We start from the raw sequence: 231,542 nt of genomic DNA on the forward strand, positions 1-231,542 counted from the left end.
AAACAACCAATTATAGCAATGTTTTAATGCAGTTTTCCCATGTCAAATACTTGTCGCTTTAACATCTCAAAGGTTTTGGTAGCTAACAGTTTCATGCGACAGCTGATGAGTCTATTTGAAGATAACTTTCGACTGTTGGCTCTTAAACTAAAACTTAAAGTTCGCGTATGAACAAACTAGTATGCTCATGAACGAACTGGAGTGAACACTTGGACTATAACATACGTGCATATATGCTATTCTCTGCGAATTTATTCGTGAAATTTTAATGTTTATCTTTTCAATCTGTTTCAATCAGTTTCGATCAATTGTGTTGTTGACTTTCATGATCTACATATATGAATTGAATTGGATAAATATTTTGATTTTAATGATGTAATGAGTCGATGTGTTTCTTAAACTTTGTCGTTCATTTTGGCATGGAGAATTTGTGCTTTTATGGTTTACATTATTCGATGATTAACTATAATATAGTACATAATATGTATATGAAATTCAATACAGGAACACCTCGATTTGTCGAACTAATAAAAACTATCTTAAATTGAAAATTATACATATGTACATATTCGTAATACAATTGGGGTGTCAAATATATATTTCCAGCTTTTCCTATTTTTTCTAGGTATGAGCCTCTATATTTGAAAGTGGCAGAAGTCGAATTTTCAGTTCCAAAAATACTATTTCTGTTTGACATAATTCACAAATCGTTATCACTTAGTTTAATCCAATATTTCCAGAACCCCGGAAAAGCAGAATAAATGTATTACAGGCCACCAGTATTTTTAAATATTGTTAAATGTATAACATTATACTTCATGTTTTGCAAAACATTTCTCAAAATGAAGAAAAGTGGACTTTGCCACATTCAAATAATACGGATTAAGAACTGTGCATTAAATCCAAAAGTTCTTAAATTCCAAACAATTTGTTAAATATAGTCTAATGAATGATTTCCAGCGTTTAATTTGTATTTTAAAATCCCAATTCGACAAATTTTCCAACTGGCAATCAATCAATCATTAAATTTTTGAATTATTATTTACGCAAAACGAATTCGCGTATCATACTCTCAGCAAGAGAACAACAATAAATAACAGGAAAACAAATTTAACAGTCATGGCTTTCGATTTAACGCCCGTGTTTTTATTGACCGTGATTTTTTTCCACTCGAATGTGTGCTACGACTGTACGTACCATTCGCATTATATTCATTATTATTGATTTTTTTTCGGTCGTTTTTGTTGACGATCTTGAGAGACCATTGGGATGTTGGTTCCGAAACAGGAAACGGACATGACCTGGTTTAAAGAGTGCATTTGGACAAACCCGGCTGCTGTGAATCATCGTGTCCCGTTAATGCTCCGCCAACAACGACAATTTGCATAACACTCTTTCGCCAATACAACACGCGCTGGCGAAATTATTCTACAACGGAAATCCGACACAACATCACTTAAAGAATTGGACCTCTCCAATGAGACAGTATGAATATACATATATCATGCATTGTGTATAACAACGACCAGTGAAATTGATGAACCAAGTCACGCATCTAATGAGAGTCATTGTTCGTTGGATTTATTTGGAAAATCCACGTGCCTAATTTGGATCAATGCTAGGAAAATACGCAGTACGAATGTGCACGATTTTGTGGACCAAGTCCAGTGCGTCATCTGTGCAACTATTGTTTGGAAAGTAAACAGGACTTAGTTCGATTCGAGTGGTATGATATCATATAATTTCATCATGATGCGTTCCAAATTTAGAATATCCTGATGTCATGGTTTGCGCAAATTCTATTGACGCTTTCTTTCAGGTCATTTTGATCGGTTGAAGGTCGTTGCATTTTCCTCTTGTGATGCAAGTGAATTCAAACATATCAACAAAATAATATTTTGAATCATATAATATGTGAATTATGTATGTATATTTTTAGTGTACATTTAAAATTTTCATATTTTGTAAACCATAACATAGATAAATATTTTACTAAAATATATTTAAATAATATAGATTCTTGCGCTGCAAACGATTGCAAACTAAGTGGGCGCAAGCTTATTTCGCTGCATGCTCATACTTTTGTCTCGGCTTTTGCCATTTTAAACTTGCCAGAAAGATCCAACTCAATTTTAAGAATTGCCAATCATCAATGTACATCGAAGTGTCATCTGTGCAACCCCATTAATATCTCATCTTTCGTACATGCTGAAATTCAAACAGATAAAATGCAATCGAAATGAGCATGCAGCTGGGTGGTTTGCAATCATTTGCAGCAAACCCAATATAGATACATATATTGTAGATCCACGATTTTTCCGCAAATCATTATATTCTCCAAATCTACATATAATATTTATAAAATGAACATTAACTTAATTTAATTCCATCAATTGTAATATATAATAATAGGCTCAATAAGCATACTAATAATACAAACAGATATTTACCACTTTTCGATCAAGAAAATTAATTTTTATGTACAAAGTAGTGAGTTTATTTAATGCGTATCTTTTTTCGTGAAGTTTATAGTATATTTTTAAGTTTAAGCATACAATAATTCTAAAAATATATCTCTAAATAAGGAAAAATCTAAGTTTTCCACTCAACTGAACTATCTGTTGGATGAGTCCTAACGGTATTTGTAGTATGCATATCTATTTTTATATAACATTAAATAATTTATTTACTCAAGTGATTCACCACATTCAATTATTGTCCAAGAGGAAATTCGTTTCATAAAACGACCAATAAGAACGCAAATTATTGCGATCAAGTAGAAGCCTATACTTTCAACTGATTCGGTGCCTCTCAAACTCAACTAAAACGAAAAAATATAAAAATAAATTAATACTAGCACCACAGACGTGGAAAGCAGATGAAAATGAGAGGTACAGAGCGATTATGGACGTGTTCGTGTTACGCAGAATAAAGAATTACGTTTAATGACCACATTTCACCCGGGTGGTCATCACGTTGCACCTCATCCGCTTTCTATACACGTACGAGTACCACTGTGACGTGGCGGCGAACCTGTTAACAGAACATCACAAAAAACATCATATATATATGTACATACATATGGATATTTCTACTATCATACGCCTTTCTAATGACAACCGTGATTACCTTATGGCGGCCCTCCAATTTTTGAACTTCACAAGTGAATGCTTCGTGGTTCAATCCCCTATGATTTGCTACTAAAGTCTTTTTGACAAGAAATTTGTTGAAATGATTTTGTATATAATCAGTATATGTATTCTGAAAATACAATGCCTTTTTCTTGCTTTTTTTCTTATTTAATTTCGATAGAAAAAATCCTTTTCTTTAGCAATTCGCTGAATATATCATTATAAAAGAAGTTTATTTTTTATTTTTTAAACATACATAGATATGTATCTAAAATGCAAAGAATAACTTGGAGCTAAAACATTCAGATGATTACCAACTTGAAAATGGTTACACAATTGAAAAGTAAAAATTCAGTAATTTATAAATAAAATTAAAATACATAGAATAGTACTTTCTCACAAAATCATAGTGACTAACCAGTAGATTCTATGACAGAATCACTAATAACCATACTAACACACTTGTGAAGAGTCTCGGTGATTACAACAAAATGTCTATACCCTTCAGGTATAAACACAGATTACCCTAAACACAATCTGCTTTAGGTCATCGACTTTAGAGAGTCTTTAATTAATATTATGTATTAGATGTATTATGAACATTTATAAGGATTGTAAATAGGTTTTTGAGCTCTTTTTCCTATTATGCTTTAGATTAACATTAGAATAATATAATACTGTGATTACTAACCAAATTAAATTAAAATTGTAAAATAGAAAATGATCAGTAGATCAGTAGCTATTAAAATAGATATAAGATGTATTGTGAACATAATTTCGTAATAATAAAAAGCATTTAAAAATCAAAAAAAAAATAGTGATGGATGAAGGATGGATGAAGGATGTGAATGCAAAAAATGAATTTTCAATGTTTTTTGCTAAGATTTTATTTTATTTTTAACTTTATTTTATACAGTCAACCATGCACACTCGTCTTAACAGATTGCTCTAATGCGACAAGTGTGCTATACAGATTAAGAATGAACTAGTTTAAACTAGTAAATGTTTAATTTTCAATTCAAGTGTTCATTTTAGTTTAAATTTACTAATGGTCTAATTGTTTCTGCCCCAGTCTGCACAACAACAATTGAGCCGTTATATTTGAAAGTAGCAAACTCAACTTTTCTTCATTTCGAAAATTATTTCGCAAAACATATATACATATGTATATAAAAACGGACGTGATGTACATATATATGTATGTATATATTTGGTGGATGCGTTGACAAGTATGGAGATTTAAAAAAACAAATTTTAGAGTGCCAGGAGTCAGTGCCGTGCGCTGAAATTCTGAAACAGCCTGCTCCTCTTGTATCCTGCTCGTGCACATTAAGTAAGGCTGCACGACAAAAAGAGAGAGAATTTCAGCGCACGCCACTGCCAGGAGTATATGTACATATGTTGTGCCTAGAGATATTTAGTAAAATAAATACACGCGAACGAGGCGCACAGCCAATCAGCGTGAAATGGTCTACGTGGACGTTTGACCAATTAGAGCAACGACGATACATTCTGACCAATGGGTGTATTTTAAACATCCGCTGTAGGGATGTGGAGTGACGACCGATAGTGTCGAGGAGACACGGGGAAGCGGGGAAGTGGGGAATTGGGGACCTGAGTGTCTGACATGTGCTCCTTTGAAAACCTGACATAGAACGGGTGACGTCAGCGACAGATGCGTGGGAGCGTCACCCGTTCTATGGCACATCATTTCGAACGGGTGAACGGGTTGGATCGGCGAGAGTATAATGCGCGCACTTCACATTTTACTATTTATATGTGCGCGTGCCTATAAATCACCATACATTATATTTATATACAACATATAATTTTATTTGAAGTCGTGTATCAATACCTTTCCGAAACCACCCGTTGAAATCAACGGGCGCAACACTATTTAAATTTAATGTTTTACGTTTAACAATATTTAAAAATACCAGTGGCTAATAATACGTTTATTCTGCTTTTCCGAGATTTTGGACATGTCGAATTAAAATAAGTGATACCAATTTGTGAATTAAGTCAAATAGAAATAGTTTTTTGGAACTGAAAAATCAACTTTTGCCACTTCCAAATATAACGGCTTAATTAAAGACCACAATACTCCATATACTGAATTTTAGCAAAAATTCTTAAATAGCTTTTAAATTCTTTGTTCCACCAAACATTTTCTATTTTACTTCGTTTGTAGTCTGTCCAATTCATAGAGAAAAAGAAAACCACTGTAAATTGTTTTTCTCTTAATATTTATCCTAGAAAATGATAAAATAGTCTGAAAAAATATGATTAACAATATTGAATACGCAAAGTATGGTAAAGATTTACATGATGCGCGAGCAAGAGTAAGATGTAATCATATGTACATATGTACATACATATATATGTAGAATTAAATATGCACATACATTACTGATCCCCTTTTCTGAGTTGGAATCAACAGGACGTGACACAGACTATTCAATTTATTTTAAATCGACTTTCTGGAAGCTTCTATGGACTCTCGTGTTGAGAAGTGTAGGAAATGGCAGAAGCGCGCCAGATCCGGTTGTCGAGCCGTCGTAACAGTTTCTCGGCCACACTGACCGACTTTCGCGACGCCACTGCTCTGCTGCACCAATGCAACCGAACTCTTGTATTTAATATTTAATTTCACATGTCCACTGATATCCGCGTCAATTTCTGTGACAAGAAGCGGCACGTTCCCTTCGCTGATCTTTCGTAATTGGCCCGTGGAATTTAGACTCACTAGTGTCCGCTATCACACTGCATATTTTGTTCTTAATATTTTACTTTATCTATGTACGTAGTAACAAGTTTTGTGATCATGCGAAAATTTTGACTTTAAAACAATTTCCACAATGTTTATTGAGCTCTGTTAAAATTTTGTTTTTGCTCTTATGAAGATTGCAGTTTTCTCTTTTTTGCGTGTTTTGACGGATCTTTTCTTAGAAATTATGACGCGTACTACTTCATAATTTTAATATTAAATCCGCTTTGAATATATATTAACTCTTATTTCTTAGAAAAGAAAGTTTTTTTCTTATTTTTGATCTTCTTATACCACGTTAACCAAACTTGCAAATATTAAATTAATAACTTTAATTTAAATAGTTCCAACATTACAGAATTTAACGAACACCATTTTAAAAAAGTTTCATCCATTATTACGTCTATTATAATTAGAGTATATACATATTACATATGTATGTACTTTTTCAATTGTTTGGATTGCATGGAAAGTATGTGCTGAAATTTACAGTAAACATGTATGTAGACCTACTATTATTATACATATATATACATATACGGAACCATTAAACTTTATTATATTAAACATTCTAAATTAACAATACAATCCTAAAATTGTTGTCCAAAATTGGATTTAGCTCACAAGTCCTTCCATCCAACACTGTTATGGCTTAAATCACTGGTGAAAGGTAAACTTCACATGGTAGCATGCGCATTTACGGATGAATCTATTTGATTTTATTGTTATCTTTGCAATCTTATGGTGCCATTCGTGTGAGTTGATCCATACGTCTGTCTTTGTTCATAGCATGTAAAGTCATTATATGTATATGTAAGTATATAGAAAAAATTGTGTGTTGGTCGCATTGCATTTTTCATTCGTTTTGTGGAAAATCCATAGTGACATCAACGCACGGTTGAAAGCGAAACCCGACCATAATATGATATAATAATTGCATTGTTATGAAATAATGCACAAATGTTTAAATCATGAAAGAATGTCACTTTTCCCACAGTAAATACACATAATTACATGAAAATAGGTGTTTTGTTTGATACAACTGTCAATCCAAACAACATTGAGCGTCTCAAAAGTCTAATTAATGATTTTAACATATCATGCGACAAAAGAGCGACGTTTTCCGACCCGGATGTCGGCGTTTGTTTAGCTGCTTCTCCAACATTAAGGACGTCGTTCAGATATGTATTTTGGCGACCTTCGATTTGACCCAATGATGTTGCGATAACACGTCAGCAACTTGCGGATCTGCAATGGCCGACGGAAGTACCAAAGCAGGTCACGGAAGTGTTATAGTCACACTATTTCGTTGGTTGGGTCACCGACGACACACCAATTTCTGGGCCGCGCTATAGTACGCACTTAAAAATTCAAATCGATTCACGCATGATACCTTCTAAACTCACGGTGAAACGAAATTATTATCACTCATTTTTAACCGAAAATTATGTAACAGCTCTTGTGTTACTTGGTTGATAATTTTTTGGAAAAATTTCAGAGCTTTTTTTTAATTATTTTACTGTATTTTGGTGGTTCAAACTCCTCTCCCGTGGAACCATCACTAATAACTATTAGGTAAAACTGATCTAGATCTATAATCACCATATTAAAAAAAAAATGTACATACATATTATATAATATGCATGCCTATAATTAAATGTATTAAACGTTGAGTTTTCATCATATCTCTCAGAGAAACTTTGTGAATTTTTTAATTACCTAAATCAAAAAATAAGATTTCGTTTGGGAAGTGAGTCGTGGGTATTCCATCAATGTAAGGGGGTCTGTTGCCATTTTCACCGAGAGAAAGGTATTGCGACAAGATTTCACAGATTCCAATCTCCCATAGCACACACGATAAAATTTTAGAAATTGATTTCTAAATTAGCCGAATTGTAATATTAAAATCACTTCATTAAATTTACACATGTAAAATACACTAATAGATTGGGTTTTAATTATAATGAAATTACAATTTTAGATTTCATTAATTTAAAAAAAAAATGATTGCTTAAAATTATTATTAGGTACATTAAAAAAAAATAGTTCAAATCTTTGTAGTAAAGTTTTCTAAGATTTGCATTACATACATACATACGTACAATATATGTACATATGTACGTATATAGTCTGATGATGAATTAAGTACCTATTGAAGACCTCAAATTCGCAATCGATGACCTTCTAAATATACAATACAATTGATTAGTCTCGTCACTCACTTGCTTTAGAACCGTCCGTTCTACTTAACACAACACGATAGCCAATTAGCCTTCAAAAACAATAAACAAAATACTAGTGCGTATATGTAGGGTTACACTGAGTCGACTTACATATGTACATGCTCCCTTGTCACATGAGCATGGTTTTTTGATGATCAATGGGCATAGGCGTTGCTCGGCAGTCTCCAGAAAAGTTTCTTATATATGTACATATGTAGTTATAGGTGCTCCTTAACCTCAGTCTCTGACCATTCCCAAAAACCATTTTGAGTTTAAGTTTTATGAGATTAGTGTCTGGTGGTTCTAAATTGAAAATTTAAATTTACATAAATAGTCGTATATAAGCATAGAGGACCATATTCCACGGGTTTGGTGCAAACGATCGACAAGCGCCAGACAGACTGAACGACAGATTAACTGGATGGCTGCTTTAAACGCAATTCTCGACTTCACGAATGATAGATTGCACATCAGATGACGAGTAACCTTTCGATGTGCACAGATGCAATTATTAAAATGTTAATTATTAAAATTGAGTTGGATCTTTCTGGCGAGTTTAATACGGCAAAATTCGGAACTAAAGTATCAGAAGCACAGAACGTATACAGGGTAGGTATGTCGGGACTTCGGGTAGATTTCGCTTAGTGTAAGTACGAGCAGTGCGCACGCATAAGATACACATGTCGTTAAGAGGGCTGTACACCCGAAACCTTAATTTTGTTACCGTTCCTTTCTTCGATATATATATTGAGTGTATGCATATATTGAGTGAATGCGACAATATATATCAATATATATATATTGAGAGAATGCGACAGTTGCGCTTTGACCAGATAAAACGTGTTTTAAATTGACAAAATCGAGGGTTCATATTCTACTATTTTCTCCTCCAAAACTGGACCAATTTTTAAAAAAAATTCATCATCGGTATGAGAAAGATATTTTCTGTGCATCTATTGGTGTATTTTTTTAAAAATCGACCGTTAAATAACCACGCTAGACTCCTTTCGTGGGTGTAAAAAAGAGGCGATTTTATAGATGTTTGGCGGCTCCTAGCTCCTATAAAAAATAATTAATTAAAAAAAATAAAACGATAGATGCACCCCAATGGTGGATATCCATAGCATATTAAAAAATAATTTCTCTAGTGCCATAATTGAGGTAGGGAGAAGTATAGTACGTTTGTATGGACAAGGCGCTGCTGTTCAGCCCTCTTAATCTGTGGTTTAGTCTGCCTGGCGCTTGTCGATCGTTTGCACCGCATCGATATTCCACATGTTAGTGTATTTCTTTTGAAACGTGACAAATTGCTGAAAATAAACTTCATTCCCTGTATCTTCCTGCGGATACATATTTATTTCTTACTACATAGTCATTTGTGTCAATCACCATTAAAATGTTTTTACAAAATCGTATCAACTACATTTTCTCCCAGGATAATTATAATCAACGCCATCAGTGACTGCTGGTCGACGACCCAGTTTTCACGACCATCATTATCTATCTACTATCCTTATACGGTGAACGAAAAAATCGTCACGAGTGAACAATTGTGCGAATGACAAAGCTCGTCAATATTAACGTGACTAACAACTCTCCATTTTATATGTCCTTCAAACTCATCGCCGCCCCAAGACGACAAAAGCAATCTAGGACCAAAGTGGAGGGGACTTTCCACCGACAATGGACCGGATCTGTTGGCTTCGATCCCCGGTATTTTCCATAAGCCTTGCACAATTGGAAATTACCGTCGGAGTTGCGACAAATCGATCCGAAACGTAATGCAGCAACACCAGAAATGTCAGCCATTTTAGGTTAATCTTTAGCTGGAAACAAAAAAAAATTGAGACAATGGATATGTACAGATTCGTTTTTATCTATTGTAATATTACGAAATATACCTAATCCATTCTACCATATTTATAGTTTTTATAGTTTCGCAATGATTCGAGCGTTCTGTGAAATAATTAAGGATTGTCTAAAAAACGAAATAATACAAATTAAGAACAATGTAAAAAATTCTATTTTCCCCATTTTAAATCTTTCCCCATGTTTTATGGCTTAATACTAATAGTATGATACATATAATAGTGTTGTACCCGATGAAATATCATCGCATGGGTGTTAGCATATTAAGTAATTAATTAAAAATAAATAAAATAAATGTATCGGTCCTGTGGTTGATCCACACGCGGTCGTATTTTTTTCAAATACATTTTAAATATATTTAATTCAATATATATTTAATTGTTTATTATGAAAAAAATGGTAAAAACTACCTACCTACCTATGTATGTACCTACCCATATATGTATAAACAATATAAAACACCAATAGAAAAATTAATTAACTAAATAAATTTTCAAAAGATGGCGCTAAATGCTCAGAAACTTATTTCCCTGGAAGAAACATTGGTAGCAAACAGTATATATAGAAGTTCTTTGTTGAATTTTATTCATACGTTTTGTTGGCAGTGTTTTAACTATGACGTACATATGTCGAATCGAAACGACTTTTTTAGTACGGCGAGCGTTATCTTACAAAGACACACAGAATAGCGCTATTATATATGATACCTAAATATAAAGATTTTTTGTTTGTATTCAGAATATGAAAAATAATCATATAAAATAAAATAAATTATATACATACATACATATATATGTATTATATATAATCCCTAAAAGAACCCTTTTTGATATCGAGATTTTTGTGAGAAATTCAGATTCATTCTTACTAGCTACAGTTGAAAATATTACAAAACACTCATAGAAGTTTCCATCTCTCTTTACACTAAAACTATAGTTATTGATAACCATAGTTTGTTATGAAAATAGTAAATCAGTTATTGTTTTCCTTGAACATTAAAAGTATTCCAGAGCACAATTTTGAAATGCCACGTATTACTATCTGTTAATAGTTTAGAAACGCCATCTATGTTGTTTTAAAGAATTATTAAAAAATATACATACATGTATGTTTATGTTATACAAATTTTGAATAAAAGTACACATATTATGCTTGTACCTACTATTTTAATACATGTTAATATAATTATTTTACTTAAAATTCATCAGGCGTAATCAGGTTTATTAATTCATCAGGTTTAAATAAAAATGAATAAATTGAAATATTCTTAACATTTATTATTCCTTCATACATTTTATGAGCAATACATTTTCTCTATTAATTAATACGTTATATTTGGAACACACATGCACTTATGAACATACACACATAGTTATACATATAATATTTATATGTATGGAGTGCAATAAAATATATATGTATATATATATGAATTTCTCTGTAGAGGAAAATAACGACACAAACAAAATAAAATAAGTTAAACTGGATATTTTTGATAGAAAAAACATTATTTCACACAACCAAAAGCAAATTTGGCATTAGTAAATTTACAAAAATTACAAAATGATTGTACATATGTATGTATGCCAAATCAAAAACATTGTCAAAGTGGCCACCACTACATAAAAACCATAAGTATGATTTTACTAGGAAATGAAATCTATGTAATTATATATAAATATATACGTGCGTGAGTGTGCTTAATGCTACATAATTATAATTATACTTAATACATTTAATATATTTTGAATTAAACTTGAAGCTTGTTATAACTAGACTTGGGCTATTCGTCAGGGCAATTGTAGTGTAGCACAGGACAGTGTTCAAAGCAAAAGAGCAAAAAATCCTGTGAAACATGTGTTTCTGAGAAATTAGCAATTGTGCCCTGTAACAACTAGCCGAAGTCTAGTTATAACATGCGTGCATTTTATCAAATACGTAGTTGAGATCAATTGCATTTAGATTTTTATCAATGATGTGCTATTTAAATAAAATATATTTCTTCTTCTATTCATAAGTATATATATGTACATACAATTACTAAATACTAGAAATGAGCCAATCAATTGAATAATATATGTACATATATTCACTTCAACAAATCAACTGCTTCTTACTTAGACATATCCAAACTTTCTCAAAAGCTCAATCTCAATAGCTTTTATTTTCACTCTTTTATTGTAAATTCATAATTTCCATCTAATAAATTCGTTTTGTGTTAGCTATTTATTAATCAAAAGATTTTTAAACACACCAATCTTTTTCATATTTTTAAGAAATTTTTTGACATTATACTAGAATAATAATAATAATCTTGACTTCACATTTTAAAAAGCAAAATCTATTTACCAATTGAAGCTTTGGCCCCAGTGTTTAACACTCTTTATGAAAAAATACTGTAAGTGTTAAAAATATCGACATGCATACAATATGTTTTAATGAAAAAATACACATGTAGATACATACAACTTGTGTGCAATAATGTAATTAATATTTCAAAGAAGAACCAAACCAAAACTTAAACTATGAGTATGCTAAAATATTTTTATTCTAAAAATCACTGTCAATATATGTATGTACATATGTACTTCAAGGATTATAATGAATTGCAATAAAAATTATTTTAAATTCCAAAAGTGCTTATATTTTATTTTTTATTAATTATTAAAGGTACACCAAACTAACTAACACCAAAAATTACTATTTAATATGTCAGTAGGATCAACCGTTAAAATAAGCTATTTTAGAACCCCTGTTAAAATTATGGAATTCATTCACGAATATATGTATGTAAACAAAAACATTTGCAATAAAAATGACACTTATTACTAGAGCCCGGATAACCAAGGTGCCGTTTATTGTTCAAATGTTGTAAATGCATTGTTAAAGGTTTGCCGAACCTTTTTTACAAAGCATTTACAACAATTGAAAAATAGGCGGCACCTTGGCTATCCGTACTCTACTTATTACCATTGTAACTTCACAGATAATGCTTCTTGAGTTTTAAAATTATATTATATCTAATATTCTATTATTGGTATACATTTGGGTCATCATAAAATATTCAAAACGAAATACAAAATTTTCATATATCATACCTAATATGTATGTATATGCATATAAAACTTTGCAAATTATTTTGCTGGACAAATGGGGAAATGGCGATTTTTTTATTACATTCAATAGAGAGACCGCTAATTACCTTAATACAGTCAGACGAAATATTTATTTTTTTAAATGAGCATCATCTAATCTTTATGTACATGTAGATGACGCATTTCATTAATAATTTTAGGTATTGGTGATTTAATCTGTTCATACGATGAATATACTTAAATGAAGACAGATGGTTGAATGTCACATCCACAGCCTTCCGCTCCATCTTTTGAGGAAACTGTTCCATTTACATATACTACACATGGACTACAATTTACAATATGAATAATTTTAAATTACTTTTTTTATGTACATACATTCATTTTTGGCACAATGAAGAACTCACAGCTTGCGTCTGCTCTTATGCTAATTATAAGTAGTTTTTAATTAACATTAATATTTAAAAATTTAACAACATTTATATAATATAATAAAACCAAAAAAAAAATGAGACAAAGCTAAATTCAAATGATTGCAATCAAAGAACAGCTTTCAATCAATAGACACAACTTATTTATTAATTAAAAGGTATGTAAGTATTGCTTAAATATGAGCAAGAAATTAGGTATACTGGTATGAATTATAGCTATATTAAAAATCATTACATACATATATACATACAATTATTTGATTAAATTTAAAATGTATTAATGTTTAAATTATATTATATTATGAGAATTATTTCTTTCAATCAAAACGCTATCGAGTTTTAAAGTTTAACTCATGTTTTCTATAAATATATTTATGTCAATTTTTGTTCACAATTTTTATAATAAAAATAAGCTGTATAGTTTGCGTACATAAAAATATTTAAGTTTTTTATTTCATATTTTTATACACACCAAAAATATATACAAAATATAATATTTAAATTTAGAATATACAGAAGATAAAAATGTAAATTACGTACAAAGCACGACAGTCCAGTTTTAAAAAGTATGTAATTTAAGATTTTCCAAAATCATGTATATTACGGTGAATTATTTTTCTAGCACATTATTATAATAATACTGAAGGTTTTATTACCGTTTTATGTTCACAGGTCTAAAATCAGTATACAGAAATGTTTTGTATAAAAAATAATCTATCATTTTTAAAATCAGCGTTTTTTTCTAAAGTTTCTAAGAGATTTTATTCATGAATTTTTCATTGGGTATATTTATTCTTTTAAGAAAACATTGAACGCCATCTTATATTTTAATTACATAGTTAAATTTTAGCACTAAGAAATTTTCCAGAAATAGTTTTATATTCCTTAGCACCTTATTAGATTGACACGATTTAAATTCCATTCATATATAATATTCATAAAAAAACTTTGCTATCGATAAAAACTAAAGAGATAGTATTATATAAAACGCTACAGTGCAAGTAATTTCATAGATAATTACGTGAAACAGTCAACATTTAGTATATTTTTTTACTTTTTTTAAATCAATTGTTAAATATTATCATGTGATGTTAGTCCTTACACACATTTGTACTTATAAGGGGAAAATTTGCACTTGCTAAAAATCGAACTCGAAATGTTCGATACAAATGAAGCAACTTTTATTATACACGAGACTTGCAATAATTTACATATGTTTATGTATATGCAAATGAGATATGTTACAGTTATAATATATGTACATACATATGTATGAATTTATGTACATTTGGGCGTTAACTCGGGTGGACGTGATTCATTTTTTTAATGATTGTCCGACTTTAGTATTTTCTTGGATGATACAAGATAACATGCAACAAATTAGTATTCTTAATATTTCGGTACAATAATTTAAGAAAAATTAAATTATACAATATAGTTTTTATATTTATAAGTTTTTTATAAATACCTGTGATTTTGATGTGACGAGACATTAATGTCAAGATCTTCCGTAATTTGGTAAAGACGATAATCTTTCCTGGCTAATAGAGGATCGCAAATAATTTTTAATCAATTTTGAAAAGGGTCGTTCCTTTTGAAGCTACAGTGACGGGTAGAGTTAAAAATATTCTGATATCCCAAGATAGGTAAGAGTTCACACGGGTTGTGAATAATGTCTGCTCATGGTAGTCGCCTACATCCAAATACGGATACAGTACCGAAAGAAGAATATTGTATATACATATGTACATATTTATTATAACTGTAACATAATTATTGTGTTTATTCTTTTATTTATATTTTTTTTTTTGCTTTTTGATATCTGAAAATTTTAAAAAAGCAAATCAAGATGGTTAATATTTGAATTAAGTAACTTGTGCTTGCAGTTAGTTTATTATTTTTATCGCTCAAAAAATATAGAGGGAAATATTTTCAATTTATGTATGTATGTATATAAATATAAATAAAACGAGTTTCATTTATGTGAATAATATTTATGCTAACTTCTTTGCTTTCCCTTTTTTGAAGTTTAAATAAATCATTTCTAAATGATGAAAACCTCCTGTGAAATAATTGAGTATTATAAATGAAGTACATAAAAAGGCAACAATCCATCTCAACGTTTGAAAATAATACATAGCCAATGGATACAGAATAACTAGGGCAGTCCAAAATATCAAAGCGACTATAAGCCCTGACTTTTGAGTATGTTGTATATAATTGTGTGCATCAATAAATTTCCCTGGAAATTTTAAATATATTTTTGTAATTCATAATATGTATAAATATTAGTAAAAAAAAGTATAAACGCAGAATTAATAAACTTACGATGAGTATAAAAATTATCCAATTTCTCTTCTTTGTTTTTCCAAATATCGTTCAACCAATTTCCTAAAGATATGGGATCGTCCGGTAAGGAATTTATAGAATATCTGCATCAAAAGTTATTAATGATATTTTTTAATTGTTACCTTAAGCATACCTAGTTAATATAAGTCAATATTATAATATGTGAATAATCACAAACCTTTTAATATAGAAATGTACTCCAGTTGGAAAGCGCCCAGTAATCATATCTTTCAAACAACATGTTTCCACTAGTTCTGGTGTGGCTTTCTTGAAGTTCTCATAACCAATTGTAATATCATATACAGCTGTCAACTTTGGTTGAAGTAATTGAACCAGACTGGTGAAACCTCTAGTTCTCGGGTGCAACACCTGCCTATATGTCTAAAAATATGTATTTTTATTTTTATTTTCTTCATTATCTTATCAACTACACATTTTAAAATGTAAACTAACCGGTAAGTTGAATTTCTTTGCAAAAGCATCGCTCTTTTTAATACTTTGCTCAGTCAGATCTGTACCTTCAGGGAATATCAAAAGTTGATGAGTATAATCCATACCGTATAAATAATTTATCACCGATTTGATTTCGGCTTCATCCTGTTCCCAATTTCTTTTTATGTATGTATAGCAGTTCATTTGCATAACCCATCCTATAATTAGAATTAATCAAAACCTAGAAAATAAACTTTGTGTAATAGTTATTATTTTAATATAAACATGCATTTACCAGGTCCTGGTATATGTCGAATCTCATCTTTCAGCACATATTTCATTCGCAGTTTTTGGTTGAAAATATTGTTTAACATATTCAATGGATTCAAACATCGACTTTTATCACAAGACACTCCATTTTTCTGTACGCTAAGCCCACCATTCTGATAACGATATTTGCCATTTAGCACCGGTTCAAATTTATCAACACCCTCTTTCAAATATTGAGGTTTTCTGGTGGCGTGGAACATGCATAACCACAAATAATTCCAATCTACCCTTGTTCTATGATTTACAACCACCATACAAGTTTCTTCGGGGTCCAAATAATCTCCGTGTACATATATTTTGGTACCAAATAGCATTTGGAGTATAGCCTGAAATCAAATATGTATTTCTAATTAAATATTAAACGATATTTACTTTTAAATTCAATTTGTTTTAAAACAAGTGATTTTTTTTATTGTTTATAGCCTCTATATATATGTATAAATTGGTATTTGTTGTCCTATATACGTATCCAATAAAATTAAAGTAGGAATAAAAATGAGTAAAAATCAACATGTGCCAAAACGAAACAATCAATTTTCAGTAACACCAAAAAAAAAAGTTCGCAAAATTGGCCGGAAAAAAATTATACACTGTAAAGCTTGCTGTAAAAACATGGAAAGCATTGTCTACAATATGATCAATCATCTAAGGATTGATAACAACAGTTGTATCAAGAATAGATGTTGTTCACAAGATTATTTATCATATGAAGCTTGTCAATCTCGATGTTCCGAAGCTACAAAATGCTATCACCATTCAAAAAGTAACGAATCGTCGGATCATTATCATCACAGCGATGCCGCAGTGACATCGGTTGTTAAAACAACCAAAAAATCGGAAGAAAACTTAATGCAAAGATACTATAATGAGATGTGCAACATGTTAAAGCTGGACGGCTCTGTTTTAGTAACGGAATCGCTTAAAAATCCCACTTGTCTACATAATTAGTAAAAATGATGATTAATTGTACTACATTTTACTGACTTAATTATATAAAGAACAATAAATTTTTATGCTGTTTAAACTAAATTATGCTGTTTTGTAATTACAAAAATTGTATTGAATAAAATAAATATATATGTATGTACATATGTATAATCGTTATGGACCGCTCAACTATATAATAAAGTTCAATTGCTTTTGGAAGCAATATAAATTAAAGTAGGGATTTATTAGTAGAATAATTTCAATATATATTTTTAATAATTTTATTATATGTGGAACCGTTTCAACAAAAATGAATTATTGATTTTTGCCAAAATTATACAATATTTCCATCTTGGTGATTGTTCAAAAACTATATTAAATATTTTAAATATAGAAAATAAAACTCACCGTTGGATATAGTTCCCAAAACGCAAATATTTTATCTGTGATGACACGAAATGCATGATTACTAAAAAGTAAAACAGGTATCGCTGGACAATAAAATGCAAGGAAACCTAAAAAATATTAACATACGTATAAATATAAAAAATATTTAAACTGCAAATAAATAAACAACGTAAATTTTCTCACCGAAAAATATACTAAAATACCAAAGAATGCAGAACGTAATTCCTTTGAACAAATTAACTAATTCCATTTTAAAATCAAAACTAAGCTGTCACTGAATAATTTAAACAATTCAACTCATATTTCCATTACACACATACTTGCGATGAATAAAATACCTGTGTATATTCATAGGAAAACTATTTTTACGGAGATGTTACGACTTGACTTTTCCGTGGGTTTCCACTAATGACACGGGCGGCGATGAAACCCTTCATGAACTACACACGCTTAAGTCGACAGAATCACGGCTTAAATTGGATATGGCATAATTCAGAGTTGTGTGGCTTCCTGTGGACGACATTTACCAACGAAACCCAAACCACGATAAAAATAAGATAAATGTAATTTTAGAAGATATTAAATAGCAGTCTCGGAACTAACAAAACGAGTGCAGGGTGAACAAAAAGGAACGTGTGTGAGTGATAAAAAAGCCGGAAATAAAACGCGTGCGTATAATCTTCCAGACCTAACTAAACTCCCGGGATGAAAATTTACTGTGAAACCCTGGAAAATTGTATCCCCGGCTAAAAATCCTGTATGAGGTTATAGGGGTGTGGGAATTTGAGCTTTATTCGCTCGTACATTAGAATCAATTCAGTTTCCGTTGGCAACTCACTTCATCCCTTTAACGCACACTTTCCTGCAGAGAAAATCAATACAGCTTCCCCTTTCGGTCCAGCTGGGTTAGGATATGCTGTTTGTCTCGCTCATACGCATCATACACGTCTGTTCTTTCTCTTTCTATCACTGGGTTGCTATATGTAATAAATGTTCATTTTCCAGATTCAAAATTTTGATAGTATAATATTTTATTTAAATGAAAATAAACATATGAATTTGATGATACGTAGTTCTTGTTAAAACAAAAGTCGTTATTAATTTACAATAATTGGTCTAAAGAAAGGCATGTACTTTGCATCACAATTACAATTACCTTTTCTTATGTAAGTTAAATTACGTACGTCTTATTTTTACAAGGCTTTTTTATTGATCAAAATTTGCACTCAAATCAATTTTTAGCAGTTATTCTCATAAAAGAATCCATCTTGTAAAAGAAAAAAATTACTTTTAATAAAATACTACAAGAACAGAACAAATATTTACGTATTTAAAAATAATAATTATTTTAAATCACATTATAGATAGTATAATATGCTAACTGCAGTATTAATTTTTAAAATCTTTAATGTTTTCTAATCAAAAAAATAACTCATAGTATACAAAAAGTCAATGAAAATTTTTCTATTGCAAAAATGAAGAGTGAAGTTTTGAAAATTGGGATCATTGGAAAAGTGGAAGTGTGTATATTGGATATGTGGATAAATTGAAAAACATGAGAACTTAAAAATACACTTTATTAATCCTGTTATCACCATATATGTATGTATATATGCTAAATAAATCTTGATTGAAATTGTTCATAAATCTTTGAAATTGCATTTCCTCCAAATTAAAAAAAAATGTATTAACAAACATTAGAATTTTTACAAAATATTTTAAAAACACAAGTACTGTTTGAATTGCAATCGCAATTAAAATTTCTTAAATATTTCATAACATATAAAGTATCACAATTTTTGTAAAAACATAAGAGTTACAAAAAAAATAATAATAAACAACATAACGTAACGGCCATGCCGAATATATGTATACGGATAAACACTGATAACACATTTCAACGTACTACATATAATATATTATTATATGTATATACGACTCACATAAATGCTTCAAAATGTACTATAAAGTAAATTGGTAACATGTTTGATTTTTCTATGAAATTAAATTTGTAAAATCGTCACAACTAATATTACACACTGATAGTTTCGAAGAAATTGGCTCCAGATGGCCGTCAAGCGTGATTTTTATTTAATTTTAACAATGTACAAATCTTAAATTACATATGTATATTATTTACAAAGGTGAATGTTACATAGTAAGCTTCCAATAGTCTAACCAGATTTTAATTTGAATGGTGGAATTAAATGAAAAAATAAAAATGGCACAAAGTTAGTACGGTTGTATGTCAAATTGTACTGATCTTTTAGTACTATTAATTTTTATTATTACCATAATTTAAAATACACAAGCAACGTAAAATTTACTCATCATAGTATTCGCGATTCAATCGAAAGTTTTAGGGCAACCCTGTACTTCATACTTTGATAGTATAATATATGTATATACCTCTTACATATTTTATGAGACAAATGTATAGATTTATATATTACATATCACATACTAACATATACACATATGTCTCTATGTATTATTTATTATATACTGATATGCAAAAAACAAAGAAAATTCTAAAGGAAAATAATTAAAAGTACAACAAATATTCAATGTACATACATTTAATTAGCTAAGAATCTATTGTAACATCACATATGTATTTATTTACTTTGGACAAGTAACGACTTAATATCTTTGAAGCTAATTTATTTCATTATACAATACAACCATATGATGAATTCAATTTTTACATAAATTGGAAACAAAAATAATTAAAACAATCCTTAAAAAATAAAAATAAACCAAAATGTAATGTTTACAACGATTGAATGGCAACATTAAACTATTATATTTTTAATCATTAAAAAGACAATTTAATAGATTTGTTAATTATTTTAATAGCAACAAACTACTAAGATGTTGATAAATTTACAAACAATTCACATCATAACTAAATACAGCCATCTTTTTAATAAACTCTCCACAGTATTTAAAATCGGCCTTACTACTCAGAATCACAGCCTCGTCACTGGTGATTTTATGACCTCAAACATCAAGTGTCGTAAATAACTTTACACACCAACATAATTATAAAATAATATTTAAATATACATAATAAGAAAAGCTCTGACATTAGAAACAAAGCTTATTTTTTTAATAAATTAGCTGCAGTCGAATAGAATAATTAACTTTATCAAATTTTACTATGGCTTACAAGAATACTATCAAAATAGTACACGCATTTCATGATTCAGAAGATTGGTATTTATTTATACCAAATTCATATTATCGTTGAATTAAGATTTCTTGATACATAAATGATTTAGAAAAATACTAACACCAGTCAATGTCATCAATATAAACAATTAAATTATAAATATTCTTCATAACATCTTTAACATTATCACAAATGTTTACATGTAATAGAATTGTGCATAACAATTACAATATTACACAAAATTGATTAAGCTTCTTGTTTAAATTATTAGATATTTATTACAGAAGTCACAAGCAAATGGGTGTGTAAGAATGTTTCAATACACAAATTGAATTTAAAAAAAAAAAGTATTCATTAAAGTAAATATAGTCATTTATACAGTCATAATCGATCACAAACACCGCAAAATGCTTAAGTAAAAATCACTTTACACACTCATAAAGAATACGCGCCCAATTGAGAACATATGTATTGACTTTGACTCCTACTCATTCACTACGACGAAATAAATGATTGCTCCCCATATTGGCGATTGCACGAAATGACACGAGCACGAAGGGATTCATAGACATCATTCATCTTGAAGAGATCCAGGGTGAACTGGGAAAAGTTCGCCACCCTTGCAGCCCGTGAATTCATTCTTACCGCAAAAGTGCCTCCAGCATTTCCACAAACAACTTATTCATAGGCACCTTGCCCTCCTGATTGATACCTGACCAAAACTTTCGAACTATATGATCTGCTTGTCGCAATGCTGGTAATATCAGAAGCAATTGTTGCAGTACATTGGAAGAATTGTATGGTCTGAAAATAAACATATAAAATCAAAATACACAACAAATAATAATAAATACAATCAAATATGATTTTAAATTCTATATACCTTAGAATATTCAAACAATCATTCAAAGAAGTGATTATACTATCTTTGAATTTTTTCAGGTTTGATTGTTCATCGAGACGAATATCAGAATTAGCTAAGACCAGCGCCTTTAACAAGTAATACTCTTCCTTTAAGACTGAAATCCTTTCTAGTCTTGATATTACCTGTACGCACTAAAATATGGAATGAAAATAAATTTAAAATAAAGTTTTTTTTAATAACATTATCGAACCTGACAAAAATCTTACATGAAAATATAGTTCATGTGCTCCTGCTTCCTTTGCTTCATTCTCATCCAACGTTAAATCAATGGCAAACCTCAATCTAACACTACTTCCAGGACTTTGTGTTAAGCTCTGTCAAATCACATAAGAAATAAACATTAATCAATGATAGATTTGACTTAATGTTTATTTATCTTATTTTACAACTTCCAAATATTTTTAAGCAAACATTTCAAAAATTACAAACTATTTTAAAATTGCTTCCAATTAACAAAGTTGTTATCTATACGATTATTTTAAAAGTTTCGGTGTGACTAATAAAAATATGTAAATGCATACTTGATTTAAGGACTGCATCGATCTGAAGGCAACCATTAAAGTTAACATTTCTGCCCATGTGCTCTGCAATAATCGCATTTGATCATTGAGTTGAAGATCCGAAAATCCTAAAAAGAAAATTAATATTAATATTCAATTATTCAAAAGTAAGAATTGTTTTGCAAAAAACCTAATAACAATAATTCTCAATGAAAATCAAATCCTCGTTTAAAATGTTGTTCAAAATAGTCCCCAAATCGTAGCATTTTTGAGAACCGGAAACGAGCTTGAAAAATCTCTCATTGAAGAATTTTGCTGCTATTTCCTAGAATTAACAGGTGATTTTGTCATCTGTCTGTTTACCGTTTAAAATTTTATTTAATTTCAATAAAAGATAGCGCCAGATTCCTGATTACACGAAGGATGGTTCAATATCTTTCATCAAAGCTTTTACAAAAGATCTGATGTTTTTTGAATCAATTGACTACCTGACTACATGAAGGATTATTCATTATCTTTCATCAAACATTTTGCAAATGATACATTTTTTTTAATTAATTAAGGAAATTGACAATAAAACGTTTTTGGAAATTAACATTTAAAGCACTCAAGAGTTTGGATCTAACTGATAGCATCATACACAAGAAACCAACGAAACATCGAAAATCGTATCAACTAAATGGAGAGTTTTACATTGTGAATCAAGATCAATAGAAAAGTTATCAATGATGTGAAGCATCAACTTGCACTCTTAATATATGATTCAAATAAAACAAAACATTTGTATGGCTTACCGGGAATTTGTTTCGCCCATCCGATGATACCGACTAATTCTCTATCATAGACATCACTTAAAAGACATAACATATCGTGAGGACTGAGAGGACCTCCAGCCCCGGGAGAAGTCACTAGCGGGTCAGGTTCGAATGAACATAAAATATCCAAAATTTTTATATCTGAAATGAAATAAGAAAAATGTCGAAACTATTTCGAAAAAATTTATTATATAACATTCATAGTTTCATGATGTGAAGTTTTACCTTCCAGAGTTTGTCTCGGTTGGGCATTCATGGAAGATACGACGAGTGAATTAGAATTTGCCGTGTCGTTATGGCGACGATATTTCTGACGGCCACCACGTACCCGATCCAACCGAACCCCTTCTTTCAGCATGCCCGTGCGAAGACATTTACGAAACCGACAAGCCTGGCACGCTTTTCTTCGCCGCTTGTTTATTTCACAGTCGTTGGAAGCAGGACACGTATATTCAATATTGCCTTGATAATTACAAACAAAAAAACATACATTAGATTTACTTTTTTAATGGATTCATATACAACAAATTTTTTGTACTAACATTTACCTTGTATCGTTCTTTTGAAAAATGCTTTACAAGCTTCACAAGAAGCGACTCCGTAATGAAAACCTGACGCTACATCTCCGCAGACTAAACATAAACGACGAGGTGATTCCTCCTCTTTGCAATTTCCCTGAAATTAAAACATTTATTATTTACTGTACTTTCATAGCAGCCATGCTCAAATCAAATATATTATTCAAGTAAAGCCAAGTAAATTCTATTGTATATATCTCCATGAAGAAAAGTTCCCTATCTACTATATACATACATACATATGTAGTGTGTATGAAAACTTAAAAATAGTCTGGTTTTTTACCAAACACTACATTTCGAATTTAAATCTTAAATATTGTGGTTTTAAATCATGAAAAATACATACTTCAGTTTGAGGTGTCCCGATCGGTTGTGTAGTGGAGGAACAAAAATGTCTATCTGGACTCGCTGGTGAAATCGGATATTTGATATCTTCAGGACTCTGACTGAATTCCGTCTGAAAGCAGAATCAACGATTTTAATTAGTAAATGAATTTCAAATAGTACTTGAAAATAATAGTGATATTAAAATTAAATATTAGATGAGCACCTCTTGATTCAACACCGTAGCACCGGGTGAGTACATATTTGTGGATGGCGAACAAGCTTCAGCCTCCTGCTTCACTCTTTGCAGAACTCCATCAGAGCCTGGAGCATCAGCCCCTGCGGCTCCCGACATCATGGAAACCTATAAATAGATAATTAAAGTTTCTTTCATACCAAAGTACACATCACATAATTCGATACGCATAAAAATAACTGATATAAGCAACAGAGTTTATCGCTCTCACTTTGACCTTAATGTTGCATCAGGCGTTATCTACAGATGTATATTTGAATTTATTTCATTAGAAGTGACGAACGCACTAAATCTAACGTATTACAAAAGAGTAAATCAATTCCAAGTTCGGTGATTGCTTCAGGCCTGCCATCATTATGTGCACCTGCCCTTAAATGCAACATCCATACATACATATGTATTTACATCTGAAGAAATGCTTCAGGCATTCGAATCACCATCTACATAAAGTGGCCAAGGACAAGAGACGGCCAGGATCCAATTCAGATTCGAGTGATGTAATGCCGACATCATGACACATTTATTTATTTAATTTTGCATGTAAGCATGTACATATTGTGAATTAACTTGAAATACTAACCTACGCCAATACGATAAGCTGCATTTCCAAAAAAAAGATAAGGTCAACGCCGATAAGCGTGAATAAATATGCCTAAACTAACCTAACCTAAACTAAACTAATATAACCTGCAACAACACGATAAGCTTCATTTAAAAAATAAGATAAAACAAACAAGAATGAAAATACATATGAATTGTACATTCGTTTCATTTTCGACATTGGAATATATTGTATTATTTTTTATCTAACTAGAAGATAGATTAATTTTAAATAATTCACATATGATAATATTCAAGATTATGTTGTAGCAAAAAGAAAAGACGAATAATGCCTGATGAGTCCAACATTTAGTCAGATAAGTCCACTTAACGGTCAAAATATAGTTTTTATTACAAATGCCAATAAAGCAGTAATATGCTTGCAGTTAGCAAACATGACATTAATTTTCCGTAAAAAAACGTGAAGAAGAATGGTCGAGATATTAAATGAAATCAAGGGAAATCTTGAACTAGATGACACTATACATTAGGTTCAATAAACGTAAATTGCGGAAAATGTTCGAGTTAAAAAACAATAACTCAATTTATTGATTTAGTTATTGTTTTAATGATTTTCCGTCAACCGGAAATGGTAGTTTACTCTTGTTCAATTTTTCTTCCACTATTTTTTTCGAACATGTGTGCTCTTCACGAAAAAATTCAAGTATAATTATTTTATTAATGTGATGAAAACAAAAAAAAAATCACTAAATTTAATAAACAGGAAGTGGGATTTTTTCGTCTTAGAAAAGTCAAAAATGCTGTGACCACGATTCTTTCCACACCCCTGAACGTATTAATTTATGTCTTAACTTAAAGTTGATAAGGTTTTGGTCAGAATTCGTAAACCGGAAGTAGTAATTTTTCTTAAAACAATATTTCATTATTTACTTCTTAATATTAATTGTGTATATTTAGTAATTTTAAGTAATAAAAAAAAGTGAACAAAATCCGACAACTGGAAATAGAACTTTTGTCTTGTATAAATTTCCCTATATTTGCGCTCAATTTGTATCGAAAATGCTCTCATAGCCGGTAGGGGTAAACGTGTATGTGTGTTTGATTATCGGATTTTGTTTTTTATCCTTATATTCCTCAAATATGTACATAGATAAAGTCGTGGGTTGATCACATACGATTTTTTTTTAGTTTGTCGTAAGGCCCGAAATTATTATTTCCCAAGATCCGCATGACACTTCCAACGTTTTGTTTTTATTTATTTTTTCTAATATCTAAGATTCATCGGTTGCTCGTTGAGTGATTATAATACCGCACATAAGAATTAAAGTTCATTAAAAAAATTTGCAAGAATGAATTTATACATTATTTATTTAAATAGTTTTAAGTCTCTCCTGAAAACTTAATTTTCTGGCACTTGGAACGTTATGGTTTGGTACCTGTCAAATATACACATGTACAAAGAACTTTTATTAAACATTTAAATAAACAGGAAAAAAATTACGATCCATTTCGAAATTAAAGATCACGCCACGATAGACTGGTTTGGCAGCATAGAGTGTAACGTAGATAAATAATTCATCAATTATAAATAAACAATTATATTTCCTTTATTATCTTGCTTGTTTATGTAAGACTTGCATAATCTGATAAACTCAAGGATTTGAATAATCATTGAGTTAATTCAATGAAAAGTCCAATCTCATTTGAAAAACGATTAATAATTAAAATAAAAATAACAAATTAAATGAGCCGTTACAATTGAAAGTGGCATAAGTTAAATTTTCTACATTCCGAGAAATATCTGGCAAAACATTAAATATAATGTTTTTGCCCAATAAAATATCATCGCACAGGTTATTGCATATTAAACTATTAATAAAAAAAAAAGAAATGTGTCGGTCATGTGTTCAATCCGCACGCGGTCGTATTTTTTTCAAATACCTTTTAAATATATTTAATTTAATATTTATATTTAATTGTTAAATATGAAAAAAATGGTAAAAACTACCTACCTACCTATGTATACATACACATATATAAACAATAGAAAAATTAATTAATTAAATAAATTTTCAATAGATGGCGCTAAGTGCTCAGACTTATTAGACTTACTAGAGGAAACATTGGTAGCAAACAGTATACATATATAGAAGTTTTTTGTTGATCTGTTATTATATTCGGACGTTTTGTAGACAGTGTTATAACTGAGACGTACATATGTAGAATCGAAACCACTATGTAGTACGGTGAGTGTTATCGCACACAGATACACAAACACACATAATAGCGCTATTATATATTTGATATTAGTGGCCTATAATACGTTTATTCTGCTTTTCCAAGATTCTGGACGCGTCGAATTAAAATAAGTGATAATAATTTGTGAATTAAATCAAACAGAAATAGTGTTTTTGGATCAGAAAATTGGACTGCCGCAACTTTTAAATATAACGGCATATTGTATGTGAAATAATGAAACTCATTTTTCCATACATTGATTTTTATTTAAATAACCAGCTGAACGCGGCGGCATGCGTTGCAATGCCACAATAACGCATGCAATTCCCGTTCCCGTTTCCGTTCCGGTTGCCGTTCTCGTTTCCGTTCCGGTTCCTGTTCCCGTTCCCATTCGACGGAAAAACGCAGGCGGCGAACAACACATTTCAAATTATTTAATTGTTTGTTTATTTTACCCTTACAACGCAGGTGGCGACGCGAAAACATTTGAAATTATTGCGTTCCAATGCCACTCAATCCCGTTTTTGGGCGTTTTTTTTTACAGAAACCATCGCGGACATGCACACGATAACTCTTATAAGTTTCATCGCAATCGGATGGATGGTATAGGAACGCAAACAGACAAACATTGTTTTTTTTATTTTTTACTAATTACTAATTATTATTATTACTAACCTCTTCTTACTTTCACTTAAGATCAATATTAAGGAAAAATTTTGGCTCTTATCCGATCGTTTTCATACTTTGCCATTTTGCTCATTTTGGTCATCAATGTAATTGGAAGTGTCATCCGCCATTACGATGGTGAAAAAATATCGTATCAGACACATTTGAAAATAATTCCTCGTATTTCTCCCTGACGTTTATCGAGCGCTTTTTTATCCTCTTATTACTTTTCGCCGTCATCTAGCCATGCCAGATTTTAATAGTTTAAACGCCTATAACTTTTTCTTTTTTCACTCTATGTTGTATAAAATTTGCTTTATTTATACATATAGATAAGAAATTACACTAAAATATATTCTCATTAAACGAAATGATAATAGTGTCATGTCGAATTGTGCTTTAACAAATGGTCGGTTAAAAAAATAGCAAAAAAGTTTAGAATTTTTGAAGACGAAGCATAACAGCGTCGAGTTTTACCGTAGCAAAATTGGCGTGCCATTCATTACCTGCACATTCCTCTCCCTCAAGAGAGAAGAGAGGAATTGAAGACGACATTTGGCCGAAAGAGCAGTAAACCCGTCCCTCTCGCGTCGAGACTGCTCCCCTCCCCCTCCATATGCGGTTCTCCGTCGGGGGGCCCCCTCCTCTCTCCCCCGACTTCCCCTTCCCGTCTGGCAGTGGTAATTTATGATAAAAAATTCCAGCAGACAAGCGAGTGGCCCTGAACTTGAACACAAATAACATTGCTCAAAATTGCACACACACACACAAGCACACTGCCATACATACACATATCCGACGCAAACACAAGCGAAAGTGACTAGCGCTGGCTAGCTCGACACCCAGACGTTAATAGCACCTGAAAATCGAAACTGTGTAAACACGCAAAAAATCTAACTGCACAAACTAAAAAACTAAAAATCAACCAACGAAGGATCGCCAGCAGACAAGAAAACATGTGGAACGATAAAAGCGTCGCGCCTAGAAAATAAGTAGCATCACTAACCTACCCCACTAAACAGTTCATAGAGATAGTGCGCTACTAGCGACAGTCAAATTGTTACCAGAATACATAGATATACATACGTAGTGAATACCCATTTTATCTCACAAAGGCGAATTTTGTATAACAATTTTTACTAGTAAAGGGGGTGTATTTATTTGCCTCAAAAATAAAAACTCCATAAATGTAATCATCTGCATATATGTACATACATATATTCGAACTACTTCGATTATTCTGGAGTATCCTATAAGCAGGGCCGACGAGAGGGGGGAGGGGAGGGAAACCGGGGTAAAATTCCAGGGCCCCGATTCGGGACATCCGACTGACGAATATTGATATTTAAAATTACTCTACATAAAAATATATATATTTATTTAATGCTCAATGTGTATTATTTTTCGATCCGCGCATTCTTTGTGTCTACGTGAAATCGTGCCTGTTATATAATACTTTCTTATTCAATTATTTTAAAAAAATAACAACCAACATATGAACCGGTTATTTGAAAGTGGCGGAAGTCCAATTTTCGGTTCCAAAAACAGTATTTCTGTTCGACTTATTAATTCACAAATTGCTATCAGTTATTTTAATTCGATTTGTCCCGAATTTCGGGAAAGCAGAATAAACGTATTACAGGCCACCAGTAATATTTAAATATAATGAAACGCAAAGCATTATATTTAATGTTTTGCGAGATATTTCTTGAAATGAAGAAAAGTGGACTTATGCCACTTTCAATTATAATGGCTCATATACATATGCATTTTTCTAATAGTTCTGATATATATAAAATATATTTATAAGATCCTTTTTTTTTAGTTTGTCATAGGACCTGGAATTATTTTTTTCCATTGCCCAGGATTTCTTTCGGGCAATGGAATTTTTACATAGTAATCTAAAATGCCAAGGTGTCTGAAGAAAAAGATCGATCAATATGTCTTTCCAGTGAACGCCAGAATGCTGCATAAGGTCCAATACACTCAAAGAAGCATGGAAAGAAGTATGCTTGGCATCACGAGGAGAGATAGAAAATGGAATACGTGGATCAGAAATATGATAAGAGTGTTTGATGTAATGTTAATGTAATTTTATGTAAATAGGACGATAGATGGACGAAATAAGTGCTCAAATGGTACCCGAGAGAATGTAAAAGGGTGCAAAGAAGACTACAGGGGAAATGGAAGGCGGATGAAATCAAAAAAATGTGTGGGATGCATCCGGCGGTGGATGGCGAATGGCTGTAAATTATGATGATAATGATAGTAATAAAATAACTAAATATTTTTCTCAAAAATTCAATATGTTCAAGTTTTAAATAGAATTTATTAAGTTTAGTTTTGTACTATAACTTTTGACTCACTTTCCGTCTTATAATCCTACAAAAATAAATTTTATTAATAATATTAATCGAAGAAATGATAATCCAAAATTGTTATTATACATTGTATGTAAATATCAATTGAGATTCTCCAATAAAAAAATATAACACAATTATGTTATTATATTAATTGCTTTGAATGAATAACGCGGGCATTTAAAAGTAATCAACAATAATTTAATGAAGGCAAAACGAATTATTTAATTACATATTTATTTACCATTAGACGTGTATGAATCCGATTTTTTTTTTAATTTAATTATAAAATTAAATTAACAACCACATTTTATTGTGATGCCGCAAATGACCCAACTTGATAATAAATGAAAATAAAATATTTTAAGGACTTGATAATATTCAACATTTAAAATAATTCTATAACTGAAGTTCGAATTCAATGTGAACACATTGAAGACAAAAAATGGAATTGATATATAGTACTTTGTACTTAACATTACTAAATAATAAAGGATCATTTTATAAATTCAAATCAATATTTAGTTGTAACTATCTTCTTCATAAATATTCGGTTATTGTTCTTTTTCAGTAAAAGAAATTGAAAAATGAAATATAAGATTCATTTCCGGATTGAAATCGGAAAATGAACACAACCCAGACGAAACGTGGTTGTGTGGGGATGACGCAAGACCCCGACCTACCTTGAACGCACCATCACTGGTTACCCCCAGACCCGGAGACACCGCCCCAGTCTGCCTCTCGAAATAGGGGAGACACAAAGCCGCCTCCATTCCATTTTAGGCGGGGGATGAGTCCTGGCAACCATGGCCGCCCACGCACTGTCTACTCCCAGGCTATAATTTCCCACAGATGTGGGTAACCCACAATATCATCGCCTACGTTTATATAACGACGATCCAGACACTCTCCACTCGGATATATATGTAGTACATATTATGCGTGGCACGAGGGTTGAGGGACCGAGGGCGAGTTCACTATGCTATATAACATTGCTCTACAAAGGCCGACTCTAATTTAATTTTGGAAAGTTTCTCAGATTCTCGGATTTTACGCTTTGAAAAGAAACATGTTTGAAGATAAATAGCATGAATTCGGTACGAACAATATCAGGATAAGTAATAATTTTAATTTCTATTAAAATGTATGGATTATCAATGACAAGGGAAGATTAAATAAACAAATCATTGATTTTAAACAATGTCCTGTGGCTCCAATCAATCGATTTATCTCGATAAAAATCTCTAAAAAGTAGATTTTTTAATATACATATCTCTTTTTCGAGAATTGTTTCGATTTTTTACAAGACTCCTCTATATTTCACTTTTTTACTATTTACTATTGAAGTTAAATTGGGTCGATGACGCTTTTTAGAAATTTTTGTCGAGATAAATCGATTTGTTTGATGATTCATTGTTTAAAATCAATGAAATTTTTTATTCAACGTTCCCTTGATTCGAACAAAGTTTTACACTAGATCCATCTATCCATCGATCCATCTAGAATTTAGAGGCTTCAGGAACTGACTAAAAATATTTTTTATATTTAAAAATGTAACTGTAATACGAAGAAGCAAAACATAATTCAATTAAAGTACCCTATTGAATTTCTTTTTCGAAAAAGACACGAAAAAAATTTAAATTTGGCAACATTTTCCGACCTTGTATAGAATGACAAATATAAACGAAACAAAATCTGACAACGGTCATAAGTCAACCAAAAAAAAGTTATTACGACGAAATCGAATTGCTCCCCCAATTTGATTGCGTTACCTCCGCAAAGGTCGTAAAAATGAATTAAAATCATTTTTTTCACTGCAAAACCTCCATTTCCTTTCATTACATTCAACGACTGAGGGGATATGACCAAAACGGGGGAACTCTGCAAATGGAAACAGGAAAAAATTCGTCGGGAACAAATACGGGGTGAAAATTTTCATGTAATCAAACAGTGCTACGATTCACAATATCGACAACGTTTTATGTTTGAACAACGTCGAAATAAAATAGCACACACACACACACACTCATCACACGCGTCAGCTAAAAAGGACGGGTCGTTTTTGGCGCAGAGCAGACCCAGACGAAATCGAATGGGTCGTTGACTCGCACGTCATAAACAACAAAGGCCGGCCGTGTATTCATCATCGGCCAGAGTAGAGGTCTGAGTGTGCAAAATAGTCGAAATATACATATATGTACAACAACAAAAAAAACAGACTCCGATTGGGATCGATAAATAATATACTAATAAGACGAAGGTGCCGAATGGAGACGGAGTATCAAATGAGAGACATTCTTGACACGTATCAAACTTTTGAAAGACGTAAGCAAGGGGTGAGCGTGGGTTGCTTAATATGTATAGTAACCGACGGAGACAAGACCCTTATCTTACTAATGAATCGCTATATTTAGTAAACGAGGGAAATATCCGTAGATTATTAGGACCAGGGTAGATTTTGAACGTGATAGAGCTTATGAATACTAGGCATCTGATTTAAGTTATAAAATATACAGTTTTTTTTAAATGAAATTATGTTTAGAATTGTATAGATAAACTTTATAGCCTAGTGAATTATTAAAATGGACGTAAATAACTTCAAATGAGATATGCGAGTGAATGACTGATCTCGAGACGAAGCCGCATTCACCACAGATAATTCACCGAAAGTTAAATCAAACAAATAAAAAAAAAACTTATAACATCCTGAGTTATAACAGTCAAACGGAACGGATCCTCAGCCTTCATACGATGAGATCCAATGAAAAAATATCGTAATGGCAGCGATTAAAATGTATAAACGTTTCGGCGAACCAAACCGCGACCGACGAAAAATAAAATAAAATAAATTCGAAGACGAGAGTACACTGCCTGTTGTACGCTGCAGTCAACGGATTGAAAAAAATTGCAAGAAAAAAAACCGCTAAAATGCAGCCCAGACATAATTCAAAGTCAAGGCCGACGAGTCGTGCAAACTGCATTTCTGGCAATGATCTCATTTGAAGTTGTTCGCTAATGCAGAATAAATGGCAAGGCGCGGACAAAAAACCGAGACGAAACAACAAAGCCTCGTTGGTTGTTGATACCTACGATAATAATGATGATCATCAATTGCGAGGCGATTTTTTTTCCAACTGCATATGAAATCCGTAAAATAAAAACTTTGGCCTTCAAGGCATCGTCTATCATCTTATTTTTTTTTAAATATTTTTGTTATTAAAAATATATATCTGATATACACTTGAAATACATTAAAAATATATGTCAAAATTGTGCACGAGAATTCCGATTTACTGTAAAAAACAATCTGGCAAAAAAGTGAATATCAAATTCAAGCAACACGTGATAATTTTCACTGTTTGTGCCCGACAATTAGGAGGGCTGGATACCCGAAACTTTAATTTTGTTGCCGTTCCTTTCTTCGATATATATATTGAGTGAATGAATGTACATATATATTGAATGAATGCGACAATATATATCAATATATATATATTGAGTGAATGCGACAATATATATCAATATATATATATTGAGTGAATGCGACAGTTGCGCCTCGACCAGATAATACCTATTTTAAATCGACAAAATCGAGGTTTCATATTCTCCAGTTTTCTCCTTTGAAACTGGACCAATTTTAAAAAAAATTTCATCATCAGTATGAAAAGATATTTTCTATGATTGTGTCTTCGTATTTTTTTTAAAAATCAACCGTTAAATTAGCACGCTGGACTATTTTCGTGGATGTAAAAACGAGGCGATTTTATAGATGTTTGGTGGCTCCTAGGTCCTATAAAAAATAACTAATCAAAAAAATAAAAAGGTAGAAACATGCCTATGTTGGATATCCATAGCATATTAAAAAATAATTTCTCTAGTGCCATAATTGAGGAAGGGAGAAGTGTAATACGTTTGTATGGACAAGGCGCTAGTGTCCAGCCCTCTCAATAGGCATCAGAAGCGGCTTAATTTTTATATGAGACGCGATATCGACCCGTGTAGAGGCTACGAAATACAATTTGAGAAGCGCTGGTTTGCTAAGATCGATCCAAATAAAAAGTAACCGAGCCGGAAAATTATTGAGGAGACGGAAAATTTAGAAAACGGCGCAAGAGCGAGATGATACAATCGGTGAAATGTTACTCAATTTGGGAAAATGCGTGCGAGCGGGATGAGGGGCGTCGTTCCCGACCTGAGCGACGGATTTCCCCTTTCCCATGGCGTCCCAGACGGAAATGGGATGAGATAGGAGAGGGACCCCGACTGTATTTCACGGCCAAGGCAAACGTTTCTATCTCGTTCGCACTCAAGATATAAAACGAGACAAAACTAATAAATATTATACGTTTACTATATGTACACACTGTATATGCATGTATAAAATAAAAAGAACGGCGCACAGCTTGTTTTGACGATCTCAACTTTATCCAAATCTAATTGAACAACTTTCAATTCATCTTCACAAAAAATAAAAAAAAGTTATATAATAATAATAATAATTACAATGATTTTTCATGAAAATTGGAAAAGATAAGCAATCAACCGTATATTTACATATGTATAGGTACAGATACGGTTAAGACATTGCTTTTGATCTATATTTACTTGGCTCGGTGGTTTATGTTTAGCACCGAGAGATTACCGGGTTCGATCCCGTGCTAATATTTAGTACTGCTGGTCAGACTTGGATATTTGTGACAAACACCTATCAGAGTTTGGCAATTTATCTGATTTCATTGTTGAAACAGTTCCTCCATCGAATTGGCAAAAATCATTCTACCCGATATGGCACAAAAATCTGAAATTGATTTATGTACAATATGTAAAAATGTATGTACAAGTCTAAATCCATAGATGTATCTATGGAATAATTAATTAATTGTTAATTTCGTGTTCTTCAGCCTCTCAAAATACAGCGATTTATGTAATAAAAAAATGCTCCAATGTTTGTAATTAATTGTCTAGGAAGGCGCATTGGGGTCCACCTGTTAGGCCTTCCTGGTATATATCTATGCAAAATAATAATATTTCCGAAGTACCAAAAATAATGAAAAACTCCAGAGCAATCAATAATCAAATGGTGCAATCTACATAATATCAAGTAATACGTCACGCACATGAGTTGGCTCTTGGACATACAATTCCAGATCTATTTTTTTTTTAATCACTTGTTTACTTGACTCGCCAGTATAATTAGGTCAGTTAGTCTGTACATACCTACACTTCGTGTCCTTTGACAGTGAACAAGACGATTAGATAAAGGAAAGTGAAATGAAGGATTAATGTTGTTTCACAGTCCAATTATTTATTTGATTGATGAATCTTCTGAATAAAATCAGAAATTGTGATAAAATAATGAAATTGAGGAAAAGATACAAGTTTAAGTAGATGTAAAAAAGGTTTATACATACATATGTAGGTATTTTCCATTATTTTATATATTTCACATTGCGCACTCTCGACATTATGCTTGCGATTTAAACTTACGCAATAAATTGCCAAATACATTCTACGGTAATACATTTAGTTTTACACTTCTAGTACCTAGTACAGATTTATGTATTGGAAAAATAACTACTTACATATATTGTGTAAGTAACTACATTGTAACACAACTTCAAAGAAAGGAAAATGCTATCGAAGTTCGTACATATTTTTATACTAGAAATAAAATGAAAAGTGAATTTATGGGAAATTAAATTTATGGGTTTCAATTATCAATTATAAAAGTCCAATTATTATATGTGCATACAAACATATTTTAATATATGTATATCCTGCATACATACATATTTTAATATATGTATGTATGTATGTATATAGCTACCTGGTCGAAGGAAATGTCAGTCAAGCCAGAAATATGCTTACATATTCTAATATATGTATTTATATCTAGAATTAGCTACCTGGTCGAAGGAAATGTCAGTCCAACCATAAGTATGCGTAGACTGTTTTAAACCAATAAAATACATAATGCAAATAAAATCACTTCCCGTCATATGTAAGTCCATTTTCCGATAAAATGTTACTTACAGTCATCTCATCTAATCTATTGACGCATTAACTTCTCTTTAGCGTTTTCAAATTCAACTCCCAAAGTTACCATACGGGCAATATAATTTTGTTTCAAATTGTGCATTTATATAGCATAACAATACCATAAAAATGAAAAATGATCAATGCTACCAGCAAGGACAATGTGATTTCTTCTTATATTCTATCTTATAACCTTTTCCAAATATTTTAATACTATAGTTTAATTATGCAATATACTACATATTTTGTCATGCCTTTATTCTTTACTTTTTAATTTGTTTTCCTTATATTTATCTTTTTCATTTTTGTAAAAATCTATTATTGGACTCGGATGTTACATATATTATTTATTTACTTTTTGTTTTTTTTATACCTATCTCTGTACATCCTGTCTGTTGATTTTTCAATTAATAAAATAAATAAATATCAAACTTTCTATCACACTTTTATAGAAACCCAAACTGCAAAATTTGAATTGTTTCAAAATAAGTTTAAAAAAAATCGTTATCATACAACTAATTCATTAGCTTCCCTTATCGTATCATGAACTGCAGATAAAAATCATTCACACACATTTTGAAGCAATCAATACACTATAAAAACGAGACCTTTTTTCAAACCAAACGAACACCCCCCCCCATGTTTATAGAATACTAGTGCTTACTCGGCTTCGCTCGGTATTTGTAATATAAACAACCGCTTAAACCTGACTAATCTAATAGTAAACATTTTATTAAATTTATTTGAATAGTTTTATTTTATATAAATTTATTAGAATACTCATTTGTTTTTTTTATTAAATTGACTGTCACGAACAAACAAACATATATACTGTCCAGGCTTTCCGAGCCAACACCGGACTTTATGCAGGGTAAAATGCATGCTATTTTTGTCGTCCACATGGGTTGCGGGGCTGCAGACCTCCCAGTATAGTACATATGCATGATATTTTTGTTTTCTTTTGATCACCGGTATGGTCAACGAGCTACTACAGCCCGATTAATCTCTGTAGCCCCCCCACTATGAATTATCACGAGCCGCTACTGGTGGCCACACTGGAACTCAGCTGATCTGACAGAAGCGACCCCGCTCGGTGTCTTCGCTTTCGCCCCCGGCGGTGCCTGCATCCCCAGAGGCTTCGCCCCCAGCAGTGCCTGCGCCCCCTAGGGCTTCGCACCCGGTGGTGCAACCGACCCCAGAGGCTTCGCCCTCGGCGGCGCCTGAGCCCTCTAGGGCTTCGCCCCCAGCGGTGCCTGCACCCTCTAGAGCTTCGCCCCCGGGGACTTCGAATCCTTTGAATCGAAAAAAATCGAATCGGCGCCTATGAATAACGAACGAAGGTTACATACATACAAAGTCTCTTTCCAAATTATATATTAGATAGTTGATAGAAGTCCGTAATTTTTAGCACTTTACGATAGATGCAAAAAAATCCCATTCGTACAATTTTTCGCATTAGATTTAACAATTTGTTCGTAATATTAGATTTAAATTGTATATACATACATACCAATTTCATAGGTATGTATATACATAGGGAAAGAGATGCTAAGGTTAACGCGATATGTTGCTATGCTAAGTTTTATGTGTATGTAATATGTAATAATACGCGATATGCTAAGTTTTATGTGTATGTAATATGTAATATGTTTTATGTGCTAAGCAGCTAAGGTGTATAACGCGATATGTTTTACCTAAAATATTTTTTTACAAAAATCATTCGGAACTCGGTGTACAATAATACTAAATACTGTGTTTAGTATTACACATAATATATATGTATATAAAAAGAGACGTGACCGATGTGGATATGTGATTATGTATGTGGCAGACGCGTGGGCAAACACCCAATCAGAGCAAACCCACAAAGAACACAATTCGAGACGCGAGGTAGCGTGGTAGCGGGGGAGGGGGGGGGGTGGAGCGTCATTTGACGAAAGGCATGTGCGACGTTGGCCCGAGTCACGGGTGACACATGCACACACACACTTTTTATTACGATTAATATTACGTGCGCCCGCGTGCCTATAAATTACCTTACTAAATTATATTATAACTTTATTTTAATTCGTATATCAATTCCTTTGCGAAAACAATCGTTGATATTAACGGGCAGAACACTAGTGTCAAATAAAAGCCGTTCAGAGACCCACAGACACCTACAGGAAAAATAAATAAAATACAAATACTATATATAAAAACGGACTGTCGCTAAATATATTTGTATATTTGTATGTGACGGACGATCAACCATCAACCAGTATGGGGAACAAATTTTTTTTTTTTTTCATATTTTTCAGTTTTTTAATTTTTTTCATTTTTTCAGTTTTTTCATTTTTTTCATTTTTTCAGTTTTTTCATTTTTTTCATTTTTTCAGTTTTTTCATTTTTTTCATTTTTTTCATTTTTTCAGTTTTTTCATTTTTTTCATTTTTTCAGTTTTTTCATTTTTTTCATTTTTTTCATTTTTTCAGTTTTTTCATTTTTTTCATTTTTTCAGTTTTTTCATTTTTTTCATTTTTTCAGTTTTTTCATTTTTTTCATTTTTTCAGTTTTTTCATTTTTTTCATTTTTTCAGTTTTTTCATTTTTTTCATTTTTTTCATTTTTTCAGTTTTTTCATTTTTTTCATTTTTTCAGTTTTTCATTTTTTTCATTTTTTTCATTTTTTCAGTTTTTTCATTGCCGGGGGCGCTGGCGGCGCTGGGGGCGAAGCCCCCAGGGTGCCGAAGGCATCCGGGGGTGCTGGGGGCGCCGGAGGCGTCGGCGGCGCTGGGGGCGAAGCCCCCGGGGTGCCGAAGGCATCGGGGGCGCTGGGGGCGCCGGAGGCGTCGGCGGCGCTGGGGGCAAAGCCCCCGGGGTGCCGAAGGCATCGGGGCGCTGGGGGCGAAGCCCCCGGGGTGCCGAAGGCATCGGGGACGCTGGGGGCGAAGCCCCCGGGGTGCCGAAGGCATCGGGGGGGCTGGGGGCGCCGGAGGCGTCGGCGGCGCTGGGGGCGAAGCCCCCGGGGTGCCGAAGGCATCGGGGGTGCTGGGGGCGCCGGAGGCGTCGGCGGCGCTGGGGGCGAAGCCCCCGGGGTGCCGAAGGCGTCGGGGGCGCCGGAGGCGCCGGCGGCGCTGGGGCCGAAGGCCCCGGAGCGACGGAGGCATCGGGGGCAAAGGCGTCAGGAGGTCGGCGATGCACAAAACGTAGTTCGTAATTCGTAATCACTTCGTAATTCGTGCATCAATTTCTTTCCGAAACCAGTCGATTCAATATCTTTAACTTTATTTTTATTCGAGTTTCAATTCCTTTTCGAAACCACCCGTTGAAATCAACGGGTCCAACACTAGTCCAGTATATTATGCTGCGTACGCATCTAACCAACGAACAGTCCACAGGCCAACTTTTTAAACCAGTAGGATACAAAATATTGAAATTAAAATTAAATTAAAATATCAAAATTAAGCTAAAGAACGAGATTGAGCTAAAATTAGATCATCGTTGATGTTTTGAATTACGACGATACGCATTTACAACCAGAGAAATATTATAATTTCTCTGCTTACGAGCGAAAAATAATCTTGTTATTATTTCTTAAAAGTCGTGCTATGTATTCTGCCGTCGATGATTGGTAAAACACATTTGACAAAAAACCGACGTCGGTGTTTCGTCAAAAGGTTTTTTTTTCTTTCGTCGAAATAAAATTAATAATCACACATTATCCGATAAATTTTACCTCTGAGCTGATTTATTTATTAATATTATTTAACGTTGTGATGACTAGAGGTAGGATAGTCACAATGCTATCCATTGTTCGGTAAACCTTTAACAATGCATTTACAACCTTTGAACAATACACGGCCCCCTCAGACTCCGGTGACTAGTGATGACCGACAAGAGGATGAATTTTGATCGAATGGGAGCGAATTCATGAATATACAAATACAATCTCAAATCAACTCATACAACCGTACATAGGCTAATGTGTGATGCCGTATAATTGTTTTCTCAGAGGACAGTGGATATCGAGTGATATGGAGTGGATAACCAAATAAAAGGCTTATTGCATCACATTGCTCGGTTGTCACGCAAGCCGTCAACCAATGCGCATGCGCTGACGTATATTATTATATTTATTCTTCTGTTTTTGTAATTTTCTTCACGGCCGCCGAATTGGGCAACGCGTTGTTCGAGCTCGCGTTCGCGTTTAAGTCTCTTCAGAGATGAAATAAAAAAAAGCACATTAGCCCGAGGTGAGTGATTTTTTCATATCATAAATTTTAAGAAATCAACTTTAGCCAAATGCACAAAAGCATGTACCAAGCCTCTAGTCACTAGTGTATGTGATATGTAGCACACGGTTTTGTTTATTATGAGCAGTGTAGAAATATGCGCGCGAGCGCAGAAGAAAACAGTATTCGTGGGCCATGCCAAAGGGTAAGTGAGCACTAAGCAGAGTTCTCAATGTCAAGGCGACTCGAGTATACCTGTCTCGTTCTGCGCGTGGACAAGTATCGGTGTGCGAGCGAGACAATGAAATTTGTTCGTCGACCGGCACTGACCTGGCCCAAGCGAGATTGCAGCGGTAGGCCGCTGCCGAAAAACTTGCGGCGCTCAACATTGGGGGCGCGCACCACGACAATTTTCCGCTATTCGTTTAGTACGTGACATATATGTATTGTTACGTAGTTTGATATTCAAGAATGGTCGCTCTCAATATGTGACTCGAGTAAGACCATCTACAATGTACAAATGTACATATTATGGAACTTCCGTTTGATTTTCTACTTGTTCGACACAGTTTATTTATTTATTTAGTGAAAAAATCAACAGACAACAGATGTAGGAATGCATAAAAATAAAGAATAAATGTAACAAAATAACATCCGAGCCCAATTATAGATTTACAAACTACATAAAAAACGTACATAGACAAACAAATGAAAAAGAAAAGAATAAAAACTAAAATATAATTAAATAGGACAGTGCTTAAAAAGATATATGTAATATTGGATAAAGACTATATAATAATATAAATAGAATGGATCAATCAATCAAGACTCTCCTGATGGCAGTCCTGAATGTATGTAAGGAAATACCGAATAGATCAACGTCATTCAACTCCCTGTTAAACATACGATAAACACGCTGTAGATATTTATATTTTAGGGAATTAATAGGTTTTGTAAGGATTAAGTGAAAATAATGCAACGTGTCTAGAATACCTAACTGGGATCCTGAAACCAACCTTACTCAGTAAATCGGGACAATCAAGGAAATCATTTAAGAGCTTAAAAAAAAATGTAGCATCAGTGAGACGTCGCCAGACAGAAAGATTGTTAAAGGATAGGTTAGCTATGGTGTCGATTTAGAATGACCTGCCATAGGACTGTGGCATAGTAAAATACATTATGGCGTGATTGAGTTTCGAGAGTAAATTAATTAATCATCACGGTTTATTTATCACATGTTAAAGAGTTAGGATTCTGTGCCATTTCCGCTATCATTTGTTACGGTAAAAAAAATATACCGTTTCATTCAATTTCGTTTGCAGTATATTTTCACAAAATTAAATGGAACTGAAAATTCAACGTTCAACGATTCGACGATTGATAAAAAATTTTGAAAGTTTATATCATTTGCAAACACAAAAACACATGTATTTTTTCAAACATGTATATGCATATTTTCGTTGTAGAATACGACTGTATTGTGTATATTTGCTCATCGATAAATATTTACAGTCTGGCATTTTTTCATACAGCATAATAATAGATAGCAGAATTTTTAGCCATCAGGTCATTAATCCCTTTTTGGAGGACAAATTTCGTATCATTCTATTACGTGAAAAACATATGTATGTATGTATGTAGTTATCCGGTCTCCCTCACGGGACCGAAAGTGAAACGTCCGAAAACGCAAATATCGGAAGGCAAAGATCGAAAATCAAAAGATCTTAAGTCGAAAGATCAAAAAAAAAGGGTGCATGGTAAACGGTAATATGAAATTATAGAAATTATCTCTCCTTTTGTCATACAGCCTTGTTTAATGTGCGCGCGCAGAATACGGGAGGAAAAGCCGGTTCCTCTTGTTCCTGCTGTATCCTGCTCGCGCAAATTAAGTGAGTATGTACGACGGGGGGGGAGAGACACCCTTTTTTATCTTTCGACTTAAGATCTTTCGATTTTCGATCTTTGCCTTCCGATATTTGCGTTTTCGGGCGTTTCACTTTCGGTCCCGTGAGGTAGACCCGTAGTTATCGCACAATACATTAATTTGCTTTTCGTGAGTTTATATAAATAAAATATGTATTTTGAACGTAATCAAGATATATATGATGAAAGTTACATTGTTGCAAAATCTGAACATATTCTAATATATAATTTCGAAAGAGACTTTGCATATACAGTATACTCTCGATTATCCGGGTTAATGCTGGGGAAAGGCACGGATAATTGAAAAACACGGATAATCCGAATCATCAAATTTTGACTTGGTTTCGAAGAAACGATATCTGCATCATCCATGCGTTTAAAATTTGGATCACTTAAATCATGATTGAGTCACTCCTCGATGTTTTCCTTATCCACGTTTTCAAAATATTTTGAATTTTCCAATAATACACATATTTCAGATATATCATTTGCTTCATTCTCTTCAGAATCCAATAAATCTGTTTCCATGGCAGGAAGAATCTTTCTCCATGATCGTCGAGTGTTACTGGCTTTACTTTTGACCAAGATTGTGTTATTCCGTGTATAACATCCAATATCGTCATTTTTTTCCAGAAATTGATCAGGTTGTCATATTACTCAACAAGAGTTTTCAGAAGACTTTGACGATAAAGACGTTTCATTGATGATATAACACCTTGGGTCACATTAGGGGGCAAATTTTTTTTAACCATTAGTCCATCGTTTGTTTCAAATATGCTTTCGTTCGGATGAGAAGGGGCATTATCTAATAACAATACTGCTTTGTGTGGCAATCACTTATTTTTTTTAAATCTTGCACCTATGTAACCCTTCTTTTTGAACCAATCTTCAAAAATTTTCCTGTCCATTTATTTCGCTTTATGACTATATTAATTGACGGGAAGATTTTTCATTTCAGCTCCCTTAAAAGATCGCGGTTTCTTTGCGTTCCCAATTATCAAAAGTTTAATTTCACGAGTTCCTGATGCGTTTCCGCAAATACCTGACAGTTATCCTTTCTTTGGACGATTTATGTCCAGGAGCGGACTTTTCTCTCATTGAAGCCAGCGTTTTTGTATTCTGCATTATAGATTTGATCGGGTTGCAAATTTTCTCTTTGCAAATATTCTCGAAATTCGATGCAGAATTCTGCTGAACAATTATACGAAAATCTGCTCTGATTTACATGCACGCACTTGTTACTTTTTCGCTGATCAAAAGCGACTGAAAGAATAAACGCAATAATAAAAGACATTTAAAAAGGGAACGAAAAACATTTCTGTGTGACATCATTTGTTTCAAATAACACGCGTGTTTACGGTCGTAATCAATCTGTGCGTCTCATAATCATATAAGAAAAAAATTAAATTAATTAAAAATAAATAATTATTATTTTTGGAAGTCCCCGGGGGCGCAGGCGTCGGATTCTGGTATACATATAATTTTGAAAGAGACTTAGGATATATGTTTGTATGTTCGTGACAGTCAATTTAATAAAAAAACAAATGAGTATTCAAATAAATTTATATAAAATAAAACTATTATAATAAGTTTAATAAAATGTATACTATTAGATAAGTCATGTTTAAGCGGTTTATATTACAAATACCGAGCGAAGCCGGGTAAAATCACTAGTTATAATATAATATTAAGTGCATCGGAGACAATTTAATCACGTATACGTGTAACTTTACATAAGAAAATTTTCCATTGCGCAAACGAAACCATGCAAAAAAGAAGTATCTACATAAAAAATGAAAATAAAAAAGTATGTCTAAGATTTCGTACGCGACAATAATAATGAAATGCAATTGTGTATGTCGAAACGAACATTAAGACGAAATCAATTTAATACTATTCACTTAACATTGACAAAAATTCAAAAAAACTCTACATTTTAAATCCATAACAAAATCAATTACATATTATAACATAAAAAATGTCCGTAAAGAAGTTTTACTTCAAAACTATATAATTCTTCATTTTCAAATTTAGTTTATTTTATTTTTACTGTGACAAACATACATACATATACCATTAGTGTCTTCACAGATTACACGATATGACACTGTCCAAACAATAATATGAACCGTTATATTTGAATGTGACAAAAGTCCACTTTTCTTCATTTCACGAAATATATCGCAAAACATTAAATATAATGTTTTACGTTTAACAATATTTAAAAATACTGGTAGCCTGTAATACGTTTATTCTGCTTTTCCGAGATTTTGAAAATATCGAATAAAATAAGTGATAACAATTTTTGAGTTAAGTCAAACACAAATGGTGTTTTTGGAACTGAAAATTGGACTTCCGCCACTTTCAAATATAACGGCTCATACATATATCAAAGAAATAATATAAAAAACAGAAAAAATGAAATAAAATACATAGTTCATGATAATCAATATTGTGCTGAAATGAAAATTTTAGCTATATGGTATTTCATTTATGTGAGATAAAAATTATCGCCAACAATCACTGTTCACGATTGCCTTTTGAATCGCACTGTTTTTTACACGAACGACAAAGACTTATGTACATACAATATATTACGTATAAAATAAAATTAAACGAACAATAGTTTCAACTATAATAAAAATTAAAGACAAGAAACCCGGGACAAAATAAATAAAACCCAGTCATAGACGGAATCTAATATATAATTTCGAAACAGACTTTTTATGTTTGTTTGGTTCGTAGAAAAAAAATGAATATTCAAATAAATTTAAATAAAATAAAACTATTCAAATAAATTTAAATAAAAAAAACTTATAAAATATTTACTATTAGATTGGCCATGTTTAAGCGGTTTATATTACGTATACCGAACGAAGCCGGGTAAAAACACTGGTATAAAGAAATGCTACAGTGCCTAGTTAAGGTGGGCAAAATTATAATTTTACTTTATATGGTTCAATAAAATTAAAGATTATATTATTTTGACTTGTGCAAAAGAAATACGTAGAAAATTTCATTTAACTTAAAATATACAAACACACAAGGAAACAGCAATGCAAAAAATAATATCGTTATGTAATAATTGTGCAAAAATAAAAAATAAACCTAATAAAAAGCATTCAACAATCGCATGGAATTAAGTGGGTACATTAATATCGATGACACTAGTAAGTGTTGCAATATGAGAAATATTCAAAGATTAAAGACATTGAAATTAAATTATTAATTTACATATGTATTCCTTGTACCATGTATTATATTTATATGTATATGTACATAAATATTTACTCTCGTGACGTATATGATCAATGGGGGACGCTTAATCGTATTATTTTAACCCTAGTTGGTCAAACGCATTAAATTGTCGTACTCAATTACGAGTGACTAATAGTTTTAATGGTGAAATGATCGTCTCGTTACAAACAATTTCATGGACGAATTTCGGCACAACCAATTGACAATTGTGCCGGAGTATCATTTTTAAGACTATTGACACCCGTGTGAAGGAACTCGCGTTATAAGTAAATAAATATCTGCATTTATATCGTGTACATACATACATACATAGGTATAGATGCAGATAGACACTTATAATAAATGAAAATTATCAACTATGTATGTCAAAACAAGAATATCGTGAACAATATCTGAATAAAATAAAATATATAAGCAATCTATGTATATCACTCAATATAGAGCAATGATTCATCACTAGTGACGTGTTTGAGCTAGAGAATATTTAGCATAAGCGTTTTTCTAGATATAATGGTGGACTTATATCTACATACATAGATATGCACATACTTAAATTCGAAACAAGAAAAAGTTCTATCGTCGAGACATCTAGAAATATCTTTAGCTATAAAACATTGTCCATCCGTCTACAAATATGTTTACCATCTGCTATACCGTATAATGATCACCTTCTAGGATAAACAGAGAATAATGAATAAATTGGGAATAAAGTAACAATTATTATAGTAACATTAATCTTAAGATCTGACTTTAAATAAAATAAAATCTTATTCAAAGGATGAAATCGAACGAGAAACTATTAAAGGAGAAACATAAAAATTTACTAACTACACATATTGACAATAATTAAAAAGGAGCCTGAACAAATCTTTCAGGTTTTGAACTTCTTTAACTTTAATATTTTCTGAGTCTACAACTAAGTAGCTAAAAATAAAGACGATTTAGAGGATCAAATTTGAACAGCTCGTAGACTAAATCTCAATCAAGGTCCAGATTATATTAGAATAATCTTGAACCAGTAACGAAATTCGGTATAATCTTTTGATTAAATAAAAACGAGGCTATATGTCGACATAATGATTAATATGCATGTACGATGCACATTGGTTCGGTCGAACAAAGGACTATGTATGTTAATTGTATGTTAAAAAAAAAGGTCGCAGACGAAATTAATTAGAAATTAAGCCAATTTTTTCGCATATGAATAAATAAAAATCAACTGCATTAAAATTTGTAATTTTAAAAAGGTCACAAAACGACGTACAAATAACGAAGTGCATAATCGAAGAATCACAAATATGCACAAAAAATGCACATATGTATGTACATAACAGGAAAGCACACTATCAAGATTGCATAAAAGGGTAAATTTCCACCAGGCGAACTTTACACCCACATTTTTTTGGCTTGGATATAAAAGTAAAAAAACAGGCAGCCTAATTAAAGTAAAACTAAAGAGTCGAAAATTCGCGATTTATGTACACTCGTTGTTTGATTGCTTTTTAATTACTGAGACGAAAACCATTAAATACAAATATTCTTTACAGGATATCAATCTATTTTACTATCTATGAACTTGGTGAAGTGATTTTCTTTTGATCACTTGTATTTTGTAGAAAATAGTAGACAATAGAAGTGGGTTGTGGCAGACTTGATGAACAATAAGATGTACATTTGTTTATATAATATAAATATTTTAATAATTTAACACATTACGGTTCATACAGATTTATTTAAAAAACATATGCAAATAAACCGTGTATGTATATTATACCATTGCGCTACGTTCTACCGATTTGAAAATTTTCGACATTTGTTTTCCCAACTTTTCGTCTGCTTGATCAGAAGTTTGTATATTGTACCTGTATATACAAAATGTATGTATACAAAAGGGATTTATTGTATAAGTACATGTATGTAATATCTTAAATATACGATACATATTGTGATTATTCATAGATTTTTAAGCTGTTATCATACCTGAAAAATATACAAAAAAAACTTTTAAAAAACAATTCTATACTTTTTTAATAGTTAATGTTTATCTCGTAAAATAAGTATTTCACTATGTAATACACTTTCGTATGTGTTTTTTTATACATATGTACATACATGCAAACTCGACGATGCATGCAGATACATCAAAATGTCGAAAAAACGAGTCCCGAGATTTTTCGACTTTATTTCAAGTCGTATACCCATTTCAAGCCGTATACCCATTTCAAGTCGTATACCCATATTATACAACTGGTGGACGACATAAACAATTTTAAATTTCCAATTACCTCAATTTCGCTACACTTTTGTTATAAAAATAATAAATATTGCAATTATGTTCACTTCAGAATCATGTATGTATATACATACCCACGTATTTGAAAGTGGCAGTGGTTTGTCCATTTTTCTTCATTTCGATAAATATCTCGTAAAATAATATAATGATTTGCGTTTAACAATATTTAAAAAATATTGGTTTATGTTTATGTTTTTACGTTTATTCTGATTTTCCGAGGTTCTGGACATATCGAATAAAATTTTTAAAAATTATTTTATTTAAAAAAAAAATTAAATAAAAGAAGTAATAACAACTTTGAACCGAAATATGTAGTGTTTTTGGAAATAAAAATTGAACTTCCGCCACTACCAAATATACTCATATACTCAAAATAAAAGCAATATTTGACTGATACAACTTTTTACCACTTTGAGGTATGCAAAGACACGAAGTCTGCAAAATTGTGTTACTATGTCAACTTTTGATAAAAATAGGTATTACACTGTTGGTACACGAAGGTAGCTTTCCAGGGGCTCTACGAACCTCTCCTGACCTACGAGACGCGGAAAATCGATGAAGCCGAACGAGGCTCTACGCATCCCAGAATACCGACAGCGATCCTCAATTTTTTTCCCCAATAAACATTATAAAAATATAAATTATTGCTTCCTATCGACAGTTTCATAACGGTGTAAAAAAATACGCATACAGTATGTCCGACTCGTCGTCGTGCAAAAAGCTAATCCCATAATTATAGGGCATAAATAATTCATTAGATGTCATTTGGAATTGACCGACACCGTCTGATGAATAACAATTAGATTGCACGTCTGACAGACGAGACGCGAAAAAAACCGCGATGTCTTATCGTCATACATAAACAGTGAAAATTATCAAGATTTTCAAGAACAACCCTGAACAGCTAGGTCAGAAATGATACGAGCGTGCGTTAACAGAAAAGCTGTCTTGTGTTCGCGTGTAATATGATACTGACACCTTTGTCAGTTTCTTTTGTATCAAATCGTGTTTATACAATGGAACTAGAGCGAGCAAAAAGAAAAAGACGAAAAATATACCAAAATATTCTACACTGGAATAATTCAAACGGAATATGTCCACAAAACAAGGCGAAATATTTCATGTGATAGTCGGAGCAATCTGTATAAATTAAATAACGTAATATAATCGACTTTAGGATAAATTCAAAACATATATTTTGATTTAAACAAAAATATACAGGATAACATAATATAAGCAAATTTAAACGAACAGTGACGTAGATGGTATGACCTATGACCAGACACAATAAGAATAATAAATAACGTACGAGTGAAGTAAAAAAATATACATGAGATAGATAATGAGAGCCTATAATGCATATTTTATAAGACATAGTGTGAAAATGAAAAAGTTATAGGCGTTTAAACAATTAAAATCTGACGAAGCGCGAGGATGGCAGAGAGGCAGATAAATATGGCAACTTACCATTAGACGTCAAGAAGATCGAAATCGTAGCATTTTTTAAACGTGTCTATTACGATTATGTTTCACCATCGTACTGGCGGATTTGATTTACACATACATATATTGATGACCAAACCGAGCAAAATGGCAGTTTGAAAACGATCGGAAGAGTGTGGATATCAAACCAAAATTTTGTCAGACGAAAAAGCGAAATCAAGCTGATATGAGGCTTGCAATAAAAAAGAGACTATAATTCTACAGAGTGTAATCATTATAAAACTAAAATGAGTAATTAAATTAAGCAACGAAAATCTGTTTAATTTAACAATATTACAAAAATTTCTAGTATTGCATAACTCCAAGGATTGATTCAATCGGTCCATTAACGATGCCAAGCGCGTCGACAGACAAGCGTGGGAATATTTCTCCAAAAAGTACCATAGTCCAGACTCCATAACCAAAGGTCAAGGTTGCTCGATCGAAACGAGCCATTTGAGAAAAATAACAGTTACGTACATACATATAATTATACGTATAACACACCAACTGAAAAAGCCTTTGTGCTAATATTACGCGACCCATTCCGTGTTGGGATAGGTCGCGTTCGGTTGAGATAGGTCGCGCACGACCAGACGGTTTCCGCGGGTCAAAACTGTATCAATTTGAATCCAATCCATTCCATATTCGGACACTGAGCGATGGCACCGATGATCTGATCGAAATACAACAGATCGACTGCATTACGGTATTTAAATCTTCGGGGGAAAAACAACCAAGTTCCCAGACAATGCGATTCGAACAATAGTAGTAATGAATGCGTGTTTTGGTCAGATGGAAGGTTAATGTAATCAAAAATAAAACAGATCGTATGGAAATCGAAAAAAATATTTATCATATTCAGTTCGACTCTAAATACGTGGATGAGTCATTTCAAGTAACTGCATTATACATTATGTATGTAGTATGTCCCCCATTTTGATATATTGAATGCTTGATATGTTTCCATATTGTTACGTCTCATGTCTATATGCCTATAAGCGTAACATAACATGCCACTTTATATGTTCAATTTTCCGATCAGAATATTACGATAAAAAGAATTACAAGAAAAAAAAGTTGCACATAGTGCAAACACTGTCCAAAGCGCCTGAAATGCATTGATAATGTCACGTGGAGGACACCAGTACTACTGGCGTCTTTATTTAATACAAATATCCCGCACTTCTTTTTATCAAAGTACAAAGTGCAATGGCCTCAACTGACACTGAAGATAAAAAAATAAAAAAGGTGATGATTTATTTCGGTTGACCGATAAATGGCAATGTCATACTTGGAGCATAGTTGATTTGCGCGATTAAATTCTCGAAAGTATTTGTATTTATTCAACAACAAAAAAAAAATGCAAGACCACGCCTGAAAATCAATCGATTCAAGGCGACAAAGTGTTTAAGGATTTATTTCCGTGCTATGTTTAGATATGTACGTATGTATGTACATATATACGGGTGTGAAGAATTTTCAGGGCGAAGCAAGGACAACATTTCCAGGAAGACATTTCACCCACCCACCCACTCAGCCGAGAGGGATGGGATATTGGGTGGTACAATGAAACGGAGACTGGCGTCGTAGCCTAGACGAGACTATCCCAACGAATATTGGATGAAGCCTGCCCGACAACAGCCACCCACGCCCTGAAAACATCTACTATCAAACATATTATATAGCTATCTATAGGTACCGTGAAAAATGGGTGTTAAATTTATTTTATTTATTTTATTTTTATTTTTTATTTTTTCATTTAATTTACACCAAGAAGGCCTAACAGGTAAACCCAATGCACCTTCCTGGCCAAAGACAATTATATAAACATATATGTATACCATCCATATATACACAAATTCTTACACGTATACACAAATACAGATACATACATTCATAAATATAAAAATACACATATATACATATACATACATACACACCTACATATATATATATACATACACACATACATATACATATATACATATACATACACACATACATATACATATATACATATACATACATATATACATATACATATACACATATATATATATATATATATATATATATATATATATACATATATATATACATATACATATATATATATATATATATATATACCCACACATATATACATACATATACATACATACACATATACATATACATATACACATACATTACATACATCCATAAACATACAAACATTATACATGCATATACACATAAACACATCAATACACATAAATAAAGATAAATTACTCATATATATATATATACATATATATATATATATAAATAAAAAATAGCATACATATATAAATATAGATAAAACCAACATACATACACATTATGCTAAATAATAACATTACAAAATGAAAACAACATGTGTAAATATGTATGTAGCTAGAAGTCATTTAAAATATGCTGCCTGACAGAACTGTATGATGAAGTAAAAACATCAAGGCTCCCAGAAAGCAGGTTAAATAGTCGAATGGCTCTTGAAAGGGGTGAGTCATCAAGCACATTAGTCCTGGCCCGAATAGGTAGGAATAGAGTTCTGGAGCGAGATTCTCTCAGTTTCTCAGGTACTCTAAGTTTAAGATTACACAGAACTTCAGGAAGATGATATTCACCCCTTAGAATTTTTAGAAAAAGCTTACCAAGATGATTGTTTCTACGTGAAGCTAAGGAGTCAAAGCCCAAGGAGCCCATGACAAACTTACTAGGAAATAAGTAGGGATAGCGCCCAAACTCTCTCATGTAGAGATAGCGAAGAAATTTTCTTTGCACCCTCTCTAACATTAGCGTGTACCTTAAATGATTAGGACTCCATATGGCCGAACCAGATTCAAGCAAACTGCGCACCAATGTAGTATACAGTAAACGCGTCACTCTGGTGCTATTAAAGGCGCGTGAGTTTCTGATGACGAAGCCTAAAGTTTTTGTAGCCCTATTGCACACATCTTGGATATGAGAATTAAAATTCCAGATATTTGAAAAAGTAATTCCCAAATCCTTGATATGTGTGAATGAGTCAAGGGCGTGGAAAACCTGGAATATATACATAGCTCAAAAACAAATAAGGTATCCTTAAATTAAATTTTAAGCGAAGTGTGAGAGTATGTAAGTGCTTTCATTATTACGACAAATTTCATAATTTCCAATAAAATTTTTATATATAGTATGTACAATGAACATATACAAAATATACTTCACACTACCTACTTGCATTTTTGAGATGACCTCGAACATCGCATTGCAAAGTTTTGGCATACATCAATTATAGAATTGTTGCACCTACACAAGTGCATGGCTACGTGTGTTTTATATGTAGATATGATCAACGTTGTTGAAACGAAGCGTCTTACATTTTTTGAGATCGAAAACAGCCCAAAAGAATAAATTAAAAATATATTTAAATTGTCAGTTGAATCAATCAATATACAATTCATATAATGAAATTTTAGATCAGACCATGCAATGAATAGTCTAAAATAAGTTTATCCACTAATTGATACCTTCCTGCATTCAATATTTAAGCCTACACATTTATTATTACGAACACTTCGTGCTTCTGTTTTGATATTTATGCAGAATAGATAATGGTTGTAGGATTACTTGAAAATCAAAAATATTGCATATTTTTTCATTTTTTAATTCGAATTATTAAATTTCTTTGTTATACATTTCTGATCGAAATGATGTTTTCGTTTTCGGGTATCAATTGCATTTATTTATTTTTTTATTAATTTGTTTATAATTATTTTTACTGGGTGAATATTGAATTAAAAGAAATGTTAGGAGTCCAAGTTATGTTTGTTTTAAGACTACAGACCAAATAAAACACCAGTGGAAATCTCCATGTTTTTGCGACAAAGCCTTATTTGCGTGAATAACTTCAATTAAATTGTAGTAAATCCACACAAGCCAGTATTTTACTTTTGAATAAATTTGAATATCTATTATTTATCAATTTCATTATTTATTGATGATCGTCTTAGTCGAAATCACGTCACCAAAAGACGAGATATGACTTTTCTTATAGACCTATGCCCAGTAAACACGAATCTGGTAATAAAAAATGTTTATTGGCTCGAGATTCTTATTATGTGTTTTTTAAATCGCGCGATTTTTCTATATCTTGGTGTTGTTCGGTCGATGTCTCAAAATCTGCCAATTTCCTGTTCAAAATGAATATTTGTAGTACTTTTCAGCTTTCAAATCTCTTTAAGTAGTCGTCCAGTTCAAATCAAAAGTACGTATTTTCACGTGTGATTTTTTCCCACTGTTAATACTACATATTTTATATTGAGTATTTTCTATTGAAACATGTTTATTGGGATAGTGTTCTAGCCACACTATTTTTTATTTTCGTTTAAAGGGAAGTGTGCTGAATTTTAAATCGGTAAAATTGCGAGCTAAAAACTCGTACTAGTGGAGCACGGTTTTGTGTTGTACAATCCATTGAAAAAAAAAATTTGAATGATGCCGAAATCGAATCATTTAACAAAATTTTCAGAACTGCATATTATATTGCAAAAAATAATAAGCCTTATTCAGACCACTTTTCAAGTTAATTAGCATTTGATTTTTTATAAATATTTGTACTACCAATATTAGGATACATATTTTTTAAGTAACGAAAAAAGCGTGGGAAAAGTGGGGTCGTAAAAATTAAACACCGACCTGGTACTTTTTTATTTAGCACTACACCACTGCTTAAATCTAAAACATTAAAATAAGATAATATTGTAAATATATACATACAATAGTAATCCTACAAATGGAACGAATCCACAAGAGAACAATCATTTGTGAAAACAAACAAACAGAAAATTTGACAACAGCACTACTTTTGCCAAAGTTACGACCGTCAAAACATTACCCAAATGGATTAGTTCCATTACCGATGTAATCGTGCAGAACCCCAACGACCCTCGTCACGAACGAGTCCCAAAGCTGGGCGAAAATTAATTACGCAATTTTAATCCGAAGGAAATGAACGTGAGAAAAAGATTGAGCGTCGGCGGAGGCGAGCGACGCGATTAGTCTACGTGCGAGCGTGTGTGTGTGTGTGTGTGTGTGTGTGTGTATGTGGAGGCGAGCGATACGTCAGAGTGTGCGTTTATTGTATGGCGTGTGTGTGCGCCGCGCCGCGCCGCCACTAGTTCACTGTCAAGGCCACGGCGGGTGGGGCGCGGGGCGGAGGGCGAGCGGAAGCGGGCGGGGGGGGCGGAGGGGTAGGGGCCGTCGGCTATCGAGCGCCGCGCCGCGCCGCCACTCTCGGTTTCTATGGGCGATCGCCTCACCTCCCCTCCCCTCCCCTCCTCTCGGAGCCCCCCCCCGGCCGCGAGCGAGCTATTCACGGCCGCGAGCGTCCGCATGCGAATCGCGTTGGTATAGGTTATGGCCACCGCTCCGCGAAAACAAACACATGCACCAAATAAAAACAAAAGCATACGAATACAAGATTTGGCCATCGCGCGTCTTTATCCGACCCGTGGTCGATGCGGTGCGCTTTTGCAATTTCGCTTTCCGATCATTGGGGCCGTCCACACCAACGATATTACTTAAAATATTTTCCATTTCCAGTTCCCATATTGCAACCTGTGGTTGCTATTTAGGAACTGGTTATGGAAAATATCGTAAGTAATATCGTCGGTGTCAACGCAGCCATTCAATTGACATTTTTGGAAAATCGTCTGTTGTGGGCACGTTGAGGGTGATCCAGGAAGGGTGCGCGGCTGAGTGCCGCCAGGACCTCCGGGAGGAATCTCGAGCCCTATTGCAAACTAAAAAAATATCTCATTGATATATTTTTAATATGCGAAAAATCTATTAGAACTATTAGAAACACACCTATTTATAGGTTGGTTGTTATTTTTTTTAAATAATTAAATAAGAAATGATATAACAGGTACGTTGAGGGTGGTCCAGGAAGGGTGCGCGGCCGAGTGCCGCCAGGACCTCCGGGAGGAATCTCGAGCCCTATTGCAAACTAAAAAAATATCTCATTGATATATTTTTAATATGCGAAAAATCTATTAGAACTATTAGAAACACACGTATGTATAGGTTGGTTGTTATTATTTTTAAATAATTAAATAAGAAATGATATAACAGGTACGTTGTGGGTGGTCCAGGAAGGGTGAGCGGCCGAGTGCCGCCAGGACCTCCGGGAGGAATCTCGAGCCCTATTGCAAACTAAAAAAATATCTCATTGATATATTTATAATATGCGAAAAATCTATTAGAACTATTAGAAACACACGTATGTATAGGTTGGTTGTTATTTTTTTTAAATAATTAAATAAGAAATTATATAACAGGTACGTTGAGGGTGGTCCAGGAAGGGTGCGCGGCCGAGTGCCGCCAGGATCTCCGGGAGGAATCTCGAGCCCTATTGCAAACTAAAAAAATATCTCATTGATATATTTTTAATATGCGAAAAATCTATTAGAACCTATGTACATATATGTATGTAGGGTGGTTGTTATTTTTTAAAATAATTAAATAAGAAATAATATAACAAGTACGTTGGGGGTGATCCAGGAAGGGGGCGCGGCCGAGTGACACGAGGACCTCCGGGAGGAATCTCGAGCGCTATGGCAAACTAAAATGAAGGAGGTTTGTAAAAATATCTCATTGGCTACGTCCACGCTATCGATATCTACATCCGATATTTACGCATTTTTCCATAACCAGTTCCTAAATAGCAACCACAGGTTGCAATATGGGAACTGGATATGGAAAATTCGAAAATATCGGGTGTAGATATCGGTAGTGTGGACGTAGCCATTGATATGTATATTTTTAATATGCGAAAAATCTATCAGAAATATTAGAAAAACGCCTATGTATAGGTTGGTTGCTATTTTTTGAAATAATTAAATAAGAAAAGTAATAAATATTTAGCATTAATTAAATACATGTATTTTATGTAGAATAATATAAAATATCAATATCGGTCAGTTGGATGTCCCAGCTTCCCCCCCCCCCCTTTCGTCGGCCCTGCTTATAGGATACTCCAAAATAGTCGAAGTAGTTATGGCGCCCTCGGACATTTTTTTTTCTGAGCGCCCCTAGAAATAAAAATATTGAGAAATGGGCTACCATCCTCCTTTTTCCGGGCTTGGGACCGGCAGAAAAGTGGTTAACAAGGTTTCCCAACCCCACTGGTGGAGTTAAAAATAAATAAAACTATATTTCAAAATTGAACTTTCCTAGCCTTTTTTTCTGAAAAAATCAAGATTTTTAGCGATATAATTTTCAATAGATAGTGTTCCCAAACTGGAAATTCTATTTTGTAACATTGTAGATCGGGGATGAGTTTTAATTAACTTAAGTTTCGAAAATCTACTTTCACCACTTGCTACAGTTACAGGCAGTATCAGGAAAATTTACATAGCAACCCAAATGTTCGGATATAATTCTTGTAAATTATATTGTTTTATGAAATTTAATACAATGAATGGATTTATTTTATTTAAAAGATAGGCTTTTAAACTCATAAGTTCATTACTAATGATACAGATTTTGCGATGCGCTAAATAATTCGCGGTGAGCTTAATTTTATATTTGCGAAGTTCGTCTCTTTCCGGTAGATTGTTTAAAAAAAAACAATAAGGCCCACATCTCTGAATATTTGTTCAACTGCCCGAATCTATCTTTCATTGACACTAATGTTGTATTTAAGAGGGGATTTATGTAAAAACTACCTCTTAACTATTTCTCGGGACAAAAGATGAACTCGTATTGTGTATTTTCGTCACATTGCCGTTTTAAAATAAGCTTCCGATGTTACAGAATATTTTTTAGCATCATATAGCACAAGATTTAAATTGTGGATGCCACAGGGAAATGTGAAACTATTTTATTTTGAGAAGCATAATAGAATATAAAAGGGAATGCGCCTTCGCCCAATGAATAGAATTTGCTGAGTCCAATTTTTTGAGCTTAGAAAGAAGAGGCGCCTTTGGCGCTCTGATCTAAAATTTTGTAGCACCCTCGGTGCTCTAATTTTAAATTTCAAAGCGCCTTCGGCGCATTGAGTAGCGCCCTAGGTCACTCAGCGCCCTCGGGGGCCGCCCGACCCAGCCCCCCCTAATACCGGCACTGGACGAGAGTTTACCAACATTTCCTCGTTGAAATACAACAATAAAAGAAAAATGAGAATAAAATTCAATTAAATCTAGCCATTCGACTTAAATTGTGAAAAAGCACTTAATGCTTACTAATTTAAAAACAATTTCAAACAATGTGCACAATATATATGGATAGATTTTATATACTTATCCATATTACATTAAAATCGTATTTACATATTTTCTAAACATATTCTGAAAAGTTTCAAATTCAGAAGAGCAAATATAGTCAATGCAGAGATTTTAGGTGTACAATATGTACAATATGTTGGAATAAAATAAACAAAACACACAAAAATAAAGAACTAATTACAATAACCGTATCAAATAACTGAAATTAATTGATGTTACATGCGTAATTTTAATACTATCAATAATAATAAGAAAAATAATAAGTATAATCGATTATGCAAAAAAGCATATATTTTCGAAAAAGGCGATTTCCCAACACGGATAGCATAATAATATTCTACGATCCGATGTGATAGCCCGAATATAAAAAGTTCTTCTGCAAGATTTTGTTCAGATTTTATGATACACATCATAAACATCTTAAAGATATATCAAAGTTGAATTCGACGAAAGATACATACACATTGTGCAAATGTATACTCATGTACATATATAAGCTTATTATATAAATATAAAGTCCAGCGAATTTATTTATTTTACCAAAGTCTGCACATGTACCTGCATACATATAAGTATTTTAAAGCAGAGATGTATCATGTATGTAAATACATACATACATACGAGTGTAATAGAAAAATTTGCGAATCTGTGTTTTATTTGTCCCGTTCGTTAGATCCACGCTAGTGTATGGACATCATTAGTAAAAATACGAAAGAAAGAAAATCCTGACTGGCCTAAACTTCTTTCCCTCGAGACAATTTAACGAAAGAGATTTTCTTACATTCCGATAATGTTATTATACACGTCAGCAAATGTAGTTGCTATGGCCAATTGCCGAATTAACATCTGCCTCCGGCTCTATATTGGGAACGATGCAATCTTTTAATAAAATTTAATTTTTTTCCACGGCGTTTCTTTATGCACACATAAAATAAATATAAACCCGAGAAATGCCCCATGATGACATATATACAATGTATGTACATACACATGAATGTATGACATATGTGTATTATAAAAATATGTATAAACTCAACTAATCCTTGAGAATATCAGATATCAACAGAGGTAGTTAACCATTAATGATTTTTTTTAAAACTTGAAAACTCCAAAAAACTAATATACATAAATTATGCATATTGAAACTATAAATATGACATTTAACCTTCCCCACTACGTTTATAATGACGCAGATGATAGACGACAATTTATGTAATTTAAACAAATCAAAACGTTTTTTTTTCATAATGCACAAGCGGCAAAATTAACACATTGCGCTAACAAAATTGTATACCCAACAAATCACACACAGACTAAACAAAAATAAAATTTATCTCTACGCAGAAAAAAGTCAACAATTAATCACTGAAAATCCCAGCTACGTGATGAAAATATACAAGGACACTAAATCTAAATCGAAAGAGGCTAGTAAAAAAGGTTAGCTTACACTTTAAAATAAGTAAGGATCATCGATTATGTACAAGCATTAGATCTTACATATGTATGTGTGTACATCAATTATGCACAACCGAGGAGAGAATTGCGCAACCGAACTAATTAAAATAGAAATCATGCAATCAAAACCGGCTATGATTCAACAAGTAAAATATGCATAATACACAGTTGGCACAACATGCATACAATAAAACGATCACATATTATTGACTCAAAATTATAACAGTAGTAGATAGATACGCAAACACTTTTGCATAGAGTGCGAGATAAACATTCCAAACGAATGAATAATCAAAAGTCGTTAGTACAGATTGAAGACAATCTCATGTCAATGCTTCCTCCAAATCAGTTGAAAAGTTAAAACTTTCCGATTTTATCGTAGATTTTCGTAAACATTTTTTTGGGCATTATAAAATAAAATAAAGAATAAAGGTATAATATATTCATAATGGCACAGTACAGACCCTCAAGACTTCCTGGTACTGGTACATATCTATGTATTTAAAAAAAACAATAATAAAGTATTCAAAGACTATCAAAAAATATTCAAATAAAAGTTTTTATGGCTTTTGCTGATTTTGAATCAATCAATATGGAAGAATTGATTACAATCTTTCAATATTCAATACATCCAATATTTCGTTTAACGTCACGTTTCAGCAGTATTTTATTAAAACATAATTCCGAGTAACTAATTGTACCGACGATAGTTTATTAGTTAAGAAGTTTTATTCGTGAGTAGTTGATATTTGACCTTCAACTTCCTGCGTTCCACGTAAATTATAATATTTTATAGTTAGTACTGTTACATAAAGTAGAACAATTAAGTTGAATATACATAAAATAGTTTGTTTTTTTTTTTCAATTTTATAATCAAAAACAATTGAGGGTACTCGCGTCACCCCTCGGCTATGGCTGCACCTACATATGAGCCGGCCCTGCGTGGGGTAGACAGTAGTACAGTACAGCAGTACTAGTCTAACAGTCGACAAAATCTATTCATATTATACAGCAGTACTAGTCACCGTAACGTATCAAATCAAGCAAACTCGTTTTTTTTGACCACTGGAAATATTCACGCACGATTTGACGTCATAGTAGCAAGTGCACGCGTACAAAGGAAAGAGATATTCGAAAACGTTATATTGTTACAATTTTGATTCGACAATATCGCCGCGCTCTGTAATGTATATGTAAGCCGATTTTGCCTTGCAATCGGCCAAAACAAGTCTCAATGTGCCGAAACGTGCGCCGCTGTATAGTATGAATAGAAGTAGTTTTTTCCGTGCACTGCTGTTGCCTTGCAGTGCTGGATGGTATGAATAGACCTTGACTTGAACATTACTAAAATATTTCAAGTCTTCTCATGAGTCATATCACATCAATACAGCGCTGGAAATCGATACGTTAAATATGTACATAGAAAACGTAAAATCGTTAGGATTCGAACAAGCGTGGTAATTGCAATAGTACTAGCAATCGGAATCGACAGCCGTGAACTTGGCATTCGAACAATCGTACGCGATTAGCATGTTCGCAGATGTAAGGATTCGCCGTGATGCTTTGAACAAATATGCACTGCATTGTGTGCGACAGCGGTGTTGCAATTGCACCGTTTATTTCCATCGCAAAACCTGCATTCGATGCATCGCAATCTGTCGCTTGCATCACGTGCAAGTCGAGTGGACAAGAGCGAGGGGGTGCAAATAGATGCGTCTTCGAGAAAATCGCAAACTGGGTGAGTGGGTCACGTCGAGGAGTGAAGATGAACGGGAGTGGCACACTCCTGCCATGGGCAATATGACATCATCGTTGTGACGCGACGAGGCTTGCTCAACGTATTATTTATATTCCATGGTCAGGGACGGAGCCGGCACCCACTTTAAAGCCGCTTTTGTGACTAATATATAAATAAATACCTGAAACGCTCTTTCAGTGTGGAAATCCGGTGTTCAAAGGGGGAAAACTCACCTGAAAACAAATTAAAAATCCAATTAATAAAATATTGACTGTTTGTGACGATTCCTTCGTTCAATTTAGCAAAATTGTGGCGACTTATTTAAGTTTATATTCCATTTAAGTTAATGCCCTGTAGCGTGATGAAAACAATTTGGCACACTTTCCAACTGCTGACGTACATGGATACATTCAGAGACCGTTTTGTATAAGAATTTGTAAAATTTGTAATTTTGCAAAAGATAAAAAAAATTAAAACTATTAATATATTTAAAGAAATACGTTTGCTTGTAAATATAAAAGAAAATTAAGATCAAAGGAACATTTTCTAATAGACAAGACTACATAAAATTTATTTGCAGAAATATGTACACTGACGACGAATTAATTATTTTGACAATTCTACTTTTTTTTAGCGTTTTCCCATTAAATTACCCGAAAATCAAAATAAATTTTTCTACCAGTAATTTTTTTTTTATCATTTAATTTATGCACATTTTATATATATTTTTTGTTTTTGCTCTATTAAAACTATACAATATTTTTCTAGGTTTCAAAATTGACGAAATTTGCAAATATGTAATTGATAAAAATATGATAAGATTTAAAAGGCCTTCTTCAATCATGATAGTAAAATATTATTCACTCATGTATGATTAAGCAACACATTAATAGCAAAAATGCTGCTAGGTATGCACATATGTTACATGACAATTTATTTTAGAATCAATTACCGCAAATATCACCATGATAGCAAATAAATATTTTTACACAACACTGAGGAGGCTATTAAAAGAAATAACCTAGAAATAAATGAAAATGCACGGTAAATTGCGAAGTGAATGCAACGAGAATAAATAAGACTAGTTATGAAAACAGTAAAATTGTCACAAAATAAGGTAAAATCTAAAACTGCATACGTTTCCTTATTATAAAAATTGGAATTATTTTATAAAGCGCTAGTTAATTTTAATTAATAATTTAGACAACAATGATGTCGTTGAAAATTATGAATTTTAGCATTTCATGCGAGGAAATCGCAGTACACGACCATTAAATTTGGCCTTGGGACAACATATGAGGAAATTTATGCCAGTTTATATTAGCACAATAAAAATGTAGACGAGCAATTTACTTACTATATGTATTGCATTATTCTCATAATCATAACGTGTACGATATATTATACTACATATATATCTAAATACACATGTGTAATATTATTGAAAGATTATCCAAACACAATTTTCATCTACTTTTTTAACAAAATTCACTTGTATACGTAGTCCATCTAGTCAAATAATAGTCCATCTAGAAATCCATCTAGTCAAATCTTCTCACGCGTTTTATTTCGATGTCTCCCCCCCCCCCCCCCCTAGACGGACATTAAATTCTACATAAATTTAATATTACAAGGTATTTATAAATCATGCCCTCAAGCATTTTCTTTTACAATACATCTATGTATATTTAATTAAATCATACTTACATATCTTTTTCATTACTTTATATCTCAAAGGACATGGCACGTTGGAATTAATGATTTCATATGACATAAGTGGTCCGCATATTGAATATGTAGTACAATTTCAAGACTATATTTAATGCATGAGTACATGTATACACATGTACATAGGTGCACAAGGACTGATCAATCAATCGAGTTAAAAATTAGACAAACGGATGTATTATATACTCACATAAGTATACATTGCACAACTTAACAATAAATTGTCTTAATTCGTTTGGAGATTTTTTTTAAAGAAAATGATGTCTAGGAAGACAATATACATATATTTTATAAAAAAAACCTATATGTAATTTAAAAAGCAAAAAATTATATATACAGAAAGACGAGCTCAAATTGCATACACGAATTGAAAAATTAATTGTCTTCAAAAAGATATGTATGTACATATGCTTAACAAGATTTCAAAGTACATGTATTATACATATTTGTATATTCAAATTTAAAAAATCAAGCTAGTGCATATCTGTATTACAAAATGAGCATGAAGCGATAAATTGAATTAATTCAGCATAATGACACAGCTGTCCATACAAGCAATGCACATTCGACGAGTGCATTTTTTTGCATTACTTATTAATGTTATGACTGGAGGAAAATCTTATACATGCTTGAATATTCTTTGAGAGGATCGATCAGATTTGCGGTTTCTGTTTAAGGCTTAATTATTTCAAGTCGGTTCTATTTATTTATTGTGAACGGTTCGGTACGAGATAGTATCACAAGACGATAACGACAGTCGGTAATAATTTACAAAATAATAGCAAAGACCGGTGATAAATAAGATAAGAAATGCATCGCCAATGACATTAGCATTAAAAAAATATACACAAAGTAAATTTATCACAAAATATAAGTATGTAGTTAACGTGAACTATTCATTCCTACGTGTTGATTACATATATGTATTTGTTCAAGTTTACGATTTTCGTAAAGTGCAAGTCAAAAATTAAACAAAGAAAAATCCACGTTTAAATAATTTTTAATTTCCAAATTAATCTCGGTCATTATATCAGAACACATTAAATTTGATCGTTTCAAACAAGTCTTTTTGAGTGGTGTTTTTTATGTTGCAACTGCCACATATTATTTCAACGAGTATAATTCGTATAATGTAATTTTAGATCAATATCAAATTTCAAATCAAAAGCTGAACAAGGTTTATGAAAGTATCACATCACAAATATGATTTTTATATTACATATTTCAAATTGAAAAGTACACAAAATCATATTATTTATAAAAAAAAGATAAAAATATGTGAAATTAAATTCGTTCCATACACTTCAAATATGTCTCAATCGAACTATTCAAATAGTACATATGTATGTATAACTACCCAGGACCGAGGAGAGGGCGGGGGAAAAGGTACAATTCCCGGGTGCCGTTACTTTTAAGGGCCTGGTCCGAAATGGTAAGCGATGTAAGTGAATCCCGCAAATTCCCGTCTGCCCAGCGGTGATGAATTCGTCAGCAAAATTCTCCATAAACAGTCATTTATTTACTCATTTACTTATCAAACGCACAAAAAATAAAAATTACTTTTGAATATTTTAAATCATTGCTCCAAAATTTAATACGACTATGTATCGGAATCCCTTTTTTATTTAAAAATCAAATCTACACAGTGCACTGGTCATTTTATAATAGATAGAAACATTGTCAAAGATATGAAATATTGTAAAACAATAAAAAAATTATGACATAAAATCAATAAAAATTAAATGCCATAACATTTATGAATCTTAAAACCGCATCGTTGAATGAAAGACAAACCGCATGCAATTAATTTGATGTTCTATAGAGATAATGCACATAATGTGTGCGTAAGTTACGTGCCAGACGGTACTGATAAGAGGCATGTTTTCACGGCCAAACGAGACGCTAACACCCGATAAGAATTATCAATTTGCACTCCATTCCTGTACTGGTGTGCCATTTTGGTATTTCGGCAAAACAAAGAAAACGCCAAATCGAACGTGACCGAACACAACTTGACCTACGGCAACGTATCGCCTAAAACACACAAACGGATAAAATAAACGTAATTTCAAGATCATTGAAACATTAAAAAAAAACATCTGTACATACATACATCAATACGACATTACATACATACATATATCCATATATACATAGGACTTTGGACAAATTAACGGTTTCATGATTCTGAAAAATAAATATGTATTTTGTACAAGCGATTAGTTTTCCATGCGATCGTGCTAGATACATACATACATCAAATTACACACAACATTTTAATGATATATAATTTTAGTAATTTCATAAGAACGATACAACGTTATCACGTATGAGTGGCGGCTGGGCTGTATATAATATTTGATACGAATAATATTATAATTTCAAATCATATTATACCCTGGAAAAATATATACATACATACATATTCATGTCAGTTAATTCCATTGGGTAAAACTACAATACTTTTAATCCAGAAGCTATCCGCATTTAAGGAGTGAATACATACATGCTCCAATTTTAACAATTCGTATGAAAGTTTAGCACAATACTTTACAACTCTACAAAGCACAAGTTAAGTGTGTTTTATTATTATCCAATAGATTTTGAAAAGCACTGCTCTGCGTATTTATGGGCCAATGTGTGTTTTATCTCACGTGAGATGATAAAACTGCCCGCAAGTTTTTCAAGCCTTGACCTGACGCAATAAAACAACATTCGATACTAAATTACCTAACGACGCAACTTCATCACGCACAAATATGTACATATAATAAAAATACGTGCACTTTATATATCACACAACGTACACGTTAAAATCTGTACCAATACAGGTATCAAATACAAATGGTGACACATGTATCGTGAGATTTTAAAGTAGAATACATACACAATTAAAATTTTATTTTTTAAATAGCACTTTTTTGGAAAATATATGTAAGTACCAATCACTTAATGTGATCGTATTATCTATGTATGAAGATATGAATTGAATTTTCTCAAGATTTTCCTATTGAAAATGCACTTACCTGTTATGAGATTAACTAAGGCGCGATTTCATAGTTTCAAAATTTGTAAGTATATACCTACGTACAAGTAATCTCCCTATTTTTACAAGCCTCTTCTTATTTATTGCACAGCCTTACTTATGTAGGTGTGTGTGCTAACAGGCTGAATACAAGGGGACTAAGTGACATCATACTGAGTTCCCATGTACATATACTGCTTGCGCACACGTACGTAAGATATACATTACGTAATATTCATATTTTATTTTATTTTTATATACACATATATACCAGGAAGGCCTAACAAGTAAACCCCGATGCGCCTTCCTGGCCAAATGAAAAACACCGAAATACAACTTATACATTAATTTTAACAGAGCAAAAAGATTAATTTTTAAGGATACATATAATATACAGGCTAGTATTTATTCAATCAGTAACTTAGTATGATTTTATCAATAAATAGATCATTAGTAAGTTATATTATCAGTCAATGACTGCTTGACTCTTAAAAAAAAACAGGAACTATTAATTTTAATCTATTATATATATGTAGTACACCATTATTACTAAATTTACTGACCATTTAATTCGATGCTATTTCCTAACCCTGCTTGTAAAGCACGTAAGCTCAAAATTATATATTTTCGGAAGAGAATGAAAACTGTTTCATCAACTATACATAATATTGTATTATTTTTATCGCATGTTTTGACCTTCTTTTAGTTAAGGTGTTAAAATATTACATAGAGATGGATTTGGAATAATTCTAAACATTGTTTTTGAACAAAAGTGGATTTACAAATTCGTGTTAGGAAATACTACACATACATACATATCTATGTATGTATGTACATATGCTATATACATACATACACGTACGTACGTATGTATGTGTGTATCACTTGGCATATGGTATAAAGCACTTTCGAAAGAAAAACAATATCGACTTGGCAACGAAGTTACGAAAGGATATACATACATATAAATAAGAGGTTAGTACAAAGAAGGCTTATTCGTTTCCATTCTATTCAGAACCGTATTCTCATGCCTAGGTCAAGGTTTTCAACCTATGTATTACAGACATTATCGAACCATTTTTCGTCTGCGTAAGCGATTTATAGGGACAAGAAAAAGTAAAAGCACCTATAAAATACAACAATCAAAAGTTCTAGCCAACCAATTCGATTGTGCAATAAGACCGACAATACGTATATCTGGGTCGCGAAATTTCCATGACGTGTATTTGACTTTTAGCAAGCAAGTGTACATTCAAGCATCACGTACAGGTAGTTCTAAATAACGACTGTAACGAAAGCAGACAATACTCAATTAGAAATACGGAAAGACGTTTGCAGCGACTTACAATGAAGATAAAATTTACTGTTCACCGAATAAATAAATTTTCGTATGTATGTATGTGTTAAAATTTTATCCGGTAACACCGAGTGTATGTAATCACGAGTTTAATTCCTGATAAGCTCAATTGTGGTATTTTGCCATAAATACGAGGCAAACATTCGATCGCAGACATTTCTGCAATCGAAAAAAATAGACAAATTTTTCGTAAATATGAGTAAGGTTCTGAAAAGGAATTGATCTGAACCATTATATAAAGTAAGAAGTCAAAATAATATTCGTAATACACAATAAAGTGAAACTGAATTCACTAATTGATGTGCATAATACAATATGTGCATTGAGGCGTAAAAGTTTATGTAAGTCAAATTCAACATATGAGCCATTGTATTTAAAAGTGGCGGAAGTCCAATTTTCAGTTCCAAAAACACTTTCTGGTTGAGTTAATTCACAAATTGTTATCACTTATTTTATTTAAATAAAATAACTTTTAAAAATTGAATTCAATATGTCCAGAATCTCGGAAAAGCAGAATAAACGCATTACAAGCCACCAGTATTTTTACTTTATCTATGTACATACGTAGTAACAATAGATGAAGTTTTTTTTTAAATGTTGTTAATCGCAAAAAAATATATTTAATGTTTTGCGAGATATTTCTCGAAATGAAGAAAAGTGGACTTGTGCCACTTTCAATTATAATGGCTCATATTAAAGATTCATGTAAAATAATGAGGTATACAAAAAAGCTACAACTGATGAGCCAAATTTTCATTTAGTTCCCATAGCAAAATATATACATACATACATACATAGGGTTTATGAGACACAATTTTCATTAAAAAAATTAATTATATTAGAAAAAAACCTTGTTTCCCTATTTATTTTTAATGTAAAAGAAAATTACTGTTCCGTTTTAAATTATGATTATATTCTATAAATTCACAAATTTGAAACCAAAGCTATTTTTTTTTTGTTGTACATATATTAAAAATATCAAACAATTTTTGTTACATATAAGAATTAGATATGTAACATTTAAAGATCGACACAATTCCAAAAAATAAAATGAATTGAAATCCCGAATATACGGAATCCCGAATACTACAAATCTAGAAAGCACGATATCGAGAACATGCTCGTAATTTCTAAGAAAACCTGTACGCCCTACACTGTCGGGTTCATATTGCTATTATAATCAGACGTGTAGTGCTAAATAAAAAAGTACCAGGGCGGTGTTTTTTACGACCCCCCCCCCCCCTCCCGCTATTTTCATTGCTAAAATATGTATCCTAATATTGGTAGTACAAATATTTATAAAAAAATCAAATACTAATTAACTAAGGCTTATTATTTTTTGCAATATAATATACAGTTCTGAAAATTTTGTTAGATGATTCGAATTCGGCATTATTCAAAGTGTCAATAATTTTTTCAATGGGTTGTTGTTAAGCTATTTTTAATTTTTTTTTCTGCACTCAAATGGACATTTGAGTGAGGATACGGTTGTTAGTCACCAAATATTAAGACGAGAGTTTGCTCACAATATTTGATATACAACATTTTATATGAAATATAAGCAAAAATAATTGTACTCGAAAAACAATTTCTATATCAAAGTACCAGGGCGGCGACCTGGCCCGACTACACCACTGATTATAATAATACTATCCTCCACATCAAAAAACAAAGACGAAACAATTCAAAGAATAAATAGCACCCATCAAACAGTGAATGAAATGTGTCTGAGCAAACTGCGATGATGAGCAATGCAGATCAAACAATCCAACGTTGGAAATCGAAGTTTTTCACACGCCTACTAACATGTACAATGAAGTTAGACATCGTAACTGGTAATTTACAATATAATCTACCATTACAATATAATCCATACACTGGTAATTTACAATATAATCTACCGATGTAACCTAATGAGAGAAAGCACAACGTGGACGCTCATTCTGGCTGTAGGGGAAGAAAAGAGGAGGGGTGACGTCACTGGAAGAAGAGGAGGCGGCAGACGTCTCGCCGGTCGCGAAAGTCTCGGATGGGCGGGTGGGTGGTTGGGAGGAAAGGGAGCTTTGGGGAGGTTGGCAAAACACGCAAGTCGCGAAATACCGTTACGTGGCGAGACGCGCACACTACCAAAACATGACCGACCTTCACCTGCGCACTGTAAAATCGTGTGACTTGCGCAACAAATCATTTCCAATTCAAAACCGGAGCAGGAACACCTTACGGTCAACCTGCTTACTAGGTAATTCCAATTCTAATCATTTTCAATGCTGACTTAATAAGCATGATTCGTATCATCATTCTTTCAAGCAAAAAACGTACCCACGTGGAAAATTTTTCGTTGGCATAATTTCACCACACGTACATACATATATTGGAAATAGCACTTGTAATACATACATGGTGAATGATAAAAATTTACCAACGTGAGTTGATTCCATTAATCATAAGTGTATAACTCGGTGGTAGCGTTAATGCTAACCACCAAGAGGTTCCCGGGTTCAAGCCCTGTGTTGCCCTCGATTGAAAAGGATTTATTCGGAAGTATTTCTGTAGTATTGCTGGTCATTTATATCATAAGAAAATATAAATTAAAAAAATCATAATAAAAATTACATGCAATATACATACATATGTACATATGTATTCTCTTGGTGTTATAAATAGAGGTAGGATCCTAGTCACAGTGCTATCCATTGTTCCATTGTTTTAAATCCTTTGTAAAAAAGGTTCGGCAAACCTTTAACAATGCATTTACAACCTTTGAACAATACGCGGCCCCTTCTGGGTCCGGTGACTAGTTATAAATCACCGACTGTTTGGTTTCATATTAATTTTTAAAAATTGCTTTTTTACTCTCTTTAGAGTTCTTTTTTAAGTAAATATTAATTTAAATTACCGTTCATTATCGAAAATTCCAATCATATATATACATGTGTGCTCCTGATATCGAGCGCCTGACCTGGAACGGGTGACGTCAGCGTCAGAAGCAACTAAGCATGCGCGGGAGCGTACACACATACATTTCGACGTGGGCACTCGACTTTTTACTATTAATACGCGCGCGGACCAATAAATTACCTTACATTATATGTATATGTTACAGAGAAAGCATATTTCAAGTGAAAATATATTTTCACCAATTCAAGCAGTGAAAATTTATCAAACAATGAATTTACAACGTTTAACTCTACAAATTTAACCCTAACAACCCAATCTTAAATGAATAGGGCCAAACCTTACTCAACTTAAGCTATCCTAACCCTTAAATAATACCAACCCTAACAATCTAATCTTAAATGAATAAAACCTACCCTGAAAATTTAGGTGGTTATGATTTCAATGAAACGTCAGTAAAAATATATTTTCACTTGAAATATAATTTCACTGTATACAATACAATACATATATATATATATATATATATATATATATATATATATATATATATATATATATATATATATATATATATATATATATATATATATATATATATATATATATATATATATATATGTAACATATAACTTTATTTTAATTCGTGTATCAATTTATATTCGAAGCCACCCGTAGAAATCAACGGGCACAATACTAGTATTTAAATAATGTCAGTCGAAATGCAGCCAAAATCGAAGGTGAAAACACCATTCCAGCTTTCTTTATTTTTTCAGGTAAATTGTAATAAGGATTCAAATACATAGGTAGCTTTGAGAATATTACATTTATATTTAAAAAATCGTAAATATCGTATAAAATACTGATTAATTGGTCAATAAAATGTGTAATTACATTATACTAAGAAATCGTTTTAAATGAAAATAAAACATGTATTATTTGTATCTTCAACATACCATCATATACAATTATAATACGTAATAAAAAACAATTATCGTATGTACTAGTAATATTAATGAGTTAATTAATCGTATTCAAAATGATGATTAAATTACGTTTCAATATACATGCATACTATTGTATGGAGCAGATAAAAGTGTGTCACTGTTAAACGTTCAAGGATAACGAACATGTTTAATTAATTAATCATTGAATTCAAGTGCTACTTGGGCCACGGGAAATATATTCCAACGTTGACCGTAAATAGGAAGCGCGACAAACGTAAACTGCACGTGTTTAAATAGTCCAATTTAAATACAAAAGAAAATTTAAAGATTTCTTTGAGAATCCACGATTGAACGAAATGCATAAACTCCAACACCCATAACATAATATACATATTACGTTTAATATGTGGGGTATAGTCGAACTCCCCCATCCCCAAACGTCTGGCAGGAAAAGCGGCGCGCGCACACTTTCACATATGAATGGTATTAAATGGTCAATACGACATTGTCGAATTGAGTCACTACCTAACAAGTACATAAAACGAATCCGAATCAATTATTTTTAATGTTTCCCCCAGTGGTTGAAAAGATTTAGAGTGGAATTGTCAGTCGACTCAGCCAGTGAAGCATTGAGCCTATGTATATTCATTGGCAGATCATCTCATAAGTGCACTAGGCGTTCGCCTAGGGACCCCCATCCGTGGGATTTCATCAATTTTAACATTTTTTTTTAATTTAGTAAATATCTTTGAATTTTTGAAAAAATAATCATTATTTATTTGTGAGATGGGGGGCCCCCAATCGAGTTATAGTATCGGAAACTCGATGATCCTATTATGTTATATCGCGTCGCGTCGCGTAACATCGCGTACGTGTCCTAAAGTTTATATTTCCGATAATTAGGTGCGTAGAACGAGATCTAAACTAACTTTTATCCTATTGTATGTATATTAACTATGCTATTCTTGTATTTAAAAATGTTACAGGGCCGAGTAGGAGGGACAGGGGGGTGAATCAGAACAAATAGTCCAGTTCGAAATGGTAAGCGGTGTAAGCGAAACCTGCATATTCCTGTCTGCTCGGCAGTGACGAATTCACCATAATCAGTCAAGTACTTATGTGCTTGTATTTACGTATAATATATATGTATTTACTAAAAAAAAAAAAATTTTTTCACTAAATAAAATTTTTCACTAAATAAAATTTTCCCCCGGTCCCGAATTTTCTTTTGGCGCCAATGGATCTACCATTATATTTATGAAACAATAAAAAACCGAAGACGCTGTATTTTATTTATTTCCTTTGCTATACATATGCAGGGCCGTCGAGGAAAATCCCAGATCATATAAAAAAATGTCGGACCCTATGACAAACTAAAACAAAAAAGACTCATAGAAAAGGAAACAAAAGTTGTATGTACATAGATCTGTATCGTTGACACTGTTTTGTTTGTTTGAAAATGTGTTCAGAGACTAGTGGCTTCGAGAGGGTTAGTGATGCCCGGAGCCAACTCTTCGATTGTATAATATTTAAAAAATATATAAAATTTATATATTATATTGAAATAAAAATGCAAATTTTAATAAATTCTCCTTATATGTATGTATGTATTTACTAAACGCTTTAAACCTAAGGCCTAAATTGTTTTTCACATACCCAAATTCTGGCCCCAAAATCACAATACAGTGGGGTCTCGATCTTGGTAAAAATTATTTAGTGGGTTAAATTACCAAAACTAAATTTTAGGTATAATATTCACGTTGTAAATTACTGAATACATTGGAATCCACTTTTCAATCCCAATTCAAAAAGAAGCAATCGCAAAATCTATGACAGCAGAATTGCTCGTCATTGTGAAGTATGAGTATGTATAAAAATATAATGATAGAACTATGTAAATACGTAATATAATAAGAAAAAAAAATAACAACATCATACATGGAAGAGTACTTGTTGGACTTCCCATTAACTGAATTCACTTATTCGACTATTTTCATGTTGAAATTTACAACTTTGTCGGCATTTAAATTATGCAGTTGAATTCCGATAAAGCACTTATTGAAAAGAAGTACATACATTACAAAAATCTAAGTCACACAATACAAAACAATAAGAACACATTACGATAAACGATAGATAATTTGCAAGTATGCTGCGAAAATAAAGAAAAAGGTAAATACGCAGATACGTAAATAAACGTATGCACACAATGATAACAGCCCCGGCATCGAGTTCTTAAGCAAACTTTTTCCATTTTTTTTATTTTTAGGCAAAGCTTTTTAAATAAACGCGTAAAAGTCAGTCAAGTTCGACCTTTTCGTCATGATCCGAAAATATTCGGCGAATGGTACAACGACCCGGCTGTTACAGCGACATGCACGCACACGTACATACATAAATACATACATACGATTTATAGCGTAAACACGCGCGAAATTTTCAGTTAAACGCGAATCTTGGCACGCGAACTCTTAGAAAAGTAAAGGAAGACGCGCGAGTGAGCGAGAGGAGGGCGTGAAAAATCTGGAAAACATTCAACTCGGCGAAAAATGCACGAAAAATAGCCGGTGAATATGTTGTTGTGTGTGCACTTTGCAATAACGATCATCGTTTCGCATATAGCACGTAACAATTTGCCCGTGCTGAAGACGAAAGAGTGGAATGTATCGGCCCTGTTGGATAAGGAACGTTTTATTATATACATATATACCAGGAAGGTATAACAGGTAAACCCCAATGCGCCTTCCTGGCCAATTACAAATAATGAAGCATTTGTATTACATAAATCGGAGAATTACGAGACACTGAAGCTCGAAATTAACGAGACATCTATGAATTTTAACTTGTACATAAATTTTATTGTACATTAATCAGTTAATGTAAATAATGATTGAAACATTTTTACTTTATCTATGTACGTAGTAACAATAGATGAAGTTTTGTGATCATGCGAAAATTCGAACTTGAGATTTTGACTGATTCGAACTCAGAATCGATTACTGATCACGTATTCATGATCTAGAAAAAATGTGTGTGTGTCCGATTATTTTGGGGATTTTTTGAACACCGTTAGTCCTATCAAACTGAAACTCAGTTTTAAATATGTATATACATATATCAATATTTATAATATTGACTGACGTCAATACAATAAATTTCACGGGGGATAATCCAATTTATATAACAAAAGCTTATATAACGCTAGTTCCGTAATGGCATGTTAATTTATGATGAAGCTTATATTTTAGCCTCCAATATCTAGTGACACTGAAAATGGCATAAATTGTGCACATCAGTGAGCATACATTATCTCATTTCTAAACACTTTTGTCATACGTTGAACGCGTCGCACCTCTCACACGGACTATTATCAATCATAACAATCATAGTCAGGGCTGAAGAGAAGGGGGAGGGGGGGGGAGATTCCAGGGCTACTTTTAAGGGCCCCGTTCGAAATGGTGTGCAATGTAAGCGAAGCCTGCAAATTCCCGTCTGCCAGTGGTGAATTCGTCAGCAAAATTCGCCATAAACGGTCAAGTGCTTACACATATGTATAGCTTGATGATTGCGTTAATGGTAACCACCGAGTAATTCCCGGGTTCAAGCCCTGGGTTGACCTCGATTGAAGAGAATATATTCAGAGTTTGCCAAATTATCTGATTTCATGGTGAAACGGTAACTCAACAAATAGGCAAAACTAGTTATCCTAGCTACTATAAATTAAATTTACATTATAAACATATGTATTATATGTACAATTTTACTCCATAGGAGTCGCTCAGGGGTAAAACCCGTAATGGAAAAACTATGTTTATTTTTGGTCACAAAATTAATTTTCCCCCGCACCCGAATTTTCCCTCGCCTATGGTTATATTTGGTTATAATATGTAAATAAAAATTAAATTAAGAAATTTTTCATGTGACTATTCCAGGAGAACTTCATCCCGAACAAAAAACAAGTCGTGGAAAGTAAAAAAATTGAAGCTAATTTTATCAAAAGGAGTAAGAGCATCCTGGAAAGAACGTTTATACATGACAATATATAATACAGTGTATTATATATTGTGATTTTTTATATTAAAATTTGATCAGATAGCCAAAGCAGAAAATCATCAAATTTGAATATAATAAAACACTAACAGTTTAAATTTAAGCGATTCTCGGTATGAGGGATAGCATTCGTGCTCGCCAATATAAATGGACCATTAACAAAGCAATCACAAGTCAGAAAGGGCAATTTTATTGCAAAGATTTGCAACATCTTCGTTTTTATCTCGAAATATTAAAAATTAACACATTCAAAAATTAAATTCAATTAAAAAAACATACATTGTACTTTACACGCAATAACAGAAATAACCCATTAGCCGGATCGATATTAACGTCGCGACATAATAAATAATAATTCGTTGAACAAATATTTCAAGGCGAATACTTACATTTATTCCATTACGTGCGATATATTTGTAAATTAAAAATATTAAAACATACGAAAGGTCATGAAAGTCTATCATTAAATCTCAAACAATTGACACATATATGATTAAAATGGTGTACGAACACACTAGATAATGAAAGTACACATTTGTAAAACCCATCGATCGTTCTAATGCGAAAAAGATTGCGTACAATATGCGCCAAAATATTAAATCAGAATTTACGCAAGACTGATCACATAAATATGTACAGTAGTAAAAGTATTGGCCAAATGTTCAGGCACTGGAGGAGTGACGCGCGCCACACTTTTGGAACCGTTCGCAGCCTTGGCTTCGAATTATTTTTGTTTTGGTGCTTTTATATCGGCGCCGCCGGATAAGTCTATACAAAAAATGTTGGCATAGGTAAGGCACCGCGACGGGACCAGAACCAGAACAAGAAAAAAAAATAAAAACAATAAAAAATGAAACACGCTACGAAACGACAGCTTCCGAAACTGTGGCGCGCGCGGTATACAAAAACCAGTTTCGCACCGACGAAAAAAAGGTGCTATAGAAAAAAATAAAACTCATTATGGTTTTTCACCGACAGAGTGGCGATAGGTCAAGGCTTCTGGCCAATTTGCAATATGCACAAATCAAAAATACATAGTGCAAATTCAACGTGTATGTAAAGGCATCAAAAATTGAATTTAAAAAAAATTATTCAAATTATGCACACTAAATTGTTTAATTTATTGAATTATTTGAGCATGCAAATTATAAGGAACTCGACGGTTCAAGGTTTTCAAGACAAGTGCATACATATGTAAGTACATATATATGTCTGAATACAATGCGATGCAGCTGTTTTATATTTATTAATTTGTGCATATCGTTAACGGAGCATTTTTATATCTACTAAAAAATATAGACAGTTCTGCACAGTTCTTTATCGGATGGCTCCAATTCCAAGAGCTATGCGAAATCTTAATTTAATCGTTGCTGCTGTGCCTAATTGTGATATGTTCACCTCGGTCAGCGTAGGTTATCGGAGATTATTTGTCTGGTAGCCTGCGCTCTTCATTATTTAATTGTATGTGTTGTATGAGTGGAATTCTTCTCTCTTCCATTTAGGCCTCGCGAGGATTATTTTATATTTGTGGCTGGTTCTTATAAATATATTGGTGCTGGCTATAGGTGCAAAACATTCCCTAATTTGTATTTTATTATTTGATATTTTTACTTTATCTACTTTTATTAAAATATTATTGTTTTTTATGATAATGTATGTTTTTATTTTTGTCTTTATATCTATTTTTTCTCTTCTCACTCTTATATTTTTGACCATTGTGACGCATTAGGAATTTGTGTAATGCCACAAATTCCAAACTTAAATAAAAAGATAAATATATTCAATTTCAATTTTTAATCTAAAAAATACACTTGAAGAACTAAATATTTAAAATAATATTTAATTCAAACAAACGATAAAAGTGCAATGGCAAATTCTGAAAAATAATGCAATTATATTTTTTTTCGATTTCAAATAATTGAAAAAACATCCCTTGCATAGTACTTAACGTATGCATATTATTTATGTAAATAAATCTATAACTATTCAACGAAATTGCACAGGTTTTAAGAAAATTTGGACCCAAGGCAAATAAATTAATTTTAATATAATTAATCCAATAACTCACATTCTGAATTTTTTTATAGGAACAATATTTACGTTATAAATAATTACTTTATGTATAAAAAATTTCAAAATTCTACGAGTTTCAAAATTCTGGCCGTAATAAAGAAACAAGCTTATCAAGTAATCAAGTTTTGCAGTAGGTAGTGAAATATGATAAGAGGATATTTGATTCAATCGATGTATATTCAACATACTAATTAAAATTAAAATTAATACATGTACATATATACATAAGTGAAAACTAAACGCAATTAAAACTTACGCAGGTACATACCTACTTATATAATTATAATCTTTTAATAATATATACAACTCAAGAAACAGTTACTTATGTGCATTCAGATATTTTTTAAATGTTTTATCAAAATTTCTTAGTGAAGACTAAGCTTCTTCAAGGCCATCTATCTATTGGGATGAATTAATAATACACACCTACATATACATCCATATGTACATATTCAAATTTTCCTAGAACTTTATCAAAACCTCAGTGTTTCAAGGAATCGCGACGAAATTAAATAACTACATATACTTAGTTGAAATAAGTATACTACATACTTCAATTTTAGAAAATCTACATTTTCAAACCCAAAGTCCACGGAGAACGCATACACTTGAAAAAAACGTTTATCATTATTTTTATTCTAGACTATGCCAAGAAACTGTTTATCTCATTTCAGCTTGCTTTAAATCTATCAAAACGAGTGCGAGAGACATTTTTCCAACATCGACATGTACATTTACATACATATGTACATACATACATGCATGCATGTATGTGCATGTTTTTTTTAATGGCACGTATTAATTTACGTAAGCATTATCACTCCTGCATGTAGTGCAAGTGTGAAAATTTTACAAAATCGGCATAAAAATGTAGGTCAAATGAAAATTTCTTTACATTTCCGCTTTCAAAAGCAAATTACATTTGATTTATCAATAAAAAATAAAATATTAACGTGTTCATACAATTAATAAAAAAAAATTATAATAATAAAAATATATATATATACATATATATGTATGTATATATATATATATATATATATATATATATATATATATATATATATATATATATATATATATATATATATATATATATATATATATATATATATATATATATTACAACATAACATTATTGGATAAGATAACCGAGCTCTTCAGATAGTGCACTTTTTGGACGACCGTTATCGAACAAAGAAATTGCATTCAAACTGACACTCGAATGAGATAAAACTGTATTTTCGGCCCCCGCATAGAAAGAGAACGCGTTTCTTTGTCTTCCAAATTAACACAAAGAAAACGGAAATTTTATATAAATTGGCGAAAAAATAATAAATAAACACATAGCCAAACGGGAAGGGGTCTTGCTTTGATGTGGATCTGAAATTAAAATAATAGTTAATTTGAGGGGGGGGGGAGCAGATGGCACATAAACGAGCATGCAAATGTGCAATCCGATTTGTAGATTAAGAAAAGGAAACCAAATTCAATAAGGAAATGAGCACAAATTCGAATATACACAAAACAAAAGAAAATTGAATATATGAATATTTAATCGAATCGAAACGTCGAATTCAACAATACAAATAAAATTATTAAGCATATCCACAACCAGTTAGAAGCAAGTACATAAATTAAAAATTGAAAAGTCGTCCAATTACAATTAAGTAGCCGTCTTTCTCAGTACAAATTTCATTTATATTATCAAGGCTTTCCTCTATATTGGATGAAATGAAAATATATATATATATATATATATATATATATATATATATATATATATATATATATATATATATATATATATATATATATATAAATAGATACATATGTATTGTACATACAATAATAACTGCAAAAATAAATGTGGCGAGAAATCGCGACCTCAACAATATTATATTCGATCGAGTAGCACAAATAACATTATATAATACATACAATCACTTATATAAAAACTGCATCATACAAAAACTCAATCCCACATAAAGTGTAAGTGTAAATTTTCATACACCGGGGAGATTTACCAGATGCAACTATTTATTCCACATCAAACATTATGCCACTAGTTATAAAAAAAATTCAACGTTACCCGACTTCATAATTGGCGTGCCGTGAAATTCTCCTTGTTTTTGTCGCAGTTTTACTTACGTAAGCGCGAGCAGGATACAAGGGGACTACATATGTAGGTGACGTCATACGGAGCCCCTTGTAATAAAATAAAATAAGTTCCCTTAAAACTCTAGCCCAATATACTTCAACTGCATACAGTCAGGCTTCCAAGCCGGATTTGACGGGACCGTGAAAATAAAGATTTAAAGAATAAGCATAAATTACATAATTATCCAACAGCTACATCATATTTCCGAATATTTTCACCATGATACGAAAAAAATCTAGTAATAATATTAATTAGGCGGATGTAATTTGCAACATTCAAAATCATACAATTTTATCTTGCGACTTCAAGAAAAGACGAAAGGTCACGAACAATCATTACATAAACAATCCTACTATGTTATGCACTTCAAATGCAAAACCGAACGTTTACAAGTACATACATACATATATCAAAACGAGACATGCACCACCGATTGACTAGCACTGCAAAAAGATCTGGAATATATACATACGTATGCATATATGTACACAACATAGCCAAAAACGTACTAACAGTCGGTGTCTGGCCGTTTCTGTACAAACGCTTGTTACATAGTAGATTTCAATTTCAGCGGTACTGACCTTGCCCACTAACAAAATGGCATATCACACACACTCAAACTGTGTTGCGAGACGCGTCAAAACATCCGCACCGCATTAATTTCGTACCGAGTGCACACCAGGTGCAAACTTGACCAGAACCGGTTGACACCCGAATGGGAAAACCTTTTCGTTCTGTATTTATTCTAATGCTCCGAGACAGAATCTAATTGGATTTCCGAAGAAAAATCGCCGATTTTCCTCAGATTCTTACTAGATGTACCCCACGTACATACATATATAATATATGTATATGTACGTCGCAAATTTGACTTGCAGATTACAATCAACGTGTGGAAAATTATACACATTTAATTAAACACTATACACACATACAATGTACGTATATTAAAAGAGCAACGTGGGGGGAATATACATATACGGAAAATAATTGTAATATACACACATACATATGTACATATTTTTAATAGCCACTAAGCGGTTTACCGAATACAATTTAATTACATCATTCGCTGTGAAACGTGTCGTTGATAACACATGCTGATCTATTGAAAACTGAGACACATTTTCAGTATAAAATATTATAGACGTTTACATTCATACACGACTATTTCCCAGCATAATACATACATATGTTACTTTGTGAAAATCTATGTCAAAGGTGAAATATTAATCGATGGCTCGACATATTTTAAATAACCAATAAAATAAGAACTTTTTTCCATTTTATGTTAAAATGAAGGAAAAACACAGCATAAAATATAGGAATGGAAAGTTTCCATACAATTATTTTAAAAATAAAATACTTCCCATGATAATAATTTATCCAAAAAAATTAAATTATCGTGATACATTTATTTAACATTATTAATTAAAAACTCTTGGAATAGGAGCAATTCGATAAAAACTGTGCGAGCAAGAGGTGCAACCATCAAATGATAATGTCAACCACGCACTTAATCTCTTATCGCACAGTCCTTTGATCTATAGCAATCTTCAAAAAAATAAGTTATTCCATGAACTGCAAGGATGCGATACGTACAGAATTTTCATCTCACAACGGGGTATTTTACATCACAATTCCACCAGTAAAACGAGTGTATTTTCCAGGGTACCGAACCAGAACTGAACCGGAAACCGAAACGGAACCGATATTTTTTTCGGTTCGTTAAAACTAATATATATACACTTTGGGAATGATAGAACCAATGGACATGTACATCTCAATCTTTTTCTCATTTTCTTTTTGTGTAGCCATATTGACGAATTGGAGCAAATCTGTAAAGACACTATGGCGAAATTGTATAAAAATAAATAATAAATAATAAATAATTGATATTCTGGTTTTCTTCGTCTATTTCGGTTTCTAACAAGTTGACAAATTTGATCATATTAGCTCTGTTATCTGTTGTAACAGAGTACATTTTCTTATTATATTAAATTTTTTTTAAAGTTTCAAACACATTTTAATATGCAACTTGCTAATATTTCAATACAAGAGAACCGAAAGCCGTAAAACCGGAACTGATTTACCGAACTTACTACGGAATTAGTTTTACCGAATCGGAACGAAAAAAAAATACGGTTCGGGTGCTAATCTCTTTCATAATTAATATTCTGGTTTTCTTCGTCTATTTCGATTTCGAACAAGTTGACAAATTTAATCATATTAACTCCATTATCTGTTATAACAAAAATTTTTTTGATCCATCGATATTATATTTTTCTAAAAGTTTCAAAAACATATTTTTTAATATGTTTGTCCACTAATTCTAACATTAACTTGATAATATTTCAATACCGGAACTGAACCGATATATACATTAATTTTTTTTACCGAACTGGAACGAAAAACATAGATAAAGAAAAAATAACAGAGTCCCTGGTATTTTCTCCCGACGAAAAAAATCGAAAAAGTCAAACCTCCTATTGTTAACACGTTGGATCAGTTGTGCAAAAAAAATAATTTTCTTTCAGTCATTTTCTTTCAACGCACATACATATAAACACATTAAAGACCTGCCCGATGGAATTAATAAAACACACCTTGAGATAAAAATAAAAAAAAACTAGTAGGTAAATGTATAGATAGAAAGTACCACATCGTCCATCCAGTGGTCCATGCCGGCAGTGTTCTTGGCGAGGTCGAAGTCGATATTGGCGAAGAAGGTGTCGTGCACCGGCTGGAGTTGGCCGAGGTGATGGTGCTGGGGGTGGTTGGCGATGGGGTGGCCGTTGGGGTGGGGGTGGGGATGGGTGTGGGGGTGGGTGTGTGTGGAGGGGTGTGGGTGGGGGGTGAGGTCGACGTCAGTAGAGAGGGGGGCGCGGCGGCCCGCGAGCCCCGAGGCTCCTGCGCCCCCCGCCACCGCCACCGCCAACGGGAACACGACGGAGCGAGAGTACGCCCCGCTCCCCGGTCTCGGTCCCGTTCCTGTTCCTGTTCCCGTTCTCGTTCCCGTGCCCGTATTCGCCTCGAATGCACACCACTCGAGAGCCGGTCCCCGTCCACCTACCACGACGGCCACAACGCGAATGAGCACCAAACACTGCAACTGCTATTACCAACCCCCACCATCGCGACAACCCCCCCCCCCACCCTCCTCCCCTCCTCTGCCACCTCCCACCCCCCCGCGACTGCCGACACTTTATTGCCGTGCACATCGTGTATTACGCACGGCTGTGGCCGAATATTGCACAAAGTTTTGAGCCGACTGATCGAGCGAGCCGAACATATTATGTATGTAGAAATGGTCGTTCACGAACAGTTGATTTTTCCGGACACAGATCATCGTCGATGCCAATGTATCAATGGGTGGGTCTACCTCACGGGCCCGAATGTGAAACGCCCGAAAACGCAAATATCGGAAGGCAAAGATCGAAAATCGAAAGATCATAAGTCGAAAGATCAAAAAAAAATGGTACATACTCACTTAATTTGCGCGAGCAGGATACAACATGAACAAGAGGAACGGGCTTTTCCTCCCGTATTCTGCGCGCGCACATTAAGATCTATCAATTTTCGATCTTTGCATTTTCGGGCGTTTCACATTCGGGCTCGTCACGGAGACCGTGTATCAATATATCAAAAAATATTTTTCATCATTAGCACTTTGGGTGCTGACGTCTGTTTTGATGAAAATTTCGCCAACATTTCCAACTAGAATTATTTAGAAATCCAATTGAAAGCAGGTATAAAAATTGTGGTTCCCGGAAAGATGCAGTAAATTGCACTGAATGGTAGCGCAGTTTCGAGAAGTCATCATTTTCAAAGGCGTTCAATAAGAACTTAACGCAATAGAATTCCATTATAGAATACAATCGGATAACATACAAATACCGCTTTTTGCGTTAATTCTCCTTGAGCATCTTTGAAAGTTTGGATGTCTCGAGAGTGCATTTTTCCGGTCACCAAAAATTGTAGCTGATCTAAACAAACCCTAGATCACTACCCTAGAGATACGTACCGGCGAGGATTTCGAGTTTTGTAAAGGTGTGTTTAGTTTTTAAAGCGCTACTTTAGACTCTCTAATACATCTTGCAACAATATAAAATAAACAAAATAAGTCTATTAATAAATGTATTTTTCCAAAACTTGTTCCATCTTCTCCATCGTTTTTAAAATGTAATGCTCGCAATCTAAATGCCAAACCACAATCTAAAATACTCAACAGTTAGGGATTTCCATCGGGAAATTCTGCTATGGTTATAAATTCAGAAATTCCGGTGTAAACCAGTCTTTATAAACGTTGACAAATGAATGACACGGATTAAACGACCCATGTTCAATGCTACCTGGAAAGGCTTGGCGGGTAGTGTTCTTGTTTATTTTTTACATTTTTGACAAAACGCCGATTGGCGCTAGTCAGCATTCAAAGGGTTAATGCTGCAGATGGACAGTATGCTGCATATGTGGCGCATTTCAATGATTCAAACGTTAACTTAGTGAAAAAAAATTCACATTATATTCGAGGTTTAGTGCAAAACGATAATAAACATCGCCCCACCATGTGTCGATAAACCATTCAAAGACCATTTGCAGGAGGAGTATAGCAATTATTGGTTCTTAGCTGGAAATTATCCAATGACACTTATTATGCTTAAAACAATTTAAAAAAAACACAAATTACAGTCTTCGGCAAATGGTCCGGTGGGTTAGTGGCATGTGTATTGAGAAAAGTTTAAAGAAAATTTGTATTTCCAATCATTTACATTGAGGACGGCGTTTAATGGGAAAAGTAGACGTAAGAGTTTTATTTTTTTTCTTTCAATCTTACTTTAAACATATACATATGAAGGAAGCGTTATTTCAACAGTCAATTTCGAATGAATCCACGAAGCAATCCGTCGACCAGTCAGATCGAGTGGTCGATTGGTCGCGAGATGTCATTGGATGCTGAGCACAGCTCGCTTAGTCGCTTATAAGCTGTTGAGTCCCCGATCGGTAATAAGGCGATCAGTGCTCGTCTCCAAGTATCTACTGACTTTCCACGTTCCCAAATTGTTGTTTTTTTGTGTACTTTTATTTATTTTTTGTTTGTGAACTTTGCTTGTTTCCTGTTTTTATTATTATAGTTTGTCATTGTTACTTTATTGCATTTTTTGTTTTTTGTATGACAAAACCATTCAGGTTCATCGGTTTTGCCGCTTCCCAAGTATCGTTAAATAAATGCACATCGCATACTTATAAAACAACATTTTGTTCCTATTTTCATAGTATGTATTATGTCTGAGCATACTGCTAACTTTTCGGAATAGATTAACCCCGATAAGTAGAAAATTAAAAAAAAATGTCAATTGCATTGTGTATGCATTCCAAAAAGGTAGAAATGCTACAAAAGCGTGTAAAGCTTGATGAAGGTTTTTTTATGAATATATATATAATAACATATAACAGCTCCGCTCAGTGCTCCCAGCAAACTCTTTACTGGGAGCACTGAGCGGAGCTGGAGCAAAGTACTTTGATACCAGAGCAGAGCAATAAAAAAAAATAGTCTGCTCGTATCCTCTGGAAGATACAATTTCTGACAAAACGTGCAGGTGACCATATTCGGAATATTAATAATTGCATAATTTTCTTTTAATGCAAAAGCGAAGAGAACTGATACATAGTAAGGGCACACAATGAGTAAAGAACCGATCGAATTTGCAGGACAAAGTCAGACATGACGCAGTGCAGCAACAAAGGTCCTGGCAGAAGCAGTGTCTGAGGCAATGGCGGTGGGGCGTACAGCCCTCTTCGGTCTATATCAGTGTGGCCTTGAACTTGAGGAGCTCTACCACCACGCCACTCACCACATACCACTCGCCACTCACCAGGCCACGGCCAAGGAGACATGTGCGCTTCTCTCTCTCTCCCTCTCTCACCATCTCTCTCCACAACTCCACACAATGGCTACATATGTACTTTTTCTGATGATGCACTCGCTCCAGCCGCCCGCGTGACTCACCGCTCATGCACAACTGCACGCTCCATTCACTGCACAACACTGAAAAATGTGCACCACCACACACACTACCGCAATTACAAATTGCTACGACTCAGTACGAGAAGCATTGCGGATTGCTATATAGTGACCGGTGTACACATTTGTGCACTTGATAAAAAGTGCATTTTTGAAATCCACGAGTAATTTTATTTTACATATATACCAGGAAGGCCTTACAGGTAAACCCGAATGCGCCTTCCTGGCCAATTACAAATTTTACAAATTACAATTCAGCATTTTTTTTTTATATAAATCACTGAATTACGAGACACTGTAAAACTCGCAAATCAATGAGACATCTATCAATTTGTACACAAACATATTGTACATTAATTAATAACAAATTATAGGTGACATATCGTATAGGAGGGGGATTTTTAGCCATTTTTTTCCGGGAACCGTTTCAACAATGAAATCAGAGAAAATTGGCAAACTCTGATAGGAAACGATCAACCTGAAGTCACAAATCCAGGTCTAACCAACTGCATACTCTGAAAAATTCATTTTCATTCGAGACCCGGGCAAAGAACAAATAAAATAGAATAAAATAATCCGTCTCCGAAATAAACCATTTATGTATATGATTGTTAGAGACACGTATTTTGGGCATCTATTTTTGTCAATTTTAGCATTTTTTGGGGCATTAATAATAATAATAATAATAATAGCTTTTATTCCAGACGATGAGGAGAATAGTGCAATCCCCAACGCCGATATAAATAATATATAGATAATAAAAAAAGTATTTTTTTTTATCTTAAAAAAAAGTAATTTTATTGTTCTGTGTTATTAACACAGAACAACAAAACTTTGGCAGCGATCAAAACTTTCCGGAACTTCGAAAGCAAACAAACAAGTCGTGATGCTAACGGAATTATACGGCCATAACCCTAAAGAGATTGACCATAGACAAAGGCCATAGACCATAGACAAAAATTTAATTAATTTTACATTTTTTTGTTATTTTAGCATCTATTCGCATATTTTACGAATTTAGCATCTATTCCAAATTTAAGCATCAATTAAACATTAGTAGCAAAATGCCCAAAATACGTGTCTCTAATGATTGTGCATAGGTGGCTGGATAGATAGAATTCCAAAATTCCGATAAAAATTTTCAGTTGAAAAGTTTCTGGCATGTTCCGAACAGAGGCTTCATTTCAGCTTTTCCCAGGGGAGGCAAACTTTTTAACCAGTAAGAAAGGACTTTCTAGGAGGGGGGGGGGGGGTGTATTATTATAATAAAAATGAATGTATATGAATTTTAACCCATTTCTTTTAATCATTTTTTTAGGTAATAGAAAGGCTAATAGAAATCCTATTCAAAAGGTAATAGAAATCCTATTCAACAATTTGTTTCATAGGATAGACTTTTACAGTTTTACAAATATATTTCAAAGCAAGACAAATAACAAAACAAAATATATTTGGGAGTTAACTTTTTAACCTGTTTTTACGTGACAGTGTTCTAAATAGTTTCAGTATTCTATTTTTATTGATGGTTTAGTATTTTAATTCAAATGCATAATAATACATTAAGCAACGTGCATAGTCCCGTTCAAATCTAGGGGGGGGGGCGACTGCCCACCCCAGCCACCTCCCGAATGACGACCCTGGTTCCGAACATGAATAAAAGGCTCAGAGTATGCGACAGATATAATATAATAAAATTAAAAAAAAAAACAGAATTAAGTTACAAATAAACCTTTTCCAAACTATTAATTCAAAAAGTAAAAAAGCTGTTATATATGTATGTATATACTCAAAAATATCTAAACGTATTGTAAATGTATTGCATTTTGGGGAGAAATTTCATTTCAAAATTTTCCGCATAAACTATTGAAAAACCATTTAAATAAAACTAGTTTATACCACACAACTAGTCACTCTATTGGACCTCACATGTGTTATTAGTAAACTTCATAATAAGATTTTTTTTTGACTGGGACAGAAAACAAATACTAAAAAACTTAAATAATAAAAACGAAAATTTGCACAATAAATTGAGTACAAGAGTGATATTAATTTTGACCATTGATATTGGTATTTATCATTTTAAATTTAAAAAAAAAACAAATCAGTATATCCTAATTTACAGTCGTTTGTATTTAATATTAATTCAGTATTTTTTTGTTTAAATATTAAAAAAAAATATTTTTATTTTCGTTTATCGTTTTTCTCAAAAGCGAAATCCCAGAAACCAACTCGACTTGGAGTGCAAAAATCAAAGTATATGATTCAAAAACATTGATAAAAGATCAAGAGCAGTACTCACATCGTGAATTTTAGATGTTGTAATTAGAGTGTAATGAATCATACGACAAACACCAAGTGCTAAAGAGTTGAACCGTGGACATCAGCCAAAAGATTTGTGAACCAGGATTGCGAATGTAACCCAGAAATATATTTAGTGCAAGTAGTTCACTCTAATCGTGTATCTCGTAATCTGAGTAAACATTGGAAATCTAGGCGAGAATACGTACAGTTGTAAGTAAAACCAACATAAAACGAGCATACAAAACAGATTTTATTTTAGTAAAAATAATAAAAACTTAGTTTAGAATACCTATTTAATATATAATTTGGCCCCGAAGGGAGCGCAGCCGTCATCGAAAAATAGATTCGATTTATTTTTTTCTCGATTCATAGGCGCCGATTCAATTTTTCGATTCAAAGTCCCCACATGGGGCGCAGCCCCATGAGGCGCAACCTTATGGGGCGCAGCCGTCATCGAATTAATGATTCAATTTTAAAGGGCAAAGGGTCAGGGGGGCGCCGAGGGCGAAGCCCTAGAAGGCAAAGGCTCAGAGGGCGCCGAGGGCGAAGCCCTAGAAGGCATAGGCTCAGGGAGCGCAGAGGGCAAAGCCCTAGAAGGCAAAATAATAAAAAATAAATTAGATTAGTCATGTTTAAGCGGTTTATATTACAAATACCGAGCGAAGCCGGGTAATACAGCTAGTATATTATATTCGATCATACAAAAAATATTGTTTTAAGCACATTATGTATGTAGAATAAAATATTTTATTCAAATTAGTCGTTTAAAAAATTATTCAATTATACAAAGTGTACTTCAATAAAATGCATTAATCTTAAAAAAAATATTTTATTAATGGACATCATATTTACAAATTGCAAGCGTAACAGCATTCATTATATAAACACGCAATTCCCAGACTGTGAATCATAAGCTAGTTTAACCCCTTATTTGCAAAAATCGTTTGCGAAAAATTGCAAAAAAATATTCACTACCGTCCATATGTTTAAGACCAACATGTTTTTTGAGGATAACTTATACAATTTTACGTCAATTTAAAAAAAATAAACGCAGTTTTATTCAGAAATTATATATCTATTAAAATTATTGGACAGATTTTAAAAACTACTTGAAACAAAGAAGTAAAATAACAAAAACATTAAACGAAACTTCGAAAAATATCACCTTCAATTGAAACGACTGCTGAGTATATATGTAATTTTGGCATTCTATTAAAAAAAAGGATTATTTTAGATGATTTCAATATTCATTTATTGGTTTTGATCGATGTATCGGGATTTTTCTGTTCAACTGGTCCCACAAAAACTAACGGATTTAGATCGGATGATTGAGGTGGCCAAATGATATTTTTCAAAACAATTTTTTTATTTTTCTTATCGTTAGAAGTCCTTACAAAGCTTTGACGTGTGTTTCGGGTCATTATCTTTCTGAAAGATAGAGCTGGGACCACATAACTTCAGGCGGCACTACAAAATTTTATTTTTTTAAACCTTCGGGTAGCCATCTTTTCATAAAATACCATCGATTTTGACCAAATTTTTAACTCCAGCTCTCAATAAACATCCCCATATCATTATGGATCCCCTTTCATGCTTGATTTTTGGAGGCATACTGAAAAAAAAATTTTTTTTCGCCAGACGTAAAAACGTATTTTCGAACCGAATTTCGATTCATCCTTTAAAACACTTTTAACCAATCTAAATTACTAATTCTAATGTCAAAGAACCGAAACTGGCCATTTCTGTTTGTTTCCTATTTATAATAATGGGTTTCTATCCCTCCTAGATTCACTTTCCTAGCCGACGTTGGACTGTGATAATCGATATATTTTTTAAATCGTCCAATTCAACTCAGAGGCGATATCTGGTGCTGTTAACATTTGATTTGGTTTGCTTGATAGTATGACAACTTGATCCAGTCCTTCGTTCACGATTCTGGGTCGTCCTTATCTGGATTTTTCCTCCGTAATGTTCGAATTTTGGAATTTTTTTGTTGTTTGCTGTACTGCAATCGTTCAGACATGAAGTTTCTTGGCCATATATCTATGGTTTTCTTTTTATTATGAAGTGAAATAATGATTCTTCAAAATACCATCGTTAGAATTTTTCGTATCTGCATATTTCTACAAAAATTTCTGGGATAGATAATTTCTTCACTAGTACGAATTCAAAGTCGGACTGGTCGTTTAAACTGAGCCAAATTCATTAAAGGTTTGTTATTTTAAACCGTTTTGATATCATTTCAATGGAATAGTATGAAAAAAAAGGTTGGAATACAAGCAGCGTAAAAACAAGGGCGTGATCCCGAAATGTGTCACTTCGTCACGCAGCGTTTTTGAACCTATTTTGAGTTAGTTCTTAAAATCTGTATAATAATTTTAATAGATATATAATTTCTGAATAAAACTGCGTTTATTTTTTTTAAATTGACGTAAAATTGTATAAGCTATGCTCAAAAAACATGTTGGTCTTAAACATATGGACGGTAGTGTATATTATTAACGCGAATAAAAAAACTTATATAATTGTGATTACAAAGTTTTGGCATTCGAATATTGCCATTTTCTACGGTTCCGCGACAAATCACTCACGGACCTTTCACTCAACGACGTTACGCGCACGACATTCCACTCACGCGACAACTCGCTCACGGACGTTACACTCACAGGTAAATCACTCGCGTAACAAACACGAGACATATCACTCACGCGACATTACGCTCACAGAATTATTAAAATAACGTACAAAAACGTTATTTTTTTACACAAGAATTATTCCAAAACTCAATTAAATGTATCGTGACGAATCAACACACTATCCAATCACAAATAAATAAATAAAATAACAGCCGATGTAGTTATTTTATTTATTACCGATGAAGTTTGGTGATCATGCGAAGATTTTATCTCGAGATTTTGACTGATTCGAACTGATCACTGATCACATTTTCATGATCTACAAAAAATGTGTGACTTAGTATGTGGGTCTGTGTAGATTTTTATTAGAACACCGTTAGACCTATCGAACTGAAACTTAGTATCGAATTTTAAACCAAGTTATATATAAAATTTGGTGAACACCCGTCAATCGGAAGGACGGTTAACTCTTGTTCAATTTTTTTTTCTATTTTTTTCGACCGATTAAATGTGTGTGCTTATTCACGTGAAAATGATGAAAATAAAAAATAATCGTTTAATTTCATAAACCGGAAGTGAAATTTTTCCCTCTTAGAAAAGTCAAAAATGTTGTGATCACACGATTTTTTCCACACCACTGAAAAGTACCAAGCTGAAAATTTAAATTTGTATTTTTTATGTGCTAGCTAGAGTTGATAAGGTTTTCGTTATAATTCGTAAACCGGAAGTAATATATTTTTTTAAAACAATACTTCACTATTTTATTTTGACCTTTAAATTAATTATATCTTCTTGATACTTAATTTTTATAATATTTATAGTGATTTTAAGTAATAAAAAATTTTCAAACAAAATCCGATAGCCGAAAGTATAGGTTTGTTACCGAGAGTTGGCGCGTAGAAATCGCGCTTGTATAGTGTCCGTGAATATGTTTCATCATCGAATTTTGTTTTTTATGCTTTTTATATTCCTCAAATACATTAATAAAGTCGTGGGTTGGTCACAACCGATTTTTTTACATACCTCCTTTACGTTTCACTTACAATTACAATTCAGGAAAAAGTTTGCCTCTTATCCGATCGTTTTCATACTTTGCCATATTGCTCATTTTGGTCATCAATACAAGTAAATGGATTACGCCATTACGATAGAGATAAAATATCGCAGTCGTAAAAGTTTACGCAGAGAAACAAGTCCGAACATTTTTAATTTCGGTGACAGTTGGTAGTCATTAATTTTTTTTCAATTACTAACTCCAGATTACGAGGTAGATGGCAGCCCTTATTGTTGATATCAGATTTTTTTAAGATCTATAAATTGACTCACAAATGAAGGATATACATAAATATCTTTAAATATTTGATCACAAAAAAAATTAAAACCTTACATATACATTTTTTTGTATCAAAACAAAAACATAACCTCCTATTACAGTTTTTATAAAATTGGTGTGTCAACTACTGGTGCACTTACCTCTCCTAACATTATCGCATTGTCATCATAAGCACTCTGAATCAATATCAATATTGTCGTTTGATATTTATAAAACGATAAGTTACACTCAACAATTGTATTTCACATGCACAACCGCACTTTTCACGTAGAAGGCAGCGCCACACCAACTTGTCAAAAAACAAATGAAAAAAAAAAAAAACAAGACGTTATACAAGTGAGCGCATCGCGCTGTCTATGGTCAACAAAAAACTGGTTTTGATACATCGCACATCGCAACGTAAAAATACCCTAAACATCAATAAGATACGTAGGGAAACTTGTCAAATTGACGTTTAGCGCAGTATTTGTAAACGAAACGGGTTGAGGTTAAGTGCGCACATACATACATCGGCTGTCAACTGTCATCGCGTTGCGAAATCGATTGCGTTTCGATGAAATGCATCGAAAAGTACAGGGCGCAGGCGCCATTGTAAATAAATAATTTGACAGATAGGGTGGGGGGGGGGTCTTACCTGGGGACAGGTTGTACTGGTGCTAGGCGTCGCCCGGGTACTCTGAAGGTCCGATTATGCAACTGACGTCGGGCGTGGACGTCAGCTCTCGATGTGGACGAGAGTCGACGGTCAGTGTCGGTGTTGGTGTCGGTGTCGGTGTCGGTGCAATGTCGGCGTCCGTGTCAGTGTTCGCGATCACGTCTGACGTCTCACGTCTGACGTCTCGTCGACCGCAGCTGCAGCCGCGGCCGCAGCGCCCTCGACGGCCATACTGACAAACTATTGCCCACACCTCACACCCACACCCACACCCACACCCACACCTACACAATCTCATTGCGTCCACCGACGAATGACTGCACTGGTGCATTGTGCATTTTCTTGCACAATATGTACGGTTTATTTCTTAGTCCGAGTATCGGCAACAGAGTAGTTATAATCATAAGATAAATTAGCTAAAGCAAGTTTGCTCATGGAAAACCACGCATGAACCAATTTTTATTTCCGGAACAAGATTAATATTAGTATAGGGCGGGTGATAAGTTTCGACCTATGGAAACCCAGTTAAGTTTTGAAGAGGATATTTATTGCTCGTTTAATATACATAGGTGTTATAGAATATGTACGGCGAAGTAGATAGTTGCTAATTTTTATCGAGGTTATATAAAGTAACAATGAATTGCCTTTACAAAGTTTTTTCATGTCGGCTAGAACTTTTAGATGAGTGTGAATTTTATTAGTTTAGTAGTGGGAATCAACCACCGATAGGCAGTGGTGTCATCCCAATTTTGGAACAACGGGTTTCCAATTTATTTTTTCATTAAAATCATTTTGAAAATATATATGTATATACATAATTTTTTTTTTTGGTCCAAGGCACTATGACCTACATGAAAGTTTATTAAATTTTCAAGATTTGTATAATTTGTGACAAAAAGTATATGAATTTTTAGATTAAATAACGGGTTTCCGAAAACTTTTGATTTTTAACAACGGGTTTCTGGAATCCCATGGAAACCATTAGGGTGACACCACTGCTGGTAGGTAAACAGATTATTACACAAATTGCCATCGCGCGTACGACAATCGTTACCACAAAAATGGCGAATACGGATATCTGGATACGAATATCTGGCATTCGTTAGTACAGAAGTTCGCGTGGGTAGCTTTCGATTGATGGAGTTTTTGGGTGACACGTGTTCCGTGATCGAGATTTTAGTTACTTGCCTGATATCAATTTATCTCAGCAATATTTGGGCAGTTTTCTGTACGGCAATTTTCCTGTGCGACGAATGTTCGTGCGATAGGAGACCACGCGAGCGATTTTCGTAGCGGCGGTTATCCTGGTAGCGATTTACATTTGGGATGTAATCACCGAACCTACAACATTAATGTTTGTCACAGCCAGCAGCAGTATGGATTGGTGGTTGGGCTTTTGCCTAGCAACGAGAGGTACCGGGTTTGATCCCGTGATTTGACCTCGATTGAAAAGAATCTATTCTGAGTATATCTGTAATCAGTGGCGGACTGGCCATACAAGCGAACATGCCCGATGGCATGTGGGCCCCACTATCTGTTAGAAAATATGGGCCCTCAGTAAAATTAAATAACTTTTTAACTATTTCACGTGTGTAAAAATGTATAGGATATTGCAACTTTAGGACCTAAAGTTTGGGTATTTCAACAAAACAAATTTCTTACGATATACACAAATAACTAATACCTGCTTTAACAGCCCAAGGATCGGTTAACTTTTTTTATTAGGCTTGAAATGTAAGTTTCAACATTTGCGTGGGCCCTTTTGCCGGGCCTATTCCAACGTCAAGATTATGTATATACCAATACCTATGTAACAATTAACTACTGAAATAAAAATGGGAATAAACAAATTTTCGTGAATAATATAAACTGAACTGCTCAAAACAATTTTGATAGGACGATTCATCATCAACCAGCGATTTAAATTTACTTCATACTTTCAAAATAACATTTGATTATACTTCGATGATATAGTAAGATTTAAATACACAATTTTAAACAGTTTCCGAATATAAAATCTATTCCTAATCTAGACACATCCATGTAAATAGAAATATAGGATAGGGGCCCCCTCCCCAAAATCCCGATTTTCGATTAACATTAATTGAAAATATTATGCATTTTTTTCAGGGACGTAATTTGGGGGGGCCATAGGGGGGCACTCGCCTAAATTAAGGAATAGTGTGAATTTAGAAAATATTATGAATTTAATGATTAATGAGATACTATGGATCTATGAATGCTACGTGTATTTCTTATGTATGTTACTTTTGGGTAACTAATAAAATAATCGCTGCTATGTGCTTTGAAAAAAAACAAAACAAAACTTTATCTAATGTTATTACGTACATATATGTACATAGATAAAGTGACAAGACAGTCGGTAGAAATTAAGTTAATTGATAGTTTTTTGGAGAATCAGTTTGATGGTCGATTAATGTTGACTATGTAAAGATTGGTGGAAAAAAATTTTCGCCTGCGGCGCTTTTTTCTCTTTTTACATAATATTTTTTTATAATTACTTTTTCAAAAATAAGCTTACTTTTTTTCATATTTTATAACTCAATAAGGTAAAGAATATTTTCCATTTTTATTCCGATATAAAAAAGATTTTTTGAAAAAAAATTCAATTTAACCAATCTTTGCCTGTCCTGCCCCCCAAAGAAAAAGCTGAAATGACGTCCCTGATTGTTTTCTACCGAAAGTAAAAGCCGCTTTTATGCCGCATTCTTTTATGATGCATTATATTTACCTAGGACAAGGGTTAAAACGAAATATACAATATAATTTATGGATCTATTTTGCTTTTGCCATTTTTCTTGTACCTAAATTTGTTAATTCCCAATTTTGAAAAAAAAAAAATTTCCCTTGATTTTTAGCGTTATGGAAAGAAGAAAATTTTGTTATATGGGGGGGGGGGGACAAATTATTTTAACCCTGGGTGGGGCCCCCTTTGACTCCTGGCATGCACTGATTTCAGTCCCAGTCCGCCACTGTCTGTAATGCATATTCAAATAGTAGTGACATTGTAGGTAAGAAGGCTTAAGCCAATTTTTAATCGAAGAATTAGCAAATTCTGATAGGAAACGATCGACCTGGAGTCAAAAATATCCAGGTCTGACCAGCAGCATTACAGATATACTCAGAAAAAAAATTTTTCAATCGAGGTTAGCTCATGGGTTCGACCCCGGAACCTTTCGACGCTAAGCAGAAGCTTAACGACCGAGCTATGCTGCTGGCTATGTATGTATGTATGTACAAGTTAACATTCATAGATGTCTCGTTAATTTAGAGTTTTCAGCATTGATATATAATACACTAGATCTGCCCTCACGTCTTATACTGGTCTTCTTTTTGGCGCATGCAAAATACATGGCGCATGCACAGTTTCTCTTAGTAGGTAGGTAGGTACCACTGCGTCGTAGGGAAAAAAACATTTTCTTTCCCAACTTCCCCGCTAGTTAAACCCCCCGCACCCCTCAGTTAGTGAAGACAAGATCTCCGACCAAAATCACACGTCAGAGCCCATCTATGTGTATTATACATCAATGGTTTTCAGTGTCTCGTAATTCAGCGACTTGTGTAATAAAAATGCTGCATTGTTTGTGATTGGCCAGTAAGGCGCATTGGAGTTTACCTGTTAGGCCTTCCTGGTATATATGTATATGATAGAATAAAATTGAAATAATATAATCGAACTAAAGAAACGAAATAGTTTCATATTACAATGCAGGCGCAGTGGCAGCAATTGACACGCGCAGATGCGATTGGCGGCAGTGTGTGCGTTGGACGCTCGTCTTCGTCCGTCGGCTGTCGGTCCTCGTTCGTTGCTCGTCGTTCGTCGCTCGTCCCGCACTCGGTGGCGATCTCGGAACTGGTCCGGTCCTGTCCGGTCTCGCAGCCGAGCGTCAGCCAGGACAGCCAGGAGCTGGCTGACTGTCCAGGGATCAGACCGGCTCTCATGGAGGAGTCGCAGCAGCAGCAGCCGCAGCAGCAGCAGCCGCAGCCGCAGACGCTGCCGAATCCGCACCCACACTCCTACTCGCATCCACACTCTGGTAAGCCATTCACTTCCTGTTCCACCTTCCATACATCACATCCTCGTCAACTACACTTACTCTCCTAACCTCAACTGCTGCCAGGCTAGCTGACTCGGCTAGGAATCGTGAATGAAACGCGCCGCGCACGCTGTTCCTTTGTATTAACATCACTCCTATATAGTATCAAGTACTACAACACTCCTTTATTTCACTGTTCTGTCCTTTAGTTATATTTATTTTCTAAAATTGCTCTTTTGTAAAGTCGACCTAGAACTAGGATGATCCTGTCGGCGAACCTCAAAAAATCGGTTCCGTTGTCTGCTATAGAAATGTTGGAGAAATCGAATATCGAAGAAAAGTTACAAGCCCTGCCAACAGGGGTTCATTTTAACCCTTTAAAATCTCTAACTGCTGAGTATATTCGATTGTGAACATTACATTTGAACAACAAAGAAGAAGATGGAACTAGTTTTGAAAAAATACATTAATTAATAGACTTTGTTTATTTTATATTGTTGCACGATATATTAGAGACTCTAAATACACCTTTACAAAACTCGAAATCCTCGACGGTAGTGATCTGGGGTTTGTTTAGATTAGCTACAATTTTTCTAAATAATTCTAGTTGGAAATGTTGGCGAAATTTTCAGCATGGCGGGCTTTCAACAGAAAAGACGTCAGTACTCAAAAGCTTATAAAATCGCTGAATTTTCCTTTGTCTCTCTGGAACGAATATTTTCATTAGTTTATTAACAATATGTGAACCGATGAGAAAACCCAATTAAAAATAAACACATTATATTGGACTGAAATCATATTTTATTAAACAAGAACACCAGTGATGATAAAACAATTCTTTGATAATGATTTTGGTGAAAAGTATTTGTAAATTTGGTACTTGTTTAGTAGCGCGACCACACTTCATATTCAAAAATTAATTATTATTCATTTTTAAATTTTTATTCAGTTGAGACTCTTAACCTAGAGTCTTATTGGTTTGTTGTTTTTTTTTAATAATTCGATATTTAAGCCTTTTCAATCATAAGTAATTAATCTAAACTGCGTTTCTTTCTTTTTTGAGCAAACCTCAAAATTATCTCAGTTTGAGAACAAAATATTATGATAATAATCTTAAGATAAAAATCATGTAATAGTGATGGGTAGTTGAAGTCAAGCCGTTTAGATTTTCAAAACAACATATTCCGAGTTAAACGCCATATTATTGTCGGATTCACGGATAATATGTATATGTTAATAAACAATTTTATAATATGTAATATATTTCCAAACAATATTTAGTATTAAAATTTTACTTCAAATTGTGAATTTTAATTTTATTGTACATACATACATTCCATCATTCGTGATCATTATTTTGGAATTAAAAATGTTGACTAACCTTTTCAGAAGCTGTGAGTGATGATGTTCACCTGTCATTATTATGTCGGGTGTGCGGACAGACAAGTATCCATTTTATTCCAATATTTGAAGGCGAAGGTCTCGAGAATAACCTGTCTACAAAAATAAATAGTTATCTCCCGCTCCAGGTATGTCCATCATTTTAGATGAATGCAAAAGTGTTGTGTATTTGAAATGTATGTATTTTCTATTTAATTTTTATAGGTTGACGTCAGCGACGAGCTACCACTTCAATTATGTTTTCAGTGTGCGAGTGCCCTTGTCACCTGGCACAATTTGTATCAATGTTGTCTGCAAACAAGCGTTACATTGAATTCAAAATTGTCTAAAGCTCGCTCGTCCAATGACAGTTCTGACCCGGTATGTTGTATTGAGAATTACATGTTACTACTTTTGCACAAAAATTGATTTAAAAATTTATTTATTTGTTCATTATTTCAGTCTCAAGTAAACTTAGAAGAATCTAGTTCAAATTCAAATCAAAAAAGGTATGTAAAATCTTAATAAATCTTCGTGCATTTGTAAAGTTTGTATAACCGCAAATTAGAATAGATTTGATAACTCTGAGCAACAACAAAAAAATTACCGGAGTTGAGACTAATCAAAATTTACTAAGTTTGACTCACTGAATTCGAATAACAAAAAAAAATTTGTTGGTTTCCTCTTGTTTATTTGGTATGAGCATTTAAAAAAAAAAGTGCAATTTTTACATATTTTTGGCTTTGCAGTCCAAAAGTGAGTATTGAAATCAATAGTCCAAAAGTGAGTATTGAAATCAATAGTCAGATGTGTTTTCTATTGATTGTGATTTTGTATTGTTTTAAAATACTTTTACTAATAACTTTACTTCAAATTCACTAGATAATCAATTATACGTATTTTAAAGCCATTAAAACATCTGACTATTGATTCCAATACTTACTTTTGGCACAGCAATACTAGATTTTTAGTTAAAGACTGCAAAAACAAAAAATTTTAAACCCTCATATCTCACGAGTGGGAGGAAATCATTATCATATTCGAATTAGTGGTTCAAATTCACTAAAGGTGATTAGTCTTCGCTCCAGTAAATAAAAAACGTGATAATTTGTTGCTCAGTGTTTTTTTAAATACGTACTGTACATATGATCATAAATTTTTGGTTATAGAATCTTCACAATTGCCACCAAACAAACTTCTTTTAAAAAATGAATATGATCATTTTTCAACTGCACCCTTTTCGAGTATGCACAGTTTCATCATATTTCTGGAAATCAATTTATAAATCTTTATAAAAGACAAATATACACATGTTTTAATAATTACACGTTTAGCACAAATTCTGTTTCTAAGTTATATTTGTATTGTAAATTTAAAATATTTTTCCTATGGAGATTAGTTCTTCGTAAACGACTACAAAGCATGGAAGTTTTTATCCATTTAAAATATTGTGATTGAGGTGAGATGTGTTTTACTTGAAGCAATTTGTTCACTGCATTTTGTTGTAATTAATTAACCGTGATGTTGAGTGTCACATTTAGACTAATATTGTTGAACTAGAAAAGTATTTATAACTTTTTATATCATTATTAAGTTTGCATCAGTTACTTGAAATACAATTAATATATAAATTTTGGGCATGTATTACCATTGTTCTCAAATTAAATTCATTTCGAGTATTTGTATCACAGTTTCAATATTGGATGTGTTTTATGGTATTCGCAAGCACTAGAAATAAAATAAAGTCAATTTCGGTTCAATAACACTAAAAAATAGCGCTAAAACATTTATTACTGAGAACATCTAAAATTTTAATTTGTCTTTTTTTTTACTTTATTGATGAATTGAAGTAACATTATATAAATTAGTGTAAATTTTTTACATTTCAACATATTTTAATTTTACATGCAATTTAATTTCGTCATTAAGCAATATTTGTGCATTAGCAAAATCGAAAATGGACATGTGAGCTTTGATTGATGAGACAGTATCATTAGCTTTTGCATAACCGTACCATTAATAAGAATGTATTCGTTCCTTTAAGTACAAATGATATTACACGCATGTTATATCAATTTAAATTTAAGTTTGTCAAATAACATTAATGTGAATGAGGGCAGCAGTGTAATGGAGCCTCGTCTGTTCCAGGTACCCACACTACCGCCCCTCATTTCACACTTACGATATCAGTCAACATTCCAAAAATTGTAGTGTTATAATAGAAGAAATGACACTTGAAGCGGAAGAATCGTTGCAGTCTTCGCATCTAGCAAACTTGTGTAAAAGCATTCAATCCGAAATGCCGACTACATATTCATCAAAAGATATCGGTGGTGAAAAAGACGATATTGAATTGGTTAAATTGATAAGTTTCATATCTGAGAAATTTAAAATTTTAATTTTCAATGAAGACGCATCAATTGTAAATAATATGAAATCCATGTTTCCCGATGATTTTTTTAAGGATCTTTATAAATTGCTTTTTGAAATGAGATACACTATACTCAACAAAAGCGTCTTAGATTCAGAAAATTCGCCTCAAGACTGTTTAGATGTAGGTGACAATGTCGAAGTAATGTGTGATAATAGTGATATAAAATACGAAGAAAGTGATATTTGCGCTGTAAATCAAAACAATAGTTCATTGAAATCTACAAAAACAAAGAAAGTACGTAGTTACAAACGTAAAATTATTGATAAAAGTATATCTATGGAAGTTATGAAAGCGAAAGTTGTAGTCAACGGACGTATATTCTACACTTGTCCAACTTGCAAAAGAAGTCTTCGCACTGCAGATGGTTTTGTTTGTCATTTACGTATACACTCGGGCGAAAAACCTTGCATTTGTCACCTGTGTGGCAAGCAGTTCAGGATCAACACCGGCCTTCATCGACACCTGAAAGAGACCCATCATAAAGTCAAGAACTTCTCATGCGAAACTTGCGAACAAAAGTTCGTGAACAAGCAGAATCTCATTCAGCACCGAAGGATTCACACAGGAGAACGGCCATACGTCTGTACCAAGTGCGGTAAAGGTTTCAAGCAGAGCGCCTCGCTTCACATCCACAGCAAGATTCACTCTGACGACTACCCATTCATGTGTGCATCGTGTGACGCCAAGTTCAAGTCCAAGGTTCAGCTCATCCACCACATATACAAGCACACGGGAGAAAAGCCGTTTGTGTGCGATGTGTGTGGCCGAGCCTTCCGCATCAAGCACGACCTCAACAACCACAAATTGATACATTCTGACGAGAAGCCGTTTTCGTGTGTCGATTGTGGAATGTCTTACCGGCAGAAACGCTATTTAAGAAATCATCGCAAGAAGTCACACATCGCTCCTGAAAATTAAAATTGATTTCAATGCAGTAGACATACTTCTTACAGTAAAATTTCGATTTGCTGGATGGATCAATAGTTTCCCGAATCTAAGCTCGATTTTTTCCCGTGTTATAAGATTTTTCCCCCAAATGTATCATAATATACTACATATTTGATGAGCTTCCATATTACATGCTGGTTATGTATCTGCATATCTGTTCTGATTTCAGTCTGTCAACAAAGTTAAGCTTTGTTTTGTAATGTTTTCTATGGTTAAAGTTCTTTATTTTTAATATAAAAATGGACTGTTTGCACTCCAAATTTGTTATTCAACAGATAACCCTTCTGCCCATCAATCCGTTAAATCAAGATTTAACTGTATTTCATATTTTGGATGTCGAACTCCATTTAAATTTTAGGATTATTTACTTAGCTTTTGGTAAGCACATTTTACCTCATTCAAAAGTATTTAGTATTACATACTCATATTCACTCTATCTTTACTTTATTTTGATGATAATACAAATCCTTCTGAAACAATTTCTTATTTTCATTGCTTTATCTTTATATAATCACTCTGTCAATCTATAAAAGTATTTATCATTTATTTTATATTTTCTCGATATATATTATATGCACTAATAAAATTCCTTCAGAAATTGTAGAAAATCGTCAAAATAAAAGACTTGTTCATATGCAAATATTCCGTACATTGTAATGGCACTGATTTTTTGTGAACATACATAAGTTTCAAACTTAAAACGTTAAGATTACTTATTTAATTTTAGCACTTACACACTTGAAATTATTTATTTTCCAGAGAACCTCATTCAGGAAAAAGGAATTTAAAAAATATTACTTTCAATAATGTATCAAACGAATCATCAAAATTTTCAACTGCAACCATTAACAATCACAGTTTCGACTCAAATAAAATCATTTCCGACAATGATAATCCAATGTCAAAATTAGATGATGTTAAATCAGATGATTTTAAACAGCCTTTTAAAGATACAGATACAGATTCTAAAAAAGTTAAAACTGTATCTTGTGAAATTTGCGATAATGTTATCGTCTTAAAATCCTACAAACGTCACCTTCAATCTCACGCTGATGACAGACGTTACATTTGTCACCAGTGTGGAAAGGCCTTCAAAAATTCCGGTGCTCTTTCCAGGCATACCCGTGAAGTTCACCACCGATTATTGCGTTTCCCATGCGATACGTGCAAAGCGTCCTTTGCTTGTCGACGCACGATGGAGGAGCACAAGCGTACTCATAGCACGCACCGCTTATACGTTTGTGACAAGTGTGGCAAAGGATTCCGTCTCCAGTCATCCTTGAACATTCACATTAAAGTACATTTAAACATATTTCGATTTCAATGCACATTCTGTCCGAAAAAATTCAAACGCAAGCAAGAATTGAAATCGCACGTCTCTATCCACACTGGTGAGAAGCCTCACTGTTGCACTGTATGTAATAAATCTTTCCGACTCAAATTCGAACTTAGCAATCATTCTGTTGTGCACAGTGACGAGAGATTGTTCTCATGCCAAATATGCAAACAAAATTTCAAACAGAAACGATATGTTAAAAAGCATGTGCAGACCAAACATAAAGTTGTAGAGAAATGATTTTCATATCTAAATCTGGCTTAAAATTTATATTTTGTTATTGAAAACAGTGGCCATGATGTAATTACACAATTTGTTGCAGGTCTTCAAATTACCTCTCATTCCGAGCTTACCATCAAACCCGAATCGATTTGCACCGCTCGTTCGAACTTGGGTTCAACTCCTCCCACGGTGGAGACTCTTCGGACCAGCGTAATAATAGTAATCGTTCAGAATCGTTCAATCACATTAAAATTAAATTTGAAAACATCGCAACCGATGAATCTAACGAGTCGTTCGCTCAATACAATATTAAAATCGAAGAAGCCAGTGTGTCGCAACATGAAAATACTGTGAATGGAAAAATAATGCGTGCATCGAAAACTAGAAATCGTTTAAAATATCGTGCAAATGAAGCGCAGCAGGAATCAGACGATGAACCATTGTCAACGTTAGCTTTCAATCAAAGTGTTGATTCTTTCATTGCTGAAAGTGACGAGTATGATGCTGATGGCTCTCAGTATCCCTGCACACGTTGTACTTACATAGCTGCAAACAAAAGAGAATTAGAAAATCATACTCAGAATGATCACGTTTCAAATACATTATTCAAAAGAAGTAGTAGACGAGCTTATGATTTACAAACCAAACAAGTATTAGAAGATTCCAAAGTGAAAATCAAAGGAAAAGTGCACTATCGTTGTAGTGTTTGTAGTAAATGTTTAACTAGTGCTTACAGTTTTGTGTGCCATCAAACGATTCACTCCGGACAAAAACTTTTCAATTGTCAAATATGCGGTAGAAAATTTAGACTTTTGGGTTTTTTGAAAAATCATTTAAAACATATACACTTGATGAAAGATAAAGAAGATTTGTACGAATTCCAAACTTCACATATAAGATCGGAAACGGATGATATTAACCGTCTGCAGAGAAAGAAACGAAACTACTTGAACTATAATGCTTTGGAAAAAGTAAAAATAGTAACAAACATAGGGGTTTTCTACAAGTGTGAAGTTTGTGGAAAAAAACTGAGTAGGTTAAATTATTATCTCAGTCACAAGACTATTCACACCGGGGAAAAGAAATACATTTGTCATTTGTGTGGCAAACCATTCCGATTGTCGACAATGTTGAAAACTCATGTGCGGCTCACTCACGAGCGTATCAAACGGTTCAACTGCGATACGTGCCATCAAAATTTCGCCACCAAATCCAATCTTTTGGAGCACAAACGCATTCATACCGGTGAGCGGCCGCACGTCTGTGCCAAGTGTGGTAAAAGTTTCAAGCAGAAGTCTGCACTCTTCGTCCACAACAGGTCGCATACGGATTATTTCCCGTTTCAATGCACACAGTGCAACTCTAAATTCAGAATTCAGTCTCAGTTGAATTACCACATGATAAAGCACACGGGTCAAACGCCGTTCACTTGCGAAGTATGCGGCAAAGGCTTCGCCATCAAGGGTCAACTGAATCGCCATAAGAAATATCACGAAGATGTGCTCTACGACTGTCCAGAGTGTGATAAAAAGTTTCGTCATCAGAAAAATGTAAAAACGCATTTGAAAAACTGTCATAGGAAATCGAACGATAGTGATTTAATGGTTAAAAAAATTAAACGTAAAGGCAAAAGTCAAGATTCACTCGAAAATTTGTAAAAATAATTTGTTGAAAATTTTATGTACATATGTATTTGGATTATGTATGAATGTATATTTATTTTATTGTTATAAAATTTTAATATGTATGAAACGATTATATATTTGTACTGAATATGATTAAGCTTAAGATTAAGTAACCTCTGTATGTAATGTAATAAACGTTGATTATACAATTTGCATCAATCACAATATTTTTATTATTACATGAGACATTTTATGTGATTTCTCGTCCTGTACATTTGTCACACAAAAATAAAAAGTAAATTTTTGGAAAAATATACAAAATTGTTTGAATTTTGTCAATTGTCAAATAAACCCATAGAAAATTTTAACATTTGTATATTTATACTCGTTTGTTTTGTACAATTTTTTCCTGCTATTCAATGTAATACTATTCTTCCAGATGTGATAATAACAGTAGGACTGACCATATCGACGATAACAAGAACATATTCGTGGCTCACAATACTTTGGGACTGATTAAAGTTAATGTCGATAAGAAGTATCTGCCTGATGGTTGTGATAGATGTGCATTTTGCAACTCCCCTTTTAAAAACATGAATCTCCTACTGTCGCATATGCTGGACTGCCATCCGGATTATTTTTTCCACTGTGATGTATGTGGATCGTACATCGACCGCAGCCAGCTTATACCGCACATGTCTCAGCACGCCGACGACGAGGATAAAGCCGATGAAACAAACTCGGCCGATCGAAATCGACCTAAAGACGACGTAGCGTCGGGGAAAAGTACAACGGCTAAAGAAAAACATGGAAAGAAGTCGGGCAATCAGGACGCGGACGAGAACAACGACGCGTTTTCAAACTCGAGTCATTCGAACGATCGCTTTGGACCACTGCCAGATTCGGTCTTCGAAGCCATCAAAGACACCGAAGAGGGTAACGTCGAGCCTCAACCGAAGACTCTAGAACAAAGTTGCGAAGATATGAAACAGATGTCTGAAAAGCTATCGTCGAGAAATGTAAATTCCACACAAACGAACTCTAGAGTATGTCCGATCTGTTCAAAAGTGTTTCGGGTCACGTCAAGTTATCACTACCACATGAAACACTTTCATGGTGGTGTAAAGGAACACGTTTGCAATGTGTGTGGTAGGAGCTTCGGTATAAAGAGTGCCCTCACCAGTCATCTTACGGTGCACTCCGGTGAGAAACCGTACTCTTGTCCAGCATGTTCAAAACAGTTTCGTTCGAAAGCTAGCATATATATACATTACAATAATGTGCATTGTGAAAGAAAGATGTTCGCTTGCACCATGTGCAACAGATCTTTCAAATGGAAGCAGAAGCTTTTGCGCCATATATCTAGTCATACGAAAGAGAAGAAACATTTGTGCCCCAAGTGTAACAGGGGATTCGCCGTTAAGTATGATCTCACCAGACACATGAAGACTCACGACAGTGCCAAACCATTTTATTGCGATAAATGTGGAATGTCGTTCAGACAGAGACGGTATTTGAAACAGCATACCGAAAAGAAACACTCTGTAGCAACATAATACAAATTTAGTATGTTAGATTTATTTCCAGTTACCAAATTACAAAATAAACGCTTTCGTTTTGTTCATTAACGTCTTGCTGGTTGTTTTACGTACGTTTTGTTTTGATTTTAAAGGATGTAAAATGAACTTTATCATATCGCATTAATTATATATTATAATTACAAAAATATGTTTTGATATATTAATAATTAATCAATAGAAGCGAGCAAGAAGTTAATGAACAAATAAAACAACGGACTTTTAGATGACTGACTAGATATAGTTTTCGATAATCCGTGAAACTTTATCCTTTTTTTTAATTTTTCACACAATGAAAATAGGAAAATATAGTTAAATTTTACATTACATATGTTTTGTTTTCCGAAATAAATAAATGATCCAGTGATAAATGAGTCATTATCGCTTCTTATAAGACTACTTCAAAATAGTACAATTATTTTAAATTACAGTGGGTGATACATTTTATATGAATTTTTTATTCATAGATTCGTTTGCAATAAAAATCAGCGTATAGTAAAATATATTTTATTTATATATATATATATATATATATATATATATATATATATATATATATATATATATATATATTGTTTGTGTATGCAATTTATGCATAATTATAATATAAAACAAGCAACTTATACATTTTTTAACTTCATAAATAATTAGATAAAAATTGTGAACATTTATTGGTTTTCATAAAACAAAAAATGTTACCACAAATAAAGCATAATATATCACATGATGATTATACAGTTATAGACATTAAAATTAAAAAACAAATAAATTTCAGATTCATTGTACATTGAGCTCGAATCGAGTTTGGTATTTTAAAAATAATAAAAAAAAAACACTCAAATACATTTTATATAAGAATAAAACACAAAGGCCAGATATTTTGGTGAATTATTAATATTGTCCACATTAATTTCATATGTACATGCAAATTTTATTCTCTATTAACATGCATTTTTTTTAAATTGATTTAAATACATTAACATTGGCATTCATAATTTACGTTAAAATAAAAGTATGTATACTACACATGTAATTCTTTTTATTATTAAGACGTTGCCTTTCATAACAATATTAAATTGTTATCAACCATTCCTTCATCACCAGTAAGTATTCATTGTTTCAATCGGTATACAAGGTATTATTATATATTGTACATTTCTTTATACCGATTGTTTTGTGCTTTCACAGTAATAAATTAGAAATGTATTACTGATCAAAACTATTTGTAGTTTATTTTATTTTTTTTAATTATTGTATATAGTTTAGAAAATCAATTTAATTTTATTGAAAAAAATGGCATTGATATCAAATTATTGTGTTGACGTAAAAATCTTCATGATCATTGAATAATAATTCATAAATACATCCTTATATATTTACATACAATAACTAACAATAAAACATTAATTAATTTCTATAAAAATCATAATGAGGAATATCAATTGTAAAAATACAAATATTACCACAACATTTCATGTTGCGAACACACCACCAATATCCAAAGTACACTGAACAGTCTTCCGAATAGGTATAAATCAAGTCTTTGAATTTTTTTTTTTATTCCACAACATCCTCCCAAACACACATACCCTTTCTTATTATCATTTCTAATAATCACAAATTTTAAATTCACAAACAATAACGTTACACATTTATACTATGATATCGTTTAAATAATGGATTGCACTGAGGCAAACAAATGTAGACGTGAATCGAGTAAATATGTGCCGGTACTAGAAACTCATTATTTTATGTATACCATTCAAATATTGTATTGATCGGTTCAAGCGAATTGTGTACTGGAGAGGGAGTGTGTATGAGAAGCTAAGTCTCGTTCAACGGAGATCCTGTCGGTGCTGGTTCGTCACGCTGCAAGGATCCACTGGGCGAACCTCCCTCGTTGATCAAGCGTTGTCTCTCACGATACATGGACACGCGCACATTCTCCATCTGGTGGTAGCGGCACAGCTTCAACAGTGCAAATACTGATAGTCCGACCCATGTCGCGAATGAGCCCCAGGCACCAAACTAATAACAACGGAGGGCATAAATGATACTAGCTTAACTGTTATTTGAATTGTGTGTACATATGAGCCATTATAATTGAAAGAGACATAAGTCCACTTTCCTTATTTCGATATCTCGCAAAACATTTAATATAATGTTTTAAGCTTGACAATATTTGAAAATACTATACGTTTATTCTGCTATTCCGAGATTCTGGACATATCAAACTAAAAGAAGCGATAAAAAGTGCGGTCTTTAACTCAAAATCAGGTATCGCTATGCCAAAAGTGGTTGGCTACGTGCACACTACCGATATCTACACCCGATATTTTCCATATCCAGTTCCCATATTGCAACCTGTGGTTGCTATTTAGGAACTGGTTATGGAAAAATTCGTAAATATCGGGTGTAGATATCGGTAGTGTGGACGTAGCCAATGGGTGAAATAAGCTCATAATATTATGGAAAAAATGTGTACGAAAAAAAGTATATTTTTGACTAAAAATTCTTTTCTAGCAACAAACAATACAAAAAACACATGACTATTGTTTCCAATATGCACTCAATTTTGACACAGCAATACTCGATTTTGATTTAGAGTGCCAAGCTAAAAATCTGTAAAAATTGCACATTTTTTAAGCGCTCATATCTCATAAACGAGAAGAAATCAACAAAAATCATAGTCATATTCGAATTTAATGAAGATTGAACGAATAGTCTTGGCTTAGTTAATTTATTTTATTGCTCAGCATTACCATCATTTTGTGCATTTTTTAAATTAAATTTTCTGTGATGTTTTTATGATCTATTGCAGAGATTTTTAACTTTATTTGTACTATGATAGACATAAACCATGGACTCAGATTAACGTTTTTAAATGGATAAAATAAAATAATATTCCATTTCACAACTGTTTGCAGTATTGGTCAGCTAAAATGAAGGCCAATGAAGATCAATGGGCATCGAGATTTATACATGGTTTGCCTACTGCAAAGAAATATATAACGGAAACCGAAATAATGCTACTAAAATAAATAAAAAGTTGATAGAAATATTTTATCTCTTTGTTTATCTTGAATAAGCTGTGGTATTTGACAAAATAATGCATATCGTATTAATCATTTAATCTATTTCGAATTTTTATTTTCGTTACAAGAGTTGAAAATCTGGTACCTTAACTCATTATGGACGGGTCGAATCTTTTGTGTATTGTTATTTGCGTATTTTTTTTACTAAATAGCAGTAAAAACAAAATAGGTTTTGTAAATTGAACATAATTCCTAAACTTTTCTTGGGATTCTTTGGGGTATAGACACACTGAATCCTATGGCACGGATTGCCTCGGTAGACTCCAGCTGCGATGGGCGTATCCTCATATCATTATTAATTCGTTCGATTTTAATATTTTGACAAGTTTCTCTCATATTTCTTCCAATATGGGAATAGTTGTCAAACTTATGACAATACGAGTTGCACAAAAAAGTGAAATTTTTTCTAAATATTGATCAATTCCTTATAAAAAAAGTCAAGCTTTAAACCATAGAAATATATATATTTTTTAATTTATTTATCGATATTTTGAAATAAAGATATGCTGTTTTGATATCTATGAATGTAATTTTGAAACTAAATCTTTAAAATAATACTTTTTTGTATGATTAAACTTTTTAATTGGAAATTAATTATACTAAATTATATTATATAAATATTAATGTTATTTATTTCATCAATTTATTAAATTTATATTAAATTAATGAGCTTGATAATAGCATTTGTTTTGAAAACTTAAGATAAAATTAAAATCAAATTTTATTAATTTTACTAAAAATTATACAATAAAAATTATATGTTTTAGTAAATTTAGTTTATGAACGCTGTGTTAACCACCTTTAAATGAAGTTTTTATTAAAATCAGCTTATGTGTTTACGGCCCATAGTGAGTTGGTAAATTTATTTCTGGTTAATTCATATCAATATTGCAAATCTACGATCAAACCTAAGTACATACCAAGATAGAAATAATCTTTGATTTATTAAAATCAAGAACTCACCTGCGCTGTCCCGAGTTCGATATAAAAGCCTGTAGTATCTATACGATCCACTTTATCGATGTCTTGGCCAGCGGCTACTTCGCAACTGAAACGATCGGAATGTGTGAATTCAAGACAATTACACATAAGCAAAACTTTAAATACCTATGAATATATATATATGTACTAGACTTACGAGGGAAACCGTTCAGTCATGTTCTGACACCAAGTCATAAAGCCGAGAGTGATCATGATGGCAGCAATGAGAATAAATCCACAGAGAATTATCGAGCTTACAACGTCAATGAACGCCGACAAAAACGAACTGTCGATGTGACGATACATATACATTGAAAGTCTGAAACGATAATAATACAATTAAACCTGCATTTCAAAACATTTATTGATTCGAAATAATACAAAAAGAAATCATTACCTATATATTTGCACCGATGATACTAGGAACAGCATTAAGCCGACGAAAATTGTATAGTTGCAATATGCCTGCGAAGCCCAGGTTACCGTGAATTGACCGTCGGTTTCCTGCCACATACCCATTGAAAACAACAAACAGTGTCCTCTGAAAAACGAAAGAAGTATTACTTAGATATGTATGTTACAGTAAATGTATAGGTACATATAATATATGCCGGTGAAGTTATAAAAACCAATTATCTGTAAATTTTAATTTAATTTCATTATATGCTTGTCCAAAGTATCAAGATTATTGAAATGTAATTGGAAAATAATTCAATTAAAAAAAGGTATATTTTCTGTTATGATTTATTTACATCTTTCGTTTAGTTTAGTTCATTAATATTATCATCAAATTTCAATGGTCGTTCGCTTAATTCTGACGGTCGTAGTCATTGATATAATCTGGAATCCGGTGGACGATCCGCTTCCACTCCAAGTTGAAATCAATGTTTAGGGACGATCCTGCCAGTTCTTTAATTTGACCATCTTATGAGAGACTGTCCTCTCGCTCGCCTTCCCTCTAGTGTTCCATTGAATTCCTACCAGATTCTCTAGACTGTCCACATTCTTCCTGGCAATATGGTCGAAGTAGGAAAGAATCCTTTTTCTACATATTGTGGAGAGCCTCTCTGAAACTGCCGGCTCTTTGAGGATGGAGATGTTCGTGCATCTTCATCCTCATAGCTAGTCATTAACGTTGTGTCGTCTGCGAATCTTATATTAGAAATATTTCTACCGTTCATTTTTCAATGACAATTTTTGTAAATGGGGTAATTGATATGAATTAACAATATTGTTTTTCATGCACTTATACATAGTTGTCATAAACCAGATACAAAAATGATTTCCAGATTATAAAACGTGTTTTATTTAAGAAATTTTTTAAATTTTATATAAAATCAGATCATCTTTTCTTAAAAGAATTTTTGTAGAATATCTTTTATGGAAATTGAAAGACACCAGTTGACATTATATATTGAGTTATGAGTCCACTTAATATAAAATTGCGCAAATCTGAACTGTACATACATATATCTGAGTTAAAATTTCAATATAATATTCATTTTCAATGTATAATAATATATTTTGGCTGTCCAGTATTATCAGAAGTCCAACTATGAAACAATGATTTCAACTGGCAAATGGCATCTAATAAAAATCTATCATAGTTCCACTCACTAAAGCTTTGTCTCCCGAGTATAGTTCAGAATTGTTGATATCCTACATAAAGCAATTGTGTACTTGTTGATAGATGTGGACATATGTACTTGTGTCTAGGATGTACATACAAGATAATTTAAATGCTCAAGTATAATATATGTGTGTCAATAAACGTATGAGTAATCACGAGTGACATTTGATAATGATTGCGGTTGTGTGTATTGTATATGCATATGAGACAATGTTACCGGAACTCGTCCTGATGCAGACTCATGGGGACAACGATGCAGAGGGACAAGATGAGTGCCATGACGTAGCCGGCGATCTGGCTCAGCAGCAGAACGTTGGAGAGCGCCATCGTCGCAGTGACGTTTCCACTCCACACCCCGAGCCCACGACGCACAAAGTGACACTATCGCCAATGCCCACTAACACTGCTACATGATCTGTTCATTCGGGAGCAGGTAAATTGGTCGAATGCAATACACCTAATGCAATTCCACTAATGACGCTTTTACCGAAAATCTATTGACCTAATGGTAAATTCACCTAATATCTTTATACCGAATGACACATTCACCTAAATTCGAGTTTCAAACCAGCAGTAGCCGAGTTTCAAACCAATAGTAGTAAATTTTATTATTTAGTAATTTTTCGACGCGATATCAATAGATGGCGTAGTAACATAGACAGATAAATGTTATAACATTTCTTTGCAAATAGCCCTTAAACTCTATATACACCATATTGCGCCCGACAGAAGATTTAAAAAGGATTTCCCACCTAATGGCGAGTGAACTAAATTAAGGACATTGAAAAAATTAATTGCTTTTGTAGCTTTGTATTATCTTTTGCTATATATACTATACTATATTATATAGCAAACATTGTACATATTTACAATAAAATTTATGATAAAACAAAGTAATAAAAAGGAATCAAAAAAGATATACAGATTTTTTTTATTGTACATATATTAAAATTGGCTTTCCAATCATCAATATTAAAAGAAGGTGAGAAGAAAACGCATGTATAATAGACAGACTAGTACAATTTCTACGATTGATACAATTTCCATAATAAATAATTAATAATTTTAAATATACGTAATAAATATAAATTATGATGAATACATAACAAATATGAATCAGTTAGTAATTTATACGTAGATTGCAAAACACAATGAAATATAAACAATAATAGCAAGACAAGAAACAAGCAATACAATAAATAATAAATAATTTATTAATCAAGTTACAGAAATAAACCAATTTATAATAAACATTTTCATATAATAAAAACTCATGAGTGGTATTACAGATGGTCAACTTATTACAGACAACACAGAACACATATATTCTTTTCAATATATGAATAATCAATATGTAAAACAACTAACGTTAAAGAAAATTGACTATTGTATCAAGTCATGTAATAAAAATACTCTTGTGTGAAGCTATAGAAGTTTTTTACAAAAAATTTGGTACGTATATAAACGAAAAGACGTTTGCTAATTTCAATGACCATCTCTTCTCCACCGATCATGGTATTTGGTTGTTCTATTAGTGACACCACACAGACCCTAAGTAAATAATGATTTCAATCAATAACTGTAGCTTGTGACATGTCTAATTGTTTCGCACAAAATTTAATGCTTATCAGCTCATTCACACAGCGATAAATAAAATTTAACATTGGAAAGAGTTTAAAAATTTGAAGCCGCATATTTTTTCGAAATCCTTTTTTAGTTCAGAATTTAATATCACATTTATAATTGGGTTTCAAGCGTGGAGCTAGGATTCTAAACGTACATTAAATCCAAATTTCAGTTCTAAATATACTAGAACGAAAAATTTAAAAATAGCATAGTATAAGTAATATTTATCAATAAATTATGGAATTCAGCATTTTTAATCTTGACATATTCTCTAACGCAGATTGCCTCTCTGCGACGATAACTGTGAACGAAACAGCTCCCATATCAAATTTTGCTAACACAAATGTGATACTGTTCCATTAGTTGTCGCATAAATCTACTAACAACAAATTTAGGATATTCTTGGCTCGATGAGTAGGACCAACGGGTCCTCAGTAGTTTCCACAGTTATTCCAACCCTTTCCTCTTCAGAAATAGTTTTCCAATGTCTAAAAAAAAAAATCATTACCTTAATTGATCCCATGTTATCAAAACTTAATAAATAAAATAAGTAGGGTGAAATTGATTATATTGAGTAATGAAATGTTTCGTGCTATTCTAAGATAATGTGATTGCAATTGCGAAATATAACTTCACTTAAATCATACGTGTACTTCATATTAATGGTTGTGGTTGGTGAGAACAACTGCGGGAAAGCTTTGCTAGCGTTTAATCATTACATTAAATAAAATAGTGAATTTGGCATTTTTCTAAAGTACAATATTCTAAATGAATTATTACTGGTATGAATTATTTCAAGTTATATGGAGTGATTTGGCATACAATATAACTGTATATATGAAAGTATTGAATTTTGACATGTTACATTTCAGCACAAATAAAAGTTGCATATTATATATTTTCTTGAATTGTTCATTATGAGTATAACAAAAGTACATTTAAATTATAAAAAAGAGCCTCGTAAAAAAGGCTTCATTTTGACTATAGAACAAATGTACGACTTTTGCCGTGCAGAATCAACAAGACTTGAGTATGCATTGCAAAAAATATTTTGATTTTTCAATGGAGAAATTATCTATATACCAAAATCCGACATTTTGAGCAATCCAGATGTTAGGGTTTTTTGCAGACACGGGTTGTCCCTTATATTTAGATATGAATTTCTCTAGTCCACCGTATTCGATTTCCTGGTCTTCTTTTAAGTACTTTTACAACATTTTCACTGTTCTGGTAGGATAAACAATCTGCAGTATTATTAATGGTATCTGCATCTAAAACAATACAGCATTATAAATAATTGTACTAGTTCAAGAACGTATTATTTACACAGTTTCATTATGATTTTATTGATGTGAATAATTTATCTCCTGAGTGATATCACATTCATAATAATATAACATCATCAGTGATTATAATTACTTATAGCTAATGATGATAGAGTATGAATTAAAATATGAATAGAATGAAAAATCAGTCCCACCGTATCTAAAGTGGGAGGTATAATTAATTCAACATTCGTGTACATATTTTGATTGGCCAGTATCGCAATATCCTGGGCCCTGGGAAAATTAATTCTGGGTCCTATGACAAATTAAAAAAAAAGATCTTAAAAATATATTTTAATGAGTTAAAAATCTATCAGAAATATTATAAAAGTACCTATATGTTAGTTGCTATTTTTTAATTTAAGATGTCGGCTGCTCTGCTGTCCCTTTCTCCTTCGTAGTGTGCGTGGGATGCGTGATGTGGAAAAAAGGGAGGAAATTGTAAACCAATGAAAACAGGGCGTAAATCTGTTTATGTATTGCGACTGTATTTTGTATAAGTTATACAGAGATCAAGCAGAGCAACCGAGGAAAGGGGGGGAGTAAACAAAGAAAGCAGAAAGCACGCGTGCCTTTTGAGGTTAGCCACGCGTAGCTGGCTACGAGTTGTTGAGTAGCTGCCTTCTGGACGACAACTGAGACAGACCCTCTGATGCACACCGCTATACTGGCGATACTGGAGTTGGTCGCTGGTCGCCGGTCGCTGGTCTCCAAGTATCGTCACAACCCATCACCAGTGGCCGAGCTGGTGATTTCGGTGGCGACAAAAACTACGTGTTTATGCCGAAGCCGTTGGCGCGCGACTGTCAGTCAGTCTGGGGTGGCCAGCACAAAAATATATCGGACAAATCGTGGAAAATTCTCGAGAAAGTATAATTTTTTTTTTTAATATAGTGAATTGATTTTTTAGCATATAAAATCGACAACATCAAAAGGACACAAACACTACATATGTATATCATATCAGGGGTTTATAACTTTTCATGGTTATTGTGTAGTGAAAAGACTGATTAGCTTTAATACTATTGCATAAATCGCCACCCCATGAGTTTTTTTTATATTTTAAATATTTGTATACGAGACCAATGATTAAATACTGTGTTTTCGTTGATTTCCGAATTGATATGTTGTTTTGAATTGTTGTTATTGTGGAATGAATTGTTATGTAATGACTGCCACTTAAAATCAAGTTTTGCAAGTGATGTGTCACCGCTCATGGTTATTGTGTAGTGAAAAGACTGCCAATAAATCACCACACCATGAGTTTTTTTATATTTTAAATATTTGTATACCAGACCATTCATTAAATACTGTGTTTTCGTGTTTATTAATATTTGTCATAACTATTGTGTATTAAAAAAATTTCAAAAGACTCTTAGTACTTTTTATTCCCATTATTTAAATAATTAATATATATTTACTTTTTCTTTATAATTTTTAACTTCAGCAAGTGGAGACTCTTGTCTTCTACAATCTAAGACGAATTGTCGCCGGAAGATAAAGAGTGATATATATTTTCTAGTTTGATTCCGTTCGATTTCTTGTTTGACAATAGATTTGAAATGTTGTTCAGTAAAACTCAAAGATTGTTAATGATAACAATGCCAGCTGTTCTCTAGAGTAAGTATCAAATGAAACACAATGTTTCCACAAATCTTTGACTTTTTCTAGTGTTCGGGTAAAAAGTATATATCTATATAAGAAAAATATTAACAGAGTACATATGTATAGTAAAAGTGTATTTACCTGTTGTAATATATTCTGATTAGTCACAATATGTTTCATCTATCCCATATATAATAATTATTTCATATGACAATGGATTTAAAATATGACTTATCGGAATTAGTCGATATGTAAAATGGTAAGTGTTCATCGTATGACATTTCTTCGCTGAATTCCGTTTCTTCTATCTACTTAATGAATATGATTTATAGAACCTAGGCTTTCAATGAATGTAACACAGTATTGCTTATCACTTAATAAAACGGCACTTGACTTGCAATTCGAGTCGGCATGACACTATCAACTATTAGTTTAATGTGAGTATCCAATAGTTTCGAAAAAATCAGCAGCATCGGCAGCAGCAGTCGCATCATTTTTGAGATTTGTATGTAATAAAAGGCTCGTTTCCGGTTTATAAAACTTATTCATTATTTATTATTTATGTAATATTAAATGAAGGACTATATTTTTTCGATAAGAGTAGACATTTAATTAATAAGTCCAAAAAATAGTGTAAGTTCGGGCGTACAAGTTATAGATATAAAATTTCAGTTCGATACACGGTCTAGGATATATAATAATTCAAAGAAAAATAATGCTACTTCCGGCAGATTTGAAAATGAAAAAAAAAATTATAGCGCAACGATTAAAATTTTATTACGCAGTAAAAAGTTTCAGTGTTTCAGTTTCAAAGATATTTAATGGTGTTTGAATTATTACTAAAATACACAGCCAAACACGCACATTTTTTAAAAACAGTGATCGACTTCATCTATTAATAAAATATAAATTTTAAAATACAACTTAATATTTTATTTTGTTTTAAATAATCTTGAAATTATCAATGCAAAAGTGCCATCTATCCGTCAACGTAAAACAACCTTCATTCGATCAATTTGTATTAGGTAAACTGCAGTTAGGTATGTATGACATTAGGTATGGTCGTCGTTCGGTATGTTGATATTCGACCAACTCGCTTAGGTATACTCGAATTAGGTGAATTGCATTAGGCGAACTTACAGTGAATCTGTTCATTCGATACCACTGCTGCCAACTGTTTCACAACTGCTTGCCATCTGTCAAACTTGCTCATGCTACAAAATATTTTTCAATTCATATTATTAATTCGAGTATAAAAGTCCTGTTTTATAATTCGTGTATATTTAAAATGCGGGTGAACTTGCTTAAAGCCTCCCACGAACAGGTGAGTAAAAAACTTTTTCAATTCCCGGGGGGTCTACTTCACGAGCCGGAATGTGAAATTACCGAAAACGCAAATATCGGAAGGCAAAGATCGAAAATCAAAAGATCTTAAGTCGAAAGATCAAAAAAAAAGGGTGCATGGTAAACGGTACATACTCACTTAATTTGCGCGAGCAGGATACAACAGGAACAGGCTTTTCCTCCAGTGCGCGCGCACATTAATACGGGAGGAAAAGCCTGTTCCTGTTGTATCCTGCTCGCGCAAATTAAGTGAGTATGTACCGTTTACCATGCACTCTTTTTTATCTTTCAGCAAACTTCCAATTAACCCTTTTAAACAAAAAAACAAAAAATAGTGTGACCAGAACATTATCCCAATAAACATGTTTCAATAGAAAACGCTCAATATAAAATAGTATTAACACTGGGAAAAAATCCCAAGTGAAAATAAGTATTTTTGATTTTTGATTTGAACTGGACGACTACTTAGAGAGATTTGAAAGCTAAAAAGTACTACAACTGAAAGATAAAATACCCGACTATAGATTCCAATATTCATTTTGAACAGGAAATCGACAGATTTTGAGACATCGACCGAACAACACCAAGATATAGAAAAATCGCGCGATTTAAAAAACACATTTATTTCTCCGAATCTCGAGCCAATCAACATTTTTTATTATCAGATTCGTGTTCACTGGGCATAGATCTATAAGAAAAGTCATATCTCGTCTTTGAACCAAAAAAAAGTCGTCATTTGTCGAACAGTGTATTTTGTAGGGCTGTTGGCGCTCTAATTTTAAATGTTAAAGCGCCTTTGGCACATCGAGTGGCGTCCTGACTTACTCAGCGCCCTCTGACGCTGCCTGACCCAGCCCCCCTTAAAACCGGCACTGTACATGTTTGATATGAATAGCAGAACCCACGAAGAGGGGTTTCCAAACCTTGGTCTAGAAACCATTCATACGTAAGATTTTTTGCTGTCTATCCCGTTGTGCAAATTCTTCTTCAAAAATATTTTAATTTTAATGTAATATTATGCCTGTATATGTACTTAATTGGCGATAAAATAGTTTACGGTAAATTTTAAAATTTACCGGTATTTACCGATAGCGCAATTATGGCGATTTACCGGTAAACCGGTATACCGGTAAAGTAATCCCAAATTATGACAGTGAATGCAGTACAGTTTTGATTCGTTTCCATATATAGAATATTGCTGTGGTATGTACATATGTATATTACTTTTCGAACTAAAATGAGTCATGCAAAATGTAAAGAATGTTATATTTTCCTTTTATTTCATTGTTTTCGATTTTTAAATTCCGAAGAAGACTCAGTCTTATTTCTGACTGATTAAATTGATAAATTCGAATATTATTATTAGATTATGCGTCAATAAGTTAATAATTGAAAATCTCCATGCACCAATGGAATATATGAATATATTCATATAGAATGTACTAAAGAATACTTCCCGTAGTGGCTGATAATGTACAGTCGCCGATATGTGATGTGCTAATAGGAATGAAACTCAATTCGAATATTTGAATATTCGAATGGGAGCCTTACCTCATACCTATTACGAGCACAATTTAAAAAGAATACTATAACCGGAAGTTAGGAGTTTGGTTTTGTTCGCTTTTCCTTCTACTATTTTTTTGACCCTTTAAATACTTGTGCTCTTCAAAACGTTGTGACACCCGATTTTTTCCACACTACTGAACGTATCGAAAATTTATATTTACTTTAAAATAAATCAATATTTCATTGTTTGATTTTAAACATTAATATTATTTATATCTTCTTGATATACTGATCCTAAGTAATAAAAATATTTTGAACAAAATCCGACAGCCGAAAGTAAAACTTTTGTCATATTGAAAATCCAAAAGGTGTGATTTACTACATTAGCACCCAAATGAGAACCTTCCCAAAGCCGGCATGCATGTGTGTGTCATTATCGAATTTTGTCTTTGACGCTTCTTATATTCCCCAAATACATTTTTATGGCAGCCTTGAATAAAACAATAAGAATTGCTGTGTTTTATGATATAATAAAATATAATAATAAAAAAAATAAAAACATTTTTACTTTATAAGATGGGTGAGTGAGTGCTCATACATTCACCAAGAATAATTTTTGTAACAACTATGTATATATTATACATAAATACAAGAATTTTTATTAAATGCAAATTTTATTTTAAAAATAAACAAAACCATGTTTTTTATTTAAGAAAAAAGTTAAAATATAAAAATTTAATACTATTATATATTTTTTTAGTTTGAAAGAAAATGTGTTCTACACATTTTGCATTTATTATTTTATTTTATCTCATTGTTATTTGACAAGACAAACCATTCAGGTAGAGGTTCGTCTTCATATTCTTCTGGTAAGAAAGACTCGGCAAAAAACGAACTGTGCGCACTTTTCCGAAAATATTTTATCATGCTAGGTAAATTACGAACATCGTTAGTTAGAACAACTAATTCTTCATACATAAAGCATGACTTAATATATGACAGAAAATCGTCCGTAAAATTAAGCATTACATTCGTATTCCAATCTTCCTGCAATATTGAAATAGTATTAAAAAAATTATACCTATATTAATCAATTTTAGCATTACAAATGATATACCTTTCTCATGTTTTCGAAATCATCCAAACTATATTGTTTTATATTTTCTACAATTCCGTCTACATTTTTATACCCAACGAGTATTTTAGTTGCGGCTCCATAAAATGATTGAACCCAAGTATCAAACACATGCTGCCTGAAATATTATATAAAATTATGTGTGTAATTACATTTATTTAAGAATACAATAATAATAATAATAATAATCAAACCATGCGATTCATGAATTCTGAGTTTAATTTATTTAAGTAATATTCTAATAATTTTATTAACTTACAACTTAATCGAATTATCGAACGATCGTGGCGTTGTTTTCAATTCAGCAAATATTGTTTTTTGCAATTCATTTATGGTGCATTTTAAATCCAGATTATCTGGCACCTCTTTTTGCAATTCTGTCTCATTGGCTAAAATACCATCTAATTCGGCTCTGTATAGAATGTGATTTTTACCAAGATTGATTTTGAAAATACAAACAAATTCATCGTTTTCCACAAGAACTTCGTCGTTGTCTCTTTCTTCTCTAAAATTTCCTATTTAAAACGAATATAATATTAATTAATAACGAACAGCCAAAACCTTAACAGGAGACTCATTTATAAAAAAATAATTAAAATATCAGAAACAAAACATACTTCATTAAAATCTTTACTTTATAATGTTATAGTCCAAGGTTACATTTCGTTCGTTAATGAACATACTAGTTTGTTAATACACGAACTATGTAATCTGACCAGTTATAGTGAACACAAAATAACAAATTGAAAAACGAACTAGTTTGTATGTATGCTTACCCTGGATTGCAATATTTAAAAAAAATAGCGGAAACGGGAATTATCGCAAAATTGTAATCCCATAAGTTTTCCCTTTTAAATAATTAGTGTCTTAACATCTCAAAGTTTCATGATACACCCGGTGAATCGATTTGAATTATAAGTTTTGACTGTTTGTACTTAAAATAAAACTAATAGTTCGCGTATGAACAAACTAGTATGTTCATGAACTAACCTGAGTGAACACTGGATCTGTAATATATACAAGTAAATATATGTATGTATGTACATATCAAGGATGACAAGGGTAGTGGACATAATGGTCAGAGTAAATAGATTGAAATGGCAATGGGCGGGCCACGTGGCTAGAAGAATAGACGAAAGGTGGAAAAAATAAGTGCTAGAATGGTACCCGAGATAATGCAAAAAGATAAAATGAAGACCGCAGGGTAGATGGATAGACGAAATTAGGAAAATGTGGGGGGTGAGATGGATGAGAATTGCGCAAAACAGATACAAGTGGAAGCGTGCTGGAGAGGCCTTCATTTGGCTAAAAATCCTTCCTACCCACTATGTCACCACTATTTGAGTATGATTAATGTAAATATTACAATAAAAATGTATGTACAATTCATAGATGTCTCGTTAATTGTCGAGTTTAAGTCAGTGTCTCGTAATTTAGCGACTTATATAATAAAAAATGCTGTATTGTTTGTAATTTGGCCAGGAAGGCGCATTGGGGTTTACCTGTAATGCCTTCCTGGTATGAAATAAAATAAAAAATAAAAATATTTTCAAGAAACATTAAAACTACATACATACATACGTTTATTTTTATGGCAACTTACTTCTGGTTACACACTGTTCAAATTTGTGCCCCCATCGTGACTGTGAATAATTTGTTTGGTTTTCATATATAGGCTTTTTCAGAGTTTTTAAATAAATTGCACCACGTAGCAAATGTGCACTTATAATGCATTCTTCATGGTATGCATAAGGTATTTTGGCGATAATTTTTAATGTCGTCCGACCGGCCACGAAGCCAACATTTCTCATCCGGCGCCCTTCGATATCTTCCATAATATCTTTGTGCTTTAGGATATATTCGAAAAATGGTACTTTGAGTTGGTGATCGTTCCATACCACAACGTTGTTTTCACCTATTTTCAAATCTAGGTGTGTTGGTCCGGGTCTCACCACTATGTATCTGAGTTTAGATATATTTTCAAACAGTTCTTGACTATCGTCACTACTAAAGTAACCAACAAGTTTTGGTTTTATATTTTCACTTAATTCGCGGTCATAATACTTCGCATGTGTTCGACAAGTACTCATTTTTTAATCTTCTAAATATTCACAAAACTAAAAAAAAAATTATTAAATGAAAATGATAAAATTCTTTTTTAAGAGTTTTTTCTCACCATGCAAAAATTTTAAACTTAAGCTTTATGAAGTTTAAGCAAATTAAAAGTACGTATGTATATTTATATAATAGAAATTACATCAAAAGATGCTTAACGTTCGAGTAAATATCCACAACTGACCAGCACGAGAAATAAATGTATATATATGTACATACTGTATGTATGTAACGTAAATCAGTGGTTGCCAAACTTATTGTGACTCGGCCTTTCTTTTTGAAAAAACATAATCTTGGTGCTCTCCCCCCCCCCCCCCTTCTTTATATCATAAAATAATACAAACACATTTTTAAATAATAACAAGCGGTATTTGTCGTAACTATTTCGTTTGTGATTCGCCAATCATTATTTCAACCATATCAATATTCAACCATATCAATAGCAAAACTAGCGTCTTTCCTAATAGAATATGCTACATAGTGCATGTTTTACAGAATATGTATCCACACTTGTTCAATACCGTTATCTGAAAATGTTTCATCAGTGCCGGCACCACCCTTTTTGTAGATTGTTTTTTTTTTCATTACAATAATATGGGTCGAGTCCAGAAACCCTACCCCAGGAAGACGCGCCTCCACGTTTGGGAATCGCTGTGATAATGATCCAAAAGTCCACTTCTTAAATTCAACCGATTAGATTATTTTAAATGGTGACTGCATACCGAAAATATTTGTATTAAATTGCATATCAGTTATCGTAAACACATTCGATAGTACTATGCTTACGATGCCTCATTATTGTCAATACAGGACTGAAGAATTTTATCACGCGACTTGTGTACTTAATGTATACGTTTTAAATCCGTCTCATTAAGCTCATTAATTTATCTCAATCCATTTTTATCGAAGTTAAACCTGCTTAAGCTTAGACCGCACTAGACGCCACTGCACTCCAGCGACGCAGCGCGTATGAAATTGTTTAAGATAGAACGCACGGGACACGGTCGATTGGGCGCCCAGGACGATTGGGCGATCAGTGTTACTCGCCACTGCGACAATTGGACGACGAGACTGGCGGACACTGCGTCAATTGGGCCCTGCGTCAATTGGGCGCCCATCGCACTGGGCGATCATCGAGTGGCCGACGGCGACCGGGCGACCAGGGCGCGTGGGCGACCACCGACACGGCCCGCTGGTGAAGTGGTCGCCAAGCTTACGTAAACTCTGCGTTTTGCAAGGAACGACCGCGAACGGAGCGTTATAGGAATTTCCGATGCACTGACAAATATTCTACCTACATACATATGCTTTATACCGCTTTATTTTTCGTTTCAGTTTTACCAATTTTTCGTAACAACACGAATCATACTATTAATTTTTTTCGCTATATTATATTACATTTGCTGGAATTTTATATTAAACGTACTTTTATAAATACATGTGTAGCACCTTTTCACAAAAAATAATTGTAAGATGACAAATCATATGTACCTACATATTCTCCAAAATAATATAAAAGAAAAATGATCGATTGAATCTTTCGCGCAGTGCTTTTAGTTTTTTTTCAAATGGACACACTTTTTTTTCTTTTAAATGTTATATTTCAGTTTTATCAATTGGATAAATTCACACTCTATTCTCAATTTTCTCAACACTGTATTAGTTATACATAATAACAAAATATTTTCTAATAGCGATTCTCAAAGTTTTCAAGATTATATTTTTTTTCAATGATGAAATACGTTTACGAAAAAAAAGCGCATACTTAAATTCGTTCGCGGAGCTCGAATAATTTTTTTCGGCTTTTCCCATAATTAAATTATTACATCGTTTACGATTCGCAGAGGCAATTCTCGAAAAAAATAGCTTTTTAAAGTAATTTTAAACATCTCCCGTTCTATGGTTATTGTTGAAAATTACATTGAGCCACAAAAAATCACGTTTTTTAGTTACCAGAGCGGAGACTAACCAATCTTTACTAACTTTGACCCACTGAATTCGAATATGATATTGATTTTTGCTGGTTGGTGATTGTTTACGAGATATGAGCGTTTAAAAAAATGCGCGATTTTTACAGTTTTTTGGCTTTTGCGGTCTTTAACTCAAAACCTAGTATTGCTGTGCTCAAAGTGAGTATTGGAATCAATAGTCAGATGTTTTTCCTATTGATTGTGATATTGCATTGCTTTAAAATACTTATAATTAATTGTCTAGCGAATTTTAAAAGTCAAAAAAATATTTTTTTTACGGATTTTTTCTCCGTGCTATTTTGCATTTATTTGGCAATTTTTTTATTTCACCTCGTTTATAAGGATTGGTTTTCTATTTCAATATTTTTTATTTTTATCTAAACGTACTAACTCGAGCGGTAATTGCAATTTAAATGCTTTCGTTTTTGTTGCTCAGTGTTATTATAGTCACATTAAAATCTATATGATAGTTTATAGTAATTAAGGCTCATTTCGTTTATCAATAATTTAATAAGGTATATTTTTACTAATTAATATCTTTCGCTTTTGTAAATTCGAAACATACATACATATGTATAACGAATTATGTTTACATCTATAACTGTCATCCAGCGCTCATCTGTTCATCTAATGTATAATTTCTTTAATAATATTTTATGCGTATAAAATATTACAAAGACCTTACAAGAAATTATATATTTTCAAATATTTGGACCGAATGAACGAACTCATTCAAAACGTTTTTTTTTTACTATGAGTGGCAGTTTTATTGCCTAAAGATAAATAATACCGCGTCTCATAGGCTAGGCTAGAGATGCTCTGCAAGTCATTTTGATAAAAGAGTTCTCAAAACGACTTTTGACAACTGTTTCTCGAACTACTTTTTTTCTTGATTGTTTTACATGACATGTTATACATACATACATATGTAAGGTTTTTCAACGGGTTTTTGCGGTATCATAAATTCATGGCCCTCAAATTTGGTTTAAAATAATGCAATGACGTAAATGATTTTATACCCTTTATCCTTTTATTAAATTCAAATTATTCTGAAAATATTTTTCATCACAGAGTAAATTCCAATAACTATTTTGAGGGAAGGTCTTGATTTCAAAAATATTTCGCATTTTAATTTAAGTATTTCATCCTCAACTAGTATTTGGTCTACATCCAAAAATTATTTTAATTTGATTGATATTTCTTCTATTTGTATTTCATCATTGAATGGGAATGACATGAATAATATTATATCCTCTATTTTTGAAAAATCTTTAAATCTATCAAACACATTTCGTAACTTATTAGCATATTGATCATATTCATGTGAGCTTCTATCGTAGATATGGCAGCCATATTTTCGAATTTGCATATTTGAGCTGGGCTCGTAAAAACTGACTTTCGACATTGTATTTTTGGTGATCAATTTAATATTCTCTATTTCTTCACCTTAATTTTTTCATTATAATCATCTGCTTCCTTTTTTTACCATTCATTTGACTAAAAAAATAACTGAACTTAAATAAATTATACAGTTAACATTAAAAAAGGAAAATATATACAAAACGTGTTTAAAGTATTGTCTAACATTCGAGAGTTTTTTTTTATAACTTTCTATTGTAGGGAGATATTTTCGTATCACATTTGAGCATTGAAGTAGATACTTCAATGAATTTGAGTCTTAAATGGTCAGTTTATTGTTCTCAAAAACATACCCAACTAACACCAAACATTCGAGCGAGAATTAACCTACGTAATTATTTTTTTTCCTGTATAACTGTAATCAATTCGGCTGCGATTTGTGTTTTTTAATTATTATTTAGTCGATCAATAGAGCGACTATCATCGGTTTGTTTGTTAAAAAATGTGGATCAACCGTAATAAATGCTTATTCCTAATCTTACGAAATTCCAAAATATGTAAAATTTGTATTCAAAGACATTTATTTATTTACATTAAATTAATTTTAGAATTGCTGGTATGTAGTCAATTCTAGAAACTCATAAATCGACCCGTTTTATTCGACCTTTTTTAATTTATTCCAATATTATTTTTTCAATATCGTATTCAAATTATTATTAATATTATTAATATATCACTGATCAAGTGATTTACTTTTACAATTTCTTGCTGGAAATTTGAAATCTGAACCGCTGTATTAGATAAACAGATGAGTGCTGGATGACCGTTATACATATGTACATATGTAGATGTAAACATGATTCGTTATACACGTACATATGTACATATGTATGTATGTATGTTGCTACTTTACAAAAGCAATAGATATTAAAAACCATGTGAACTGTATAATAGGTAAGTAAATACGAAATGAGCCTTAAATAATTTTGCAATCAATCCGTCGATTTTCATTCAGTATTTTTTTTTCTTCTCGAAGCAGGTTTTACGATTACCTACCAAAACAATGAAATAAATGGTCGGTCCCAAAATTGCAAACATTTTTCAAATGGACACACTTTTTTCTCTTTTAAATGTTATATTTCAGTTTTATCAATTGGATAAATTCACACCCTATTCTCAATTTTGTACTACACTGTAATAGTTATACATAATTACAAAATATTTTCTAACAGTGATTCATTCAACATTAGATGATATTTTGGACCGATCCCTTCAGGTACCGATCCCTTCGACAAAAAAAAGGGGAAGAACATAATATTTGATATTTTTACGATACAATCGTCTTAATGCAATACAATGCCTCTTTGGCCCTTCTGCGAACAAATTCTCTCATTGCCCCGAAAATATAAAAATCGATATTCGTACAAATTTACGTAAAAAATATTCGTACAAATTAAATGTTCAAAAATAAAAATATAAATACTTATATAATAGCGCGAATTGCATCGGCTTTCGATGATCTTAAAAAATATGGGATCAACCGTGTGATTGGTGCTTATTTTTAATCTTACGAAAATCCAAAACGTGTAAAATTTGTAACTCTCAACATTAGATCAATTCTAGAATCGCCAGTATTTAGTATATTCATCAAATCATAGTATTAATAAAGTTTTTTGATTTACTTTTCATTGATGAATAATGAAAATAAATATTAAATTGAAAATTTTCAAAATAACATATGTACATATGTATGTACATTCATACAACACACACATACATACATTGAAAAAATTATTTCCATGCTAATTATAACATTTGAAAATTACAAGGTTTATCTTAGTTTTGGACAAACCTCCTAAAACTTTTCCGATCGCTTTGAAACTTTGCCATTTTTTTTGGAATAAAAAACGTTTATTTTATCGGAGAGGTTTTGAAAAAACGATGAAAACCATTTCAGAATAATTTGAATTTAATAAAAGGATAAAGGGTATAAAATCATTTACGTCATTGCATTATTTTAAACCAAATTTGAGGGCCATGAATTTATGATACCGCAAAAACCCGTTGAAAAACCTTACATATTGTTATGTCCTGACGGACTGGAGACACAAAAAAATGATATCTGATTCACAAGCAGATCAATGTTTGATCTACGAGCAAACCAGATAAACACTTTAATGTTTCCGTTAATAAAAGTCACTTTGTTTTTCTTATTAGTTTAGAATTTATTGTATTCTTTATAATGTTTACAATATTAGCCTAAGAGATTTTATAGGCACCCTTTTACTAAAAGGTCCAGATCACTTCGATGATTTTATGTTTAAGTTTATGAGCGCTAGTTTTAACAAAGGGTTTTACAAGGTTTTCACTAGGCTTTTCACAAGAGTTCACAAGAGTTTCACAAGGGTTTCACAAGGGTTTTCACAAGGGTTTTCACAAGGGTTTTCACTGAGTTGAGTAGAGAAGTAAAGCACAGTTATACGTAGTGTTGTTCAGGATAATCTGCCTTATCGAGGTTTGGGTATCCCCTTTTATACTAAAGAGATGACGTTATTGCTTGTGTTATCTTATCGAATATGGTTTCCGTTTTCATTGCTTTGATACGGATTCGTCTGATGTGACCGTATGTGGTCATCTTTGGTAGGAAGCAGATAAGACTTCCGTTCTAAATATCGGGGTTATGAGATCATAACATCCCTCCCTTCTTAAAGTAATTCACTAATATTTGAATTTAGTGAATTTGAATTGAATTTAATCTTTGTTCGGCTGTCATAGGCGAACTTTCATCATCTAGAATTTCTACGTTACTTGATTCTAAATTATTTCTTTTCTTGAAGTGTATATCGAATCTGGACTTATTTTTACAATATGTTTTAGCTATGTATCCTTTAAGCATAAAGGTTATAATTATACTTATGATTATAATTATTGTTAAGGATATATATAAAAGTACATGTGAATGTTTCACAATGATTGGTTGATTTTGATAATCTTCCAATTTGTCGTTGAATTTTTCCAGTTTATTTATTGTATTAATTGAATTTGAAAGTTCAACGTTTTCTAGTTCAATAGGATCTACGTTATATAAGGAGCTGTTAAAGTCTTTAAGTAGACAACATTTATCGTTAATGATGTTAATATTTGAGTATGGATTCTCATATTCTACTTGTAATTGATCATTAGATGAGATTTTTATAAGTCCATTATAAGTTTTACAATTCTTGTCTAAACTTAACATTCCTGTATGTATCAATTCTACAAATTTACTGATTTTATCTTTACATTCTATTTTAATTCTGGCATTTTCAGATAAGGTATATAACCATCTGTTAGCTGTGAGCTTTTGCCAAAGGTTTATTTTTCCTTTTATATTTCTAGTTCTGCAAGATTCTGGAATAATTCTTACATTATTGATTAGTAGACTGGGTTCACATTCATTATTTTGATGGACTGACAACAGATTCAGTTCCGTGCATACATATTTTTCGTTACTTATAATCTTACATTTTTCCTTTATTATGTCAAACATGGCATAAGTTAGTTCGTCTTTTGACTTTATTATATAATTCTTATTTGGTAGTATTAGTGAGTAGATGTCAGTATGATCATCGTGTGGAATTGGTAGTGGATACATTTTGTAAAGTTTGTATTCGTTTGAAGTTACTAGTGGTATTTTTAGTAAATATATTATTTTTCCATAAGTGGAATATACTATCAATTCTCCTATGTCCATTAACGTATGTGAGGTTTCATATCTAAGTGGTAATGGCAATTCATATCCACTGGGTATCATTTTTGATTTATCTTCTAATTCTTTATATAAGGTTGCTGGTGATAATATGTCTGGGTGTAATATTTGCTGTTTTGCGAAAAGAATGGAGTAAATTATTGTCTCTATTCTATCTCTTAATCTATCTAGATTTAAAGTTAATAATTCCGTTTGTTCCCTATAAACTGAGTTCATTTCGGTAAAGTCTATTTCTAATTTAGTTTTATTTAATAGTAAATCTATTTTATTTAATCCTATATTCAGGAGTTTTTCATTATTATTAAGGTTAACAATTGTTTTGTTAAAGCTATTTATTGCGTCTTCTGTGACGTGTATCTGACCTTTCATAAGTTCTATTATGTGGGTCTCGTCTTGGTTTATTTTATCGATTGATTCGTCATAGTATTTAGCGTCTTCTGCATCTAAGGTTCCGAATACGGTTTTCAATACTGTACCTATTCCGTCTATAAGTCCTCGCTTGGTACGTTTTCTTGATACTAAATAAGTTATATCTTGGTATTTATTCTTGATTTCTTCATATAATGATTCTAAAGGATTAAGGTGTTTATTACATCCTACTTTTCTAATATTTTTTCTAATAAATTGACATTTCGTTGAAAGATTTGTAAGTCCTTCGCGTATTTGATCTAATTCAAGTTGAATAATAGTTGTATTAATATATGTTAGTACGTTCCAGCTTTCTTCGCTTATTTTGATCGTTCCGATTTGATTGAAGTAAAGGCCGCTGCCTTTTGGAATGGTAGTGATGTTTTGTGAGGATGCGAGTCTGGTGGTTAGGATGAGCAATCTGAAATATTTTATCCATAGAATGGTTTTATAATGTTTTTATGAACGCGTTTCAATCGGTTATTTTCGATTCGAATGGTGATGGTTTGATTATTATGTATTTCAGTAATGCGATATGGACCTTTCCAGTTCGCAGTCAGCTTCTTGTTTAATGAACGTGGTATAATATTCATTTTTAACAGTATTAAGTCATTCACTTCGTAATTGTAGTCGTGAATGTTCTTATCGTAATTTCTTTTAGCTTGTATCTTGGCGCGAATTATGTTTTCTCGTGCAAGATTTCTTATTTTTGCTAATCTGAATTTTAACGTATTTATATATGTTCCATATGTTACGTCTGGTTCTAATTCATTCAGTGAACTAGGTAGTATTGGCGTATGTCCGAATACTAGTTCGTAAGGTGTGAATTTAGTTGCGGTATGTTGTGTTGTATTATAACACAGCATTGCGAATGTTAATAATTCGTCCCAATTGGTATGAGTATTGTTTACAAAGTTTGTTAAATAATCTTTAAGAGTTGAATGGGATCTTTCTAAGGCTCCATTAGTTTGTGGATGGTATGCCGTAGTTTTGAAATGTTTTATTTTTAATAATTTTGTAAGTTCTTTCGTGATGTTACTTGTAAATTGAGTTCCTAAATCCGTAAGTAATGATTTCGGTATTCCGTAATGTGAGAAATGTGTGATAAGGTTAATTGCGATTGTTTCTGAATTTGTTATTTTTATCGCGTACGCTTGAGAATATTTTGTCAAGTCATCTTGTACAGTTAGAATATATTTATTTCCCTTTTCGGTTTCGTTTAATGGTCCTACAATGTCTATGGCTATTCTTTCAAATGCCGTCGTTGATGTAGTGGTAATTTCCATTGGTGCCTTGTATTTATGTCTATCAGTTTTGTTTTTCTGACAATCAATACAGTTTTTTATATAATTTAATATGTCGTCCTTCATATTGATCCAAATATATTTAGTTTTTATTCTAGCTAAGGTTTTCATCAATCCTGTATGTCCTGCTGTTGGAGAATTATGATTTTCCTTTAAGATGATTGGTATTTGGCTAGATGTTGGAGTTATTAATTTATTATGACATATTAGTATTTTTATGTTTGTATCTTTAAATATGAATTCAATCATGAGTTTTATTTTAGCAGTTGACATAGTGTCATATTGATTTTGGAAATTTGCTATTGCTAATTGGTCAATGTTAAATTCGATTAATTTAATTTTTAAATTAACTAACGTTTCGAATATTATCTTAGTTTCGGTTTTATCGAAATAGTGAACTTTAGTGAAACAGTGAAAGTATTTCCTTTTAAAATCTTTTGATTCTGTTAGTATCACATCTTTTAATTGCTTTTCTCTTTCTGATAACATTTCTTGACTGGATAAGTCTTCTAATATGGATAAACAATAAGGGTTGTTTTCATCAAGGTCTAATGATGTTGGATACGCAATATTTATATTGGTTAATAAGTATCCGTTCGTTTCCGTAACGTTTTCGTTGTTTTCGGTTGTTCCTAGTTTTATTGTTCTCATAAAGTTTTTAAAGTTAATTTCGCTAGAAGAATCTATCTCTTGTTCGTTATCTGAAGGTTGGTAATTTAATTGAATATCTGGTTCTTCATCGAACAGGTTTTCGTTGAAGTCCATGGTTTCTTCGTCAAGATCGTCTCTTGTCCGAATTAGTTCGTCTATATCAGGCGTTCTGATAGGTGATAAAAGTTCTGAGTCGTTTATCAAGTCGTAAGTTATTGGATTTACGTTAATTGGTTTTATATATAATTGTATATTTATTTCCGAGTCTCTAAATACGTATTGTATCATTTGTTTAATTCGTTTCCATGTTAAATTATCTTCTCCACTAGCAAGTTTTGGTATAGCTAGGGTTTTGATTTTATCTTCCTTTAAAAGATCTCTAAGGTTTTTAAGCGTTTGAAAGACATTTTCATATGTCGGTTTGTCAAAGTATTTTGCTTTCGTTACTAAATGATAAATTATTTTATTCTCGAATTTTGAATGTAATATATCTGTTATATCTCGTCTCGTATTAATTAATTCATTATAGTTTTTTATTATTCCTTTTATTTCTTCTGCAATGCCTTTAGACATTTTCAGATCTTTAGAAACGCAGTGTGCAATATTACTGTCGCTTTCTAATAATGATTTCTGTATTTCCTGCATTTTTAAATTGAGTTTAGTGTGATCATATCGTAAAAATGATTCATAGCTTTCATTTTTGATTCTAGATAAGAAGTCTGCGTTACAGTTAATTCTTCCTTCTTTATACTGAATATCATAATCATATTCCTCTAGTCTGAGTCTCCATCTAATAAATTTAGATGTACCGGGCTTTTGCATTTCGAATAGATATCTTAAGGGTCTGTGATCGGTATAGATAGTAAACTTCCTGCCGTACAGATATGGTCTATAATGTTCTACTCCCCAAATTATAGCTAATAGTTCTTTTTCTATAGTACTATAATTAATCTCTGCCTTGTTGAGAGTTCTAGAGCCGTAAGAGATTGGTAAGTCTTTTCCTGATTTTCCTTGGCTTAATACTGCGCCTATTGCATAGTCTGATGCGTCAGTAGTCAATATAAATTGTTGGGTAAAATCTGGGTATTGTAATATTGGAGTTGAGGTTAATTGTTCTTTAAGAGTGTCAAATGCATTTTGCTGTTCATGACCCCAATTAAATATTGTATCCTTTTTTAACAAGGTTGTTAAAGGTTTAATGGTTTTACTAAAATCTTTTATGAATTTACGATAATAACTAGCTAATCCCATGAATGATTTGATTTCCTTCGGTGTCCTAGGTTCTTGGCATTCCTTGATGCACCTAATCTTGTCTGGGTTGGGTAATACTCCCTTATCAGTTATTATATGGCCTAGATAAGCTACCTCTGTTCGTAAGAATTCGCACTTATCTGGTTGTAATTTTAGGTTATTTTTCGCAAGTTTGTCGAATACCTTTTCTAGTTTTATGTTATGTTCCTTAAGCGTGGTTGCATATATAACGATGTCATCTAAATAGACAAAGCAACTCGTACCGTTAAGTCCGCTTAATATGTTATTCATCAGCCTTTGAAAAGTGGCTGGTGCATTCTTAAGGCCGAATGGCATACGATGATATTCGTAGTGTCCATTGGGTGTAGAGAACGCGGTTTTTATAATGTCTTTTGAATCTACTTTGATTTGATGGAATCCGTTTGCTAAATCTAAAGTGGTAAAATATTTACTTTTTCCTAGTTGGTCAAGTATTTCATTTATGTTTGGAAGAGGATATGCATCTCCTATGGTGATGTTATTTAATTGTCGATAGTCGATAACTATTCTCCATTTCTCTTGTCCTGAGGCGTCTTTCTTTTTGGGTACGACCCATAAAGGCGAGGACCAAGGAGAAGTTGAAGGTTTGATTATGTTTTCGTTCAACATTTTCTCGATCTGATCGTTTACTTCTTTTTTATGAACTTCTGGATACCTATATGATTTATTATGTATTGGTTTATCCGAGTTAGTTATGATTTTATGTTCTATGCAATCCGTAGATGTTAATTTATCTCCCGTCAAATGAAATATATAATGATATTTTTCGCAAAGTGATATTAATGACATTTTTTCTTCTGGATTCAAGTGATCCATTCTAATAGTTTTGTTCAATAATTCTTTTCTATCTTCGATTTTAGATCTATTGTCTCTATCTAATTTATATACTTCTTTATTCATTGGCTTTAATTTTATTTCCAATGTTTCTAGCGTAATACTTTTTTCCGTTAGATTTAAAATTGTGCATAAAGCTTTAGAGTTTTTATTTACTTTAACTATGGCTTTAGCGAGATATACTCCTGGTATATTTAATTCTTGTTCAACAATGCCTTCCTCTATTTCAGGGTTAAGTACATTGATTTCTATTAAAGTTTCTGTTCTTGGTTTTAAAATATTAATATGATTTTCGTTATCATAATTTTCATTTACAGAATTATTATTTTCATTTAAATTGTTATAATTGTTATTTTCATTTAGATTGTTATAATTGTTATTTTCATTTAGAGGACTTTTATGTTTCAATTTTATTTTTAGGCCGTTGTTTAAAATCAATAGATTATTCGCGTAATCTAAGGTTGCCTTCTCTTTTTCTAAGAGATCTCCTCCGATTATCCCGTCATAATCGAGGTTTAAACTATCATCATCTTGGATGACTTGAAACTTATTACTGAGCCGATAACCATCAATATTGAGGTTAATAAAAATACTTCCAAGGGCTTTGATCGTGGAATCACCGGATATTCCGTTTAGATGTATATTTTCGTCTATCAACGAAACAGTTTCATCTATGCAATAATCTTTTATTAAAGATATTCCTGCCCCAGTGTCGACAAGGAATGATCTCGAGATGTAGTCATCTCCTTTCGGTATACTAAGTCGAAGGATTTTCATGTTTCCCAGACTGTAGTCACCTAGATGGTAGATTATTGGATCTAAAGCAAATCGGTTGAGTCGATCCGAGCATCGACCGATTGCCGCCCGTTTTTTGATCTATTGATCATGTGGAGATGCGTCTTTTGCGCATTCCGATTGAAGTTTTGCTGCGGATTACGATCTTTGTCGTCCCGTCTTACGAATTTATTTTGAGGACGCACGGGAGCGTTGGTTCCCCAATTAAAATTACTTATGGGTCGCTCTACGGCGTTGCCCTGATTGGCTCTCTTATAACACTTATCGATTAAGTGTCCTTCCTTTTTGCAAAATTTGCATACTTTTTTAGTTGCCTCGTATGTGTTAATGTTTAAATTTTTAAATTTACTAGTAAAATCGCGATTATTCCGATTTACGTTTCCCGATTTTTTATAACAATTATTAGCCGTGTGGCCATCTTTATTGCAGATGCCACATCGTTTTCTGGTAAAATCTTGAAGCTTGTTTATCCTTTCTTCTTCAAGCGCTATGTTTATTGCTTGGTTTAAGGTCTTTGGGTTTCTTGCTCTAAGAATTGTAGCTAATGAGCTATGTATTCCGAAGTTAAATACTTGAAGACTAAGTTCTTCGATGCTTTCTATCTTGCCTTTTGCCATTTCCGTCGTGGCCGTTTGTTTTATGCAAACTAGGCAATCTTTAACGCAGGTTTCAATCCTGTTAACGTAAGATGCTACTTTCTCACTGGCTCCTTGTTTTGTTTGTTGGAGTTCCATGAGCAATTGCGCGTAATGTTTCCTTTCGCCGAAATTCCTCCGTAGGATTTCTTTAAGTTCGTTCCATGATTTTATATCATGATTTGCACATACTATTGCCGCTTTATCTATTAATGATGCTAAGATATATTTAAAGAGTGTTTCTGTTTGAGACGGACTAGCCATTAAAAGAGTTCTATCGCAATTTGTCAAGAAGATTTCGAGCGTGTCCCTATCTCCATTGTATGACGTTATGAACTTGAATAATATTGTTAAAAATATTTCACCTATTGTGAATTTTGTTAATGCTTCTGATACCTCTGGTATTGGACTTTCACCTGAAGTTCCAACCATTTTGAGTTTAATTAATTGATTAATTGCAAAGTTTAAGAAGTGAGTTTAATAATTTGTTATAATTTTCCTTTGCAATGAGATTACCTTTCGTGTGTAGTGTGTGTTTGTGTATTTGTGTATTTGTGTGTGTGTGTGTGTGTGATTACAGTGTTCGTACAATTTTATGGTTAGTATTTATAATAAAGACCTACATTAAAATCTTCATCGTGGTTGTTGTACTGCTGTAATGTGTAGAAGAAGAATTCTCTCTCTCTCTCTCGTGATGTGAAGTGAAGTAAGGTGAAGTGATGCTGTTAATGTTGTAGATGTAGTAGTCGTAGTCGTCGTCGTAGTCGTGGAGTCTTGGCTTCCTTGAAGAACGAAGTTCACCACCTTGCGCGATCCGCGAAGATGTTGGTTGCCAGGATTTGAATCCGTCGATGTGTCTTGGGTGATACTGTTCCAACGTGTCGATTGAGCACGGCGTTACGTGAACGCGATTCACGAATGAATATCTGGGTGAGATGAGTCTCTTCCAGCGAAGCAATATCTTGACAATGACTTTTCCAAGTTTGTAGACTTAATTGACGTAGAAATTCTTTTGAGATGGAGTTTCTATTTGACTGTCTTCTGTGTGAGGTTTTCCTTTAGGAATCCCACCACGCTGCCACCATTTTATGTTATGTCCTGACGGACTGGAGACACAAAAAAATGATATCTGATTCACAAGCAGATCAATGTTTGATCTACGAGCAAACCAGATAAACACTTTAATGTTTCCGTTAATAAAAGTCACTTTGTTTTTCTTATTAGTTTAGAATTTATTGTATTCTTTATAATGTTTACAATATTAGCCTAAGAGATTTTATAGGCACCCTTTTACTAAAAGGTCCAGATCACTTCGATGATTTTATGTTTAAGTTTATGAGCGCTAGTTTTAACAAAGGGTTTTACAAGGTTTTCACTAGGCTTTTCACAAGAGTTCACAAGAGTTTCACAAGGGTTTCACAAGGGTTTTCACAAGGGTTTTCACAAGGGTTTTCACTGAGTTGAGTAGAGAAGTAAAGCACAGTTATACGTAGTGTTGTTCAGGATAATCTGCCTTATCGAGGTTTGGGTATCCCCTTTTATACTAAAGAGATGACGTTATTGCTTGTGTTATCTTATCGAATATGGTTTCCGTTTTCATTGCTTTGATACGGATTCGTCTGATGTGACCGTATGTGGTCATCTTTGGTAGGAAGCAGATAAGACTTCCGTTCTAAATATCGGGGTTATGAGATCATAACAATATGTATGTATGTATAACATGTCATGTAAAACAATCAAGAAAAAAAGTAGTTCGAGAAACAGTTGTCAAAAGTCGTTTTGAGAACTCTTTTATCAAAATGACTTGCAGAGCATCTCTAGCCTAGCCTATGAGACGCGGTATTATTTATCTTTAGGCAATAAAACTGCCACTCATAGTAAAAAAAAAACGTTTTGAATGAGTTCGTTCATTCGGTCCAAATATTTGAAAATATATAATTTCTTGTAAGGTCTTTGTAATATTTTATACGCATAAAATATTATTAAAGAAATTATACATTAGATGAACAGATGAGCGCTGGATGACAGTTATAGATGTAAACATAATTCGTTATACATATGTATGTATGTTTCGAATTTACAAAAGCGAAAGATATTAATTAGTAAAAATATACCTTATTAAATTATTGATAAACGAAATGAGCCTTAATTACTATAAACTATCATATAGATTTTAATGTGACTATAATAACACTGAGCAACAAAAACGAAAGCATTTAAATTGCAATTACCGCTCGAGTTAGTACGTTTAGATAAAAATAAAAAATATTGAAATAGAAAACCAATCCTTATAAACGAGGTGAAATAAAAAAATTGCCAAATAAATGCAAAATAGCACGGAGAAAAAATCCGTAAAAAAAATATTTTTTTGACTTTTAAAATTCGCTAGACAATTAATTATAAGTATTTTAAAGCAATGCAATATCACAATCAATAGGAAAAACATCTGACTATTGATTCCAATACTCACTTTGAGCACAGCAATACTAGGTTTTGAGTTAAAGACCGCAAAAGCCAAAAAACTGTAAAAATCGCGCATTTTTTTAAACGCTCATATCTCGTAAACAATCACCAACCAGCAAAAATCAATATCATATTCGAATTCAGTGGGTCAAAGTTAGTAAAGATTGGTTAGTCTCCGCTCTGGTAACTAAAAAACGTGATTTTTTGTGGCTCAATGTAATTTTCAACAATAACCATAGAACGGGAGATGTTTAAAATTACTTTAAAAAGCTATTTTTTTCGAGAATTGCCTCTGCGAATCGTAAACGATGTAATAATTTAATTATGGGAAAAGCCGAAAAAAATTATTCGAGCTCCGCGAACGAATTTAAGTATGCGCTTTTTTTTCGTAAACGTATTTCATCATTGAAAAAAAATATAATCTTGAAAACTTTGAGAATCGCTATTAGAAAATATTTTGTTATTATGTATAACTAATACAGTGTTGAGAAAATTGAGAATAGAGTGTGAATTTATCCAATTGATAAAACTGAAATATAACATTTAAAAGAAAAAAAAGTGTGTCCATTTGAAAAAAAACTAAAAGCACTGCGCGAAAGATTCAATCGATCATTTTTCTTTTATATTATTTTGGAGAATATGTAGGTACATATGATTTGTCATCTTACAATTATTTTTTGTGAAAAGGTGCTACACATGTATTTATAAAAGTACGTTTAATATAAAATTCCAGCAAATGTAATATAATATAGCGAAAAAAATTAATAGTATGATTCGTGTTGTTACGAAAAATTGGTAAAACTGAAACGAAAAATAAAGCGGTATAAAGCATATGTATGTAGGTAGAATATTTGTCAGTGCATCGGAAATTCCTATAACGCTCCGTTCGCGGTCGTTCCTTGCAAAACGCAGAGTTTACGTAAGCTTGGCGACCACTTCACCAGCGGGCCGTGTCGGTGGTCGCCCACGCGCCCTGGTCGCCCGGTCGCCGTCGGCCAGTCGATGATCGCCCAGTGCGATGGGCGCCCAATTGACGCAGGGCCCAATTGACGCAGTGTCCGCCAGTCTCGTCGTCCAATTGTCGCAGTGGCGAGTAACACTGATCGCCCAATCGTCCTGGGCGCCCAATCGTCACGTACCGAGAACGCACTACGAGTGGCGCGACACTGCGCGTCAAAGTTGCCTTTTGTACCAACTCTGATGTGCTGCGCTGCGTCGCTACAGCGGACTGTTGCCTAGTGCGGTCAGGGCTTAAATCTGGTGATGTTAGTGTAACGTAGAGATTAGGTGGGTGGCGCTCGTGGACCGATAGCTTACGAGCGCTAATCACCTGATCTCTCGTTCGCGCCAAAATGTCCTCGCCGAATGAATAAGCCGTATGTAACGGCCAATAGGATCGCCCCACTCATCGACCAATAGTTTACATGTGTATGTATGTATGTGTATTGCGCCCAACGGGTATAAATATGGGGCGCTCTCGGCTTGGAAACCATTCCAACCTGGAGCGCCGACGAGAATAAACGACTTCTACAACACTCCTGCGTCTTTCTCTCCGACTCTGGAAGCCCTTTCTTCACGTCCACGCAACATTGGTGTCAGTCAAGTGGAATCGGAGATGAGCAGAGCAATGAAGAAATAGAAATCGTCGGCGACCGAAGAAATCTGACGAAAGCTGAGCTACTTCGTGCCATGGACAGAAATCGGCAAGAATCTCTACGTTACAATAGCTTTATGAAAAACGTAGTTCGAAATTCAAAATCGATGCAGTCTGAGGCGACTAGGCTAGAGGCTAGCCGAATCGATTGAATTTTATTTTTTATTTTTATTTTTATTTTATTTTATTTTACGGTCAAGAAAAAATTGACCATTTTACATAATGGAAATGGAGAAAGAAAAAAAAAATAAATAACAATGAAATACAAAAGAAAAATAAATAACTAAGAATAATGCATATATGCATACAGAGAATAGATATATTTATAGAATGTAAAGGTGAAATCAGGACATTATTATTTGTAATGCTATAATTTGAAACATTGTTGTTATTTTTGACATACATAGATCGATCTGAAAAAATCAGCAAAAAGGTTAACAGAATCATTAATAGTGTCAACAAATTTACCGTTAAATTGAATGTTTTCTGGTATATATATTTTATTATTGTTTAATTCTTTAGTAAGTGACCAAAAATATTTGGAATTTGAATCGATATATGATTCTGTTTTTTTAATATAAAGTTTAAAGCATTTGGATATATGTAGTTTACACAAAGCTCTTAGTCTTAGTTTACCATGCACCCTTTTTTTATCTTTCGACTTAAGATCTCGATTTTCGATCTTTGCGTTTTCTGTAATTTAACATTCCGGCTCGTCACGGAGACCGCAAATGATGATACCAGAAACTAAGTTGATCTAGTACATATATACTGATTTCATGAAGGCCTTTGAAATGGTGGACCATAATATTTTATTTGTAAAATTAAGACGTTTTGTCTTGATGCAACTTCTCATAAATTATTATACTTTGAAAATTGGAGGCAATTTGTCTATTATCACCCCAATTCGTAAAGAGAATTTATTTCGCATTCTGGGGTACCTTAGGGGTCCCTATCCCTATCACCTAATTGGTGTTGAATTAAAGTTAGTGGATGATTTTAGCGATTTGGGCGTCTTATTTAAAATAATTTTTATTTTAAACGGCATATAGAAAATATTTGTTTGCCGGCCACAAAAATGCTGGGATTCTTATTACGAGCTAGTAAACCTTTCCAGAGTGCGTTGGTGCTTAAAATTATTTATGAATCTCTAGTACGTAGCATTCTAGAATTTTCTTCCATTATATGGAGTCTTACTCATGTTGAAGATTGAGAGAATCCAAAAACGGTTTCTCAGATATCTTTATATAAAATTATATGGTTATTATCCTAGGACCTAGTGCATTCCTACTAGGGGCGTTAGGCTTCAACTCATTGGAGTCTCGTCGTGTTAAAAGATCAAAGTATTATATTATATTTATCTTTTTCATTTTTGTAAAAATCTATTATTGGACTCGGATGTTACATATATTATTTATTTACTATTTGTTTTTTTATACTGTCTGTTGATTTTTCAATTAATAAAATAAAATAAAATAAAAATAAAGACTAGGCAGGTGTCTAGGAGCGCCATAGCCAAGGGGCGTCCTCTTATTTTCCTTTTTTTGATTATTAAATTGAAAAGAAAAAAAATTGGCTTTCTTTAAACTTTAAAACATTTTATATTTAACTTAATTTTTCTACTCGAAATAACAATATTGACTATAAAATATTATGATTTACAAAGAACGTAGGAAGTCAACTGTCAAATATCAACGACTTGCGAATAAAACTTGCCAAAAATAAATCATCGGCACAAGTTGTTACTTGGAACTGTGTTTTAATAAAATTCTGCTGAAATATGTATGCTTATATCAGGAATGAATTGCTTCACAAAATTAAATTTCTTAACCAATCATATTCCAACGAAGAAATGTCAATCCATAAAATTCTTCAATTCATTGTTGATTATAAATTAATGCCAAATTTATTCTTGCATAGCTATCCGTATTTTTCTAATGTTATCCATTTCTGTGGCGACCGCGAAAAGGAGCTTTTCTAGACAGAAGTTAATAGAAACCAGTTTAAGATCATTTATTAATCAGGAGCGATTAGACAGTTTGGTTATTATATCCATTGAACGAAAACATCTAGATATGAAATAATTGATTACAAATTTTGCATCAGCCAAAGCCATAAAAACTTTTATTTGAAATCTTTTTTGAAAAACAGATCCATTTTATATATTTTTATTACATACCTCCTTTACGTTTCACATGGCATTCGTCTTAGTGGTCATTTTTATCTCTTATCCGATCGTTTTCATACTTTGCCATATTGCTCATTTTGGTCATCAATATAAGTAAACTAGTGTAGGGCCCGTTGATTTCAACGGGTGGTTTCGAAAAGAAATTGAAACTCGAATAAAAATAAAGTTAAAGATATGGAATCGACTGGTTTCGGAAAGACAAAGGCACAAAAAAATGAAAATTATGAAAAAAATGAAAAATATGAAAAAAATGAAAAAAATGAAAAATATGAAAAAAAATGAAAAAACTGAAAATAATGAAAAAAAAAATCAAAAAAATGGAAATAATGAAAAAGATGAAAAAACTGAAAATAATAAAAATATGAAAAAAATGAAAAATATGAAAAAAAAAATTTTGTTCCCCATACTGGTTGATGGTTGATCATAAGAAATCGGAAATCGAAAAAGATTGTCGAAGAAAGCCGAAGATACGCGAATGATTGGTTCCCCATACTTCTATAGGATAATCGAATATTAAGTAATTTTAGAGCGTTTTTTCTGTCGAGGCTGTAGTCTAATGGCTAGCGACCTGTTCTGGGCGAGGGGGCCTTAGTTCGATTCCGTGATTTGGAATTAATTTTATTTTTCAAATATCGCTAAAATATAAATTAATTTCAATAATTTCAATTAAAAATATATATTTAATTGTTTTATATGAAAAGAAAAAAAATGGTTCAAAACCTCGCTAAATAAAATTATTAAAATTACGTATTTTTATATGGCGAGAAAGAATATTTCAATTAATGTTTAAAAAAAAAAGGCGAAATGAAAAATTGGATTTGGCGTGATGTCCGAGACCATTAGCTCAATTTAGACCCATATTCAGGCTATTTGGGGTGATCGGTTCGAGTCGCGACAAAGTCGTCTCGTCGAAAAATGAATTAATCGATTTTTATCGATTCGTTCATTATGTTCGGCGAGAGTTAGGACACACACACACACACACACCCACACACACACACACACACACAGATTACCGTCTTTATATATATGATGGAGCCTCCGCCATTACGATGGTGCAAATATATCGTGTAAGACGCGTTTGTAATTTGCCCGCCGACATTCTACATATTTGACGTTTACGGTTGACGTTTGTTTGTTAGTTTTAATTATTTAAAATAAGTTCCATAATAAGGTTTTCCTTTTTAAATTTAATTATATCCATTTTATTAATATTATTCAAATATTGAACATAAAACGTGCCTATTTTTAATAAAAATTTGTATTTTTTTTGTTTTTATTTCTAAAAATATTTTTCTTCAAGTTTTATTTTTCACAGTCCAAGACATCGTCTGTATCCGTCGGGGAACACTGAACAAACTAATGATTTGGGAGTCCCCGCTATCTTCAGTGTTGTCACTCGATAAGTATGCATTCGTCATTAGTAGTCACCGGACCCAGAAGGTGCCGCGTATTGTTCAAAGGTTGTAAATGCATTGTTTAAGGTTTGCCGAACCTTTTTTACAAAGGATTTACAACAATGGAACAATGGATAGCACTGTGACTATCCTACCTCTAGTCATTAGTCAACGATAAAATTATATCGATTTCTAAAATTAAGTAATCTTCAAAATTTACATGTACTTCATACTTTTTTCTAGTTCAGTAATAACATTTAGTATCTACCCTAAACTTTTTTTAGACTTTTTTTAGAAGACGCGTAAGGTTTGTGGTGTGATGACTTTATGTGTCAGATGGTGGTCTCCGTGGCGAACCGGAATGTTAAACAAGCGGAATGATCTTTAATAAAAAAAGTTTTTTAAAAACATACCTCTTCTATAATTTGTATATAAAATTATTATTTTGAATAAAAACACTATGTTTAAAACTAACAAACAAACATCAACCGTAAACGTCAAATAGAATGTCGGCGGGCAAATTACAAACGCGTCTTACACGATATATTTGCACCATCGTAATGGCGGAGGCTCCATTTACTTATATTGATGACCAAAATGAGCAATATGGCAAAGTATTAAAACGATCGGATAAGAGATAAAAATGACCACTAACACGAAAGCCATATGAAACGTAAAGGAGGTATGTAATAATAATAAAAACGTAAAGGAGGTATGTAATAAAAAGTAGCATATATGAATAGGTATATTTATTACACCTGAAATTACGATTGTTTTCTTCAGTAAAACTGGTTTTTAAGTCTACAAACTCTCTTTGGCTTAATTCGTTAGTTGTAGTCTCTTCATCACGATTTTTTTCAATTTCAATTCTATTTTCAATCTCATTAGCCAATATTCAAAATTCATGCCAGTGTACTCAACGTCATGTTTTAATTCAAATCTTCGTATACACAATTCCCTGAAAGATGTATATGTTTAATTTAGCATATGGTTAAAAAAAAACGACAGTGGATACTGTGTATAAGTGTAGCACAATTTTCAGGAAATTGCGTCACATCACAAATATTTTGTTATGAAAGGAAAATAACACAGTTTGGCTTTACATGACAACATTCAATATTCAACAATGGGAACAATTGAGTGTTGTGAAGAACGACAACCATCAAGATTTATTTTTCAATTGTGCCTACACCAACAAAAAAGAGCTTCAGCATAGGGTGACCAAATAAATACATACATATTTAGATATGTAACTAAAAACTTGAAACTGTTTAAAGTTGTGATATTTATTTCATTCGTCAAATCTCAATTAAATATGTAATTATTAATAGATGTAAAAATTTATTTATTTCATATACATTTTCCCTCAGAAATAAAAGTTTACAAATAAAATTAATGAAAACGTCTTGTAAGCTCACAATATAATGGTGCTCTTCTTTTTACAAGGCATTTTTAATAATAAAACATAATTAAAAGTATAAACAAAAAACTTTTCATAAAATTCTGTGTTTTTACAGTGTATAAGTACCAACAACAAAATATAGCCCCTAATTTGGTGGTTCTTAATGAAAATTGATAAAACCGAGCAATAAAAAAAATCACGTCTTTTACTTACCGGTGTGGAGACTAATCAATCTATACTAAGTAGAGTTTCCAATCCGAATATTCGAATATATTCAGCCTATTTTAAACTATTCGTTATTCGAATATTTGAGCAATTATTCGAATAATATTGGTGAATTTTTTTAATGAAATTTTAATAAAATATTTTGCAAATTTAGAATTATAATACAATTTTATTTTAACTCGAAGTGTGTAACGCAATAGTCGAATAAAAGACGAATTAGTCGTCGACTCGGAGTCATTTTATTGCCTCAGTGCAATGGATTCGTGGAACTTAACATTGGAATTTCTCGCTTTAGAAATTAAACTTATGTATTTTACGAAAGAGAACTTATTGCAGCGTTTATTTGAAACGAAAACGAAAATACAGTCGAAGCGGGAACGCAATTTTTATGGATAAGCAAAAATATTTCCTTTTATTTATGGTTTTTTGAAATTGTTTGTTTCGGAGTTCATAGTGACACGTTATCGATCCGGGTATTTTTTCTCAAATTAAAAATATTGATTGAACGCGCGTCCACGTTATAAAAGTACGTTTTTCAAATTCCAAAAGGTTACAAAAAGATTTCAAGTACTTGGATAACTTTAAAAAAGAACCGAAGCTTTTGATATCCTTCTAAAATCTTTATTAACAACTAAGCCAACGTCAACTGCTACTGAAAGAGTGTTCTCCACAGCAGGAATAATAAAAACAAAATTAAGGGCGAGATTAAATTTTGAAACATTTAACGCATTATTATTTTTAAAATATGTATTTTTAAAATTAAAATAAAGTTTATGTATGACGATAAACTTACTTTTTCTTTTTATGTGAACCCCACTCATTTTAATTATTTTGAATTAATATTTCACACTGTTTTCTATTGTTTAAAACTATTCGAATATATTCGAATATTTCGAATTTTATAATTCGATATTCGAATAGTTGATGAAGTCGAATAATTGGAAACTCTAATACTAAGTTAAGCTTGCTCTTGTTCTTAGATATGAGCGTTTAAAAAAATGTGCAATTTTTACAGATTTTTCGCTTATTCAAATTCTAGTATTGCCGTGCCAAAAGTGAGTATTGGAATCAATATTCAGATGTATTTCTATTGAATTTTTATTGCTTTGAAATGCTTATAATTAATTATCTAGCGAATTTTAAAAGTCAAAAATATATTTTATTTTACATATTTATTTTTTATAATATTATAAGCTAATTCCGCTAATTTTTGACTTTTCCATCAAATGCATATAACGAAACATTATACATACATATATAATTGAGCTAAACACCGAAAGAATTTCAAAGATGGTTACCCTAATTTACCAGTTTATTGATGATAGACATCAATAGCCAAGTTATTCTACACACGAACACCTATAAAAGATATCGAAGTAATAAACACGCGAAATTTAAATACGCGATCAACTTAAAATAATTTAAAATGCCAATTAAATGGATTTGGCGTATTTCGCAACGTACGATCTCGCCCAAGTAAGTACTGCTATTTTTCGTTTCCACATAAATTCTGGTCACATTGATATGAAGGGTTTAGCGTCAGAGCGTCACAAAGATTATTATTAATCGGAATGTAATAATTCGTAGATATCCAATTTCATTCCACGAGAATAATTAACAAACACGCGATTGTGTTTGCTTACAAATAAAATCAGATAATGAATCGGTAACGACCAGATAACGCCGGTTCACTCTCGTACAGTCCACCTCGTCCACATTTGAAAGGGGATCCCCAATCAAACTGATGATTTGTAAGTCCCCGCTATCTTCAGTGGTTCACTCGATAACAATGGTTCGGTGATTACTGGTCACAAAGTACTCGTCACAAAGTCACTAAAATCTCTATAACTGAACATCTGGCAGCCGAAAAGTCCATCATACTAACGAGAACTTGAGTGCTAAATATTGTGTATTCGCGATTTTCATGGCAATAATTGTCTTTGTGACCACCGCAATGTGACGAATAGTCCAATTACCTCGATAAATATTGTTACGGGGACGAGATGTTATAATTTACAAACGGTTTTAATGTTTATATTTTATTTCCCAAAAGAAGCATTTTGTGTTAGCGAGATCTATGCAGACATGTTTTGAGATGCATGATGCAAGTCTCGAACACAAATTATTATTTACGGATACAGGTTGCCAGTTTGGCAGTTTAATCACAAGTCTTTAATATGTAATACTAGTTAGACAATTCAATCGCAAGTGGTCTTCAATATAGTTAACATGAGCATATATAAAATTTCGAAAGAGACTTTGTATATATGTATGTATGGAACCTTCGTTCGTTGGATCGTAGACGACATTTTTTTTTCGATTCATAGGCGCCGATTCGATTTTTTTCGATTCAGAGGATTCGAAGTCCCCGGGGTGAAGGCACCGAGGGCAAAGCCCTAGGGGGCATAGCCGTCGGGGGCGAAGGCTCCGGGGGCGCAGGCGCCGGATTCTGGGATACATATAATTTCGAGAGAGACAGTATATATGTTTGTTTGTTCGTGACAGTCAATTTAATAAAAAAACAAATGAGTATTCAAATAAATTTATATAAAATGAAACTATTCAAATAAAACTATTCAAATAAATTTAATAAAATGTTTACTATTAGATTAGCCATGTTTAAGAGGTGTATATTACAAATACCGAGCGAAGCCGGGTAAAACTACTAGTATACAATAAGGGTTACAAATTCAACCAATCACAGTTTCGTAAAACAACTGGTGATTAAGATATAAAGTGACATTCATGACAGTTTTAGTATTTAATATTTATGTATGTATCCTTTGAGTGTATCGAGAAGTGGTTGGGTAAATAGATATATACAATTTGTCATTAGAAAAATGCAACTAAAGCAATAAAGATAATTAAAAACTGTAACACAACGTCCTTCCAGTCCTCCCGTCAGTTGGTAGCGGTGTTAATATTTAAAATGGCAACACCAGTGCCACCCTGCCGCGGGAAAGGAGACGAGCGGTGTCTTTCGTCCATTCGCACTTCGGTCGTCACGGGGCACAGGCGTGCCCCCCACCTCTATCTCTCCCAAGCCGTCTCCATCGCAGACGCGCCAAGAGATCAGCCATTTTGGAGAACCGCGGGACGGTTGAGTTTATGATAACTCCCTCCCCGAGTTCCAACTAATTCGTCACCTGTATCTCCACGCAGCTTCCTACCCCTGTGAGGGTTAACCTTTCCGTGGTAGCCAAGCGCTCCGGAAAGCCCCTAGAACAGTGGTTCTTAACCTTTTTGGAGGTACTGACCCCCACCAGTTTCATATGCGCATTCACCGAACCCTTCTTAATTGGAATCCTTCTTAATTGGCACCCAAATCATATGAGTCGGGTGTGTGTCTTGACATCCGCCGAACCCCCGAGACTGACTCACCGAACCCCTGGGGTTCGATCGAACCCAGGCTAAGAACCACTGCCCTAGAAGCATCAGCCGCTAGAAGACAGACCAGGTGACCCGAGAACCAGCTTTACAACAGCTGCGCTGCATCTATAGACGAGACGAAGACTTATCAGGAACCTTCACCATAACTACACGACATCTCAGGTCAGTCAATTCGTTCCCTTTGACCCCCACCACGGAACGAACGCACCTGGAAGAACGGATAACGTATTCCTTTCCGCCACCTGCTCTCCCAACGCGAGATCAATATTTTAAGATTTAGTATTTGACTTACATATGTATGCTTTGAGGGTATCGAGTAATGGTTGAGTAGACACCCAATTAGTCATGCAGATTAAGAAGGATAGTGATATTTGAAGGTAACACGAGTCGTGAGACAAAAATACAGCTAAACCAATAAAGATTTTGAAAGTCTCATAAATAATAAGAAATAACCTTTAAGGAAAATATCAATTAAACGTGCGCTCAAACAATCAAGAATAAAGAGTAATATAAATACATACATAGATTGTAAGATCTTTACCACATAAGATTATGCATTCGTATAGGTACCCTAAGCATTTCCTATATATATACCCTAAACTTTTTACAATATTACGTAGTAACAATAGATGAAGTTTTGTAATATTCTCGAAAATTCTCGGCTTGGATAATATTCCCGAGAATATTCTCCAAAAGATTATTACCGAGAATTTTACAACTACTATATGTAAGTAATGCATACATAAGTAAAAACAATTCTGAAATTTTTAATAATATTACTTCTACGCAGTAGGTATGTGATGGAACAGAATATATTATAGTAGTAGGATGTTTAGCTGTGGTATTGATTTTTGCAGTTCCCAAAGCAACCGTCAAAGCCCTTATTACCGGAAATCCAAAAGAAAATGTGAAGTATGCGGCTTGAACGACTCTACGAAGTGGTGAACAAATGCACCCTTCTTTCACAGCAACCCTGCCGCAAGATTAATTAAATATTTGATACAAAAATGAATGAAAAATTACATGAGTACATAAATAAACTCACTTGAGACTGTTAAAAAGTTGTAGACAGACAAAATATATGTTGTTCGTAAAAGACAATAAAACTATTCCATTCATGAATGTATCTATCTTCTTCACTTCCATTGACAAGTGTACATACTTCTCCAAAAAATGTCTGAAACATTCTATCACAAAGTTGAGTTTAAAAGATTAATATGTGTATGCTAGTTAATATTTTACACGATGTATGAATTTTTTACTTTTCCTTTCACATGAATTTTTCTGTTCCTGGAAAAATGCACTAAATTGCACTGAATAATGGCGCAGTTTCGAAAAGTCCTAATTTTCAAAGGTGCTCAAAAAGAACTTACGCAATAGAATTCCACAAAAAAAGGTTAGTAGCCCTGGATAATATACAAATAAATACCCCTTGACGTTTTTTTGTGGAATTCTGTTGCGTTAGTTCTCCTTGAGCTTTGGATGGATGTCTCGAGAGCACAACTATCTCGAGTGTAATTTTCCGGTCACCCATTTTTTCCACACCCCTGAACGTACCAAGCTGAAAATTTATATTTGTATTCTTTATGTACCAACTCAGAGTTGATAAGTTTTTGGCTGGAATTCGTAAATCAGAAGTAGTAATTTTTTATAAATTAAATTTTCATTATTTCATTAAATCTTCCTGATATTTTATTTTTATAATATGTATAGTGATGTTAAGAAATAATAAAAAAAAGAAATAAATCCGATAACTGGAAGTAGAACTTTTGTCTTGTGTAAGTTTCCCTACATTTGCGCTAAATTTATATCGTACATGCTGTTTTTTTATTAAATTTATTTGAATCGAAAAAAAATATATCGAATCGAAACCATATCGAATCGTCATGATAGAAACTTTGATTTGTTTTCGATGTTACCAACCAAATTACATACATACAAAGTCTCTTTCGAAATTACATATGTATATATTAGATTTCAATTTAGTCACTTGAAATGTGAAGAAAAAGTTTGAATAATTTATTTTGTTTCAGATCTCCTTATAAAGGAAATAAAAGCATAAAATTTAAACATAATTTGACATATGAAGGTAAACGTATTGTATGTTTGTGTACATAATATTTTTAGGTATTTTTAATGGAAACAAATTTAATGGTCTGTAACTTTTACAAAAGTAGTGTAATATGTAGATAATTAGTAATAAAAATAAGCGCTCATTAAACCGCTTATTGTTTTAAGTATTTTTTGACAAAAAGACAACTATCAAACAGTCAGTGACCGATAATATAACTTATTAATCATCTATTCACTGACTAATTGACACGAAGTTACTGACCAAATAAATACAGTACTTTTTTAAACAAACATTCTCACATACAGTATACATATATTTATGTACATTATTTATATTAGTTTCAGATTTATTTTCAGCCAAAAAGGCTTTTGATGCGCAAAATAAATCGTATGCAATTCACGAAGATACATTTCAAAGCGCTTTTGGAAAATTACTAACGGTGGGTCAGTTTTTTGGAATTTTACCTGTTGTCGGCGTGCTTTCTCCTCACGCTTCCCATCTGAGGTACGGATATTTATGTATAAAATTCAATTTTGCATAAACATATTTGCTTGCAGTTTGCACTCATTATTACGAGCGTCAATTCAAGGTAAACTTACATACTTGTTGTAAGTAATCGGGTAACAGAAGTATGTACATGACTATATCGTTATATTACTCAGTCGGATATGATGGCGCATACCTGTATCATAGGCAGTGTTAAGTGTTGCCAATTCAAAAAACAAACCTCTAAAAAAACAGTCTTTATACATACATACGGTAAACGGATTATTGCGCACATTTCGATCGCACAAACGTTATTCATCGCATGTGTGACACTCGATGGATGGAATTTCCAGGTGCCAGATGTTCCATGATCGAGATTTTAGTGACGTTTGCGAAATCGGTTTGTGCGGAATCATCACCGAACCATATATTCATACATATTATTTCAAATTTTTATTTACAACAGATTCAGATTTGTATAAATATTGTTTAGTTTCTTCTATTTTAAAGTCGTAGCGACGCAGCGCAACACATCAGAGTTGGTACAAAAGGCAACTCTGACGCGCAGTGTCGCTCAACTCGTAGTGCTTTCTTTCTCATACAATTTCATACAAGCAATATTTGGCCGCGCTGCGTCGCTGCAGCGCAGTGCTGCCCAGTGCGGTCAGACCTTTAATTTTACATAATTGAATGATTGTTTTTATTACGATCCTTCCAGGTAGACAGACTAAGCTTAATTCAAGATAAAAGTGACCATTCGTGATATTATATACATACATATATGCAATGGCGGATTATCGAACAGCAAAATTGGCGCATATCTGTGGCCTCTAAATTTAAGGGGCCTCCAAATCGTTCTGAGAAAAATTATAATTCGGAAATTCCTATTCATTTTTCAATAAAATATTGGAGTTTACGACTAAATTACGTTGCGCCTGTGGCCTCCGAAACGCTTAATCCGCCACTGTATATATATGCCAAAAATAAGTCGCCAATTTTGTTGCCTAGTACTTAAAACTTTATTTCTTCAATTCAAATATTTTCTGGATCCGCTAGTGTCCTGTATTCACCTGGTACTATTTCAGAGGACATCGTCTCATTTCCGGTTCTAGGACAATTACCCCCTGGACACGTACCCCCCAGACGTATACCCCCGGTCATAAACCCCCTGGTAATTAACCCCCCGTGCAAAAAACCCCCCGTGCAAATAGCCTCCGCCAAGAATAAAAATATTTTATAAAAATTGACAGTATCTTTAATAAAAAGTCAGTATCAATATCAATACTAATTTATTTCAGTCATAATACATACATACATTTTTTTTTTAATTTACTTACTTATATTAAAATCTACTTTCAATACCACAGAACGCAAACGCCAACTGATGACTGAAAGTCTTTTAAATTGAAATTTATTCTATTTACATCAATAAATTGAAATTAAATATTGTATATAAATTGAAATTAAATATGCTCTAACAGACTTAATTTATTCTTATTTAACACTTTCAAATTATTAAGTATTTATTACTATTTTAAATATTTTATTTGAACGGGGGGTTAATGACCAGGGGGTTTTTGACCGGGGGTATTTGTCCGGGGAGTATATATCCAGGGGGTTTATGTCCGGATACCCTCATTTCCTTATGAATGAGTTTAATTTTTTCGCGGTTTTGAATTGCAGGTTCACCTGGTTCAGCTGGAGAGTGCTCTTTACTTTGACGTGCACTTTCGGCTCGGCAATAATGACTTCTCTTTGCTTATTCCGTTTGTTCTTCAGTGGAATCGACATATACAAAACGAGTATTTGTTTAAATCCGTACTACATATATACATACATACCCGAATTTTTCATCCTTTTAACAAAAAAATATTTTTCAGTAAGCACGATGTTTTATGGAAGCACATTGTTTGTGCTTGTGTTATTCTTAAGATTAGCACCACATTGGCCCTCTTTGATGATGGCAGTCGCTGAAAAAGAACGTCCAAGAAAATTTCCAAGACGATCTCTACGAGTGCGTTTCAGCGCATATAGTTTCGGCATTCTGTTTCCAGCTTTGAGTAAATTGAACACTGAATATACATACTTACATACATATACATACATATATGTATATAGCAGTAAAATCAGAAATATCCAAGCTTCCCAATTTTTGTATGTAGTACATATGAAAATGTATGTATTATTGTAGTCCTCAAAAAAGATTGTATTGGTATTTCAACAAGCCTTAGTCTTATGATATATGTATGTATGTACATTCTTATATATAGGTAGGTACGTATACCTACATACATATATAAAATAAATCAACAGATTTGGCAGAGATTTTGAAAGGATTGGACTTGAATTATTTTGACAATTTATTAGTATGTACATATGTACATATTAATAAATTGTTGGTTTTTCAGTGAATGCTTTATTTCAGTTGAACATTTGTTGGCAGTCATTACATGCTTATCCGTGGCTTACGATTGTAATAGAGGTGCTCCTGTTTTAGATTCCTATTTCACGAATTCGTTTCCGCAGATTTTTGCTCACACTGACTTCACCCCTTGGAAAGGTATTTTAGTACAGGTATAAATAATATTGTCACTCCACAAACTGCTGTAAATATTTTAAATACTCTTTTGCCATAGTGAATAAATTGATAATCACTTGACCGATCGCTATAACCACTAACTGTAATCCTAGAATGCAATTTAGAAAAGATACTTTTCAGTTTGTCAACGTTAGTTCGACTTTCAATTGGAACTACATGGATTTGTTTCTAATTTTGGTAAGTCTCACGTTAACGGATCGATTTGAACAGTTGAATGATCGTCTGGACTCTGTGAAAGGAAAAGTAAAAATTTCATACATCGTGTAAAATATTAACTTGCATATACATCTTAATTTTTTAAATACAACTTTGTGATAGAATGTTTCAGAGGTTTTTTGGAGGAATGCAAGGGAGGAGTATGTACACTTGTCAATGGTAGTGAAGAAGATAGATAAATTCATGAACGGAATAGTTTTCTTGTCTTTCACGAACAACATATATTTCGTCTGTCTACAACTTTTCAATAGTCTCAAGTGAGTTTATTTATTCATGTAATTTTTCATTAATTTTTGTATCAAATATTTAATTAATCTTGTGACAGGGTTGCTGTGAAAGAAGGTTGCATTTGTTCACCACTTCGTAGAGTCGTTCACGCCGCATACTTCACATTTTCTTTTGGATTTCTGGTAATAAGGGCTTTGACGGTTGCTTTGGGAACTGCAAAAATCAATACCACAGCCAAACATCCTACTACTATAATATATTCTGTTCCATCACAGACCTACGGCGTAGAAGTAATATTAGTAAATTTTTCAGAATTGTTTTTACTTGTGTATGAATTTACTTACGAGTACATATGTATATGCTATTTTCAGCAACGACGTTTCTTGGAGCAAGTTATTAATGATGTGATAGCATTCACGGGTCTTAATTTTTTCTATATAACACGTGGACTAGTTCTCACAGTATGTATACAATTGCAAATCAATTAATGTTTGGTAACCAGGCTATTTCGTAAAACTGAAGTATTTTATAAAAGAAAAAAATTTCAGATCGCCGGCACTATCGTCACTTACGAATTGGTTTTGGTGCAATTCAATTCTGGGGAATCGACGATAAACGTCAATATAACGTCAGATGATATTTGCGGAATCACCATTGAATCTTGGAGCGAATAAATTCTTACTGTTTATTTGCTCAAAGTTTATTCGCTTAAATGTTTTGCAAACGACGGATTCGGAAAAAAATTGTGCATTTGATGTAAAAAAAAATCTTGTATAGATACATACATATGTATGTATCTACATAATTCAATGGGTGAAAACCGTTTTCAAGCAGAAATAGGGAAAAAACTGTCACTTAGATAAATTTGCATTTTTTAGAAATATGTATTCAATGAATAAACTAACTATTCAAATTTTGTTCTCCTGATACATACATACAATATCCGAATAATTAAAAAACATTAACAAACTATTTTCGAATTTCATCGATGATTTCTGTATCGAAATTACTATATATTTTCTTAAGTATACAATTTAAAGTTGACCCGAATTTTTGGTCTTTAAAACACAATAAGTCTGAAATATATATGATAAATGAAAGAACCATCCTAGAAATTCTAGAGAAAATACAAAATTTACAAATGGTGGCGAAATTTATAACAAGGATGACTCATATTTCATATACATTTAAGACGTACCTATCTATATCATTTTTTTGTCCTTAAATTATTTATATTTAAAATTCCGGGTACAAGTTGAGGAAATACCCATCTACTCGGGTATTAAAAAATCCAAATAATTCAGCAACTCTACTCATAAACATAATATACTCGAATCTATAAAAATAATACGCATTCATACACGTGTTGGTACTTACATACATACATAGGCATAAGCCGAAACAAAATTAAGTTTTATGGTCGTTTTATATATTTGAAAGTGGCGCAAGTCCAATTTTCAGTTCCAAAAAAAATATTTCTGTTTGACTTAATTCATAATTTTTTATCCCTTCTTTTAATTTGATATGTCCAGAATCTTGGAAAAGCAGGATAAACGTATTACAAAAAAAATATTACACCAGTATTTTTAAATATTGTTAAACGCAAAACATTATATTTAATATTTAATTAGGTATTTTCCGAAATGAAGAAAAGTGAACTAATGCCATTTTCAATTATAACGCCTCATATATTCAACGTTATGTATGTATACATATTAAGTAGGTGATATTGAGAAGAGTAGTTGAAATAAATGTACATACATATGTATTAATGTATGTGCATAGTATCTTCTTTGTATTTAAATGTCAATCACTATTGCACTAATTTGTATTTGTGTTATGCAAAATTTGGCAATAAATTGAATTTTTGAAATAAATCTTTTCTTTCAATTTTAAAAATTCAATTGACCATTGTCAAGATTTGTACATATGAAATTGTTTTAACCATTAAGTCATGTGGTCACCAAATTCTGACAAGTCTCAATTTAATTTACCTAAACTTTTCATAACTTTACTCAGTGTCAGTTTTAGGGGGGGGGCTGGGTCAGGTGGTGCCCGAGGGCGCCAAATAAGTTTGGGCGCCGCTCGATGCGCCAAAAGCGCTTTAAAATTAAAATTAGAGCGTCAAAGGTCCTACATTTGTACTCGGCAAATTCTATTCAAACAATCTACTGGAAGAAGCCGAATTCAAAATCTGATATTATAAGCAATGAACTTATCAATATCTTCCTTTCTTTCAAATAAAGTTCAAGGTAAAATGAATCCATTCATTGTATTAAATTTTATAAAGCAGCACAATTTACAAGAATTATATCCAAACATTTGGGTTCTATGCTTTTACTGACACAGCCTGAAACTGTAGCAAAGTCCCAAGGCCGAGAAAAAGGAGGATGGTAAACCAGTTTTTTATAATTTTTTTCTAAGGATGTTAAGAAAAAAATTCCCGAGGGTGCCAGCACTGATTTAACCATAAGACAAACTGAAAAATGCTTCTCAGTAAAAGTAGACGTCTATTTTGTAAGTCTACATATATAATATTATATAATGTACTCTCGATTATCCAGCCTAATGCTGGCGAATTCGGGATCGGATAAATGAAAAGTAAGGATAATCCAAACTATCAATTTTTGATATCGTTTCTATTGTTGTACATAATGACAAGACACTCATGGTATCAGGACATGTACAAAACCCCCTGGCAAGTAGTCCACCTCACCGAGTACAGCGGTCCTACTACTTGCCATCTCCTTTGCACCAACGCTATCTGCGTCACAAACACGGACCCCAAGAAAGCCTTTCTAACGCAATTACCGCTCGAGTCAGTACGTTTAGATAAAAAAAAATATTGAGATAGAAAACCAATCCTTATAAACGTGGTGAAATAAAAAAACTGGCCAAATAAACGCATAATAGCATGAAAAAAATATATTTTTGACTTTAAAAATTCGCTAAATAATTAATTATAAGTATTTTAAATCAATGAAATATCATAACCAATAGAAAAAACATCTGACTATTGATTCCAAGACTCATTTTGAACGCAACAATACTAGATTTTGAGTTGAATACCGCAAAAGACAAAAAACTGTAAAAATTGCGCATTTTTTTAAACGCTCATATCTCGAAATCGAGAGCGAACCAACAAAAATCATTATCATATTCGAATTCAATGGCTCAAACTTAGTGAAGATTGATTTTTTTTTGTTGCTCAGTGTTATTAGTCAATAAATACAGTTTCAACCTACAGATATTTTTTCCTATGCAATGTAATTCATAAAATACATCTTCGTGAAATAAAACTACCACTTAAATCGAGTAGATGTGGCTTGTATAAAATTTGCTTTAATATGGTTGATCAGTTTGAAAGTTGATGAAGAGATGTTATAGAATTCAGAAATGTTGTGGGCTTTTGAAGGTTGAGTTTGATGAGTGTCTTTAATGATGACGCATTTAGCATGAGAAAACTGCCAGGTCATTGAATTTGTCAGGTTTATTGTTTCGCAGAAGCGCCGCAATTTGAATAATAGATTGTCAAAACAGTGCTTTTTTCCCCCGCCCGTCCTTGGGTTTGAGTGGCATTAGGTGACAGACTAGATAAGGGCTGGTATTTAATTGTCCAGCGGTTATTTACAAACGGTCGATGGACCGATAAGCGGGCCTCGCATGCACCACACCTGACAAACAACATCACATTCGATATTGCAGTGCTGTGCAATTTACATTGTTTGACTTAGTTAACGTCGATATCTTTCTAAAGTAGGTACTCTACATATATGTATAAAATATGTAGTCACATATGATCGTGTACCTGTTTTTGAAAAACGCATTTTATACAAAGCGCTTATTGTTGTTTAAGAATAATTACAAAAAATGCTTGGGGTGCAAATAAAAAATGATCACAAAACTTCATATATTGTTCTACGTATGTATGTACATATGTACATAGAAAAAGCAAAAAACTAACTGTGTACATATAAGTTTAATATATGAGTAAACTATTTAAAGTATGCAGCAAATACAATTTACATATGTATATTACATTTTTACTTTATATAATATGTACCGTAATAACAATAGATGAAGTTTTGTGATCATGCGAAAATTTGAACTCGAGATTTTGACTGATTCGAACTCAGAATCAATCACTGATCACGTTTTCATGATCTAGAAAAAATGTGTGTGTGTGTCTGGGTATTTTTTTATTTGCGAGCTTGGAAGTACTGTGTATTTAATATTCTTCAATTAAAATAGAATCCTCTCGAGCTTTCATTTCCATAGTTCTTTAATTTTACGAAAGCGCATTTTAAAATTCTATTGAATAGGTTCTGTGGAATTGTTTGTTTCTAATGTTTCTAATATTAGAAACAAATTCGTATACATACATATATACATACAATGGAACTGTTTTAATGGTCAATATGAAATTTTAAACGTGGGTAAAAAAGAGTACAAAAACTTTTTCGAATCGTGAGATAAAATACACCACTGTAAGATAAAAATATGATTCATACCAATGCACGTTAAGTATCTGCATATGTACAACCTATAAAACATATTGACTATCTAAAATAAATATTCATTACTCCATAGTAATAAATCATTTATACATATGTCAATGCTAATAATTGTGAGTGGGATTAAATGTTGTTCATAGAATTTGTAGATTCAATATTGCGATAGAAGATCCCGATTGGTTATAACTAAAAATAATTTATTTCATTTTTATCAAATCAACAAAATTCGTCATAAAAATTGATTCAATAAGTATATATGTACATTCTTAAATATTACCGAATTAATTACAAATCAATGTATGGGAGTACTGATTTAAAAATTATTTCAATTCCAATCTACTTCAGGCATTTAGAATTCGGTTCAATTTGTTTATGTTATTCATTTACTAAATTTCAGTACACCGACATGAAAAATTTCGAACTTCGAATGAAACCGTCAATTCAATGGGTACGACCTGTACCTGTGGATTTAATGCAAAGGTAAAATACAAATATATTCTATTTTTGTTATTGTCATTCAAATTATAATTTCAATGACTCAGGTAGTCAGTACAGATCAGGGCTCGAAATGGGAATCTTCACCAATGGGAGCGCTCGATAATTTTAAAAACATACTTTTGATTTTTTTATCGTAATTATTATGCATTATATACATACAATATATCAGAGTCGGAACTGGACATTTTGTCATCTGAGGCAAACGGAAAAATTTGCGCCTTTTGGTAATTTTATTTTTAATTTTCAATAAGTATTTCTTAAGTAAAAATAAGGTATTACACATATAATAATTAAGGTAGAGCACAATCTTAATTTAATTTAAGGGTGATAGATAGCTTGTATATTAAAAACATTACATAAATAATATGTTAAATATGATATAATATTTTCGGGTGTTTGAGAAAACCTGGTGTACAATATGAGCTCAATGGGCCACTGTTCGAAGAAGAGTATCTTCAAAAGTCTTGGTATGTAGATACATATGTATTCATAATAAATTACATTATTCATAAGAGGGATTTTGTTTTTTTTATCAGATGGACTTGCGAGGCTAAACAATTTTTAAATTTTAATAAAACAATTAAGTCGACAATTTAATAGAAAATTATCGAATTCGGTGACAAACTTGTTGGAAATGCTGATTGTCGACCTCAAAACTGAAACTTTTTGCTCAAATCCAACATATGTACATATATAAATACATGGAATCATAAAACTCTCGAATTGAATAGAATTTGGAATCCGTTATTTTTAAGTAACATTGGTGCACCCAGCTTGTTAAAAACACAATAGTTAAAATGGTTCTTAGCTAGGGAACCATTTAACCATCTACATACATATGTACTTAGAGAACCATTTTTATTTAATTTAAAATGTTTCAAAACTTACAAAAGGGTACGGAAATTTTGGATTTTTCACGAGAGGAGGCGCTACGTTTTTGGATTTTACCAAAGGGAGCGGAAATGAATTTGTAATTGAATTCTCAATGTCGGTGAATATAATATAATTATTTCAAGTCAGCTGCTTTCACTTGAAATAATCATAAATTAATAAAAATGCGATTTTTCAAGAGAGTCGTTTTCTTTATTAAATAAATAATTATTTCATAAAGTCAACGGTATTCAACTGTCAAAAATATTAATTTCACAAATAGGGGCTAATGAATATGTAATTTCCGTAGTGAAAATATAACTATACCCAGTTAATGTGTAATTGCATTTGAACGTCAGTGTAATTATGATTTCACTGTAACATACTCGTATACACTACTAAATTTTATTTACCGAGTATTTCACATAATTTTAAAGTGAATCATCGATCATATTAAATCGCCTATAATATTTTCAACTGAACTGGACGTACTTACATACTTTCAATTGACACAATATTGCAGTATTATTAACACTCAAATATAATCCTTACCGCAAAATAATACGCACGATAAGAGTTTAATTCTTGCTTCAATGTTTAGTATGAAAATCAAGTCCTCGGTGTTAACTGTTAGCACTGGATATTCTATTATTTTATTCTCGTACATATTTAACAAGCATCAAAATTTCCAGATCTTTTGTTACAAATGAATCAGCAAATATATTCCCGAAGAAAATGACTATATTTGATGGTAATTGTTTATTCAATTTCATTATTGCAATATACGTATTTATGTAGACTATTTATGAAATTTATTTTTAGAAATATTTCCAGAAAAAGACAAAATTAAAGATGTCAAAGGAAAAGAATACAAAGAAACCAATGACACGTTCCATAGAGCCATGGCACCGGTTTTAACAGTCGGACAATGTTTCGGAATACTACCCGTTATTGGCATTCGAAAATCAGAACCATCAGATTTGAAGTAGTTGATATGAAATTTCAGCTAAATTATATATATTAAAATACAATAAAATATATATATACAATATTTTAAGATTCTCATGGGTCAGTTGGAAAGTCGGCTTCACGTTTATTAGTATGTGTTGCTGTATTTTTATATGTGGAATGTGTATTTTTCGAATGGTTGTCAATGGAGTGGATCTTTCCAAAACCAGTAAGTATTTCTAAATATAAAATTTTGATTTTTCGATATTTAATTTTACTCATACTTTGTTTCAGTAAGTACGGTGTTTTACACAAGCACTTTGACGGTTTTGATATTGTTTTTACGCTTAGCCCCAAAGTGGCCAGCTCTGGTAATAGCTATGTCGCGAAATGAACGACCCAAAAGACTAACCCGTCGTCCTTTACGCACTCGTCTAAATTTGTGTTGCTTCGCGATATTATTCCCTGCCCTGGGTGAGTAATGTATTTTAGAGAATTAACAATAATATTATATTATACGTGAAATATTAATAGTGAGTTTAATGTGTTTGAACAGTGGAACATGTTTTGGCAATTGTAGCAGGCCTCGCTGTCGCCTACGATTGCAGTTTTGGTAGACATCTTGTCGAGTCTTATTTTGTTAATTGTTATCCGCAAGTATTTGAGTTCACCGAATATGCTCTTTGGAAGGGTGTTGTATTGCAAGTAAGAATATTAAAATGGTATATTATTACCACAGGTAGTCTTCACAGGTATTGTTCACAGTTGTTTATCCTGGTTTAAGTAAGTACTAACAAGATATTGAATATTCAAGTCAAAAACTTTTTAATGAATTTCATTTTTTGTTGTTGTTGAAAAGCCGATGTTATATAAATTGAATGACACCTCAGATAAATCCATATTTCAGATTATTAATTTAGAGAGCACTTTCAATTGGAACTTTATGGATCTCTTTATCATTGTCGTAAGCTTGGGATTAACCGATAGGTTTAATCAATTGAATAAACGTCTTGAAGCTGTCAAAGGAAAGGTATGAATATAAATACAAATTCATTAAATATCATTGTTAGAGTATTTAAACACGATTAATATAATATTCTACAGCATGTATGTACATATGTATTATGTGTAGAGTTTACCAGAGCAGTTTTGGAAATTGGCCCGAGAAGAGTATGCTCATCTTTCTCGCTTGGTAAAGGAAGTTGACACAGCCATCAATGAAATCGTTCTTCTGTCATTTGCCAACAATCTGTATTTCATTTGCGTGCAGTTGTTCAACAGTCTCAAGTTAGTTGATTTTGGTTTATATACATTTTTATGAAATTTTATCGTGAAAAACTGATCCATCTATTTTATTCTACGTACGCAACAATTTTAGTAATGCACACGATGAGACGTTAGTGGATAGTTGTGGTCAGACAAAACTTGGGTGAGATTTGTAAAAAACTAGTTAATCAATTTTTTTTTACATTCCAGCTTATTTTTGCTTCAAAAAATTACAACGCTTTTAATATGGATTGTAAAAAATATATGCGAAGGGCAGGCCTGCTTTCTTTTATTCATTAGAGCGCAAATTTTTTTATCGCTGTGGGCTTTACGTACATTCATAATATTCTCAAATTTTTCATACAATATTCTGCTTTCATGCTAAAAAATACATATGCATGTATATCTGAGACGAAATAATAAATAATAAAGTTTTTATATTTTTATATTTTTATATATATATATATATATATATATATATATATATATATATATATATATATATATATATATATATATATATATATATATATATATGCATATTATATATACATACATATACTTATCATAAAAAAACTACAGCATTATAATGTACATATTATGTATATATGTACATTATAATGTTATATGTGTACATATTTATTCAGACCACTACGAGGACTATCAAATATTTTCTACTTTGGATTTTCATTTGGATTTTTGGTGACGAGGTCTTTAGCTGTGTCTTTGGGAGCAGCTCGCATACATTCAGCTGCTCGACAACCAGCCTCGACCCTATATGCTGCTCCATCATCTTCGTATGGAACTGAGGTAACATACATGAATATATAAATTGTAGGATATTAAATATATACAAATAATATACACGAAGGAAGGGTGATTTGAAGGCACAACGATTCTTGGAGCAAGTTGTAACAGATGATGTGGCTCTCACTGGGCTAAATTTTTTTAACGTTACCCGTGGACTTGTTCTTACAGTATGTTTTATTACTTACACACTTTAATTTCAACGTTTATCATAAAACCAGTAAATGATTTAAAAATAATTTTGGGTTTCAGATCGCTGGTACTATCGTCACATACGAACTAGTGTTGGTTCAATTTAATACATCGCCACCACCTGTTACTGCAAATATAACTATAAATGAAAATAGTTGTGGAGTTCCAATCAAAACTTAAATTTTTATTGTATCTATACGTAAATTTAATCCATATATTTTTTGTTGTTTTACAAGTAGACTCACATAGAAACACTACTAAATATATTATTTTATTAAAAGACAACTTATCAAATATTTACTTTCAATAAAAACATTATTCAAAATTTGATTTTAAGAAACACATATTATTTAAGGAAGACGCAATATAATGTACGATGGTAGATAGCAAAATTCAAAGCACATATTTATTTATAGTTAGAAAAAACGAATGAAATAATTACAATATTTATTTTATATAAACTTCATTTATGAAATAATTATATTTAGAAAGTTGGGTATGTATTATGTAGATGTTTTTAAGTATTGAAAATTGTATTAACCTTATTTATTAAATAATAAAATGGTTCATTTAAATTGTAATTTTGTTTAAATATACATATGTATGTACATACATATGTTGTTAGGTACCTATGTATATATTGTACATGCAAGTGAGCTTTAAAATAATCAGATAAAGATTTAGAAGGGTAAAAATATTCAAATAAGTTCCAATTTGGTAAATCGAATTTAATCGAAAGTGGTGCATGTCGAAAAAATAAAATAAGGTCACTCTCCAGTTGGATCTTCTTCTCCCCCGTTTCCTCAATGTTGATTGTCGTGGTCATAGATATCTGAAATATGATGGATGATCTGCCTCCACCATTTCTCTGGCTTCCACTTCTTCGGGTTCTGTGCCAAGTTAAGGGACGATCCCGTCAGTTCTATGATCTGGTCTGTTAATCCTTGGTAGTTGAGAGACCGTCCTCTTGTTCGCTTTTCTCCTAGCGTTCCGGTGACTACAAACTCTCCACATTCTTCCTGGCCATATGGTCAAAGTAGGAAAGAACCCTTATCCTACTACATGTTGTGGATAATGTATCTGAGACTGCCAGTTATTTGAGGATGGAGATGTTCGTGCATCTTGCGTTCCATGGCACTGGCGGATCCAGGGGGGGGCATGGATTTAATGGACCCCACCCTAGAGAATTACATAATGCAGTAGCCGTACTTTTAGATGTATTTTTAAGTTCGGTGATAATTCCCCAAAAAGTCATCTCGCGCACGTTACTAAAATATCTATCAAGGAACATCTGGCCCCCAACTACCCCATAAATCGAAAGCTACCCACGTGAAATATTGTACTAACTAGAACTCGAGTGCCAAATATTCTGTATTCGTGATTTTTGTGGCAACGATTGTCAACGATTGTCAACGATCGTTTTTTGCGGAATAATCCGTTTACCATATTTTTAATATGTGAAAAATCTATCAGAACTATTAGAATTGGTAAAAATACCCATATATTGGTTGCAATTTTTTTAAATAATTTTATTTATTTATTTATTTAAAATAGCAAATTGCTAATGAATATATAACAAAAGTAACAACTGTAATTGTAACTACAAAATAACATAATACAAATAACAAAAAAAACTATAATTAGTAACTATAACATAAAATTATAATGCCAAACATTGCATTTATTAACCTATATAATTACATCATCTTCCACAAAGGTATCCATTAACACGCTTCAAGAAAGCACCTTTATTAACACTTCTAATGTTCTCAGGAAGGGCATTATAGATTTGAATACCTCTGTGAAAGACACCTGCAGTTCTTGCTTTTTTTACTCTGCCTATAATTAATTTATTCTTATATTATATTCCTATTTCTAGTCTTATAATTATGTAAATCTCTATTCCTAACTATGTAATTATTAAAAATTTGGGTAATAGATTATTGTCTAGCTTATATACAAATTTAACTTTAACTGGAACTTTACCCCGGCTCCCCCCCCCCCCCCTAAAGTAAGAAAGTAAAATTTTGATACAGTGGAATCCCGATCAATCGACTGAATACACTGAGCAACAAAAAATCACGTTTTTGAGTTACCAGAGCGGAGACTAGCCAATCTTTACTAAGTTTGACCCACTGAATTCGAATATGATATTGATTTTTGTTGGTGGGTGATCGTTTACGAGATATGAGCGTTTAAAAAAATCCGCGATTTTTACAGTTTTTTGGCTTTTGCGGTCTTTAACTCAAAATTTAGGATTGTTACGCTCAAAGTGAGTATTGGAATCAATAGTCAGATATTTTACAAAAATCCAACTTCTAATAAATATGTATATTACATTTTTACAATGTACATGGTAACAATGATTATGTTTATTGATCATGCGAGAATTCGACTGCGCATGTTGAATTTTTGACTATCTACAAGAGTAATCATCTGAGCTTGAAATCATTGTCTATTTTATAAGAAACTAGTTGTTTTACCCGGCTTCGCTCAGTATTTGTAATATAAACAGCGTAAACATGGCGAATCTAATAGTAAATATTCATTTGTTTTTTTTATTAAATTTATTTGAATCGAAAAAAGAAATCGACTCGTATACTCGACTCATAGAAATTTTGACTAGTTTACGATTCCCAACCAAAGATATTTATAAATATACATATATGTATATTTACATACAAAGTCTCTTTCGAAATTATATATTAGATAAGTATTGTTTTATACTTATATATTCATCAACAAAAGTTTTGGTTTAATTTCCTATTAATAATTTGTCTTCTTGTGGTTTAAATTCCATAGTGTATTAATTTATATTGTATAAATATGTATTCTTTAGGTTTTAAATCTAGTAGAAACATATACGTACATATGTTCATATATATACAAGGGAACTGTATTAATGGCCAATATGTAATTGTAAATATACCCGGCTTCGCTCGGCAAATGGAAATGCAGTTTAGTAGTGAGAATATCGTCGAACATTATTAACATTATTAAATTTATTTGAATCGAAAAAAAATAATATTATTTAACGACCGCCTAATCACAAACGTCTTTCACCAATCAGACACGACTTTGACGACAGCCAATCAGAAACGAATTACAGACGCCGTTTCGGTTTTATGAGGTGAAAAAATACACCCCTTTTACCAATGCGAATTGTGAGGTAAAATCATAGATATAGAATATTCTATATCAATGGGTAAAATACATCATTGTGAGATAAAAACATGATTCGTACTTATGCACGTTAAGTATGTACTTACCTACAAAGGTAAAAATTATAAAACATATTAGCTATACAAAATAAACATATATTATCATATCAATAAATCATTAATATGTAACATATATGTAAGTAAATTGTGTGAGGTGTTCGAATATGTAGTACATAGCATTTGTGGATTCAAAAATGGCGACCAATTTTTTTGACTGATTATTTCTTAATATTAGTTACTTAATTTTTATCAAAACAACAAAAATCTTCATAAAAATTAATATATTTAATAATTACACATTATATTTATGTATCGAATTAATTACAAATCAATATATGAGAGTACTGATTTAAAAACTATTTCAATACCAATACACTTAATTCATTTCGAATTTAGTTCGTTTGTTTATTTTATTGATTTACTACATTTCAGAACACTGACATGAAAAATAACGAGCTTCAATGGGTACGACCCGGGCCTGTGAATTTAATGCATAGGTAAAATAAAAATATATTATTTTTATTATATATGGATACCACTAAATTTAAATAATGGATATTTCACATAATTCTAATGTCAATCATCGATTATATTAAATCGCTTATATTATATATGTAATATCTTCGACTGAATTAGATGTACATATAGTTTCAATTGACACAATATTGAAGCATTATTAACACTCCTTACCACATATATAATGACAGAATGTTAAACGACAGAAAACGCAAATATCGGAAGGCAAAGATCGAAAATCGAAAGATCTTAAGTCGAAAGTAAAAAAAAAATGGTGCATGGTAAACGGTACATACTCACTTAATTTGCGCGAGCAGGATACAACAGGAACAAGAGGAACATGCTTTTCCTCCCGTATTCTGCGCGCGCACATTAATATTTGCCGATATTTGCGTTTTCTGTCGTTTAACATTCTGTCTCGTCACGGAGACCGATATAATCCATACCACAGAATAATACGCGCGATAAGAATTTCAGAATTTTAATCCTCAGTGTGACAGTCAAAGCCTTAGTGTTAGCACTGGATATTGTACTGTATTTAGCGATTATCAAAATTTCCAGATCTTTCGTTACAAATGACACAGTAGATGTATTCCAGAAGAAAATGACTGCATTTGATGGTGATTGTTTATTTAATTTTACGGCTATACTAATTTGCAAAATTTCATACAAAGACTTACCAATTTTATTTTTAGAAATATTTCCAGAAAAAGACAAAATTAAAGATGTCAAAGGAAAAGAATACAAAGAAACCAATGACGCGTTTCATAGAGCCATGGCACCGGTTTTAACTGTCGGACAATGTTTCGGAATACTACCCGTTATTGGCATTCGAAAATCAGAACCATCAGATTTGAAGTAATCGATATGAAAATTCAGTTAAATTGTGAATTTTAACATACCGTAAAATTTATATTAAATATTTTTAGATTCTCGTGGTTCAGTTGGAAAGTAGGCTTCACGATGGTAAGTGTGTGCTGCTGTTTTTTTCTAAGTATAATGTGTCTAGTGCTAATGGTTGTCCATGGAGTGGATCTTTCCAAAACCAGTAAGTAGTATTTCTAAATATAAAAATTTGATTTTTCGATATTTAATTTTACTCATACTTTGTTTCAGTAAGTGCGGTGTTTTACATAAGCACTTTAATGGTTTTGATATTGTTTTTACGTTTGGCCCCAAAATGGCCAGCTCTGGTAATAGCTATGTCGCGAAATGAACGACCCAAAAGACTAACCCGTCGTCCTTTACGCACTCGTCTAAGTTTGTGTTGCTTCGCAATATTATTCCCTGCCATGTGTGAGTAATGGCTTTTAGTAAATAATAATATTTTTAATACATGGAATATTAATGTTGAATTTAATATGTGTTTGCCCAGTGGAACATGTATTGGCAATTTTAGCAAGTCTCGCTGTCTCCTACGATTGCAGTTTTGGTAGAAATCTTGCCGAATCTTACTTTGTTAACTGTTACCCGCAAGTATTTAGTTTCACCGAATACGCTCTTTGGAAGGGTGTTTTATTGCAAGTAAGAATATTTAAATGGTATATTAGTACCACAGATAATCTAAGCTCATAAACAGATCCCTCAATTACTGTCTGTTGCTTGTCAATTACTGTCAATTATTTATTAAAACCAGGATAGACAATTCAGTCTATCCTGGTTTTAATACTTACAAGATATTGAATATTCCAGTCCAAAACTTTTTAATGAATTGGACTTTTGTTGTTCTTGGAAAGGCGATGTTATATGATTTATTTCATGTCCAGATTATTAATTTAGAGAGCACTTTCAATTGGAACTTTATGGATCTCTTTATCATTGTCGTAAGCTTGGGATTGACCGATAGGTTTAATCGGTTGAATAAACGTCTTGAAGCTGTCAAAGGAAAGGTATGAATATAAATACAAATTGATTATATATCATTGTTAGAGCATTTAAACACCATTAATACGATATTCTACAGTATGTATGTACATATGTATTATATGTAGAGTTTACCGGAGCAGTTTTGGAAATTGGCACGAGAAGAGTACGCTCATCTTTCTCGCTTAGTAAAGGAAGTTGACACAGCCATCAATGAAATCGTTCTTCTGTCATTTGCCAACAATCTGTATTTCATTTGCGTGCAGTTGTTCAACAGTCTCAAGTTAGTTAATTTTGGTTTATATACATGTTTAATGTTTTATCAAATTGTATCGTGAAAAAATAATCCATCTATTTTATTCTTCGTACCCAAAAACTTTAGTAATGCACATGATGACACGTTAGTGGATAGTTGTGGTCAGACAAAACTAGGGTGAGATTTGTAAAAAACTAGTCAATCCAAAAATTATTAGCTTATTTTGCTTCTGAAAATTATAAATGCTTTTAATATAGATATTAAAAAAATATGCAATCCTGCTTTCTATTATTATTAGAGTGTGGAAGCTTTACATACATATACCCAAATTTTACATACAATATCTTGCATTAAGAGAGCTGGACACCGGCGCCTTGTCCATACAAACGTATTAGACTTCTCCCTTCCTCAATTATGGCACTAGAGAAATTATTTTTTAATATGCTATGGATATATACCATTGGGTTGCATCTATCGTTTTATTTTTTTGATTAGTTATTTTTTATAGGAGTTAGGAGCCGCCAAACATCAATAAAATCGCCTCTTTTTTACACCCACGGAAAGAGTCCAGCGTGCTTATTTAACGGTCGATTTTTTAAAAAAATACGCGCATAGTTGCACAAAAAATATTTTTCTTATACCGATGATGAAATTTTTTTAAAAATTGGTCCAGTTTCGGAGGAGAAAATAGGAGAATACGAAACCTCGATTTTGTCAATTTAAAATACGTTTTATCTGGTCGAAGCGCAACTGTCGCATTCACTCAATATATATATTGACGCATTCACTCAATATATATATCGAAGAATGGATCGGCAACAAAATTAAGGTTTCGGGTGTACAGCCCTCTTAATACTTAAAAAACACATACATACATATGTATTTCTGAAACGACATACTAAAAGTATTAAATATGTCGTTTGGACCCAAAAGTTTTGATGACATTTCAGTCCTCTCCATTTTTTTTGTGTTGCAGCCCCCCCCCCCCTAAGAAATAATCCAGTTTACGGCCATGTACATATGTAGTATGTATCGGTAATTGAATTATTACGTAAATTGCGATCGCCCAAAAGACAATTTTTGCCATGAAAATCGCGAATACGGAATATTTGGCACTCGAGTTCTCGTTAATATGATAGTTATCGTTAGTATGATGGACTTTTCGGCTGCCAGATATTCCATTATAGAGATTTTAGTGACTTTTGGGCGAACGCTTTGTGAAAATAATGTATACCTAGAACTAGAAAACAAAAAGCTTGTAATCATTGCCGTTAGCATCACCCCATATTACGGGCTATCTATCGTGGCTGCCGTTCCACTGGGGTTGTTATAAGTAGAGGTCGGAATCTGAAGGGGCCGGAAACGTGCCGCCTATTGTTCCATTGTTGTAAATCCTTTGTAAAAAAGGTTCGGCAAACCTTTAACAATGCATTTACAATCTTTGAACAATAATCAGCCCCTTCAGATTCCGGGCTCTAGTTATAAGATTCGATCTATTCACAAAAATGAAAAATTTTGCCGATTTTCATTTTAGCATCATTGAAAAAGTTCTATTGATCTTTATATCATGCCGGTGTATATGAAATAGCTCGAAATTTGTTCATGACTGAGATAGTTTTTGATGAAGAGAAATGTTGACTTCCAAGATTCATCATATTTCAGATGTACTGGCAGATATTAGAAGACTGCATCACAATAAAATACATACATATGTACTTATATCTTCACGATTTTTGTTTTAGGTGGGTGGGATATGCAGTGGTGTCACCCCAATTTTGGGGTGACTCCGGGTTTCCAAATTTTTTTTCAAAAAATTTATTTTGAAAATATATACAACTAGCTGTATTACCCGGCTTCGCTCAGTGTTTATAATATAAACCGCTTAAACATGACTAAGCTAATTTAATTAAAAAAAAAAAAAAATTAAAAAAAAATTTAAAAATTAAAAAAAAAAATAAAAAAAAAATAAAAAAAAAATCAAAAAAAAAAATTAAAAAAAAAATAAAAAAAAAATAAAAAAAAAATTAAAAAAAAAATTTTTAAAAAATCAAAAAAAAAAATCAAATTTTTTTTTTGCCTTCTAGGGCTTCGCCCTCGGCGCCCCCCTGAGCCTTTGCCTTCTAGGGCTTCGCCCCTCCACGCCCCATGAGCAATTGCCGTTTAGGGCTTCGCCCCCCTTAGTTAATGCCTTTTAGGGCTTCGCCCCTCCGCACCCCCATGATTAAATGCCGTCTAGGGCTTCGCCCCCCTTAGTTAATGCCTTTTAGGGCTTCGCGCCCCGCGCCCCCAAGATTAATTGCCGTTTAGGGCTTCGCCCCCCTTAGTTAATGCCTTTTAGGGCTTCGCCCCTCCGCGCCCCCATGATTAAATGCCGTCTAAGGCTTCGCTCCCATGATCAGTTGCCTTTTAGGGCTTCGCCCCCCACGCCCCCAAGATTAATTGCCGTTTAGGGCTTCGCCCCCCTTAGTTAATGCCTTTTAGGGCTTCGCCCCTCCGCGCCCCCATGATTAAATGCCGTCTAAGGCTTCGCCCCCATGATCAGTTGCCTTTTAGGGCTTCGCCCCCCGCGCCCCCAAGATTAATTGCCGTTTAGGGCTTCGCCCCCCTTAGTTAATGCCTTTTAGGGCTTCGCCCCTCCGCGCCCCCATGATTAAATGCCGTCTAAGGCTTCGCCCCCATGATCAGTTGCCTTTTAGGGCTTCGCCCCCCGCGCCCCCAAGATTAATTGCCGTTTAGGGCTTCGCCCCCCTTAGTTAATGCCTTTTAGGGCTTCGCCCCTCCGCGCCCCCATGATTAAATGCCGTCTAAGGCTTCGCCCCCATGATCAGTTGCCTTTTAGGGCTTCGCCCCTCCGCGCCCCCATGATTCATTGCCGTCTAGGGCTTCGCCCCCCTTAGTTAATGCCTATTAGGGCTTGCGCCCCATGAGGCTGGGCCCCCCGGGCCCCCTTCGGGGCCCCACGGGGCTGCGCCCCTTGTGGCGCCCCCTTTTGAGCCCCATGGGGCTGCGCCCCATGAGGCTGGGCCCCCCGGGCCCCCTTCGGGGCCCCACGGGGCTGCGCCCCTTGTGGCGCCCCCTTTTGAGCCCCATGGGGCTGCGCCCCATGAGGCTGGGCCCCCCGGGCCCCCTTCGGGGCCCCACGGGGCTGCGCCCCTTGTGGCGCCCCCTTTTGAGCCTCATGGGGCTGCGCCCCATGAGGCTGGGCCCCCCGGGCCCCCTTCGGGGCCCCACGGGGCTGCGCCCCTTGTGGCGCCCCCTTTTGAGCCCCATGGGGCTGCGCCCCATGAGGCTGGGCCCCCCGCGCCCCCTTCGGGGCTTCACGGGGCTGCGCCCCTTGTGGCACCCCCTTTTGAGCCCCATGGGGCTGCGCCCCATGAGGCTGGGCCCCCCGGGCCCCCTTCGGGGCCCCACGGGGCTGCGCCCCTTGTGGCGCCCCCTTCGGGGCCCCACGGGGCTGCGCCCCTTGTGGCGCCCCCTTTTGAGCCTCATGGGGCTGCGCCCCATGAGGCTGGGCCCCCCGGGCCCCCTTCGGGGCCCCACGGGGCTGCGCCCCTTGTGGCGCCCCCTTTTGAGCCCCATGGGGCTGCGCCCCATGAGGCTGGGCCCCCCGCGCCCCCTTCGGGGCTTCACGGGGCTGCGCCCCTTGTGGCACCCCCTTTTGAGCCCCATGGGGCTGCGCCCCATGAGGCTGGGCGCCCCCTTTTGAGCCCCATGAGGCTGGGCCCCCTTCGGGGCCCCACGGGGCTGCGCCCCTTGTGGCGCCCCCTTTTGAGCCTCATGGGGCTGCGCCCCATGAGGCTGGGCCCCCCGGGCCCCCTTCGGGGCCCCACGGGGCTGCGCCCCTTGTGGCGCCCCCTTTTGAGCCCCATGGGGCTGCGCCCCATGAGGCTGGGCCCCCCGCGCCCCCTTCGGGGCTTCACGGGGCTGCGCCCCTTGTGGCACCCCCTTTTGAGCCCCATGGGGCTGCGCCCCATGAGGCTGGGCCCCCCGGGCCCCCTTCGGGGCCCCACGGGGCTGCGCCCCTTGTGGCGCCCCCTTTTGAGCCCCACGGGGCTGCGCCCCTTGTGGCGCCCCTGGCGGGGCCCCATGAAACTACTCGCTTTGCGCCCCCGCGGGGGTGAATCCATTGAATCGAAAAAAACAAATCGGCGCCCATGGATCGAAAAAAAAAAAAATCGAATCACGTGTTCGATGACGTCACCGATCTACGGACGACGACGACGACGACGACGACGACCAAGGATATTTACATACATACAAAGTCTCTTTCCAAATTATAGATTAGACTAGATAGATAGATATAAGATATATATAGATTTTTTTTCCCTCCCAGTCAGTATTACATGAAATTTCATTAAATTTTCAAGATTTGTTTAATTTTTGACAAAAATTATATGAATTTTTAGATTAAATAACGGGTTTCCGGAAACTTTTGATTTTTAGCAACGGGTTTCCGGAAACCCATGGAAACCATTAGGGTGACATCACTGCGATATATGTACATTTGTATTATATCCATGCATACTAATATCTAACATATTCTATTACATTATTTCAATTAAGCTAATAAAATTTTACTGCAATTTGGCTGCACCTTTAAAACTGCTTAGAAATTATTCAAATAATATACATACATATGCATATTATTGTGGTCATTCGATCTTATACATATTTATTCAGACCACTACGAGGGCTGTCAAATATCATCTACTTTGGATTTTCATTTGTATTTTTGATGACGAGGTTTTTAGCCGTGGCTTTGGGAGCAGCTCGCATACATTCAGCTGCTCGTCAACCAGCCTCGACCCTGTATGCTGCTCCATCATCTTCATATGGAACTGAGGTAACATACAAGAATATATAAATTGTAGGATATTAAATATATACAAATAATATACACGAATGAAGGGTGATTTGAAGGCACAACGATTCTTGGAGCAAGTTGCAACAGACGATGTGGCTCTCACTGGGCTAAATTTTTTTAACGTTACCCGTGGACTTGTTCTTACAGTATGTTTTATTATCTACACACTCTAATCTCAACGTTTATTATAAAACCAGTAAATGATTTAAAAATAATTTTGGGTTTCAGATCGCTGGTACTATCGTCACATACGAACTAGTGTTGGTTCAATTTAATACATCGCCACCACCTGTTACTGCAAATATAACTATAAATGAAAATAGTTGTGGAGTTCCAATCAAAACGTAAATTCTTATTATATCTATTCATAAATTTAATCAATAGTATTTTCTTGGTTTCACAAGTAGATTCGCATGGATTCAAAAACATTTTTTTTTTAACTGGTAAACAACTTATCAAATATGTATGTAGTTTCAATAAAAAGTTTTTTCAACATTTTGAAATGATCGTAGATGGTAAAATCCAAAGTATTTATGCATCATTAGAAAAGTTCCGTAAAATAATTATATATTGACTTATATATTTATATAAATTTCATTTAAAGAAACTCTTATTTTGAGAAAGTATTGTAGGTATTAGATGTTTTAAGTGAAAATTGTATTGGCCTAATCTGTTGTGTAATAAAATGGTTGATTCAAATTGTAATTTTAATTAAACATAGTTATTTAAGTACATACCTCCTTACATAAAAATTCGATAAACGGGTTACTTGTCAAATTTGAATCGATAACAGGATAATCACTGCTACGAAAATCGAAACGTGCGAAGTTCATATAGTTCGTCTAGTCAATAATAATAAAAATCTCGTAAAAAACTTTTTCCTGAGTTGTAATCGTAGTGAAACGTAAAAGAGGTTAGTAAAAAAAGTATTTGCGACCAATTTTGCGAGCAGTTTTCTTGCGACCAACTTTCACATTTGACAAGTAATCATCGAACCAAAAATACTATTGTACTTCTGTATGTGTAGTATAATTATGGAAATATTCTTTTTTTATAATCTTGTGATTATGAAAATGATTGTTCACTATAACTAATTTTTATTTTAATGTTATTGGCATTTATATTTTCAAATTCTTAAACATATAAAAATATATATAGACAAATTCGGGTTTGTATATATTTGAATGTAAATATTTGAATTATTCGAATGTCGAATATCAATTAGTGAGCTTCAAAATATTTGGATAAAGTTTTAAAAAGGTCAAAATATTATTCAAATTTTAGCAGAATCCTAATCGGGTATATCGAATCGAATCAAAGGTGTTGTCAGTCGCAAAAATAAAATAAGTTGATACAAAAATGGTTCGGTGATTATTGCGCACAAAACGCTCGCCCAAAATCTAAAATCTCTCTAACGGAACATCTGGCAGCCGAAAGTCCATCATACTAACAAGAACTCGAGTGCCAAATATTCCGTATTCGCGATTTTCATGCCAAATATTGTCTTTTGGGCGAGTTCAATGTGAGTAATAATCTATTTACCTACAGAAATATTCGAATACTCCAATACAAATATGTAATCGACATATATTTGGTAGCCCTAATGACAACATATAGTCTGGATTATACAAATCAGCTCAATTATAGCGGGACAAAATCCCGCTTGACGAGTACACTCATGTAATAATATTTTAGTACCGATAACAATCAATCAATATTTATTTTACTGTATTATTGTGAACTCCATCACCATTTAAAAAAGCTTTGGTATATTTTGAAAAGCGAAATTAAATCATTTTCACAATTAAACATAAATAGTGATTGGCTGTAAAATGTCGGGTTGCGGCCAATAATGTGGTCTCTAACCATTATCGCCTTTTAGGTTATGTCATCTTTGGCCGTCTATTACTGTCAAAAATGCTAAACTTCAGTAATACTTTTAATCATGTTAAGAATATCGCCACTTCGTTGATTAATTTTCAACAAACAAGGGTAAATTTTTATCTTACATTGATTGTTTTAGTCACAAAAACTACATGTTTACATTTCAAGTATTGAAAATTTTGCACATATATATTTTTATATATGGAGTACAAATATAATCGATTTAACGCTATTGGTTACAACATTTTTATAATGATAACCGTAAGTTTACCTTATACATAATACATACATGGGTATAGATGTTATAGAAAGCTGCCTTGTATTTAATTGCACAATTGATCAAACTGATTTCAAATGATTTTTTCTAATTTTGTATTTTACCATCCATAGAACACATTTATATTGCGTAGGCGGTATAAACCTCTCTTAAATAAAGAGAGATCTCCTCGGAAAAAATTGACTCACAGATATTTCATTTACGACCTTGTTGAAGACACCAACATTAAAAAGCAACAGTCTATCAAACTCATATTACTTCAAGATGTTCCTGGTATGAGTTTAGTTAAGTGATGCTTACTGTGTTTTAAGAAAACGATTGTTTTATTCAGTTTACTGTCACATTTCAGAATACGGGGAAAAGGGTCAACTTGTTAAAGTGAGACCGCAAAACGCTTACAAATGTCTTTTATTACCTAAACTGGCGATATATGCTTCACCTGAAAATCTTCAAAAGTATGACGTGAAGACAATTACGACAGTGTCTACTGTTGCTTCTAAGACTTTCTTCTATGTGAGTATACTCCTAAATATGTGAGGTATTCTCAATACCTCCAATATCTTTTAAATCTTGACTAAAATTGTGTATATGGTTGGAATATTTTTTTTCAGATGTCTGAGCTTCTACACCAAAAAGTTTTTTATGTATCTATGAATCGTACGGAACCATGGGTTCTAGAACCATGGCACTTGAGGGTGAGTTTTCGTAAATCTCACATTGTAGTTCCCGAACACGCTATTGAAATGCCACCTGAAAAAATAAGTGGTCCTGATATTACCCTCGAAAATAAAATATTTTGTGTGAAAATAGCTGTAAGTCAAGATGATTTTATTCTTAATCTATGTACATGATATGTTGAATTTAAGTTTAATATAGATAAATGTTTATTCTTATAGTTGTCTGAAGGTAAAAAAGTGGAAGTTCGATGTCGGATAGAACACTTTCCTGTAGGATTAAAGGATCAAGATCAGTTATCGTTGGAACCGCTTTTCCCTGAACAAGCTGAAACTATCTCTTATCTAACCGAAAAACATCAAAAATATCTGGATGAAAAGAAAAGAAATGCTAAAAAAATTTATTAATTTTAATTATAAAACCTTCTATATGCTTTGGTTTTGTAATTTTTAGCAATAAAGTAATCTTACATAGAGTATGCCAGTTTTTTTCTGAAATATGTTTGATAGACGTAAATTTTTTTCAAATGTTTAAGTTGACTGGAAATGGTACCTCCCCTTATAGGTGTCCCTTTTTTAAGTTTTTTAATTCAATTATCTCATAAACCTCTCAATGGATCAGACTTAATTGTAAATTCTATAGTTAAATTTTTATTAATAATAATTTTATTAAGATATAAATTGTAAATTCTATAGTTAAATTTTTAAAATATTTTTACCTTAACCGGAAGTAGTACCTTTACCCTAGATAATCGAGGTTTTTTATGTTTTCTCAAAAACCTTTGCAGTTTACTCTTGTTCGATTTTTCTTCCACTATTTTTTTCGATTCTTTGAACATGTGTGCTCTTTGTATCAATGGAATGAAAATAAAAAAAATATCATTAAATTTATTAAACCAGAAGTGGGATTTTTACCTCTTAAAAAAGTCAAAAATTTTGTGACCATAAAATTTTTTCCACACCCGTGAACGTATCGAGCTGAAAATTTATATTTGTATTCTTTATGCACTAACTTTGAGTTGATAAGGTTTGTCAGAATTCGTAAGCCAGAAGTTTGTATCGAAAATGGTCTCATAGCTGATATATGTGAACGTGTATGTATGTTTAATTATCGAATTTTGTTTTTTATCCTTTTTATATTCCTCAAATACATAGATAAAGTCGTGGGCTGGTCACATCCGAATTTTTTTGAAAGTATAACTATACATAAACTTACCATAATTTTTTTTTTCTCAAACGGACAATTTTGAGAATTTGCTCAAAACAGAAAATGAGTGCCTTCTATGCTATTTTGGAAAGAGAGAAGTATAAGTACTTACGATTCAAAAATGCTTAGTAATGGGGTGGTTAATAAAAAGTATTTATATATGTATTTCAGACACGGTTAGTGGAAATCTCTCTATTTCTACTGTATATAATTACTTATCTGCAAGTAGGAGAGAAGTTAAGTTCAAAAAATAATACTGAAAAATTGTTTTCTTGCTGCTCGAAATTAAATAGTTCAAGACAACAAATTATAATGTAAATAAAAGCGTAAATATATATATTCATAATATTTTCTTTAATATTTGTACATATGTGTTATGTCATAAAAACAAATGTCTTTTATGTATGTGCAAATATGTTTATTAGGTTTGATTTTACCAGTTTTAGTATTTTGATGCTTTATTTTAAACACATATTTTCTCTATTATTCAATTTACAATCAAGCGTAGAAACCAGGGCTGTAGACTCGGGAGTCGTAGCATTTCAAGAGAAGTCGGAGTTGTTAAAAATCAACCGACTACAACTTCTTTTTATTATTTTCATTAACGAATAGTATTATGAAATTCATCAGCTAGTTTCCAATTTTATTGAAGTAATTCCAACTATAAAATGAAATATAATAATTTTTTTTATGAAAATCATGAATTTAAATTACATTATGAATACAATTGTTGGATTGCACGTATTTTTGATGTTTTGTTGGCAAAACCGACTGATTCCTCCGTCTCTTTTTTTATTTATTCAATTGATTTGTTTATGTGTGATATTCATATACATACGAATGTACTCACTTTTTATTTATACCTATTTCATTACCAATAATTCATTAAATGTGGTTAAATGCAAATTTTTAGTGATTTTTTATATTTTGAAAAATACTAACAATTTTATACGTTGGTACAAAAAGTTGATCTTATTAAAATCATTCAAGTCAGAATCATAGCCGAAGCATAAGGTAAAGTCAGAGTCGGAGTTGATAAATTTTGAAGCGACCCCACAGCCCTGCCCTGGTGGAAACTCTTCGATAGAGAAAATAAATCAAAATTAGACCATCTAAGGTTTTTAGAACGAGATACTAAGTATCTATTTTATACGTGAGTATATCAAAAAAGAAACTACTGCGTTGAAAAATCAAAATCACTCTCCTGCACACTTGTTTCTTCCTTCAACGATACTGGGTCAGTATCTGAATCTAATATCTGCAATGGCTTCACACTGGAATTTTGAACATCTGTATCAGGTTGTACATCTTTTATCGGACTATCTTCGATTGTAGTTTCATCATAGTATTGAGAATCTTCTTGTGGTTCGTAGTTATTATATTGTTCACTCTCCACATTATTCTGCTCTGTGTAATTTTGATATTCTCCCTGTTCATTGGATTCGACATACTCGTTTGTAACTTGTTCTGTGTTATTATCGTAAGCATAATTATCATCATTGTTTGCTTGATTCTGATCATATGTGCCTTCATATTGTGAAACATTTTCGGCATTGTACTCATTTTGGTCGGCTGCTTGATCGTAATTGTCAGGGTTTTCATAATATTTTTCTTCTGTATATATTGGTTGTTCTTGTGATACGTTTTCTTCGGCTGTTTGGGAATTATATAATTCTGTTTGATCGTAATTGGAAGTTTCGGCGTTGAATTGATCGTTGGATGTTTCATCGACATAGTTAGCATCATTGTTTTCATATTGTTCTAATGGTTGTTGTTGATCGATATTTGGTTGGATATAATCATTGTTTTCATATTGTTCTAATGGTTGTTGTTGATCGATATTTGGTTGGATATAATCATTGTCTTCATATTGTTCTAATGGTTGTTGTTGATCGATATTTGGTTGGATATATTCATTATTTTCTTGTTCATATTGATTTTCATAATTTTCTCCACTATCATTTGTATTTTGATTCAAATTTTCCAGTATTTCTTCATTTGTATTTGGTATTATTTCTTCTATATTTTCATTGCTGTTTTCTTGTTGCAGTTCATCAACTAATTTTTCATTCAAAATCAAATCTTCTGAATGTTTTATACCATTATCGGCCCCAATTTCTTCTTGACTGACAATATTATTATCATTATAATTGTTTTCTATTCCCATTTGATCAACATGTGCTATTTCGCTCGACAAATGTTTTAATTTAGAATGAATACTATCGTTTTGATTTTCTAGCTGGCTTTCTTCGGTTTCTGAAATTTCTTGCGATACTTCTATAGGTGCAACATTATTTTCACATTTTTCTTCTTCGTTTTGTATTTGCATATTTTGGAACTCTATTTCTGATAAATCTTCTTCTTTATTTTCTATATAGTCAAATTCTTTACTGTGAGACTCTTCCACTTCAGTTTCTTGGCGCTCATTTACATTTTCGTGTATTTTATCTATTATGAAATCAACTTTATTTTGAGACACAACCTTCTCCGGTTCATGTGCATGCGTAATGTCAGATTGGACTTCGGGTTGAGTTTTTATAACAGTGTCAGCATCATTTTTAGAAATCTTATTTAACTTTTCATCGTGTATATTAATATCCCCTGGAGTTTTAGGTATCAAAACAAACCTTCGAGATATTTCTTCAATCGCTTCCTCTAATGTAATATTTTTTGTAATATAACACGAGTTGATACACTTGGACTTCGACTTCGACTTCATATCATATGGTTCTTGTAGTTCAAAAAATTTATCATAATAAGTATTTTTACTTTTTTCGTCTTGTACTGGTATATTGATTCCTTCGTAACATTTCAATCTTTCGTCACGGGAAGTGTAAAATATTGGGATACCATTTTTGTCGAATTTGTTTTTATATATGCTCTGAAAATTAATATAATATATTATAATAAGATTGTCCAAACATTTTGTTTCAACGGTTATATTGCGTACAACTAGAACCTTCAATGATTTGATGCGGTCAGTTTTCGCTTGTAGAAAAGTAGCTTTTTTTTCAATATTTTCCAATTTTGCCAATAGACGTATATTCCTCTCACGTCTTCTCTTTTCATCAGTCAACAATGTATCATATTCTTTTTTATGAATAGACATTTTAATCTGAAATTTTAAATAATTATATTTTAAACTTTTAATTTGAAATTTGATCAAAAACACATAATTTTTTGCTGGTTTTACTACATTTCCCATATTTATTTACCTTAAATCATTCGTAGAACGCTGTTTTCAAACTATTTCAATTATAAGAAGTAAAACACCGTCCTTCACATGTACTACATAGGTATGTTTTATTTATTATTAAAACAATTTGAGTAGTTATTTTTAACTTTAATCTAAACACGAGATGCTCAGCTGAACAGTAAAGTATTACTGCTTCTTCGAAACAAACTAACCCCTTATTATTGTAGGCAGGGATTGTAAACATTTTATACAATAACATTAAATAAAAATCTAAAATCATCGCATATACATATGTATTCATATTTATGTATTTCCAATTCATTTTATTGGCAATATTTAATGGAAAATTGATTTAATTCCAAATTAAAATAAAATATATATTAACTTGTAAAATTACATATACATGCATACATAAATATGTATGTAGTCCACCTAATTTTATTTGAACAACATGATATTCCGCAAAAGTTAAAAAATGTACATATTGTGCATATGTACATACATATGCACAATAAATATATGTATGTAATTTAAGTATATGTAAATGTCAATGAAAAAACTGGCGTGTAAATCACATACATATTTAGTTGACTACCCATGCACGACTAGTTATGTTACGGTTCACCTATTTATCGACCTAAATAATAATCAATATTTGTACCTTACATAAATAGGCCAATCTCATACAAAGGAATAAATAATAGAACCTCGAAAAAACCAGAGTCCAGCTCGTGTGGCACATTTAATCGTGATTGAATCCAAAAGCCATTAATTATTGCAAGTAAACAAAAATTGTGAATCGGAAAAGTCTTTGTCAAGTTCGAAGTACACAACACATGTACGTACTTGAGCTTACGACGACATGAGGTGCAAGGTCGTATCAGTCTGTACCACCTCGCCGAAAGCTGAAATTAACGATTGTTCAGATGTGGTTCATACACGACACAAACATCGTATGCTAACTATTGAATCGCGTGCTTAGCAAATCAAATGCAAACTTATACATGTACCTGTGAAGTCTGTATTGGTCTTGTTTACCTTTTTTTCAGTATCTACAGTAGCTTATGATGAAAAATACTACGTCAGAAGAATGGGAATGAACCCGAAATAAAAAGAAACGACTGCGATTTCAATATGTTTGCAGAAATAAGCTATATTTCGATGTATGTAACATATGTACTCTTTAATGCGTGAAAAATATGAATATAAATTGTGGTTTCGTTTTCGATCGATTTTCGAAATTTGTGGTTTCTACCATATTTATTTATATTTATTTAATATTTATTTATTTATTACAATCAATGTACACTCGTCATTACAGATCGCTCCATTGCGCCGAGTATACGATAACGGTCAGAATACATAGAATACAATCAGAATACATAGTATACAGAATAATAACACTGTTCGACAAGAAAAATGGTTCAGAGACGAGATATGACTTTTCTTTTAGATATATGCCCAGTGAACACGAATCTGGTAATAAAAAGTGTTGATTGGCTCGAGATTCGGAGATATATGTGTTTTTTAAATCGCGCGATTTTTCTATATCTTGGTGTTGTTCGGTCGATTTCTCAAAATCTGTTAATTTCCTGTTCAAAATGAATATTGGAATCTATAGTCGGGTATTTTATCTTTCATTTGTAGTACTTTTCAGCTTTCAAATCTCTCTAAGTAGTCGTCCAGTTCAAATCAAAAGTCAAAAGTACGTATTTTCACTTGGGATTTTTTCCCACTGTTAATCAACATTTTTTATTACCAGATTCGTGTTCACTGGGCATAGATCTATAATAAAAGTCATATCTCGTCTCTAAACCAAAAAAAGTTATCATTTGTCGAACAGTGTAATCTATGTAGCTATGTACTAGTATTTATTCGTATTTACACGAATCTGAATTGAATTAATAGGGATAATATATTAAATTGTCTGTATATGAGAATTAAATAAAATTTTACTTAGAAAAATCAATAGAATTTTTGTTATTAATCTACAAGAACAGTCGAAATATGATTTTTCTAGGTGGGAAAAAATCCCAAGTGAAAATACGTACTTTTGACTTTTGATTTGAACTGGACGAATACTTGGAGAGATTTGAAAGCTGAAAAGTACAACAAATGAAAGATAAAATACCCGACCATAGATTCCAATATTCATTTTGAACAGGAAATTAACAGATTTTGAGAAATCGACCGAACAACACCAAGATATAGAAAAATCGCGCGATTTAAAAAACACATATATCTCCGAATCTCGAGCCAATCAACACTTTTTATTACCAGATTCGTGTTCACTGGGCATATATCTATAAGAAAAGTAATATCTCGTCTCTGAACCATTTTTCGTGTCGAACAGTGTTATTTTCATACTACTTGTATTCCTAGTGTTATCGTTTTTAATTTTTGCAAGAATATTGTAAACTAACATTCTTGCCAAATTTCCCTGGACACCTTTAAAAAGAAGACAAGTCCGGAAAATCTGAACGTCTGATATCCCTATATACATATATGCAGGCGCGGCTCGTGCATAAGAACTGCTGCGCTGCAGCACCCCCAGAAAAATTACAAAAAAATCGCATTTACAACTTGTATTTAGATATATTTGACATACTCATTAATAATGATTATGTCAAATATTTAATAATTCTTATTTAAATTATATTCACAAGTTGTAAATGTATACAAATGTGATTTTTTTGTGTTTTTTTTCTGGGGGTGCTGCAACACCGCAGTTCCTATGCACGAGCCGCGCCTGCATATATGTATGTATGTTGGGCAACAGCATCTTACATTACAATTTTTATTTGAGTCCGATTTGGCGTATATTTTTCAGTGGTATATATATGAATACTATCACGATCGCGTCGATTATTTCAAACAGCAAAAATTTCAAAGTATTTGTAATTATTTTATCCCTTTTAGAATATACAATTTATTAACAATATGAATTCCATTCAAAAAATAATTTGGTTATGGTTAAAAATATAATTGTTAGATAAAAGCCGACAATTTGTAGCGCGAATTGTGTTTTAATCTGACAACTGACAGATGACAGTTGCGAAGCAACCGGTTGCAGATTATCGAGTGCAATCGATGTTGTTAAAATGGAATATGTAGCAACTTTGCGACTATTAAGGATAGCCGTGGAGCGCCAAGATGGGGGCTCCGCTATTAGTTCCTTGCAATATGTCAATTCTTTACTATCCGAACAACTCACGTCATCCGTCACAGGTTAGAACTTGTCCACCTTTTATTTGTCATGTGAAAATGACCCATATACCCTAGTTAATAAAGCTTATAATCGCTAGTGTATTCCATTGTTTTATTCATGACATCAGTGTGTACTTTATGTTAAGTGGTTCAATTTTCACAAAATTTTCAGTTTGAATTAACTCATAATTACTCTTTTAGTTCATTTCATAATTATTTTCAGATTATTGTCAACAAATTTCAAAAGGATATCAGAAAATATTTATAAACTGTAACTTTTTCAACGATCGAATTAATGAGTTTTAAATATACATATATACAAATAAATATATGTTTGGTAATTTAAAAAAAATGTGTACTCAAATTACAAAAATAAATCAGTCACACATTTTTAATACATATAATGTAATAAAGGTACAGCTTCAGTTTCGGTTCTGCTTTTTTACATGATAAAATTTCAAATGTAGCATGGCCCCTTCATGTGTGCACAATTTTCACCTACATATGTACATTCTATATTATAATAGATATCTATTTTCAGATTTGGCAATATCAAATTTATTCACGTCACAAGATCAAGAAAATCCTATGACTTTAGTCACCTTCATCCAGGGAGTGTTTATCGATTCTGTTTTTCGAGAAGCTGTGTGTGAGACTTTCAAAATTTTCGACATATTTCTCCGGAGCGAGTACAAAATGAAAATGGACTTGCACATTGATGATATTGTTAATGTGAGCGCTGTTTATAGTTAATGATTATCTATTTATGATAGTTGCTAGGTAGCATAATAACTAGCTGGTTCGTTGTTTTGCTCGTCCGCTATTTGGATGCTTTTTTCGTAAATATTGTCGGTTAATGGTGTCGTGCTTTGCATATTGTGTAGAGTTATTGGTGTTGCTTTAATTTTTGATTAAAATTTTTGCAATTGTGATTAAATACAGTGGTTAAACTGATTTCTAAGGTTATATTTTAAAGATAATTTTCACTTGAAAAAAAAAAAAAAAAGAAGAAGAAAAAAAAAAAAAAAAAAAAAAGTTCTTTTGTTTCTTCAAATAATATTCGTTTGGCAACGAACGTGATCAAACTGATTTCTGAAATTATATATTAACTCTCGAACCCAGAGCATATTTACAATATTACAGCATAATGCAACATTGTTAAACAAAAAACTATTTATTTCATACATATTTTTGTGCGAAATTTTGAGAATATTCTCTTATTTAAATTATAAATTGTGACGCTAATAACTAATAATACTTAACAATGATTTGCTATAAATGCAAAAGTGTTGTGTTGTTGACTAATTATGTGCTGTGCGAGCTTTGTGAAGAACCTTTCCACCATGATTGTGTGGGGATTTCGGAAACAAAATACAAAAAAATGACGTCAAAGAATAAGGAAAAATGGCGATGCGTTTCTTGCCGTATCCATCCTAACCCCCTTCCGCCGTCTCAGTCCTCATCACTAATGCTCAGTTCTCAAGATTCAGTCATCAGTCCTCAGCCATCTTTATTTGATATACTTAATGAAATTAAATGCTTTCGAGCAGACTTTAATACCATGAAAAATGAGTTTGAAAACATAAAATCTGTAATCACAGACATAAACAATAAATTATTCACAATAGAGGCTAAGTCTGATGAATTTGATGGGAGACTAACCACTGCTGAAAAGAAAATTTCCTGCTTTTCTGATGTAAATAAAGGTTTAATTGAGGCGCAAAATACTATTGTTGAACTGAAACAAGAAAACAATCTGCAAGATCAATTCTCTAGAAAAAACAATGTAGAAATATCCGGCATACCTATGAAAAAGGGTGAAAATCTAGTGTCTATATTATATGACTTATGTGCTGTCGTGGGTCACAAATTGTGCGACACAGATATTGACACCATACACCGTGTGCGGCCGTACCCGTCCCAGGGCGTTGCAGGTTCACAGCAACAGCAACAGCGAGAGGGCAACAGCGATGTGAGTGTGCGCACGTCATCAGTGGTCGTACGGTTCACTCAGCGCCGTCGTAAGGACCTGCTGATGGCGGCCGTGCGCGCCCGCCGCGGCATCACCACCAACGACATCAATATTCCAGGCCCGCCCACCACCCTATACGTAACGGATCACCTTACACCAACGAATAAATTATTATTGAAGCGAGCACGCCAATTGAAAACTGAATATAACTACGCCTACTTGTGGGTTAAAGATTGCAAGATCATGATTAGAAAAAAGTGCGAGCTCCAATATCATACAAATCTCAAAAGAATCAGATCTTTGCAAAATCAAATGACTAAGTGCAATATTAAATTTTAATAACCTAATAATTATCTATGCATTTATTGTCTACTGGTCTGCATCACATATTATAATGTATGTGCAAACAATTATGTACGTATGGCTATATAATTTATTATTTTTATTATTACTATATAACTATGCTATTTACATATATTTTACTCATAAACTAAAAAAGGTACGAGTTCATTTTTATATTTGTGTCCATGTATACCTTTGCATTTCAACTGGTATCACCAAGGATGGTTTGCTTAATAATTCCATATCTTTATCTGTGTATGCAGTTATGTGTATGTTTATATGCATATATCTATTTTCATTTATGCATATGGATATTTATATTTATATCACTACGTGCTCTATCTACTTCCTTTTTTACAATGTCTTCTAATCGTCTTGTCATTTATTATCAAAATGTCAGAGGTCTCCGAACTAAATCTGACTCTTTTCTTCAAAATGTATTAGTTAATAATTATGATATTATCTGTCTATCAGAAACTTGGCTAAATGACTCATTCAATAATAGTGAGTTTTTTGATGCCAGATATCAGGTGTTTCGACGTGACAGAGATTATTCTCTTCATAACCAAATATTTGGTGGTGGTGTAATCATAGCTGTGAAAAATAATCTACCCTCTGTCATTCAAAATAATTGGTTAACTTCCACAGAAGACCTTTGGATTACTATTACCACTAAATTTTTTAAACTAAATATCTGTACTGTCTATATTCCTCCTGGTAATTCTCACCAAACTCTATTAGTTACCCATTTAAATAAAGTATCTGATCTAATAACCAATTATCCAGAGGATCGATTCATTTTACTCGGTGATTACAATCTTCCCACTATTGATTGGACAAAATACGACTCAAATCTGCATCTATTTCCTTCCAATTGTATTAATTTTTCTTCCCTTTCCTTTACTCAATTCTTATCTTATAATAAACTTTATCAATACAATTATTTGTCAAATACTAATAATCGTATTCTTGACCTAGCTATTAGTAGTTTCCCCTTATATATTTCTCGTGCTGACTCTACGCTAATCCATGAAGATTCTCATCATTTATCCTTTTGCATCTCAATAATTTACAACAAATCTTCACCCTTGAATTATAATTATAATAAAACTTTCCTCTTTAGAAAAGCTGACTATGCTACAATTATTCCAATTTTAAGCGATATCAATTGGAATTCACTTTTGTCCAATTTAAATATTGATTTAGCTTGTAAAAAATTTTACGATACCTTACAAAATATTATTGAATGCCACGTCCCTTTTACTCTTAAATCTAAGCGTACCAAATATCCCCCTTGGTTTACATCGTCTCTTATTAAAATAATAAAAGAAAAAAACAAATTCCATAAAAAATTTAAAATTTATTCAAATCCCTTAGATTATCAAAGTTTTTCACTATTAAGAGCTCGAATTAAAAAATATTCTTTAATCTGCTTTAGAAATTATATTTCTCTTATTCAAAATAATATTAAAACTAATCCCAAATCATTTTGGTCATATATAAATTCAAAAAAAAATACCTCCTCTTCATATCCTTCCGTAATGTATTATGGAAATAAGTCGGCTTCACATGGTTCTGAAATCTGTACCATTTTTGCTGACTATTTTGACTCCACTTTCAATCGTGATTCTACCATTAACCTTTCTATCTCTAATACAGATACTTCTTCTTGTAACTTATCTACTTTTCATTTTGACTTATCTACTGTACTCAGTCACATCAACTCTCTCAATGTTAATCTTGGTGCGGGTTGTGATGGTTTGCCTTCTTTTTTCCTTGTTAAATGTGCTGTCCCATTATCTCTTCCCATAACAATCCTTTTCAATCTTTCTATGTCGAACGGTAAATTTCCTGACTATTGGAAATTATCTTACATCACCCCTATTTTTAAAAAAGGTGATAAGAATCTTATTGAGAATTACCGTCCTATATCTAAACTATCTGTCATTAGTAAAATCTTTGAAAAAATTATCTATAATTTCCTTTTCTCCAATTTCAAAAACTACATTATACCTGAACAACATGGTTTTTTTAAGGGGAGATCGGTAGAGACTAACCTGCTTAATTTCACTAGTACTCTCACATCTTATATGGACAAACGAATCCAAATAGACGTCGTTTATACGGATTTCTCTAAAGCTTTTGATAAAATCAATCACAACCTTTTACTCAATAAACTTTGGTCCCTTGGAATCCGAGGAAATTTATTTCGTTGGATCTCTTCGTATATACTAAATCGTCACCAAATCATAATTCTCAATGGTTTTAGATCATCACTTAGACATATTCCTTCCGGTGTCCCACAAGGGTCGCATTTAGGTCCCTTATTCTTTTTACTCTATATTAATGATATCTCATACATCTTCAAACATTCCTTTATACTTCTTTACGCTGATGATTTAAAAATTTACAAACCTATATACACCATAGACGATTGTCATAAGATACAAGAAGATCTAGATAGATTCTCTATATATTGTTTAAATAATGATCTTTTTATTAATCTAGAAAAATGCTCTATTTTAAATTTCACTAGAAATAAGTCAATTATTACTAATCAATATCAATTAAATCATTCAATCCTTAACACGTCATCTTCTATTAAGGATCTTGGTGTAATACTCAATAATAAACTAGATTTCTCTGAACATATTTCTTTTATTACCAACAAAGCATTTAAATCTCTTGGATTCCTACTCCGCTCAACAAAACCCTTTAATGATCCTTATGTACTAAAATTACTTTATTTTTCCTTTGTAAGGTCTCACCTTGAATTTGCCTCAATTATCTGGTCACCTTTTTATTTATCCCATATTAATTGTATTGAGAAAGTTCAACTTAAATTTATTAAATCCTTACGCTACCTTTTTCCTACCTATACCCATTCTACTGTTTCCGACATTTTAAAAATCCTTTCTTTTAACAATCTTTCTGTCAGGCGACGACATTCTGATGCTATATTCTTCTTTAAGCTCATAAATGGTTTCCTTGATTGTTCTGATTTACTGAATAAGGTTAATTTCAGAATCCCAGTTCGATACCCTAGACGCGTTACACTCTTTTCACTTGATCCTTTCAATACTAATTCCCAAAAATATTTTTATCTGCAGCGCGTTTATCGTATGTTTAACGGAGAGCTGAATGAGGTTGATCTGTTTGGTATTTCCCTACATCAATTCAGGTCTAACATCAAGAGAATCTTGACCGATTGATTCATTTTTTCTTCTATTCTATTTTTCCAATATTTCCATTATTTTTATACTTTAGTTTAGTTATGTAATGTGCTATTTAATCATATTATAGCTTTCATTCCTTTCCATTTCATTTGTTTATTTTGTATTTACCTTTTTCATTTGTTTTTTATATTTGTAAATTTCAATTTCTTCTTATATTCTATCTTATAACCTTTTCCAAATATTTTAATACTATAGTTTAATTATGCAATGTACTACATATTTTGTCATGCCTTTATTCTTTACTTTTTAATTTGTTTTCCTTATATTTATCTTTTTCATTTTTGTAAAAATCTATTATTGGACTCGGGTGTTACATATATTATTTATTTACTTTTTGTGTTTTTTATACCTATCTCTGTACATCCTGTCTGTTGATTTTTCAATTAATAAAATAAAATAAAATAAAATAAAATAACAATTTTAAATTAATTTTCTTTTATTACAGGTGAGTTTAAGAATTCTAAAGAGTGCTTGTACAGCCAAGGTAAAAGAATCTTGTCTTACAACGTTGATAGTAATCGCCGGAGGCTCTTGGTCAGACACGACCAGTCGAATTTTAGAAGTAATCGTTATCCATTTCGAAAAGAAAAATGAAAAGCCAACAGTGATGGCAAAAGAATATGAACTTGCTGGTGAATTAAATATTTATTTGATATCTGAACTTATTTCGAAAAATTTTGTGAAATTTATTTTCTTCATAGGAATCCGAATTAACGATCCGTATTATACATGATAACGTTTCTTTTATATTTTGCTGATAAATTGAGAGTTAAATGATAATTGTTTAAGGTATACTTTGTCACAATCATCCGGAACAAGTTGGCAATCATTCAGAAGATATTGGCAAGTCAATTCTTCAGACGATAGAAGAGTACATTGAAGGTAAAGCTAAAGTGTCGTTTCCATTACTCGAAGGGTGCTTCAAAGGTTTTTCCGAATACCTTTTTAACTTTAGTGAAAATTACCAGCTAATTTATAAAGGAATCAAAATTTTTTCTGATTCGAAAGATCAAAAGAGAAGAGGACATGCCAGAGGTGAATTTTCATCTTACTTTCGAAATAAAAATCGATATGAATTTACAATTATTATTTTTTGTACAGCCGCAATTGACATCATAACACACCACGGTGTACATTTCCAAGATTGGTTAAAAGACGATAGAAGATATTGGCATCCACTTCTGTTACGATGGATGCATCATTCTAATCGTGACGATAGAAAGACAGGTTGTCGAGCGCTTATTTCATACTATAAATATGTTGGAAACTCATTACTGATTAGTGATTCCAGTGAAAACAATTCAGCTTGCCTACAAGTAAATAATAATCTACTCATTACATAATAAAAATATTATTAAAAATTAAAAGTTTTATCATTACATGACATTGCAGTATTTTATGTCGCATTTCAAAACAATTTTATCAGATAAGCGTGCTGACGCTGATATCAGCTTCAATTCAAACTCGTACGAAATTAATATAACACTGAAAGGATTCGCCACGTTTATATCTAGTTGTAAAACGCTTTTCAAAAACGAAGAGTTTAAAGAAATCGCTGAAACAATTACGCAACGTGCACTTTCACTTTATAAAACAGACAATAATGTGCCTTTACCAATATCAGAAACAGCCAATGAAGAAACGACTGGACGAATCGAAGAAGTATGTAATATCTTACAAACCTTTGTGAATTAATAAAACTTCTAATGTCTCAATTTTGATTTTCATACATATGTACATATTTAAATTTCAACTTATCTTCTATAATAATATCTGTTCTTAAAATCCCCTTTTGCTGTGTAAATTTAGTCGATTTTGTATAGTTTTCATATTTAAACTATTTTTATATTTCAGCTATGTAATCATATTGAAACTCTCACTGTGATGAACATTAATTTGGATAACAATATGGAAATGCTTATTTTTGCACTTATATCTGATTTTCCCAAGTGCCTTCCTCATAGACATTACTTTGTTACAAATGCTTTAAAACGATCTTTATCTGTGATAAATATTAAGGTATAGTTAGTATACGCTAAATTATTATTCATATGAACTGAATATATTTGTAAATTATAATAATCTTCCACAGATAGTAGTTTCGTATTTTATCAATGAAAGCTGCAAACATTTTGTCTCGTCTTCATTGTATTGGGATAGTGAATCGTTTCCTAATAACAATTTCTTAACATATGAAACATTCATGCCACTGTGGAAATCAATCATGCAAGTTGATCAAAATACTACTAATAATAATGCCAGACATGTTTATGATGAGTTTATTGTAACCATATTGAAAATATTACCAAATTTAGATCTTTCAACGAAAATAATTCCCATGGCAAGTAAATTTCTTTAATAATTACTCTTCAAATGAGATTTTATTTAATTTATATAATATATTTCAGTCTAAACTGAGTAATGATGTGGATGAGAGTGAATTTTCAAATATTGATTCATTCGAAACTCCAGAATATCCACACGATTATAAATTTTTCACGAACGTGTGCGATTTAACTTGCGCTGTTTTATCGTTCAAATGGACTACTGAGTGGTTTATACAATGGATAGAACCAATTCTATCGTTAATTCTAGAAGGGCGGCAGAAGTTTTTCAACGCAATAGGATACCTGAAAGTGTTAGAAGTTAGTTTAAAACTAATAAAAGATCTCAATAAAGAACAGATGATTTCTTTAATTGAATCAGAAGAGTTGTCAAATATTGGACAAATTATAATTGATTTACTGAAGGTAACGCTGTTTAGAATATTTAATTCTAATTTTCATTTCGTTGCAAACATTAAATATGTATAAAATTAAATTCAGGATCTTACTATCACTAACGGCGATCGACTTTTTCAATTGCGATCGGCCTTAATTTTTCTGCAAACTCCTCCACAAATACTAAATGACGAACTGATTAAGAATGCCACTGATGCTTTTAAGGTAATCAATACTTGTGTTCTTATATACATATACTTACTTATGTCATTAATTACTTAATGAAACTCTTTAACAGATTGTATTTTCGTTGGGAAAAACGAATCTTAATTTAGCTGTAGATGCTTTGGATGTGCTTGAGGAATGGGATGTACATTTGTCGAGGAATATGTTCAAATTGATTTGCCACAAGGTATCACATTTCTATAAAAAGATTAATTGTTATAGAAAGTATGAAAATTTATTTTATTTTTATTGCATACATAGGTTCTACCAATACTCAATGAGTATCTTTGTTCTACAAGCATATCAGAAATGAGTAATCTAGAAAAGAAGAATTCTTACAAAGCAAGGCATTCGAAACCGAATAAAGTATTTCACGATGGAATGAGCCCACAATTAACCATGTTTCAACATCGTATTATGATATTTTTAGGTTTTTTATTTAATAAATTTATGTACATATATGCGTTTACTTCGATTTTAGTCAAAACATTATGATTAACAATATTTTAGGGAAACTTGACTCTTCGACGATAAAAACATTGACCTCTCTGGAATGCAATGAACAAGTTTTACAGCAAGAGGATAAAAATCTACAACATTTCACAAAAAACTTTAAACTATCACTTCCGTGTCCAAATCAACAAAATTTATTTGTAAATTAATATAAGACATTTTATACTTCAAATATGTATTCTGTAATATATAATAATAACACGACATATTTATTTTTAATACAATAGATTTATATAGATAGTTTGATTCCGCGTGTGAAAGATTTGTCTCTACACAGCAGCAATCGCGATACAAGGATCACAGCTTGTCAGACCATCCATTCGATAATCCTCATAATGTATGGAACAGGTTTGCCCTAAATTTAATTTTAAATATCGAATAGTAAAATAGTACATTCAATTAATATACATTCGGTTGATTTTACACAGGTGTAACTTTACCAAAGTCTCATAGATCATCGTTTGCTAACGTGCAATCAGAATTGTATACTGCTTTGTTGTATTTGGCTGCCGATCCAGATGAGTCCATCTCGAACATGTTCGTTCCACTGTTGAAGCAGACCTGTCACTGGTTGTCTATCGTCAATGACGGTTCATCCATTGAAATGAATAATTTTATATCTGTTCTTTTTGTATGTTGCGTCACTGCATATTTAAATAAATAACATCCTGATAATGTATTAAATTAATGCTTTTTTGTTAGGAAGGAAGTTCTCATCCATCTGATAACTTAATTCAAGACATGTCTTGCGAAGCCATTAAAGAATTCATTGCGTGGTGTATAAAAAAATCTTCAGCACAAATGTTGAAAGATTTGCCGCAAAGCATTTCTTACATTTTAAGAACATTATGCCAGATGATGCTGCATCCAGATGGTGATAATATTTTTTTTATTGTGGAAATTGTTTTATATTTTATGCAGAATTATATTTTAGACGAAATCTTGAAAGTTAACATTTTAATTGAAAATTAAATACATATTTACTTAAATTAAAGCAAACTTTGTACATACATGGTAGTATAACATTATGCCAAAATGTCAGTTTTTTAATATAACGTCGCTCAGATGAGATCTACTGGATATTGAGCAAATTTGTGGAACTCGAGATGTTTTGTGTTGGTTTAATTGCGTGCGATTTATTTTTGTGGGACTATTCGAAGAAGAAAGTGTATCTTCATCGAACTCGAACTATCCAGTAGTTGAAGGATAACATACTAGCAGAAATTCAACGAATTTCAGAAATTATGCAGTGTTGAGCTCACCCGAGTCACATCATCATGTAAAAAATGTCTTTGTAGCATAATGCTATGTAGTTTGATTTTATTTATCTAGTAAATATAATTTTGAAGTGCTTATTTTCAAGATAGCAGTCGTTTAAGGGCGAAAACACACTAAGTGGGACGTGGTACGTGTTTTTTTTTAAGATACTTTCAAACATGCAAAATAAACACAGCCCCCCTAGCCCATATTCATGGTACACAGTCCCAAAAATCACCACCTGGAGTGTTTTCGGTGATATTTTATCCTTGTATTTATCCTTGCTTGACAGTGATCGATAACGGTGAATCCCATATTTGAAGAAATTTAGGAGAAACTTGTCGGTTGCATATGGATATGCATTCACGTGCAACCTCCCAAAAATATTCATTCTGCATGTGCACAGCGGGAAGCCAAGGACACATGACGTCCCATCCAGTGTGTTTTCGCCCTAATTGTTTCCGATCTACTCGTTAAGTTCATTATCAAGATTGTTGGAGTATTTTAATAGAATAAAAATGGAATTTTCAGGTCATAAGAAGTATGGGGCATACCTTGTATTCAGGCGTGCAATTTCACAACTGTACGTGCTCGATTCAGCCATCGACAAATACCTGCCCGAGTTGCTCTACAGTGCCGTGAAGAGCATAGAATCGATGCGCGACAATTCGAGCTTGACGCTAAAATGCACGGACTCCCAGAGCGATCTGGCTATGAAAGTATTGAAAGTGATCTTGCAATGTCTCGAACGAAAAATCTCCATATTCGCAAAGCCCAGCGCTATGAGACGGAGACCACCAAAGTTCGGAGACGCGACGATTCCACCCATATTAAAATGGCTATTGTCACAATTGAAAAGCGCCAATCGTTTACTGGCAAATCGCTGTTTCGAAACTTTCTCGAGGATTTCCTCTTCACCGCAGAAATTCGTAATGGAGCTGATAGAAAAAGACGGGGTGAATCATGTCATAGATGAGTACTTTAAATATGACTCGTATCTTTCCAAAGACGTCGACATGGAATGTATGAAATTAAACGACTTCATTGTATTTGTACGCAGTCTTTATATTACGCTTGATATTTGTATTATAATTGTGCAAAACAATTTACTAACATCCGATGTGTCATTCATGGATACGTTCAACGTGGCCGATATGTTTCTACAAATTGATGCCTTTCTAGTATTTACATCAAAACGAGATATCCACAATATCTATGACTCTTTATCTAATCCGAACACCGAAATGGATCATAGAAGTACTAGAATTCAAAAGTACTTGTTTGAAAATTTAATATTTGAAACCGTTTGGAAGTTTATCGATTTTGTATTCCTCGCATCGACGGATGATTCATTGGATTTTGACACAATTATGAATACAATTAATGATTCAGTGTCGCGTGCCATTGTATCTTGGTTGTTCGATTCACACAAGTTGGCGGTGTTTAAGAGGACTGTCGACCATCGTATATGGAGCGTTCAGGAGTTTGTGTCTAATTTGAAGAATAAAACGTGCAATGTATGGTGCAGTGTTGAAAATCTATTAGTAGATCGTTTGCAGCAATTGTTCATTCAATTTAAAGAAGATCCTGCTAACGAATCCAAATCAAACTATGATTGTTTAAATGTACTGAGTGAAATAATATCGTTGATTGATCCTCAAAAAGCCAGCAAGCTCTCATTGGAACTTCACAACTTCGATCTGTCGCTTTTGTTCGATCTGCTATTTATAAAAGAGAGTAGCGGCATCACAATGATAGGAGAATCTTCGATACATTCATCTTCTTTCGTAAGATCTCTCAACAATATATTAAACTTCATTTTGAAATCAAACCGTATCAATCAAAAGACTCTCATTAGTGTTTTAACGAACAGTACATGCTTGTATAACGTCAATAAAGAGACAACTTCTACAACATACGGTGAATTTTGTTTTGCCAAATTCGAAGATGGGATACTATCGTACATTGTTGCCAACGCTAAGAGTTTCTTTACTATCTGTAAACAAAAGTTTTTAAATAATGATAAAAATGCTATCATCAAATTGATAGAAACTGTTTTAAAATGTACATGCGAGAATAATATACGGAATGATGAATTCCTTAATAATCTTACATCTTTCATTATTGAAGTAAGTGTTTTTTTTATAGCTGTAAATGATATATAATGTTGAATGCGCATATTTCTCTATATATATAATATGATTTTTAGATTTGGCCTTTCTTCATAGAACAGGGTGTAACAGAGTTTGAAACTTTGATTCGAATGTATTCACTCCTTGCTATGGCATTACCGAATCCACTAAATTTGATCGGTCGTCGTGAATGTACTTTAAATGTATGGTTATTCGATTCATTGAAAAATGAAAATGTAGATTTAAAATGGAAATCGAAGTTGATTGTGCTTCTGCCGACTGTATTGAAATCGGGTTGTTCAGAAAACTGGTATTCTGAAGTTGCTGCGTATGTTGTATTAAATTTTTTTCATTATTTCTTTTTCATGGTTCATTTGAATAAACTGTACCTATTTATTTCCAGGAATGCAGTCGAAGCTTTGAGCGAAAACTTTCCACAGAGTTGTTATGAATTCAAAGAACACTCTAAAGCCCGAGCAAAATACCTTTCGGCGATTAAAGCACTTTTAGAATCAATGGCAAATTCGGGATCGTTCATATTGCTAGAATGTATAATTAAACTTACCGCAGGTATACTTAGAATACAAAATCAAAAATATTAATACATAACACAATTGACCAGTTTTAATTAAGTCCACTACATTTCGAGAAATATCTCGCAAACATTAAATATAATTGCTTTTAACGATATTTAAAAATACTGGTGGCTTGTAATACGTTTATTCTGCTTTACCGAGATTCTGGATATATCAAATTGAAATAAGTAATAACAATTTGTGAATTAAGTCAAACAGAAATAGTGTTTTTTGGAACTGAAAATTGCCACTTTAAAACATAACAGCTCATATCTTGTAGATTTTGTATGTTTTCTTTGTTAATTCTAGCCGACCGAGATCACATTTGTGATGAACAAATCACGCACAAACTAAAATCTTTTATGGAGCGTCTCACGAGCGAGGAACAACTCGCTGTTTTACAAGGAGTTTATAATATAGTACGAGGTTGTACCGAACCAAATTTGCAATACAATATCATCAATAGATTTATGATACCGCTGTTGTTAGATTCATCAGTCGACACTCTAGAAGTAATTATGTGTTTGATCAAAAATTTCAATAATTTAACTGTGTGTTTTAGGATGTAAATATATGATTTTTTTATTTTACAGAATTTTTATGCTGCGAAAATTTCGATTATATTAAATAGTTTCGATAAAAATGTTTCGACCGGTTCCAACCAATTTGCTGTCGAAAGGACTTACGTCGATTGGATTAGTGCCTGTAAAATAATAGAAGTCATGTTTGTTAAAGTGAGTACACATGCAAATATTTAACATAGAAGTGATTCGATATTTTGATGATTTTATTTTGTTTTTAGATACCAATGGAAAAATTAAACTCACCAGAATCGAAAATTGCTCAAAATTTAAATGTCAGTAGTCAGGGACAATTTGCTCAGATTATTAAGGATGTGTTCACGAAAGTTTTTCAAATTCAAAAAAAGAAAATTCAAGATGTTATGGCAGAAATCGTTAAAGACAGCACTAAAGAGTTTTTAAGGTTGATACAATATTTCATGAAAAATGGATACAAAATGAATTATTATTATATTCTTTATAATACCTGAGCTAAAAATTTTAGATTGTCACATTGTGCGGCTTATAAATGTCTATATGCCATAACAATAGCTAGACCTAAAGAGGAATTAAAGTTTTACACGTTTCTAATCAATTCTAAAGGATCCAATTGGGAAGGAATGATCGATTGTAATAAACAATACCTATTTCCATTCAAAACTAATAAAGTAAAATTATAATAGATCTATATATTATATTTAATGAAAATTGATAATATTTTATGCATATTAAATTTATCTTCAGGTAATAGATTCAACACTGAAAAATAATTCTGTTCCGACAAAACAAATCAATTCCAATCGTGGTCGGGTTTCTACATTTAATATGCAAAATTCTATCAATACTTTAATGGCGACAAACACCTCGTCGATCGAAAATACAAATGTTGGCGGCGTACAACGTTTTTTAAGACAAACCCTTTCAGAAAATATATTGTCATTCGACTACAATCATGCAATAATAGCTGACAAACCAGACTTCAACAGTACCCTCATCGAACCGGTACACTTTATTTTTTTTCATTTTGGAATACATGTATGTTTTCAATGTTGTTTATACAATACAATACATGTATGCATTGTATATGTATATACAACAGTGATATTTAAGTAGATTGGTTTTGTAGGAAAGCGATATCCATATGATTTCGTTGGATTTGACCAACGACGAATTGAATAATCATGAGTGTATGGCGACAGTTTGTCGACTCGTACAAGATCTTGATAGGATTACTTCGGATATGTTTTCACCTGAACAGTCATCGAAAGGGGACTGCTCTTCGGAGTGGGTCAAATTTATAACTGACGTTCTGAGTGATCGGACGAGACACAGAAATGTTCGGTTATTTTTAGTGCAGGTGAGTCTTATTATTTGGTGTCACGAGAAATCGCTCACGGACTTAACACTCAACGTCATATCGCTCAAGCTACAAATCGTTCGCGGACATTACACTCACAGATGAATGGCTCACGCGACAAATCACTCACGCAGCATTACGCTCACTGAATAATTCGTACGTACAAAAACGTTATTTTTTACACAAGAATTATTCCAAAATTCAATTAAACGCATCGTGACGAATTAACACACTATCCTATCACATAAATAAATAAAACATATACAAACCAGTTTAATCTCAATTTATTCACAAAGTACAGAGTTTATTATAAAAAAAAATAATTCTTTGTATTAATAAGGATTTTCGTTCAGTTACGTTTGTAATATAAGGCCAACATTTGTTTCGATTTACCTGCTTAAACGATAATGGTGGGTCGATACCTGGAAAACACCATGTAATACATTTTTATACGCAGCGAACAATTAACAATGAACTATAATTATTAATTAATTATCATGTCTAAAGAAAAATTTTTGTAACTGGTTTGTATATATTATATTTTTGTGTAGAAAATAACGTTTTTGTAGGTATGAATTATTCTGTGGGCGTTTTGTTCCGTGAGCGTAATTTCGCGTGAGCCATTTATCTATGGGTGGTATGTCTGTGAGCAATTTGTCGCGTGAGCGATATGTCGCTGAGTGTTAGGTCCGTGAGCAATTTGTCGCAGAACCTTATTATTTTACATATAATTTGCCTTGCAATTAATACTATCGTTGTTTGTATTATTATCATTATAGGTTGTAGACAACATGCGTGATGTCTTTAAGAAGTATGCAAATATGATGTTTAAATCCATTCTTTCCGTAATACACGATCGATGTACTTCACATGCTGACGGAATCAATCATCTAGATATTTGTCTTGTAATTAAACAATTTTTTCTTATGTTCAATTTGACAAGGTCGAGAACACAGTGATTTTTATCATGAAAATAAAGTCGTTTAAATGCTTAAAGATATCCTTAATGTGTTTTTGAACTTGATCCGTTTCGAATTATTTATACAAAAGTAAAATAATTTCATATATTGTAAATTTTTGCAGTTGTTATTATTATTGTCTTGGAGTGATCTTGTTTTACCACAACAGCTGACTGATAAAAATGATGCTTCTTCGATTGTTGGCTTAATTATAGACGAAATTAGCCCCTCCAATGTTGATGCAGACATATTTAGACGATGTTTAGAATTGCTCAAGGAAATGCTCGCCAAATGGGGTGCCAATTTGAATATCCAGTCTGAATTAATATTGAAAAAATTAGAAGCAACAAATAAAACTGAAACGAGAAAAGCTGGAATACAAATATCCGCTGCAGTTCTCGTAAACAATATTGCATTATGGGATAGTCCTGATACTTTTAAGAACTTCAAATACGCTATATTAGACTGTTTAAAAGTCAGCGATAGGATCACGTATAAGTCATGTGCTGAAGTAGTCGGACTTTCACTGAAAATATTATCCAATTCTCACCCAGGAGTTTTTGCAGAAAAAGAATTGAATATCGATGATGACGGCGGAGATACTCACTTTGCTGTAAAATACTTGAAGAAAATCCATAAATTGTTAAATAAGTGGTATGAAACACAGTTTGAAAAGTTTGTTGAATGCTTATTTAACATTCAGAAGCATTTTATCGAAGTTTCCAACGAATCGCTCGTTTCTAAGACGATAATGTCAACATCTAAATTACCTGCAAAGTATAAGAATATGTGTCTGAAAATCTTATTCGATTCAATGCACATATTAGACACGACTACTCTATATAAAGAATTGAAAGCTTTTAATTTCGATGAACTTCTGAGCAATCAGGAAACTCGCCTATTGACTCTTCATATTATAAATAAAGTCTTCAACTACTTGAAAGTCCCGGAAGTTGTATCTCTAGTGAAGGATATCAGTTTCGTGTGTGACTTGACTATACACAATGATGTCCAATGTAGAGATACTGTCTATGAGATATTAATGAAGATTTACAATGGTCAGTCAACATGATATGTCAATAAGGTTTAGTGTTTTATATTATCTCAAATTTGTACTGATTTCAGAACTGAGGCCTATGAACTTAGAACAATGCACTTGGGAAGAAATGAAAGATTGCATTGATTCAAATCGTTCGAGTGAAAATTCTGCAACGTCTAGAAAAAGGGCGGCAAATTTTGATGAAAAGTGTTTATTATTGGACGATGTGCAAATTAATTATGCTGGGCTTGTATCATCCCAGGATCGAAAGGCGATAAAATTTGCCTTACTACGTGGATTAGATGACGATGATCTTCAACTGAAAACGAGAATATACTCTTATTGGAGTGATCGCTTTTCTTCCGAGAATCATATGCATGATAGGTTTGAACATTATGTACATTTTGAATGGTTCTGTGATTATTCCGCAAAAAGCCATCTAAAATCTCGATCACGGAACATCTGGCACCCGAAAACTTCATCAATCTACACGAAATATTGTACTAACGAGAATTCCAGTGCCAGATATTCCGTATTCGCGATTTTTGCGGCAACGATTGTCGTGTGCGCGATCGCAATTTGCGCAATAATCCGTTTACCATTTTGATGTCTTTTTACAGATGGTCGGATATTGTTCGAGAATTTTTAGCTGATCAGATCGGAAGCGATAATAGATTTCTAAACCGACTGACTAAACTTGCACTCGCCTCGTGTAAACAGAATGTCAATTTTACCGTGTCAAAGCTATTCGATCGTCCACTTGAAGAATGTAACTACACAGATTATAAGTGTGTTATTTATTGTTTTTAGTATTGAAATATACGCACTTCTATGTAATGTTTTTACCAAACGCCAATTTTTTTTCAGTTGGAATGATAAGAAACAAACTCAGAACCGCACTATTGTTCCATCATTTGCCGAAACACTCAACACACAATTGTTAGCATCGACAGTGCTGCACCAGAGTACAAGAGATGGTTGTATTAGTGAAAAAGTCATTAAACACTTGAATACCTTCGTAAATACTAATTCAAAGTCTTTTTATAACGAAAAGAATACTTTCTTACAAAATACATTGGAGAGTCTCAACATAACACTATGGGACAAAAGCACAATGTATGAATTTCTGCATTTTATTATAATTTCATTTGAATAATGTTCGAATTTTTATATTGTTTTCGATATTTTTTAAGACGTGAAAATCAAAATAAGTCTGACCCATCTGATGGTTTTACCCTAGCAATGAATAGTTCTTTATTATTTACGTTGGAACCTCAACTCATACATCGACGCACCTATAAGCCATTACCTGCGTAAGATTTAAATATATTTTAGTATGTATATTTTTAGAATATTTTAAAATTATTGTTTATTTATAGTCAAGATGATCAGTATAAAAAACCAATACATGACGATTTAGAACGACGATTGAGGAAAAAGTTTATTGCCGATAAAAATCAGCAAGCGATAAAATTTTCCGGAATAGGTGAGACATTGTTGTGTTGGTAGTGGCGTAGCAAGGGTAAATGAGGCCCGGGGTAATTATTCTTTTTTGCACCCCCATCCCTTCTAATTTCATCATATTTGTTCACATATAAAATTTCCTAAGAAAAAAAACACAAGACACATGTACACATTATAATATATATGTATATTATAGACGTTATTTTATGGCGAAATGATATCGATTTGTAAAACAGTAAACTACAAGAATATCTGTATTCAATTAATTCGTAGTATTTTCGAACGTTCAGAGACAAAATATAATATATTAGTGTGTATAAAAGGTATCGTCTCAAATGCAATTTCCGCTCTCACGGTCAGGCTCAAATTTGGCGCCACATTAGGCCGAAAACACACTGAGTGATACGGAACGTCATGTCCTTGGCTGGCTCCCCGCTGTGAAAGTGGGTGTTCCCCAAATCGAATTCGGGTGTAGTTGCACGTATAGAGTGCATATTTTTCTCCTACATTTCTTCAAATATCAGATTCACTGTTATCGATCACTGTCAAGCTAGAATAAATACAAATATAAAATATCACCAAAAACACTCCAGGGGGTTATTTTTGGGATTGTGTACCACGTATATGGACTAGAGGAGCTGCGTTTTTTTCCCATGTTTAAAAGTATCTAAAACAAAACACGTACCAAGTACCATTCAGTGTGTTTTCGCTCTTATTGTTTTCAATACAAAGCCTAGAAAGATTGCATGTTCAACAGACGGATTATTAAGAACATCCATAAACTCGAATGCTTTTGGCGACTTTGGCGATGAATTTGAATTCGTCACCAGCTCACATTGTACTTTGCGAAGTGAATCTTAAATATGACAATAAATAAAAATATGTTATCCCTTCGCGACGCCCCCAAAGCTGATGCACCCTGGTTATCGCCACCTCTTGCTATGTCACTTAATATGTACAGTGTAAATTTGCGCAAAATAAAAATAACATTTTGTTTTTAATGAAGCTGCTTATAAAAAGAGTCAAAGTAAAAAGAAACTAACCGAAGAGAAGCCGGTTGAAGCTTTCAAGCGATTCCGAGACGGCGATTATCCTGATATACAAATAAATTTGGATGATATTTTAACCCCACTTTTGGAATTAGCATCGGTGATTCTCAAATTTACGGTTACACGATCGTTGTGCGCTTGCATTAAATCAGTGCTACTCAAACTATGGTCCGCAGCCCAGTACTGGTCCGTGTACCGGCGGTAGCAGGTCCGTGCACAAAGAAGTAAATAAATTAAAACAATAGCTTACTATTACGTATATATTAATTAATTTGGAAGATTTACTAATTGATCTGACTACAAATGAAGAATTGAAAAAGTGTTTTGAAACCACAACTTCACTTGCGTCCCTTTAGATCAAATTGAAAGCAGAATTCTTCCCATATATTTAAGAATATGCACTGAAACTCTTTTACCTTTACAGGACTAGTTTCTGAACCATTAGTTTAATAAAGACAAAATATCGTAATAGTGTAAATATTCATAAACGTGTGGAATTAATTGTCTTTGATAAAACCACGACTGTATAAGTTATCTAATAACAAACAAGCTCATGTCTCTTTAGTTTTTTTTTTTCATTTTCATTTTTCATCTTTGTCTAAGTACATACATATATGATATATAGATATTGTACTTCTTTGAATTCAACAAAATAAATTTTACTACTTATATTTAATATTATTTTTATTTGTTATATGAACAAATTTTCACTCATATTCATATATAACTTTTTTATTTAAAAATATGATGCTGGTCCGTGAGAATTACTGAAAAATATATGCTGGTCCGCCAACTGAAAAAGTTTGAGTAGCACTGCATTAAACCGCGCTCGATCATTAGGCTCTCGGCGATACAAAAACTACAAACATCATCGAACAAAAAACAAACCCGAATCACGTATAGTTTATTTGTTGTGTATTATATAGTTAAGTTGTAGTTTTACTATATATTTTATTTGTTGTAATCGTGTTGGCGTGATGTTTGTAGTTGCGTATTGACGATCGCGATTTTAGTAAGCGCGCAACGGTCTGGCTATCATCATTTACCTTTGAAGTAAATAACAATAAAATAATAATCGAACTAATTGCAACATATTTTTCTTATAGCGTGACGAAATCATAGCTAAAGATTTCTTCATCGTACTATTTAATTCAATTAAAAATCATCTTACTGATTTTTTAAATATAAATCAAGGCGACAGTGTTTCAACTTCTGCCAACAACGATTGTAAAACATTGAAGAGTGTGAAAAATTTCAATTTAACCTCGGCATGCTCTGCCCTCATAACTCTGAAACATGGGATCAACGTCAGTTTGCCGTCTCCACTTGCTGGAGCACTACTTCAAATATGTCGCTCCTGTTTAGAACATTGTCACGACGTTGACCAGTTTGATTATATCGTCGGCAATGCTGCAAAAACGTGTGGAGTTGAATGGCTCGGAATATTAATACTCGAAGAGAAGAAAATGGGTTCTGAATCGGATAATCATGAAAATCCTGCTAAAAAGTGAATCAAAATTTGTTTTTGTTTTTCCGTTATTATTTTCAATGTTTATTTTTTAAATTTATTACCTATTTTTGTTAGAGCGAAAATCGACGTAACCACTGATGTTCATTTATCACTGGAAGACGAAATATACAGACTGAAATATACTTATCAATGGGATGAACTCCAAAAGAAGTGTGAAGAAGCTTTAGATTTGACGGATGTTAACGACCTATACGTCTCATATACTGAAGGTGAAATTGAATTTTGGTTCATAGTTATTATATATTTGTTTTTAATATACAAACATATTAAGCCAGCAGCATGGCTCGTTGGTTGCGTTGATACTAAGCACCTAGAGGTCATTGGGTTCGATCCCATAAGCTAACGGCGATGGAAAAGAATTTATTCTGAGTATAATCTTTAATGCCGCTGGTCAGACTTGAAAATTTGTGACTTCAAGTCGATCGTTTCCTATCAGAGTTTGTCAATTGATCTGATTTCATCGTTTAAGCGGTTGCTCCATCAAATTGTCAAAAACCATCCTACCCACTATGTCACCACTATTTGAATATGATTTCAAAAATTTATTATAATTTCATTTTTTCGTCATTTCAGCTTTTCCCAAGGGGGGGGTGGTCAAAATTTTTGACTAGTAAGGAATGACTTTCTAGGGGGGGGTGTATTATATTAAAAAAATGAGTGTATATGAATTTTGACTATTTTAATCATTTTTTATTTATATATTTTTATCAATAAAATTAATAGTAAATAATTTAAAAAATATATTAAGATATTTGGATATAAACGCATGTTTATTAAGTACAAAATAATCTCCTGAAAATACATTGAACGTTTATTTTTAAACTAAAAAATATAAAATTAGTATTAAATAAATGTTAAAAACTATAACTTTGTTATTATAATATCATTTTATTCATAATAATACATTAAACAACGAGTATAGTCCCATTCAAATCTAGGGGGGCCTCCTGAATGATGATGCCCCTGTCTATAAGATAGATCAGAGCATCGTAACCTCTGGATATTCGTGGCACACATTGTTTACGACTCGTAGAGTTTGTCCGCTACGTACATACATATGTACTTCATCAGCAGTCGTTAGTTATTCCGTATATGCATAGGGACAAAACACTAATTAACATCGGTTTTCTCCCTCACACGCGATCTCACTCGCACGCATTAGGCCGAAGTGCTGTTCGGGGAACACATATTACCGCGGTACACAAGTTACGATGCTCTGACATAGATGTCTCGCTAATTTTCTTATATATAGTATTTATATTATGCTTATGTCTGGTCATAGAGACGCGTTAGAGTATTCTCTAATATCATTGTGGATATATGTAAATAAATAAAAATAAAATATATTATATTACTTGTCTGTGAGTACTAATAGATTTGATTTTTTCAGAATATTTCAAATGCTTCGCTCAACTATCAAATTGGGAAAGCTTCATTATGACAATTTCCAATCAGTACAATCAAATGGATACTATGACCGGCGCTGAAGAATTATTCAATTACAATCATCTATGGAAAATTCCATGGACTAAAAATTTCGTTTTACCAATGTTTTTTGATGCCAACATTCACCGACTGTCGTTGACATATCCGGTGAAAGAATTTACACGGATACAACAAGACGAAAAAATGGAATTTCGAAAACACTTGGAAAATTTCGATAAATATCTTAACAACTGGAGTGGTGAATTTTATCCTCAATTGTTTTATTTGATGTGTAATATATGTATATAAAAGTGTGTGGGATTTTCTATTGATATAATTTTTAGGCGATCCTGAAAAGGCTAAATACCTGAACACGAAACTATCGCCAAAGATGGCCAGTTGGAAAGCGATGTTTAAATTTGATGCAAATACTCTAGAACTCATCAAACATAGTCTGCAATGGTTAAAACGCTCCTGGACACAAGAATATCTGTCGAAAAATAATAGAACGATAATTTTCAACACCAACAGTGAAATTATTGATGACAGTTTGAAAAATATACAAATGGTTAATATTTTTTAAATAAAATTGGTTAAATATCAAACTTTCGTTGAGAATTACTATTATTTTTAGATGGGAGAAATTTATAGTTTTGTGGAAGTATCAACAGAGTGTTTCAATATATCTCGTCGAAACGTCGACGATTTGTGTAAATCCTTTCAAAGAATTCTATCAACTTGGAAACACGTTTTGCCTATGTTTAAAGACGATTTGGTATTTTGGGATTTGAGGTTGACGCACAGGTTAAATACTTTTTAAATATTTTTTTTGTAAATAATTTTAATCGTATCGATTATATAAATATTATAAAAATTTTAGATCGATTCTTACATCACGCGTACAGAAACATTTATCCAACATTGCCGATGAGTCTGATCATGACGAGCAAAAAAGTTTGAAAGATGTCATTAATGAAATGACCGCCGTACAAAAATTAGCTGAGCATCGATTGATCAAAGTTGCCGTTGAACATTCAAACTATTTATTAGCTAATAAATATTTGCTTAAGATGAAGTCATTCAAGTAAGATCATATGATTTGTTGACTGTTAAAATAAATTGAATTTGTTTTTAATTATAATTTACTTTTAGATTTTTGGAAAATGATGTGTTTGCATTCGATATAGAGTTTGTAAAATCTTTAAAGTTACAAGCATTAAACGAGAACAACTTGAACGCGAAAATAGATCTTCACATCAGATCTTGGGAATTTGGGGGTATATATGCGTATTTATACATCTGTTAATTTATTGAATACTTATTGTGATATTTACAAATTACATTTTTCATTACGTTTGTTACTTTTATAGAAGAAAAAAGGGCTCAATTAGCCGAAGATGATTATCCACAAATATTTCAAAATTTTCTTAACAATGCAGCTAGTAATTCCTATGAAATTTATTCGATTTCAAATAAATTAAACGCAACTGAATTAAATACTCTCATTAAAAGGCTTAACATAGTCATTTCTGGTAAAGGAATATTTGATGAATCTATTATCGGCATCGGTTGGTTTGAACATTGTTATTAAATTAAAATTGAAATATTTATTTTACTACAAAAATATATTTCTACGCTTTAGTTGAAGACTCTATGCAGTTGAAATCGGTTCTGGATAAATACAGTGTTAAGTATTTTGAAAAATCTATAGAAATCGCCAGAAAGTGTGCACTTCAAAGTGAATCCATTAAAAGCACACGTGATAATAATCGCCCTGAAATTAAATCTCTATGTGGCGCCTACATGACAATGGCTAATTACTGCAGAAAAATGAAGAACCGAGAATATGAATCGAAAACATTGGAAGAAAGGTCAACATTTGCTCGAAATGTTGTGTCAAGTATCTTACATGCGATGAAATACGGCGATGAAGAAGCTAAGAAAATGTTTCCAGTATTATTGCTCGAATTGAAAGAGTCGTCAGACGACAGTGAAATCAATCAAATATTTAAAGACGGGGTATTTCAAACACATTTACACGTGCACTTAATAAAATATACATATGTATTTGTGTATCTTAAATAGAATGGTGTTTCAGGTATCTGATATTCCGAAATGGTTATTCATACCGTGGGTATCTCAGCTGTTAACCTATCTACCCATTTTGAAAGAGTCATTGCTCGATTTAGTGGTGGGCTTAGCTGAAGAATATCCACAGAGCATTGTGCATCAGTATCGTGTATCTCGGCGGACTTGGACTAAGACGAAATCTCCCGATTTCAAAGAGTTGGATTCCATCATCAAACGGTTATACAGCAATAGAAATTTATATATTGTTCTATTGAGATTTTATATTTAATTTGCGTTACTTTAATTATAGATTAGATCTGATTTTATTAAAAGATGATCAAGAAATTCTAGTTAAGGCTTTAGCGGGCGTCTGTGAACCATTTATAATATTTAAAATGCATCTAATTAATATTACTAAAGCTCTACAGAGTGGAGGTTTGCATTTACATACATATATTATAATATACTTAATACGATATACTTGTGTTGAAGAATGTATAATTGGTTGCTTTACTATTTTTAGATAAAGATCGATGGGATACAGCTTTTGAAGATTTGTTTGAAGACATATTCCCCGATGAACAATCTAATATTAAAATTCGAGGCTCAAGGTTTAAATGTATCCTTGGAAATAGATCTTATTTGAAAGAAGCTTGGAAGTCTTGTAAATATTATTCGGTGAAGATATTTATTATTTTTTGCTACTGTTAGTAATTTAAATTAAATATTTACAGGCGCAGATGAAACCAAAATCCCTCATGTCTTAGAAAAAATCAAAAATCTGATAAAAATTTGTGATCAGAACCAGAAGAAACCGATGTCGAATTTGATCAGCATTGGCGATTTCAGTCCGTATTTATCTTCGTACGGAGACAGCGATGTGAGCATGTTGGATGTTTTCGGTCAGTATGGAGGCTTCGACGAGACATATTCGAAAATTAAAAATCATATCAAAATCGCAAAGTTCGAAAGCGACGTAAGAATCGTTCCAATTCAATAATACATTTGTATTCTACTTTTAAAATGTGTTATTTGCTGTTAGGTTTATATGCTCGCATCGATGCGTTGCCCAATCCGCATCAATGTTGTCGGATCAGATGGTAAAAAGTACACGTTTTTAATCAAACGAGGCGAAGATTTGAGACAGGACGAGCGAATTCAACAATTATTTGATTTGATGAACAATTCTCTTGGTTCGTTTCAAATGAAAATAAACACATACAAAGTGATTCCGTTATCTTGGGACATGGGCCTCATACAGTGGATAAACAATTGTATTACACTACGGGAAGCTGTGTTTAGAAAGCCTAAAAATAGAGGCAAGTTTTAAATAAATCTTATTTTATAAATTATATGTATGAAAAATTGAGATTCCAAAAAACTGACATTTTCCACTCCCGGTACTACCGAAAGTATGAAAAACGTATGTTTTTGCTTTTAAATACTGTATACATATGTATGAATTCAAAATATTGTCAATTTAAAAAAATACATGGATTTTCGAAAAAATCAGAAGATGAGACTTTTCATTATTAACAATCAGTCACAAATCAATATATGTATTCAGAAATAGTCTTGGATACGATATTATCAGCTTGTATACTTTATCTTTGATTTTAAATTTATGATACCCTTGCTTTCGATAGCAAGTCAAAAAGGATATACAGGACATACATTGTGTGTAGAATGTGTTTCTTGCAAATTCGTCGTATATCGAATTTGTCCATAGATGACGCTGTTGTATTGTATAATAATTTTATTATAATGTTAAGTGCTTATGTACAAAAGTTTGACCATAGGTGTCGCCTTGGGGCAACCTGTCATGGCACCTATGGTAGAAATTAATATATAATAAACAAATAAATATGTTTTTAGGAAAACTTTCGAAGCTTAGAGAAGAAAAAGATGCATATGTTAAAAATTTAAGAACCGGAAGTACACCGGAACAGTATGGATGTTTAGCTAAGAGCTTGAATGTATCTAAACAAATCTACAATCAAACACTTGAAGATCTGTCTAAATATTATCTACGGTACATATTAAAATCATCTCACTCATTATATGTATTTCTGTAATAGTTACATAATAATCAAGCACCTTTGTTATTTTAGTGATGAATTATTAGAACTAGCCGTGTCTCCCGAGAATTTCATATTCATGAGGAATAACTTCGAAACGACTTTGGCTCCTATGAACATTGCACATTGGATATTAGGTATATATGTACTTATAAGACGCTCTGTTATACTCGACATACATGCATGTATACAAAATTTCTATTTTATTCAGGAATTGGCGATCGGCACATGTCTAATTGTTTACTATCAATGCGTACTGGTAGCGTCATAGGAATCGATTTCGACAGTGCATTCAGTGTATCTACACAAGTTTTACAAGTGCCAGAACTGATGCCGTTCCGACTCACACCACAACTGATAGGAGTCTCGGCTCCTCACGGTGTAACAGGTATTAACTTTTGGAATCAAAACTCTCATGTTGGATTAATTTTTAATTTGGTACAATATGTACATCGTTTTTCAGGTAATTTGAGACGATTCATGATCCAGTCTCTGGATGCGTTCAAAGAAAACTCAGAACTGCTTCTGGCAGCTATGGAAGTCTTTGTGCGTGAACCTACCATCGATTGGTTGCCATACTTGAGCAATTCTACTTCTAATTGGTCGCCACGAGATAAAGTATACATTTCATATTGCACACATCGATCCACTCCTATCTGCATTTATTGTAAATGAGGTTTTGAATTGTTGATAGATAAATCAATGCAGGAGAAAATTATTCGGAGTGATCCCGGCTGTTATCACATTGGAGGATCTTCAAATGAGAACCACGAATACAGAGTTCGTTGAATATTATTGTGCCGCTGTTAAAGCGTCTCTAGATTCATTCCGGGATTTGATAGACGCACCCGATACAGTTTTAACTACCAGTCAACAGGTGATGAAGATTAGTAATTATCAATTGCATACATTCTTTTAAGAGTTTAAACAAATTGAATTCTCTTTAGGTGAATTGCCTTATAAATCAAGCGACAGATGCAGGAATTCTTTCGATCACATACAACGGCTGGGAACCATGGTTGTAATTTTAATCAAATATAATTTGAATTTATGAATACAATATTTCTTACAAATAAATGGATTTTTATGAAATTTCTACTACATATTCAATTTCTTGAGTATCTGTGTTAAGGTACATAGTTACGTACGTAACTGCATGCATGCATTTTGCACAAGCATGTAAAGGGTCCCTAGTACCACCACATGGCACAAGCATACTTGAACAGTGTCAGACGATGTGCTCGCTTTGGCTGATCTTTTCCTGGGTTTTAAAAGAAAAATACGAAGGAAAAAACGTGGCACTTGGTGTAAAGACTGGTTTATGAAAAGAAAAACCTATTTTCATACTAACTTACTGAAGTGAATTGAAAATATATCCTTGTGCATAATTACCTCCGAATGAACGAAGAAACTTATTTGAATCTTTTGTTACTTGTCATACCTTTTATTAAAAAGCAGGATACGATCATGATAGAAGCTACATATAACAGCACACAATATATTTGACAGCAAGCTTAAGATTTCTTGCAAACGGTATATCTTATTTAAATAATTTCATTTAAGTTGGAAAATGAGTTTCTTGATCTTTCGAAAACTCAAATAAGAGGTAACGGCACCAAGGTACCGTTTCATATATGTATGTACTTCATTTCTACCAGAGCCAGAGCAACGAGATTCTTCAATTTCTTTCTTTTCCCTTTTATAACACTGAGCAACAAAAATAAATTACCAGAACTGAGACTAATCAATCCTTAATAGATTTGACCTAATGAATTCAAATATGACAATGAATTTGTTGGTTTTTATCTCGTTTGAGATATGGGCATTTAAATAACATCTGACTATTGATTCCAATACTTACTTTTGACACAGCAACACTAAATTTTGAATTAAATACTACAAAAACCCAAAATCGATCATAAATTGCGCATTTTTTTAAACGCTCATATCTCAAACGAGATAAAAACCAACAAATTCACTGTCATATTTGAATTCAGTAGGTCAAATCTAGTAAGGATTGATTAGTCTCCATTCTGATCATTTATTTTTGTAAAAATTGCGCATTTTTTAATCGGTTATATTCCATAAACGAGAAAAAAACCAACAAAAATCATTGTCATATTGGAACTCGGTGGATCCAAGCTTAGTAAAGATTGATTATTTTCTCGCAAATCTCTAATTTTCAGCAATCTCAAATTTCGCTGAATTGTATAAAATGCTGCAAATTTACAAATTTGACCATAGATGTCTCTGTGGATTGTATTTACCTCGAATAATACTTGTATCAAATGTAAAATGTTTCTGGCCAGGAAGGCGCATTGGGGTCACCTGTTAGGCATTCCTGGTATAAATAAATTACAAATACCGAGCGAAGCCGGGTGGAACTACTAGTATCGTATAAATAAAAGAAAATATACTTTGCAGTGAAATTAATCAACTAAATTATTTTTATTCAGATTAAAAATGGATACAGTAATAAGTTATTAAATATTAAAAGCATTATTAAAAAGAGTAGGTTTATGTATAAATCGGTGACTCAGATATATATGTATGTAAATCGGTGTGTACGTATATAATATGAATCTTAAAAAAACATGAAATACACACCGTAATGGGAAAATACTGAAAATTAACTTTTTGATTCAAAGGCACAAAATATACAAAGGTCGAAAAATAGAAGTCTACTTTTCCCTTTCTATTTGAGTAAATGTTTTAAACGGGAAAGATAACGACTCTTAAACCATACACTATGAGGTATTTTCAAAATACGCGCATCTACGAATGTCAATGAAATTGTAAAAAAAAATCATTAATTAAAAAGAACAGTATAAAAAGCATATGTATCTAAAATTCTGCGAAATTTAGTTATGAATTTATATACATATTTTATAATTAACTTCAATAAAAAAAAAAATATACCAAAAATTGAAAAATGTCATGGTTTATTTTGCAATACTTCAATCTCTAAAAACAAAAATAGTATTATTTCCTCTTAGTTACAACAACCTGGGCACTTTGAATTTCAGTTTGGACGCTAACTTCCATTGTATGCCTTGTAAAACTACACAAACGCATCAACAGACCAATATTGCCAAAGAGTCTGAGATATAACCATCTACAATTTAGAAACTTTCTCAATATAACAAGTTGTAAATAACGACTGAATTAATTTTATTTTTTTCTAAAACTTACACGCAAAGATCTAAATTAGATCACTCTCACACGGTGTTATCACACCATGAACATCCTTTAGAAGTACAATAATTTGGTATTCACTGGAATCTATCGATAATAACAAGTGTATATATATATATAGTGAACAAACATTATGGAACAATTTAAAGTATAAAGGGAAAAACACATAGATCGACAACAAACACAACATGATAATAGTAACTGGAACAGACAACGTATGCATATATATATAAAAATATGTAAACAAATTGAAATCAACATCTGTGGTGAGTGTATGATACATTTAAATTGTGCTATATATCATAATATATGAGTATATATGTAATTATAGTTATTACTAACATGAATACTATGATAACTTGATTCAAATGTCATCTACATATTTTGTGTATGTATCTTTTATTTATCGACATTGAAGTTTTGGTTAAATGTTTTATTTTTTTAGTAGTAGTATAAATTAGTATACGTTATTATTATTACAGTTCAAGCTCCGCAGTTCCGACAGTATTAAGTTTTCATATAAAATGGACTTTTACTTTTTTTTGGGTTAAGGCCGATAATGTTAGTTTACAGCTTTAAACATTCGAAAATACTCTTTCTTGTTTCGGCAATAAAAAAATTATATTATTTTTACCATCAATTTGGAATACATAAACATTTTAACTATAAATGCAATTTTTTCTGATCGAATGCATTACACGTGTATAAAACTATATTCAACTCTTCACTTTTTAAAGGCTTTAAAACTTCCATTTAAAATCATAAATAATAATTTTTCACATATTCGTCAAACAATTTCATGACAAATTTTCTTGGGATTACCCAACATGTTTATTATATAAAAAGCACTTTTAAATAAATAAAATTGATATCTCCGACAACATTGACATACAGACTCACAAGTTACTAAAATGTAGAATATGCGTAAAAAAGCATTATAAACCTAATATCAAGCATTAGACAATTTTTACACGATTAATACCCAGCACTATTACACATTTATTTTAAAATTCGCATTATATGGGGAATGGGGGGGGGGGGCAAACACCAAATTTCACTCGAAATTTACTAATGAGTAAATATTATATAAAAAAAATTGTATAAAATGCTCGATATAATAAATAAATAAAAAGTATTTGGGAACGTTTTTTTTCCTTTTTCACGAAATAACTATAATATTGTGTGCGAGGAGGGAATGAGATATAGGCCCATGATTGAAGGAATATTTTTCACCACGAAAATGATGAAGGAAACCACGTTGACTGTTGTTAAGGACTTTTATCTGTTTGCACTTTTAATTTGCTGAAGTTTTTGTCGCAGCACTTCCATGTGCGGTTGTCTTTGAGAAGTCTGTGAATGTAGCGTCGGTAACTGAAAAGTCACAAAATATATACAATGAATGATGAAACCAAAAGGAAAAATTAAACAAAATAATAAAATTTATTAATATTTAAGTTTTATAAATATATTATTTATAAAACTCACATCAAACTTGGGGTCAATATTATGTTTGGAGCTGTCTTCAATAGATTCGGCGAGAGTTCTGTTATCTATAATAGGCGTTCTAGGTTGAGAATTTGAAGCTGAATCTGATACCATTCCGGCTTTCGCTTGCAAAGCTCTCAGTCGCTCCAAGTGGTGCATGTGACCTTTATTTGGATCGACTTCAACATCTAAAAAGATCACCATTATATTATAATATCACATTAAAACATTAGGAGCGTAAAAGTTTTCTTGAAATATTTTACCGCTAGAAACGTTAGGAACAACAGGCATAGTTGCCAAGGGTAAAGAGGGTATTGAAATAGGCGGAGGGACATCGCCGCGCATGGTTCGTCTTTCTTCGGCTACTTCACGGAGTCCTCTTTCGATATACGTTCGGAATAGATTTGAAGCATCTTTCAAACACACCCATATATCAACTGTTGGATGGCGTTCCTAAACAAAAAAAATAAAACGTAATATTTTGAACAAAAGTGAAAAAGCCCTATACTTCCATTAATTAGAATCATACCCGTAAATCGTATAGTTGTCCTAGAGCTTCCTTGCAGTGTTCTCTTTCTCCAATTCTTTTAAGAATTTGTGACAATTCCTCATGTACCAATCTAGGCATTTTAATTGGATTGGGGTCAGCACTCTGTACATTTTCTTTCTTAGGCTCATCAACTTTCATAACCTATAAAAACAAACAGCATATGAAAAATTTAATTGCATCAATTTTTAAAAAAACCAAATTGCAGGCAATAAAATTTATACCATACCTTAAATAGTTTTAATAAATAGTGATGCAATTCGGAATCATTAAAGTCTGGTATCGATGCAACATGATTCATTATACTGCTTCCTTTTTTCTTCAAAATTGAATGCACTACTGTCTTTATAGTTCTACAATGAACGAAAACACGTTTAGTTGTCGAAATTTAAATCTATAAAATAGCCTAAAACAAATTATACGTGCAATACCTATATGGAGTATCGTTTAAATTAGAATTCTTTTTCCAATACGCACTCGGATACGCTTTGAAAAATAGATGCAATTTATAAAGCACCTGATCATAATTAATTGTATCGGGATCCCAATTCGGCATCATTTTCATAACTTTCCAGAGGCATTTCATTTCTAACTCTTGATACCTAACCGAGTTCGGATCTCCGGCGACAGAATTTTGCAATAACGTAACTAATGCACTAAAGAATAAAAAAAATATATATAAATACATTCAATAAAGAGCAATACTAATTCATAAACATTTACACAATCGACAAACCAGATGAGAGCGGTGTGATCGCTGCGATCGAGCATTTTAACACAAACACCATTTACAGCGCGAACCAAATTATCGTCTTCCTTTTCGAGGACACGGCTAACTAGCAGCCTCAACAATTGATCAATAAGAGCTCCAACAGTAGCAGTGGAAATATTTCTACCAGCAATTTTGCCTTCATAAAACTAAAAAAAATATATATATATACAAAATCAGAACATAGAACTAGAAGCGTAAAAGCAATTAAGGCTATAAAATCATTACCACATTGAGAACTGATATGAGATAGCTGTAAGCGCTGCAAAGTTCGTTTCGTTCGATCGTAAGACCGGGTCGTTGCAATCGTTTAAACTGCTCCACCATCGCTAGTAACAATTGTTCTTCATAGGGCGACATGAGATTGGCTCGATTGGATCGTAAAATACCCTCCATTTGCGACAAAGCAGTAATGGCGATCTGTAATTCGTACAAACATCGTTTTAAAATGCATCAACCAATCAAACACATTTCAAAAGAACAAATTATACATACACCGAGATTAGGATTGGTGACCGATTGAATAGTTCTCGCCAGGACATTGTCTTGATCGTAACGTTGCGGTTCGGAGAGCAAAAACGGCTGCATTGATTGCGGCATCATCGGTTGTTGCATAGGCTGCAAAGTCAGCCTCGACGGTGGCGACAAAGGCATCAAACTGATTCAAAATAAAAAATCACACATTAATAATTTGACACGAATAAAAACAAGAAAAGTTGTTGTAAAATATTTTATACTTTGTTACTGGTCTAGCAGAAGCCAGAGGATACGTTCCGGATACTGTGGATGGCGTAGCAGTGGGTTCATCAAGGAAAGCAAGATCGATCTCTTGTATTGCCGGTTTCTTGGCAACAATCTTTTCAGATTCAATTGCAGCTAATATATGAGGATCTAAACCAAATATACCACTGACAGGGCGCGGAAGTGGTTCAGGTTGCATTCTGTAATTTCAAAAGGATTACAATTAAAAACAAAAATCTTTCATACTAAAATATGAGAGTTAATAATGCACTAATAAACAATAAGTTGTTAAACTAGTCAAAATTACACATACACATTACAAATAAATAATATTATAGAAAATATCTAATATAAACTACAAGAATATTTACAATCGTTGTATAACGTTAGACATTGTATAATGTACAGTACATCACAAAATATAGTGCTAAATCCGTTATAAAATCGTGTGACTATTTGTTATGCAATTAGTTTCCATCACCGACTGACACACGAGGACTGACATTTGACTCCACGCGATGCGAAATCGACTGCTACGGACGGGTGAGAGCTACAGCGCTACACAAATAAAGGGACGAAACGAAATTTAACTAATTGTAAGTATCTCCCAAAACAAAAAGATAATCAAATCAAAGAATAACAGAACAGACAAATACAATCATTGAGTTACAATTCGTCTGATCCATCCGTTAGCTCGGAGGGGTTCGAGCGATCGCCAGCTTTAGAAGCGACAAAACTGGTGGCAGAGGCGCATTTCTTTAGAGGAGCGATAAAGGTAGTGTCGCAAACGTTTTCCTCTATGATATCGCCGCAACTTCTAGATTCGTACACGATCGTAGAGTCGACGGTTGGTGAGGGAGAAGCAACTCTCAAAGGTGTTATTTTTTTTGCTTCGCCAAAACTTTTTCTTCTCATCGGAGTCACGCTCTTCTTTTTTGCACTTCCGCTACTGCATTAAGGCACACAAGCGGAATACAAACGAATTCCATTGAAAAAGCTTACTATATACATATGTACATACATACTCGATTATTATTATTTGAATTAAAAAAAAGCATTCAAAATACAGCAATGCATTTTTAAATTAAAAATTAAATAAAGAAAAAACAGAAAAAGCAAGCTTTGGAAATGTACACTCCCGGTCATAAATTTAAGACCAGAGCTATGGCTAATTTTAAAAGTTTCGTAAGCCTTTATTGACGAAATCGGTGTCAATTTGTTGCAGACATGCTTAAATATAATTTGAACAAAAAAAAGAGGTGTTATCCCATTGGATTGTTTTTTTTATAGTTCAAAATGGGTTCAAAGACGCTGCTTGGTGGTGGGTACATAATGGTATTTGGAATGTTTATCGAGAGCTGGAAATGGAAATTTGACGGTATTTTATGAAAAGGGTACCTGAAGGCAGTGGTGTCACCCTAATGGTTTCATTGGGTTTCCAGAAACCCGTTGTTAAAAATCAAGTTTCCAGAAACCCATTGGAAATCTAAAAATTCAAATAATTTTTGTCAAAAATTATACAAATCTTGAAAATTGTTTTCGACGGTTACAACTTTGAAAAGGTCACAGTTGATTTCATAGCAGGTAAAGAGAAAATACCTTTTTTTTCGAAATGTATATGTATATATAAATTGAAAAAAAAATTGGAAACCCGTTGTTCCAAAATTAGGGTGACACCACTGCCTGAATACTGAAGGTTTAAAACGAATCAATTTTTGCCACGCGGCCTGGAGTGGTCTCAGTTTTATCTTTCAGCAAGATAATGACCCGTAATACACGTCAAAACTTTATAAGGACTTATTATGACAAGAAAAAAAAAGTGTTTTGAAAAATATGATTTGGCCACCTCAATCATCCAATCTAAAACCGTTCATTTTTGTGGGACCAGTTGAAACATCCGGATACAATGTACAAAATCGAGAAATGAATTTGGAATCATCTGAAATAATCCTAAAAGTCCATACCTACCATTATAATTCAAAATTTTATTAATAGAATCCCCAAAATTATATACAGCAGTCATTTCAAGTGAAGGTGGTTGTTTTGATGAAAGTTATGTTTGATGTTTTTGTTTTTTACTATTTTGTTTTAAATAAGTTTTAAAATGTGTTTTGTTATTGTAATAGATATATTATTTCTGAATATACATATATAACTGCGTTTTTTTTTATAAATTGGCACAAAATTGTAGAAGTCATGTTCAAAAAACGCTCTGGTCTTAAACTTATGACCGGAAGTGTACATACATATAGGCTTTAAATAAGTTTTTATATAATTGAAATAATCAACATACCTAGTAGGAGGTGGAAGATAGTCGTTTGCACTTTCATCCTCATCGTCGTCATAATCATTCGGAGGATTTTGGTCTACATTATTCGTCACTTGTTTTACGTCTTTGGCCTGATAAAATGACACAAAATCATTCAAGTAAAAATTTCTCCTCTTAACATTATAATAAAAAAAAATACGAATCGTTTACCTCTACTTGATTTGGCCGCACGGTTGGAGCAGACGTGAACAACATCGTTTTTCTATTTGCCGAGTCTTTGGATTTAGCTGCTCTTTTGATTCTCTCTTCCAGAAGCGAATGATCTTTATCGGATATCTATGCAGGTAAACAAAAAGGTAAGACTACAATAAAAACGATGCACACTAATGAAAACTCATACAAATACTGATGAAAACTCACTTGACCAATCATTTTATAAATTCTCTCTCCTTCTAGATAGTATGCTTGCACGACGCAATTCAAAGCTGCATTCCTAACAGAATTATCTCTGTCGGAGATTTGTTTCGCGACTTCTTTAAGAGCAGCAGCTGGCGATGGAATACAAATAGAAACCCCAAAGCTTTCTATTAACAAACCGAGTACTTCCAAACATTCTAAAATACAAACGTAAATTTAATTCCACAAACTTTACAAAAATAAATAATTAAAAGCTCTTTATTGAAAATCAATCAACCTGTGCGCTGTCGAGCATTTTTCGATTTAAGACCTTCCATAAGATAACCGAACAATTTGCTAGCCGAATAAACAATACAGATTTGTTTGAGAAGAGATTTCACTCCATTTCTAACAGTATCTTTGGGATCTCCAACTTTTAATACTAAATAAGGAATGAAACATTGTGCTTCATATTCTGCCAATTGATAGTTTTCTGCTATGAGAAATGTGAACACAGCGTTGAGATAGTCTAATCCTTTGAGAAGAACTGACGGATTTGTGTCAAAAAATCGCAAAGTCAACCACTTAAACACAAGATCCAAGTTCGAGACTAGAGCTGGTCCATTATCAGGTAAATCTTCAATCAAAGACTCAATCGCTTTGATGTGATACCTGCAAACATTTATTTAATGTAAATGTGAATTATATATGTATAATAAATTTGAATTAATTTCAATATTTAAAATTACTTACCTAAAATCAGCATGGAACATATTAGAAATGAGATTCTTGTTAACACCGGCAGTGGTCATTTGATCTTTGAGAAGATCGAAAAATTCTTCACGTGGCGTTACGAAATTCCACTTCAACACTGATAACAATGAAATTAAATCAGCAAAAAAGATCATTTGATTATTACAATAAAAATGCACACACATACCTTTAAGTTTTTGATCGTCTATTATTCGCTGATGTTTGACGTTGTTTATGGGCAAGAGCGGTACAAAACTTTCGACATCATCGTCTTTATTTTTAGAACGTGTGGAAGTAGCAGAGGCTGATTTGACCAAGCCCTAAATAAATAAATAAAATATTTAAATAATAATTTCTATATAAACTTGTATTACAAATATAGTCTAGTGCAGTGCTTCTCAATTACTTTCATGTCACGACCCCCTACATATGAAAGAATTAATTCCCGGCCCCTAAAAATTTGGCAGTAATTATTACATTACATTTTTTGTGCTGAATATACACATATTTATATTCAGCACAAAATTATAGGAATCACACATGAAACAATTTAATGCGATAGATGAGGTCGCATGTTTTTACATACCAAATCGATATCGGTTTCAATGTCAGAAATGCTAACTCGCAAAGCATCTTCCAAAGTCTCTGTGGAAAGGCATGACCTTTGCTTATTTTTTAATATAGTAATGACGAAAATGCTGTTTCGTATAGGTACGTAGTCGCGAAAGGAATGAGTTACCACGACTTCTTTTCCAATAGCAGGATATTCTTGCTGTCGCCTTAACCAAAATTCTGAAATACTTTTTTCATTAAATTCCACTTCAAGCAAATTATCTGATCCGATATCGATCAATTCTTCTTGTGCTGTCCACGTAATATGATCATATTTTATTTAAGGACTTGGCAAATGGTGTTCTTATCCAATTGTTCCTTTCATCCTCAATCAAGTTTAGGAAATATTTTTTTAAAAAAATAGTATCGATTCGGCCATGTGATCAAGTATAACATTTTTCACTGAAGTCGACAGAGATATTTCATTATTCGTGAGAAAATCATTCAAATACGAAAACATCTCCGTGCATCCTTGACTAATACCTTTTGACCACAAAGAAAGCTTTTGTTGGAAAGTTTTCATATAATGTGTTATTATTTAACAGACTTAAATACATACATTCTAAATAATTAATGTGGAAATATATTCATAAATGAATATTTGTACTTTCTACTGAATATTTTCGCGGCCCCCGCGAGAAATCCTACGGCCCCCCAGGGGGTCGCGACCCCCAATTTGGGAAGCACTGGTCTAGTGGTTAGCGTATAATGCTAACAACTGAGGGGTCATGTTCGATACTTGACCGGGTGTTGCTTGCCAGACTTTGGATATACACATGTACTATATATGATGATCGTTTCCTATAAGAATGAACCAATTTATCTATTTCTCTTACCAAATTGGCTACCTTCCGCCATTTGACACCATTATTCGGATTTAATTTAAACTTTTCAATAATAATATTGTAATATTATAAATTTATATATAGTAGATATGTACAAATATGGCCATAGGTGTCGCCTTGAGGTAGCCCGTAATGGCACCACGGTAAATATAATTTTTTTTAAATAAAATCAAAAAATACTACATCATTTTTCGCATTGAAATCTGATTTAACAATAATAATATAAAACACACCTTAGTCGGTTTAGCGCTGCTGGCTTTCGGTTGACCTCCACCTTGAGATTTTCCCTGAGGACCAGATTTAATAGATTTACTATCTGCAGATTTCGGCAAAGGTTGTATGGGTAAATTCGGCCGCGCTTTGTCCAGCGCAGTTTGAACGACAGATTTAGAACCGGGCTAGAAAAGAAAATGTAATTAGACAACAACAAAAATATATATACACGATTAATAAAATTTTTAAAAAAATACCTTCAATTTTTCTGCTTGGCGTACCATCGCATCAGGACCTAAATGAATCATAAATCCAAGAACAGCATCACTGGCCCCCTTTCTCACTTCCAAACCACGATCTTCTAAGGCGGCATACAATAACGGCACACAAACGGACAATTCTTCACGTGGAATAGACTTAGCGGGTACTAAAGCATACATAATAATAAAACCAATATAAAGACAATCGATATCATATTCATGTGTAAATATAAACAAAACAAATGAAAATAATACCGTTAGGTACTTTTTCAGCTAACCACGTCCATAGTTCGGTTCGAAGAATAGGACTGCCCGTTTTGAGAGCGTCAAACACCATTTCACCTTCAAACACCGACGGAACACCACATTGTGTCACCCATTCGTTGATACACTGCAATGCCGCTGAACGAATCCACGTTTTCGAGTCTCCGAGTCCTGTATAAGTGATATACATACAATAGTATTTTTAGTCTAATCATCACACACAAATGGATGAAAATATATGTAATATTAGTCAATATAATATAATATTATAATAATGAACCGTATTAGTGTGACTAATGAGTTAACGATTGCAAACACAGCAAGTGCTCTAGGTACATTATATTTTACCTTGAAAGAAACCGGGGAAGAATGTCCGGACATGACCTCTCGCTTTTGGTCCCATCGCTGAAGCTAACAATTCGCATATTTGAAACGTAAGTTGACCGATCTTCGAATTGGAATCTACCAAGCGATGGGCGAGAGCTTGAGGCAACTCGCCAATGCTTGGCTTAATTGTTTGAGCGTTGCTTATGATGTTTTTCACCTTTTCGAGTGCCTCATTACGAACCTGAATATATAGCACACAAAATTTAGTGCAAAGCTCCCATATACATATGTAGATATACGAGATTTATTTACTTATTTATTAGTATGCACTAACCTTCCAATTTTTATCATTCATTTCGGTAATGAGAGCTTCGGTGATGAGCGGGTTAATATCGACGCGTGGGCGTACATCCTGCATCGGTGTAGAATTTTCGTCCTCGAATTGCTCATCTCCGTTGCACTCAATCTCGTCGCCCATCGAACCCTTGCTAGCAGACTTGAAACACAAAAAGAAAAATAATTGTCAATCATACAAATATAATGTAATATGACAAGTTCAACACATCATCATGCCTTTATTTGATTTTCCACAAAAAATTTAATATAGTCTTATATAATTCGGATTGTGATAATTGCCAATTTACAAAAAATAATTATTACACACCAACATAACAAAAATTTTCATTTACAAACATCACTATAAACCGTCTGTTACTTTTCTATACAAGAAAGCTTAACTTCTACAACACCAAATGGACGTTCTGTAAATATTTTCGCACAAGTTTTATACATAAATACAATGCAATGAAGGAATCAATCACCTCCAAAAACGGATCGGTCTTCTTGCATTCATAACCTACTCCAGAAATTAACCCGTACGATTATAAGCGTTTAACCTTTTGACGCAAATTGAATTTGTTATTCAAACAGACACCCTAAAATACGAAATCGGACAAATGCACACAGTATATGTATTTAATTAACATTTTAATAGAAAAAATTCGAAATAGAAAAATAAAACCACTAAAAAAACAAACCAAAATTTTCATACTGCAAAAAGTGTAAAAAAAAAAAGAAAACAATTTGTAAACATTATTAACCTTTTTGAGTCCTCTAGTAGGAGCAGGGGGTTTCTGATCTCCATTCTTCTCAATCTCTTGCTTCATTTGTGGTTTTAAAGGAACTTTAACGGCATCCAAATGATTGAACAACGCCGAACCCGTATATCTGTATAAAGTTTGTAAGAATGACATTGCAGAAGTTCGTATAGCTGGATTTGTAGCAGCTAAAGCTTTTTTCACGTGACCCAACACAATTTTAATATTGAAGCTGAAACGTAAACAATGCACACATAAAAAAACCGCATACACATATAATACTTTTATTTAAAAATCACTTACACCATGCCAAATTCTAAAAGAGCCGACGCTGCCCAATCGAGAATTTCAGTTTGTACGCGAGGACTCTTCTGCTTATCCAAGGCGTACTCTAACGCTTGACTCGCTACATAATCCAAGCTTGTGGCTTCACTTAGAGCAGTCAAAGCCTCACCAGCCACCTGGGAGCACTTTGGATCGGACATTTTCTCTACGACGTCACTTAAAATATGATCAACAGAAACCCTACGGAAAGAACACCAACCATTAAATCAACAGTGGCTTAAAAATACACGTATTTAATTTTAATAAACGCCCTTACGTCGAAACGGGAAAAGACGAAGCTATAACTTTAACAGTTTCCAATCGTAATTTGAGAGATTGGATATTATTATCTTTCAACCCTGGCTTTTTGTTTAAAATTTTGAATAATACTTGAGAGGTCACGTCGGCCGTTGTCCAACCACCGATTGTGTCGGAGAAATTTTGAACGGCTTCCAATCGCACTTTCCAATTTGCATCCGTAATATCTGTTAAATCAAATATATAAAATATATATTTTTATTTAAATTACTACACATTACAGATGTGTCTTCGGCAATTACCATTTAAAAATGTAGGACCCATCAACTCTTCAGCTTTCATATCGGCGTCTTCCTGACTAATTTCACGTTCTTGAAATTCGTCAGACTTATCTGTCGTCCTTGAAGATGAATCGGACGCTGCAGGCTTTTTGGCACCAACTTTCTTAGCAGCAGCTGGAATGCAAAATGACATGTTCAAAAATGCAACTACATGGGATCATATTTCATTACCAGAATATCAACAAAAATTATAATAATCACCAGTAGTTGGCCTTTTAACAGGCTTTGCTTGACTAGAGCCTCCTCGTACAGCATCTGATTTCGTTTCAGGGGCAGTTTTGGGTCTAACTTCTTTTTTAGGTCCGGTAACTTTTACCAATATTACAGCCTAAACAAACAAAAATCATTAGTACAAATTAACATTAGTCATTAATAAATTGATTTTGAAAAACGAAAATAAATACCTTTTCACAACATTCCTTTATTTTTTGTTCTTTGAGATTATCCAATTTACCGATGAAAGGTGAAATATTTTTTTCTCCGACTAATTTAGTGGCAGTGCCTAATGCTTCGGCAGCATGATCTCTAACATTTGGATCTACAATATGCAATTTGTATTATATACAATTACATACATAAGTAAAATTATTAAATAAAAATCTAATGATATACCTGCGCTTTCTAACACAGTGAGAAAAGCCGGAACGTATAGTTTTAACAATTTTTTCGTCAATGCTGCAGGTTGTGTTTTAGTTATCGCACGTGTGAAGAATGCTGCCGTTTCAGCTTTAACAGCTGGATTTTTATTTCCCAACGCTTCGACAACATCTTCTGCTATAGCTTCGATTGTCGTCTAATATGAAAACAACAAAAAAAACAGATATAAAACCCTGCATTATACACTCGACAAATAACAATGGGAGTATTTCCTCACACAAAGATACATCGCATCCACAGCTTCCCGAAGCGCAGCGACGACATTCGATTTCTTTTCTTTGAATTTATCGAGAGCACACGGCAAAAGAACCGCGGCATAAGTTTGAAAACGTTTCTTTAAGCCGGTCGCCATCAGACAAATGCAACGGCCAGCCAAAGCGACGAGTAATACATTGGAGTCCTTCGATATAACCTGAAATCAGAGAATTGACATTGTATTATATTGGGTTTATATGATTTAAAAAATTAATTCTTCGTTGAACATTAACCTTTTTCATAGCTCTGGCTACATCTCCATAATCGCCTTGCTCTAACTTGGGTGCAGCCTTTAATAACGCTTCTAGTGCGTCCAACGCTTCTTTTCTATCTTGCCACTTTTTGGCTTCTAATTTTTCATAGAAGTCCTTTGGAAGTTTAGATAAAATGTCAACAGGATCCATCATCTCGTATGGATCTACGTCGGGCGCAGCCTCGTCCTCTTCAGCTTCTTCTGCGTCACCTGCTTCGTCTGAATAATCACAAATTGACAGGAAAAACTTCAGAAAAACACTCTCGAACAAACCATATATCAGAAATTATTTGAATGAAATTTTGTTTTTTTTTTTATTTATTTATGATTCAAATCAATAAATTAATAAATTTTAAATGTATTTATATCTACTTGAATCTCCTTGGGCAGACATTGTAGCTTTTGGTTGGTGAGATCTCAAGTACCGTTCAGGTACTGCTTTTGGTCCACCTTCAGCAAATGCATCTCTGAGTTCTTGTAATACGACAGCTTGTAGCTGACTTATATGTGGCTCGAGTGCAACTCCGATCCACCTAATAATAAAATATTCAATTTTAAATAAGTGAATATATGTATGTATTCAAGACGCAAAAAAGGACTATCGTATTTTAAAAAACCAAAATACTTATATATGTTACAGTCCCAGTGTTCACCCCGGTTTATTCTTTGAATATACTAGTTTTTTTTATAAACAAACCAATCCGGGCAGTTAGTGTATGTATATATTACAGTTGAAGTGTATTTTCATTCGTAATATATTCCAACTGGCGGTTTAGGTCATTCACATTCGAATAAAATTCAACTATTAAATTATATCTTATATTACTATTAAATTGTAGCGAAAATACACTTTCAACAATGTGCGCTAGTTGTAATATAACAGTTGAGTTTCGACAGCTCTGATGTCTTTACGAATGCTCAAGAATTCAATAATGCGTTAATATTTTAGATATTACGAATAAAACTAATGAGTACCATATTACGATAAATTTAAGAATTATGTTCAAAATAAAAATGTGACTTTCCAACTCGTGTAAAATAATTGTGTAAAAAAAAACGTTTTTTTACGCTATTTTAATAATTCCGTGAGTGATGTATCTGTGATTGTAATGTCCGTGAGTGATTTATCTGTGAGTATAATGGCCGTGAGTGAAATTTCGTGTGCGTAACGCCGTTGAGTGTAAAGTCCGTGAGTGATTTGTCGTGACACCATTCCAACTAGTCAAAATATATTACAACTATGTAGATGATACACTTCAACTGTAACATAAACAAAAGAGAAACTGACAAATGAACTAGTTTGTTCATGTACAAAGTATTAGGCATAAGTATTCTCAATCGTTTATCTCATCCTCTATATATGCATGATTACCCTGGGTTGCAATATTTTTAATATTAGTGAAAACGGTAAAGATAGCTTTTGACTTTGTAAGCACTTAACTTAATACTAAACCCAATAATTCATGTTTGAACCAACTAGTATATTCATGAAGGAACCGGGGTGATATTTTATGGAATACTATGAAATTTGAGAAGTAGTGTTATGTTTATAAATTTCATTTTTTTTTCTATTTTATCATCACGTTATTCGATAATCGAAAATTTTAATAGTTGAGGATCTACTGTAGCATTACATTCTGTATGTACCAATCCATCGATGAGTCGAGAGTGTAATAATAATAAATCTACGCTATAGCCCCTCTTATGCGGATGACTGCCATAGACGTCATGTTCTAAATGCCAGTAGCGCGCACGGCGTGCATAGTGGTCATAAACATTGCACGAGAACTAGAGCCTTATATTACATCTATTTTAACTGTTTTAAGGTTCAACCATTTATTTTGCCATATAATAGATTTACTTAGCACATTAACCCTTTGCCCATGACCAAATATGTCGATTGACACCTGAAGTATTTTTTTTAAATAGTGAATTACGTTTGAAGTACTTTGTTTACCGTGTAAACACAGTACAGTAAGTCTCACTATTAGGGATCCCAAGTCCGAATATTCGAATACTTTTTATACGAACTTATCTTTTTATTTTCAATCTACAGTACATTTAGTTCTATTTGATGTTCCGGATAATGGTTCTCTTAAAACTTTAATAATATCTTCAACTTCTTAAAACTACAAATAAATAATTTAAAGCTACTACTCGATATTCGAATATATTCCAATATATTCGAATATTTGGGATCCCTAATCACTATTCTCGCTACTGGCATTTTACGCATGACGTCTATAGCGGTCATCCACGGGAAAAGGGTTAAGAGTTCATCATATAATCATCAACTAAATTGTCGACGCAGGCAAAGGCTTAAAAGGCAAAGTTGGCAAGTTATTCAAAACTATAACATAATATACAGGTTCTTCTCATCACGATTACGGTTCGTTTGAAGAGATTATTTGAAAATGCTCTCCAAGCTATGTTATTCATAAGCATATTGGGGATATTAAACAATTTTTTCCAATATATGTAATATATACAAACCTATGCATTTCAACGACTAAAGCTTTCCCCTCAGTCCGAACGTCTTTATCACGATCGGTTAACATTGTGGGAATTTTCTTAACGAGCAATTTGATACTGATAACTTTGTTTCCGAATTGTCTGAGTGCGGTGGTTATAGTCGATATGCAAGCCGACACGATCTTTGGGTTCTTATGATCCATTCCCTTCATCAACTCCTCTTGTGTGGCTTCGTGCTTCTCAATCTCAAAGTACATCAAAATCACTTGCAATGCCAATTCTTTGGTTTTCGTTTTGGGCGCGGCGATACACTTTGTCACGATTCCGGACATGACTTCGCCGACAGTCTTACCGGCGAATCCACAGTTCTCGATGAAGGCCAACGCTGCCTCCAAACCTAAAATTACAACCATTAAGAATACCAATTAATCCACGACACAACACACCTCAAGCGCAACGTGTCATACAATGGAATAGTCACGCTCTGAAGAATAAAGAGTAAGACAATACGACTTTGTAAAATTAGCGCGCCGACTTAGATCTGCACTGTGACATGTATTCATGCGTAAATTAGAATTGGGTCATGTGGATACCTTTTTCTTGGGCGAGGGCGTTACTGTCGGCTACGAATTTTTTGATCAAGCCCAAGTATTTGTTCCACTCGGGTGATTTGTCATCGTCTATCTGTTTGAACAGTTTAGCGGCATTTTCGTATCCCGCTACTCTGGCTTTCCACAATTTGTGGACGCACATCTCCTCGGTGGGCAGATTGTTATACTCCGTGTCGTCCTCCATGTTTCAGGCTGTTCTTGTGCGTTAATTCCTAAATATCAGCCAGCCTAAAAAACAATACGATAAGGATATTAATCATAATATAACACATGACTTAAATATAACAAAAATGTTACGAAATAGTACAGTAGACGTTACAAAATCGTTTTATATATTGCACATTAAAAGATAAGTTTTTTTAAGGTGACTGAAACAGTGGTATATTTCATTTATAATTGTTATATAAAATTACTTTCAAATTCTTATAATTGATTATGCTTTTGGGTTATTAAAATGATAGTTCCAGTACTACAATAATGGCCTTTTTTAATTACATATTTTTCCTGATATATTTTTCTAAATATATTTGGAAAAATCGATATATCTGAATATGAGATGTCGATATATCTGTGGTGCAAATTTTGAGGGGAATTTTATGATAAAATTATTTTAATTTGTATTAAAATATCTTATTAATGAGACCATATGATTTATATTCCACCTCAGGCTCCGATTAGTTCCATGTTAAAAAGTGTAATCTTTATTATTTATATTTGTTTTATTTCTGTCTTGGAAATGTGATTTTAAAATAAACAAAATGTGATATATACTAAAAAAACATTGAAATTTTCTAGAACCCAATGAAAATTGTATGGAAATAAATGATTCATTATGCTATTTTGCTTTGTGGTTAACATTTTAGGAATTTCTTGCATATCAAGCATTAAATTATAAGATTAGTTACAATTACTATGGTTGATTTGATACAATGCAATGCTTCCAGATATATAACATCATCTTAAAAATCGTTCATCGACGGAATACTTTGTACGACCTGCCTTTTAAATACATGTAGAATAAAATAAGAAATATAAATATTTTATAAGACACCAAATACTAATGCAAAAAAGAAGCGATTAATCGTTCTTTTGAAAGTATGTAATACTATGATTAAACCTGGTGTGATTATTTAATCGGTTTTGTTAAGAACGACGATATGTAGAAGGATCGGTTGTTTATTGGAAAAATAGAACACCTAATTAAAGTTAGGTGGGTAAATTAGTAGAGACAAAAGTGTACCAATCAAATGTGAGTCACGCAAAAAATAGTAATATAATCAAAGTGGATGCTGATTGGCCGAAAGGATATCGCGGCTCTCCCATTGGTCGATTCGAATTTGACGATATATTTAAAATAAAAATTAATCAATACAAAGTGACAGTTGGTGCACGTCGACCCACGACCGTCGCGATCAATGAACGATCCTGGCGTCGAAACTGACATCTCGTGCGACGAATGCGAGTCTGCGAGACGAAAATATTTCAGAAATGTCACGTCGGATTTAGATTCAAGTCGGAGGAGCGACGGACGGGGCGGAAAGGGGCGGAGGGTCGGGTCGGGGGTGTTTTGGTGGCGGTGGCGGTGGTAGGGGTTGGGGTTGGGGTTGGGGGGGTTGGGGTTCGAGAGAGTCACCTGGGGGCGGCGTCCCGACGAGGAATGGGGGCGCGGGCGCGGGCGCGGGCGCAGCAATCGAAGGCCGACCGGCTCTGGCAGATGCGAAGGCGAAGGCGAAGGCGAAGGCAGTTGCAGCCGCAACCGAGAACCGTCCGCAGTCAGGGCTGCCACGGCACTGCCGATAAACACCAAACAAACCGCCAACGGACGTCGAATTCGCGAACACGCTCTTTCCTAACTACGTCGTTTCAATTTTCCTACACACAACTCGTAATTATTCAATTCAAATAATCGCCCATTGAATTTTAAACGATGCGCAGTATTTCATTGAAACCAATCACATAAATACCAATCAGAATTGCCGAAAATGATTGTAGATTGATTGAAATGAGATCGCTCATACGGTTGCCACCCCTAAATCGACGGCAATCCAAAGATTTTTAGTACAAATAAAAAAAAAGTTTTTTAAAAACATACCTCTTCTATAATTTGTATATAAAATTATTATTTTGAATAAAAACACCAATAATTTTTTTTTACTATCGCCATCTATGTATGTTATAATTAATAAACAAACGTCAAATAGAATGTCGGCGGGCAAATTACAAATGCGTCTTACACGATATATTTGCACCATCGTAATGGCGGAGGCTCCATTTACTTATATTTATGACCAAAATGAGCAATATGACAAAGTATGAAAGCGATCGGATAAGAGGCAAACTTTTTC

The 231,542-nt window shown here is 32.9% G+C and overlaps 11 protein-coding genes across 16 annotated transcripts; 5 read left to right on the forward strand and 6 right to left on the reverse strand.

Annotated features, from left to right (window-relative positions):
- Positions 1-15,332: 15,332 nt before the first annotated feature.
- On the reverse strand, positions 15,333-18,926 carry LOC143910548 (lysocardiolipin acyltransferase 1-like). 2 transcript variants are annotated; one of them, XM_077429062.1, is made up of 7 exons: positions 18,800-18,926; positions 17,962-18,068; positions 16,592-16,952; positions 16,318-16,514; positions 16,043-16,245; positions 15,844-15,947; positions 15,333-15,757 (listed from the first exon to the last, which is right to left on the reverse strand). In XM_077429062.1, the coding sequence occupies exons 3-7, from the start codon at positions 16,938-16,940 to the stop codon at positions 15,510-15,512; spliced, it is 1,101 nt and encodes a 366-aa protein (XP_077285188.1). In that variant the 5' UTR covers positions 16,941-16,952; positions 17,962-18,068; positions 18,800-18,926; the 3' UTR covers positions 15,333-15,509. The 2 variants fall into 2 exon arrangements, with proteins under 2 accessions (XP_077285188.1, XP_077285187.1); XM_077429061.1 differs by lacking the exon at positions 18,800-18,926 and adding an exon at positions 18,145-18,661.
- Positions 18,927-19,521: 595 nt separating this feature from the next.
- ERR (estrogen-related receptor) lies at positions 19,522-81,980 on the reverse strand. The gene is made up of 10 exons (XM_077428958.1): positions 81,944-81,980; positions 24,505-24,642; positions 24,301-24,411; positions 23,925-24,051; positions 23,602-23,838; positions 23,356-23,517; positions 22,583-22,689; positions 22,268-22,375; positions 22,020-22,192; positions 19,522-21,940 (listed from the first exon to the last, which is right to left on the reverse strand). The coding sequence occupies exons 1-10, from the start codon at positions 81,965-81,967 to the stop codon at positions 21,778-21,780; spliced, it is 1,350 nt and encodes a 449-aa protein (XP_077285084.1). The 5' UTR covers positions 81,968-81,980; the 3' UTR covers positions 19,522-21,777.
- Positions 81,981-96,012: 14,032 nt separating this feature from the next.
- LOC143910464 (gustatory receptor for sugar taste 64f-like) lies at positions 96,013-155,359 on the forward strand. The gene is made up of 12 exons (XM_077428956.1): positions 96,013-96,289; positions 97,679-97,818; positions 97,895-98,050; positions 98,132-98,178; positions 152,130-152,248; positions 152,327-152,506; positions 152,872-153,020; positions 153,166-153,288; positions 153,364-153,518; positions 153,587-153,779; positions 153,861-153,950; positions 154,038-155,359. The coding sequence occupies exons 1-12, from the start codon at positions 96,193-96,195 to the stop codon at positions 154,161-154,163; spliced, it is 1,575 nt and encodes a 524-aa protein (XP_077285082.1). The 5' UTR covers positions 96,013-96,192; the 3' UTR covers positions 154,164-155,359.
- On the reverse strand, positions 97,075-111,943 carry LOC143910470 (transmembrane protein 179). 5 transcript variants are annotated; one of them, XR_013260489.1, is made up of 7 exons: positions 111,735-111,943; positions 110,285-110,428; positions 110,045-110,206; positions 109,870-109,954; positions 107,571-107,839; positions 100,962-101,010; positions 99,423-100,565 (listed from the first exon to the last, which is right to left on the reverse strand). XR_013260489.1 is itself a non-coding variant. In XM_077428961.1 (5 exons), the coding sequence occupies exons 1-5, from the start codon at positions 111,842-111,844 to the stop codon at positions 107,636-107,638; spliced, it is 705 nt and encodes a 234-aa protein (XP_077285087.1). In that variant the 5' UTR covers positions 111,845-111,943; the 3' UTR covers positions 106,446-107,635. The 5 variants fall into 5 exon arrangements, 1 of the variants encoding a protein (XP_077285087.1); XR_013260487.1 differs by lacking the exons at positions 99,423-100,565; positions 100,962-101,010 and adding an exon at positions 97,075-97,786; XR_013260486.1 differs by lacking the exon at positions 100,962-101,010 and having other exon boundaries at positions 99,422-100,565.
- On the forward strand, positions 99,897-101,127 carry LOC143910467 (uncharacterized). Its single transcript, XM_077428959.1, has one exon. The coding sequence runs from the start codon at positions 99,897-99,899 to the stop codon at positions 101,019-101,021; it is 1,125 nt and encodes a 374-aa protein (XP_077285085.1). The 3' UTR covers positions 101,022-101,127.
- Positions 119,682-122,354, reverse strand: LOC143910717 (decapping and exoribonuclease protein-like). Its single transcript, XM_077429309.1, has 4 exons — positions 121,662-122,354; positions 120,318-120,573; positions 120,041-120,176; positions 119,682-119,970 (listed from the first exon to the last, which is right to left on the reverse strand). Exons 1-4 carry the CDS (start codon positions 122,146-122,148, stop codon positions 119,725-119,727), a joined length of 1,125 nt encoding a protein of 374 aa, XP_077285435.1. The 5' UTR covers positions 122,149-122,354; the 3' UTR covers positions 119,682-119,724.
- A 5,340-nt stretch (positions 155,360-160,699) lies between the features above and the next one.
- Positions 160,700-173,652, forward strand: LOC143910807 (uncharacterized). The gene is given in 18 exon segments (XM_077429404.1): positions 160,700-160,793; positions 160,876-161,024; positions 161,227-161,348; positions 161,433-161,606; positions 162,233-162,395; positions 162,473-162,562; positions 162,645-162,746; positions 166,238-166,302; positions 166,883-166,941; positions 167,017-167,179; positions 167,251-167,369; positions 167,438-167,581; positions 167,697-167,845; positions 168,088-168,210; positions 168,313-168,467; positions 173,121-173,283; positions 173,349-173,450; positions 173,533-173,652. Coding segments are annotated over 18 exon segments (2,256 nt in total).
- Positions 173,653-175,133: 1,481 nt separating this feature from the next.
- On the forward strand, positions 175,134-177,037 carry mRpL9 (mitochondrial ribosomal protein L9). Its single transcript, XM_077429203.1, has 5 exons — positions 175,134-175,296; positions 175,579-175,738; positions 175,815-175,978; positions 176,077-176,277; positions 176,362-177,037. The coding sequence occupies exons 1-5, from the start codon at positions 175,222-175,224 to the stop codon at positions 176,545-176,547; spliced, it is 786 nt and encodes a 261-aa protein (XP_077285329.1). The 5' UTR covers positions 175,134-175,221; the 3' UTR covers positions 176,548-177,037.
- A 647-nt stretch (positions 177,038-177,684) lies between these two features.
- LOC143911419 (uncharacterized) lies at positions 177,685-181,343 on the reverse strand. Its single transcript, XM_077430304.1, has 3 exons — positions 181,250-181,343; positions 180,306-180,461; positions 177,685-180,227 (listed from the first exon to the last, which is right to left on the reverse strand). The coding sequence occupies exons 2-3, from the start codon at positions 180,453-180,455 to the stop codon at positions 178,521-178,523; spliced, it is 1,857 nt and encodes a 618-aa protein (XP_077286430.1). The 5' UTR covers positions 180,456-180,461; positions 181,250-181,343; the 3' UTR covers positions 177,685-178,520.
- Positions 181,344-183,532: 2,189 nt separating this feature from the next.
- LOC143911205 (DNA-dependent protein kinase catalytic subunit-like) lies at positions 183,533-211,523 on the forward strand. The gene is made up of 53 exons (XM_077429989.1): positions 183,533-183,770; positions 184,291-184,481; positions 189,745-189,931; positions 190,089-190,334; positions 190,401-190,615; positions 190,692-190,961; positions 191,154-191,318; positions 191,392-191,640; positions 191,708-192,049; positions 192,125-192,244; positions 192,318-192,431; positions 192,506-192,674; positions 192,755-192,897; positions 192,985-193,105; positions 193,186-193,388; positions 193,460-193,631; positions 194,546-196,143; positions 196,224-196,474; positions 196,550-196,716; positions 197,031-197,233; positions 197,315-197,455; positions 197,524-197,705; positions 197,787-197,949; positions 198,026-198,283; positions 198,408-198,638; positions 199,418-199,543; positions 199,722-200,655; positions 200,723-201,020; positions 201,257-201,424; positions 201,504-201,752; positions 201,830-201,949; positions 202,016-202,122; positions 203,107-203,249; positions 204,256-204,656; positions 204,735-204,889; positions 206,071-206,364; positions 206,450-206,673; positions 206,740-206,909; positions 206,986-207,189; positions 207,258-207,382; positions 207,476-207,673; positions 207,748-208,124; positions 208,204-208,412; positions 208,486-208,610; positions 208,699-208,839; positions 208,910-209,151; positions 209,218-209,494; positions 210,051-210,207; positions 210,287-210,390; positions 210,465-210,641; positions 210,717-210,871; positions 210,948-211,130; positions 211,201-211,523. The coding sequence occupies exons 1-53, from the start codon at positions 183,644-183,646 to the stop codon at positions 211,276-211,278; spliced, it is 12,369 nt and encodes a 4,122-aa protein (XP_077286115.1). The 5' UTR covers positions 183,533-183,643; the 3' UTR covers positions 211,279-211,523.
- A 1,144-nt stretch (positions 211,524-212,667) lies between these two features.
- msps (msps cytoskeleton-associated protein 5) lies at positions 212,668-231,082 on the reverse strand. Its single transcript, XM_077428954.1, has 34 exons — positions 230,831-231,082; positions 229,180-229,425; positions 228,608-228,983; positions 226,487-226,647; positions 226,095-226,333; positions 225,824-226,018; positions 225,562-225,742; positions 225,354-225,487; positions 225,151-225,277; positions 224,911-225,063; positions 224,628-224,835; positions 224,330-224,551; positions 224,030-224,258; positions 223,264-223,425; positions 222,951-223,170; positions 222,594-222,773; positions 222,336-222,505; positions 222,099-222,263; positions 220,596-220,728; positions 220,409-220,526; positions 219,954-220,327; positions 219,680-219,873; positions 219,470-219,595; positions 219,284-219,390; positions 216,987-217,190; positions 216,745-216,907; positions 216,478-216,669; positions 216,217-216,398; positions 215,912-216,136; positions 215,710-215,833; positions 215,463-215,624; positions 215,197-215,386; positions 214,934-215,121; positions 212,668-214,819 (listed from the first exon to the last, which is right to left on the reverse strand). The coding sequence occupies exons 2-34, from the start codon at positions 229,379-229,381 to the stop codon at positions 214,727-214,729; spliced, it is 6,099 nt and encodes a 2,032-aa protein (XP_077285080.1). The 5' UTR covers positions 229,382-229,425; positions 230,831-231,082; the 3' UTR covers positions 212,668-214,726.
- Positions 231,083-231,542: the final 460 nt, after the last annotated feature.

The sequence above is a fragment of the Arctopsyche grandis genome, chromosome 4, assembly GCF_051622035.1.
Source record: "Arctopsyche grandis isolate Sample6627 chromosome 4, ASM5162203v2, whole genome shotgun sequence".
In the NCBI taxonomy this organism is placed as follows: Eukaryota; Metazoa; Arthropoda; class Insecta; order Trichoptera; family Hydropsychidae; genus Arctopsyche; species Arctopsyche grandis.

What these genes read in the sequence shown, in the direction of transcription:
- LOC143910548 (XM_077429061.1), bottom strand. Translation starts at nt 18,211, where the DNA reads ATGGAATTAGTTAATTTGTTCAAAGGAATTACGTTCTGCATTCTTTGG. An exon ending in TCGACATATACCAGGACCTG is followed by an intron (nt 16,515 to 16,591) that starts GTAAATGCATGT and finishes TTCTAATTATAG; the next exon opens with GATGGGTTATGCAAATGAAC. An exon ending in GTACATTTCTATATTAAAAG is followed by an intron (nt 15,948 to 16,042) that starts GTTTGTGATTAT and finishes CTTTTGATGCAG; the next exon opens with ATATTCTATAAATTCCTTAC.
- ERR (XM_077428958.1), bottom strand. Translation starts at nt 81,967, where the DNA reads ATGGACCACTGGATGGACGATGTG. An exon ending in TCGGGACACCTCAAACTGAA is followed by an intron (nt 24,052 to 24,300) that starts GTATGTATTTTT and finishes TTTTAATTTCAG; the next exon opens with GGAAATTGCAAAGAGGAGGA. An exon ending in GATTGTTTGAATATTCTAAG is followed by an intron (nt 21,941 to 22,019) that starts GTATATAGAATT and finishes GTTTATTTTCAG; the next exon opens with ACCATACAATTCTTCCAATG.
- LOC143910464 (XM_077428956.1), top strand. Translation starts at nt 96,193, where the DNA reads ATGGAGGAGTCGCAGCAGCAGCAGCCGCAGCAGCAGCAGCCGCAGCCG. An exon ending in AATCGACATATACAAAACGA is followed by an intron (nt 152,249 to 152,326) that starts GTATTTGTTTAA and finishes AATATTTTTCAG; the next exon opens with TAAGCACGATGTTTTATGGA. An exon ending in TGGACTCTGTGAAAGGAAAA is followed by an intron (nt 153,289 to 153,363) that starts GTAAAAATTTCA and finishes ACTTTGTGATAG; the next exon opens with AATGTTTCAGAGGTTTTTTG.
- LOC143910467 (XM_077428959.1), top strand. Translation starts at nt 99,897, where the DNA reads ATGACACTTGAAGCGGAAGAATCGTTGCAGTCTTCGCATCTAGCAAAC.
- LOC143910470 (XM_077428961.1), bottom strand. Translation starts at nt 111,844, where the DNA reads ATGGCGCTCTCCAACGTTCTGCTGCTGAGCCAGATCGCCGGCTACGTC. An exon ending in CTGCATCAGGACGAGTTCCG is followed by an intron (nt 110,429 to 111,734) that starts GTAACATTGTCT and finishes TTCGTTTTTCAG; the next exon opens with AGGACACTGTTTGTTGTTTT. An exon ending in TCATCGGTGCAAATATATAG is followed by an intron (nt 110,207 to 110,284) that starts GTAATGATTTCT and finishes TTATCGTTTCAG; the next exon opens with ACTTTCAATGTATATGTATC.
- LOC143910717 (XM_077429309.1), bottom strand. Translation starts at nt 122,148, where the DNA reads ATGAGTACTTGTCGAACACATGCGAAGTATTATGACCGCGAATTAAGT. An exon ending in TGAACAGTGTGTAACCAGAA is followed by an intron (nt 120,574 to 121,661) that starts GTAAGTTGCCAT and finishes CGTTTTAAATAG; the next exon opens with GAAATTTTAGAGAAGAAAGA. An exon ending in ATTTCGAAAACATGAGAAAG is followed by an intron (nt 119,971 to 120,040) that starts GTATATCATTTG and finishes TCAATATTGCAG; the next exon opens with GAAGATTGGAATACGAATGT.
- mRpL9 (XM_077429203.1), top strand. Translation starts at nt 175,222, where the DNA reads ATGCTAAACTTCAGTAATACTTTTAATCATGTTAAGAATATCGCCACT. An exon ending in ATTACTTCAAGATGTTCCTG is followed by an intron (nt 175,739 to 175,814) that starts GTATGAGTTTAG and finishes GTCACATTTCAG; the next exon opens with AATACGGGGAAAAGGGTCAA. An exon ending in TATTTTGTGTGAAAATAGCT is followed by an intron (nt 176,278 to 176,361) that starts GTAAGTCAAGAT and finishes TTATTCTTATAG; the next exon opens with TTGTCTGAAGGTAAAAAAGT.
- LOC143911419 (XM_077430304.1), bottom strand. Translation starts at nt 180,455, where the DNA reads ATGTCTATTCATAAAAAAGAATATGATACATTGTTGACTGATGAAAAG. An exon ending in ACCGCATCAAATCATTGAAG is followed by an intron (nt 180,228 to 180,305) that starts GTTCTAGTTGTA and finishes ATTAATTTTCAG; the next exon opens with AGCATATATAAAAACAAATT.
- LOC143911205 (XM_077429989.1), top strand. Translation starts at nt 183,644, where the DNA reads ATGGAATATGTAGCAACTTTGCGACTATTAAGGATAGCCGTGGAGCGC. An exon ending in CAAATCAACAAAATTTATTT is followed by an intron (nt 192,898 to 192,984) that starts GTAAATTAATAT and finishes TTAATACAATAG; the next exon opens with ATTTATATAGATAGTTTGAT. An exon ending in ATTTTATATCTGTTCTTTTT is followed by an intron (nt 193,389 to 193,459) that starts GTATGTTGCGTC and finishes CTTTTTTGTTAG; the next exon opens with GAAGGAAGTTCTCATCCATC.
- msps (XM_077428954.1), bottom strand. Translation starts at nt 229,381, where the DNA reads ATGGAGGACGACACGGAGTATAACAATCTGCCCACCGAGGAGATGTGC. An exon ending in TGCGGCCAAATCAAGTAGAG is followed by an intron (nt 219,391 to 219,469) that starts GTAAACGATTCG and finishes TCATTTTATCAG; the next exon opens with GCCAAAGACGTAAAACAAGT. An exon ending in TCATATCAGTTCTCAATGTG is followed by an intron (nt 216,399 to 216,477) that starts GTAATGATTTTA and finishes TATTTTTTTTAG; the next exon opens with TTTTATGAAGGCAAAATTGC.